This window comes from Columba livia, chromosome 5 (genome assembly GCF_036013475.1).
Source record: "Columba livia isolate bColLiv1 breed racing homer chromosome 5, bColLiv1.pat.W.v2, whole genome shotgun sequence".
Taxonomy (NCBI): Eukaryota; Metazoa; Chordata; class Aves; order Columbiformes; family Columbidae; genus Columba; species Columba livia.
In genome coordinates this window covers 58,932,235-59,165,287 of record NC_088606.1, presented here as the reverse complement: position 1 = coordinate 59,165,287, position 233,053 = coordinate 58,932,235, and the positions used below count along the sequence as shown (strand labels likewise).

General features: G+C 41.2%; 2 protein-coding genes and 1 long non-coding RNA gene across 22 annotated transcripts; 1 reads left to right on the top strand and 2 right to left on the bottom strand.

Annotated features, from left to right (window-relative positions):
* Nucleotides 1-19,515: 19,515 nt before the first annotated feature.
* PARVA (parvin alpha) lies at nucleotides 19,516-88,515 on the bottom strand. 5 transcript variants are annotated; one of them, XM_065065334.1, is made up of 14 exons: nucleotides 88,265-88,515; nucleotides 87,622-87,837; nucleotides 44,127-44,216; nucleotides 43,957-44,027; nucleotides 43,216-43,318; nucleotides 41,178-41,318; nucleotides 39,069-39,184; nucleotides 33,602-33,660; nucleotides 32,524-32,543; nucleotides 31,179-31,240; nucleotides 30,484-30,552; nucleotides 28,731-28,832; nucleotides 27,884-27,956; nucleotides 19,516-24,444 (listed from the first exon to the last, which is right to left on the bottom strand). In XM_065065334.1, the coding sequence occupies exons 2-14, from the start codon at nucleotides 87,755-87,757 to the stop codon at nucleotides 24,368-24,370; spliced, it is 1,119 nt and encodes a 372-aa protein (XP_064921406.1). In that variant the 5' UTR covers nucleotides 87,758-87,837; nucleotides 88,265-88,515; the 3' UTR covers nucleotides 19,516-24,367. The 5 variants fall into 5 exon arrangements, with proteins under 5 accessions (XP_064921406.1, XP_064921407.1, XP_064921405.1 ...); XM_065065335.1 differs by lacking the exon at nucleotides 88,265-88,515 and adding an exon at nucleotides 88,128-88,196; XM_065065333.1 differs by lacking the exon at nucleotides 88,265-88,515 and having other exon boundaries at nucleotides 87,622-87,902.
* Nucleotides 88,516-93,850: 5,335 nt separating this feature from the next.
* Nucleotides 93,851-227,061, bottom strand: MICAL2 (microtubule associated monooxygenase, calponin and LIM domain containing 2). Of its 16 annotated transcripts, XM_065065318.1 has the most exons (36): nucleotides 226,603-226,733; nucleotides 202,960-203,316; nucleotides 183,000-183,207; nucleotides 182,264-182,380; nucleotides 181,091-181,192; nucleotides 179,069-179,224; nucleotides 178,028-178,128; nucleotides 176,168-176,425; nucleotides 175,236-175,351; nucleotides 173,845-173,971; nucleotides 173,558-173,648; nucleotides 173,315-173,462; nucleotides 170,970-171,169; nucleotides 170,332-170,444; nucleotides 166,264-166,335; nucleotides 165,514-165,663; nucleotides 164,278-164,382; nucleotides 162,541-162,753; nucleotides 162,217-162,318; nucleotides 161,466-161,597; nucleotides 153,322-153,429; nucleotides 152,788-152,883; nucleotides 151,202-151,388; nucleotides 150,103-150,191; nucleotides 149,678-149,777; nucleotides 129,819-130,011; nucleotides 126,867-127,036; nucleotides 124,138-124,212; nucleotides 120,232-120,329; nucleotides 116,659-118,018; nucleotides 108,758-108,849; nucleotides 106,596-106,688; nucleotides 104,569-104,662; nucleotides 99,081-99,180; nucleotides 97,931-98,004; nucleotides 93,851-97,005 (listed from the first exon to the last, which is right to left on the bottom strand). In XM_065065318.1, the coding sequence occupies exons 2-36, from the start codon at nucleotides 203,221-203,223 to the stop codon at nucleotides 96,821-96,823; spliced, it is 5,889 nt and encodes a 1,962-aa protein (XP_064921390.1). In that variant the 5' UTR covers nucleotides 203,224-203,316; nucleotides 226,603-226,733; the 3' UTR covers nucleotides 93,851-96,820. The 16 variants fall into 16 exon arrangements, 14 of the variants coding, with proteins under 14 accessions (XP_064921390.1, XP_064921391.1, XP_064921392.1 ...); XM_065065319.1 differs by lacking the exons at nucleotides 152,788-152,883; nucleotides 153,322-153,429 and having other exon boundaries at nucleotides 162,541-162,759; XM_065065320.1 differs by lacking the exons at nucleotides 152,788-152,883; nucleotides 153,322-153,429; nucleotides 161,466-161,597; ... (1 more) ...; nucleotides 162,541-162,753; nucleotides 164,278-164,382.
* A 2,910-nt stretch (nucleotides 227,062-229,971) lies between these two features.
* LOC110366069 (uncharacterized) lies at nucleotides 229,972-232,628 on the top strand. Its single transcript, XR_010473116.1, has 3 exons — nucleotides 229,972-230,166; nucleotides 230,755-230,825; nucleotides 232,397-232,628. It is a non-coding gene; the product is annotated as an uncharacterized LOC110366069 (long non-coding RNA).
* The last annotated feature ends 425 nt before the right edge of the window (nucleotides 232,629-233,053 follow it).

Here is a 233,053-nt window from a genome sequence, read left to right as displayed (position 1 = left end):
GCTTCACTGTCATCCCACAAAGCTGCTTTGCAGGGTAACCCGCTCACATGGCGGTTTGGGTTGCTGTGGCTGAGCTACCTGTGGTACTCAAACAAGCTCTGTAACCCCCTGCAATATCAGGTGCCACCTAAGCAAGTTTCCATGATGAAAAAGAAACTTCAGTTTGCATATGTGTTAGTGTCAGCCTTTTGCAGTGTCACATCCGTTCTAGAGATAATTGTCCCCAGGGAATCGGCCTGGAGGTGGCATTTCCCTTCCCTTGGTCAGAGCCGTGGGCTGGTGGCTGCGGGAAGGCGGTTCTGCCGTCCGTCATTTTGCACCATGTGTTTCCTCCCCAAGGAGTCGCATGGCTGGTTTATTGAAATCACACACAAGTAGGTCTTAGTGTATTTCTCAGCAGCTGATATTAGAAAAAGCTCAGATAGCCTAATAGTGAAATAAGTTGGTGGAACCTGCAGGAATTTGAGCTTTATTTCTGGCTTTGTGACCAGTTGGAGGGCTGACTTCAAATGTATCTTTTAAGCCCTTTATATTTCAGTTCCCCTCACCTGTAGAAGAGGGATGCTCACCCCTCTGTGCTACTGCCATGTGCTGGCATGGGGTGAGCACATTCTGGGCAAGCCTGTCCCGCTGCTGACCTCCACCACCTGCTCCCTGCATAGCTGGAGAGCTTCAACTGGAGGCAGTCAATGCAAGACCTTCACCAGCACTCTGTTCACTAAACAAACATGTCTTTTTATCCTTGTTATGACTGCAATTGGTTGAGAGAAATCCCACAAAACCTGATGTTGTAAAAAATAATTAAAACATTTAACGTTACGAAAATGTTACTTTGATACTAAGCGCCAAGTTGGTGTGACTAAGAGCATAGTGTCACACACAGCAAAATTACCAGTGCTCTTTCCAGTCATGGAGAGGCTCAGGTCCCTTGGGTCCCTGCACCCCCTGACCACACACCAGCCAGGAGAAATCCGCAGCAGACCCTTCACTCTCAACTGGAGTTACTTTAGTATTTTTAATAAAACTGGCTCTGGGCTCTGCTACTCAACTCTGGTTCAGAAACTGCACCTGATGAGGCAAAAGACACTTCACTCCTTGCCACGACTTGGTGCTCTGGACCACAAGAAAACCTGGCAGTGACACAGCTGTCCCCACTCTCTGTCCATGTAATGGCCGTATCTCGTCATTTGCTGGAAGGCATTTTGTAAGCTGAGATCCTAAATTTTAAACTGCTGCTCAGCAGGCCAGTCATTAGAATTGATCTGCAGTTATTTTGTACCTTGGGATAAACTTTTGTAGCATATGAATTATTATGAAAATTAGCATATTTCCAGGGCAATAAAATTTGCATTTCAGAAACTTTTGAATAAATATTTATAAAAAATATAAATATGTTAGGTAAAGTTTAGTTTATTTTAATTTTTATGACTCCTCTGGATGGCAGGACAGCTGTATTGGCTGCATAACATGTATTTTTCAGGGTTAGAAATATATAGCCATCTGTTCAGCTCGTAACATGTGTTAATAGGTATCTCAAATTTCAATTCAAGAAATAACCATCTTAATAAATAACGTAACAGCAGGAAACTTGGGTTAACTAATGGAGACCTAGCTGTAGTAGTACTACATCTGTTTAAGTTGGTCATTACAGAAATATTCAGGTAGAAAGTACTTGGCTTAAATGGGGCCTTTAGATAAAAAGCATTAGAAAACTGCATTTCCTGGAAGTTTGGGACTGAGACTAAGAAAAAGACATAGCCAAAAAGTGAGAGATCTTTACTAACAATATAACCACCCAAGCTTCATACATTTCTCCTAGGTACTTGGTGTGCCAGAGTTGGCCCTTTAGATTATTTCAGACCTACCTGGATTTGAAGTTCAGATCACTTAAGTCTAGAGAAAGAAAAAATGCCTGAGTTAGGACCACCATAAAATTAATCTCAAATTGTGCAGCCCCTGTAGGACAGCATCCTACTTAAGTGGTCTCAGTGCAGATAATGGTCAGCCCTGAATTTAATCTGAAAGATGAATTAGCACGGGATGATAGTACCCGATACTTGCATGGGTATGCATGAAGCAAGACAAATTACAAAATAAAATAAAAGTATGATTTCATTTTTTCTCTGCTCCAAAAGGCTGCTCTTGCTGCACAGTATAAAGGGTTGTAACTCCAGGTCTTTCGTTGCCAAGACAAAGAAAATGTCACTCTCATGCAGATGGTACTGCTGATGCAGAAGGTCATGGAGTTGGAAATTAATTTAAACAACCCAAAACAAATGCAAGGGGATGGTAGGGATAGTATGTTATTATCTTTGAATATTGAAAGGCAAGTTGAGAAAGTAGAGTAAAAAAGGAATGCCAGTTTTTCTATGGCTAATCCAAGTACAATGTATTTGATTTCCTTAACAAGAACTAGAGGGAAACATAAGCCACCAAAGAAATCACGGTCAGATCCTTAGACCTCTACAGATGAGGATCTGAGTATGGGGACTCACAGAAGACACAGTGTCTTTGCAATTAATGGTCCTTCTGCCATGTTCCACTGCAGGGATGCATTCCACTCCCCCACCAGCCAACTGCAGCTGGAGGGCCCTAAGCACCCCAGTTGATGCTGTTCCTGGTTCAGCCCTTAATTTTAGGACTGAAAAGCACAGATAATAGTTGGCGTCTTCTCCCATCTCTTGTCATCTTCCAACTGTAGTTCAGCAGACTGGTGAGTTCCAGTCCTTTGTGGCTAGCATAGGGCAGATGTCATACTAGAGAAGTTACATGATTTCATAAAGTACCTTCACTAATTGGGCAGTAACTTATTAACGGAGAAACCACCAAGTTATGAATGAACTGTCAGTTGCTGTGCCAAGTAACTTGCATCAGCAATTACACTCATAAATGTTCTAGGTAAAAGCACACTTAATAGGATCCTTTCACAGGCTGCAAAATCTCTGATGCAGGAACAATTTAGTGATTCCTTTGTGCCAGCTCCAGAAGGGCCTGGAAGATCTGTGATCTATATTCAACTTCTGTGACGTGAATTTGCACCCATCTTTGCTATTCATTAACCGCGCCCCTCCCCCAACGTTTTAGCTCCTACGGCTGCAGAGAAAATGTGATTCAAACATATTTTGAAACAGCAAGATCTTCCTGAGTCTGTGGAGAGCCTAATAAGATGCTTGTGAATATGAACTGCCCTATTCATATTCATCAGTAGCTTCATCGGTCTCACAGCCATGGAACTGATAATTTTTCAATAATATACTAAAATTAATTGAATTTTTCATGTGGGCTTTGCTGCAGACACAGGACTTTTCACTTTGTTTCTATACTCTGCTGGAATCTCTCAGCAGCTGTTTCTGTCTCAGCGCTCTTCCCATAAGGAGAAAATCTGGGAGATTACTGTACATACATCACTCCCGCTCTCTCCATTCAGTTAGGCAGCTGTATATATAACTCACCTCTGGCTCAGCCCCTGGTAATGTGGCCACACCAAAGTGACACCAGTAACCTGGCACCAACCCCAGAGTTACATCTCCCAGCACCCACACCTTGCCTCTGTATCTTTAAGCTTGCTTATAAACTGGCATTATCATATGACCAATTGCAAAAGCATCTGTCTAAAGGAGGAAAAAAATCAACCAGTATGTTGTATTTTTTTCATGCTCTCCTCGTCACTAGGACAACTTGCAAACACCTGAGCAGCGTTTAAGAATTGCAGGCTAGAACATACAAACCTGACAAGCTTTCAAAAATGCACAGCCCCAAACACAGAAATACTTCCTGCACAAAGAGCCTTCCGTAGCTCAGCAGCAGATATGGCATCTGACTGGAAAGAACAGCTTTCCATCTTACATTTAAAGCGGGGTAAAAAAACATTTTGATCTTCCACTCTTGACTTTCTCTCCCAGAGTGCATTTTATATCTGTCCCTTTTTAAGAATCACATCAAAAAAAGGAAACACTCATCTTAAAGTTCCCTTAGTAAGAAACTAGCTGTAGGTACAACATTTTCTATGTGTTAGTATCCAAGGACTTCCAGAATATGATTAAAATATTATGAGCTGCTTTTATGAGAGCTGAAGTCATGTAAGGAGATTTATATAGGCCATTGCAGCCTTCCTATCAACTATAACTTTGCTTAAGGCTACTGTTTATGCTTTCAGAAAATGTTGGAGATATCTGAGGTCTAAGGCACCAGAGAAAAAGGAAAGGGAGACAAGCATCTGTCATGGTACATAGAAAATGAATCCTTCTGGCAACTCCTGCCCAGCCCTAGATTAATATGGATTTACAATTAACATCATCAGTGCATCAAGCAGCGCTGTAATTGGTTTTGCAGCTATTCCAAAACTTTCTTCTGCACAGACATAACCTAATTCTAACTTAGTGAGACAGAACAGCTTGACACATTTGTTATCTAAAGACCACTTCAGCCAAAGAACATAATGAAAAAGCATGGGAACTTGACTCAGGAGCAAAGGCTCTTCTTTAATATTTGTTCCAAAAATAAAAAAGCCTCTCCCCCCTACATCTCTCATTATTTCTTATTCTTGAAGCTCTAATTTTGCCCTGAGGACTGCTTAAAAAATATATTCTCTATGATAGGGTTGCTTAATACTGCTCAGTCAAGTGGGATTAGCGCCTTCTGAAAGAGCATATTTCTTATTAATTTTCTTCATTTTCTTGACTAATTAGTAAAAATTACTTTGGGAAACCTTAGTTGTAGAAGTATCACTCACCTCTTCTTCGCAGTGGGATTAATAACCAGTGTGTGCTACTGCTCAACGCCTGAGTGCAGCTGGCGGGCAGTTCTGCAATAGCCACGGGTAGGGAATATACCTGTGCCCCAACTTCTGGAAGTAAAGTGGCAGGAAGATGAGCTGGAAAAGACCAGACACAATGACGAATTCAGTTTTATGTCCTTCCTTCTCCATGCTATGGCCAGACATTGCCAGTTTTTGCTGAGAATTAATTAGCTAAATATGCCTCCAAAAGCCTGTAAGTTTCTTTCCTTCAGCTCAATGAATTTGTTGAGACACACATAGAAAATAAACAGAACATACCTGAATCACACACACGTTGAAAGCCTACTTCCATAGTTTGTTCAGCTATGAAGAGAAAACAAGGACTATCACTATGTGTGGTACTGTGATTTCACTGTGCATTACACCATCAATACACTAAGGTATTGACACTTGAAACCATTTCCAGTAACGTTGAGACAAGACAAAAATCAAACCCAGGGATGTAAATCGACAGTCCTCACTAAAGCAAAAGCAGGATTGTTGTTGACTTGCATGCAAAATAACAACTCAGACCTTAAAAATCCATTATGTTGACATATATATATATATATTTTTTTAGTTTTTTTTTTTTTTTTTTTAATATACAAGACTGTATTTAGTATTCTTTACATGGGTATTTAGTATTCTTTACACAAGAATATGGCTTGGCCCTTGCATTTCCTACAGTTGATTTGCTGGAGTGTTTTTGTAGTTCAGTACATAAAATTGTCACGGTGAGACACAGAAAAACAGGCTTTATGACAGAGCATGAGACCAAATTGAAACGAACTTCCCAGCAAAGGGAGAAAAGGGTATTTCTTGTTCCTCAGCACCATTGCCCACCAGCTGAGCTCGGCTGGAACGGCTGCACTACAAACAGCCACCTCTGATGTTTGGTTGAGCCATAAGGCCACAAAACATCTCCAGACTTCCTTGGAAATCTGTAGCTCTAAGCATTTCTCTCTGGCTCTTTGGGCTGACTGTGGATGTCAGAGCAACGCTCAGAGTTAAGAGAACACAGATTCTGCTAGAGGTGTTAATCTTTTTGCTGAGAGAGAAAAGTATTCTAGTACAAAACGCCCATGCTTTGGAGCACACTTTCTACTCTGCAGTTACTGAAGAAAGGATTTCTTCCTTTGTCTAAGTGTCTGGTCATTAGGAGCACACTGAAAAGTGGTCTTTTATGTGTAGAACCATAGGCATCAATCTAGGTAATGCCAGGGTGACAGGGAATTGGCATTTCCTCATGCCCAACCAGCATCTTTCACTTGCTGTCACAAGTCAATAGATGCAGCCCCCCCCAAACAAAAACAAAAAACCCCACCCAAACCAATAACCACACACAGACAAAAACAAAACCCAAACAAAAAAAACCCCACCCAAACACGAACAAAAACAAACCAACAACATCATTCTTAAATTACAGCCAGAGCTTCCACTTAGACAAAAGCAGTTAAGCCTGCTCCAGCAGGTAACGAAATCCACTTCTCTGTGACAAAATGGGACCTGATCATACAATTTTATTGTTTGTTTCTCTTTCCCAAAGAAGTCCTGTTGTATAAAATGGTCTCTGAGCTTGGCAATATCAATAATATTGCTTCTGTTTGACAATATTTCAGGACTTTTGCAAAAAGCCCCTGACTAGAGCTAAGCTGTAAAAAAAATCCTATTTTTTCAAAAATGTAGCAGAATTTGATGTGTTGCCATGTCCACCAACCATGAACATGACTTTTCATCAGCTATAGGGATTGATTTAACACAGCTGTAACACCATGAGGCTTCTGAAAAGCACAATGGGACCTCTGGGACTCTGCAAGCCTCCTTGACACTTTGAGAGATGCACTCTGTGTCCAGATTTCTCTCTTAGGACTAAGACCATCACACCAGGCAAAAAGGAATCTGTGATCGCTTCAGAGCAACTCTGTTCCTGAACAGAAGTGCTGGCTCAGGAAGGCGAGCGTGAGAAGCACAGAGAGGAACAGGCCGGGAGTTACTCCCTTCCTTCAACAGTGCACAGCAGAGACAACATCTGCAGAGCGAGCTCAGGGTGGAGCACTGGGCACAGATGCTGAACATATCCCACATGCCCAACAGAACAGTCACTTCACCTTCACCTCCTCCACCAGTACTTTGGAAAAGCGTGGGTAGAGAAAGACTGAGCCTATGGGAAAGGTGGCTTTAGGGATATTTCTGGTTAGGCCTTCAAAGCCCGTTTCTTGGCCCCATTTCCACACGTATCTATGAGGACTACAATGAATAGTCAGCCATCTTGATCTGTCCCTGAGCCAACACAAGAGAACCCAAGGAGAAGGGTCTCAGTTCCAGATTCTTTTTAGAGCTAATAGCATCTCACAGTTGTTTGTTCCTCAGACGCTGGCAGCAAGTGTTAGGGAAACATAAGACGCTGAGGGCCTCTCTCCCTCTCAAGGCCTCCATCAAGAGATGAAGAGTCAGTCAGCATGGGGTGGGAGTGAGTACGAGTAGCTCTAGGAGATGACCTGTCGGCTTCTCTGTGTGTGGCACAAGGAAAGGGAGTAAGGACAGCCCACAAAGCTAAAAGTCAGCCATGGAGTGACTCTTCTGCTTCTGGTGGGTACAGTAGCTGTCCATCTGCAGTTTGTTAGGCCCAGCAAACTTATTCTGAGCATGCTGAGGATGGAGGAACCAGGATCTTACAGATTGCACAAGTCTGAGAGATACAGGCATGTGTGCAGTCCACCATCTGTGCTAGTTCCAGCCCTGAAAGATTCCAGTGCAGCATTTTACCTTCCCTCAAAATATCAGAGCTTCTCCGAAGAGGCTGCTATGTAAACCCTTCACTAACACACCTGCACAGAGCAAAAGAACATCCATCAGGGACAATACTGGAAAGACCATATCACAGGACTATCCCTGGACGAGCCAGCACCACTGGAAATGTGGCATGCGTTGCTCGGTTTGGTTGTACACTCCCCATAGATCATGTGAATGGCTCTGAGTTTACTGCTGTGGGAGCACAGCTGCCATTTTTGAAGCTTGTTGCTGCACTCCTCAGTGTCGAGGAAGAGGGGAGCCCCTTTTCCTGACAGCTGTCCCTTTGACATGAGGCTGCTGTGGTGCAGGGTAGCTGGGCTGTCTTCAGGGCTGTTGGCAGCCCCTGGCTCTCCATTGTGCATTAGCCGGACTAACACGGGTGTTTTTGGGAGAGTGGTGAAAGAGCCAGGTTTTTGCTGAGCATCCTATGAAACTGCAAGGAGTTAAATATTAGTGAATGTGGATATTCACAGGGTTTGACCTTCAAAGATGCTGAAGTGACAATCCAGAGGGCTATGAAGGAACAAAGACCTAGTTCTTCACAATATTCAGGCACTTAAATCCTTTCTGTGTCAGCAAGCACTAGGTCTTCAAGGATGTAGGACAGCAGTCCAGATTTATTTAGACCAGTACCCATCACAGTCCTAGTGCTTCAAGCTCCTGGTTGACTAAGCCTTGGAGCCAGACAGTAAGGACTGCTTGGCATTGGCAGCAAGGTAGACATCTGACACATCCAAGTAAATTAACCATGGTCATGGGGGAAGCAGGGTGGCAGAGTAAGGAAAGGATATCATCTTATCACCAGACACATGGTTCAACACCTGAGCTATAGTACCATACTTCATTTCAGAAGTCACAAGCAGTCCTAACTGAAGAAATAAACCAATTGAACTCTTCTCAAAGTATGTTACGGATAATAATGTAACTGGTTGGTTTGTTGTTGCAACCAGAAGCCAATTTGAATAAGAATAATATGATGATGAACTGATGGTACAAAGTAAAATTATAACAGTAATTAATCACAGAACTCTATTTAGCAATGTAAGTTTGGTTATTAATTTTGCTGGGTTAACATTTTAGCTGGGAAGCAGTTAAACTTCTGTATTTTCAATTTGATCATGTTTTGTCACGGAATGAATTTGAAAGGTCTGTAGGTGGTATCTATCAAAAAAACTTCCAGTCTGAAGCACATGACTAGCATAGGACAAATACTCTCCATTGATATACATCTGTGATTCCACCAAAGATTTTCCTTAAATCAAGACACTGTAATACCCACACTTTGTCTAGCCACTGGGAAGCAAGTCCTGTGGGGTCAGGTAGACCACTCTGTGTTATTTCATAGCAAAAGAGTTAATCCACATCACAACAGTCACGCTTTAGCAGAGAGCAGTTCTACCATGCCGTATTCTGAATTACAGACGGGCCTCAAACGGTCTCCACAGATGCCAACCCATCAGCAGCCTGATCCAGATATCCCTTCTGTCCATATGTCTATCGCATTTCTTCAGATCTTTGGGTATATTAAGAAAAGTATTTTCTGCTGCCTCTCTTCCTCCTCTAATGCCCCTTTAGGATATAATGCCCCCAAATGGCTTTGGGGCAGCTTTTACAAAGGAGCCCCATTTTGCATGCTGTTCTGACTCACCACAGAAGAACAGTCTTCTCCCTTCTTCACACAGTACTATGAACTCTTAATTTTGTGATGCAAAAGCCCTGAACCAAATCCATCCCTAATGCTACTTTACTGAAGTCAGTGAAATGACTCCAAGAATTGGTTTGTCTCTTGGTTTTAATACTGGAAAAATGCCTCATCCAGCATAAAAGTAGAAACTTAATACACACTTCGGTATGTTAGACAGCCTCGTCATCACAGCACTGCATTTACTTTTGAATAGGTTTATTACCCGTATCTGTGCTACTTCTAAATCTGGATATTGCATTTGTTACGCAAAGAAAGAAAATTAGTTTTACTGCTTGAGATAGGGACTGCTGAGACAGCTGAGCTTCAGCATATGCTAATAGTATGACTGTCCTCATTTAAACAGACATACAAACCTTTATTAAAACTTCCGTTTTTAAAGATTTCCTCTACTAAAGTACACATAACTACCATGTACCATTGCCATCTAGTGGAAAGGTAAGTAAGAACACAGGTTTCCCTCACTTTAATAGCTATCCATGATGATCACTGGTGATTATTTTAGCTAATTTGGAAAACCTCTGGCAGGCACACTGTAAAGTACATCCATCTCTCAATGCCTGACCTGCTCTCAGGGAAATCAATAGCTTCCTGTTTAATTTATCTTTTGGTATGGTAAAAACAAGTGTATGATTGCTGTGAGCAATCTTACTGATTAAGTTTTTCTTCTGCAACAGAGGAAACTTAGCTTGCTCCTTATCTTTGATTAAATGTAACATTTCTTAACTTAATTGAAATACAGCATGTTTAGTTGTTCATGGTCAATAAGGGTGTATTTCAGAGACAACTGCTGTGAAAGGGGACGAGATGGTACAGCAGAAAGAGAAAAAAATGCTTCAGTAATGCAGCTTCTCCTTGGGTTGTCTGAAAGAATGAAGTTAACACAGCTTTTTGCAATTAAGAGCAGACGCAAGATTTGGGAAGGCTGGCAGATTAAGCATTAAACTGAGGAGCTTCTACATAAAAACTCTGGTCAGGCTAAAAGACTTATTTCTTGTAGCCATTTGTTTAATGAGTTTACATCTGCTGTAACATTCAAAGAAGTCAGCAGAGCTCAAGTGTTTGACAGCTGCTCTTAAAAAAAACCAAGAGGGATGCACTTCGCTCATCTTCGTCACAGACTTTAGATAAGGATGAGAAATGTTACAAAGATCCACTGGAAAGCCTCAAAGGCAAAATACATGATATCTAGTTTTACTAGATTCTTGATCATTTACAGTTCACCCTAAAACTCCCACACATTTGTTTCTTAATGTCCCTCATGCTCCGTTAAACCTCACTGCAGCAATGTTCCCATAGGAATGTGGCCACTTGCCAGATTCTCTCATGAACATTTCATTAATCTTCTTGGCTCTCATACAAACTACAAAACATTATTTGTTAGCAATTTAACTGTTTTGCTCCCAAATGTGCCAGAAAAGTGATCTTTGCTATGCTTTCATTCAAGAAAACATGAGGATAATTATAGAGTAAATGAAATGAGGTTTTTTTATGTTTAGCAAGATACAGTGCCAAGCAAGGTAAACTAATTGTGTCTTGTTTCTGGAATTAATTCTCATGCTATCCTGAACACCCAAAGCATTCACAAATGTTAAGATCTAACTTATTCTTAGCAAAATACATCTTTAAATACAGTTTTATTTCAGTATGTTACACAATGATCTCTGACTTCTTTAATAATTCAGACCATACCATCTACTTACTTCAGAGTATAACAGAAAAGATTGACTATTTCTGTTTTCTGGAAGTCTGGCCTGACCCATGGCAATGATGTTGAGATAAGACTATCACTGGCTTTGCAATAATTATGAAGAGTCTGTTAGCATGCAAAGCTTGGAAAGCACACGTGAGTTGCTAGAGAGGAGGAAAATGATTTAGTGAAAAGTAACTTCATCCTCTGCAGACCAGGGAGGACTTAATTCTAGATACGCAGATATATAACTTTCATTTCATAAAATGGGAAGCTTCAGAGTGGTATCAGTGGATAAAGCTGTCCTCAGGTGCATAGGATACTGATAGTATAGATGCAGATTTTATCACTCTATTTCATCTGAGCTTGAAAAACAAACTCACATAGACACATGCAGATGCAACTCAGCTTCATGTGAGAAGTGTAGCCTCTTCATTTTCTAACTTCGCAGTATTGCAACGAATAACCTTCACACATGTCAACTCCACGTTTTTTTTTTTTTTTAATCTACAAGAAGTTTAATTAATTAATCAAATCCCATTTTCACTTTGCAATGTGATTGTTTTCAACCATTTGCTTCCATGGCACTGTATGCAAAGATGTGGTATGCATCCACAACTGAGGGGTGGAATGAAGAGTCAAGAGCCATCAGAGACCTGCAGCCATGTAAAAGGACAGGCTCCGAGAACTAAGGGAGGAGAATGAACAATAGCATGTTTAGAGGTCTGTTTTCTCTTCTGACTTCTGCAAGAAACCAAAACATTTGGGATGTATCCAAACTTAGGCACTTTTGAGGTTTTCCCAGCACTTTTCTGGCTTAATATTGTTCTGCAATGTGATGGGCAGAGACACACAGTCCTGCTCTCCGTATTGTGCAGTCACTAAATTGCAGTCTGAACAGACACATATTTGACAAGATGTGAATGAAGCAATGACCACAGGCCATTTACTGGGTCAGAATTTGGATTTTTTTTTTTAGAATTATCCTTATGGGAGAAGAAAAAGGTCTTGCAAATTATGTTGTAGAATGTGCTGGATTGTGGTAAAACACGATTGATACATGCTCTTTGAATCCTACCTTTTAAAATTGTAGCAGGGGGACGAGTGGAGAAGCGTTATGAATGTGTTCGTGGAACATGAGAGGCTGATGATAGAAATAAGAAGCTCTATCAGCTGTTGCAAGCAGCAAGATAAAGAAACCAAAGCTTTTAATGCTGCTAGGAGAAAAAGAGCAGGAATGACATAGTGCTTAAGATAGTTGGGTAAAACAGGTTTTTGGCACGACAACAGCATGATCAGCAGTATGATTTTGATTGCTTGGATGCTGGGTTGATCAACTGCCTTAACCATGGAGAAGGGACACCTAGAAGATGAGGTAGGTGATAAAGTATGATTAGATGAAAGGGGTTTTGGGGTTTTGGGAGCTGGGTGTTTTTGAAAGGTTAAAGCAGGAAGGTAAAATTTGGTGGAAAGGCTCATACAAGATTTCAGGAGAGTCAGTAAGGAAGGAAATAACCAATGCAGGAGGTAAGTCCCCCAGGAAAGTGTCTGTTGTTCTTAGATGGTGATCAGAGAGCTGATGCTGCTCTTTTGGCTCTGGATCAAGAGTACTCATCTGCGGTGTTGCAAGGGTTAAAAGCAGCCCGGAGACAAGCACGTATGTAATTTGCCATTTGGAATGAGCATTCCCAATTTAGCTTTTAACCAGTGGCAAAGGCTAGTCATAGCAGTGAGATGCCAAATATTAATTTAGGCAAAACTACGCTGCTATATACTCTTGGAAACTGCATGATTAGAAGAAGTCAACAGAGTATAACTGACCTAATTTCTTATTTATATTTCATAACTAAAAGCAACTCAAGGGAACCCTGAGCACAGAGACCTGCTCAACCCACACCATAATTGGACTGGCTGATTGAACTAGCTGGTTAGCTAAAATTGTGTTCTGATTAAATTGTACGACCTTTTTTTCCAAATGGCAAAGCTCTCCTCCCTGTAATTCCTGAGAGCCCCATCCGAGAATTACAGTGTAAAGAGAAAGAGAGTGCACAGTGTCAGACAGCCTCTGTTGTTCCCTTCAACAAGTTATAAATAAATATAGGACATTTACAGTGCTCTGTACTAGAGAAAGCCAAGATCAAGGCCAAGTGCCACAGTCCTCCCTGAAAATAATTGCAGCATGCAATATAATCCTGCATACTCTAGCAATACATAGTCTAAATAGAAACGAACAGGATAACACCGGATTGTGGGTGGTGGAGTTGTACCAGAACCTGGGAATTTTATGTTAATTAAGAAATGCTGATTAATAGAGAACAGTAGGTTTTAATAAACCAGTAATAAAAGAGAAATTGTGTTTAAATAACAGGCGTGTCTTGATTCCCTGGAACAAATCTTCTGATTTTTAATAGGGGGAATTCACCTAATGGAAAATTTCGCCTGACTGAAGACAACAGAGGTTTTCTGTTGGGTGTTACTCACTGCGGTTTAACTCCCTATCCCAGAGGTCTGCCTGGCTAACTGAGCCATTGGGAAAGAGGTCTTGGAAACAACAGAAGTTACAATCTTGATACCAAAATTACTGGGTGAGGTTGTGTCATATTAGAGGAGAGAACAGAAGATCACAAGACATCTGGGGTTAAAGTGTTAAGGTACATGCAAAAGCCCCAGCAATACAAGATAGCTCAGCTTATTTCCTAAAAGCGCCCGGAGTGCAAGTTACAGGTCTGCCAGAAAAAGATAACTACAGGTGCTGGACTGTGCTGCCCCAGCAAGATCCCTCCACTGTCTCACTTTGGGGTACAACTGCTTCTAGGCCCCTTCTAGTAGTACAACTGCACATAACTTCCTTAACCACAAGGTGAAGGCAAGCCCTGGAGCTTTTCTGTTACTGAGCACAAATGGTAACAGGGACATCCTGGGGTTTGACGCACGTTTCCTTGTACGTATATCCCAAAAGGAGGCAGAGCTGACTCAGAGAAACTTGCCCATTAGTATCCTACCTCCATGTCATGCTCTGCATCCCAGCAGATCATACAATACTTGGTAGCTTATATAAATGAGCTCTGTTCAATGGAGGGACACTATTGTAAGCATGAAACGGGAATCCAGACAGTTTTGGTAATCCAACCTCAAACAATGTGAGCACAGAAAATCCACTGTGGCTAATGAAAAATGAAAAGCAAGGTCCAGTTATCAGCAATGAAATTTCAGTAATTAACACTCAAAACTTTAAACTGAGGAATATGTATGTTCCTAAAAAGCAGTGTAACTGTTCAAAATACCAAGTAGACAAATCTGTGCCCTAAATCTGCTTCCTACCAACTTGGTAACTTTCCACAGTGATTGCGAAGTGCTTATTGTAGCAAATTCATTGCCAGAGTATCTTTCTTGCATGGGAGAACCATGACCTTCCAAAGCAGAAAAATCTCTGAACCTGGACGTGGAGCTCTGGCTAAATGAAGCTGAGTCTGCTACGTGCTTCTAATTTCTTTGCTTTGATGGAAGTCCTAATGTCACCACTTAGGCAATGAGAAGGCGAGTTAAGGCTTTATCAGGACTAACTGGCGGCAGGCAGAGTTGAAGGCAGATCTTGATTAAGTGCTCTGAGCAACTGGAATTAAACTGTGGGACTGCAGAGTCTGGGAAGTAGTGGTCCACATGCAAGTTTTCATTTCAGAGCCCCTCAAACTAAGCCCCTCTTAAAACCTGACCTTTTTCCTCCAGCTCTACTCTTCAGGCTACAAGTAAACTCATGGAACCTGCCCAAGTAGAAAATGAACTTATTAGTCACAGGACAGTTGGTGGCACGCAGAGCATACTCCTGATTAATTTATCAGTCTAAGTTATTTTACAGCCAGCTGGCCCACCCTCATTGTGTTATACGAGCATGTTGCAAGATATAAAGTGTTCACACAAAGATACATTTCTCTCTCTTCCCCTCACCCTCTGCTTCTATTCTGAGCTTGTTTCTTTAGAAAGTGGTGGTGTGGGAAGGCTCCACCAAACGTCTCCATGCCTGCTTCTCATCTGCATTAAGAGTCCCTGCGGTGCCATGAAGAAAGTTCAGTGTTAAGTAAGATTCAGGCCTTGATTTCTATAAGGGTCAGAGAGGGGTGGTTTTGTTTTCTTGATTTTGTTTTAATTCTTTTAAAAAAATGTGTAAACACAATTAGTATTGCTTCCATTTTGATAGGCTACACTCAGTAGGGGCTCGTATTACCCTCTCTGCAATTTATACTTGAGGAGTTTATTTGATTTTGGTATTGCTTTGTTAAGAGAAGGCACGATGACTCAATTAGAAATACTGGTAGGGATCCTGACCAACGCTATCTTTACATTTTATGTTAAAAAAACAAAGAAAGGAAGGAAAAAAGAAGAGTTCCCAGACAGCAAAATTATGAAAATCACAAGGGGAAGCGCTGCCTAAGACTGCACTTCCATTGGAAGTGTAACCACCACAAACTTGTATTCCACTTATCTGAATCAAGACTGAGACTAATTTCCCAATGGGTTAGAGTTGTGCTTTCCTTTTTTGTTCTCTTAGAGTTTGCAAGGCAAACAAACAAACAAGACTAATTATAATACTTTAACAGTCTGTCAAATAAAGCAGTTCTGTCGCTTACTTTTTAAGTTAGTGCATTCATGGAGTCTTCTTTTTGTATCATTATCTCAGAAGAATAAACACGTAAGTTTAGCACAAACCGTAAAACTGTGTTGTAGACTTCAGCTAATCTAGTATCTTTCATTAGTAAGGAGGATTTGGGTGGAGGCCAAGTTAATTAAAACCAGAATAGAACTGTGTTCTATTCATATGAGTCATATAGCTCTGACTCACAATAGAGTCTGTGCAGCTAATGGGTTAATTTGTCCTGATAACGCAGGAAAAATGGAGCTAGAGGTTATGACACTGTTTGAACTGAGCGCTGGTTTCAGACAGCAGACGTACAAGGTTTTTATGCAATTAAGAATACGGATCTGCTCTAATGATGTCCTTTCTGTCTATTCAAGTGCCACTACAAACAGTTCAGAAAGCTCTGGAGGTACAGGAGTCTCAGAAATCCAGGACTGACACCTTCAATACTTTATTATTGTAACAATACGCACATGAAAGTGTTTAAGCTACTGCCACACAGACGGAAGTCTAAATCACATGCATGTAACGCTGGCAATTTCCTCCTAGCTGATAGTCCTGCAGCACTTCAATGGGAAAAATTCTTCCCCAGGCAACCTAACAAACCCACACGCTCGCTTGCCTCAGTGGCCTGCTGCCGAGCACCTACATCTCCACCCCAAGAAGCATGGTAAAAGTGGTAATCCTTCAAGCCAACAGCCTCTGGAACTCCTCTGGTCCCCTTTTCCCTGGGGACTGGCATTCCACACAAGCCTCGCTGCTACCTTTCCAGCTCCTTGTTTCACACCACAACTTAAAGGCACAGACGGGGTACAGAAAGGGGAACCTGCTTCCTAATCCATCCCTCTCATGATCTTCGGTGTAAAGTTAGAGAGGTTCACTTACCGCTTTCCTCCTCCCACATTCCTGCAAGGCTGTGAGCCTTTCAAGACAAGGACTGTTATCACGGCACGAATTCATGGAACTGTTGGTGCAACAAACCCCGTGGGCATGGCTATAAACCAAACGGCAATAACAAGCACACCTGAGTTCTATCTGCCTAAAACCTAGTGCCAAGGTTGAAGGCAGACGGCAGCATTCTGCTGCTCTGCAGCTGATTTAGTTATCTCATCTCCAAGGGCCTCTCAAGAGAAGACATAAATTATACTGGTTTTTCAACCCTCATACAGGTGAAACTCTTAATGAATACAAGAGTGGACAAGAAGCATATATCTTTTATGAGCTAATTTACACAGTTGCTATAAGGGATCCTTTGAGGAAACCAGACCTTAAAAGTAATGGTTTTGTGGGTGTGATTATATAGGATTGTGATAGGAAGTGAAGACAATATAATGCAGGCCTCAGTGTAAATGTGACTGAGGCTTCCCACGGTGATACGAATATTTATCCGTTTCTAAGTAAAACAGACTCAAAGAAACCACAAGGACTTTTCTCACATATTTCAAGTTAATTCATTATTTTGCTGAATTGAGGCTATGGTCCTCAGCACCTTGCAAGTTTCAGACTGCATGGGAACACAGTATTACCCCGCACTTAAGTACTGCTACTTAGGGAAACAAAAAGGAAAATTACATTAAAACAAACAAACAAAAAAACAAAACCAACCAACCAAACAAAAAAACAAAATAGAAAAAACAGCAAGTTCTGGTCACAGTGATTTTCCCTCACCCCCCTGTATGTAATTTAATAGACCTCATCTGTTCATCTAACATAACAGTTATAAATTTGGCATGTGATCCAATGGACTAATCATTCAGAGACATGACTACAGTCAGCACTGTTCGTTCCTCCCAGCATCAAAAGCCTTAAGCAGTGGATGGGGCTCATTAGTCACAGCTGAAGACTTGAGAGCCTCAACATGCTAGTTTAGTATTAATTTCCACCTAACTGGAACAATGCAAACATCCGGGAGAGGGAGGAATAGTTAAAGCATGTTTTAAGGCTTATTCCCAATAAAATTAAACCGAGTCAAGTAGGAAACAGTCTGTGCAGTATGTCACAACACGGAAGTCCAGAAGGGAAGCAGAAGATACTCTTCCAGTTCTCCCCTCCCAGCCCACGTGTGTGCATGGCCCTAGGCAGATTTTCAGCTCTTCACCCAGAGTACAGGTACCAAGGTTGCAATCCTGGAAAATCTGTTTGAGCACCACCTTCCCCTGAAGGCATCTAAATTTCACCCTTGATTTTACATTGAAAAATCCCCAGCATTTTATGCCGGCACATGTTCGAAGCTGACCCAGTCTCAGCGGGGCTGAGTAGTTCTAGTTTTAATCTGACTGGGATCCAAACATGAGATGTAGCACTTAATTCAGTACTTGTGCTCAGAGAAGGCCCAAGAAACCTCGTCTGGCTTTATAGACAAAATGCAGTTGTGTCTGTCATTTTCGTAACACACAAAAGCTTGAAGATGACATGGCGCTCACCGTCCCTTGTGAGCTCACTAGGGATCAGGTAGGAAGAAGGGGATGAACCTGTTATTTGCTTTGCCTGAGGATATGCAAACCCAACTCAGGCTGCAGGCTCTGTGGGTAGGAAAACTTTCTCTTGAGGCTGTTTCAACAGCAGAGTCCTGGAAGAGAGGAGTGAGTGACCCAAGCTCAACAGGAATTTTGCATTAAAATAGAGATGATGGTAGTCTTGGTTCAGCTCCAAAACGTGTTTTGGTATTTTAGCACCCTTTGATTGTTTAAAACACAGAAGCAGGCTTTACAGGAGGCCCAGAAGACAGGTTCTTCCCCCAAACCCTTTTCCACATCTTCAACGACTTAACCACCAGCTATGCTCCCTCTTCTGCTCTCCTTCTTCTCTGTCAGTTAATGTGGAATTACTTTGTACACAGAATTGCAACTTCAGTTTACGAGTTGACAGTGCCCCTCCAATAATGCTAAAAAAGCACGTCACCTTAAATTCACATTGCAGGGTACAGCATTCTTCTAAGAAGGAGGAGAAATAACTCCCACAGCTGAGAAGGGTATTAAACCCAGATCTTTTACTTTCTGGGTGAACAACGATGAAGAAATTTAAGTAGCCAGATGGTGACTTTTTTGTTGTACTACAATATTTGAAGAACAGCAAGTCTACTTGCTCTTGAGGACAAAATCCATAAAATTCAGGACAAAAGCCATAAGTGCATATGTTGGGGCTTAAGACTGTGGATCCTAAGCAAAGTGTGATACTTCTTTCCAGCCCTGAGTAATAGGCTGGGACTGAAGAATGGCATTACAACTCACCCTGCCCTTAGTGTTCCCTGTTGATTAGGCAGCTCTGCTTGGTGGTTTCAGCTCTACAAGCAGACCTAAAGATCAAACACCTGCTTCTGTTTTCATTCCAGTAATTCAGTGGCTAAAAATGTCCATCTGTAGCACTTTAGATGCCTATATTTTTGACTGGTTCCAAGTTCTGCACTGAAGCTCCTGCATTAAAGGGTCACAACAAAAACAAGTTTATAAAAAAAACAGACCTCTAAAATCTTCCTAAACGCAGTTATTTTCTGAAACAGACAGTTTAACTTCAATCATTTTAACAATTCACTAACATTTTGTTAAATTTCAGATTAACAAAATTACTCTGCAGAAAATTGCATTATACCCAGCTGCAATACCACCACTAAAGTGTTCAGTGCAGTAACATTAAAGCAAAGGTATACTTTACTGGTTTGAGTCAAATACAGCATTTTCTTGACCTGATGCTGTTAATCATTTCAAGCATATGTTTACATGGCTGTTTTTGCCAACCCACTTTCAGCTGTCACCAGCCCCCACAGAAAATAATAATAAACACCAAGTACACCCACCAAGAGGTAACTGAGAATAGGTTCGATGCATGGAAATGTCTGGAAGCTCTGAGAAGATAAACCATAAAGCCTTGCTAATTTTTTTTCTCATATATCTCATGCTGTGACCCAACAACAACATACAGTGTTGATTTTCAGGTGCAAATTTTATTGTGGATCTTAACAAAGGTTTCAGAAAAAGCACAGGAAAAAATCAGCAATAGAGTGTCTCTTATAGAGTACACAAATATATTCTGTGAAAGCCACTATCTCTGCAGTTGAAGGCAGCTTAATTTAAACTAACAATTATTTTCAGATACATGTGTTGAGAAGCAAATTTTTCAAATATCCTTTATTCTCAATTAGTTTGATACTGAAATTGAGAACCAAATATTTCAATGACACTAACATTGTTGCAGCTTGTGTAGTATTAAAGTGTTAGACAGAAAAGAAAAATTCATTATTGCAAAAAGAAATAGTAACACAGAAAATTTTGTCAAAATACATAAAATTAGCCCTAGTACACATTAAACGACACAACATCTCTTTGGAAAATCTGTTGATGCTGAGGTATGCATAGTTTTGGAATTTTGGTGCTGCTATCTCTATTTTTCATGTGATACATCAACTCAAAATATCTTACCTAGAACTAATCATAAAGCTTTCTACAACGGATTTCTTTAGTCTTTAACTGTACTTTAAGAGTAAAGAGAAAACCCACACTAATTCGTACGATCTATTAGGGAACTGTGTAGAAAACCTTGCAAGAGGTCTTCAAGGCACTGTTTTCTCTTTGGTACTTGGCACACACACAGGCCATTCATGAAGAATGTTTTGACAGGAAGACAAGAATAACAAAAGCTAGACCTAAAGCTAGTATCTAGTATATTAAAGATCATATATATCTTTCTCTAATGAAATAAAACCCATTACTTTTAAAATCCCTTCTGCTTTACAACACTGTGGTTTGCAGTAAGGTTTCTGCTAAATTAATCTAAAACATGAATTAAAAAACGCACTTTAAGAAAACAAGAACAGAAGTCAACCAAGTAGCGTTTACCTCAATCTATATAGTCTGCCTGAATGTAAACCATTGCCAAGTACTGTAACTCTCTGTAAAACAGAAAGGACCAAAAGCTCTGTTGATTTAATGCCACTGTTTTACATGGAGACATGTCAATCAGCAACTTGGTCCACAGTCAATCGAAGCAGATGAGTGCCTTCTCCAGCACTCGCTGGTCCACCTGAATTCCTGAACCATGCAGCTGCAAGGGCTGCCTCCCCCCTCTAACAGAAAGGTACCTACTGACTAAGAAATGTAAAAAACTAGATACTCTGCAGTCTGCTTCACTCAATAAAAAACTTGGTGCATTTGTAGTCCATTGGAAATACAGAGCAATCCAATTCTGGGCTACATGTGTGTGTCTCAGGTCAAAAATTCCTTCAATACCTTTTTTTTTTCCTTGGGCCTGTTCTTTATGGCAAATAAATGCCAGTCAGCTGGGAAAGAAACCTGAAAGAAGTTAATCTCAAGATATAAGGATTTTAAATAATTATTTTGACAATATCTTTTTTTTTATATACTATGAAGAATCTGTAGTTCCTCTTTGAAAAAATTAACAGTTTTGTGTGGTTGACAGAGCATGCCAGGATCCATCTACAGGGAAGAGATGTCCATCTCCAACTACAAGACAAATCTGGATACCATACTGCTGAATGCAATGGATGGATTAGAAGTCAGAGAAGCACAGGGAACTCTGTTCTTTGGGCAGCTTCGTAAGGCACAGCAGCAGAAATGTTTTCTGTTTGTTTGGTACTCAAGGCAGGCTGATAACCTGCCAGTTTGCGGTGGACTCAGCTACCTGTGGGCCTCCATGTGCCTGAGACAAACACACTGGTCTGGTGGATGAGATCCAAATACCACCATGAGCTCTTAAGGCAGTGGCTTGGATTCATACTACTTGGCTTTAGAGCCCAGCCAAAGCGCTGAGATAGCTGCCTCAGGACCAGAGGCTCCCTCTGGGACCAGCAGAGAAACTGGCCTCTCCAAGTGACTGTTCATATCTTACATGGGCTAAATCCATCGATTTGGATCTATTTAATCATTTAAAGTAATTATAAATAAAAGCAGGATTGCCCTAAAACTTAAAACAACTTCTAATATAAACAGCGAGGAAAATTCTGCCTTCAGCTATACATCAGTATAGATCACTCTGTATAAGGATAAAAGCATCACAGGTGTCCACAGAATTTGGCAGAGCTGACTTAACATTTCACTTCCCCGAAGGAAGGTGCTGGCTTACACTAATTGCTGAAGAGCAAACTATCTACAGTAGTATTCTATATTTCTATAGTATTCTGTATCAAAGCAATAAATATTAGATATAATCTCTATATTAGATTTCATAGTTATCTCATAGCTATTTAAATCTACACTGTCAAAAATATAAGCTGTGACCCACTCCTACATGGCAGCATATACTATTTGTGTAAATGTGTTAGAACTATCAGATGGGTCTATATTTACATAGGATACTCTTGTTTATATAGCAGATTTTAATTTACATAAATTTTTACCATAGAATAATTATGTAAAGGTTGGCTGTTGTTTACATGTTTCTATAGTTCTGCATAATTGCATTTCAGCATGAGAATTTCATCATTCTGTCCCAGTTCCATGGTTTTTAAGGATTGAAAACAGAGTCCGATAGACTTCAAAAACTCCCATAATGTTCCATCAATATAGCATGAGAATACTTATTTTCAAGTCCAGGCAAAAACCAGTTTCACTGTTCCTAACCTTTTTCCTTTACAAATATAAACCTACTCTTGAAAGAAAGTGCACTCCTGAAAACAAGGGCAATTAAGATGTTTTGGCATTGCTAAGATGTAGAAGAATATTTCAGCTAAGCATGATCTTCAGAAAAAACATAATATATTTTTAAATTAAAAATTACAATTACTACAATCTAGGTGTGCAAATTAAAAACTTACATGTGAAACATAAAAATAAGGTGAGAATGCTGCTGGTATATACATGAGAAATTCTGTCTAAGTTTGCTCCAAAAATCCTCTGTTAATTCCTATCATTTAGCTTCTCTGATATTCAAGGTATAATAAAAACATGTTCATTTTCACCAAGGCTGAAATACCCAGTTGTTTACCTACGTAAAAGGAAAAGAATTGTTATCTTCTGCACCTCTAATTTCAGAAACTCAGTTAACAATATAGAGGCAAAAATACTTTTCAAAAGATATTTAGAATGCTTATAACAATTTATGAGTTCAGAGAACATTCAGGTATTGTCCTTGGAATTAAATATTGCCTTTCCTTTGCAAAAGTTGCTGTTTACTTCTCAGGATAATAATTTCTGTGGCCCCTCAGCAGAAGACAGTACCATCTTGTTATTAAACATCAGATAGTGTTCATCAAAGACAGAACATAATTGCTCATCTTCCCTTTATGCTAATGTTGCACTGGAAAACTCTACATTAAAAAAAGCCCTGGAAAAGTGAAAAATGTGATGCTTCATATACTAACTAGCTGTTAGTGACTGTTCTTGCCAGCACTGCATTTCTTCAGATGAACAGACTCAGGAGCTGACAGATCACTCTCCCTTTGACCTGTACCAGTTCTGCCACCGCTGGGTGACTATTCACAAACCTCCTCCCTGCACTGGGTAGGCCAAAGATTTCTAAACAGTCGTCCGGTAATTCCTGCCTAAGGACTCTTTTCCTTACTGTGTATCCTGGGCTCCCAAGCACCTGTAGTTGCATTGGAACAATTATTTTAGAAAAGTATCTAACACTAATAGCAACTGACTTCTAGGAGATTATTAATTTACTCTTCAATTTAAGTTCGTGCAGTTCTTGACGATTAACACTCATGTCAAGAAGACTCTATCAGCTTCTTTATGGAAACATAACTGGTGCTTGATATCAACTCTAAGGGAAGAATCAACTCCTATTTCTCTTTAAGCTTACACTTAGTTACAATTAGAAAAAAAAGTCCTTTTCATAACCATGTAAAATGACCACATAGCCTTACAGTGTAACAGAGTCTTTGCAGATGAGACTAGTTCTGACCTAAAAGCAGTGCTTTTTGTATCTGAAAGGCTACAGGAATGTTTCTGGAAAATAAATCTTATTTTTTGTGTTGATCATTACGCAGTAAAATACATTCCTCATAAAATCAACCGAAGGGACGGATTCTAAACTCTATTTAGCAATAAATCTATACCTGCAATCTAGTAATCCTGTGTTTAAACTACTAAAAGAAAAACAAGCCATTCTTTTACTTTCTAACGCTATGTAATAATACAAATATTATAGGGAAACTGTATCATACAGGTATGTATGCAAAGTGTGCTTACGTGGAATGCTCAATAACACATATTTAAAGCAGAGTATCACATTTATAATAAGTCTGAAGGAATGAGTACCCATAAAATTCAAGCCTAACAGCACTGGAAATGTAAATTCATCGAAGTTAAGTGCTTGAGAAAGTTTCTTCTTTTGAGCTGAGAAGTGAACAAGAGTATTTTACTGTTTCTCCCCACGCACATCTCTGATAATTAGAATGCAATCACCTCATCATGGGTTGAAAATACCTCTATTAGAAAATATATATGTAAAAACCATTTAAATAGATACTCAGCGCCGAATCTTCCTATGATTGGCTTCAAAGGCTGATTTCAATTGAAGGTAAATCTTTTTTTCATTCTTGCTTCACCTACTACAAAAGCGTGTGAGAACAGTCATTACTGAGACATGAATTCTCACAGAAAATTCCCTAATACCTTCTGCCAAACCTTTTTCTTCATAATTTATATTAGTTTTAAATCTACTATGAAAATAGCAGTGCAAGAATAATCAATTAAAAATTCATCAGATAAATGGTTTAGTTCCTTTTAGGATAAAGCTGCAGAGGAATACCGATGAAAAAGATGCTATTTATGATGCTTTCTTTGTTAACACTCCTTTATGTCCCAAGTCAACTCTTCATTCCACATTCCTGTATTTGGTAAACAAATTGTACAGTACTCTCAGTGTAGACTTCAAGTCACAATTTACAATATCTAGAAAAAAAAAAAGACAAGGGAAAAAAACATGAGTAAATTCATTAGCTCAAAATGTTTTCTGAAAAAGTGCCTATTTTCTACTCCCTTTCCTTGCTCAGATCTATATCCATGAACATTCAAATCCCAAAGATACTGAGAAAAGAGTAGAAATATAAATAAAGCAGAGTTGTTAAACTGGCAACACAAAAAATGTTATTTCAACCACTTTTAGTTATGGAAAGAAATGGCTACTGGTGCTGATGTATAAATGTAACCAAGTTTTAGATGCCCACGAGACAAATGGTGCTTAGGATGACATATATTACTATGACTGAATCTTCACTCGGTTGTGGCCAAAAAGTAATGATTTTGAAAAAAAATCATCAGGCAGGAACCAATGGAACTCTGTTCTTATGTAAGGATTGCAGAACTCGGCCCACTCTGTGCTGCAACATCCTTCATTAGGCCTCATTTCAGCAAGATAGCTAGAGGCAAGTATAAATTTTCTCAAGACCTAAAGAAGCTAGGTATACAAGTGCCCCTTGAAGGCACTCCTGAAAATGCTTTGGGGTAGCTGATGTACATGGCTGCATCAGTCCTTAGAAACTCAACATCTAAAAGAAGGGATTGATATAAAACAAAAAGCTAATGAATACCTGCTGTTTCTAAGAGAAGCTGTTGAGAAAGTCAATATTATTTCACAAGAAATCTATAAAACAAACTGACAAGTACTACTGCAGCAGTCTACACGACTGCTTCAAGGAATATTCAGTCTCAAACAGGGACCCAGAATTGCCCTCAGAAAGAACAGAATAGAATAGGATTAGAATTAGAATTGTCCTATCTCTTTCTGCTGACTGTATAGGAACTCCATCTCCTAGCTTTGCTTCTTGGAATTGGCCACAAGGGTATAAAGCAGATGGTCTGCATATTCCCATTGTCTTCAAAACCTCCAAGTAAGCCTAGGAAATTGTGTATGTAATCATCAGTTTTGCCATCTGTGTTTATCTACACTGACGTTTCTCATAGATTGTGAAGGGATTATACTTCGAAGAATGAATCCAATCGAACCTTGCTCAAATTACGCAAATTTTGAAGGGAAAAAGATATTAGCTACATGGCAAACTGACATCCACAAAGAGTGAAAACACCTAAATGTAGATTTTATGCTGAGCCTATGCACGGTCATGAAACCACGGCCACATAGTTTTCTGGCTCTTAATAAAACAGATCAAAAATGCTTGTTATAAAACAAAGAGAAAATGCCAAAAGCTACAGGAAGGGTACATTGCTCCCACAACATCGTGTTACACTCTGCAGCACTGTTTGCATATAACTTGGGAAGCTTCCCATTTCAGGCCAGCAACAAGCTGCACAACACTGTCATTTCCTAACACAGAACTTCACATGAATAAAGAGACAGCTCTGACAGGTCTTCACAAAGTTTCCACAGAACTCCACCACCACAACGGAATTCCACAGAAAGGTCCAAACAAAAAAGAAGCACGTTCCCAGGGAAAGACGAGTTATTTCCATTGCTACATGCGTTTGACTAACATGCATAACATTAAACTGGTCGCAATTTTCAAAAAGAGAAACTTGAGTTTGGCTTTGACATACACATTTCAAGAAGCAACATGAAAAAGCTCAGACTGCAAATTAATTCGTTATAGACTCCGTATACTGATGTTCCAGCCATTTTTAAAGTAAAGGTCACAGAAAGCTTTTTAATACCTTTTCAATAATATTGCAAATAACCCAAATAAACTGTTGACCCCATAAAAATCATTGGGTTTCATACTCATCTATTTAACTGCATTCTTTTTTCCACTAAATATGTTTTTCATATTCTAAAGCACTTTTCAGCATATTTTTTCCTCAAGAACCTCAAAGAAACAGTGTAGGAATGTAAAGAGTATTTAGTATACACATTTAGGGTAAGATCCTTTTCAATACTGTTTTGCTCACTGGAAATTTTAAGCACGGGCATTGTGCCCAATGTAACAACACATAAAACAGATGTGTTTTTCCATTCACATTGGGCAGGAAGTTTCATATTAAGCATTTCAATAATTGCACAAGAAACGTCTTATATATGCGCTGAAATATCCTTACGGTTTGATTTATACTGGAAAAATTAGCTGTCCCCTAGAGCAATAAATACCTGAAAAATTAAATGCCATAAGAATTTTAAACCTCCATGGGGAGTAGGGGATCACAGATACTCTCTGTTTTCCTTGGATCTCTAGATTTCACTATTTGCCCCTTCTCTCTTTGACTATTTCAAACATAAAAGTTTGTGACACAGTCACCACTGGTTTAGTGAAGCATGATTATGGATAAAAGTTCAAGCAATCAAAGGAAGTGAAAAAAACAGGCTTGGTGGGCCCAGATGAAATGCATAGGCAGCACAGGCTCAGTCCCGAGACATATTTTTTTGTGTGAGTGCATATGTCTGCTGCTGTTATGACCTGGAAGCTCGGAGAGATGGAAAATAAGCAGAATGGAGCAGAAATTGATTCAGTGATGTGTGCCTGAATCTCCAGGGAGCCCTTACTATTAGAAGGAAAACTCTGAGCATGAGCTTGTATCAACTCCTCAGGGAATGACAATCCAATACTACAGCAGGAAAAGACTGTGTGCACCATACACCGTGAATCTGCAATGGCTCTTGAAAATATTTTGATTATTATGGTAGGTAAGCAGCAGACCCAGCTCCCACGTCTGTTGGGAAGAGTGGAGTAGAAGCTGCATGTCCAGCTCCTGAATGGTAAAAAGCTGTAACTTCTCATGGGAGGAATCACGAGAGTACCCTAAAACATGGTGAATCGAGGGGCCTATATCCAGACCGGAAAGCTGGATGTAAACCTTGTATTTATAGAAGCAGATGAGTGGAATCCTGGTCCTGCTAAAGTCGGCAGCAAAACCTTTCTCTGTCCTGAAGACATATTTTTACTTTCAGTTTTCAGCTTTAAATCTAATTTTAATACTCATGATTACATCCTGCATTCAAAGGCATTTATGTGAACACTTGAAATTCTTCTCTCACAACATCCACCTCTTTTGTGAAAATCTTGTAAATTACACTGGAACACTTGAGGTTTAGTATGATGATGTGGGATGGGGGAAGATGGAGCAACTGGAGCAATTCTTATCTGCCAGTGACATCATTCACAACTGTATTATTTTTCTCTCAGTGAATATCTGAGTATTACTGCATATATTTGGTCACACAAATCCTACTGTGGCCATTCACGAAAGGAAGCCTTGCAACATTTGAAAAAATGTATCTATCAGCAATTTAAAATACAGAGCTACCTGAGAACTTCAAAATGTGTCTTGCCTTTCACTCTGGGATTAACATTTGAACCTTCATTTAGCTATACCATAATCTTGTGAGATAAGATCTGCATCCAACACAGATTTTTAAGGAGACAGTAAAAAGCAGAATATATACCTTCTGGTCTTGGCTTTGGTTTTTCCAATCCACCATCCTGCATGAGCTCAAATGCAAAGGATACATTGAGGACCTAGTAATATAGTAAAGGTACGCATTATTGTGAAGTATATACAGTATAAATATTATATATAAAATATATAAAATTAATAAATAATATATAAAAATAATAAATACTATATAAATGGTCAAAACAAGATGTATTTAAAGCTGCAGACTCCGATTCTCAGACATAAAAGCCAGTCAGGGCTCTATGTATCAATGAAAGATCTGGTCCATGGAATCCAGATAATCCATTGTTTTTCCTGGGTGGTGATGGTGCCTACCTCCCACAAGTTTAAAAATTGGAATATGATGGGATAAAGTGCTCTTGTCTGGAACAGAAAGCTGAATTGCCTGAATAACAATAGACATTATGTGCCTGGTAGTGGTTTTTCTTAAAATGATAAATAGTACACAAATTACTTTATGCTTCCAAAACCCATGAAACCTTTCAAACGTTAAATTATTGGATTTTGGACACAAAAAGTCAGTTCTTTCATCAATTCATGTGTATAATTCTTTATACACTTAATGAACAGTAAGTCTGGTTCAATGACAGCATCACACAATGGCTGCCAAAATCAGTTAATACTTCCTAACCACCCCATCATTAATATAATTTTGCCTTTTATTCCAGATAAACATTAATACTGAGATCCTAAAAATGCTTAGAAATGGTTACTAGTACAGTCCTATCTTGATTTCAGCTATTTACCCTAAGCTGATGTGGAAATGTTTGTGTCATTCTTGCACTATTAGACATGTTTATTTATTTGTTTTTTACAGAAAAATGAAATCTAATTACCTTTTGTTCAAAACTATCAGGAGTCAAGAAAAAGCTGTGTAGAGGAACAAAATAGCCTTCTAGGAGACCCATTAGCAGGACTAAGTACACACCATCTGCAAACTGTAAAAGAAGGCATTTCTCAGTACATTTTCTGAATAATAACTCATTGCTTTGCTTAATGGACAAGATATATATCTTCTAATGCAGAACTGACAACAAGCTACTAATACAAATATTTTAAATTGCAACTAAAAGACCTCATCTCACTTCTTTGATTCCTTTTATTTAGTTAGCGCATTCTGTTATGTCTTCTCCAAAACTGTCCTACTGCTAAAATATACATTCAGAATATGGCTCCTGGGAAGTGAGGTGGTCAGTGGCTTTGATCCACGCCTTTGCTTTTTATTCTAGCAGTTGTGGGGAATCGAACAGCCACCTTTCAAGCCCTCAAATGGCACGCATTGCCTGAGCAGAGAAAAGCAGAATGAAGGTCCAATCTCATGACTGCACTGAAATTCAGTATATGGGAGGAACTAACAAAACAAACAATCATCTTTGTCCACGTTGTGCAAGTTTGAGTCAATCTGATTTTAAGTGTACATAATTACAGATGGAAGATCTCCATCTGCCATGGTATATGTTCATTTCTATCTAAAAAAAACCTAGCAATATCCATAAGATTTTGTTAAAGGCCTCTCACTCGTGCCCCTGTGGCATCAGGTCTATCAGTGCCCTGAGATATCCTCACAATCAAAATGGATTATCTTCAGCAACCCATCACCCTCGTGAGGTAAAAAGCTTTCTTTCAAGTGACAGAAATACAGTCTCTCATCTTAGGGAATACCTTTCCAAATAAATGCTTAAGGAGTTTCTAAGTACATTTGAATAATATATTTCTTCCCAAAGTAAACAATGCAATAAGCAGGCATAGAGAACACCTTTGTGAAAGCCATTACACATTATTTTCATCTAAATCTTAATTTTACCTTTGAAAAATCTCTATCTATCCGATTGATAACTATTTAAATAAACTAGAGATTCTTAATAACATGAATCAAGACATAAAATAAAACCTGTCCTGAAGACACAGGTTTTTTCTTTTGATAGTGCAGATACCATCCTGCCTGCCTGACCTTGCAATTTTGGTATGATAACCGCTGCAATTGTTCGCATGGGGAGGTATTAATACAGCAGGATTAAGCTTCTCTTTTCGTTTTTGTCCAGCCAATTTAGCAGCTGAGAACAAGAAAGACCATGTACCACATTATTTCTGTGGTGCAATCAAGCCTGCAGCCCAACTGTACAGCTGCCTGCACACTTGAGTAGCTCTAGTCTCAAGACCGTACCTCGCTGAATAGAGTCATTGTAATCCCATGCGATTATGTGCTTGTGTAAAGGTAGACAGGAAACAACTGTTCAGCTTGACATTGGATCAAACCAAGCGGACAGAGTTCCTTCCTGACCAAAACAAGCACAGGTTCTGCTTACAGCACTTGGCAGAGTCTGAGAGGTAGCATCTGTTAATTAATTTTTATGCTAATGGCAGTACAAAACTGTTTCAGAGAAATTTAGCTGCCCTCATGATTTCTCTGCTTAATCACTAAGGGTATTCTCCATACAAACATGTTTAGAACTGAAGGGTTTTCCAGTGAAATAACATCTTGGAACTCAATCAATAATAATTCAACGAAATTTCTGGATAAAGTTGGGGGCATAGTGCATAACACAGTGCGACTATCCCTCCCTTTTAAGAAAGGCTGTAAAATCCTACCTGAGTCTCCAGCTCAGTAACCTCCAAATTCAATTTATTCAGATGCTTGTTCACAAAGGTGATGAGAGTCTGAAATATGAAACAATGTAGTGAAGGCTTATTCAGCAGGGCAGCATGTTCAGTGCATGCAGCATGAACTCCACTCAGAAGAGAAACTGCATGAGTCAGGAGACTGCAACACACTTCACCCCCCGAGGATGAAGAATATGAAGAACAGAAATAAAATGAACATGATATACATAAATAAAAATACACTGTTAAAATATATTAATTCTTAAAAAAACTTGTAGCAGACTATAGGGAAGTGGGTAACGACTCCACTCAAATCTGACAGCAGCCAAACTAGCCTAGGTCAGACCCCTGGCAGTTGTGAACTGGATACCTCTTTGGCATCAGTACACTCAAGCTACCAGCTGGCTTCCATACACTTTGTGAGAACTACTTTTTCATGGGAACTTTAATAGCTGCATGTTGTTCTGTGTTCCAAAGTTAAGTTCATGCTGCTAAATATTAATAAAAAGTAACATTACAATAATTAATTTGCATATTTGTTTAAGCATAAAGCCTAATTGTATTTAATGTATGCAAACTATGACAATTATATATATACATATACACTCATGACACGTACAAACAGACACATGCAAGCATGCACATGCACAGCTTATGTATTTTTAAAATAAAAACCTTCCAACCTTTTTCACCACATTGAGTTTGTCTGGAGCATGGTCAAATAAAGTATCGAATGCATCTCTTTCTGAAAAACATTCAGAGATGTTAATAGACTGAGCAGCAGTTGTCCAAATGCAGAATAAACACTTACTAAGGCACATACTCACTTAAGACAACACACTCAGCAAAAGGTTTCAATATAGTCTCTTTGTATTCCAAGTACGTGTATTTTGCATACTGCTCTCTTTCTAGAAGCTGCTAGTAACTTATTATCTATTATTTACAAAAAGCATAATTTTCAAGTATGATTTGGATTACCTAATAACAAACAGCCAGATATCAGGAGCTAAGTAACCAAATAATTTTGTTTGGAAGAACGTGAGTTTACATCTAGAGTCACTACATCTACAGAGGAAGATTTTCCCCATGGGCCACTGATACATGGTAGTGTGGTATACTATTAAGCACCTCGAGCAAGCTTATGATTACACAGCTGCAACACAATTCTTAGTATGGATGTTTCTGGGCCATTTTGATTTGCAGATTAGGACTTTATCAGCAGGACGGGCAACCTAGGGTAGCATGACTGGAGTGCTCCTGTAGTCACCTTCTGAAGAAAACAGGAAAAAAAAAGGCACCAGAATATTTTCTGAGCAATTTCCATTTTGACAATCACCCGAATGATAGCAAATGACTCCACAAAAAGCTACATTCACATTCCTCGATAAATGCAAAGGCAGACTTTATACAAACTAAGACTGCTCGGAGTTATCGTGGGCAAACAGGTCGTGCACGCAGCCTGTTAAATCAGCTGTGAGGCAGCCACTGAAATAACACAAGAGGCAAATGCTAAATTCTTGGTGGGATCCACCTGAGCTCTTCAGATGAGTGTTTTCTGCTGGCCAGTCTCAATACCAGCAGTAAGACATACAAGGCACAGGAACTCGCATGCTGTTTAGGCCTGCTGAATAATGACTCAAAGTCATTAAAGTGTACGTAGGTAATGTATGCAAGAACACCAGCAAATTCACCAGCAGCTTTATGATAGGGCATCATTCCATATTATGCTGGCAACTTATGACCATTAAGACTATTACAGTAATGTTCTGGAGGTTAGACCACAAAGCACCTGCAAATTAACATGTGCTGAAAAGCAATGAAAAGTGTTTTAAAGATGGTCAAACTGATTTTAATGCTGCTTTCCTTTTCTTAACTGACACAATAGCCTGCGGTGCATATATTTATATATTTGCCAGGACAACTTGAAATCTTCTACTTCCTTGCAATTTGACCAAAGTCACCACCTACTGCAGAACTAATGTTTACTTGGGCTGCCTCAAGAAAAAGATAATAATTAAATTAACTTACCATGCCTTCCTGATAATGCCCTATAAAAAACCAAACCAAAACAAAACACAGAGTTACACATAATTCACTTGCAGACATTGTGCTACAAAAGAAAATAGCATACATGGCCAGATCTTTAGCTTGGTGAAAAGTGCAGTAGATCCATAGAATTAAGAAAACCTTAATCAAGCTACTCAGCTGAGAATGTGGATTAGTCTGGAGTCCATCAGTAGATCATCTCCTGCCTTCACTAAAGTGTCATGGGAGGCCAGATCTCAGACTTCCTACTATTGAGCCAAACCAACACACGTTGCCCGAGTGAAGGCGGCTTTTTCACGTCGATTTTGTGAAAACTTTTCCCTTTGCTTTTAAAGATGCATTTACCACACCAACTACAATATAATTCCAGCCAAAACAGTGCTATGACTGGGTTCCTAAGAACTGCAGCATTTTGCTCCAGTTGATCCCTCATGTAATTATTAAAGGTAAACAAACACACAAAGATTAAGAAGAAGTCAATAATAGGTTGGGCTCCTCTCCATTCTATTGGAAACTAGGATATTCTATCATTGCTCTCTGTTGGTTTGGAATAATTTTTCTGTCATAAATTGTTCATTGAGATGACATGTACAGGAATTACTACCATCATTTTACATCCTCAAAGTCCAAACACCTAAAAATAGTCGTATCACATTCCTTTTTGAAAAAAACTAGTTCTCTATCAAATAAACAGCAACATAAAAGAATGAAGCATATTTTTGTTTGTTTCAAGGACATTTGACTAAAATAAGAAATCTAATAAATACAGAAATAAATTAATAGTAGACAAATACAAAACAGAGATTTTGTGTATCTTCACTCTGTCTTCTGTTTTATCCTGGTCTCCTGCTTTTAGTTTCCCAGCTCTGTATTTCCTCACCCTTTTGTATTTTTAGATACATGTTTTCAGCTCTGGAAAAGGCTAAAATACAGTCACTGGCTGATGCATCATCTTCCCTGGAACCCCAATACCAAAATCTAAATATCAGCAAATGTTTCAATTTCTGAGACACATCTGTGTTCAATTACTGAACTGTTGGCAAAAGTGGTGTTGACATACTCAGTGTTACCAGTTATTTCCTCTTGGATTTGTCGAGACTGGAGGATTCCTTCTCGTTTCTGGAAAAAATAAAAAAATGACATTTTTCTCGGTAAAGCTTAATGCTTAGGGTACAGTAAAATATTTATTTGTGATCCACAAACATAATTAGATAAGAAACCTGAAAATAAGAATTTTTAAACAAACTTAGAGTAATATATTATTTCAGCTTGTAAGTATTTCAGAAAACTCTTTTGTACTTCAACAGGAAACTTGAAACTCCACCTGTAGAAGGAAGTATTTCTTTTCCTTTCTCCATTGTTCTTAATTCACTTTTCTTTTAAAGGCCCCAATTCAGCAAGACATTTGAAACACCTAAACACATATGTAAGTATTTTAGTAGAGGTGTATCTAGGTGAGCTGAATTAAGCCTTGTATTTCAATGAGCAGTTTTGGCAGATGGTGCCCATACTTCTCTTTTGCAAAAATCTTGCTCCCAGGCTATCTGTTCTTTCTGCCCTGTTCATATACTTTTTATTTTCTCAGTGGTTTCCTTTTCTGACTTCTCTGCACACAAGGAGCTCCATTTGCTTGTGATGGAAAATCAAACTGGTGGACAATCCATTCACAGACCCTAGTCATCTCAGTGTTAATATATGCAATGACTCCAATGTTCTGCAGATGCAAAGAGCCTTTTGTACATGGCGGTGAGTGGCCTGTGTCTAGAAGCTGCACACAAAATGGCAGAAGCCAACTCAAATGGTTGCTATTTGAGTCAGCTGGAAAATGCAGGAGTTTAAAAATCTGACATTGTTTCCAGGATGCTGATCACAGTCATCTGGTGGCGGTGTAAATACCGCACATATGTTTTGCCTCTCTTTGTGTTCTCTCTGTTAATTCTATTCCCTGGAATTAGCAAAATTTTGCAATACAGAAAGAAAAGTCAGGCAAATGCTGACGACTGCATGTAAAGTCTAGACATTAGGCAATTATTCATGATTCTTCCCTCCCTGTCATACAAGGAAATGAGAAAAATAAATTTATGCTAGTCTTAGACTTGCCTTCTGTGTGGAGAAAAGGAGAGAATAACCTTTTGTAAAAGTCCCTCATGGCATGTGAACTGCGGCTGCTGCTCCTCCCTGCCTTGGAGAAGGCAGCCACGGCTCCCTGAAGCAGTCCTTGGTGTCTGATGTGCTGAGGATTTGGCCAGGCTTGAGTCTATTACTTCTATACTGCATTACTAAAATATATGAGGATCAAACTTTCTGCAAGAAAGCAACACATGGCACCCTTTGGGTCACTCCAAACCGGCACTTGGGGGAATCTGAACTGTCCTTTTAGCTACATTATAGTTTCAGGGGTCTACCATTATATTTTTTAAAGCCCTGTTACTAAATATCTTGCACACCATTAAAAATGCATTCAAGGAGGACCTTTGAACATTAGAAAGACAGAGTGTAGTCCAGCGTGTTACATATTGAAAGAGGGGGCACAGAAAAGCTGACGAGACATCCTCTGTCACACACCCTGAAGGTCTTAAGAAAAATGACATAATTGAGGACTAACTTCACTTCCAGCTTGTGTAGACAGCAACGAGAATTTGCATTTGACATTACAACCTAGTTCATGCTACCTCAAGTTAGAATTCCAGTCTGTTTGGGATTTTTGTTTATTGTTATTTTTGCTTCAGGGTGAAACTTTATTTCCTCCTGCTGGTGACTCTGACATGCCAGCGATGCCTTCTGGAGCAAAACCCCGTCACTCTTGTCTCCTAGAGAATGTGAGCATCATAGCAATGGCAACTGTACTTCCCAGTGCCCAGTCCAGAGATACAGGAGAAAAAAAATGCTTCTAATAGTCTATCTTCCCTTTGCAAACATGCAAAAATAGCCTAAAACATATTCCAGTACAGATATAAAACTCATTTCCCTTTTTCATAAACTGCAATTAATTAAATAGGAATTCTGCACCTTGATCCAATTGTTGACCAAAAAAAGACATCAAGCCCTAGTTTTGTGCCTGGCATCTGATCACTAAAATTAATGGAATTTCCACACTGCCCAAATACAACATCGATCTGCTGAACGCTTATTTGACCAGCACATGTCAAGACAGACTTTCCTATGCTTTTGATTTGTAAAAAAAAAGGTGAAAAAAATCTCAATGGCAACTCTCAGAAGGGACTTTAGAAACACTAGCCTAAGCATCTTCTCTGTGATGGCTGCTTCCCATACATGTGTTGCACTTTAAAATCTCTCCACCTCTATTGACCCTAACACTGATGTCATCTGATGTGAAGTTTGTTTTATACTAGACAGAGAATGACACAATATTCCTGAAAATACAACTAAGTGCTACTGAGAACTGAAAGACTGCCCAGTAATGTTCCTTAAAGACAACAGTGGCTATAACTGAAATAACAAATTATAAAAATTAACATCTACTATTTGAAAGTCACTGAGAAATGAGGTATGAATGAAGATTTCCCGTTAAAAAGCAAATCTGGATGTACATTCCAGTGACCACAGAAGATGTTATTCGGACAGCCTTGGCATTTTCTTCCCTCACAGCTGAAAGACTCCACTAAAGACCATGAAAGATCTTCCTATTCATTTATCATTTTAAATTGCAAACTACCCCTAGACCAAAAAAATACATCTGAAATTTGGGTAATCTGTCCGGAAATGGAAAGGGTCTCTTCATCTTTCTTCACACCAGCTATATGCCAGCAGTTCCATGCAACCGAGGGCCAACTGCTCAATTTCACACACCAAGTCCCACTCTGAAAACTTTCCCACTATTTGAATGGCTTTTGCATATGTATTGTTGCTATTCCATTTATCTGGAGGATCATGTTTTATAATTGTTCGATCCAAAATAAAATGCAGAACTATTCTGGAGCTTGAAAGAACAAATACATTTGTCACAGGTTCAAAAAAAGACTTCTTGGTAACATGGAGGCAACGCTGCTCGGAAACATTTCAGACCTTCCCAGGCGGTGGGACCGATGATCTCAGACTAAGCTTGTGATGTACACCTTCTTCTAATCTCATTCATTTCCTAATTTTGATTAACAGGAGTTTATGCACCCAAGAATTGCTGACCCAGTGTTCAGAACAGGCTGAAGCCATTCTCATACTCTCTGACTTACATTTCTTGCACACAAACAATCTGTCATTTAACCATTTGTGGATGGCATAAATTAGTAATTTTTTAAAAAGGGCAAAATTATGGCAAGATCCAGCCCTCCATAAAAGCTCTCACTTGCTTCAGTAGAAATGATCAAACAAAGTCCGGGCTTTGTTCAAAGTTAATTCTATTAGTATGAAAGGAAAAGAAAATAATATAACAAAATAGCTACAAAAGGCCCAACTACCACATTTTTTCCCACATCAGCTTAAAACCCAGATTTTGTATTACTCTCATTGCCAACAGCCAAAGGAAACAAGCTTTCTTAAGCGCTGCGGTGATTACCTGTTGGGCATGAGCACATTTTTTGTTTCATAAGTATCTTTGTTTCTATTTCAATACACCACATCCAGCCAACGGAGCAACCCTCACATTTTGTGTGTTTCTAAACCCAACAGAATTTTGACATGAATGAAGGTAGTCTTCATTACAGACCTTATAAAAGTACTTTGTTCTTTTACTTCTCTTTCTCTCTACTTTTCTCTTTATCAAACTGTTTAGAGAAGAATTTTAAAGTAGCTACCACACAGCTGGTTAAGCTTCCCTAGGCATGACCTTACTTCACAGACTGTACGAGGGTTTAGAGCATGAGGCGCACAAGTTTGAACACTAAATTAGGCTTTAGGATCTGCTGACTGTTGATTAAAACTTTCATTGAGTTCAAAGCGTACACGATGATTTATACAGAACCAATCCCACAGGACATGAAAGACAGATTTAAAAAATAAAAATAAAAAACCCACTCACCATAAAATAAAAATGAAAAATGTCTCCAACACAATTACAGTAAGAATACTGGCCTCCGCCCTCTGTTAATAGGAATCAGCATAGCCTTGGAGTTCTACTGACTGGCTTTCACCAAGGACTGGTGAAGTCTTCTGCAACACTACTTGGATTTTATTCTGGTGCAACTGCTTTCTCTGCAATTCTCTGGCGCCTGAGCTACAGCTGTGTAGCTAAGAGGCAAAGCAGTGAGCCAGATTCTCCCACTGCTTATTGTTTTTAAATTGGTTTATCTGTACTGACTTCAGTGGATTTGCTGTTGAACTACATTAGCCTATTAAACAAGAGTACAATTACATCCATTGATTTCAACAGGAATTTTGTCTGGACGTATGGAGTGACAGCAGAATGCAAGATCTGGGTCTTTATTTTAGGACTATGTTCTGTTCCTGGTTTAGTTTCTCATCCCAAAGATGCCCTCACTGCTGCGCTCCTGACTTCTTACACTGTTTTTGGTAGAACTTTGAGATAAAGCAGTGTAATTAACGTATTTGTAATAGCCAAAGGCAAGTACTTGAAAATTATGTTATGTTGCCTTAAACACATAAATGCAGACTTGCTGGGGTTCTCTTTCACTGTCTGTAGAGAAGCCCATGAAGCAGAATCTGAGAGTCTATGAGTCATTATCAGGCGTCAGTGACACATCTACCAGAGACTCTCCTTCAGATTTCTCCCCAAATTACAAAACTTGTCTGATCCGAATGCTGGAAAAAGGAGCGGTTACTTTCTCAGATCTGTCCCACAGATTTTCAGTCACTCAAAACTTGAGCAATAGCTCTTTGCACCAGATATGTCAGTGTAACAACAATTAAAACACATAAATACAGTTACAGTGTGAAAAATAAAAGGCGAAGTTAATTGGAAAGAAAGAAAAGCGGATTAAACGGGAAGAGGCCAAATAAGATAGAGCAAGCACAAGTCCAACTGAAAGAAAAACGATCAACAGAATAACATTAAGAGTTTGGATGGATGAGGCTCTACTAAGGAGACTGACCGATACAAAAGATTTAGTTGATGGGGTTTTTTTGCATGCTTATGAGAAAGCCAACACTGTAATCAGACTAAATTAGCATGCACGAGGCTGAAAAAGAATATTTAGTCACCTAACATGAATCTGAGTGTAATAAACAATGACAATTCATCATTCAGTGCCAAGAATGATTTGAATCTCTACACAAGAAGACTGTCAAAAATGGCAAAAATAGTAATTCCAGAGATCATATTGGGTGATAAACAAATTCCAACAATAATAATGCTTCATATATTTTTAATGTCAGAGTCTGGCCACTTCACAATCAAAATAAGATATTCTGAGCTACAGCTCAATCTGGGAAAGCAATTCTGCCTTTTTCTGGTTGAAGCACTGTCAGCAGGAAAGATGCACGTGTGCTTCTTGTCAGCCAAAGAGACACACACACACACACACCCGCTCAAACAGAAAATCCAGATGTACTTTTCAAGAAACCCCTCAGTGGATCTCACACCACCGCCAGGAGCTGTTTAACACCTCTCTTACCTGCACAACGACAACCTGAATGGACACGTGGTCTGGGAGTCTGATTGGTGCTCGAAAATACTGCGATAACGCAACTAGAAGATGAAGTATTGCTACGAGACTTTTAGCATGAACAGCTGAAATAGATATTAAAAGCACAAGTCACAAACTGCAAAGTAACTAGGGCACATATTTTTACTTTTGAGGATGCAGGGATTATGGGACTCTTTTCCTCTTGCCACTTGGAGCCAGGGGCACTTTGAAGGCACCTCGTGTTTCCTGGTCTCCTCCTGCTCAACGGGTCATGCGAATGCAGCCCAGTCAGTAATATGCGTCAGCAGCAAAGTGTTGGTTTTTGCAACACGTCTGAATGCCATAGGCTTGTGTAGATGGAAATCTAAAGCTAATCCAAAAGCCAGATTTCATGTACGGCAGTTTAAGTGCTGTCTCTGCATTCTCCTTGCGTCTCCTTTATTCCCTTTATTTCAAAAAGGATTTATGGACTATCAGAAAGATATTTTTGTACTCATAACATGCACTTATTCATTTTTAAGTGTCACAATGTCTGCAGGATGATAAACGAGCCTATTTTGGCAGAAGCCTTAAGCAATAACTTACGAAACTCATTGACTGAAACATTCCTCATGAAGTTCTTATAGTTCTTGTTATTGAAGCTTTTTCACAGCAGGTTTCATATGGGTAGTTAACACTAATACGACTTACAAGATATCAAAAGCCATACTGTAGGAAATCCTTAATCAAGTATCAAAGCATTGTCATGAAAGTGAATCACTTCTAATTCTTATCATTGCCTTTCTTCTTCTTCTTCTTCTTGCATTTTGTTTTTGCATTCATAATCTTCCCCAGAGTAGTATTCCTAAATTATATTTGATAGCTACAGTACAGTGCACTTAAGTTTTTTGTACTTGAATTAACCAATAACTACTACCTTACTTCACTGGTAAAGCAGGATCGGTCACTAAAATATCCTTCTTCACTATCTTCCAATGCAAGTCCCAACCATAGAGATACCCATTCATATAAAATGTAGCATTGCTGTCAAATTTTGTTGGGGTGCCAGTGATCATGGCTGAGGTCCTTTAGCAGAACACTAAAAAGATGTCTGTCTGCCCAGCACCGGTGTGTGCTACAGCTGGCTCCAGCTGCTGCTGTCTCTACTTTAGCTCTAAAACACATGTAAAACATTAAATTAAACCTAGAAGTTAAATTGTCAGACCACTCCAAACACCCTTCCTCCAGCTGCACAACAGAGAATGGAAAAACCTGAGGGGAAGTTGAAGAGAGATGAGGATAGAAAACTCAGTGGGACCACACAAAAGGGAACGTCAGAGATGCCTAATGTTCATTCTTCTTCCCTCGAGCTATTTCTCTCTCTCTCACTAATTTGTTGTGAATGGAACGGGGTACAAAACAGCTCAGCTTAAGACAGCTACAGGAGACAGGGAAACTGCTACATACTGGTCAAGGTATTCACCAGTGTGAAATGATTTTGGATACCAAACTTAAACCAGATTAAGAGGCCTAATTTTCTAAACTGGATGATAGCCTGCTTTCTGCAACACACATGCACTAAAATGTCTTGTGTTGGGCCACGGAGGGCATTTCTACTAGATGTGACTACGTTCATTTTTAATGCAATAAAACAGGTGCAGTCCTAACCTTGATGGGAGCTTTGTACTCAAAAGCCGTGGTTCAGATTTAGCTTTAAATGGTCAGAAATATTATTCATATCTATGTCGCAAATTTCACACAAAGAGTCCTAGTACCTAAGTCCCCTTCTGCCTATCTACTACATTTATGCAGGTACTTGCCAATACAGCAAACCAATTAATTTAGTAACAGAAAACTTAAGGTAGTATGCATATGGACTTAAGAGCAGAAATATCCTACTTTGACAGACTCTGAAAAGACAGTTTATATAAACTGGAGGTTGAGTACCAGTAAAGAGGGCAGAGTGTACCACATCTGGAAGTGCTGTGCAGAGCAGCTCCTACCATAAATACCAAGTTTCAGCCTCCCCTTATCACTGAATATTTCAGAATTCCAGATAGCAGCTATAAACTCTCGGCTGTCAAAAGATGAGACCAGCATGGAAAACACACAACTTACAATCAACGTTCCATTTAATGTTTCTTGGAGGGAGTTTTAGGGTTTCATTGATCTTTTCGAGCACTGTCTGTAGCTTCTGTTTCTGAGCAATTTCAGACTGAGTAACTTCAGCAACATTCAGCTTCTCACTTTCGAGTTTCTCTGAAGTGATAATAGAAGAAAAAAACAGAAGAAAAACCATTGTCAACTACATGAAGAACACAAAGACATTCCATGCACCAAGATGTTCATTCAAAAGACATTAGATTTTCTAGTTTTAAAATTATCTGGGTTTCCTTTCAGGGCCACTTTTCCCCACACTTCTGAAATCCTACAGTTCACAACTTCCCTTTTTTTAAACATTGCAAAGGGGAAGGCCAAGTATTAATGAGAGCCACATTACTGGCTAACAAGTATTTGCTGCAACTCTCTTTAGGGAACACCAGACTCAGAGGTAAAGCCCAATTACTTCTACTGCTACTGCGTAAACGGTATTCTCCATGCAAGGGGCTTGTACAGCAGCCCATCGAACCTAGGAAACAGATACCAACTTTAAGAAGATTTGTTTCATCAGTCTCAGCCTCACGGTTTCTCCCTCAGACTCGGGAGACTCAGGCCGGTTTGTGATAAAAGCGAAGTGACACCATATTCATAGAGGTGGAGGATGCACGCAAGAAACGTGAACAAGTATTTCTGGAGGTATGAAAACAACTAAAACCTTGGGCAATTTCTTTCTATTAAACCAAAATTTGCAGTAGGTTTTAAAATACCTTATGAATTGGTTTGTTAGTGATTAGTATGGATTGCTAGGTATATACATACACGGCTTAGTGTTTACTATTAAACAGTAAGCAAAGGAAATTTAGCAGTAAAAGCTCTGATAACAACACCAGAAACAAAATGCCTTGTCACCTATCAATTTACTTCTATGAAATAATATCTTACTAAGAGACATCTTATGTGATAAGAGCTGACCTTGCTCTCATCAAAGCCAACTGAAATTCTTCCCAAAAAGAGTGAGCCTGAGCACCAGCCTATAAACCCTGTCAAAGGGACTGCGATCTCCTTAAGTTTCTTGCGCCTCCACAGAGGTCAGTCTGTGCATAGTCCCACAACAAGACCAAAGTCTTTAGCACAGACCTGATCCGCATGGAATTAAGGGTAATGGAAAAGATTCCACTGAAATCAATAAGTGCTGGATCAGTATACGCACATTTAGAGTCAGGCAGTATCTGATACGCATGGTTTGGATTTTGAGTGAAGTCACTGGAGGTCTGCCCATGAGAATCAAATTGCTCAGTCTGGGGCATATCCAGTCTGTCACAATATATTCAATAGCTTAACCATTCATAGAAGGGAATAGTCTGCGTAGTCTTTATTAGAAGTGCTCACATGATGTTTCAAGATGCATTTAAGATACTGAAAAGAAATTTACTGGAGACTTTATGAGCTGTAATAACTAAGAAAATGGCTTCCAAGCCAACAGTTTAAAAAGTACATGCCAGCCCTGCATTAGCAGTTCCTTTTCTCTATCTGCTTCTCAGCTGAAGCTCAGTTTGCAGTCCACTGGGTACCATTATCTCAGCTACGTTAAAAGCCAGACATCAAATCAGAAAGGAATTCCAACTTTCCAGAGGAACTTCGCAATGTGAATAAACTACAGTATGGAACCAGCAGAGATTAAAAACATCCACTGTTGTACTGAAAATACCTTTGCCTTCAAACTTACTTTCCACTTGTAACACGGTTAAGTTTCTACAGCACATATGCAGAGAATAAATTTAATTGAAGTGAATACTGTTGCCAAGACAAGAACCCTCCCTTTCTAGCACCCCAGGTAGGCTTTATGCTGTTCTCATCAACTGCAGAGTACCACACATTGCACTGGAGCTACAAGAATTGTGCATACAGCCTATAGCTCAAGGGTCTCATAATACAACGCTATTTTTATATCACTTAGTGGCATAAATGTAAGATGATATCAAGGCTCCTAAGTAGGAACAAGTGATCCACTTACTGACAAAGTGCCCCAACAGCATGCACATATATTTTTTCTTACCAAATAATTTCTGCAATACTTGTCCATCATACAGGTCTTCAGCCAAGTCTTTCACAATAATCCTCTCTCCTACCAACACATCATTAATCCAGTCAATTAATACCTATATGGGAAACACAAATTTGGCAGTATTATACACTATTCATTTGCAATTTAAAACACATGTCATTTTGTACAATGACGAAAATATTTAGCAGAAAGAATATTGAAGCTGCAATGGCTCAAAATACAATCCATCGGAAATACCACCAGAAGAAAATAAGGACGACTTAGGAATGACTCTTTTAAGATGGCTGCGTCAATGCAACACAAGATCTAGACAAATACCAGACTGATGTAGTACCTTCGGGAGTGAAATCTGTCCCTTGTTTGCAGTAGTATTTTAACATTTTATGGTGAATTAAAAGGTGTTGAAGTCGATTCTAATGAAGCTTTCTGCTAAAATTCTAACCCCCAAAATCACCAGGACTACAAGAGAAGTCAGTTGATCTTAGATTGGGGGTTTTATGGGACTAAGAATCTGGACTTGGCATTTTAATCCAAATTCTGAAGTCACTCTATGCCACACCTAGAGAAAGATACTGCAACAAACAACCTGTCCATCTCACTGGGATGTGTGAACCATGTGGTTTCATTTAATTAAAATCTAAACAGTGCTTTGAAATGTTCAACTGAAAGAAGCAGGGACAGCATTAAAAAATAGTTTCACTTTCCTGGAAGTGTTTACATGCTTTTCATTACCTTCATTAGTTCTTGTAATTTTGGGTCATTTCTTGAATTTGGATCAACCATTGTTCGAACTTCATTTTCCTCTGGAAGGTTTAAAAGAAAGATATTAGAAACTATTACAGGCATGACACTTTATTTTACATCAAGCTTTTATGTTGAGATGTAAAATTGTCGTGAATTACCTAGCATAGTGTCCTCAGGGTCTAGTTCGAATGGAATTGGACTGAGAGGTAAGTTAATGGCATTCATTCCTTCTTCCTGTAATTCAGATACTAGGAAATAAAAAAGAGAAACTTGGTCAAATTTCAATTCAATTTACTTACTGTTTCACTCTTACTAAAAGTAGCATTAATTGTCTTAATTTCTTTATAAGACCATAACTCTATTAGATAAGACACTAGGTGTAATTATAGCAACAAAATACAGCTAACAAAAATGGGAGGCCCAGCCAACAAACCTTCACTTGTAGGAGTAGAATTTTTGTGGATAATGGTACTAGAACCAATGTGATCTCCGCAAATACTTTCCAGGATATGGCTCACTGTCCTCAAATTTTAAAAGTCTCACTCGCATTTTAATGGTCCTGCCCTTTTAACACTAACGAATTGTTTTAGCTGAGGGAAATGATTATGGCTTTCAGCTATGTTGCCCTTGCTCTGGAGATGCTTCATGTTTATCTGCTTGAGAAGGGCTGGGTCTGGCTATATTCCCACATGGGAGCTGCCAGACTGACAAACTATTTAGGACTGAAGGTCCAGTCACAGCACACAGCTACTGCCGATGTTCAGGTCAGAGACCAGCTTGAGCAGCCTGGGGGATGCTTCTGGCTTGTATTCTTGGCCTTTCTTTAGCAGAAACCACAGCAGCAGGACACAGGAGTAAGGTGATGAACCCTCAAAAGTACTGCTTTAGTGTGGAGACAGTGTGTCCAGACATGGGGTGAGAAAGAACTTGGACACAGGAATGGGGAAGTAATCCAAGATCCCATAGTTTGAAGATACCCACCACTGTTAGGAAATATGAACAAGATCTTACTCAGCCAAAGTTCCCTAATGCTGCAAAATCAATGCTCTTGTAATACATGCTCTGAGAATGGAGAAATCTGGAGAAGTGTAAAAGCAGCCCTGCCACTAGTTCTGTACAGGTTCTGCACCTGGTACAGTGCAGAGCAACTTCATTCTTCAGGGTAACCTAAAGTTTACCCATTTGCAAAGACAAAACCCCTTCCTTCACTGCCCAAACATGCCTCCATAGCAGAAGAGAATACACACAAGCCAGTACACTAATCCTACCGCTATGGAAGAACAGGCCACACTGTGCAGGGAGGGTACCCACTGTGGTGATCAGAAAAGTTTGTATCTTGCTTTGTAACCAACAGATCAGTGCAAACCTGATTTACCAAACCAGTAAGAGGCTTGCTGTCTTATGAATGACAAATAATGTTTTATGAATGATACGTGTACAGACCTTTAATAGAACTGGCTGTTAGCACAACTGTTCCAGTCAGAGTTTGAACTTAAATAACTTAATTCAACCACCCTACATGTACCCTAAAGATTCCGGTGGCTGTATAGGCCTTCTGACACAAACTAAAATACATGATGAATGTGCAGATGCAAGATTCACCATCTAACATTTCAGATTTGCTACCTGAAGCTTTCCTCAAGTTTATTTTAAAAACTACAGAAAAAAAAAACTAGAGAAAGCAGAAAAGTAGGAAGTGACACTAGAAATCTTGTGTTCTTGCCCCTGGCCCCACGACTGCCTTGTAAGTTAGCTTTTGAAAACAGTTTTACCTCTCTGCCTTAAGTTCCTGTGTGCTATGTTTCACGTGAACACTGTGATAATTAGTCAGCTGGTGTGATAACAGCACTTAAAGCTTTCCAAATATTTTCTGCAATTTGTGAAATGTTTTGTGCTCTGCCACATGAAATGCCTGTGCACAGTTCAAGAGTCTGTTTAGCTGTACTCAGCCAGCTAAGACTCATAGTAATAATGGCTGTTAGAATGCTTATTACTTTTAATTGTACAACAATAACTTTGAAAAATCCACTACCTTCAATACTGAAACAGTAACTTCATTCCATACACTCAGCCTGCTTGTGTATCTGTAAAATGCAAATACTGAGCAGCTCTAAAGAGTCATAAAATAATGTTGACAATAATAGTTCCCTTGATTGTTGTATATCCTCTAAAACTGATGGCTTAGAGCAATGGACCAAATTAATCCCTCATGTAACTCCATTGAGTTCTGAGGAGTTATAGTATAGATGAATTTGGCCTAGCATGTACAATCTCAGGAACTGTTTACACTTAATGGCAATTTTTTGAACTGCTAGCACTCCTTAGAGAAAATCATTGTTGCTTTTATTAACCTCTTTGATTTTTTTTCCATCTTGGTTCAAAATGGTTATGGGCATAAAAATGTCAGTGGCTAGAAAATTTCCATGTGGAGGTCCTTCTGTTCTGAAATGTTTAGTTCATGGAAGACTTACTCACAAATGTTACTAAGCAGAAAACTTTTTTCACATCAATCCCAAGAGGGAGCACAGTAAATAAAATCAGTTCAAGCCAACTTGCTCCACTGGGCTCTCCTATCCCAAAGGGCTGGATGCTACGCTTGAGCAAGACACACTGGAGGAAGCAGTCAGCTCATTTTCCTGGGGAAGGACTGTGAGGAAAAGCTTTTGGCTCCTTGCTCCGGGGAGCAACCCACTGGCAGAGCTCGCTGATGCTTCTCAGGGACACGGAGTGGACCTTTCAAGGCTGAATGTTTTGGAAGGCATTCTTTAGCAGACCCACTGAACCTCCCCATATTTGTCCTCCAACGTGCAGAACTATTACAATTGACTTTTAATAACATGACCTTCATCATATTATCAGTTTCTGAAAATAAAACAAACCAAACAAAAACCCACCATATCTTCGCATGGAAGTGGAACATAAAATACAAACAAAATAATAATAAATATTCATGATAAACTAATGCATCATCTGTTCTGGAATGCATTGCAAGTGTTATTGTACAGCAGAAGAGAGGTCCTGTTTTGCTGTATGCAGGTATACACAAGTGGTGCTCTTGTTCCCACAAGCAGCTCACCTGAATCACACACATTTCCCACACCTGCCCAAACCACCTGCAGAACTGACCCAGATGATCCAAAGATCCCAGATGGATCCAGTTTGCCAGAGAGGACAGGTCCTCCTCAGCCACTTTGTTCTGCAGCACAACCCCTGCCCAAAGTTGGGATTAGTCCTGTAACAAAGACTCCTCCTGCCCTCTACAAGCAGAAAACATGATGGAGAAACCCTGAGCCTGATAGCATCTTTTTCATTTCTTTCCCAATACTGAAGACAAAAGATTTAACTACAGATTAATACTACTACTAAAAGGAGCGCATAAGAACACATGCATTATATCAAGTTGTATGTAAAGGGAAAATGTACTATGTAGTATAGCCTTACTTTCTAAGAATTTCCATCAAAAAAGTTCCATGACAAACCACTATTATACACTTAGGTGTCTACAGAGGAACCACAAAATGAGATTGAGGTTAAGAGTTTGCATACCACAGTTTCAGCAGAGGAATCCATTTTTCAGCTGCTTTTCATTAATTTGTTTTAATTAATTTTCATGAAAATCACTACAGCAATTTAGTAGTTTAGTAAAAAAAAAGTCCACAGGTTTGAGACATTTTTTGCAGCAGCTGAAATTAAAATAAAATCATCTAATTTATTGAAATACTTTGAGGAATGACTTGGGGCATCAGCAAGACCTCCACTCTGAGTTTTGCAGCGCACAGACCCGGGAAGGGAGCAGAGGCCATGGCTGCAGCAGTTCATCTGTACCAGCCCCGGTGCCAGACCGGTGCCCTGGGAGCTGTGGCCGTGCCTCTGAAGGACAGTATCCACAGACTTGCCTGCTTGACACCGGGCATGCTTGGCCACCGGACCACCCCAGCATTTACAGTTAAAACACCTTTCTGCTGCAGCCCAGATACAGCCCAGTGTGGCAGCTACCGTGGGGCTTGTTCTCATTGTGCTAATATTAACATGATTAAGGGCTTTATCCTTTTGGATGGGAGAGGAAAATTCAGGCCTCCATGGTTTTTTTTTTTTTACAGTCATCATGCTGAGTGGAACTGGGGTTGAATGTACTTTTTAAAAAAGACCCTTCAAAACAACAGAGTTACACATGGGCCAGACAAATCTCCATGGACTGGCAATGTGAAAGTCCCAGTTTTAACTCTAGATAAAGAATAGACAGTTCTGCTCAGACTCCTGATTCAGCTCCACATGCCAAATTTGTTATGATGTAATCAAGTGCAACTCCACTGCTATCAGCTGTCAACAGACTTCCTCCTGTCACGCCAGCACCAAATTTGGCCCCAGAGCTGGGGAGCCCACAAACTTGTATCGACAGCAACTACAGCAGCTATTTTAAGCTGGATAGAGCTCTTACTGTTTTCAGTGCTCTAGGATTACAAGTTCATAAACCTATGCTATCAAATCCACACGGGTGCTCTGAGCCAGACTGTGTCCTTTGATGCGTGCATCCAACTGCCATCGAAACCGCTGGACGCCGAGCACATCTGAAAGTGGAGTACTGCCCATACGGTTTAAATTGGCTTAATTCCTCTAGTACATGCAGCCTGTCGCTCCACATTGTATTTATTAGACAGTTTCATTTGGGTTTTTTACTTGTTTATTTTGTGTGCTGAAGGCTTTTTGCTGCCCTGTTTAGTATTCAGGGCCTAATGTTATTCTGATTTGAATAAAACACATCTTTTTATTTAACTGAGCTCAGAAATGCCACATCACCCAATGCACTCTCTGTGGTTTAGATGTATTTTAGCATATCTATCCAAAGAATCATAAAATAAATACAGCAAGAGGTAGTGTTAAATGGTCTCTCCTCTGAGTGCTACAGCCATGACTCTCCATATAACTGATTCCATTCTTACAAAACTGAAATTACTCAAGGGATACAAAACTAATGGATCGATTCTGAAAGTCTGTGATTAACTAGAACTGAACCCTCACGTTGGAGTTGGAGGAGCACAGTGACACAATGCTTCCAACCCCACTCTTTCAAAACCAGGTGATTTAGATACATGCACATACACCTAAATAAATACATATATAAAACACTTCTGCAGTTCTTTAACTGCCTGCCTTTCTCCAATGTAAGGGCTTTCCAATCAAGGTCTTCTCTGCCATTTTTAAGATCGTAAATATTTTGGCTCGTTTGTGGTTTTGTTTGTTTATTTGTTTGTTTTATTTTTGGTGTTGGTCGTGGTTTTTTGTGGAAGCTGAGATTTGTTGACATTCGCTTGACTCCAGAAGTTAAAGCTTTCTATAGAAAGACAAAGGACAACGCACTTGATATCGTAAACTACGATGGTAGACAGCAGCTTTACATGCTGTGTCTCCATCTTAAGCTTCTCTTTGCTGGAACCAGCACAATGTGGACTAACTGCAGACATCACATCGCCAGAGTAACACTGGATATTTGTGTGTGTACACCCACAGGCAAACGCGCATGCTGGTTCTACATATGTTTATGTATGTAGCCAGAAATTACAGCCAGTTTAGAAAAATGCTGATTTTCAATACGAAATATCTTTACTGCTCTTGTATAAGACAGAGATGTTCACTCACTTATAGCTGAGCCAAATATAGATTGATAGTTTTTGGTTTCTTACTCTCTTGACTGGGTGCAAATTTCTGATAAATGCTCATGACCTTGATGAATTGCTTTCGTAACCACTTGTGCACAACAACAGCTTTACTTCTTCTACTGACTTGATAGTCTGCAATGCAGTGTAAATGGCTGTATCCACATAGATTTTAGTGGATTTATGCTCATTTATACCAGCTCACTGGCTCAGCGTGATTCCTGTTTCCCATCACATACTCCAGTCTTACACCCTGAAATAATTCCAGTGGAGTTTGTACTGGCAAATGAGAAAAGAGATCCAAACTACCTAAGATGGTCAGAATATGAGAGAAAAAACAGCAAAAGCATTTTCAAAGAGTCCTAGTTTAAGCTTTTACAGAATAATACTATTTAGTCAAGCAAACTTATGCAATTGCTTTTTGGGCCATCCATCCAAAATGTTTTTTTCTAATGTGTGTGTTTGTGCATCTTAAAAGCCCACAAAGGGAAAAGAAAATATTAATCTAAAATGGTACTGTCTAATTTTCTTGAGTACATAATTCATCCAATATGGATTCTGGCAGCTTAGCTTTAACTCTGAAACAAAAGAAATCCACACAAAAGACAATAAATCTGCATTACACATGGTACTAAAATGATCCAATGGATTTATAGATGTTTACAAGTTTGCAGAGTGTGACACAGCGTCCACCAGAAATTTGATATTCACAGCACAAAACATCATAAACATATGTCTGCAACTACAAAGGGGCTTTTTTATGTGGGGATCATTGTTAAAATTGTCTTCAGAACATAAACCTTAAGTTGTAAATGCTACTCCCCATTTATTCTCCAAGACATAACAAATGAGGAAAGAAAAGCAGAGATATGTTTGTAATTGAAAATGTTTCTCAGGAAATGATCTGTACAGGAACATCATTCTCATTCCATTAACTGCTGACTCCAAGCCAACCATTTGTAAAAGTAAATAAATATGCAAACTGGCTGACAACAATGTGCCTGCCTTGAATGTTACTGCATTAGTACCCAGTCTCCAAAAAGAATCTATTTTCTTTTCTCATTTCTCCATTAAACCAAACATGGCATACACACAAAAAGAACAGAAGAAATGGTGTTCACAAAAAAGAGTGGAAGAAATGCTATAATTTCATTTTGAGGTATGCAATACAAATTAAATGCTTATTGCCTTGAACTTTCTTTAAAGTCCAAAGCTACCCTGAAGTACCTCAGCGACTACCTTGCTGTTCCTTTCTTTATTTGCAATTAGCAGGGAAAAAAGCCCTCCATAGACTGACAGATCTCTGGTCTGAGTAGGCAAAAACCAACAAAACAGGGAGCAAACTCAGTCCTTTTAAAGAGTACATGTGACTTTCTCCCCCATGTCACAAGTAGCTTCATTAAGCCTTTCAGGCTTTCCCATTTCATTCGGGATGAAGGTTCTTTCCCAGAATTTCCCTGTAGTTTCTAAGAGGTAACAAGTGGTGCAGTGTCAAGCTAACTCAGATGCCAGTCATTCCATTCATTCCTTCAACACATCTTTTAAAATACATAAGCAGTCTCTGCAGATGTTTCGAAAAACCTGTCACCCTACAGGAGTGTTTAAAAAAATAACTGGGAAAAAAATAAAAAACAAAAACAAACAACAAAACAGCACAGTGTTTGGAACAAATACAGACAGGAGTTCAAATGACACTGATGTTTCCCCCACGGAAGAACAAAGGATGCATATGAGAAATGCTGGGACCATTCCAAGTTCTTATCAAAACGTTCTGAGCTGAATTTGATCCCAGCCTGAAAACTCAAACAGCCTCAGATATATCAGTAAGGTCCCTCTGCAAAAGGTATCTACAGGTTGTTAGCTGGTCTGCACATGGTATCCCTAAATGCAAAATGTTTTCTTGAAACAAATCCTTTGACAGCTAAGATTTCCAATTCATTGAGATATTTATTGTGAGGTCTCAGAACTGATTTACTGAGGTATCTCAGAACTGCATGGAGTGCTTGGGGCTACATAGAGACAAAAGGCAGAGCATCTGTATCCTCCTCAACAGTATTTCTTGAGTTATAAAAAATCTCCAGGTAGGAAAATCCAGAAGAGTCAGACAGACCTCTTGGTGCAGTGCTAACCCAAAGCAGGTGGAGGCAATTGTGCATCCTATGTGCTCACCACTTTGCTGCAACAGTTTGTTCCCCCAAATATTGTGGAGCAGAGAAGCTGATTTTATAGGACTGGCTTGCCTTGTTCTCTGAATCACCAACCAGCTCAGAGTAGCTATTCCAACATCAACAAGAGGCGTTCATGCAGAAAAGACAAAACCAAGGATCTGTTCCAATAAGTCTTTCCCAGCTCAACAAGTTCTAGCTATTCCTAAGAGAAAACCCAAAAATAGTTCTTAGGAATGTGAGGGCACACCAATAGCAAGTTGAGGATTTCCTGAATTTCTTGCTCTTTTCTTCTTGTGTATATAAGACTTGTTTTTGAAGAAGAAAAAAATTAAGTGTCAGATCCACTGCATCTCAATAACTTAGATGACTGCTTCTTCTTGGAAAAATTAGAAAAATGACTACATTTACTGGAAAATTAAAGTTCCTTTTCAGGGACTGCGAACTGCTTTGCGTATCACACAGGGCCACTATTTTCAAACTGTATTTCCTAAAGCTACTTGTGTTTTAGTATAAAAATCTGGTCATCTTCAAAGAATGACTTTGTGACAAAGGATCGAAAGATTTGTAGTTAAGTGCTCAAATATTTCTACATCCCAGAAAGAAGGAACGAAACCAAAACTAACTTAATATCTTCTGAGAGTTTCCCATGCTTCAAGAGCTTTCTTTCATATCAAAATCAACCAAGACAAAGTTTGAGGGTGACACCAAGGCTGGACAGGCAGCAAACACAAGGAAGATGTGATAAGGGTGACCCAAAGAAATTAAAATAATAATGGCTACAAATATGCAGATGTATTATTTATTTGCATAACTGGTGGCTTGCAATCTGTGCATCAATCCTGAGCATCTAGCCATGGTTCTCAGATTCAGTACAACAAATGAGAACTGACTTGCAACATCTAATGCTTCTCCCCTCCATTTTAAAGAGTTTCAGTTTCTTGTTATGTTTAATATTTGTGCCTAACGAAGAGATGGTTTCTAAAAGTGTCTACAGCGTGTCTTAGGGAACTGAAGCTTCTTGTCAAGGACAGAATCAGGATCTAATTTGGGAAGTGGGATATAAAGACAGGCCTTCAACATGGAAAAACTAAGCTGTGGCTTTGGCTGGATCAACAGAAACCCAGCTACATTCTTAAAGAAAATGGGCTGGATTTGGTGAAGAGCAGAAAAATGAAATCTTAAAATGGCAGCATACTGAAGAGTAAATGACCCTCTAAGGTTCTGCTGACCAATGTGGAGGTCAGCGTGCATTTAACAGCAAAAAAGCTTCAGGCATGGACTACTAAAGAATGGACAACAGAAAAGGCACACTTGTTCGCCTATCCTTATTTCATAGCAGTGTGCATAATCATCAGGATGCACATCTGAGGTGCAGAAGTCCTCTTATTCTTACCCAGCCACACAGTGTGAAGGGTCATTTCAGGGATGGAGAGGAACGAATGAGGGCTGTGGCAATCCCTGACTAGAGGGAGCGCTTCGGTCAGCTGGCACAAATCAGTGTGGGGTGATGAACAGTATGGCTGTGACATTCTCCTAAAACACATTTACACAAAAGTGTAAGATGCTGATGCAAGACAGGACCTTGGTAGCACTAATTGGAAACTATGTTTGGCTTAGGAAATCAAAGTTAGTTCTTGATTTGCACAGAAGATAAATCAACACTTTCCAGTCTAGGTTCTCAGATCCCTTAATCAGAATTAATTAGTTTAACATCCCACCAACAGAAGAAAATAACATTATCCCCATTCTGCAGCATAGAAAGTGATGCACATTTAGATTAAGGGATACATTTACATGTTTCCTGTCTGGAAACACAAATTGCACTTGTAAAATGCAAGCTAGGCACTTAAAAATACAGCCTTAAAATCCTACCTATAATATCATACTTAGCCTGATGTGGAATAGACAGAAATACCCATACCCCTTGTTTCCCAAACCCGTACTATTCCAAAGAGAACATCCTTATTTTCATATAACCAGTAGTGATTTTCATCCAGTGCCGTGTCTTGCCCTCCACGAGCACTGCCTGGTGCCCTGCTGTGCAGTCCTTATCTTGCTCGTTTCCCAACAGAACTCAAAGAGCTGCTCCAACTTCCAAACACACTGTCTTAAAAAAATTACCGTACTGAACTGTTCATCTGATTATGGTGTTCACATGTTTCTTTTCAGGAAACTAGTTGCAAGCAATGTAAGCATCCACCCTGCAAGGGTAACCCCACAGCTCTGAGCTGCACATGCATTGCAGCCCCCTTCTCCAAGAGATCTCAAACAAGCTGTAAGTTCAGAGCAGCACTTGCTACCACCTGTCAAGAGCTGTCAGACACTGGAAACACCTCTGTGTAAACTCCTACCTTTTAAACGCTTTTCATGGTTGGCTGTCTTTACCCATGTATCCATGTCAGCATGCAAAACATTCCTACCAAACAGCTGTGGCTGTATTTCCTACTTCGCAGCTGAACACACCAAAAATTGCAATTCAATCAGCCAAGTAAATAACCTTAAATGGGTTTTACTTCATAGCACTAACACATTCAAAGTTTTCCAGAAATAATCTGCAGACTCCAGTTGTTGATGTCATAAATGAGTTTACATTTATAATCCTACAAGAAAGTGTTTAGTACTACAAAATTTTCATTTTAATAAGCATGAATATTAAAACTTATCTACTGCATGATACATAGCCTGTTTGAAAATTTCTGTCTCAAGCATGCTTTTGACTACAAACGACAATTTTCCCCGAGTGGAAATTCAGCTGATAAGAATCACTGCTTTCACACTGGATCCAGTATTACTTAAGGACTGAATTTGTACCAAACTGAAGTTAAAAGAAACACATACTCTTATGAAACACCACTCAGATGAAACAGCTACTTCTATCTCAGTCATATTGCAGAAATATCTTCATGGAATAGCATTAAAAATTAACAAACTACTGTATTTCCTTCCTCTTTTACCCAGGAAAAACAGTCTAACAAGGGCAGGAAGAAATTAAACTCCCATTCTTATCTTCCATATAAGCCAAAAATAACTATCATTGCATAAATACAAGGTCAGAAAACAATACTCCTAATGTATCACAGAAATGAAGATGAAAACTAACTGAACAAGTAGGTCTAGTCTCTTACCTTTAGGGCAAAATGCTCCGCAGCCCATCATAGGGTCGCTGGGCCACCCGCATAGTGCATCCCCAGGAAAACCGCAGTCCCAGGGGTGTCAGAAGCCCCTTGCTCTGCAGGCCCCTTTGCTGCTGCTCTTCAGAGAAGCTGTGGTAGCTTTACAGCCTGTTTTCCAACAGAATGGTCCAAGCACATCACAACTCTCAGCTCAGAGCATCGCTCCAGAACAAGTGACTGACTGCCTATATAATTTAATATGATGCCACAGGAGACTCATAGACCATCTGCAAAAGAAACTAAATCTGCTTTTTGCAGCTCAGTAACTTGCATTCTGAATGCTGGGATGCAGTTTCGACTGTGTGCTTTTGTTGTCAGTCATACAACCGAACGAAATGCTCAAACAGCAAGTGTAAAGGGCATGTTTTTACCAACTGCAGTCCATTCCTGCTGTAGGTAATTTGCACCTTTTCCCCTCACAAGTGAATAAAGTCACAATTCCCCTCAAAGAGTAGGAAAGGTCTAGGCACAGACATGGCAATATTGAAAGGGAAGTTCCCTTGTCTTTCTTTTTCCTCTCTAAAATGAAGGATGGTCAGCAAGGGCTACAGAATCCTTGAATCCTGTCGCCAGAAATGAGATGCATACGCGGTATTACCAAATTCAGGTCCTGATCACGGTATTCCTTTTTCTCTAGAAATACTTCCCTACTGAAATAATTCACAAAAATGACATGGAAGGAGGATTAAGCTCTAAAACAGGCAAAACCATATAAAAAGCTAAAAAAACATAGAAAAGGAAAGGTATGAGCCATCAAAAGGATAATAAACTACTGGTAAGAAATGAATTCATTTTATGGGGTATGGGCCCTTCCAAACACGGATAGTAATGAAAACATAATCTAAAGCAATTACTTAGTCGAGCTAAAAATCAAATTGCTATTTAGTTTTCTACAGACTAAACCTTTCAGAAGCTGTAAAAAGTTTAAGTCTCTGTTTCAACTTGGAGCAGGATGAGGGAAGTGACACAACCCTGGCTCATTTCTAAGTCATGGAAAATGGTTACCTTTCTAGTTTCCAATTGAACTTCATTTAAAATACCAGTGCCAAAAGGCGAGTATGGAGAACCAAGAGGTATTTATTGTTTAGGCTTATTCAGCTGTGCTACACAACATTCCTCCCCCAGGTTTTATATCAGATGTGATTCCATTTCAAAAAAGATATAGAGCTCTCATCACTGTTCTGAAACCACATTCTTCACCAGTTCTAAGAAGCCTCAGATACACATCGGTCTGCAGCAACTGGGTCACTCCAAAAAGCAGCTTTCCCCCGCCAACAGTCCTATCTCATGCTCTGCTCACAAGTAGTAATGGGGCTCCCCATTCTGCCTCCTGGAGCCCCATTGCTTTCTGGCACTGGGAAACTGGACTGCTGAACTGCTGAATAACAGCATTCAATTACAGGACAACACTGAGCTGGCAATTCTTTACCAAGCTTTCTTTTTCTTAATTTCTGAATAAAACCATAAGTGTCCCAGATATTTTCTTATGGCAGTCCCGTCTGGGAGGTACGTACAGCTAAAGGAAAACCACACTCCACTCGAAACATCAAGAAGGATGCTGAAGATGTTCATGTGTTAAGAAAATTCACAAAGTCTGAAGCCACAGCAACCTGCATCATTGATTCAATGTATTTCAAAAGTGATTATTTATACCTATTTACAAAGTTGCACTTCTTGGCATGCATGAAAATAGCTATTTTACAGAAATAGTAAATGAAAGTGTTTCTTGTTTTGGTTGAGTGTTTTGGCTTCATTTGGGGACATTGTTTGTGTTTGTGGGATTTTGGGGTTTTTTTGATGATGAGACTTTATATCTACAGTAGTAGCTAAATGATCATGTCCAGGCAAACAGCTGTAATATGTGTAGTTACAGTAGAGTAAGAAAGCTGTAAATTAGCTAATGCAGAGCTGCTTTCTCAGAGGGCGTAACATGGCAAGAAGTTGACAACACCAGGTCTGAAGTGCATAGCTCGGGGACTGAGCAGAGGAATTTCTAATCATACTCTCTGCATCCATTTTCACTTGCCACAAACACAAATTGAAATGGGACTTAATTTCCAAATCCTGTAATTTAAAAACAACAACAGCAAAACCATCATTCAAACAGCCTGTGCTCTTCTCCCTTCCCTTAATGGAGATGACTGCAGGGAAAAACCAGCACATTGGTAAAATGCTTTGGGCCTAGAGTTTCCCAAACTGTTCCTAAGGGTTCACTTTCAACCCCGCAATTTTCAGCTTCGTAAAAACAGAAGTATAGCCAGGGAGGACTAAAGTCTTTTTCAAGTGGTTTTGGCCATCAATACAGGAAACAATTCAAAGGCAACATGACACTGATAGCTTAATTTGTGAAAATGGATAAATACCGTATCTGCCACATAGCACATTAACCCATGTAACAAATAAATACAGAAATAGCACTGCAATACTTGGTTAAAAGGTTTTGGTTCACAGAGGAGGAAATTTAATTAAGGCATGTAATGTCAATTACTGTCATTTGTAATTTTATCTTGCTTCTCTAGAAACAATACAGATGCAGGATTCTAAAGTTACCTGCATGTTTGATGCAAATGGGATAAAATTATCTAGGTTCTGAGAAAATCCAGATAGTAGGAAAAAAATGCGTTTTTACCTAACCTCATTCATGGATCTTCTTCAAAGTGTCGATTACATGAGGACTGACATGCCTCCAATTTAAACATATAAACCAACAATCCAGACCTGAAACAAGACTTTTATGTTTGAAAAATTATGTTAAGTCATCAGAAAGGTTGGGAGGGGAACAACAGCCTAATTCTCAGCTACTGCAAATGGGCACAGCCTTACCAAAGCCAACAGAAGAGCACTGACTGATATCGGAGGAGAATGTGGCTTACTGTTTGTACTGATTGATTTCAATTGGAAAATTACAGGGCTGAGTCCTCAATGCTTCTGTCTCCTTTGCTCTGCTCTGTGCAGAAGTGACAGAGACCTAGGAGGTATGTAGAAGACTCCAAGTATCTCACCACCACAGTGATAAACATCGTCAAACCTCATCAGATCATCTTCTCCTTGGTGATACACAATGCACTGCAGTATCAGCATCCGTTTCTGCTTTTCAGCAGCAGAGCTCAGTGCTGCACAGAAGCATCCTACCCATATTGTATTCTGTTGAAGTCAGGAAATAATACCAGAAATGGACGAATTAAACTTACTGCTGATAAAATATACAGCAGATATACTTCTACCATGCAAACTATGATCTGAGCTACCACTAGAATCAGCAGGAGAAAATCTGCTGTAAACACCTCTAGCCATTTTCCATTAATACTACCTCTTCTAAATATGGTAAGCATCCTGCCTTGAAAAATCACACTTTCCTCAATAGTGTAATGCTACAGTAAAATAGTGATTAGAATTATAGGAAAGAGCTAACAAAAGAAAGACGAAACCAATCAGATGCTTTCTCATGTCTCTAAATGATACACATAAATTGTGTCTATCAGGTTTCCCCAGGCTATTTCAGGAGTATGCAGAACACAAAATGATGCAGATTCATTACAAAAAGTCTAAATCTAATCTACTTGAATTTAAAATGCCAGGAATCACATAAATGGAAGACGAGAAGACAGAACTCGTATGTTATACATGAGCAGAAACAAGAGTCACACAAACTGGGAGTCACATAAAATGCTCAGTTACCAAGAAATTACAGGTCAGATCTCTGGCAGTGCCCACGTCTGTTGGTGTATAAGTGCAGTGAGGAACGAGGTGTCTCTAAACTGCCTTCATGCCTTCCCCGGTGCTCAAAAGGATGACAGAAAGCTGGCATCTGAGATTTTAGGGGTGGCTTTGGGGGTATGAGTGACACCCTCCAGTTCATCAGGGCTAAAATCCAGAAGTGAAGAATTCCAAAACAGACTGTGTAATGCAAAGGGAGGAGATAGATACTAGAGTTATATTTTCAGAGGTGCAAAGTATCAAACTGTGTTGTTTCCAAATAACACAGGTGAATGTTGACAAATGTCATTCAAAAGGGGCAATTCCAACCAGACCTAGGTGGCAAATGTGAAAAATTAGACTGTGACAAAAATAAAATACCATTGACATGACACAGTTCACCTGTAACTTACAAATGGCTAAAAATACGTTGACAAAATTCTGAGCAATCACAGCTTCTCTAGCATGTTACTATTATTTGTAGTGTATCTTACAAGATCCAAGTATTACTAAATGCAGGCCCACTACCTTTTTCCTTAAACACAGAGGAGAAAGAGAATGATGTTATAGCTATAAATATACACACTTTTTATGCTTTCTATCATAAACAAAATCTTTAATACAACCATACATGCACATAAAATCAGATCACTTGGAACACTCAATAATACAGCCTCTCTCTCCTAACAAGCAAGTCTCATGCCCTGCCATTAAATGATGACACACTCAGGTCTAAAACTTTCACCCAGAGCCAGGTTTCTTGACTTGCTATGTGCTGACATTTTAAACTGAATGCAGGAATTACTCTCTTCTCATTTTCTAAGTTATCTTGGATGGAAATCTAAACATCAGCAATGCTACTGAAAATACATAAACAACCTTAAAGTCAGCAGAATCCCAGCAGCACAAAACTAGTATGCAGATCAGACCTAAATCCTAACTCCTGCTGATCTCTCTTGTGGCACAAAAATATTACTCAGCAAGAGTAAAGACAGCACAATTGGTTACCAAACATCTTACTCAGTGTTATGATGTTGTTTCTCAAGTGAAAAACGACAGTGTACTGATTTACAAGGATGTCCAAAATCAGCTCGAAGTTTGTGCTAGAGTAAGGGGAAAAACCTCTTGATTTATAGACCTGTGCATTAACAATCCCCTCTTTCTTGTTACTCACTCTGCCTTCCATTTAGTCTTCCCACGACTTGAGCTGGATTTCCTTTAGGCCTGGGTCCTATTCACTAAACTGCATTAATATACTAATTCCATCTTGAGATCTACTTTTCTAGAATACTGCCAAGCTGGCAATACGGTTCCTGAGAGACTGCTTTCCCTGACATGCAGTAAGCTATTTATTGACACACCACTGTTCCCATGCAGTTTTGCACCTAAGCAGTGAACTGGATAGCAGTTCCATATGTTGGACTTGTTACACTTCTCTGGAAAATCGTATTACTTTGGGTAAATAAAAAGCTAAGGCAGCAGGAAAAATATCATAAAAATGCAGCTGAATTTGTTTCATCCTGCCTCCATCAGCAAATTTGGTCTATGACCTCTGCATATGAGTCATGCAAGTGCTTTAAAACTTGCAGTGATTTATATTTTCAGGATAGGAAGTTCAAGGCTTATATTTCCATTCCCCAACCATACATTATTTTTCTGCATACACAATTTCTTGATAATTATCTATGAACTAAAATATATAGGCCTCTTTTTTTCTACTTTGTGGTGCATAATAAGCAAAACCATTCATCTCAATAACCAGCCTCTGTATTTTCGGCAGAATACAGCTGATGTGTAGGTTATTCCTGGAACCACAGTAGGTTGATGCTCTCATCATAGCTTTAGTCATGGAAACTGGCTTCTACCAAGACAGGCATTGTTTGTGAAAAAGGAAATTCCCAGCACATCTGTCAGAAACAAGAAGAAGTAGGGTACACCACTTTAAAAAAAAAAAGTATCTAATATTTACATAGTGCTGTTTGTCAGAGGACCTCGGTCTGTTCTACAAATCAAGTACTGTTTGTTAGAGCTTAAGGCTCACGTCCCGCTGAGGAAAACACAGTTCCTCTGCCACACGGATTCACTCCTCGAGTCCTATGTTTATAAACTGATGAAGAGCAACAAGTCAAAATACCACACAGGCTCCAGAAAAACAGAGATCTTCTCTCCCATCACACGTACACAGACTATTTCTGATTCCACATTCAATAACCTAACTTTCAATTCGTTTTTCAGATAAAATCATTAGTAGACACACTACTGTTTTGCTGCCATCCTGCTGATCAGAACCAGTGACTAACTCCTACTGAGGCAACTCTAAACCAAACTGAATTATTTCTGGATTTCTGTAGGCTGCTACAGAATTGCATGGAAGTTTCAGTGAACTGGTTAGCCTATTTCCAAGAGTTTACAGCACTTCTATTATGTGGGCACACTCAGAATGAAAAGCAACTCTACAACCCACTGTGTGAGGCTGGTACTTATTCTACATCTTTGAGATCTGGATTTTAATCCCAGAAATGGTGGTGCCAAGCTTCAAAGCACATGGTCCGTTCAAGGAGCAATCCGGTGGTCGGTACCTGGGTGACCTAACACTTGCATCTACTTGAACTCATAGTCTGTTTTGAAGAGAGCTAGCACAAGAGGCTACTTTTCAGTTTCTCTAAACGTTACTAGTTGGGTTTTTGTCTCCAGAAACCCGTGTCTTCTATGGTCTGTTTGACTTGTATAACAATACTTGAAAAATTACTAGAAAGGTCTCATCGACTTAAAACAGATCATTTGCTTCCTCTGTGACATGAGCCTATAAGAACCACAGTACAGGTCTAGGTTTAGATATGTTGACTTAACCCTCTAGGGACCAAATTAGAAATGACTGTATTGGTTACCTGCAACTGATGAAGCACTCTTTGTCTTCCTCCTATAGAATTTAAAAAATAATCCTTTCATTGAGTAAAGGTGTAAAAATCAATCTCCACAGCTAAATTCTATAGGGCTCTGTGTCTTCAGCATGTCTCTCTATGATATTTAATGACAGCAAAAGCAAAGTGTCTCGCACATCAGAGTCTTGTCTGTATTGTGCAGCACTGCTGTTCTTCCTGTACGCTCTCTTCAACTGGTCCTGCCCAGACAATGCAAACTTTTCCATCTTATTTCTCTAGAGTACTAACAGTGATCAATAGCTCTGCTTTATCTAATGAGTAATCTCTGGGGTCTTGTGAATCATGTGTTGGCACCTTAATCTAGACGGAAATCTATGTTCATCCTTGGAAAGCTTCGCTTTAAAACTATTTTCTGAAACATTCAGACTTTATTTGATCTTAGTATTTATTTCTAGTCTGAATGTATTAAAATGTAGGCGAGGCTTCCATCTGAACTGTCACCTCAAGCATAAAACCTGATCTGCCTGACAGATGCAGATCAATTTTAAAACTCTGCTGCAAAATGTTACATCTGTGAACAAGTTAATCCCAGTTTTTCCTGTGGGGTCTCCCGAGATAACCAAGGACCTGAAAGCTTATGTTTTTCTTCAAATGTTTCCATTTTCATTAGTACTACAGGGCATGTCAGGTAAATCCTGCCCTTTGTTACTTATGCAGCCCAAGTGCAATTAAACTAACAAGTCTGCTGTTGTAGTCACCACGGTGTCCAAACCCCTTTCCATAGCTGTGGCTGCTCCGTAGTGTTAACACGAAGAAGAAAGCAAAACCTTAATTCGTTACTGAGGTAAGCACCTAACGACTGTGGGCACAAATGAAGGTCAACAAACACATCTCTGCTGTTTAAGAACTGCAATGACACTGTAACATTCGTGATATCACTTTGACGCAGACAATGGTCATTAACGCTGTTTTATGGATAAGAGACACAAAAAAGAACATTTGCATGCAGCCTCAGAACCAGGATTAGCACTAAAGGGCTGTTGCCTCCCAGACCCGGGTTTAGTCCACTTCAGCAGCAGTGCCCATCCTGTCCAAGCTTTATCAACTCTCCTCTCCCTCACTCTATCATGGTTTAAGCTGGTCACCTCCTGTCACCCTGTCCACCCTTCTTTGTTGTCACCTTTCCTCTCTCCCACTCTGGTGCTGCTGCCTCCCCAACTACACTTCCATGGCTTCTCCCTTCTTTACCCTACAAATGCAGGCACAAAGCCAGAGCTGGTATGTCCATTAGATCCTGTTTTCTAGACGCTACAGGGAGTAAAACCAGAAGTGAAACCATGAAAAACAGTGCCCCTGCTGCCAATCCAATTTATCATACTTTGAATGCAGGTATTAAAAATATTAAAACAACACAAACTCTCTGTTGTCCCACTTAATGGCACCTTAAATTGACTGTTTGAACTTTGCCTTAGATGTCTGTTTCCAATGCTAACCGCTGATTTTACATTATGTTCTAGATCGTGTAGTTTTCAACATAATCTCCAACCTCCTGTGATTCATGTAAAATACTTTTCCAGGACAATTTTTTTTGAAGTCTTTAAAAATATTAGAAAGAGAATCTGAGAGTGTATGCTTCTAGAAACCAATTCTGTCAGAATTAAGTTTAAAAGCACTGGACAGGCAAAATAAAATATTCCCTGGATCAGTCAAGGCTTGGTGTAATAACGGGAAGATGTTGCATTTAATAGCCAAAGGAACCTACTATCTTGCTAAAAGAGTCCCAGCCAGCTAACCCGTGTTGATGAACAAAGCGGAGATGTTCGGTTTCTGGGCAAGCACACAGCAAACCTGTTGGGTTATAATGCCGCTCTTTGCTTTGGCAGGGCAGGGGAAAGGGCAGGCGAGGGCTGTGCTCCACCACAGCAGCACCTGCATGCAAATGCAGCCAGAGCAGCTTAGGGGCTCCGAAGGGAACCACTTGCCGTAAGTAAATGCAGTTTGACAGCAGCTCCTAGTAAGAGGAAGGAAATGAGGGAGAGAAAGAAAAGTGAGAGGAGACAAAAGGACTTTATAAAACAGGGCTTTACTGCTTTCATTTGTAGCATTTTCTCTTTGTTCTGTCTAAGCACCGATCCTTCCAATTCCAGATATTGCACAAAGGAGATACCTGTCTAAAAAAAGTTTATTTCAATCTGGAACTGTCTTGCAAGATGCTTCACAAACTCAGCAGTCCATTATTAGCAGTAACAATGAGCTGCCTCTAATTAATTTGGCATAGCCTTTGCTTCTGATACGAATGAAATCAATATTAATGGGGAGTTTGTGCTCTCTCATTACAGCACAAAATGGGTACCAATCTTCTCATGAAGATTTTTGGACCATAAACTGTGTTTGAGGTCAGCGTAGTTGGCTTCTTCCCACCCCCCTTTTTTTCAACCAGGATGGAAAAAATATATAATGATGTGCTATTTAGTACCTGGATAAAAATCTACATTGAGGCTGCCTACACTGAGGGACTGAAACCAGTTCAATATGAAGAAATCTCAGTCTAAGAAAATAAAGATTTTAGTAGCTCACAGAGCTCAAATTAAACACTTAAATAGGTAACACTAGATATTTCTCATGCTGCCTCACATTTCTCTATTTATTTTTATCTGCAGGATCAGGCGTGTTAGAGAGGGAGGCCTGGTAAGAATTGCCTCAGCCATCATTCTTGGTTACTTACATCTGTGGTCAATTTTCCACACTTTCTTCCATAAAAGGTAAACGAGGCACTGTACTTGCAACAGGATAATCTAAACAATATGAACAATGTTACTGTTAAAGACCATCTGGCTCATCAAGCACAGCTCCAGACTTTTAACTCCTTGAATAAAGTGTGGAACCCTGCCGTGTATTTTTTTATCCAAAATTCATTTTTAAAGTGGTAAAACTAGAGCTCCTGGAGACACAAGGGATTCAGAGTACGAGGAAATTAGTTTTCTGGTTTTATTCCTCTAGTATCTTACACATGCCGCAATCCAGGCTAGAGACAAACACTCAGACGTCACATTTTTCTACAAAAAAAGCCCTCTGAAATTATCCCCAAGAAGCCTCTGTGCGTAACTGGTATGTGTGGGGTTGGCGTTTCACAGGGGAGACAAGAGGGTTAAGTATTTCATAATTCACTTCAACTTAATGGCCTGATCCTGCCACTTCTTAAAAGGTAATAGAAGTCAAAGTAGGGTCACTGGGAATTAGAAGAAAAAAGAAGGGAGGGGTAAGGGTGAATGCAACCAAAGAAGGCTTTTGTTAATTGTACACACAATTTCTTATCTGTTAGATAAATGAACAAGTGGCTGGTCTCTGGGAGAAAAATGCTAAAGCAATGTAAGAGCAAAATAACCTTAAAAGAGGGTGAGGCAGTGGGGAGAAAACAGAGTGATCCAGGAGGTGCTCTGTGCCTCAGTTTCCCCACCCACACACAGGGCAATGAACCCCAGCCCCCACAGGACACTGCCCGGCTGCACTTCAGCTCCGTGAAGCGCTCCGAAATACCAACCAGCAGCACGGCCCTTGCCTGGGAGCAAAACAGCTCCACAGACATCCAGGAGTTAAATATTCTCATACATTTAAAAGGCTATGGACTTCAAAACACGCTTGTTTTTGAACTGAACAAGACAGAATTAAATCTTGTCATCGGTCTGTGTTCAGTTTTCTCTCAGCTCTAACTCTGCCGTCACTGCGCACAGAGCGGGTTAAACAGCCCCGTCAGTGCCGGCTGTAACGGAGGGCACGGGTTTGGTCCTCAAGAGCTGGAGCTTCTTCCCTCCAAAGAAGTTTTAATGGCATTATAAAACAAAAACAAAAAACATACAACAACAACAAAAAAAACCACCAATAAAACAAAACAAAAACACCACCACCAACCGTTTTGTTGAAATACTTTAATGCTTTTTATTTAATTTCTAAAAATATTTTTGGAAGGCGAAGCAAAGAAAATGAATTAGAGCGTAGCTGGAGTTTTTCTTTTTGGGTAAACACAAAAATTAATTTTCATATTCATTGCTTGCTTTCAATTCTGCATCTTGCTTTAACCAGAAACATCACCCTATCTGGTTTCTAGGTAGAGCACACACATGACTGAACCTTCCCCTACAGTAAGTTCTTCCAGCCACTCCCAGAAACATGTGCCCACAGCCCTTCTCAAAGTCTGCTCTAATTTGGATCTAATTTTCATTGAAGCTATTATATCATAAGCCCACTGCAATATATACTGACATACATATGCTGAATTCTTAGCTTACAAAATCTTGTTAGAGATGCAAGCAGAGCTTTTTTTATTATTTTTAAAGAAATTGTATTTCATATATGCTCATGACTCATCAAGTAACAAAAAAAAAAGCAGTGTTTCAGTCAGCACGCTAGGTCAGCCCGTTTTATGATTAATGGGGTCAAAAAGTTAGAATTCATATTTAAAACTTTGGTTGCTCACACTGAAACAATTAACCCTATCTACTGAGCACCAACAATACACCAGCCAAAAAATCCCAAAAACCAACATAAAATTTCAGAAAGAAGCAACAATTATTACAAAACACTTATTTTGCTGTGTGTTTCCCTACTTAAAAAAAAAAGAGAAAGTTTCCAATTTACCATGAGATTTTCTGGGTGTAACTTTTCCAAAACAAATCCAGCTTTTAAGTTTGAGATACTAGAGCACAACGTGTAAACTAGATATAACCCAGTGGCTATTTTGCTACAAAAGCATCCTGTTTTCTGGTCTATCGACTTGAAGAAGTGCCTTCCCCCATACTAAGGCTAATATCAGGACTCGGAAAACAAAAATAATTTGATCAACAAGGAGTCTTTTGCCAAAACCTCCTGTATGAGAATAATAACATCATTTACAAAAGCGTCTGCCAATTACATCGTACCTCTGAGAAAAATCATTCTTATTTTAAATTTATTTTTCTGCTAACTTGACTGAGTGGTCATGATAGCAGAGCATCAAATGCACTGAAAGCAACTACTGGATTTTAATTAAGAGCATTCCACAGGAATAATACTAACACGTGCTTAGTGATAAGTATATATGCGCTAACACTGTTCATAAAGCCTTAAATTACACGCTTCAGTGCGTTAGATTTAAATCCTAGAAGACACTGGCACCAATTGCTGGGATTACAACTTTCAATTAAACCTACAACTAAATTACTAGATTTCAAACCATTTCTTTAAGCCACACCTGTCTGCTAAGCCTTTCACCACATTCACACTTAATAACCCCTAACATTTTTCATTTAGAAAGCTCAAACGGTCTTTCAAATTGAATCCTTGTCACTGTTCCCTTTCACATATCAGGAAACTGAGGCACACAAAAATTAAATATCCAGGCCTAACAAAGGAACCTGTGCCACAGCCACTGCTTTTGCAAGGGGTCATTGCACCTTGTTCCCAAACTTGTTGCTCATTCTTACTCCCACTTGATCACCATGTCTTGCCCAAGCATTCCAATGGCCTTATGATGAACTACATCAGGAAAGAGCTTCAGGTTAAATCTAACCAACCAGTCAACAAAAAAAGGGTAGTTCTATCTTGTGTTGGCACCCAATCCCATTAATTTCACAGCCACACAAACACAAACTGGCTCAAGGGAGGTGATGCCCCAGTAGTTATGATCAGAGTGAGGTTCCATCTTTCAGTCTGGTTGTAAGACTAATGAAGATGCAGCATTAATGCTGGAACCTTCTAAAATCGCGCTGTGCACATGAAATCACACACACTCAGGACCACATGATCATTCAGCAGAGAAGGTGAAGAGGGAATGTACAGTCAGAGCCCTATATTCCAGAACATACAATCGACATTAATGGATGGGTCTTTGGAATGCTCAAATCCTCATGGTAAAACTGAGAAACTCCTTATGTAGCACACTGAAGGTACCAAAAACTTCACATGGTCAGAGGCCAAACAGGAAAATTCACCCAAGAAAATATTTGGAGAAATGTTTAGTAAACATATATAAAAAGAGTTGCCAATGACAAATTGTTGGAGGCTGGTAGAGCATTCTGGAAAGTCATTGTATGTCTCATACTCATCTACATCTATTCCTCTCTGGCTGGTAAGTGCTGAGCTGGTCAGGCCATTGCTTGCCTGTTTTTGTGTTAACTAGCAGATATAAGAGAGAGAATTGCCACTTATAAAAAAATACTTCTTAAGTGAAATACTAAATTAACAAAACAAATCAAAATCTAACATTCACCTTTAGAATATAAACATTAGAAAAGTGCCAGATGATTATATCAACTGGTGTAATTCAGCTTTTCTTTCAAGACCTGAAGAGGTAAGATTTCTCTGGAGCCCTTAGATGGTCTTCTCCAGTGAAATGCTCAGAGGAAATACCTTTTGGGGGCAAAGGGAATAGAAATTACACCCTGGTCCATGCAGGTAAATGAATACAGATGAGTCTGTAGCCATTATTTAGGAGGCATGCTCTAGGTGGGCACATTTCAAGTTGGAATTTTCAGAGCCAAAGAGCAGACCTGGCAACTGAATGTTATATTGAATCAGCGCAGCAAAATTCTCTAGAAACCTCCACCATGTTTCCATCTAATTGAAGAAAAAAAGAAAGAAAAAATACAAACCAAAACAAAATTCTTTCCTCCTGACCCAGGGCTATCCTGTATTTGAAAAAGTGGTTAATTTATCTTCTAAATAATGTTTTAAGCTTACTCAGACCAAATCTCATCATGAAACATTTGACCAACTTCATGTGCATTTCGTATGGCAACATACTCAAATCTTAAAATCTCATACCTGCACTCTTGGCCAAGCCATAGTTGAAAAGCTGCATGGTAGAAAAGCATGGTGGAGGCACAGGGGAGAGCTTTGCTCATACACATTTGACACCTGGAGTGCTGTGCCCTGTTCTGGACTCTCCTGTGCAAGAGACACGTGGAGCTCCTGGAGAGAGTCCAGTGAAGGACCACAAAGATGACTAATGGTCTGGGGCAACTCTCATGAGAAGAGGCTGAGAGAGCTCAGACTGTTTAGGCTAGAGAAGGCTCAGGGGATCTCATCAATGTGCACAACTATCTGGAGGGAGGCTGTAACAAAGGCAGAGCTATACTCCGTTCAGTGGTGCTGACAGGACCAGAGGAAATGGACACAAATCAAAATACAGGAGATTCTGTCTGAGCATCAGGAAAAACATTTTTACAGTGAGGGTGACCAAGCACTGGCACAGATGGCTCAGAGAGATTGCAGAGTCTTCATCCTCGGATATATTCAAAAATCACCTGGACATGCTGGCTCTAGGTGGCCATAGTTGTGCAGAAGGGTTGGACCAAATGACTTCAGAGGTTACTTTCAACCTCAGCCATTCAGTAATACTGTGACTCCAGGAACATGGTGATCTCTGTAGCTCAGCAGTCACACAGTCATTAGCAATTGTGAATAGATGGAAACACATCATTTACCTCCCATCACACTGCCTGTATGAACCCAATGTCCCAAGGCTCTGGTACACACAGTGATTCTCCAACTCAGAAATGCTTAGAAGGTTCAATTATTGATACAAGTTGGAGAACAGGACTCCCACTGCAAGAGCAAAAAATTGAGAAAAGAATCCCTCAGGCCATGCATGCCCTCAACCACTCTTTACACACAGAGACATCAAATAAATAACTTACATTAAGGAAATCTAAGCCATGTGCATACACAGGAACACCTCGTTCTTGTCCTGAATTCCTACAAACAGTTAGATTCCTTTAGTATTCTGGTAAAAAGTGGTACTGCGCAAATATGCTCTGGCCATAGGATCTGTTACAAAACAAAACTATTAACAACTACTTTGTCTTTTATCTGATGTGTGATATATTTCAACAAGTATAGTGAAATCCTTGTACACAGCAGGAAGTAAATGACCTGTGTACTCTGAGAAAAAAGTGTGAGGTTAACAGAAATAACTTCTGAATAAATGAATGATCCTCTTCTACTACAAAAGTGGGTAGTTGTTTTTTGCAAATGACATCCCTAAAGCTGCACATTCTAGCCCATACTCTGTAGTAACTGCTTTGAAGCAAAAATAAAAATGCTTGGGTCGCCACTTCTTCTGCAACGGTTTGAATGACAGCAACAGCAATGTATACTAACACTTTTGAAGCCTGATGAACCAAAAGACAAGGAAGACTCTGCTAAACATAGGATCCTCTACAATGCCTGGATGAAACAACTGAAGAAAACTGCTGCAGCTGACTGTACTGTCTCTAGGTCTTGGCATTCATTATTTAAATTCTGTGGAAACTGTTCCGCCTTGGAGTAGACTGACTCATTCACTTTAACTTCCAATTTCCTGTAAACGATCCATTAGTTTTTGGCAAGTTTCATACTGCACAGTACTTCCATGAAAAGCACAGCTCCCAAACTCTTCTGATTTCAATAGTGGGTTTTGTAACAGAGTTTAATGAAATTTGTACTCATGCCCTTACAAAACTGAACGTGATCCCCACCTGAAGATGTCCAACACCCTTATCAAAGCTACATGAATTACACTGTTCCAAAATTTTCTCTTCAAATGTACTTGTTGGGACAAATCCTACTGGGCTAATACTATACCCCCATATGAGACAGTGGGGATTTACCCGAGAAAGGAAGCTGGGTTAGGTGCAGTATTAAATTTTATCTGCCAAGGAAAAATATTTTCAACCTACATAGTCTTCTCCCAGAAATGGTCCTACACTTGACTGGGTTCAAAACGACTGGAATGAGCCATTTGATAAGTACATGCTAATACCATCATCTGCAACTACAATTGTTTTTAACTTTACCATTCCCTCCAAATATTTTGTCACAAAGTGGTATCAGAAATATGTCAGTAACTCAAAATGGAAAATAACTGTGGTAGCTCCTATGCCACCATTTGGTAACTGTAGATAGATGTGGTCTAGTAAATGGTGACGGGTAAAATTCTTCTTCCATCCCCAGGATATCATTATTTAAAAATGAGAAAAGAGACAAAAGCATCAACATACACACATGTGAACACAGCTTTTAAAGTATTTGGCAGGATTCCAAATCCAGATGTGGTCCCGTTCAGATGATACAGTAAAAAAGCTTTCCCCTCTAAAATTAAGGGTTTTAATTCGTGCACCTTGTAGAGTGTGGGGTTGGGGTCTTGCGTTTACCCAGCTCTTAAGAATGCTACAGTAAACAGCAACGTGGATTTTCTCACCTCAGCATATTGAATCTCGACCTACAAAGTCAATCATAAACAGGTTGCAGAATTTGCATGTTCATTCAGTTCCCCAGCCCTCTCTCCTGGGACTGTCAGCTCGCACAGATTATTAAGGATACTCTTCATAGGAACTCACCCTATCTCATCCAAATAATTTTACTTAAGTGATATAACCATAAAATTGCGGTAGATTTTAGCCACTATGTGAAAGTTTAGATGCAACAAACTAGGAAAACCAGTCTAGTAGCCAAAATATTTTAAAAAACAGAAGCTCCATAATGTTTTGAAAGGCTTGGTTTTAAGTGTTTAAAAATACCTTCTGTTAGACTAACAGGGGATTAGACATTGAGGGAACTTAAGTAGCTATTTGGCCACCTAGACCAGTAAGGATTTGGGTGTCCAGTGATACCTACCAGCTCTACAGGTGCCTGCATCTCAGCTGTCCAAATGTCTAATATCTTATTTCCTGTTGCTGGACACAAACATAAACCTGATGCAGAAAGCAGGTGTTCATTTCCCAGCCTCCTTTCCCAAGCTAGCTTTGCACAATTATTTCCACTGCAAATAAGATAGACGGAGAAAGTTAAGACAGCTATTACCTACTGCAGAGGGTTACCTTATTTCTGCATAAGCAATGTGGCATTTGATGTTTCATGGCAACACCGTTTGCCTGATTTTCTTGGTATGTAAGTTGTTATTCTCCACTCCAAAAAGAACTCTCTCCTACCTTGCTGAAACTACTAGCAAGTGTCCCCAAAGACCGGTTACATGCTCAAATTGTCAGCATAAACCTAACCCCTTTCAATTTATTTATTTTTTTAATGGACACTAATTTCCCCCTTTTTTAAAATGTGCTATTTCTTGCAGCTAGGCTTAAGGCTCAGTCTGGCAGAATCTGCTTCACTCTTTCTACTACATTTTCAAGCCTTCACATAGTATTTTGCGTGATTCAGTCCTTAAGCTTTGCATGCTCTGACTTGATCCAGCGTGCACCTCTTTGAGCACATGAATGGTTTCTTGACTTGTCTACTTGACTTGTCTACTTGCATGCTTATTGTTAAGCGAGGAATTAAGTGGTTTGTCAGACTGATCCAAAGTGCTTAGCATCTGAACAGCATGAATTTTTACTCGGTTGAGTAAGAAAACCTTTCTCAGTGCTTCATCTCCCTATCCATGCTAGCTGCCTAAATACAACTCTACTTTCCTGACAAAAGAATAACATTTACAGGTATTCTTATCTCGCTGGGATTTATTACTGAAAGTGGAGACCAGTGGTTTAAACCGGGGAATCAAAAGAAGCTGGTATACTAGCCATCTAGGGGTTAAGCTAATTTGTTAGCGCTCTCGCTGTTTCTTGCCGTCAGCCACTACGCATCCACTCTTTAAATTCTGAAAAGAACACCGACCTTTAATCTGTGGTATTAGTTCCTTTGACAAAATGGAAGATTATGTCTTTTTCCCACAAGCCTTCATGCAAAGCTTAGCCAGCTTCCATCTGGTCTGGCTAATTAAATGTAAGTTAACATTATGTTAAGAGCCAGCTCCAGCCCACAGACCTTCTATTCTGCAACTGCAGATTTATTAATTGGACAAACTATTTGAGTATTTAATTCCAATTTTTGATTACTTCTATTTTCTTCGCTCTCTCATGAAAACAAGGAAATGTTTTTGAAGACATATTTGCATAAATTCAGCTCAGAAACACAAAATATTAAGACATGTTAATAAGATTCTGAGAAGCCATAAAATTGTCAAGTTTTTTTCTTCAGTATTTGACATTTTAATAAAGTACCACCATAACAGTGTGAAGGATCTGCCTATTATGCACAAGATCTGGAATCACTGGAGCTGTAACTTTTAAGCTGGCTGTGACCCACAATCGGGCCCTATATGTACTAAAACTAGAGCCAGTTGTTGTATTCCTTATTCAGTCAAAACTTTCGTTGACCTTAATGGGTGTTCTGTTTGAATGAAGAACAAAGGAATGAGATCGAATATGGGGACTTACTAATTGTAATCATGCCCACTGTTAACTTTTGATAAAATTCACATGTAAACCTGAAAATACAAATAGTCTACTAAGTCAAAATGGTGCTTTGCACTATTTTATTTTAAATATTAACTCTACATCAGGTCTTGTACCGAATCTGTTTTGCTGTATGTAACATTAGATGTTAGAGAGGAAAACTATAAGCTTCAAGATTTTTAAAATAAATAATGTGGCAAAGTTAGATTTAAAAATTTGTTTTAACACCTGACATTACTTTGAAAAAAGACTGTTATGAAGTAACACAGCTTAAACCTCTGAACCAAATCCTCCTCCTTCAGGATAGAGGCAAAGATCACATTAAGAAATGCTATTTCTTCATGTATTTATCTAATATAATGCCTGCTGCAACAGTATGTAAGGCAAATTTTAAAATGCAAAATCCAGAAAACTTTTGCCTACTTCACACACAAACAAAAAGTAAACACTAGATGAGCTGTTGTTAAAAAATACCAATACACACACACAAATTTCAGTTTCATATAAAAATCAAAACTATATCAAGACATGCAGCACAGTTTAAAAAAAACCCAACCAACAACAAAAACCCCAAACAAACAAAAAACCAGAACTGTGGATGGCACAAAGCACTACCTAATGAAGCAAGACTAAACACTGAAATTAAGAGACCACTGCACATTTCCACTTCTTACCCTGCAGAAGTTTACATAAGTAAATGGACTCAATTCATCTTTTTCTGCCTTAGTTGCCCCAGGCAGATGGTACAGATAGAACAAACATTTCTCCTTTTCTGCCCTCTCTCAAAAATTCTCAGGTGTTCTATGTAAGGGCAGATTACTAGCACCTATTATCATGTTGGAAATAGAAATGGACAAGTAATTCACTTTCAAGAGACTCTGAAAACAAAAATGCTGTTGTTACAGAGTGCAAGACCAACAACAGGCAAAGCATTTTTTATTAAGTTCGGTTATAAATATGGGATTTTATCTACTTATTCTGTTCTTTCCTGTACCCATTAGATTTTAATGAGCTCCTTGATAACCTTTCTCATGGAACTTTGAATCTCTGTTTTATCCTCTCCCTAGCTTACTTTACATTTCTGCTCTTACTGTACACACCAACTCTGTTTTCTCCGTAGCTGAACGGTGTTCTGCACATACAGCTGTTACCTTCTACTCAGACAAAAGCAACTTAGCTCAGAATGTCAGATAAAATCCACCAGGGTAGCTCGTTCAAAAATTAAATATGCGGTGCAAAATGCAATGTAAATTTAGTAGGCCTACTATAAGATTAGACAGTCTTCTCCCGAAGACCCGGTAAGATTCAGTTCACATTCAAAACGGCAGAGCTGCAGTACAGCTCCATCCTGACAGACTTGTGGGCGATCCCTGTGCCCCAGCTCCTGGCACTGACTCACACCGGCTTTCCTCGGCAACTGGAGCCACCTTGTGCCCTGCACAGCACCTGCACCCTGCTGGCTGCTCAGGAAAACAATTCATAATAAAGCATACTGGTATTTTGTGCAAGAGACAACAACACCTAAAAAAATATTTATTTGGGGTCTATATAAATTATTTCATTTGTGACTGTTTCAAGTCTGTTAAACATGATTCATTTGTAACTGTTTCAAGTCAGTTAAACGTGAGCAAAATAATAAAGATGCAAATGAACTGGATGCTGATCATTTTTTCCAATCCATCACTGCAGTGAGTTCTTAGGAAGTATGCAAAACACGTAAGTCACTTTGAACACTTGTAGTATAATGAGGAACACTATCACTATTTTCCAGTTTATTGTATCTTCTTACCTACAACTCAGAATTAGAACTAAGAAGTGACAAGAATCCAAGACCACAAGCTGCTTTGCTGCAGGTTTATTTTGCAGTAAAACAGTAAAGTCTCTTCCTCTACAGTAATGAATTTGAGTGCACAGAATACGACCTTAAAATGTTTACAAGTGCTACAGTTCAGATTTGGCCTCTAGCCATAAAATTCAAATCCAGCTTTGAAACATCCCCAAACCTCAGACTCCTCTTTTTTGTTTTTTGGACTCATTACAAAATAGGCATCACATGCATCAAATAGATCTGAACATATTTCCAGAGGCTACTGGGGCAAATTCTGACCCAGGGGCAAATCTACTGTATTTATGTTCTTTTATTGTAAGAGGACCAATACCGAATGTGTTGAGGGTACCAGAGTACTGAGCCAATACATCTTTTCTTCTCAAAGCAAGGGTGATTTTCTTTATTCCAAGTGAGGAGGGCAGATGTGATCAGTTCTTCTAGAAAAATCCATACACGTCATTGAAACACATGAGACCTGACATTTCTGCTTAAACCTGAAAGCACAGGGCACAAAAAAACCTCACAAACCCAAAACCCTGAACTATATAGTTACAACAAAAACTGTTCTGGCCTTTTACCATTCTTCTTCTTCATGCACTCTGCCGACAAGTTAGGCATATCATCTTTTGAATCCAGTACTGCAATACATTATCCTGCATTTACTCTGAGCACTCTGACATTATCATTATCTTCTTTTGTGCCCGACAGCAACTGCAGCTCCTATAATGCCATTATTGTAATTAAGAACAATCTGAACCATTGACAGCATTGCCTCGTTTGCTCTAGAATCCCCTGTGCATTAGAGTTCTTCTAAACCAATATTTCACTATTAATAGTTTGCTGCTTTAGAACCGCCTACAGTTAAAAGAAAAATAAATTATTAGGCCTCAGCCTAACTCGATGGCTGAAGAAGAAACTTGTAAAGAAAAAATAAATGAAAGGCTGTACACCGGCAAACTGTTATCTTTTCTTTACACACATTGAAAATGGATTCACACCCTGCCAACCTATTCAGGCCGTTACCCAGGTGAGGAAGCTTATTTTGGCTTCCTTCAAAAGCACCACCTGTACAGATACAAAAGAAAACATCTCTCTCTTCTCCCACTAAATGTACCCAAAGTACTGCTCTGTCTAAACTCTCCCTTTCATTAATCCAGCTCACAGTTGGATAAGTAGGGCACAGCAATTCAGACATTCTTGCCTGGGAAATTCTGACCTTAATGTCTTTGCTGCACATGTGCTCTCTAGGCTGCCTGTACCCGCTCCATCTGTTTGCAAAGTATGACGCCTGCCCGTTTGCTGAGCCAGGAAGGTGGCCCACCACAGCCCTAGGACTGCTTAACACCCAGGTCTTTGACTGGCTGTAATTCCAGGGAAACAAGCAATTGTCAGCTAAAGAAGTGCAGGTACAACTGGCAGGACAGCACTGACACAACACTGTGCACGTCTTGGAAGCTGGGACCAGAAAGCCCATGGCCAGGCCATGAGAAGAAAATTACATTTTCCCTCTGTGGTAAATGCAGACTTGCACTATTAAGTCCTAACACAAAAGAAACCAGCAGTCATTACCTGCACACTATCTGAAAAGAGCTGTGTTGAAGTCTACCTATAGAACATCACTGGTAACAGGGAGCTTTATGTACTTTTACTCAACATGAACTCAGGAAAGCACTATATGAAAATGACCAAAGAAACATGACTAGTGGAAAAAGGTGGTATCTCCAAAGGATCATGCAGAAAAACATGTATTTAAAAAAAAAACAAAAACAAAACACAACTCTCTTTCTTCATTTGGTTTCTAGCACAGTTAACTGTACTTGAATTGTTTGCTTGTGCACAACTGCAGCCACTGAAGCCAAGAGGCCAGCACTAATTAGAGCACTTAAAAGTTGTCTTACTGCACACAAAGGCAGGCAAAAGAGGCCCAAGTACTTCAGTACAAATACCAAACATGTGGTGATGGTTTTTTCTTCTGTGAACACACATTCCACTACAAAATTATCCACTTTATACTAAAAAAAAATTCAGGAAATTATAACGTTTAGACTACACTTAGGATTTTTGACGCTTTCAAAGCTTTTGCAGTATGAGATTGTATTTTCATGTCTGGGAATTCCCGACTGGTGTGGAAATGCAGAGCTGCTCCTCACTCTACCACGCCCACTATCTGCTCACATCTTCTGAAGGGTAGCAGTGGCCGCTGACAATTGTTGCACCCCCTCTCCTACCACCCTGACTAAAGTCCCTTTTTCCAAGTGGAATTTTGTAGGTTTCACTAGGAATAAAGTTTAATCTCACACACCAGTGGGTCAGTGTCATAGATTGCTCTATCACTCCACAGGAAAAGAACAGAATCCACTTTATGCTAAGTAGAAATCGGAGAAGCCAAAAGGAATTAACCATGTCTACAAATACCAAGAATGGCTCAGAGAAATACATATTCCAGGTGTTTTCTTTTGCAAAAATAATTATCTAAGAAAAAAAGATAAGATATTGTCAACTATGGTACACTATGTGGTGCTTAACACAAAGATCAATAAGAAGTCAGGAAGAGAAGTACAAAGAGTGAAAAAAAAAAAGCAGTATTGCTAACTCATAACCAATGTGCTTTCTTTAATTTTGTGTTGAATACACATATATAATAGTTTTGTAGCAGCACATGCAATTATTTCACAGAGAATACTACAAAGCTAAAAGGAAAGCAGAACATTTGGGAGACTGTAGAGCCTTGTTACTTAATACTGCAATTCTTCAATATTTTAAGTAAGATCATCACCTGCTTGAACAGTGGCACAGTCTATAGCCAGGTGCAGGATTTGGGTGAAGAGATGGTGGCTAATCTTACTAATACAGCTCTGCCAATACAATTCACTCATGACCAGTCACATCCCTATTTTTCTTTTTATTTCTGGCCCTTGGTTTTCTTTGGCCTGACCACAGGTTGTCAAGGAGTAGTTCCATGGTAGGCTACAGATTCACATAAGGCTGCTGATCTGATTTTGCTTTTGGTTCAAAACATCTTTTGTTTATATTTCAGTTTGGTCACCAAAGTGAATTAACTCACTGATGCACTCAACACACGCGCACCTAGTCCCAAGAAAGACATGGGTATTCAAACCAAGTAATGTTATCTATTAATAAGTATTAGCACACCAAACAGAATATGTATGATGATACATATAAAGAGCAAGACTGAGTGCCTTGCTACTCAGTGCTTAGCTACACACTCAGAGAAGCACAAGAACTACTATGAGCTGCACAAGGAATACACAGAAAAGAAGCTGAGCCTTCAGCCTCACCCCAGCCCTGTGTTTGCAACAGCTGCAAATAAAGATGTGAAGCACTGCAAATTGTCCTGCCTTCCAGTTCATCCTCTCTCACACAAAATGGCATCACACTGCTGCCAGCACAGCACTGACTGCACCCAGGGCAGTGTCAACTGTCCTTTCAAGGGTCATCTCTTCTTGGTTTTGGCTGCAGCTTAACAAAGAAAATAGTCTAGCATTAGGAATACAAGTCAACAGTATGTTTTAATAGGAACTGGTGTGGGGAGGAAGAGGACAGAAGCAGCTGATGGAAAAGCAACAATATTCTAGGTACACCTCAACTACTGTTTTTTTAAAGTTTCACTCCACAAAGAACTGTGTCCATAAAACTGCTGATTTCATATTCAGCAACATCAGCATTTTGCTGAAAAAGACTGAAGAACTCTGTGGATTTAGTTAATAGGAATCACTTGATATCAGCTGCGATGAAGTAACAAAATAATTGGACTGTGTATATCTCAATCTCAGTGGGAACGGCAGATACCCCAGTATTAAACTATCTGGTCTGCAGAGAGGGCATCGTTTAATGGTTGTGGAGGCGTTAAAGATAGATAAAAGGTACGATATATCCCAGAGATTCTGTCCAAGGAGATTCACAGAAGCACAGATCTGTACTTACAGGAAGCTGCCTTTAAGCTGAGGGGTTTCACAAGATGTGGAACTCCACAAGTAGTAATCAAACCCAGTGAGAACTTTTATTTCAGTCAGTCTTGGTCTCTTGGTCTTCTCTTACCTTCAGGGCAGATTCCTTAAATTTTAAGAGAAACACTGGAGTTCTAAAATCACAGATTCTTTTGACAGCACACTCACTTTACTGAGGATGAAAACTTCGTATTTGCTCTCTTGGACAGCTTCACTTGGTTATATCCACCTTCACATTGGAGACTGGACATGTTTTTATGAGTTTGATATCAGGGATAGCATATTTTAAATTTGGAGACGTAAAGAAAAATTTAGCATTGAAAGAAGGGCATGTCAGTCTAAGCTGGTCTCTAGCTGTTTTTTTTTTTTCCTCTTTCCATGGCTCTGTCCTGTAATTTGGAAGCAATGGAGACTCTTCAACCACTTGTTTAAAGCTGATTTTACTTCACCACTTAAAATCTTTTTTACTTTTCATCTAGATTATTAGTATGCATCTATCCAGCTACTACAGATACTGAAAAGAACTGACAGACTATGTTGTCACCATAGCGCCATCACACCTGGCCAGTCACAGGTATGAGCTTAGTGGACTAGACCAGTTCACCTTTTCTCAGCTGAGATACTGAACCATCAGACACCTGAGTCTTCAGATCTCCAGGGATCCCTTCCAACTGTAACTATTCAGTAATTCTGCAACCCCAGCTTGTCAGTCTCTATGACAGCACGGTCCAGCTGGCAGTTTGTGACCAGCCCTTCCCACAGATGGGAACAGCTGCTGTAGCAACAAGCACTGCCAAACCACCAGGCACCCTCATCCACGTCTGCTCACAGCACCCTGAAGAGCTCAGCAGTGACCACTGCAACCAAGGCAGCACAAGGAGAGAGGGAGCAGCTGCTGAAGAGAGGAGAGGAGGGGATGGACACAGATGTACAGGCAGACATCCTCCCTCCCGCCACCCCCAGGTACAGGCAGACATCCTCGCTCCCGCCACCCTCCCAGGCCAGCAGCACCTCAGAGAGCAGCTGCTTTCTGCAGCCAGACCCCTTGCTCCGCTTCTCTGCTCCTCTTCACCACCCCCCTTCCTTTAACCCATTCCATGCATGTTTAGTTTTATCCTGTATGAAGCCTGTAGGCTCAGACAGTAAAGAAACTGCTCAAGTGGGAAAAACACAGGCAATAAAAGGCATACTTCAGTTAACTTGCCCACATAATCTAAGGCTGCTTTTGGAAGTCAAGTGTGGACAGAGTTCAGTGGCTCTATGCCCACATACAGATAATCAGAACACAACAAAATTAACAGTTGTATTGGGTTAGAACAGCGGATCAAAGTCCAGGGTCCTGGCCCCTGGCAAAAATGCATTCTTAATGACACAGACAGGGAAAGGCAAACCAACAGAATTTTCTCCTTTGGTGTAAGCTTCCTAATAGCTGTGGATTTCATGATAGGCATTTAATGAATTGTGACTCTGAAATGTCTGTGATGGCCTACATGACTCGCATGTGGGCCACTGCAGACTTTTTTTTTTTGTCTAGAATCCACCAGACCCATTTTTAGCACCCCTGCCCCCCCAAAAAAGAAAAAGTATTCTGGTGTCCAAAACATCCTATAGCAATACATTTCAGAACTTAAAAATACATAGAATTTAAAAAAAATTTCTGCGCCACTTTAATTAGTTCGAAAGCAACTGGATGGACCTAACAATTGTGGTGTTCTTCTGGGAAGAGGCAGGAGAGCCTGGCCCTGCGTCCTCTTCCTACACATCCTTACAGCATTCCCAGATCCTCCTGCCTCCAGTGAGACAGCATCACCAGCTCCCTTCCCTCCTCTCTGGCAGAGAAGAGGTTGGCAGTGCTGTGTTTTGTTCTAACCTCAATGCTGTCAGTGCATTTTCTGTATCCCATGTTTTACAGTCCTCTGTGATCGAACCCCTTCACATATGTTTACACGTTAGGAGACATTCACATAAAGCAGGCACTGATATGCTCAGCTCTACAATAATAGGATACCTCTGGTTATAGACTCAATAAACTGTCTGGCAAAAATGCAGGCATCTGGGGCTCACATGTTCCCACACATTTGATTGCTGTAGACACATGGACCAAGCATAATTGAACTGGGCCTTACATGAATATTTGGTTAAAACAATGACTTTTTGGAATAAGTTTGGGATTATCTGTGACTTTTGAGATTCAGAAATGCATTCGCAGGTAGTACTTTCATCTTTCTCTGAATCAAACAGAACTGAAGCCCCTTAAAAAAAATAAAAAGTCTCTTGAAACCAAACAAGCTAAAATGCATTAGATAAAATTTCCAAAGAGATCACAAGGCCTAAGAAAACTGAAATGCCAGAAATAATGTTAAAATGCAGAATACATGAGGAGAAAAGCCAGAAAAATCCACAAGAAATACAGATAAGAGCTTTATGTTGCAAATTGTTGCATACAGGGGCCCTTTGCACTGTTTGTGCAAGTACAGTGCCTAACATACTAGAATCTGGCCCTGGATTTAGCCACATATACGTGTTTATAAACAATAACAGATGCTTAACAGTGTCTTAGAGGTAACAGCTATCAGTGCTGATTAGTTTCTGTTTATTGCAGGGAGCAGCCCTTGTGGAAAGAGGAGCCTGAGGCAGGAAGGCGAGAGAGGGGCAGACCCAAAAGCCATCAGGGACTACAGCAGTTGCTCTTTTATCCCCACAAACCCCGCACAGCCACAGCTTGACAGATGACACACAGCTTCAAGCATGTCAGAGCTGTCATTTATTTACATATCTGCCCAAGAGTTGCATGTGGAGGGCTATTGCCATCACAGCACAAGCAACAGTTGGGTGTTCCATCTGTGCTGACAGAAGCATTTCAGAGGCAGTTACCTTTCTTTCTACCAAGCAATACCTTCAATGGTCAGAGCTGAGAGACCTCCCTAGATATCCCCCTGACAATATGGATTCAAAGGGTGGAAACAAAAACCCAATGTTCTCCTCTTGAGTAGTTTCTCTTCTTTACATACACTGTAGATGGGCTCAGAAGGCTCATAGCAATGAAATGACAACAACCAAAGTGAGTCTTTCCTCTATTTTTCTTTTCACTTTCCACATTCCTTTCACTTAAGGGAAGTATTTTATCTATTTAACAGAACTTGCTCCAAGGCAATAACTTGATTCAAGGCAATAATTATTTAAATGGTGGCACTATTAGGTTTTGTCCAGCATCAGCTAGGCAGCTGTCTATGATGCATCTGTGGCAGGACACCAGGGACACAGGAGTACATAATGCAGTATATAGGGGAAAGATTATAAGCACATTACAGTTGATACGTACTGAGGTTGGAGGTAAAGTGCATTACATCAGACATCAAAAATAGTTGTTCAGCTATTCTGATGGCACAAGAAGGCCTAGAGTTGATATAGTGATATGCTGCAGTAAAAGACAGAAATTCAAAAGTACCGATATGAGAGTGACGATAAAGCCTTCTCCATGCCATCTCCTTTTCTACTATACGCCATCTTCAAAGCACCAGTATGAAATTAGCACTCAGTGGCTCATTTTAATCGTGTGCACCACTTATTAGGAAACAGGACAGCAGGACATATATTCATTCTTCTTTCAGCTTCATCTGCATTTTAAATACAGCATCAGGTGAGAGCGGTAGAAAAGAAAAAGTCTGCAAGGCACTGAAGCTAGGCCGGAATCTCTCACATGAGAAATAGACAAGCAAAACAAAAGTCTACTGATACGAAAAAATAGTCCTTTGCACCAGTAGTGCACTACTCTATTAAAAAAGAACTTGCAGAAATAGGTAAAAAAAGAAAATCAAATATGTCAACTTCAATTCAGAAGAACACTTCTTGTATACTAAGAAATACATTTCTTTCATAGTAAAATGCCCACAGCCAGAGCAAGGCCTGATCTCTTTGTCAGTGAGTCACACAGCAAGGCATTTTAGGCATGGATTCCAGAAAGCCAAAAATTTTACTTAAAACACCTGAAAAGCTCTCATCACTCTACACTTATTCTTAATTTGAATTTTTAATTTGTTCTGATTTCATATTATTCTGTGAAATACATATGGCAACAAAGCAAAGATTAAGAAATTTGATGTTATTATCAAGAAATATCAGAGCGTACAATATTTTACACTGTTAACATCCTCTTCCCTCAGGCATACAGAGAAAAGGGCCTTCTGTGACCTCACATACCAAAATTAAATCAAAACAAGACATACAAAAGAAGAAATACTATAAGTGCAAGCTAGGAGAAAATTCATTCCTTCTCCTGCCCATCAACACCAAATAAACTAGACAGAAGAGCAGTCAAATTACTGAAATTGATGTCATATCTATTGGAAAACCGACTGAGCGCGTACAATGAGCAGTAATTGCTCTCTACCAAATTCATGGGTCCAAGCTGTCTGTTTCCCATCTGCTCCTACGCAATTTAAGCAATTCTGAACTTTGCTCTCCATTCCCAAATGTGTCACAGATTTATTAGCACGTCAGAGGCCAATTTTTAAGATTCTCCACTAAGGTAAGCTATTAGGAGTGAAATTTCTGTGTCTGTAATTGCCAGGCCAGCAAAATTCAAGAAAGACAATCACACATGACCTTATTGAACCCACCATGAAAAATTCATAAGATAACACAACACACCCCCTTACATCTAAAAAAAAAAAAAAAGAAAAAAGAGGTCATTCTATTCTCTCCTTGCACTTGTAGAAATGTAGATGTTTAGTACACGACACAGACTACTACAAGGAGCTCACAAAAAAATTTATTTGTGGTTGTTTTTTGCTAGTACAATGCGCTCCACCATGCAACTTAACTCCTGCTAGATAAGGACTGGAATTCTCCAGTACCATATATGGGGTGGCTCAGCCTTTGAATGATTTTCAGGAACAAAAGTGATGAAATCCTACCATAAACTACAAATAATTTTTGTATATACAACTTCAGTTGTAAACAGGTCATCAAATACTCTAGTATTATCTCGCCGTTTTCTCATTAGATAAAAAGCTAATTATAATTCATTCCAAATCTATCTAATCATTCATAGCTTTTGTTACCTTAACAGAATTTATAGACTACTTAAACATGCAGCTGCTCATGCTCTCACAGGAAAGACTGAAGTACAATGTTCTCACCCTTGAATTACACCAATGGTGATGAGATACTATAAACGAAAAGCAGGCTAAGACCCTACATGACAGATGACAACATAAGCAAGTTTGAGCTCCAAATTTCACATTTTATGAAATATTTAATGACAATGTATTTTCCAGATTAACATATGTCTTAAGGTATGACTAATCCCCGCTCATGATATCTCACATAAGAGTATTTCGGGTTACTCTCTTTGTTTTGGTCAACAACTTGTACTGTGATATTAGAGACTGGGACGACAGAGGCATCTTCTGCATAGTCTATATTCACCTAAGAGAATAACACTTGTTCTACTGCCCATACATTCAAGATAACCATAAATTGGAATAATCAGAATTGTTGCCTCATGAACAAATACTGACATAGGTGAAATACAGAAGATGGATTTACTCTACTGAGTATTAAAATCACAAAGCACAAGACTAAGTAGGTAAAAAGGGAAATGAATACCCCATACAGAAAAAACCCACAGCATTATTTCTAAAGAGTTACTAACGGTTCATCATATTTAGAGACCTCACATGACTCAAGATCAACATGCACAACAAAATGGGGTAGATATCTATGTCAGACGAACAAACTCTTTTAGAGAATAGATGCTGATGGTCTACAAAAATATGAAAAGTTGCCATCTAACAGTACTTCATTCTAGTTTACACAAGCTGAAAGTCTAGAGATAGTGGAAAAAAACTTCTTTTTTCAAATGCCTATGGCTTACACTTGAACAGTTCCTCATACATTATGTGTGCTAACAATTGAATAACCACGTACACTCCTTCAACTAAGACCTGTCTCTGTAAGAATCCTCCTACTAGATAGGTAAATTAAAGCAGGCAAAAAAGTACAAGCAACCTGACCAGTCATCACTGACTCCTAGATGAAGTTTTTAGCTAGACCCCAAATATACCTAGAGCCCTACAAGCTGTGGCAGCACAAGTTAAGATGGAACTCATGTGTGCCACAGCGTGCAAGAAACAAGGTGACTCATTAATAGTTTGCAAACTGGTATTTATTCTTAGTGGAGGAATGATTAGGAAGCATGAAGAAGACAGACTTCTCAGTAAGAATTTACCAGTTTTGAAGCCATCCGAATCTGCTAAAACAAACAAAAAGGAAGATAGCATAGTATCAATCTCACCTCTATGTGTGCTTCCACTGAAGAAATGTGACAAATACATGCAGAAATAAGGATATTACTGTGAATTTAATAAAATACTTTTTCTTCAATCAGCAAAAAACAAACTCTTCACAAAGTTAAAAAAAAAATTCTCCAAAGCTCTTGTGCTGGTTTTGCTGGGATTGAATTTTCTTCATAGTAGTTAGAATTTTTTCTTTTGACTGGTCAGCACAGTCTTTTGGTTTGGATTTAGTATGAGAATGTGATAACACACTGAACTTCCCATGCCTTTGCCTGGGACAGAGTTCATTTTTTTCTTTCCTGGAGCTAGACTGTGTTTTGGAGCTGGTATGAAAAGAAAAGGAGGACTCATTGATGTTTTGGCTGTTGCCAAGGAGATTAAGGACTTTTTCAACTTTCCAGCTGCACAAGCCCATAAAACCTGAGAGGCAGCACAACAGGACAGCACCCAGACTGATATTCAGGCTAATGAGATGTTCCCTGACTTTAGTGTCATGTTCCAGATATAGCTGGAGCCACCTTTTCCAGCTCTGCCTTTTTCTTCTTTTTCCAGGACCAGCTGTTCAGCACAATCGCATTCAAGCGCGAACTGCTGTCTGGGTCTTCATTCTTCTGATATTTGCTGTACAGGACCAGAGTTTGCAGTCACTGCTTAGGGACAGGCTGGGTATTGATCACCAGGTGGTAAGCAATTGCACTGCACATCACTTACTTTGTTTATATATTGTTACTATCATTTGCTCTTCCTTTGCTGTCCTATTAAACTGTTCTTATCCCAACCCACAAGTTTCTCCTTTCCCTTTTGACTGTCTCCCCCATTCCGCTTTGGGAGGGCAGGGACTGAGCAACTGGCTGCTTGGCCATAGTTGCCAGTTGGGGTTAAACCACGACACTGTTATTTTTAAATAGACTTTAGAAAACTGGGAAACGCAAAGGACAAGGACAACACCAACATTGTTCCAAAATTTCAAAAAGGTAAATATCAGCATGATGAGAGAACAAAATGGCAGATGCAGGTTTTAGTCAATAAATTTAATAGAGACATAAAAGTAACAAAAATAAAATACGATATCACAGAATACATCTTTTTGTAAGATTAAAGTAACTGCTGCTGCTTCTAAAAATTTGCTGGAGATTTGTCACTTAACAATATCCATCACTGAAGAAAATAGCATTCAATAATACCAGACAAACCAAATCTACTAAATATAGGCTCCATCTCTACACATACCTACAATACAGACTTGTCACTGAAAATTGTTGCTAGATGAATGCTGCTAATATTCATGAATACCCAAACAGAATAAAATAACCAAGTGGGCAACTAATAAAGTTTGCCGTTTTTTACTATTTCACCAACCTCTGGGCCATCTGCAATGACCAGAAAAAGCCAAATAACATGAGCATGATCATGCAACATGTGTTTTAATAGAAAAGCAAGACCACGCACCTCAGAAAGACGTGATAATTACAGAATGAGAGGCCGTACTTGCCAAAGTTCTATTGCCCTTGTCCACAGCACTGATGCTACTCGGAAATACTACACCAGTTTTCACTACCCAGGTGTACACCAGTAACAAGGGTCTGCTGAACATAATACCCTTCTTCACATTTGTAAGCAATACACATTACTTGAAAAACTGTTTTAAAAGCGAGACTGCTCCTTTGGCTCTATTTGCACCATACTTAAATTAACATCAGCTGTGAAAATCATGGGTGAGTGAGGTTAAATTCCAATTCTCTGTCTCACGGGATTTTAAATAGGCAAATTCAGTAGGGGGTGGATGTTAATTCACATGTATGGGCAAAGAACCAGACTATTGTACATGCTCAGTGTTCTTCAAAGGTCTGCTGTCGTGAAGCAAGGGGTTTTTTGCTTAGTACAAGAATAATCAAGCTAAGCTTTAAGACTCTGAAGAACAATCACTATGATAAACATTAACTCAGTTGCATGCATCACAAACGGCCTCTCCAAGCAATGCATACTAAGCATGCCGTACACCAATATAAAGCAACACGTTACGAGTCAAAGGGGATTTGAACATTAAGTTTTTGGGGTTTCTGCACCATAACTTACAAAGCAAATACCCCCAGGCTGCGAGGCGCGGACGAGGCGTTCAGCGCCCGCAACCCGGACAAGAGCGGAGCTCGTACCCGCAGGCCTGGAGGGCCCGCAGGCCGCCGCCCGCCACAGCGCTTCACCCGCTGCGGGGAAACGCTCCCGTTCTCCGGCGCGGGCACCCCAGCCCGTCCTGCCCTGCGCCTCTCTGACCCCGTCCCGCGGTACGAGCTCCTCACTGCCCCCCACAACGGGGTCACCGCTCACCCGGCCCGAGCTCCGCGGTTTCCCCCCCCCGGCCACCTCCTCCCGACCCGCGGTGCGGTGGGGCCGCCTCGGCCTCAGCGCCCAGCCCGCCCGGCGCGGGGGCCACGAGCTGCGGCAGCAGCACCAGGGGTGGGTGCGGTGTCTCCCGGCCGGCGCCCGCCCGCGCTCCCGCCGTGACGCGCTGGCACCGGGCACAGGCGCCGCGGCCCCCGCCCGGTCCCGGCGAAGCCGCGGGGACACGGCAGCGCGCTCCTCCCTCGCCGCTCGCCTGCCCACCCCGCACGTCCTTCCCCAGTCAGCCCCTTCCTCCCGCTCCCCAGAGCCTTTTCCTCTCCCCCTGTCTCCTCCTTCTCCTCCCCCTCTTCCCCCCCCATTTTAAGGTAACTCCCAGGAAACGTGCGAACCTGTAATTTTTACCTTCTTTGGCTTTTTTCCTCCTCGCCAGCGTGCCGCCGAGCTTGCCCAGGAAGGAGTCATCTTTCTTTCTGGACGGGGGAGATTTCGGGGTGGGGGACTTGGGTGAAGAAGGAGACTTCTGTGGGGAGGTTGCCATGATAGCCCAGCCGCCGCGGGCGCTCTGGGATGGAGGAGACGGGTCCGAGGCCTCGATGCCGTGGGAGGCTGCTCCCGGCTCTGAACGGAAGCGGAATTATTTCAAGCATTTGAGGCAGCTCCTGCTCCGCTCTCCCGGCTCTCCCGCTCCTTCCCTCCCTCCCGCCCGCCCTCCTGCCCGGCACGGCCCGGCCCGCTCCCCTCGTACGGCTCCCAACGCCGCCGGCCCCCTCCTCAGCCCAGCGCCCCACACACACCCCCCTCAGCGCCACAGCCGCCCAACGCCACCCCGGCTCAACGGCCCCCTCCTCAGCCCAACGGCCGCCCAACCGCCCCCTCCTCAGCCCAACGGCAGCCCAACGGCCACCCACCTCCTCAGCCCGACGGACTCCCCTTCAGCCGCCCACCGGCGCCTCCTGAGCCCACTGGCTGCCCAAAGCCACCCCCTAGCCCAACAGCCCCTCATTAGCACAATGGCTTCCCCTCCTCAGCCCAATGCTGCCCCTACCTGTCCCTACCACCGTCAGGGTCCTCGTTTCACCTCCCCACAGCAGCCGATCCCTCCGGCTCAGGAAAAGGGTGCTTCACACAGCCGGGAGCGGGAGCCAGGCTGGGCATCGAGGACGGCTGCAGCCCCTGGGTGGTGTGAAGGCCACTTTCCCCTCCTGGCTGGGGAACCCATGGGGTTTCGGGTGGCCGGCTGCACGCAGGGGCACAGGGCAGTGCCTCACCCTGTGGTCTGTCCACCTCTGCACTGCCCTGCAGGGGAGCTGGTCACTAACAGGCTGGGTGGTAAAAAGCACCAATGTAGGTGTCCATGCGCCGGTTAATGCGGATGGCAAAAGTAAAACACAGGGACCAGGGCTCAGCTCAATTCATCCATAACTATTTGTAAGTGAAGGCTCTGGAAGAATGCAGGGATGTCAGCTGCAGGCAGATGTTTCTGCACCCTGCTGTCAACACCGATAGAAAAGGACTAAAGAAGTAGTAAAGTGTCACTAAATAGTTTTGTGCGAAGTTAAAGTTCAAGCTTACTACATATATTTCAGTCTTGAGCACACTTTGCAAAGCAGTTCTTCTGCCTGTTGGTTTCAGTTCCATCTGTGGTCAGAGGTGGTGGGAATCCACATCTCCACTTCTACAAAAGAATCCGACAGTTGTAGTCAGACCACTATAAAAGCCAGTGGGAAAGAAAGGTGGCTTAGCACAATAGATTGCCTATACCAATCCTGCTTTGATTTGCAGATGAGTAGCTGAAGAGAGAAGTATCTTTAAAACTGATAATTTGCTGTGACTGGTTCAGGAAGCTCCCAGGACTGGAACAGCAATAATGTCATCTGGATGCACCGCTTTCACTTACCACTTAATCACTCGATTAACAATTCAGGCAAAAAGCCACACACACTTCATGCAAATATCTAGCTATCCATTAGGCGTAATAAGTGAAATGAAATTACCATGAGGATATTTCTAAATCAGCTAATAATTGTTGTGTTTTTACAAGCTGGTAACATTGGTTAGCTGATGAGGGCTAGACATCAATGCGTATTTGTTGCATGCAGTTAGTATATGCTCTAGAGAAAAGCTTTATTCATCCATACTGCCATCAGTTAAAAGCAGGAATGAGCCCAAGCCGTTAGCACAATCTCTCCTTTCCTTACGTTTGCTCGCTGGCTTGTGGCACCAACTGCGTTTTAGGGCTGTACACAGAACAGTCCGACTTTCACATATTATCCTCTTCTCACAGAAGTGCTGCTCACACAGTGTATGGATTAGGAGACGAACAGTTTTGAATAATTGTAAAGAATATAACAAAAGGCTTTTCAAAAGAAGAAGAAATAAACACGTCAAGCCCTTTTTTATATGCATGTGAATAGGTGGCATTCACAAACAGAGCAATGACCCAAGTGAATCTCCATTTGAACACAAATGACCATACGTAGATGTCAACATAGGATTTTGTGGGCACTGCAGAAGAGACAGCATTTTGGCAAGCACAATTTGTACTGCTATGTTTGTGTTAAAGACGGAAAGAACAAGCCAGATACCTCACGAACAGTGACGGGTGCTGGGTTGTATAGTGTGGGGAAAGTCAGAATACAACATGGATTTGCCAAGTCTCACGCAGTAGAGCTGAAAAGACCCAGCATCTTTCTTTCCTATTTCACTGCACTCAGCATAAATAAATTAATGACAAATGCAATATTACTTATTTAATAGCCTCATGAGCTATAGGTGTTTCACATCACGAGGAGAAAATAAAAGTAAACTTAATGTGCTTAAAATCAACTTTATCAGATCTGGAAACAGAAACACCGCGTGCTTTAAAGAATGACGCTAAAGCAACAGGCAGACTTAAGTTTACTGGAATTTTTTGTGGGTTTCCTTCAGAATTTATTTGCAGTTCATTGGGTATAACATTATTGCAGGGTTTTTCCACTTAAGATGTTTCTCTTTGAGGATAGTTACGACATTTTTTTCCCTGGATCTTAAATTTAGAACTACATATACAACTTTTTTTTTTCTTTTGATCTGGGAATATATATGGACATATGACCTTAAATTAATATTGCATTCAGCACAAAAGGCCTTATAGATGCACTCAAGGTCTAACTTATGGCAGATATAGGAATGTTGATTTTAAATGACTAGCTCTTATTTATACAGTATTTTAACCACAAATAAAATCTGCATATAAATTCAGCAGAGATTTTTGTTTGGCCAGGTTTTTGCTGTGCTTTATATTTAATAATTGAATACTTTCATGATCATGCTCAGTGATCCCACGCACGGGACACAGGCTGCGTTCAGGCCGGCCCCGCTGCATCTGGCTTAGAAACAGAAGTCTGGAGCCGACCACGAGACCTCTCACCATGCTCCCTGTCAGCACCTTGTTCTTACAGATGAGCCAACCAGTAGCTCATATTAATTGTATCCTGATCACATATATACTATTGCCAGACAATAAAAGAGGGCTAAATTCACATATTCAGATAATTCCTATCCACCTGCATATCTGTCCATGCACACCTGGTTTTTATTTCTTTTACTGTGAGACTCAGAATTATCACGAACATTCTTTCTTCCTGAATGAGGCAGAAGAGACAGGGTATGTAATATACTGACCATGGCTAGGCTAGTAAGAAAGAGTACTTACTGCAGCAAGTCAAGCTGGTTAGGGTCGTGCAACACATACTAATTTGTCCTGGAGTTTTCTCCTTATGTTTTTCTGCGCTAGCCTTTTGACCATTTGGTCATTTAAAGATTGGAAGTAGAATTTTCAAAAATCTTTTATCAACCCACTGCTATTGCTGTGATTGCCTACAGTAACAACCTTCACTGACTTCAGGAAGAACAGAACTAGACCAAAGTCTACCTTCTTTATTTTTCTAAGTACTTGCGGTCAGCCTTCTGCTGACCTGCCAGTTCCGTGTGGTTAACTGCTGAACGTGCCCGACCCACCCTGAGTAATAGTTAACAGCACATTAAAAGAGCGTGCTTAGAAAAGAAGGCATTTCCATACAGGTTTCTTTGCAGATGTTTAACATCTATATCTTGATTGGGATTTTCCTGGGAGTGTCCCAAAATGCCTGGAGATAACAGCTCTGGCAGGACCTGGTGCTCCTGCACGTCTCCATGGCAAGACACCCAGGTGCCTGCTCCCTCAGGTGAGGTAAGGTCATGGCCAACGCCATGGGAGCCTGGGAAGCACGAGCTGCCTCCAGCCTTGTCCTGCAGGGAAAGTGGTTTTGAATTTCTTTCAGAAGCCCCACTCCTCTTCATGTGGCCGCGGGCAGCGGATGCCTCTCGTGCTGCTGGGAGACAGGGAGCAAAGCACAGCCATACCTGGCAGGCGTTTGCACATCCACATCTCTCACTCCATACCCATACAAGAAAGTTTATAGTATACATCCCAAAGGACTTTGCTGCATGTGATTTCAGACTCTAGAAGACAGACCCAGGGGCCACATTATAATGGTGGAAAGCATCAGTATCAGGGGTAGAATGGCTTCAAATTTTCATTGCCACTATCATCTAAATCTCATACTTGAGAATAAATTAATTTCTAGCTCGCCAGGTGAATTTAAGATTGAGCATGTCCTTATGCTTGAATTTAAAATAGCGCTATGCTTTCTACTCAACTTTCAGCTTCTTTGGGATAAGAATCTTCTCTTTAAATAAATAATGTGACAAATAATAAAGTAGTTTCATAAAGGTACTGGAGTATTTCCAAACAGGTTCTTTAAAAGTACAATGTATTTTTTGTTGTACATCAAGGAGCAAAAAAGATAGACTAAGATGCAATATGGAAAAATGTACATGAAAGATAAAAAGTAACATTGTATACAGTCACAGAGATTATTTGCAAAATTGCAAAGGAAGGGAAGTGAGTTTTAAGCTTTGCAGTAAGTTGAGGACATCATCCTAGCATTTAATGCTTCTGGTACTGCGTCATTCCATCAATCAGTTATTTATAAATATTGGTCCAACTTTACTTGCATTTACATCTGGCCTTCTTGATATAGTTTTAGGGAAAAAAAAAAAAAAAAGTTATATTTTTTTTCCTAATAAGCTTTATTTGTGCCCTTCACTGGTACCTGTAATTTTGCACATCTGTGTTACATGAATATCCCAGCAAGCACATTGTTGGCACACAGGGCTATCAGATCTCTTTCTGTAGTTCATTAGAGCCAACAGAAGAAACCACAGTTTGTTTATAAATATTAAGCAAAAAGCTTTAGGTGAAATCCAGAAAATACCTTACTCATTACAAGGTATTTGCCAAGATCTAGATTCATGAGATGCGGCTGCCATGAAGGCTGCAGGGACAGTATTGACATGCTAATCTAGCAAACCCATCATGCTAAACTATGTCAAAACTGTATGGTCCATGCAAAACCAAGCAGGGACAGCTTTAGATCTTAACAGCAGCAGATTCTTAAAAGATGTACAGAATCTCCAATCTGCTAAGCCACATCCTGTTACTTGCTCAAGCAGGAAAGAAAACAGACTATATCGTTCTGGAAAGAGTCTGCTGAAGTAAAGTGAAATTCTCAGTTGAAATCACATACATATTAGAGTAAAAAGCAGAGGTTTCAAGGCACAAGATTTCTAATTTTGTTGCCTGTGCCCAGAGAAACCTGGCCAAATACTGTAAAAATCAGCGAGGCATTCCTTTACCTTGGAGGCAAATGGATTGATCTTGAGTTAAATAATGGCTTACAACATCTTTTTCCTGAGCTTCTCACCCAACTGGATTTCTTTAGACCTATAATCATTTGAAGTTAACTGCAAGGTTTTGAACATGGATAAAAGTCTGTTGTATTACTTCCAATAAACCCAGCAGGCTGGTAATTACCGTGCAGTCCTAAGAACTTCTGTCTGGTATTACCAGAGGAGTCGCCACCATGCCCATCTGCCTCTGAGACACACAAGATGAAAGGGAAAGGACATGACAGTAGAATAAAAACCTCAGTTCAAATATGCCAAAAATTACCTTGTCCTCTGAAGAGAAGCAGCTGTCCATCTGTCCTCTGAAGAGAACTCTCAACCAGTTGGAGTCACTGAGCAGGGTAGAACTGTGCAGGCACTAACATAAGCCCAAATCTCACTTATCCACTTTTCTCATCTCGAGTATCACATTGCCTTGCTCTGTAAGTCTCTCCCACCAGCAGAATGCAACAAAATGAGATGACCTAGTAGGGGTTAATGGAATTTGAAAATTAGCAGTTAAGGTTTTGATCACCAATTCTTGGTGTTCCATGCGGTGACATTTTTCCTTCAAGTCTTCAGGGAGCTGCTATAATTTGTATGCCATGCCTAAGGAAACGAAGTGGTGAATTCCTATGTAGAAATGTGAGGAAGTAGTTGATGTCACAGAGTTTGCAACCCCATGTGTTAGAGTTGCATGCCCTGTAACTTCAGGGTGTTATTATTCCTAAAATATTAAAGGAATCTGTGAACTGCAAGATGGTGTGATTTACTTACCAGTGTATGAATTAAGAAACTGATAAAATTTCTTATCTATAGATCTTTCCTAGACACACATTATTACATTGTAGATAACAGTGGAGAGAAATTACTATGCAAATGATTGAGGGAATTCCAAGACTGAGATGAATTTTATTTTTCTTCGAATGGAAAATTGCTCACATCTTGTCCATTTAGACATAGTCAACACACTCCAGCACATCCCATTATAGCCAACAATGACAGTGACAAGGACTGAAAAATGAACAAATCTATTATAAGTTAGTGAGTCAATTTACAGAAAAGATTGAGCAGCAAGAAAATTCATAACCAAACCAATGTTTGAATACAATTCTAATACAAGACAACCATATTAAACTGACCTGTGAGCAGTGCACATAGCTTATCTCTTTTTTTTTGGCCCTATTTACACTCACAATATATGAAGACCTGGTTTAGATGACTTAGGAGCGTCTTATTTTTCTAAATCACCTGCATAGTTCATGTTTTGATCTAATCTTGTGCGGTACTTAACATCAGGCAGGACAGCAGCAGCCTGACAGGTTTTCCCGCCCAAGGGTGGACATACAGGACACCTGCAGTTTCGGGTGGACCATGTGTTATGACCACATAACATCCAGAAAAGTATCTTTTTACAAAGAATAATTTTGAGGTCCATAAAATGCTGATGGCCCTCAGCTTCTGTTGACTCTAGTACTCTCAATAACTCAAATCTTGGGAGCTGAGAGTGCCCTCTCGCATTGGTCTCCTCCTCAGGACTAGGGGCATCGTGTTTCTCTGAGGCTGCCCTTCCTCTTTGTATGGCAGCAGCGCTAAGGTGAGTGGACATTTTAGATTGTAAAAGTCAGGTGAAAAAACCCACAATCTTTGACTGGTATGACTGAGGTTTCTGTGCTGAATTCCCGTCTTGTGCGAAGCACTAAGAAGTTTGCTTTAAAACTTTTAAAAAATACCTTGAAAGCATTATGACTCTCTCTATTTTCTACAGAAAACTGGGATAGATATTCTAGACAGTCTTGTGTGGGATTACATGAGGTTTCTGGGAACAGTGAGGAAATCCAGAAATTTTCTCCACAAAGCTGGAAATACCAGGAGATCTCCACAGAGAAAATTAAAATATTTGTTGCTGCCCTGCCTGTTCCTACTTTGTGTCAATCTTGAGTAATAGAGTTAGTTTTAAAATCAGTCACTGCAATCCATCTCAATAAAAATATAACTGAAGATCAGGTGTGCTTAGCCTGCAAATGACAGGGAGAAAAGGTCTGGGAGTAATTTTGGAACACGTTCAGGGATTCTGCTATGTCTTTCTATGGAGATGAAAAATAAATTTTATTGTTGAAGCCCTACATGCTATATTTTAAGGGTATCCCTTCACGCAATGGTAACTGAGAACACTGTTTACTATGCACAGATTTACCTATACGTAGCTGTAAGAAATACACATTTATCAATCAAAATCAGAGGCAACATCCAAACTGTATAATACAACCAGACACTCTAATCCTCTTTAAACAGTCTAATAAATAAATATAAATACATAAATATTGCAAAACAATAGTATGTTCCTTTCACCAATAGAGATGTATTATTTATCTGCTGTCAATAGTAAAATGTTGCTTTTATTTTTAGAAAGGGTATTTAAAATTTCTTACAATACAGCAAAATCTGAAGATCATTCATAAATTACTGTGACAGGATCCAGCATGTCTCCTACCCTACAAGTACTTACCAAAAGGTTTTTTGAATTTAAAGCTTTGGTAACATGAACGCTTCTGGCTTTGGCTGTACCACAAGCACCTGCTGCAAATTAGCACCATTCACAAAATAATGAGAACATCAAATTTTCTCAGAGCACGAGGTAAAATGATCTTCAAAAAGAAACATTCTCGCAGTTTCTCCTTGTTTTTTCAGTTTGAAAATACAGTGCATCATACATACAGTTGGGAATACTACCAATCTTAAATTGCAGAATTATCTCAGATTTAAGAAAGTATTTAAATTACATTGAATACTAAGGGGAATTTCTGCACATCTGCTTTGCCAATATCTACAGATGTATGTACAAAAAAGATAGGAGATAGTTCGTTTAAGCAAAAAATATGCATATATATTCTTGAGCAGCAAGATGAATGGAGCTTAAATATACCTGTAACATTTTCTATCAAGTGTTGACGTGAACAAGTTCAACATTTTTTGCAACCCTTTTGAGGAATTATTCTCAGGGAGATCTTTAACTGCTATACCACTCGTCACATCCTGTGATACTATTTGCGATGTATTTTATCATGCAATTGTAAAGCAGTTAGTCTGGATTACTATTTATAAACTACCATTTAGCACAGTTTAGAAAATACCTTAATCTGTGACATACAAAAGCTTTTTTGAGCATGTAACAGTTTTAAGGGGAGGTACCCTTTTGATAATCCCTTACCGTTTTACAAAATGTAGGGATTTAATATTGCTTTAACTTCTTGTTCAAAAATACACAGTGCACTAAAACTTACAAATACCTGGAAAATTAATTTAACATTGCATTTGCAGTAGTTTTAATGGGTGCTTCTATGCAGTTACTAATCAAATGACCCTTCCTCCATCAGAAACAAAAATTAACCTTATTTTATATGAGATGCTTGCTTTCTGACCTTTAAATAGTTCAACATGGGCTGGCTGTGCCCAAGTAGTAACAAAATCACGTACAGATTCAGACAAAAAGATGGGAGCAATGCTGTCTCAAAAATACTAAGTCATGTCATCGTGTTTCTCAACAACTCTGTTCTCAGCATTGAAATAAAATTCCAGGAAAACAACAGAGCTGATTTCCTTTTCACAGACCCAGATGCCCATCGGACATGTAAATTCAGTCCTGTGCCGTATTCCTGTGATCCTTTAAGCTGACAGTGAAATGTCTCGCTCCAGTGTGAGCAAAAGAATGGCTTAAGAGCTTTTTGTAACAAAATAACTTGTTTCCCAAATAAACCGTGATTAAATTTGGGCTCCTTTATGTTTCAGAAGACTATCTCTACAAATACCTGTGAAGATACCACTGAAATCCTGTTTATTTGCATGTGGCCGTTTAAATCCTGCTCAGCTGATAGCCTCTAGATAATACAATGCTTTCAAAGTGCCGGTCTTCTTCTTTTGCTTTCACTCTTTGCTCCTCTAAGGTAGACATGAGTTTGTCTCTTTCTTCAATCACCTTCATCACCTCAGTGAAAATTTCATCCTCCTCATTCAGATCCATCTCATCTTTAACGCTGTCTAAAAGATCACAGAACAAGAGGTTAAAATCCAGGTCACTCTGTTGTTATGCTTTGCATTTTAACTGTTGGTGTAAAGGTTGAATTAATATTACAGTCAATAACAAATTAAGTCAGTAGCAGTTAATATTTTTCATGTTACAGCTCAGGGGAAATTTCTTCTTCATTTGGGCCATCTAAGGTTGACCATTAAGTTTCCTAATGTCTTAAGTAGAAATTTTAGCAAAACTTAGACTGGAAGGGACAGGAAGAGCACTACTTGTTTATAAAAACATTTAAGCTGTGTTTTAAATTTAGTTTATAAAAGGTAAAAAGGCCAACCATGAAATGTAGCACCAAATGGAAAGTATTTTCCAGAAAATGTTATGAAAACTGCTGTCACTTAAAATCCCTGTGCTTAGAACACAACAGGTTATTTGGGGTATTCATTGCTATATAACCCCCCTTCTCCCTGCGTTCCTCCTCCCCATGCTCTCTTTTCTAATACCAAGTGAAAGGACAAGCCCAAATTGTAATCCCAAGTACCTGAAGGCAGTTCCAAAATACTGCAGTAATCACTGATGCCACAGTTAACATAGAAGCAGATAACCTCCTCTGTGTTTAGGTGGTTGAAGAAATTACTTTTCATTGCTGCCCATCATCTCATGTTAGCTGGATGTTGCTGCCTGCACAGCACTGTTAGTGGAATTACATGTGTGAGTGCTTCTGATCCAGCTCAGTGTAAGACTAGACAGGTCAGCTTAGCTGTTTTCACTAGAAGCCAGATGATCAGCTCTCACAAGTTGCATTTTGCTGGCTGAGCTGCACTTGCAGAAGAGCATGGGAGGAAGAGCCTCAGCCACTCTGGTCCTTTTTGGAGCAAGCAGGGACTCATAAGGTCGTGGTCTGTCACTGTGGGCTGCAGCATACTCTCCCCTTTGACTTACCATCAATGGCCATTTTCTCCCTCAGCTTTTGTTCCAACCTGCTTTGGTGGTCCTCCAATTCTAACTCTTGGGCTCTAGGCACAATTAAAAAAAAATAAAATAAAGAATAAGCTTTTTTTCAATAAAGATATATATGTTAATATTATTTCAACCAAGAGATTCTGTGTTCTGTTTATCCAAGCTTTTCTCCTCACGGGCAGTCAAGGCTAAAAGCTTTGCCTGTGCTTATGTTGCCACAGCAATGCCAGAAGCACCACTACCACCTTTTGCATTACAGATCAGATTAAGCTCCCTCATACATCACAACACTTGAGGCTTGAACCAGCTGTACTTCATTGGTGGCACCCACAATGAGTGGACTGAGCACTCCCGCACACAAAGGGTCTGACCAAGGACATCTGAAGGGAAAAGAAGAGGTTTGGCCCCTGACAGCATGAGCACAGCTGGGGAGAAATTGGGGGCAGGCAGAGCTGGCGGCTGGGCTGCAGGTCGGCACGCAGGGCAGGGGGCTGGCTGAGCGATATGGCAATGATAAATGGCAATGAGCAGCCTGCACTGGTGTGAAATCCAGGGGTGAGCAATGACTGCTGCAGCTCTCATCACCTTCCCATATTGCCCAGAAATAGTGGAGAAAATAGCTCAGAGTCACCTCCGCCTGCCTGCTGAGTGTGTTTCCAAGGAGGTGAGGTGAGGGAGCTGCAGCCGATATTGTTTCCGTTAACCACAGACAGTGGCATCTGAGACAATTTTTATTTGCTTGGTGTATCTGCTTGTTTCATCACTGTAGTGAATTCCTAGATCATTTCTCCTATGTCCAATAAAACCTGAGATAAACTTGTCAGACTATTTTTCTTCCACAGGAGAAAGTGCCCCAGTGTTCTATAACCGCACATTACATAAAGGCAGAACATCTATATGCTGTACTGGTTTAGAGTACTGTATAGGATTTAAATAACTGAAACACTTAGAGGGAAGGATGAGGAGGGCTCAACTGAAAATCTGTGTTCAAAACAGATTGTAGCTATTCTGGGTGCATTTATTCCAAGACAATCTAAAACTGCAGCATGCAGCAAAATGTTCAGGTATAACGAGAGTACAATTTTCACTTCTCCCCTCCCTATCTTTGGTACTAATGCTTGGCCTTACTTACATAATGAGGAGCTGAGATTCATAACGCATTAATTTATTCTTCTCCAGGACCAGCTCAAACCATTCATGTAGCGTCTGAGTTTCATCCTTTGCGCTTGAATCTGTTTAAAATAGTAGAATTAAGTATGCAGTATCTCCTTTCCTTCCAATGCTCTTACAACTGAAGTTCATATTAAGTAGTCATCATTTTTAAGCCTTGATGAGTCCAAATGGAGATTTTTTTTTTTTGCTTATGTAACTCACATCAGTAATGTCTCCGTATGACATTCTTGTCTACATTTGTTTGAATGTTGTAGTTTATTACAGAGAAGATGCATTAGACTAAAACCATTTTTGTTTTGGAAATTAAGATTTTTCTTTCGAGCGAAGATATAGACTTGTTTAATGGGCACTTTTTCTTTCTCTTAGTTCTGCCTTTGATAACATAGTTTCTCTGTTGATAGTGGACTCCAGCAGCTGAACTGTATGTATAATTGGCAAGCCCATTAACACAATCAGACTTTAGGATGTACACGCTGGCAAGCATCAACTTAGCCCCTGCTTGCGGTGGGCATCAGACGCACAATAAAATCCTCCACAAATTTCCATTCATTTGCCAACTGGCCTCTAAATCTACATATGCTTTGAATGACAGGTAAGGCTGTGGGACATGACAAATCTATTATTACTGGGTGGTAGGCACTATGCAGACATGAAACACGAGATGGTCTCTCTCCCAGAATGCTCTCAGCTTGACTCTGCCTTGTTGAAGAGGAGGGTCAATTTCTCTTTCATCAGGTGAGGGCCTTTGCTGCTCCTAAAATGCTTGGCAAAGAACCACCCCTGGGTGTTTTCAGTGGCGAGTCAGAACACATATGTATTTCTTTTCCTTGCTGTCATTTTCAACACACTCATCACTTCACATGTTCCACTCATTTTCTTCACAGAACAAAGCCAGCTCACCACCCTTCAGCAGAACAGCAGCAGCAGCGGTGCTGCCAACACATGTCCCACACATCTGCTCTGCCCATCTGCCCTCCGTTGCTGCAAAACAGTGACCGCTTGCAGGAGGCAAATATCTTACACTACCCCAGGGTGAGGCAACAGTTCAGGTGACACCCCCTTCAGAAGCACAAAATGAGCAGCCAGCCCATGCTCCTGCCTCAGCACATGGTGGTTACACACCCACCATGGGACAGGCAGAGCTGGGACAAAGCAAAAGGAGGTGCCCCTGGCAGGTAGAGCAATGCACTGCTCCTCTCCTCAGTCCTTACATCATGCTGCTAGACGACCAGGCATCAAATCCCCATGAACCAGCGTGGCTGTTCTCTGTGGATGGAGACTTACATGATTGCTCCTTCACCTTTATTCACCTTTATAAAGGACTTCACCTTTATTTCAGACAACCTTCCTTCACCTTTATTCACCTTTATAAAGGACTTCACCTTTATTTCAGACAACCGAGAGTGTTGAAATTTAAGCCCAAAGGTCTCAGGTTCAAGCTTCAGAGATGAGAGTCACAAGAGTATCATTAAACTAGGTTACCAAGTGAAGAGATAGCAGAGTCCTGCACAGGTTGGCAGCATTTTGGATGCTTTTCTGTTGTCATTTTGAAACGCGCTTTGTCCTCGGCCCCAGGAATTACCATCTTGCCTCTATTGCTTCAGTTGTCCCTCATTTTAGTGACAAAGTAGATATGACTCTATTGAAGAACAGCAGTTCGTAGACCATCTCCTGTGAGCAGTAATGATCTCGGCCAATGTGGCCCTTTAACAATCTTCCTGAGCAGGAGGGAAATCGCTGGGTACTTGAGATCGGTGCCCATTTGCGTGCCTTCATTAGGCCCTGTCACCCAGAGAGCCTGGGTCACCTCCTGCCAGCGTCAGAGGAATTACATGGGCCCCCAGGCCGAGGACAGGAGTCACACTGGTTTGGGTGCATTTCTGTGTTTTCTCATCAGGATTTGACCCCAATCGGGGGTTACCATGAAACAGGAAGATAAAACAGCAGGAGAGGGCAAAGAAATCTGCCTGATTCCATTAAAACTTGGCAGTAATGGATGTGTTCCTGTGGGATCCTGAGGTCAGCAAGCAATGATAAAAAAACTTCACTGCTGGAGCAGTTCTCACTGGGACGTGTCAATGGTAACTTCTCACAGATTCAATGCAGGGATGTAGCATTTGTATGCAGAACCTTAGGTCTTCATATACCACCATCAGAAGTTATCATCAAAATTTGATTTATCTTACTGTCAGAAAAAACACTGCAACTGCAGGTATGCATATGTCCTGAACACACACAGAGGGTTATTATGTCTTGTTTGCCATTTTCTCGATAAGGCAAAAATATTGTATTTTTTCTAATGTTTCCTCTTTACACTCTAAAATCTCTATATCTCTAACAAAAGACTGTGTGTCCTTGGTTGATTGAGGTAGGCAAAGAGTAATGCACTTTGCAGAAATGCAACTCATTTTAGCAGAAACCTCAGTGCAAGCTGAAATTAAAGCAGCCCTTGTTTTTTCTCCTTTTCATCCCACAGAATGCCCCCCAAGAGTCCCCAGGGACAATTTTTTCCCTGAGCTTTTCAAACGTTTGCTAATATTATAATAATGTTAATAGTTATTCAGGTGTGATGGAGTGCTTTATGCCTTCCAAGGGCAGAACAAGCCAATGAAGTATTTTGCATGACGCAACACAACAGATCTGTTTAAAGGTTAGAGGGAAAACAGCTTGTGAGTTTGTTTTATGAGCCTGTTTTTTTTTTTCTTACAGGATTGCTAAAGCAAAAATTTCCTCCTGGTTTACCTAAGTCTCCTTTAACCTAGATCCCATTTGAAAGTCAGATATTCTTCTAAGTGCATTGTGGCTGTTTCCATATTCTTCACTGCTGGGGGAATGACAGACTGCAGAGGAGCATTTACTGAACACTGTTCTCAAAACTTCAACCTTTTGTTTTCCAGAATGATGCTAACGCTGGTACTCCATACAGCAGTCACACAGAAAGGGGGTTTGGCCCGTTTGCTCCTTTTCAGGAACAGCTAAACCTCATATTCCTTATTCCTACAGATTTTCAACAGATCTCTATTAACTCTGTTGTAAGGTCTGAGAAGCCTTGGATATATTCCTTATGAAATTAAAAACTAGCTGCAACTTGTGCAGATATTTGTTCACCTTCCAAAACATGGAGAGATTTGTTAATGTTCTCTCAACACAGATTTTCATCTTTACCATCATTCGTCATCATTTGTTTAGTCAGCTGATCAGTTATGCTAATTTCAGTGGAAAACATGTTTTGAGATTTTTATTTCTGTATTTTCTTGTAGGCAGAAGATCTCAATAAGCTTCCACAAATGTCAGTGGAAAACAAAGTGATGGTACGTCACTGATTTATTATTTAGTATTTTGAACCAGGATAAAGGGAATAACAGGCATGAAAAATTATTCATAGGACTGATATTATGTCTTTTTTTTAAGTGCATGAATAGTTGTCACTACAATTAGAAGATCATCGAAGCCTCATTTTGCTCATCAGTCTTCATGGCAGTCATTTCACACCCACACATGTTCTCTTCTAATTCAGTTGAGGAGCTAATGAATAACTCCCCCTAACAAAGGGGCCATTCATCCCAGGCTTACAGAATTATTAGAGGAGAGTTGCGTAAATGTCACTGAAGACTAGTGTTTGCAGGCCTGTCTCTAAATTTGGTTATTCACAACCTTTGCTGCTCAATATTATTGCTGAACTGTGATCGTTTTCTAATTACCTTAATAATACCTATTAAATCACTTGAATTACATAAGCGCAGACCTGCTTAAATACAACTTAACCTAATAAACACTGGTCATTCATTAAACAATAATGCTCATTATTTTTAAGAAGGTTGAACAGAATATTAAACTCACTGATTCCTGCATCATTACACATACATTATTACAAGCAACAAAGCACTCCAATTTTGTTTGGGAAACTTACAGCTTCATGCTTTTGCACCAGAAGAGTTATTGAGACACAGCAACATCCTACATTTCAGTATCTGCCCTATTTGTAACTGGCCACCTACACACAAACAATCAACAGGGATAAAAAAAATAGTACTTTCACCTTAATGAGGGCAATCCAATTACTAAGGATGGGAAGAGAATGAGAAGCATCAATCTCTTGGCAGGCAGCCCTCTTTAGGAAATGTGATTGTCAAAACAGCAAAAACAAGAGGTGGCTCTAGGCCATTTATTCTGGTATTCAGTGTCTATCCCAAGAGCTAGAAGCTCTTGTCCCCTATATTTTTGATGTTTCCAAAAAACAGCCACCCTTATACAACTTGTCAGTAACGAAAAAAGGTAACACTCCAAATCCTCCAAGTCTTTTTATCAGACTTTCTCACAGGTGGTAGGATGGGGGCCATTTGATAAAAGGTTATGTTTTCGTGTAAGAAAAAGTATTCTAGCCTTTTAAATAACATTTGAAATAGGTTGATACTATGAAATATAGGAAATTAGCTAATAAATATCAAAGGTTGAGCAAATGCTCTCTTGCTGAACTGATTAATTCAGTGTTGGAATAGGGAAGATAACTGCTAAGAAATATGGCATTCAAAAAGCCATCATGTAGAGATAATGCTGGGCTGCCTAGCTAAGACAACAACAAGATCAGATGCCAAAACATATCCAGGTTTTCTGTGTTGTGCAACTGCCTGTCACAGAAAGCACGAGGTTCAGCTTTCTGAAACAGAGGTAAATAAAGACAGGTTTGCAATCGGGCTGTCAGCTCCTATCAGCACAGAACCGCAGCCCCCTCTGAAGTCACTTACACATGTGATCCACACGTTCATCCCCATTTTGAGCCTGGCAGGAGCCCCCCGGTGTCCCATCCCTCTGCAGAAGCTCTCCCCAGCTTCCCCCACGAGCACGGGGGAGCACTGGTCAGACTGGGCTGGCAGGAAGACACCGCAGTCCTGGGTGCTTGGGACTAGTTGGTTCAGGCCAGCGACAACCTGTTCTCCAGCTGTGGCCAGGACAACATCCTTGTTATCTTCCACCCAGCGGGGGAAAGGCCGAGGGGTTCAGGGCTGTGTGCTGCTGTGGCCACCAGCTCTAATCATGTTAATGGCATTTCACACTCTGGGAGAAGTCATTAAGGACTCTGTTACTAGGCACGGGTGCTGCTGACTTGGTAACTGAGATACAGCTCCTGGAAACCATGCTGGTTCCCTCCAGAAGATGAAGTAAAGCTCAGGATGAGATTTTTAAAATATGGGGAGGGGGAAATGTAGATTCAGGCTCGATAGCAAGGCAAATAATACCACATCTGTGATAGCCAACAGAAACTTACAGCATTCAGTGTAAAAGTGCTTGAGTTAACAGATTTTGACCAAAAAGGTAAGCAGTTTGTTCTTTCAGTTACTCTTCCATTTCAGATTTTGCGCTCAACTCTTTCTATGGCAATCATTAAAAACCCTCTGGCTTTTAAAAAGGTTAAAAACACACCACCAAACAAACACTAATCCATTTACCTGATTCTCCTCTTAGTTCTCTCTCCAGTTCAACACCAAAAATCTCCAGAGCTCTTTGTCTTTCCTCCAATTCTTCTAGTTGGCGCTGGACAGCCTGCAAAATTGTAATGACATAAAAGCTACAGCAATAGCTTAAAAATTCAGAGACAAAAGATGGTCTCAGTGGTTAGAGAAACAGCTTGAGAAGGGCTCAGAGGAGTCATGGGATTTGCAAACTCACTGAGGGCACCAGGCGCCTAAGCAAATTAGTAATTCCGCTGGGTATCTGTCCACACTTTTATGTGGGTAAACATCATAGGTGCTAAAAAAACTCAGTTTTTCTGAACTTGAGCTCTCCCATTGTCAAACAGAGATCACAACATTTCTATGTCTCAAAGCGTGAGAAGTCAATACCTTTACACATTCAGAGGTACGTATTCAAAGATGCTACATGAATAAAGCCCATATAAATATTGAAGCAAAGCTAGAAAGCTTTGCTAGCTATTTTGTTGTCCATGGGATTTTGGTTTTTGTTTTGCTTTTATATTTCACAAGCTTTTGACACAGGGAGGAAAGGGTCTAATAGCTAAGAAGTGATAATTCAGTGGTACTTCAGGAAGGACTTCTGCATTCACTGGTCCCTCCCCTTTGAAATACAATTTTCAGAGGTGCCATGTGGATAATAGGCATGAAACACCTTAAAAGGTTGAATTGTCAAAAAGAGATGCTCAGCAGTTCCCATTTCAGGCTGTGTTAGGACAGACCAAGCCAAGCCCCCAGGAACAGCCTAACAAATGTGAAAGATGGTTCCAAAAGTTTGGACTTGATTCTTTCCACAAAGCAGTAAAATAAGAGAAGGCATGCATGTGTCTAATTTTACCTTGAGAAAATTTACAATTCTCAGACAAAACTATAACATAATTGCTCTTTGGATTAAATAAGATACTGTTCTTTTTTTCCCATGGGTTTTATTCTGTCACAGATACTATAGTAATGGGTAGATATTAGCATATTCTAAAATCCACTCTCTGGTTCAAACAAAAAATTTATCTCCTTTCCAGTAATGCTTTTTGCAAAAGCAGTGATGTCTGCAAAAATTGAGATTTCAGGTTCACATCTGAAAAACAACTTCTTGATTTTCTTTTTTAATGTGATTTTGGTCCAGAAATAGCAAGTGGAAGCTCCATCCAAAATTGTCCACCTGCTATAGTAATACAACAGAAGATTATGGACAATTCTGCTTTCAAAAAGCCTGCTCTCCTCACTGCAATATCTTGATTACCATTACAACCTGAATTAATGAGATTAAATCTAGCTTGGGTTTCTCTGCCCCGTGCTACAGTACAGACACACACAAAAAGTGCTAATGGCCACACGAGCCATTAAGTTTTATAAATATATACATGCATATAGATAGGTATGTGTCGTGAGTGAAACAGATACACCTGAAAAAGTTGCCACATGAGAGAACCCAGTCTGAGATTAAGTCATGCAGAAGTGCATTCCCAAAATCTTTGAACTGTAACTGGAAATAATAAAACATTAGCAGAGGCCTGAGATTTTTCCAGCATTTTTCAAAGAGCAGGGCCTGTACAAAGTGAAGTGACTTTGCATCATTAAGAAAATGGTTCACTTTCACTATTTCACTAGAGAGAGAACAAAACCCATTAATGTATTTTCGTACCCTCCTGTAGTACACAGGGCTAACATCTGAGTCTTTTACATTCTCAGGGGCTGATGCTATTTCCCCTTACAATTTCTTTCCCTCTTGCTCAGTGTATTCTTCTGTTCCTTCCACCTACTATCCATCTTGTTCTTTATACACAATTACAAAATTCAGATCATCTCCTGGGGCACATGTGGATTTGCCACATATAGAGATGCAGGGCCCTGCCACACACATCTTCCTGCTCCTGATGTTTTGGGTGGATTTCACTGCAGAAACCTGCATGAGGAGTGAGGGGAGGTGCAGACCCCACACTGGGTACCCCCATCCTTGCTAGTCGCTCTTGGGAGACAAATGGGACATCTGCAAACTACGTTTTCACCTGGGCTTTGTGAAGCCTCTTCAGCTCCTCTTGTTTAATCAATTGCTTTGTGTGCTTCTCAAGCTTTCTTCTCCTTCTGAGAGTTCTTTTTGCCTATGAAAGAGAGAGAGGGGGAAAAATAAAAAGAGGCAATCAAAGCATAAGTATGCCATTACTGTTTTCCACAAGCCTTCCCAGAATTACAGAACCATTGAGGCTGGGAGAGATCTCTGGAGATCATCTAACCTGACTCCCCTGCCCAAAGCAAGGTAAGCTACTGCAGGGTGCCTCAGGCAACCTAGCTGGAATGAAAATGTTCGTGTAGGAATACTTCCATGCATTTGCCTACATGTTTGAAACATTACAAGCTCTTATTGTGAGTATGAACTTTATCAATAAAAGATGGCTGGATCATGAAGCTGGCCATGTACATCATACCACTATACATGGCTGCAGTGGATATCACCATGATCAGGAAGGAAACCAGCCACATGGAGTAGGAAGCTCCAGTTTAATGAAACTCAACCCATTTCTACTGCTATAGCTACTAAGTAGTAAAATTCACTTTAGATCGCTTGTAACACAGTAAGAAGGATGCATCCAAAAGAAACAGCCATCACAGAGCCCTACCTGAAGCCCTACAAAACCTTCCCCAGTGTCATTTCTCTACTGCATTACAGAGGTTTTTGGCTTTCCCCGGGGCTCCCGTCGCTGCTGCCGGGAGAGCGGGGCAGCGCGGGCTGCGGGGCTGGCGACGGAACCGCCCGCGCCTGCTCCGGCTTGCCCCTGACCCCAGCTCTCTAGAAGTGCTCCAAGGCTGTAGTTTTCCCATTTTGGAGGAGACAGAATATACGAGGATTGTAGACAAGATAATTAAATGAAACTAACAAGTCAGGAAGCCGCTGAGCTTTTTCCCACCGAGTTTTCCCAAAGAAAAACTGTGATACCGGCAAAATAGCAGCCAGAGCTGGCACAGAAAGAGGTGCTAGGAGGCAGCTGAGAGAGACAAGGTGAGCAGCAAATGTCCATCACAACTGAGTCACTGCTAACGCCCGGGTGTGACAGCTGCTCGGTCACCCTGTTTCTGGCAGCTGCCCCAGCAGCGCTGCCTCCCCGCCTGCTCCTGCCTGTCCTGCAGCTGCCAGAGCTGCTCCTGTCCAGTTCTCTCCCACGTCTCCCTTCTTTTTTCCATTTTGTTTAAAATTTACTGAATTCACCATAATATTATCTCACTATAGGTTGTCTTTCCTGTGACAGGAAAGATGAATTATGAATTCTGACCTCTCAGCACATCCTGACACAGACATTGGCCACATGCTGCTGCGCTTCTGCCTCCTGGCGCTCTGGTTCCTCCAGGGCTGCGCAATCGGGTTTCCATTCAAAGCCCCACTTTGCTTTCAGCTCGGCTCTTTTTTCAGCGTACTGGGCAGCGTCCTGCTTTGCTTACCTTTCTTATTTTTCCTCCCCTCGAAGGCAACAAATCAAAAGGTCACCTCATACTATTAATTCCACTTACTGATATTCCTTCCACAGGAAAGAGGTAAACAAATTTCTGATGAGCTATGCAGGAAATAAAAGCTCTGTTTCTTCAAATCAGAGCTGGGTATCAAGAGTTCACTCGTGCTTTAACCCCAGCACTCCTGCTAGTAGCCGCAGGAGCCGAGTTTGGGCTCAGAGACCCCCACGTGCAGCCGAGCTCGTTTGGCATGTAGGGTCGGGTGCGACTTCGTGGCTCACACAGTCGTGCTGATTAGGATAAACACAGCGTTTTCCACACAACCTGCCCGTAGCGCCTCTGAAATGAAGTTGTTATTACCCTAAGGGAAATCTGCATCTGTTTGGTTTAATTTTTTCAATAGTTTGCTTGTTGGGATACATATTAAAGCCACTTAAGAATGCAGCTTCAAAGTGGTTTCAGTGAAACATGTCTGTTTGTCAAATTAAGACCTCTTCTGTCAGTGCTGGTGTAACCTGGGGGAATTAAAGATCCAAAGATGAAATTTTTATGTTCATCTGTCTTAAAGAGTTTTAATGTGTTTTCTCTCCATGACTTGTAACCTCCACGGATAAAACATTCCAGTCCCCACTTTGAGAAACTGCTGTGTGTTTTAGATCAAAATCATTTGATGAATCATAAACACAGTCCAACCGAGGAAATATCGTTGTTTCCAAGTCAAGGTTACCTTGTCTATGACTGAAGGCTTGGATTCAAATTCATCATCAGAGGAAGAAGTAGAATACTCAGCTTGTTGTCTGACAGGTAGGTGTGTGCATCCTAAAATGCAGGAACAAAACAGTCAGTGAAGCAAAAAATACTGTTCTTTAACTCACACAGACACTTTGCACCTGCCCTGAGTTCTAATCAGGAGCACAGAGAGCAATGTGGAAATTTGGCTGATGGTATTAATTAAATTTTTGATCCGTGTCAAAAACACTGTCTGAGTATTTTTGTTTTATTTATATTTTTTTTTCAGGTATTACACACAAATAAATTAATTCCTTGAACACCCTGCATGTAGCATGCTGTTCTGAACGCACTCAACATTCATTAAAATGTATATCTGAAGTTAGCCATATTACTCAAATGATTGTGTAAGGCTCACTATAGAGTGTAATTGAATGCAAAAAGTCTGAGCCAGCTCTTAAACAAATTACCCTTATGTGGTTTGTAGCATCTGGCACCCATTTTTACTACATGACATCTGCTCAGTGTAAAATAGTTGGCGTCAGAATGTCTGGTCATATAAAAAAATCACAAATGTAATCAGAAGCAAATGGACTAAGAGAACAAGGCTTTATCACACAGCCTCATGCAACATAAATATTTCATTAATTATGTCTAAACAAACGTCAGTTATTTTTCTGCTTTAGGAATATTATCACATCATTGAACTGTTGATTAAAATGCCATAATAAGTCAGGAAAATCCATACATCACAACAATGCACTCCATAAGGAAAACTCAAAGGCTGCCTTTGGAAGAAGCATGCTTTCAGAATTCTAAATTAAATTACATTTAATTGCAGCAATTTTATCATGCCTGTTTTTCCAGCATCTTGTTTCATCTGGGTGTAAATATTTGAATTTCTTCTTAATTTGTCTAATTCATAGCTTCATTCTCTTTATTTCAGAAAATAAAACTGCTTTTGGAACATCTGTCTCTACACTTCAACCTGCTACAGGGTTAATGATTAACAGCTGGGCAACATCTTGGAAATGTACATTACTTAAAGCTAACAGTGCTGTTTTTCTTTGTATCTGTGAGGTAACAGTTGGCCTTCTGAATGCAAGTTGTATTCAGATTAAAATCACTTCCCGTTCCCCTCGTGTAAATGTTTCTTCTCTGCCTTGTCCTGGATCCCAGTCCTGAAGCAAGACTTCTGTCTCAGGCCCTAATTTAAAATCAGGATCCATGAGACATGTTCGCCCCAGGTGGTAAAGCAATGAGAGTAAATCCAAGTAATTAGAGGCAGAAATTCTGACTTGGGTCAACCATCTCAGTTTTAGAAGCACCCCGTCCTTGTGTCAATGAAGCTCCAAGCTCAGAGGGTGCAGTTGAACAGATGTGGGTCCTGCTCTAGTTTTTGCAGGACGGCTTGCTGGGTGGCAGCAGGAGGCAGAATACCCCTGGTAGAAATGCCAGGTGGGATTCCAGCCCCCCAAGTGACCTCCCTGCTCCAGACCTCCACCCCATCTCTGTCCCCAGCATGGACACTCAGCCTTAAGAGCCTTCCTAACACACAAGACAGATAAAGGCATCGGGGGTTATCACAATCACAATTTCTTTTGAGGACTAAACTCACCTACCTTGCTTTTCCCTGTGCAACCAACAGTCTGCAGTGACCACCCTGCGATCAGGCCACTGGTGAAATCAAATTCCATAGTATGCAAGCGGCAAACCTTACAGCCCAGCAGGGCTGGAAGCACAAGCAATTACACGCTCCCTTTATTCTCTCAGCTGTGGGAATAAGTGACTGCTTTCCCGTGTCCTCCTCCTTGAGCGATATCAATAATTTAATAAGCGTTACAAGATCTAGCGGAAAAGCAGCCTGCTGTAACACAAGGGCACCTGCCTCCTCCTTGGGGATGTGACTCAGGAGCTGTTTGCCTTTCTGGGACAGAGATAGGGTCAGTGACTTCCCCAGGGACTTCTGAGGGCTATCTCATGAGCGCTAGGAAGCCAGTGTCTCTGCACGGAATAGGCTTTGTGGATGTAAATAATCTATCTGCTATGGAGATGCAGGTATTTGCACCTTGCTCTGCAGATAAAAGCCATTTAGATTGCTCTGAAACAGCTCAGCCTTCCACAACATGTGGTACCCAAAGCTCTGGGAGACAACAGTCTGCAACCAGCAACATCCTTCATCATCTCCACCCAAGAAACCTACGGGATGAGTGACCGTGTGAAACAGCTCAGTGATGAGGCATCCAATGGGTCTACCTGTATGCATTGACAGTTATGGTCTCTGCCATGTTTATTGCACATACATTTCACAGCACTGATGTTCTCTGCTAATATAATGTGGATAATTGAAGCATAGGCTGCTGCAAGGAGGTTCCTGGAAACACAGAGCAAAGAGTGACAAAATTGGGATGAGAATACTGAGGTTTGGCTCCCAGATGTGTGGTCCTGCCACATTTCAGATATATAGAAACAGTTGGACAGTGCATTTCTCTCAACATTAAAAGGGCAGCCACTCAGTGCTCTGCTGAATTATTTTTCTTTGGCTGTTTTCCTGTGGGAGAGAGCAGAAATATGCTCTGAAATGTACCCCAGATCCAAATTTCAACTATACAACAGTTCAAGACAACTATAACAAGCACAGTAAGAAATTACATCACTGGATGAACTTGCTTTATGCAGAGCTAGAGAAAAATACCACAAGTTTATACTATTGAAAAAAAAAAACCCACAACAACATACACCCAGCACTTTTCTGTATTACGGCATCTATATGTTCTACTACGGATGACTGAGCATTAATCTTTCGTATCTCCAAAGTGGTGAGATAGGCAGAATTTAGCTGCCAGTTGTGAGGATTTGGACAAGGAGTTCACACATAAAAATGTTCAACTTAGGGACTTTTACACTTACAGGTTATTTAAATCTGAAACATAGAACTGCAATAAGTTAGATAATAATAATTTGTCTACTCCAAATATGTCAAGCCTAAAAGCTTGATAGCTACAGAAATGATTTCAAAAACATACCTTTTTTCCAAATATTAACACAACTCTTCTAGACTTGGGCTTTCTCATTCCTTCAAGATGGGAGTTATTTTTTAAGTACTCTAGTGTGTCCCTAACTTCCAAATTAACACATTATACTACAGCTTTTCCTCCCCAGCTAATATCACTAAGAATGGTCAGCCATAGCTTTAGTTCTTAATTATAAAAGAGAAAGGAACTAATATTTCTGAAATCTTTATTAATCTATTCTTGATTTCTACCTCACAGTAGCTACTAGGAGTTTGGTCAAGAGACCTCTCCAGCATACCTGATTTACAACTATTAAATAACAGGAAACAGAGTATTAATTATTAATAATTGTTATTGAATCTGACAGTGTCACAAAATATGCTTCAAAGTACAAAGTTGGAGGAAACCTCCAATTTTTGATATTTGGACTTGCTATCCTCATATGTGTATGTCATAAGAGATAAGAAAAACTACATCCATAAAATTAAAATTCCTTCTTGTGGCCAGCTCATTACAGCTTGGTAATCCCAGGGTGGGCCTGAAAGACACTTTGCTTTGGCCTAAGTGTGCTGCCATTGAACGCCAGCAAAACCATCACTGTATTCATTGCGATCAACTGGACCAAAGCGCAGCGCTTTTGAGAACCCCTCCCTTCACAGGTAGATCTAAGGTACTGCATTTCCTGGGAAACTTGAGGTGCTCTGAGCAAAGAGGGAGGTGTCATATGAAGAGGTTAAGAAGGTGACTGTGTTAGATGTGGGAGCCCTGCTGATTGTCCTGGAGATTCACAGGGAACGCCACCACTGCCGTCACTCTGCATGGCACAGCTCACCTCCCCTTCTGGGGTGCTTTTGTGTCGCGGTAATGACTGTAGTCTAAATGCACAGAAAGTCTTGGGTTTATAACATAATGTTACATTAATCTGTTGGCTTCCTCTGTAAGTGTTCAAGATCGCATATTTTTATAAGGTCGTTGGAGTTAATCATGACCACTATAAGTACTTCAGTATTTTACAAAAGAGAGAGGCAAAGCTACACATTTCTCTTGGGACACTGGTGTATCAAACCAGATGGGAACTGGCATGAGGTAGGAGATAAAAAAAAAAATGCCAGTAGAAATCAAGAGTAGGCTTGGCTATTTGATTTCACATCTTTGCTTCTCCACAGATTTCTCATGTGGTTTTAGGCATGTAATTTAATCTTGCCGTGCCTCAGTTCCCCTTCTAAAAGATGAAATCACTGAGATAACAGTGCCCTAGTTGACAAGGATACTGCAAGCACACAAATTTTTAGCGGTACAAAGATGCAGTAATGAGAACCATGTATGAATCTGAAATCTTTGCAAGCAATCTCTTTTCAATCTAAAAGTGCACAAAACCAGCAAAGTGAGTTCATAACATGTCCAACTCTCTCATCAGCTGAGTTGGTTGTCCTGCTTAATGAAGCGAGCCATGTTAACGACACACGGTCACAAACTGAGCTAACAGCTCCCATCTCATCTAAGGGACAATCCTAGGGCTGTTTTCATGCAATCCCTATTCTGTCAGAGACAGAAATATGTCTCCCACCCTCCATCGCTATGACGAATCAAACCCAGAGGCACAAACATCTGCCATAACCAACTGCCTTCTTGGGCTGGTCTTCAGAAGTTTTGTCTGTAAGAAGTAACCTAAACTCTGGATCCACGACTGTGTTTCATTACAAGTACTGCTGACCACAACTCTCTCATACCACCTAGCCTTGCCCTTTTTACTGTTGTTTTTCTGTGGTATTGATGATTTTTAATATCTATAGCTAACATGGCGCTTTGGCATTTTTTTTAATTTCAAAAGGGCAAGTTGGCTTAGGAGAGAACAGTTAATCATCTGATTGATCAATTTTATTGATCAAGTTTGGGGGTATTTTTAACTGCAGGTTGGAACAGAAAGAAGGAATCAAAGGACAAAAGCCTCAAAGATATTTGTGCAATAAATCAAAAAGCTGGCATTGCACTTAAAAACTCCAGTGTGCCTACCTGGGGACATTTGTATATTCCACAGGCAAACTTAGATAGGTTTTTTTTTTGTTTGGTTTTGTTTTGTTAAACCAATTGCTCAACTGAAATCAGTGCATGAACCCCCATTTATTCAGTTAGAATTATCTCAGTCCCACACAGAAAGTCTGTGCAGCTGCATCTCTGCACAGCCCAAAATTTCCAAGTGACTCTGAGGAGCAGCTCTTATGAAACAGAAAGAAAGTGTCAGCCAGAAAGCCTTTAGACCAGGCCTGCATATCAGAAGGTGAAATCACCTGTATGGAAAGCGTAACAGCAGGAGTAAGTTTGAGCAACAGGCAATCTGTTACCGAGTAATTAAGATCTCTGCTTCCTCATCTGAGCTTCAGCTGGTGGCTGAACACCTGGCAGGAGATGACAGAAGGAGAGAATATAATTTTAGTTTGGGCAGACACCTGAATGTGAAATGCAGAAGCCACCATCAGCATAGCGAAGACATCTGGACGTATATTTGCAGATGAATTAACTAAGATGAAGCACAGGGAAAGATGAGCAACGTAACGTAAAAGTAGATGTGTTGGGTGAGACTTCCAGTCTGTTTCCAGCAGTGGATGTCTAAAGGCACTGGTTAGTCATATGCAATTCCTTCTCTCAACACTCGCCCAGCCTCCAAACATTTTTCGGTTCAGGAGCTTTCTAAATTGGAAGTGGTTTCTAAGCATGTGTTTAATCCTCAGTGGACTTCTCTTCAATGAGCTGCCCAGTCGCAATCCAAGCCCATGGACTTTCATCACCCAGCTCATTCTTTGCTCCACAAGCCCGCTGGGGGAGAAAACACCAGCATAATGTGAGACCAACCATATTTGCACAGAACAAGTTTGTCTAGCCTCAAATAGTATTAAAAAATCCCTACTGCAAAGAGCCAAGAGGAGTATGAGAAAGAGCCTCACTAAATTGAGTTCTGCAAGATGCTGGGAATAGGTTTTTTTTCTTTAAAGAAAATAAATTTTCTGAGGTTCATGGTAAATTTCAAAAGAGAAAAATAACGACATGTAATATGGGCTAAATCTCGTCATCAGTTCATGACTGGAGTTTGCCAAGCCTGGGCCTCAGATAAGTACCAATATGAGACAGAAATGCCATTTTAGAGAGCCAGGCAGGACTTGGCTCTTTACCAGTTTGATTTACTCAAATATAAATGTTTGAAAAAGTTGAGGGAGCTGTAATGTTGAAACGTTGAAGATGGCAGATTACTGAGCAAATGGCGAGATCAAAGGCACATTTTTTTCTTCTGAACAGACTTTGCAATGCTTATGTTAAATAATTATAATAATTTATTAATCCTGCTTTTGGCTTGCACAGCAGAGGAGTGCAACTCATATTAAACCAGCATGTTTTAAAATATATTTAAAATAAAATATAGTATTGTTCAAACCTAATAAGAACTCTTCCCATTTTAGTTGGAACACAATGTACTAATTATTGTAATACATCTAGTTAAGAGCAAGTCAGCTTGGCTTAGTTGATGTGTGATGAGTATGTACAGACTCAGAAAAAGCCTCCCGTTTGAGACTATAGTGTGACAAGCGTGAGCACCAGCAGCTCCCTGTGGCTCCAGCCCATTCCCCAGCATCCCCTGGCTCCATGGGCATGCCTGGGTTTGCAAGTTCTTAGATAAAGGATGCTCCAAGAATCTGATTCAAAAGTTCAGGAACAAGAGTGGGAGTTATTCTATCCATTTCAATGAGCCCTAGATCAAGCCTCGTATGTACTGTATATCTTCATCACAGTATGCAGCAGCTCTGAAGCAGAAAGGAGACAAAAAGGAGCTGGCAGCGCACGGAGGACACTTCGGTGACTTCACATTTTACATATAGATCGTTATTTTAATGCTGCAGTACAGCAGCAGTTTTGGGGTTACAGTCTGAGTTGCAATTTAATAATGTAAGAAACAAACAGGTATGCCAATAAAATTCTGTAGATTATTTAATTAAACAACTGTGACTTTCTGCAGTGGGCTAGTGGAAAGACGGACCACAGAGAAAGACAGGTACATTTCTTATACCTCATATTTTGTACCTGAAACTGTGCACTTAATTCCTTCTGAGCCTACACTCAGATTACTCAAATTGCTCTTTGTCTGACATCAATATTTCTTAGACTCATCTGCGATTTTAACACGAACCTTGTTCTTGCAAGCAAACATGAAAATTGATGCCTTTTAATCACTGCCCAAATAGACTCACAAATAGGTCAGAAGTGGTCAATAAGGTTCTATCCCCTCTCAAATAAAACAAGGGGATATTAATGGCACTGCAAAACTCCCAAAAGTATGTCTACAGTTCAGTCACTACAACAGCAGACAGAGCTGAAGAGACAGCAGCCGAGAAAGCACATACGCAGAGCAAAGCTTCTTGCTATTGCAACTGTATTGCTTCAGTGCCTGAGCTCCTCATGGAAAGGCTATTAAGCATAGTCTACACTGCCCTGCAGTTTTTGGTGCTCATCCTTGTTTGCTCGCTGTACTCCCCCTTCCACAAGGCTCTCAATGCCACAGCACAGCCTCTGTGCACAGCATCCTGCTCTGCGCCGCCGCTCCTTCTGCCTCGGCGAGCATGTTTTCCTGACCGAAACAGGTTTGAACAGCAGCCAGCAGCAGAGCAAACCTGGGCCCAGTGTGCTGGGATCTGCTTGCAAATCCACTCTGCTCCTTTAAACCACGAGCAACTCCTAGACCTTAACCAAAACCACACATTTACTAAATCTTCCTATGTAGAGAGTAACTATAAATGAAATATAGCATTCAGCAGATGTGTGTTTGCATGATCACACACAGGTCCTATAAACTTAAAGTGCTACTACTAGAAATAATTAATTCCACGCAGGTCCTCACCTGTGGAAGGATAATGTCGCCTGTCTTCTGGAGAATGGTCCCTCATGAAAGGAAGGGATGACACAAAGGAGTTCCCTTCTCTGTCACGAACTTTACTTCTCAGTCTATCAAAGAGCAACCCAAGACTACCCTTCTGTGCAGAGTTGTCCATATTGCTCTTGGAGATGTTCTTGGGCTCTGGAGATGAAAGGAGGTACTTTTCATTATGGATAAATTTGTCATCTTTGGGAGCTCCTGGAGGAGTCTCTTTAAAGCTAAACTTTTCCAGGAGACCTGGGACATCCTCCATCCTAGTGCAAGATGATTTCTGATGTATACTTGTTGTCCTGAAAGACCTGGTGTGAGAACTGTAGACTGGGAAGGATACCTCTTCACTGTAATTCCTTGGAGATTTCTCTTCAGAGCCGACAGAAAAACGAGATGGATTTGAGAGAGGGCTTCTATTTCCTAAATATTCTCCTGCCCACTCCCCTACTCCAGGCTCCTGTGGCTGAGTGTTATTTGCTCTATTATTGTTACTATTCCTTTGGCTTAGGGAAGAGCCAGGAGTAGTGGGGAAGCTGAAGAAAGACTGTTCTGAAGAGCCTTTGGATTTGCTGTCTGAGTCGTGCTTCGGTCCTTCTGGAGACGAGGTTAGAGGCTCCAAAATGGACCTCCTGATTGCCTTGGCTATGAGCCTCAGTGGTGATTTTGGCTGGCCAGCTGTGTGCTCCCTGGCAGCTACAACTGGACTCCTCAAAGCATCCTTTGAGTCAACTGGCAAAGCTGGTGGAGCATCATCTGTGAATAAGAGAGGCACAGGACAACTAGATAGTTTAAACACATCTTTTCTCCAGTCAGCATCCTTTTCCTCGGAAGTCCTCAGTGCTCCTTTCTTTCGATACCCTGGACTGGTCCCACCTACGTCCGTCACATTTGAATCATATAACACAGGATGCTGTTGCGTACAAAGCATCAGCCTCTTTTTTGCTTCCTTCAATTCCTGCTCAAGCTTTTCTTCTGGGTGCCTTGTATTTTTGGCATCTTTCTCTTTCAAATCCAGAGATGGCAGCACTTTTGTCTTCCTGTTAAAATCTTCTGGTTCAGAGGTATATTTCTGTTTTCTTTCCTTCCAGCCCTGGGCTGTGTATGTCCCAATGGCACCATCTATATCTTTAGGCTCAGAAAAATCAGCAGCCAGTGTCCCATTCCCAGGAGGGGTCCGTGTAGAACCTCTGGTGCTGCTCTGGAAAGGGCAATGGGGCACATACAGATGGATGTCTCCAGAAACCTCTCTGGATTTTTCTTTCCTTTGAAATACTGGGCTGTCAGGTTTGAACTGTCCTCTTGTAACTTCTGGTGGTTTCTTGTAAGATGATAACTATTAAGGGCAAGAAAAAATATTTTGGGGGTAGAAAAATACAGTTTAGTGTATCTTTTATTTCATAGAGTATTTTATTCAATTTCAATCTTAACGTAATGCTAATAATATTTACTTTTCTTAATCTAATACTAATAATATTTACTTTATATACACATAAACACACACAGATCATTATACACACATAGATCATTATACAATAAGAAGAAAAGCTTTTCTTTCTAAAGGGCTAACATTTCTCTAGGAATGGGGATCTAATACTACTTGAAATTTTATTAGTTAAAAATTATGCTATTCATGCTATGAATCTGTCATATCTTTGTGAATTGCCGTTAATATTTTCCTTTGAAACAAACAGTCCGATCTGCAGGAAAACAAACAAAAGCAGATCTGCTCTGTTCTCCCATGTGCATTCCAGTTGCATCACCTTAGGGTTTCCAGCAAGCACAAGGGACCATAATCCATCCTCTCCAACCACTTTTATAAAATTGCATGCTTACATAGTGAAGGTAGGAATTAAGTGACCCAGAAAAGATTGTAAAATGCAAGATAATTGTTTTAAAAAATTCAATTATTTCTCTCATTTTTTTTTTCCTTTGGTGAAGATTTAAATTCAGTATTCTAGCCACCAAAATCTGCTGGCAATAGTAGAAAGGATAAATGCCCACATCATCTAGCCAGCAGACCAAAAACAGAGGTTTTCTGTTTTTTCTTCTTAAAAGGGAAGCATTTTACCCTCAATGCTACGTGATAATGGATGGTGAGAATATTCAATTCCTGTTTCCACTTATGTGCCAGACTCCCACATTCACACGGGTGAAGCCATTAATCTGACTTCTCATTTCCCAGAAGCATCAGAAGGTAATAATGATCGTTCCCTGTTTCACTGTTGCATTTGATGACGTGATGACACATAAAAAACCATGAGAAACACCAATAAACAAATGAACACTCTCTTAATCTTCTCTCTTTAGAGTAAGAAAAAGGCCACCAAGTGCTGTTTATAGACTGGGAGCTGCGTGGAGTCACCTCTCCTTGAGCACAGCGTGGCCAGGGAGCATTGTGCAGCTCTGCTCCCATGGGACCTGCCCTTCCTGGCCCTATTGTCCTACACCGGATTTCAACTACCACCGTGGACATGGAACACCTGATTTTTTTCCTAAAGCAGACCCGAGGTCAAGCAATTTTAATCCTGTCCAACCCAAGGATGAGGACAACGGGTTTAGGACATGGAGGATATGGGCTGGTCCCCGCTCCACCCAGCTCCGAGTCCAAGGGACGTGCTGCCCTTTGCTCAGGATGGTCGGTCGTGACTCCAGCTGCAGCACTGCATTTACAACAGGCCCACCCCTCTTTGCCTTTTTTTTTTTTTTTTTTTGTTTTGAAAAGGGCAGAAAATACAAAGGAAATTCTAGGTCCTGATGGAAGCTGAAGATGCTCCTGAGCTGTGGGAGGTGTGGAGCCAAGGACCTGCTGCAAATTAAGAACATAGATCTTCTACCTATTGGATGCAAGGGACAAACATTAGACAGGAGCACACCTATATCTAAGGGCTGTAATGGTTTGAAACCCCCCTCTGCCAGGTTTCCTATGGCCAGCACTATGTGAGTCCTTGGCTGCCAGATTTGTTCTCCAAGGCTGGTGCTGGTACTTGCCTTTCACCCAGTGATACACAGCAATCGAGTGGCATTTAAGTCACTTGGGCATGACACTCATCCCACCACTGCTGGCACCTGGCCTTGCCCAACACGCCACATGCTTCCATCCAGCCCTACAACCACATGTGTGGACAAACAGCCAGCTTGGGAACACCGGGGGCAGAGATCTGGGGGCTTTTCTCTCCTTTGTGCAGAACCTGGTGGCACAGAGAAAATCCCAACAGCAGCTAAACGCCGTGCTGTGAGGGAAGGGTGGGGTGGTGGTACCTACGTGTTGGCTGATGCAACAGTTTAGTGCCTAACTCTCAGTGCAGTTGAGGTCTGAGTCCCACAGAAAGCAAATGCCACTTAGCCGCATGATTTGGGAATGGTTGCATCAATAAGAGCATCCAAGTCTCTTCGCTGTGTGTAGCACAGGCATAACTCCAACCTTAGTGGTTACTGTGAGGACCAAAATGACTTGAAAGAGCAGGGGATGCTCAGACAGCCTGGGGTGAGCAGACATGCCCTAACAGTAGTTACGCTCAGTTTGCTCTGCACAATTCTCCTTCATACCTGTGTCTGGGAGTGATCCTCCCCAGGACCATTTTGGCAGCTGGCTGAGCTGTCCTTCCCACGTAGCCCAGGTTTCTTGCTTGACAGTAGAGGGAAACCTGCCACAGACATGGATTTTACCATCATATTTGTATTGCTTTTGTCTTAAACAAAGTTTGCAATTAAAGAACAAGAGTAGAAAGTTAAGCAGTCAGCTGGACACAGTTGTACCTGAGACGCTGACATACAGTAATGAAATTTATGACCTTACTCACATGTGTGTGCACACTGTGCCAAACACATGTTGACATTTTCATCGGTGGACCTGAACTGCTTCTACTTTTTGGCTGGACGTAGTGAAGCGGCTTTTGAGTTCCAGGAAACTTTCTGGAAAATCAGCCCTCTTTAGAAGGCTTTCAGGCCTTAAAAGCAGAAACAGTCAAAACAACCAGCGACTTTTGAAGCTTTGGCTAGTTCCGAGAAATGAAGAAAATGGATGACTTCTGAGCAGGCTGTCTGTCGGAGCGGGAAAGAAATGAGAAATACAACCACCTGCAGGCAGCAGGGACAAAAATAACCCTGTCAGGTCCACGGGCGGTGTGCTGGGGGCTCTCTGAGGAGCAGACAAGGTAAATAACTGCTAGAGGCCTTGAACCAAAACTAGCACAGACAGGCTTAGACCTGCTGGAAACAACAGTGGGGAGGTAACTCGCACCTGAAAGGAGTCAGGAGAGCTCTCTAATATTTGTGCCTGTGGGAATTTTACATAATAAATAATCTTTGGACAGAAGAAAAGAATCCCAGAGCCAAGATATTACCATGTCAAGCTTTTACATGACAAGTATATTTATAGCTGAATTATTAACTCCCAAACTCAATTATTAGTTCCTGCATGTGGACTTCGGAAAAGGCAAGCCAGGGGACAGACCAACTTTCCCTTTCTCTCAGTGTCTCACCTGTGCATTCCCAATCTCTATGCAATTTGTTACTTTTAGTCAAGAACAGAGGGAAACGATGCACTGGAGTTCATTAAGGAACTCCCATAGGGACCAGCAAAAGGGGCTGAACTGAGACAAATCCAGCTTTTATCAGCTGGTTAGAGGGATACCATAACTCTGCTCTGCTGTTGGTCTTGCTTTCTGTACCTTTTTGCACTGAGTTTTCAGCGGAGGGGAAAAGAAAGAGAAAAAACAGCCTTCAAATAATTTCAGATACATTCAGAAAGTCCAGTGATGGTCCTCTAAGAAAGTAGCATCAAAACTGGGCTACTCTATCTTCATTTTCACAACCTATGTCCACCCTACCCTGATTCTCCATCCCCACTACAAGTGCTGATCCTTTCCCACCCATGCATGTTGACCTTTATATTCTGTATAGCGAATTGACCATGGGAAAAGATAAGAATCCAGAATGAGAACCCACTGTTACCTGTATAAGTGAGCCAGGGAGGTTCCGCCTGATCCACTAAATCCATTCGCCTCCTGACACAGGCAAACATCACAGCTCAGCACACCGAGGGGAAACGCAACTGCTGCAGGAGTGGCAGCTATAACACTCAGGAGGGCTTAAAATCCACAGCCCAGGGCTCCGGGACATTGGCTCATGCCCATGGGGAGAACTGCTCCCACTGCAGCTCTCCTGGGTGTGCATTAGCTCACAAGGACAGGGCATTGCTTCACACAAAGCCATAACTTGCTGCCATTCTCAGAGATAATGGATATGTTCCAACCAAGATGCTGAACCCAAATTTGCAGCTTGACATGCAAAACAGGTTTTTTTTTTTTTTTAAAAAAAAGTTCCCTAGGGCACTAGCACAATCTGTTTGGCCCAAAAGCTACTTGAATTGACTAAGATAAATTAAGGGTGTGGCGTTCCCTGTGGCCATGCAACAGGGATTAAAGATTTTGAAAGGTAATATCCTGCTCTGAGCCTTTCAGTCAACATAACCATGACACCGATTTCCTTTCCTTGGACGCGTACTCTGTGCTGTTTATGAAACATATGTGTTTTGGGAAATAAGTCTGAGAAGGAGACAGATTTTGCTTTCATGTGAGTGATGATCACATGAATTCTTGTAACCAAATATTAAGTGGATTAAATATAGAAACTAAGACTTACAGTGTTCCTCCAGAGAGTAAAAAAAGCCTTTATTCTGTTCCCAGTATATGCTGAGTGTGCTTTACACCTCGTTTTTAACTGTATGCTTGAGCTTCGGACGAATTTATTCAGCGTATCATTTCCTTCTCAAAGGCCTTTAGCTCCCTCTAGAGCCATTCGGAGACACATGGAAGATTTTAATGGAATGATGGGAAAATTAATCGGCAAATGATTAAGTAATGCGGTTGCTGAGAACAAGCTGAAAATGAATCGAAATTAAGTCTTTTTTTCCTCTCTCACAGTCTTTCTTTCCCTCCCCCCCTCAAACCTGGAATAATCACATTTGTTTGGCATTTTAAAAACTGAGATCAGTTAAGGCAAGATTTTAAATCCAAGTCTTTGGTGAAGCCAACACCTTATTATAAGCCAGTACTTAAATTCTGTATAGTGCTCAGAGACAACCCCGAGGTTGACACTGGGAATTTTTGAGGGCACCCTGCTCTGCCTTCCCCATCCCAGGCATGGGACAGCGTGTCCCCGCGTGGGACGTCCCGTGTGGCTGCTCCAGAGGGCAGTCGAGCTTGGTGGGAGCATCCTCTCAGGACTGGGAAAGGACCCTGTGCATCCTCTACTGAGATTTACTGAGTTATCCCAGAAGTGTGGCATGGGACACCTCCAAGGGACCACAGGGTCAGTGGCGACAGCGCTCATGAGCATCTGAAGGCATCTATCTTGGAGGTGAGGTCAGTGCTGGGAAGGAGAGATGCAGCTTGTCTCCTCGTTTGAGATATAAAAATTCTTCCCAGAGTGAGTACTTGCAAATAATCTTGAAGCTTGCTTGCATATTCAAACCAAACAAGATGCCTCTGCTTGAATGCTGGTCCCATAATGGACGAAGGGATCCTACTTGCTTCAGGAGCAGAGCCCTTAACTTCTCTGAAGGCAACTGGGACCCTGAACAGCAACAGAAATCCCCTCTGTTGCAGAGGACAGCTGAGGGCAGGGTTGAAGAGTACCTGTCACCACCATTCCCCAAAACCCGCGTCTCCATGACCAGAAATTGTGGCACTCAGTCACAGGCACAAATCACTTCTTTTGGCTGCTGTACATTCATTTTTTTTCTGAAGGTTGTCAATACCCCAGTCTGACAGATACAACTGCATTTCTAACCATGTTTTGAGATGGTCTGGGCTGCTGGTGGGCTCACCCAGTTGCCCTACGGGTATGATCAATCCCAGCATGTACCTGCAAGTCCTTAGTGGGGCTGTTAGTAACTCAGAAACACCTTGGTTTTTTCCAACAAAAACAAACAAAAAACCAAATCAGAACAACCAAACAAAAAACAACCAAAAACAAACAAAAAAACCACCACCACCAAAAAAAACCCAACCCAACCAAACACCAAAAAAACCCCAAAACAACCAAAAAAAGGTGATAGGGCACCTGTAGATGGGTGTAAATAGGCACCTCCAGGAGCATTTCTAATAAGTGATACTCAAAATGTTAGACCCATCCTTGCACCTGATCAAAAGCAATTGGTGCACACATGGCTAGAGATGTAATACGTGGCTCTGGGATAGGGTTGCATTTTCTCAGCTAGAGAATTGAAGTGGATGCCACTTGCTGGTGGGTGTAATAACATAGGGGACAGTCACACAGAGGGAATTTGATCTTCTGAGGACAAGAAAATGGAAAATAAATATTTGGTGCATTTTAGATCTCGATTTTTCTCATCTACCAAAGTTTTAAAGGAGAAATTAACATTTAAGAGAGAGGAAAACAGGAGACAGCACAAATAGAAGATAAAATTGCTTCTCAGGCTTTACTCACTCGTTTGGAGCTTTTTCCTCCAATTCTGGTACTTATTTAATGCTGTGGAGTGAAAACTGTTGGCTCTCTGTAGGGCTGAGCAGAAAGAGAAAAGACACATGGTCAGAAAACGTAGCAAACCACAGAGAACAGGGGGGAACAAACAAACACACACACCACAACACCAAAACCACCACGAAAACCAAGAGCAACCCACATGCAGGGGGGGTGGAGGGTTGGTTTTTGACCAGGCTCCCCCCTATCCCAGTCCCATCCCCGCGGTGGCCGGCAGGGGGCAGCGCGCACCCGGCTGTGCCGAGGCCGGGAGGCGATAAAGGGAAAGGAGCTCATGTGTTACCATAATCCTTCCCATTTACCCCCAAAACAATACCGGTTCTTTTCTCAGTGAAGTCGGCACGAGCAGACAGACAGACAGACGGGCGAGGGGACAGACTGAAGGGGTAAAAGCTTCGGGATGCTGCGATGAAGCCGGGTGAGGATGCAGAGCTAACAGGCTGCTCATGACGATCTGGTTAACCCGGCTGGCGTGGTGAGGAGGTGACATTAGCAGCGGGGGGTGGGGACAGCATGAAATTGGGGTGGAAAAAGGGACAAAATCCTTCAGTGACTGCACAGGGTCACATGCTGCTGGGCACCCTTTGGGGCTTGTTGCTGTCCTTTTCTTGCCCTAAACAAGGGGTTTGTTATTCAAGAATCAATTTAAATTACAGTATGAAATCCCCTCTTTTATACTCAGATTAAGAATGCATATATGGATGTGGGGGTGGTGGGGGATGGGAAGAAATGAATGCTGGTGGCCTTTTCTTTTTGGCAAAACTATTTTTCAGCTCTTCTGTCACTAAAGCACGGTCTGACAGAAGGTACCTTGCATGAAGGAAGAACAAGTGACTTCCTCACAACAGTCCCTGCAGAGTTACGCATAACCCAGGCTGAGGTGGTCTGGGCAAGGACAAATCAAAGGACCTCAATACTTTAGCACCACATAGACCTCTTATGTAAAAATATGCCAATAATGCCCATAACATCACAATGTTTAGCATAACCATGTATTTTAAATATGCAATTAAGTTCAAACACCAGACTAAAATCCAGGAGCTCTACCCATTTCTACCAGGCTTTGGAAATCCATCCCCTGTCCAGGCACAGCCAACGCCTGAAATACAAGCTGGTTTTAACATAGACAAGAGTGATAAAACCAAATGCAATTATCAAACCCCAAGGCCCATCAAGTTTCTTGGGGTACAGCCATGAGCTGTCAGTATACAGGAAGACCTGAGAACTTGAATACAAATGACTGCCGCACATAAAGCTGAAGGCGAAAAACTTGCTGGGAGAACCCTCAGGTTCCATGGGTGCATCTGCACACCCTGTCCAGACAGCTGCTCCCTTGCTCCATCTGCACGTTGCAGCAGCACAACCACCCTGGCCCAAAAGCCAGGGGCAACATCAGCGCAGGTCTGTGCCCATAGCAGCACCCAGGAGATGGGTCAGTGTTGGTACCCCGTCTCCATGGCCTGTGGAGCACAGCTGCCATGAACGATGCCGGCACACAAGCCCATAGGGATACAGCACTTGACACACTGGGTTTCCCTCTTGCCTTCATATAATGCATTACTTCATCTGCTTACTGACCGCTCCCTTTGTCTGCTATATTTTGCCAGCCAGGCAGAAACATCCCACTTGTCCCAAGGTCAGGCTAAGCCGCCAGCAGTCTCAGCCAGCAGTATCTGCATGCTTCCTCTCCAGCCCAAGCTAATAGCAGTGGTTTCCACTCCATGAATGGAAAGGTCCTGCTCACCTTGCCTGAGCCCCATAGTAACACTCTGCAGCCCAGGGGCTGGCTTACACACGCACCTTCTAAAACAGCTGCTTTTGGCTTTCCTTGTTAGGATTTCAGAGAAAATAACACAAATTTCTTGTGAGAAGTGAGAACATGCAGCATTCTCCTTCAGGAGCCCTAAAGACAGGTTTTCTTCTCTGCGGTGTCAGGGAGGAGCTGCTTCAAGGTGCTGCAGCTCTGCTGCCAGCCCCTGCGGTGCATGCAGTTGTGCATCCCTCGCGAAGCTCTTCCAAGGGGAGAAACCCAGGAGAGTGAGCCCAGCAAAGGACGGGAGATGCTTTCAAAAGTGGAAGATCTGCCATGGCTTCAAAACACATCACCATGCAGTCCTGGAACATGGTACCCCTCATTTTCCACAAAGGCCCCTCTTTGGCTGTTTTTAGCACATTTTTCAGTTCTGACCTCCTCTAGCTCCAGAGGAGGTTCCATTTGGAGGCCGACTGTTCCTAAATCTCTACCCACCTCCCTGCTGGCTATATCCTTTCCTCACGCTTTCACTGGATACAAAAATTTTAAGCAGCTACTGATAGAAATACAAACTGAATGAAGCTGAGCTCTCTCATGCTTCCCCAAATCAGCCTTGCTTATACAATGCCACAGATATTGCATGGGCTGCTAATAATGTCCACATTTTTTTACTGTTGGGAAAACATTCATTCCACCCCTGCAAGCTAAGGCATGACTACTCCAGGGTACCCTGCATCACAGAAATGCTGTTTCAGCTACGGCACCCAAACCTCAGAAATCCTCCCAAAAAAAGACACCATTAATGGGCGCAACCTGATCACACAGCAGAGAACAGCCTTCTCTTCAAAACCTCTTCCCCTAACCCCAGCTTTATCCCTCAGGAGAGGTTGCTGGAGCATCCCCAGCTTGGGACACTGCTTACCATCAGCAACTTTGGATGTTTTGGGGCTTTCCTCTGGCACCACAGGGCTCCTGGCAAGTGATGTCCACCTCCGGATGGGCCTCAGGCAGGTGGGGGGCTCCAGCAATGAAGTCTGTCCTTCGCTCACCTCCGAGTTCGAGTCACCATTAAAATCAGACTCCAGATCAGAGCTACAGGAAATAAGTGCAAGAAGCAGGACATGTCAGAAGATGCACAGCATGGAGGTATTCATTACTATCCAGTGCAACAAGCACCAGCGTCAGCCCTGACAGCGGCATGGGCCACAGAAAAACAGATGTTTTACAGACAGAGCTGACATCCTCATTTTGCTTTCTTTGTTGTTATTACAGGACTGTAATTTGCAGTAGGTGCTACGCAGCTGAGATATCCCTTTTCCCATCAGATTTCTGCTGCCTGGATTCCCAGCCGTGACCTCTATGGAATCAAACTGCCACCGAGAGGGACTTGGGGTGAAACACCACAGCTCAGTTAGCAAGGACAGGTCCTTCTGCCTGCAAATCTGTACTGAGATGAAGAAAGGGAAACAGCGGCATTTTCAATGCCATGGTCAGCCTAGAAGCAAGGCGTGAGGTCACAGCTCTACACTTTTTACCTGGTCACCACAGAGTTTTGGAAATAAGAGGTATGCCATAGGGAACTTGCAGGCCGAGCCCTTGACAGCCCATGGAACAGCAAACGCAACAAGGCACCTGATCCAATCACAGGGGCAGATCCTGGCATCTCCTTCCTTAAATGTAATTAAAAATATGCGACACAAACACATGTGAATGGCACACGTTGCGACCTTGCCTCTAGGCAGGACAATGTCTGTTTGAGGTGATTATTAGTCCTTTTTTAAATGATCATAGGATTTCTTTCATCTCTAAAGGCCAGACTGTAGGCAACAGGCCTTCTGATCACCATACATAAGCGTGCCACCACCCCACTCAGCCTATTTTTAATGCAAACAACTCTGCTAACTTAATTCATAGATTTATTATAATGATTAATAGCTCTACCTTAAAAATAGAGGAACTTACACCATGAGTAGCCCTGTTGGCATGGCAGGAGAAAGCTATTTGGTGTTTATACTGAACTGGGTTGTAGAATGTAAAGATTTATTACCCCAGCCCAAGGCACAGCCTGGGAGGCAGGAGGAAGAAGAGCTAAAGGAAAGGCTGCATACAGCATAAAGCCAGCCTAAATGCCATACAGGAAGCGCCCGCCAGCCCTGCAGCCCCACTTTGCCCAGAGGAACTCAGCACAGCCGAGAGGCCGGGCTGGCCAGGCAGCGAGGATGGGAGCACAGCTCTGGGCGTGCTGTTCTCTCGGGCAGGATGAATCAGAGTGACCTTAAATGTCACCACTAACACATACTTTTTAGGTGTCTTTCAAGTTGTGTCAAGCATACACACATATATATATATATATAAATACTAATATACGAAGCTTTTGATAGCTGAGTTCCTGTGTGGATGGGGAGATATCACACTGAGATCAGGCAGAGTGCCACATAAAAAGAGCTGCCATTAACATTGATTGATATATTTCTGCTTTAAAGAGCAAAATGTTTCTTTTCCTTGGCTAGCAAGGATGTAAATGCTATAGTACCAGGCTTGTCCTCTGATTTCAGCTTGATAGGTGGTCATTCTTCAGAGGTACCTGAAGCCTGAACTGCAAAACTGTGTCACCGAGCTGGTCATTCTCCCCTTTCCACCAAGTGACTTGCTATTTCTCTCATTCCTTCCTTTTTTGGCAGGGTCTGACCTGCCAAGCCACACTAGGCAAAGGGCTCCTGAGCTGCTGCAGCAGCAGGAGGCTGACCTGACCTCGGAGCCGATGGCATCGGCCACAGCAGTGACAGACATGGCGTCACACCCCGTGCCATGTCCCGCTGGCGAGGAACCAGGGGCCTTGCCGTCCAGCCACGGGAAAGGGAGCTGATCCCTCAGATCAGAGGGATTAGTTGACTCTCATCGCTTCGAGCCGGAGGGTATTAGCGAGGGATACAAGCACACGCTCTGCGGGGGGCTCTGCCCCACAGGTAGGAAACCCTTCCCCAAGCTCTCCATCCCCCACGAAAGAGGAACCCCAGAGAGTGTCATCCTTGCTCAGAGGAACACCCAGACCCACACAGCAGAGCACAAACGTCATTTAAACCCACAGCAGGGAACAGCAGAAAGTTGCATTTCTAACAGCATTGCTCAGCACCAGAAGATATATGCAACACCACAAATAGGTGTGTAAAGGATGTTAAGTATTTGAACAAGCTTCCTCATTCACACACTAACACTCTGTTCACAACAGTTGGCTTTAGGCTTGCCTTTTTTTTTTTTCTCTCCGTCTTCTTTCTTATCTCTCAGTAAGGAAAACTGCTTTACTCAGGAGATACCAATCTAATATTTAGACAGGATGAACTCCCACAGAATTCTGCCCAGAAAGCCAATATAGTCTAATTTGTTCACAGAAATCGGGCTTCCTCTGACAGCTCCCCAAGGATCATCAAATTTCAGATTTCTTAGGGATGGGCAGGCCCTCAAACGCCCTGGGGGAGGCCTGGGGTGCAGAGCTGCGTGGTGATGCCCAAGGTGGCAGGCGACCACGTCACAGGACGCACCTTTTGCCACAACACGCCCACTGCCCTAATCCCCAAACAGACATTTTTTTGGTGCACAAAGAGCTGAACCTGGGCTGATCAGGGCAATGTTTTTCTCTCTGATTCAGGCCTCTGTGTGGGATGTGAATGTTTGAAGATTTCCTGCAAAGTGAGTCATGTGTCTGGGGGGATTTATGGCTGTGGTAAAGAACAATTGTTATTCTGAGCTGTTTGTCTTCCCCTTCCTCCACCCCCCAGTTGTATCACTATATTTTGTTATATTCTTCCTTAGTGTTCCAGAGAAAACCAAGCTGTTCTTGTGGGTTTTCTATAGGCTTATTTCTATTTTGAAGTACCTGCTTGTATCACTGGTGACCATGACACGGATCGCGAGAAGATTGTGCTCGGTCATCTCCTCCTCAGGGATGACCCTCACAGTGGCCCACTCAGGGGAAGGGGGTGAGAGCCAGCTCTCCAGGTCGTGGCGCTTGGGGATGCTCTTGGCCTTCTTCGGGGAGATGGGCTCATCAGCCACGGGCAGGCAGCGGTCTGGGAAAGCACAAAGGTGATAGCAGGGCGTTAGGAGAGAAGGAGGTCTGCTGGGGGGACCTCATCTCATTTGGGTGATCCTTGGCCACCACCGGCAGTTTCCACGTGGGGCCCCATCCTGTTCCCATGGGCGAGCTGCATGCAGCAACACCCCGGTATGGCAAAGAGCGTCCCTTCAGCCCACAGTACAGCCCAGGGTTTGTCAGCTTGGATGCAAGGAGTTGAAAACTCCAGGGGCAGCCTCAGTTTTTACACCTGCAGGTTCTCACACCACTTGGTAAAATGGGCATTGGGCTGGGTGCCTGGTGCCAGTGGTAACAAAATCACATGCTAGCTACACAAGCAGGGATTTATGGTCTCTTTTCAGGCTATACATGTGCACGTGGCAGGAGGCAGATGGACCAGCCTTGCTTGGGTGGCTAAAACTTCAGCGTTTTATCACAATTTTAGGTTAGTTTAGGACAGTGGGAGTGAGCAAAATAAACACAGGCTCCTCAGGTTGTTTTTGAGTGTGTGCAGCAAATGCAGACACTGATTTGGGAAGAGAAGCGACATCACAGCAGTTAAACAGCACCATCCCTGAATTCACATTCAGGCAGGAAGAATAAAGCCAAGTTTCCCAGGTGATACAGACAGAGCCAAAGACAGGAGATCATCTCTCCCTGTGAAATCCTTGATTTCTGAGCAACCTCACCTATCCACAACCTCCTGCACAAGCAAATACAAACATATCATCTGCATCACCTGGGGCTTGGTGCAAAAGGGAGAAATGCCAAGCTCTGGGAGAGTGGCTTTGCTTGATTCACCTCCCATGTGTGGTGCTTTCACCACAATTAATTCAACACCGTTGCTTCTAATTTACACCTGTATAAGCAGAAAAAAAAAAAACAGACCTGGAACATGGCTTGTTTTTTCATCTGTTAGAGCAAACTATCTAGTAAGCATCAATTAAACTCTTCTTTAGCATGCAGCTTCTTCATATATTGCAGGAGTGCACTCATCCTGTCCTCCACTTAGCAAGGGCTTTTAACTTGGACATCCAGTGCTAACATGGAAAACAAACCTGCCTGGAGCAAGAGTGCTACAGGCAGATCCTGGGGGATTATAGATTATATACACCACAGAGCCCAAGCGCTGGCCCATGGGACCTGCCGGAGCAGCAATTCCCTGTCTGCAGACCCCAGGGCTCTCCCTGGGATGTCGCCCATGACTGTTCACTCACACCCAGGAAGCACCGACCTCTGGGTGTTGCTGCTCTTGATATCACAGATGTCATGGGTACACATCCCACACTGCACCGAGCTTTAATCCCACCTCAGATCACTTGGTCTGTCGATCACTGTTCCCTTCCCTATTACCATTTTTCTGTGGAGCTGCAAAACAAGGTTCTCAAAACAAGCTGTAACAGCAGAGTTACACCTTTATCTTGCCTGATTTGGGTAGTTCCCAGCCTCCCCCAGAAAAAGAAAACTGGTGTTCTGAGCTTTTGCGCCTCTCCCAGTTATCATTTGTGCTCACCCCCTCTATGTTTGAAAATAAGCATCACCAAGGAAAGCCCAGCTGCTGGTGACAGGGATGACTGCTCTACCGGTACAACTCTTGCACTGGCCTGGTGAAGCTCTCTTACTTGTGCTCACAGAGCACCATGGCTGTATGGTCATTTTCCTAGTAATTTTACTGATTATGATTTTCCCAAGCGGCACAGAGCATTCTGCTTTCCAAAAGGCTGCGGTGGCCTTTTTCACCCCTTATAAAAGCCCATGTGGGTTTTTTGCTCAGAATTTCACTGCTCACTACAGTTTTGTGTGTATTTTTTTGTTTGTTTGCTTGTTTTTAATTCTACTTCTATGTCCGAGACGCCAAGCAGGAAGGAGGAGCAGCTCACTGCCCCTCCAGAGCAAGATGCTCCCATGTGAAAACACATGCTCAGGCTCTACGTCCAGCTCACTGGCACCACAGCAACCACAAGTTTATTGACTGAAGAGATTCTGTTTCCTTTGGGAGACAGAAATTCACCCCTCTCCCGTTTCTAAGCCTGACTTCTACTTTGCCCCAACCAGGCCGCTCACCCCAAAACCTCTCGTGGGCAGCACACACAAAGCCCCAGCGTCCAGGCAGCAGCGTGGGAGTCCATGGGTCAGCAGGGAACAGCTGCCCATACCAGGGCACGGCTGTCCTTCCTCACACAGGGCACGAAATCCTCCTGGGATCAGCCCCCACCCCCAGAGCTGGGCTGGACCACGAGGTACCATTTCTACTCTCCCAAAACGAAGTGGAAAGCAGTCTTGTGAGCCCATTTGTAAAACCCGAGTCCTTCAACTCAACTTTCTCTTTAAATGATGCTGTGTTTTATATGAAAATCAGAGCAAGCAAAACCAAATACCCACGCTGGCAACAAGCACTGCCCAAGGACACTGCAAGCGGCTGTTGAAGAAAGTCAGTTTTGCCATTTGTTTGCACTGTCAGTACGTATTGCCTCCCCATCCAGCGCATTAATGCTTCCCCAGCCACACTAACAGGAAAGAGGAGAAAACATGTTTATGACTAACAGACACACAGCTGGAGAGCATCGAAACCCACAGACAGACAGACAACCTAAAACAATTCCCTGTGTGGTTCCTGAACGCGAACAGATTTCAAGTCGAGTCCCTCTGCAATAGCCTGTTCCATCCAGGTTTTAAATCATTACAGACATAATAGTCAGAGCTGGTGAAGGACCTCAGGATGTCAGTGATGGATGGCATTGTCACCTCTCTCTGAAGTGTTACATTTCTGTGCTTGCTTATTTTTACTTTTCTTTTTTTGGTATCACATTATCACTCCTTGAATTCTGCACCTAAAAGTTGGATCTCACAGGAATCTGTTAGACAGCCAAGGCCCTTCTGAGCAAGATAAGTTTGTATTCATAGTGATACTAATCAGGTTTAAGATCGGTATCCTGCCTTTAGCATCCACTGTGATTTACTGAAAGGCATCCCTGCACATGGCAGGGGGGTTGAACTAGGTGTCCCTAAAGGATCACTTAAAGGTCCCTTCCAACCCAAACCACTCTATGGTTAGGAAGCAAAACCACTTCCTACTAATGTATTTACATAATATTTCTATTGTGGAATATAAATTTAAATACGCTATGTTGCACTCCAAAAAAAAGCAGAAAGAAACTGGGTCGCCTTGGTGTTTCCATCCACATTACCTCAAATGGCAGGTTATAGATTTCACAGGACATTAGAAAAGATTAAAGTGAGTACTGCTGTTTCTCATCACAGGGCTGTGCCTTGGGTAACAGGATTGGAAAAACAAAAGACAAAGATGTCCCAGCTGCCCAAGTGTCAGCGTTTTTTTGTAGGCTGTGATGATGATATGCAGTTTGACCGGTCCCTCCTAAAAAGCAGCCCTTCCCGTGGTGCTGGACTGAAACCCCGACCCCACACGCAGGCGCTGTGGTGAAACGCAGCCTGGTGAAGCACTTCGGGCTCCCACAAAAGAGAGATTCCAATCCCTGAGCACAAGAGGGGTATGGGCTGAGTACAGAGAGCAGGGATGAGCTGCTGCTGGAGTCACGTAAACACCACGGAGAAAGCGTGTGGCCAAGTCAAACAGAAGCCTGGAGGCTCTGCAGGCTCAGGGTCTGCCTGGCAAGTGTTACCTGCCCCTGCACAGCAACGCAAACAAATCCAGTCGGCCACCAGCTGCAGGACCCCACCACTGGCTGCCACTGCTGTTAATGTTAAAGCAGTATCAGAAAGGAGAAATATGAAAGCTGTGTGATATAAACATTGGATTTAAAAAGAAAGCTGGGACTTCTTTAAACCTCTTATTCTGCTCAGAAAGAAAATTTGTCTGAACTAATTTCTCCTGAAGCAGCCCAAAGGCTGATTACTTACACAAAGGCGACGCATACGTTTATGCTCCTGAACAGATGCAAGCCTGATTAAGAAGCAGCCCTCATACCTCTCCATTCCAGCTGGGAGCCTCGCAGCTCTCCGTGCACCCTGGAGGGCCACCCACCCTCACAGCACCGGCAGCCAGGGCCTCAGGGAGACATCAGCACAGCGATGCTGAGTGCGAGGACACCGATTTTTTGGAAATCAGACACCAGGGTGGAAACCAGGTTCTAAAGCCTCAGTGCCCATCCCACTGCAGGTCGAGAGCTAAGCACCTTGGACTGGCACCTCTGGTGACCACTGCAATTAGTTCTGGTCACATATTGAGCTGGCTGATAAAACAGTCCTTGTGGGAGAGGCAGACAGAGCCTCACTGGAGCCTGAGCTGTGCTCAGGCAGGGGATAAGCCTGAGTCATTCAGCACTTCTGAGCACATGCATCAGCACCCTCCAGCCCCCTGGAAGCTCAAGAAGGATTGAGGTGGACATTCAGCTCCTAAATCCAAGGTGGCAGTTCCCACATAAGCTCCAAGATGTCTAATTTTACTACTGCTTCAGTCCTTTCATAAGTCTGTGCCTGGCTGTACTTACCATGTCATCCCACTTCTTCACTAGAAGACACAAACATTGACTTATTGCTATTCCCAAAGGGGAAGGGGCATGCGTGTAGACCAAGCCACCCATCTGGGATTACCCAGGCAGCCTGTGTTGCTGCAGGCAGCTCCATGGCCAGCCAGTGCTCTCGCTCCACATCAGGTTTCCTCCCCAGGACAGGAGATTTTCTACTAGAAGCTAAGAGACTGAGTCAAAGGAATTGAACTACATAAGATAAACACACACAATGTAAAAGCTAGAGAGGCATCCGGTCTGCGGACAGAAAAGGGCACAGCCCCGTTTCCTGCCGATGCAAACTGGTGCCGTGCCACTGACCTCCCTTATCAGAGGAGAATCCAGTCATCAGGAAACTGTCACTCAAAATAGCATTCACATAAGATGTTGCTTCATTTCCATCAAGCTCACTTCAGATTTCCTAGAATCTCTCTCTCAGCATGCCAAAGACCTCCAGCAGTGAGTACGGCTGCTCTGTAGCACAGCTCGGATTGGAGTCCCCACTAATCCTTTGCCAAAATGTTTAAATAATTTACCCAGGGGAGAAGAGGGGAAGCCACGCATGGGAAGGCGTTAATCTTAGGTCGCAGTCAGCAGAGCAGATCTGTCATGCAAGTACGAGTGCAAGGACAGGCAGCACATGCCGCAAGTATCTCGCAGAGCGCTGCTGGCCAGATAAAGTGGAAACATCCTAACAGCAACTGACTTGCGTTTTTTAGGTGCTGAAGTTTCCTAAGCTGGTCAGCATGAGCAACGTGCTCATTTCCAAATCCTCTATGTCCTTTGGTGCTTTCCTGGCAGGGGTGTGGGGAAGCGAGCAGGCAGCACAGCCGTCCCGGCTCTGCTCAGACACAAGCAGCAGGTCTTCCACAGCCTGCGCAACCCAGTGTTTACACTGTTTTATAGACTACACTTCACACAACTGTAACTTGCTTTCTGAACATCTGGTGGGATTAAGAGAATTCAAGTTTTCCATTCCTTAAGTTGTTGTTAACATCCTCCTTGCTCGGTTGTCATCCACAGATGATGATCCTTCCTCATCCATCACACTGCTCCAGTACTTTGTTTTGGCCACACCATTGCCTTTTTCCTTAATCTCCCAATTCTCCTCTCCCCTGCCAAGCACACTGTGCCTTGAATAATTTGTCCCTTACCTCCTGGCTGCCTCTCCCCAGTGATGTCCCTACCAGCCCTGCCAGCCCACAGGCTCCTGGGTGCTCCCTTCCCTCCACTCCCAGCTCCAAACCTCGACAGCCCTCACCCAGCTACCAGCTGGCTCTGGTATTGAGCTGGGCAGTTTCTGGGGCCAGGGATGTCTTGCTGGCTCCACAGCAAATGGAGCTGGTCAGAGGTGAGGGCTTGGAGGGGCTCTGCTCATCAAAGCAACGAGAACAGCTTTGTGGTACCACAAAAGCAGCCTCACACTTCCTGCTCCTAAAAAACACATGACAAAATCTTAGGTCCCAAAATGGAGAGCGGAGCCAGGCTGGGGTGAAGCACGATGGTCAGCGGCTGCGCCTCAGCACCGGGCGCGGGGCTGCTCTCACTGCCAAAATCTACGGTGACTTCATTCACTTTAGTATCAGACTGCAGCCCAGCAGGACAAAAGGGGTGTTTATTGTGCTTTGTGGTGGTGGGGTTGGTTGTTTGTTTTTACCTCTTCCCACTTCAAGAAATACCCAAGTTTCCGCTCAGGTGATTTGGGGCTGGTTCCTCGGTTATATTACTTTCCTGAACAAAATAAGCAGTTAGTCTAGAGGAATTTCTCCAAAGCATCCAGAAACCCAAATCCTACTGAAATCGGGAAAACTTCTGTTTTAACCTCTCTATCCTCTGCTGTCCCTTTTCACAACAACAATACTAATGCTTCCTCCCTTCCCTGCTTGGCCACAGTCGCTGACACAAAGGGCAACTCGGGGCTTTGGGAAGTTGTCCTTAGGCAGAGTTAAAGCTAGGAAAAACAATGCATAGATCTAAAGCCCTTTAATATATATCTTTATAATGCTGAGTAATGCTCGAAATACTAGTGCACTCATGTCAGTAGCCACAGCTCTGTTCTGAGAACAACCCCAGGGCAGGGATGGCTGATCTCTGTGTGCTGGTGTCCCAGGCAGCACCACTTCCACACACCAGCTCTAGTGCCCATCTCTCCAGTGCCAGCGTCCCCCCTCAGTCCGAGCTCTCCTGATCAGGGTCCTTGATTGATTTGCACTGAGAGCAAACAACAGGGCTTCAGGTTTTTGGGGGTTTGGGCTTTTTTACACAAGCAGTGGAGCTTAGCTGCCTTCAGTTATTTAAACAGCAGTAAGGCAGTAAGTGATCTGAATAGAACAATCGTGTATTCATCTGGCCCTCCCACTAACAACAAAAAATTCAGATAAACAATTTCTCTTTTGTCTGTATTACAAAGCCCACCCCATCCTCCTTGCACTGGGAGAGAAACAACTGTTTTCCCTACAGGGAAAGGATTTAGCTAAACCATTTGGTAACTGAGAAGTATCCCTAAAGCTCTATTTGCAGGGCTCGCATCTGGGTCAGCGCTCACCTGGAGCTCAGGGCTGTTCAAAAACTCACTCCAACATACGGGCTTGGCCAAACAGCCCCTGCACACCCCAGAGATATGTGCACATCTTTCCAGTAAAACACACTTTTATTCTCCAGTAAGTGTCATGCCAAGTTTTCTCAATTCGATGTTGTGCCAGCTCACCCTTGCATTTGAGAGACAGCAATTTTTTGCACCAAGTCTCAAATGAGTCAGAGATGCAGCCAGGGGGGGACAAAGGCATCACAAGGTCTCTTTAATGCCAGCAGGGTTTACAAAACTTGGAGCTGGACCTTTTTGCAGCTGCACAGGTAGGGTCAAAGAGCACAAACCTTCACTTTTTGCCCACAACACCAATAATCCAAACATCAGGATCATTAACTTACTAAAGGTAAGTTAGTGAGACCATTCGGATGGTACAACCATATTCAGCCAGTTAGTAGCTTCCGGGCAGACTTGAAGGAATTCACCCACCAGACACCACAGATTGGACCACTCAGGGAAGTTTGTACTAAGGAACAGAGAAGGCAAAGCAGCAACCCAAGCCTTTGGGATGACACAGCAAGGTCATGCAGCAGACCGCCAGCCTGCACCCAGAGCCCCAGCCCCTCAAAATCCTTCACCCCGCTTTAGGGAAGGACGGGCTGTACGAAGATGTGCCCACCTCAACACGTCTGCTGAGCAGGATCCGGTACTTTGGCAGGGGCCTGTTTTGAGCTGATTATCAAATCTGAGAAACAAACTGGAGTTTGTTTATGGCTCAGCAAAGTAGCAGCCTCTAATTAGGGATATAATGATGGTTTTTGGAGGTCCCTGTTTATACAGGTCCAGCAGCAGCCCTCCCGCAGGAGTTCTGGAGGGACCTTTCCCTTTACATCTCTGGAGACACTCTCCCTGGCTGAGCACTGCAGAAAACAGGCTCAAGACAGCTTCACGCTAGCAAAAAGCAGACACACTCAGCATGGTTCTTCTGCTCACTGAAATTATTGCAGCTGGGATTCTCAGTGACAGGCTCGTAAAATTCACACACTTACAGAATAATACCCAGGGATGATCCACCAGAACCCAAGAAGTGTTTTTGCCTCTCCACCCCGTTTTGTTTGTCTGTTTTTGGTTTTTACTTTTTGTGACAGCATCCTAACTGGTCTGGATGCATTTCAGCATCTAACAACACCTTCAAGCAGCACCACTCTCCTGCAAAGGCTCTGTGCCTGGCAGGAATGGCCAAGAGGGAGCATGACGGAGAGGCCGTGTGTGCAGCGCTGAGACACAGCTCTGCAGCAGGGACAGCCCCACAACTCATCCCGAAACAAGGATGGAGAAATCTCTCAGCATGAGGGATCAGGGATGCGGGGATCTCAAGTGCTTCAGTGACTACCTTTGCCTTCCTCCCTCAGGTACAGGGCAAAGCTGACAGCCAAGCGCAGCAGTGGAGAGGTCTTTCTTGTCTGTAATATGCTGCATATTATAGACATGAGCTATGTGAATATCCTTAAAGCTTGCAATTATTTTTGCTAGTCATTTTCTCCTGAAGTGATTTTAAGGCACTTCATACCCACAGAAATACAGGGCAGGTCTCCCCCACAGCTACCAGCCACATTTGCTGGCTTTGCTCAAGCTAAACCAGAGCAGCACAGCTGCACAGGCCCATCACCTCACGCTGGAAGAGAGCAAACCCCTCCAGCATAGCCAGGTGTCACTGCCTGTCCCCGCAGGGACCGAGGGAGGGGCTGCATGGGGCACTGAGCTGTGCAGACCCAAATCCAGGACCGACGCTGTCTCACGGTCTCGGCGCCACTGCGCACTGCCCGGCATGGCCAGGCCATGCCAGCCCTTCTAGACTGCTCTGCCAAAAAGCTCAGGCTCAGATTTTTGCAAGCTCAAATCTCGGAGCTGTTTACTGTCCCTCCATGACTAACAAACCGCTAAATGTAGCCTAGCACCAGGCGAGATCCCTCTGTTACTCCAAAATAGATAAATACATCATCACATCCCTTCTCCGAGTCCCAGAGGCTTTGCCAACACACCAGCCCCATTTAACGAGGGAAAGGTGCTGAGTTACACACCGGTGTGTCATGGACACTGTGCCAATTCAGCAGGGCGCACAGAAGCACTGAAACCTATTCCCATGTTACGCCACGCTTGGTGGTGCAATTGCAATGGGTTTTGCTTAGCTGATGAAAAACCACCATGGTCCTTTGACAGTCCCTGGCATGAGTCCCCCACAGAAACCTGCCCGGGAGCAGCGTGTTACCACACACGTGGCAAAGGAGCAGCCCTATCCAAAAGGGGCTTAGCATCCACCCACGGGGCTTCACAGACTGCTCTCGGCACCTTCTATGATTACCGTTTATAAGGCACTGATCACTCCAGCATCTCAGTGCCCCCAGTGACAACACCAGAGCCAACAAACAGACGTGAGCAGGAGGCGTTACTCATCCTGGCGAGTCCCATTTGACAAAGCAGCCTGACTTTCTGTACAGGCTGCTGCTCCTGAGTCATCTGCCAAACCAGCGTCAGGCAAATCACACTACTGTGACCTGACAAGGAGATGACAAGTGCTCAGGAACCAGCCAAATTTAGGCAGAGCCAAGTCTCCATTGGGGGCAGTTGGGCCGGATAGGCTGCTTCCCCCCCACCCTGCGCAGAGCTCATGCTGCCCACAATAGCACAAAGCCTGAACTCTGCCAAAAAACGTCCCCCTCCCCACTGGGAACGCTGGGCCAAGCGCCTCGGACACCAGCTGGCTCAGGGCAGCTGCGTTTTATCAGCTTTGCTCGGGAGCGGCTGCTCTGTGTGTGCTGCTGCCCGTCTTGGACAAAAATGGTCAAAGATGCTCCACTGAAAAATCCCCAACCAAGGCAGCTGCTCAGCCTCCCCATCAGATCAACGCTGCCATGGCATAAGCAGCCAGAAGCATTCACGTTTATCCTCCCTCCTCCTTTTTAACCAGTTTTAAGTCATGAGAGGGAAATTCAGTTTTAAGCAAGGTACAGTGAGAGCTCCCACAGTATTTCTCAGCTAAGGCGAGTCAGACCAAACGGGAGCCCTGCACAAGCAGAAGGAGGGACTGAGCCTTGCCCAGCTAACCAAAGTATGAAAACTTTAACTAATACAAACCCAGAGAACATTCTCAAAGGCAGATGAAAAACAGAAACAAAGCCAGGAAACAACAGATTCTAAAATGAAATCAAGCTTTCTGCTTTGGACCACAACACATCCAGAGTACTGGTGGCCGGGAAGAAAGCTGCTGCTGGGAGGCTGGTCCACAAAACATCCCGAAGAGCACCCTGATCCACCCAGCTCGGGGGTCACCCCACGCCAAACAAGGTCTGATGGCTGACTGGGTGGAGACTCCCCAGCTGGGCCCTTGGAGAGGCTAAGCAATGGTTCATGCCCACCCCTGGCAGCAAAAGGGGACCCTGCCACAACTGCCCTGCCCCGAGGGCAGGCAGCTCCACACCCCCTGTGGATCAGGGAAAAGAAGGTAAGAAACGATTGACTTCTTACAGTCCTGCCCACATCGCAGACATGCATGGGGGCCCTGTTCGTCAGGGAGGAGGAAGAAGGAAACCTACTGGAATTAGGTGTTGTAACCTGCACTTGGGACGTGATATTTTGGCACCTCTGACACATCATCACGTTTTTGTGACACTCCCTGATGGCTGTGAAGCAGGAGCAGTACTTACCCACCGCTGCCCCAGCCATTCAGCACTGGCAAAGGGCTTTCAGGTCTTCAGGTGGAAACCACCACTGAAATTCTGGGTGCTGCTCTTCTCAGTGGGTGCTCGGGCACCCAGGGTTGGCACAGGGTTCACCTTCCTCACTCTGCAACCGGCCCAACACAACACAGTGCCCCCATAACGACCCCAGCCTAACTTGCACCCTGGCAATCCTGAGGCTCTTCGCCTGCCATTAAACTGTGTCACCCCATAAATCATTCCCAGGATGAGTGGACTCTGCCTGGCCTTGTATGGAGCTGCTGACTAAGGCAACAGCAGGAGTGAACAATTTTAAAAATGGAGTTACTCATAAACGTAGGCAGCTCTGATGGTGAAAGCAAACACCAGTTGGCACCAAAACCCAACATTAAGAAATTCAGTCGGCAGACCACAAATTGATTTGTAGCACACCCAGCACACTTTACTGCCTCTCTGATTTCTTAGTGTATAATAATAATAAAAAAAAAAAAAAGATTTATGAGTTCTGCTTACAATATGGCTGTGCTATAAGAAAGCTGTGGGGCAGAAGGAAGGCGTCTTTATACCAGTGCTGTGGATGCACAGCTGGAACGAATCCAGCCAGCACCAGGATGAGATACAGAGCAGAAGGCACTTGCCAGGGGAGAACTGTGAGAGGGGATGGGGGAACTATGACACCTCCAGCTTGGTTGGACCTTGGTTTTGCTCTAAGACACTGATTACCAGACCACACGGGAGTGAAATCTGAGCTCAGACCTGCTACAGCTTCAGCTGTGCCCTGAACTTCAAAACACGTAAGGCTGCATGGGAGGATCGCCTGTGTTTCAGTTTGAAATGGAAGATATCCCATGAAGGTATTTCACAGATTTGCTTTCAGAGGCTACATGGCTTCTAACCAGCATTCCCAAACTGATGTCCTACCCAAACTTGGAGTTTTCATCACACCTCAGGAACCGCCAGGCAGATTTCTGTCCTTGAAAAACAACTCCTGTAAAAGATAGGATGTCTGACAGTCCATGGATTTCAGTTCTTGACACATTTCTCCTCCTTTTTCTTCATGTTTGTTTCATACATCTACAGAAGTCATTTCCACCTTATGATGGCTACCAAACGGCAAAGAATAAAGGTCACAGGCTCACCCATTTCCATGGGGTGGCTCCCTGTGGCAGTGGGGCCAGATCACCTGCCTGGTTTCCAACCTCCAGCACCTGCAAATGCTCTTCTGCTGCCCCTTCTCCAGCCATAGCCCAGTGACGGGCTCCTCCACCACCCATCCTCCTGTCCCCATACGAGGAGCCCATCTTCTCCCGCCCCCCGGTGGGCCCATGCTGGCCCCTACACAACTTCTTCAGCAGCGAAACACTTCTTCAAAGTATCTATTGCTACTTGATAAAGAGGCACTTCTGAATTCAGGCACAAAATATAACCGAGGAATTTGAAGTTGGCAAAGCAAGACAGAGACCAAAGCACACAAGTCGTGAACGCACCCAGAACAGCGCACGCTAATGCTCTAATACAAACTATGCAGAAACTAATGAAGGAAAAAGCAACTCACTAAAAACCTAGTAGGTATGCTGAGTGTGTACCTTCATGGAAAATGGTTTCTCAAACAAAAACTGCTATGATAACACATGATAGTTTTAGAGTAAATATACACTTTATCAGAGCAATCTGTGGTAGTCTGGTATATTAATGCATGTAGTAACTGTGAATTAGGAGTGCGGCAACAGCAGTTTCAGTCTCTAGAGTGATCAGTGTCTGCACATAGACTCAAAGCACCAAAAAACCTAAAACAAAGATGTGAATGAATACCTGCAGAGTAAATCCTGAAAGAGCAAATTCACAACTATAGCAACATGCAAATTTCTTTGTAATTTCACATTTCTAAAAAAAAAAGAAAGTATCAGAAATTCCATCCATTTCAAACAAATCTGGAGGCCACCACCTGATGAGATGAGATCAAAGCTACCTTCTTTTTAACATAGTACATGAAGGAAAGTAAAGAGACTTGGGGAGATATTTACATGACTAATCTGTAGAATTGGCTCAAGCATTAATACACAACGTCTTCAGATCTTCAGTAACATGATCTTTCATGCAAAAAAATTAATGAATTCATCTGAAAACATGTCATGCCTTCAAAAATATAAATATTAATGCAGAATTCAGTGTATTTCAGAACTCTTGGTTTTGATTGGAATGTGAGTGAGCCAGAAGTGAATTAAAGCCAATTATAGTAACTAATTGCCGTAATGTTGTGGGAAAACACCAACTATAGCCCTTGCTTGAGGTTGGAATACATACAGAAGCAACTTTCACTGGCATTTTATAGCTGTAGCAACCTAGAAGAAACTGAAAGGAATAGAAATCACTCTTGGTAGAGCTAATGGAAGGCCAACATTTGAATCTGAGCAATTTTAGGGAGGTTTTTTTGTACTCCTCTTTTCAAATCAAGTATGTTTAAAAATGACAAGATCTTTTTCATTATAAAGCATTAGCATAATTAAAATGAACGAAGGTCACCTTTACAGAACCGGACATGTTTGCTTTTCATGAGCAGATATCTAGGTAGCTAATGCTGCCTTGCTTGGAGAATGAGAGATTAGCCTGGCTTTTAAAAAAACCCCCATCTGTGTATGTATTTCCAAACCAAATAGCCCTGGTGGGGGCTATTTCCAGAGCCCACTGGAACCAGTATAAACAGGAGGAACGACAGAGCAGCTTCCGAGCCTGCCAGACACAGCAAACGTCACCTCCGCACTCCCAGCATTATAATGGCATCTATAACATCAAGTATCTTGCAAGATAAATTCACACAGAACTCAACCCACTGGGCTCCTCCTCCAGCAGCATTACTAGGAGCAAAACAAGGAATATTTAACTTTATTGTGTAATGGTTTTGACTGGGAGGGAACTAAAAATCTTGCTCCCCTCACGTTGCCCATTTTGACCATTTTATTTCTTTTCTGTAGTCCGTGTCCTGTCTCGGCCACTAGTATTCCAGGGCATGGCATGTTTACTTGTATGTATATCCCTCTAGCGACAGGATTTGCTAATGATTTGAATTTTGGAGCCTTCTGCATCACCAGGAGAAACACAACAAATCTAGACTGTTAACCCCAATTCCAAGCTATAGTACTGTTACTTTAGCAGGAATAAGTGAAACATGATGAAAACAGCACGAACATCTGATGCCTCTCAAAGCTTCAATGCCAGACAAATCATCACCTTCTACGGACACAAAAACCTCTTCTGATGTTGCTATGCCACTGCTGCTGCTTCAGATGATCAATTAAAGATGGCAGAAATGAGCCTGCTCCAAAACTGTAAATTGTGCAAAGAGTAAATTAAGTTTTGCCTGAATTGCTTTGTCCATCGCAATTAAGGAAGTGCCAAGTATTGTCTTAAATGGTATTTGTTGCCCTCTGTTTTCTTCACGCAAATCATCTTCCCCTTGGCCAGCAAACTTTCTACTGTGCATAGTGGCTTTTTCTTTGGCAAGGAAGATGGAATAGGTCATTGGGAATTAACATTTGTTTGTCTTTGTTGTTCTTTAGCAACACTTCAAAATAATTAATTTCTGTTGTTCAAACCTAGTGAGGCTCAGTTTGAATTAACTTTAAAAAAATATATATCACAAAATTTTTCCATTAAGTTATTGGGACTATTCTTTCTGGGATTTGTTTTTTTTTTTTTTTTCTTGAAATACAAAGGAAGAGATTATAGCTTAAGAACTGCAGAGCAAGTTAAAGTAAGAAGATGAAGGGCAGGAAGACTTAGGAAAGCTCTTTTGGAGAACCTGCTGTTTACAAAGAACCACACCACCAGCTTTAAAAACAAAACCAAACATTAAAAAAAGCCAAGACAGGGCAAAGGAAGGGAAAATAAATAAAAAAAATGAAATAAGGCCACTGTTAACAGATAATAGGTCACCATTAGTTGCAGCTTCCAGGGGTCCAGGGAGTTTGCAAAGAGCACTCCAGAGCCAGCAGCAAAGGTAAAGCTTTACCCATAGTTACTCCCTGCTTTTCCCGTACACAACGTGAGATCCCAAACACATTGACTCAGCATGACCTTTATGACATTCCTTAATATGTAAAATAAAAACCTAAGGAAAGGTAACAGAAGTCAAAGAGAAGAGGACAAGTGCCATTTGTGTGTGTGATACAAGCAAACCCCATGCTCACCAACACCAACTTATTGTTCCCAGGAAGGATAAATCCCAACACCAGGCATCTCCTGATTCGCAGCGGATGGGATAACTTGTCAATGACCCCGGTGTTTATCCCTTTCAAAAGGGACACACATGCGATTATACCACCACAGTGAAACTCTCTGGCCTTGGGGTCAGAGATAACACAACAGCATCCACCAGAAGAGGAATTTGCAAGACGAGTGTGAAGTCACTATTAAGCCTTTGTCCTCAGGAAATATTGTTAAAAGGAAGAGATGAAACAAGGAGACTTATAAAGAACTACATTTATTTTTGTTTACAGCAGATATCATAAATAAAGCTAAAACAATTTTCACTGTGTGCAAAATACAGAATTTCCATGTGAAAATTTAAATACAGCATTAAAAACTATTTAGTAAAAATATTCTGTTAATATTATAAAGTAAAATGAAGACAGAAGATTTAGGAGAAGGACAGAATCCTCACTGGCCAGGAAGAGCTAGGAAGACTCTGCAACAGAGGGTACAAGACACAGCAATGGGAAACAGTTTGAAATGGCAGACCTTTATGTCACAACCTTCATCTCAAAGCATGCTGAGCTTTGTAACAGAACACCGTAGCCCTGAAATACAGAGGAAGTCACGTCCTGACCATTTGTGCAGGAAGTGACACTTAAAATACAGAGAGGTTTCTGTGTGGGCACGGCACGGGGACTTTCAAATCCAGTAAGACATTTTAGGATACCCACACAAACAAATCCAATTGCTTTAGTCACATAAACAAGAAAAGGAGAGTTGGGCTCACACCTCGCAGCCCTTCTGCACCCCTGACTGAGGTGTGCGAAATGGGGCAAGTGGCAGATGAAGCTTGGCTGCTAATGAAAATTGCTGCTTAAATCAATTCCCGAAGGGATGCTCAGCAGGGAAGGCTGGGGCAACAGAAACCTTAGTGCACTTGCTTGCCAGCCTGAGCCCTTGGTTTGGATTCATCTCCCCTTCTAGATTATCCACATGTGATAATATATCCTGGAACTTATGTAAAAAAAAAAACCCTTACAAAATAATTGCACGAATTTGTCATGGAAGGTAGCAGCAATGTCTCATGCAGCAAGACAAACCCATTCGAAGTGGCAAACGGGGTCTAGTTAATTAGTTAACAAAACAATCCAAACCAAAACACTCAGGTTATATAAACTTGGCATTTTGGTATTTCAGACCAAAACCAGCATGCACATGTATTGCTGTTAGGCCTGCCTGCTACATTACTTTGGGTGAAAGACTGGAATTTGCATCACTTTGGCTACTTTTTCAACAGAATCCTTTATATTGTACTTTTCCAATATGAAAGCAGAGTGCTTAGAAAGCACTGCAGTGCTCAAACGCTGCTTGCCCACTGCGTGTTTGAGCTCCATGGAAATAGGTGCTCACCTTAACCAGGAGAATCAGCTGGTTAATCTCGTCCTGACCTTATTTTAAACCTTTCCTTCAATACTTTGAAAGAAATAAGGTTTTAACTAGTTCTTTCAAAAACAATTTACTTGCCTAATTTACCTTAAAGGCACAAAGAACTGCACATGCACAGACAGAGAGAAAAACATTCTCTACGGAGAGCAGACGATACCTTTTCTAGAACTGTGAACTCAGCAATAGGTTAAATGATCATGCCAAAGCTTGCATCCATTAACATACCAGACACACACAGTTTGCTCCAAAAGTCTTTAAAATAAAGGCGCAATGAAATGCTGTCAAACAACAGTGTTAGTCACACAATTTTGGAACCGGCAAGCAGAAAACAATCACCTGAGAGCAGAAAGGCTTCAGCCAGTGAGCGGGTGCAGGACCGGAATGATGAATTGGACTAAAAGCAACGAGGGACATTGACAGAAAAGACAGCAGGAAAAAGAAAAACACAGAACTTAACTTGGTTATGCAGGAAAGCATCGGAAAGATTATGTAGGCACAAAGAAGAATTGGCCAAAATGAAATTGCCTTTTTGTCATTAAATCAGGAATGAGGGCAAATAGGTACGAATCTTACTAGCAGAACATGAAAAGATTTAACAAAATCTACCAATTAGATTGACACCAATAAAAAAAACATTCCCAAGGTTGCAGAACCACCTGCAGACTCCCAGTGGAATACGCCGTGTAATTAAGATTCCCCAGGAAAATGTTCTCATTATGCAAGTCCCTGAATACTGTTGTGGGAATGTGGGAATATTATTCCTCATTATATAAACCTATATAAAGCCAAGACCATATTTTTATTTTTTAACTTTAAACTTGCTACCGGTAAGATTAATTTGCTTTAAATTCATTGCACATCAGAGATTTCCAATTTTGTTACTATATCCCCATTTCCTGGCAGTTCACCATTATGCCCACTTTCCTGAAAAGCAAGAAATTTCCCGTAAAAAACAGTGGGAGAAAATTTCACGTAAAAAAATGTTCTAAAAGACTGTGCTGTCGACAAACTGAAATAAAAACTGATGGCAAGCCGAATTTTAAAACTTTAGCACTTTGCTATGTTGCAGGAATAACACAGTAAATTACACTGCATTTTTTTTCCTTTTTAGGGGCAAAACAATCACCATCATTAGCAAATTGTTAAAAAAGTATGAAGCGTTTCAAAGTAGGTTTTTTTTAAATGCTATATAAGAGGTACAGATACATTTCTTTACATACATACAGATTCCCGCCATGTTACTGTAATCGCCACTGTGTCCAGTCAATATTCTACCAAAGTTTTCCTGAATATATGTTTGAGCATTAACGGCCATTTATTTGAAACACACACCACCTTACGCCTAACAATTTTCTTCAAGCACTTTTTCAAGTTCTGTGCATATACTTAACATTATTTTTTTCCCAAAATACGTAAGCAATCTAAAATGTGAAAAGGTTTATCTTTGTTGTTTCAAGAAAGTCAAACTATCTAGAAGAAAAATTCAGTTTGCAATTTATTTTAAACAGAAGACATATTTCCTTTTAGTAACCAAGGAAAAAAAACCCCAACAATTCAAATCATCTTTTCCCACATTATGTTACAAACAAAATAAAAGACTGGCAGCCCATAAGCAGTACAGTCACTTAAGACCACTGGAAGGTGATCCTCAACTTTGGTACTAACTAAACGCAACGTTACTCCTATTATTTAAGCCATATTCTTTTGGCTAGAAATAAATGCTACAGATGCTTTTAATTTCAGGCTATACGTATTACCATGTTTACGTATTTACCGATTTCCTGGTCGACTTCTAAATTTAAACATTTAAGTATTTGAGAGGTGGGGAACGTGCTTACCTCACTGGCTAACTAGGCTGAAGGTAAATCAGAATTTGGGATCCTGGTGCCTCCTTGCTGTTAAATAGTTTATTTAACCTGTGCCAACACCTTCTGATTAAGGTAGACCTTGTTGAGAGACATCTGAAAAGAATTTACCTTAACAGCTGCTCCCGATAATAGAAATTCACCTTTCCGCTATAGGCTTTACACAGTGAAATAAACAAAATACCCAACTAAGAAGTAATCTCCTTAGTACACATTTGTAGGATTTTGTTATTTGTTCTAAACTTGTATTTTTAAAAAATTGCAGAAGACAAGAGGAGTGGTGCCCACCCAGAGGCACAACAGCAGGGATTTCAGTTACAGACCAGTGCTCCATGAATTGATATTCCTCAAGCCAGCCACCTCGTGGGGAAGCCTCCACTTGAGGAATAAGTAAGTCGGGTCTAATTACATCACCAGTTCTTTGACTTACAGTTTCAAACAAGCCTTCACTCAGCTACGATTTGCTCTTCAAATTTATTTCAAAACTTCAAATAAATTAGTAGTACAGATTATACCCATTATCAACAAAGGGTATCTATCACATGTAAGAAATGTAAAAGGCATGACTAGGAGCAATGTGAATTAAGTACAATTATTATTATTTTTTTCTTTTTTTTTTTTACACATATTCATGCAAGTTATAAACCTCATAACCCAGAGCAAAGATGAAAGCAAGAAAAAAAATAAGTATGCGCCATATTCAGGTTTCAAAACCCAGTCGTTTGTCACAAATATTCCCCAAACATCTGAAAGAACATACATTCTTTCTTTGTCAAAAAAAAATTGGGGATGGGGAGAGGCAGTGGTAGGGAGAAGAATGGTTTTAAGATGTATGAACCCCCAATGGTCTGACCACAGGGTAAAAAAAAAAAGGGAATCTACAAAATATCCTTCATCTGTGTCCGTGTTCTGGAAATGTGTCTGGACACTGCCCTTCATGCTCTAACATACAGTACATTTTATATTGAAACTTTTCATTGCACCTCGTTTGTATCTCGAGGAATCCATCATTCATTTGTCACACATTAAATTGCGTGAAAAGGAAAAAAAAAAAGCAAACAAAAAACCTCAAGAAAGAAAATAGCGAGGCTGTTCATTTTGAAAATCTGAAAGGCACAACTGAGCAAGACACGCAGAAGAATCTAAACCCTATAGAATTTTTTCACCCATTCAAGCCCATTTTCAAGTGATAGCTCTGCTTCCCGGTACATATGAGCAAGTACCTCTAGAAGAGCACAGAGGAATGGCACACCAAGGCTCAAGAGTTCGTACAAGTAGGTATAGTTATATGCATTGTCCCTGAAATGAAGATTGGTAGCGTGCAGAAAACCATGCATCCAGTTAGACAGGCGTCTGGGAATGTCAAGCAGATCCCTTGTCACCCGCAGGGGCCAGCTTAGCGCGCCCCTAAAGAAGGAAGTCAGGATACCTGGGGACCTGTCCTCTGGACTGCCTGCAGTAGACAAAGTGCTTTCTGTGGTGGTCTCTGTGGGTTTGGGTTCCTCTTTCTTCCACGCTTCTGCTGTCTCCTTATAGAAAGCATTAAAAGAAATGTTAAATCTGCTTCTAAAATTTGAAAGTCCAGTTTCTATTACTGTTTTCAAGTTTTTATATATATTTTTTTTTTCATTTCCAATTGCTCTTCAGGCCAACTTTACTTAATTTCCATTGAGAACCAGGATATAAATATGCCACATTGACAGAACCAGAAGGTTATATTTTAGTATTGATTTTACTGCTTCTGAACATCAGGTAGCAAATATATCTCACACACATACATAAACGAGTACTGCACCTTGTTCCAGATAAATCTGCCTCAACATTTCCTGCATTAGTAATATAGCCAATACGTACCTTTCCTTGGAGCTGTAATGTTGCTCTTCTCTTTCTGTGCTTACTACTGATTTTGCAGTGCTTAAAATGAGGTTTACAGTAAAATTTACCTACAAGAGAAAGAATAAATTATTTTATCTATACGTTTATGGACTGAAGCCCCACCGTTGCATCTATAAAAGGATGAAATCGGGGTAATTAATGGTTGCACAGCAAAAAGAATGGGAAACTTGCCACTGAGTCTGTATGGATTTCTTTTGTAGTCCACAGATTTACGCATTTGTTAAATAAGGTGAGGTCATTTATTTGCTACACAGGTTTAAGGTTAATAAATAGCAGACAAACAAGATTCTATAAGTAACAAGTCACAAACCAACACAAGACATCAAGCAGCAAGAAGTCAAATAATCAATTCAAAAAATCTTTGCAGAAGATTCTCTGGACCACAAAAGAACCACCTTTGGCCTTGAACCCTTAATTCCTTAATAGGAGGTCACGTTAATACTTGAATCTACTCAAATAATCTGGAAGTGGCAAGAGAATTTCAATTCAGTTTAATAATTGCCCATCCCTTAACCCCAGGCTGTAGGTGGGATTGAGCGCCCAAGATCTGAACCTCCCGTTCTACAGCAGACTGGAATAAATTACACCGCTGCTTGGCCAGCACTACAGCTTTCAACTCCCGAGTCATCATGTCTTGAAAGAAATAACCTATATTTCCCCCATCGATGTAAATCTGCCACTATTATGGTTTATCTTTATAGATCACATTGTTTAATGGCTGACTATAAGTAAGAGATAAGAATAACTCTGTATTGTTGGAGAAAAATCACCCTCCCCCTTCTGTCCCCCCCCAGCTCTGACCTGTAATTGGATAAGCTACATTTTATTTACTTATTTTCTACTGAGGATTTTTTTATTTAAAGCTCAGGTCTGTCATAACTTGATTCTTTTGAAAGACTAGAACTGCAAGTACAAGGACTCAAATATCAGTGTGGACGTAAGCAACAGAATTGGCAGACCTCCTCCTGACCTACTCAGCCAGGCCTTTCTCCTTAGTTCCATTAAAAGCATTGATACTTGGACATTCTAAAATATTCTTAAATAGCTCCTATATTACCTTCTTCAACATCAAAGGCATAAATTCCTAAACGGAGTGTTGTAGAACATATTTCACACTTGAAGCACTCCCTATGAAAGAAGTGGCCTTCTGCACTCAGCCGCTCCATAACATATACCCGTTTATTGCAGAAATAACAAATGTCACTCCCCCCAATAGACTGAGGAAATTCTTTTCGCAGAGATCCCTGTTAAAAGATAAAAAATAGAAACGCACATAAAACTGCAGCACTACATCCAGATATAAATCCTTATTAAATGGGCAGCTGCTTTAGCTGCTTGAAATTTTACATAGCCCCCTCCACACACAATTAAAATAAGCATCAGTCAGCTTTTTTATTACTCATTTTCTGCAATTCTGTAGGTTTAGACAGTAATTCATTTATCAGACATCAGAAGGACTTGGAAGGGTGAATTTTCAGCTGGATTGCATCCAGCTTCCCCATGGGAGCTCACCAACATTTTGGGTTTGCTCAGGTACAAGAGCAGCATCAGCCCCACACGCTCGGTCACCGCGCTGGCCCGGGCACCTGCGTCTCAGGGCTGTGGGCGTCGGTGCTCCTGGGCAGAGGGCAAAGGCCGAGCTGCCGGCCTCCAGCAGCGGGCACACGTTTGCAGACAAGGAAACGGACACTCAGTTCGTGCACACTCCAGAGGAAAATGCAGACACGGGCTTCAAATTCCAGGGAGAAAACCTGACAGTCCTCAGTCCTGGTGTCTGAACTACCACCTACATCGCTGCAGATGTGCTTCCCCTCTCAGCCACGTTCCTACTGAGACCAGCCCAAGCTGAGGCTTAGCTTGTTTTAAAAAAAAATCAATTTAATTCCTACCACAGACAGTCAGAATATTTTTAACTCATTGAACTGTAAAATATGATCTATATTAACAACTTGAAACTATTTTGAAAGTTTTTGTTGAATTTGGGCTGGCAATTAACATTCTTTAATTGCCACAAATCTCATCCTCTCTAGATACACATGCAAACGATACAGAAAACTACATTATAAATGTATTAGATGTCACTAAGCTGCCCTTTTCTTATTAGAGGCAGGTATAAGGATATTACTTTGCATTGTTGTATTGTGCTAAGCCGTAGGTCGGTACAGATGAGCACCCTGTCTCCACCACAGCCGCCACCATCTCCCTCCCTTTCCCCCCACTGCAATAGTACCACACAGGGGACAGAGGAAGCCTGGGCTTGGCAGAGTCCAGGCACATTCAGACAGGAGCACACAGTCCATGCAACTCATCTTTAATCTGCCAGCAAAGGGCGGCCTCGGAACAATTTTTTAACGTTAAGTGCAAGTCACAATTGTCATTGTCACGAGTCACACTCTTGTGTTTATAAGTTGAGAATCCCATTCCAAATCTGCTGTTAGTGATCCATTTTTCTGTGACGGATCATTTCAGCATATGAACTACATGAAACTTTCCAAATGAACAACCATGCAAATGGAAGAACACACAAACGCATTTTTAAAAATATGTTAATAGAACAGGTCAGAAAGTTGCAATGAATCGGAAGCAATGGGAGTTTAGTGTTGGCTAATAGGTAAGTGTCACCACTACAACACAAGACCTTACTTCGCTTCCCAATACCTGACAGCTCTGAGCAGTGGAGGCGGGAGATGGAGACTGAGAAAAGGGGCAAGAACCTGTAGCTCTGTCCAGAGACCGCTTCTGAATTCAACACAGAACAGTGTCAGAGTTTAAAACCAGCTCTTCTTCAAAATGAGGCACAGCAACTCAGCATTTGTGAGCTAAAAATAACTGTATAAACATGTATTGCACAAAACTTTCTTTAGAAGCCACCCTGATTAATAATTATCTTCTATTACTAACTGTACCAGTAATTACATTTAATAAAAGCCTCCTGAAGTTTAAATTCGTACAGGCAAGTAATAAAAATTTAAATAGAAGACACGGTGAGCAATATTTCCAGCATATTCACACATCAGCATATTTTGCCAATATGCACTTGATTCCTTAGTAAGTGTTAGACTAAAACTTTTCATAATGCTTAACGTGCTCCACAACCAGGGTGTTAAGTTGCTACAACACTCTGGAAACACCACTCTTTTAAATCAAGTTATTGTTTCTTTGTGGGTTCATTCTTACCAGTTCAAGGGGGGAAAGCTGTGGCTTGGGTCTGTGATCATTCACATACAGATTGACAAGAACTTCAGCCACAGCTCCAATGGCATGTGAGACCTTTCCTACAGTCATCTAACCAGAAAAGGGGAGAAGATGAAGAGTAAAAGGAAGAGCTTTAGTTACTCTTGAAGAAGAATTTAATGAGAAAAGGACAAGAATGATTTGAAAACATGCAAACAATGAGAAAGAGAGGCTAGAATAAAGAGCAGAGGCAAAGTCTAGCAGAGCACAAGCATGTTCATGCATGATCAGTGTGGTCCAGCTGGTGGCCATAGAAGGCTTCCATGCAGCCCACATGCTTCTCCCTGCAGACGATGGTAAAACATCTGCTGGGAGCAAATGCTGCTGCCACAGCACAAGGCCACCTACCATGTCCATGAGGAGGCTGAGCTGGGACCTCCTGCCTGGTTATCAGGGTTGGACCATTCCGATAGATTAAAAAATCCTATTGTTCACTTTGACCTCTCAGGACTTTGTTTTGTATTTCAGAACAGGAGGTGGGGTCTAACCTTCCCATGAATGGACCACCAACTGCAGCATTTCAGGAAACATTCTATGAAAACGTACTAAAGGTCCCACATGGAAATGTTTCATTGATGCTCACAGAGTCACCATTCTCCCTCTCTCCAGTAACTCAACGCCAGGGAAAACTGGAGAACTACGCTCGTGAAAGGAAGACGTCTCCTTTAATCTGCTTCACCAAATTTATCAAGGAGACTGTGGTTCCTCAGGCTGTGGCTCCAACCACACACAGACAGACCACTGACTGCATGGTCCAGAATTTTGTGCCAAAACACATGCCTGGGGACTGGAAAAGAAGGAAGGGGTGTGTGATGTGTGTGAGTGGCAGGCAGGCAGGTACTGCAGGTCTTTGTTCCTGGACAAAAGTCTGTGAAGACTTGGTAGATTTACAGTAGTATTTTTTACCCTGAACCAAATTTCCTGTAGTAATTTTAATTTTAGTTTTATAGTCAACATAAGATCCCAGAGCCCCTCTGGTAGCAAAGTCAGCAAGGGCCATCCTGGTATAGCCACGCATCTCCTGAAGCTAGGACATTATTTTTTTTATATATTCTTAGTGGATCCATGATCTATTACGCTACATTTGCCTCCTACAGAGCCCAAATTTTAAGTCACACACTTCTCAGTGAAATGATTTTTCTAGTGCCACCACATCAAGTCTTGCTAATGGAAAGGATTTAAAGGATCAGAAAGTTACCATGAGGAAAGGAGAAAAAATATAAAAGCAATGGCGTTAATGACACTGTAAAATAATATTAAAATATATTCTATCAAGCTTAAAAGCAACTATAAAGCATTGTGAGTGTGTTTTCAAGAATCATGATGGATAAAAATATTCTTGCTAATAAAAAAACCTGAAGTTCAGGAACTTGGGAACATGTCCAGCCCATTACAGCTCCCCTTATCTTTTGAGAGTTATCCCATAATTAACTTAATATATAGGCAGATACAAAATATGTATGTTAAGACAACAAAGGCCATTCAAGGGACAAATTCCTGTACTGCTTTGTTTTGCTTAATATGAAAAGACTTTAAAATATTATTCAATATCTGCACAACTTGTGGGGTAACAACAGCAAAGTAAACTCTTAATTACGTACTACAATGCTGTCCTAAGTGGTACATTAAATTATAAACTGATACTAGAAGTGAGATTACTTGCTACTACAGGAAAACTACGTTCCTTTATATCACTTAAGATCGCCAAAGACAAAATTTTCCTTCCCAAATTCTGCACCTCTGAATATGTTGAGCAACTTTTAGGCTGCATAAAACTTATTACTCATTAATTCCTAGGTAAAAAGAAAGCATTCAAAGTCAGTTGAAGCAGAAAGTTTACCTTGAACTAGTTAAAAGCTGGAGCAATCAGTTAAACAATAATGCTATGCTTAAAGTGCAAGTAGTTGAATTTCAGGAAAAGTATCCTTGAGCCTGAACTACACCTTGCAATTCATCAGGATGGTTGATTTCTGTTCTCCACCCATTGGAGCAATCTGTGTCAACAGTAAAGCAGTCAAAACAAGAAAATTGCATGTTTATGCACACTTAAAAAAATGTTATTACATGGAAATGTTCTTGTAATGAATGTGATCTCACATTCTATGTAAAAGCAAATGGGATTTCAATTTAACCTAGTGACCAAAAGATTGCTGACTCTTCTGGCCTCCTAATCAACCACCAACACAAACACCATTGCTAGTGCCCAGCAGGGAGGGCAGGAAACAAGCGGACCTGAAGACTGATTCGAGCTCATTTTGGAGAAACTGCTTAATAAGGACGTGCCACTGGGGCAAGTTCTCTACTGGCTGTCCTTACTGAATTGGGTATGTGGGTAGTCAAGAGTGGATCGATTTGTTACAGCCTCAGTACTGCACTTTTAAAATGCCTGGCAGAGAGATCTACTTAGACTGGAGCACTGGGCAATGATTAATGGGTGACATTTAAGAAGCTGAAATGCTGGATTCTGCACCTAGGTCAGAGTAACACCAGGCACAAATATAAACTGGGAGAGGAGTGGCTGGAGAGCAGCCCTGCAGGATGGGATCTGGGGATGCTGGTCCACAGCAGCCCAACAGGAGCCAGCGGTGTGTGTCCTGGCAGCCGGGGGGCAAACCCCATCCTGGGGGCATCAGCCAGTCAAAAGAGGTGATTGTCCCGCTGGATTCAGCACTGGTGCAACCTCACCTTGAGTGCTGTGCACAGTGCTGGGCCCCACAATTTAAGAAGGATGTGAAGGTCCTTGAAAGCATCCAGAGGAGGGCAGCAAAGCTGGTGGAAGGGCTGGAAGGATTGTCCTGGGAGGAGTGGCTGAGGACTTTGGGGTTGCCTGGTTTGAAGGAAAAAAAGAGGCTGAGGGGCGACCTCATGGCTCTCTACAGCTTCCTGAGGAGGGGATGTGGAGAGGGAGGTGCTGGTCTCTTCTCCCTGGGATCCAGTGATAGGACACGTGGGAATGGTTCAAAGCTGCACCAGGGAAGGTTTATGCTGGATATTAGGAAGCATTTATTTACTGAGAGGGTGGTCAGACACTGGAACAGGCTTCCTAGAGAGGTGGTTTATGCCCCAAGCCTGTCAGTGTTTAAGAAGCATTTGGACAATGCCCTTAACAACACACTTTAACTTTTGGTCAGCCCTGAAGTGGTCAGATAGTTGGACTAGATGATCGCTGTAGGTCCCTTCCACCTGAAACAGTCTGTTCTACTGAAATGCTGTTCATTCATGAGAATCCACCGGAGCAGCCCCATGAGCACCTGCTACCATCAGAAACCCACAGATAATGATAGGGACAGGGTGCACAAGGAGCAGTGCTTCCCTGCAAAGCTTGTGACTCCTGCCCTTGTACAACAACAGCAAAACCACTGAGCAACCCTGTGTCTTCTTTACACCTCACCCTGCTTGGGGGATCAAAATCTTCAATAGCATCTTCGTATATTTAATAATTTAAGTGTAATAAACTCATTTGCAGAAGAGGGTCTGACCCCAGATTTATGCACATTTCTTTAGAGAACCTGTGAGCTCTTACACAGCTTAGCTTGTTCAACAGCACACAGATCTCTGCCTGCCTGATGCAGCTCAGGTACCCTAGAAACTCAGTATAGACATAACAGGTTTTATATTTTGCTCATGGACTTACTACCCTTGAGGCTACTACCATACATGAGGTCCCACAAACACATGCAATTTCGTAGTGCTGGGGCCACTATCAATATGTATGTAACAGGCTACTGCTCACAATTCAGGCAGGTTTATACCAGTAGCTTTAAATCCTTTGTTGGAAAGGAATCTTAAAGAGTTACCTTAACATTGTGAATTTCAGGAAATAACCAAGAAAACACTTAAAAATCCCCAAGAGTTTGTGATTTACTAAGACTATTGACCTGTCAATGACATGATGCCAAAGCTTTTCAGCAGGTTGATCAGGGTGGCTACTGATGTGGGTAGAGAAAGCTGTCTTCTATACTTCTATACTTCCCTGTGCTATTATTTATAACACCACAGCCAAACAGCAAGTAAGCCTCATTTTCATAAAACAAAGAAAACTCGCTCTATGGCTCCACAAACACACAATGCTTTCCCCTTTGTTATTTCACATCCTTAATGATTTTCCTGGTCTTATTTTGCTTTGAGAGTGATTTATTTATTTTTGGTGCCACCTGCCACATATATTTTACCTCATAGATAAACAACATTTGAGTAATAAGCTACTCTGGGTAGGAAACACCCAAGCTCTGCTTAGTGCTGGCAATTAGAGTCACGTCATTGAAGGGAAGTAGCTGGTCCAAACTCTGCAGGCAGCCAAGCTCACTGATTGCAACATCTTCAGAGCACTTATGACATATTGTGTGGATTCACTCATGCAAAGCTCAGATGAACATAGTTTTCTGAAGGTCAATCCAACTTGAAACAGAAACAGGAATAGCCAAAGCCCAGCCTGTAATATATTTGTTAATTCATAATTCTACCTATGCAAATGTTGACAGCTGATTAAAGCTAGAAGGTAGTTGTGATTATTACTGGCAACTTGCATATAGTGTCATATAGAAGTTAATTCTTAATAAGTTGTAATGACTGTATGTCTTTAAAAGAAACAATATGCTACCATAGCCTTCCTTTCAAGTGCTCCTTTCAGGACTGAGGCTTAATAACACGTTTCTGTAATAAGACAGTAAGAATCCTCAGCCACCACTTTCAATAAATATGCCACATACTGTTCTGATGAAAATCTAACAGATGTAAAGGATCGTCATGTCTGATAGCAATCTCAGTGGTCACTTGAAATTAAAATGACAGTACTAACTATTTAAAGGATGGAAGGCTGCTGGTATTTATAGGTCATATCTCATGAAGTCTTACAAATCTCAAAAGGCTTGCATTATCTTCCGTTCTTCTGCTGGGAGAAGCAAAAACAGTGAGAGCAGCATGAGGGAGCTCCTTCTGTTGGTTTACCAATCCTGAAGCCTTTTTTCATACTGAAGTCTAGACATACCTAGTGATATCTCTTGGAACAGAGACCAGAAATACAAATTCTGAGCCCTATAACCCCACCCTCAAGATAACACAAACACAGGCAACTACCACTACATGTTCCCAGCAGAGATGTCCAAACATATTGTTAAATTATCATGCACAGTACTTATTGTACACTGTGCACCTGAAATATAAAATTTTATTTATAGAGTGCTACACATTTAGCCAGTGTTTTATAGAGTAAGATAAAATCTTCGTGTTCTGAAAAGTGTGCACTCTTAAAAGACAAAACATGGGGCAACAATTTAACCATGGAAGGGTATGGACAGATTCCTTATCACGAAATTAAGGCAGCGGCAGGTATTCCCTGAATATTTAATACTCTCACAGTAAACACAGCAGTAGGAAATCTGCTTCTTGGGAAAATTTTGCCTGAGAAATAACAAAAATTAAGCCAAAACATGGCCTGTGTAACTAGAAGAGGAACAGCAGTTAAGTTACCAAAGGGAGGTCAAGCTAAAGCAACAGGACTGAATTGACCCCGCAGCACACAAATAGGATGGAGAACAAAAGTGCAAATAATGGTAATGAACACAGGTCCAAAAGGCCATGGAGTCCATCCCCCGTCCTGAGGGCTGGATTCGCTTTACTTGTGTAAAGCAAGTGCACACTGGCACAACATGCTCCAAAAGGCACCAGTGGTGCAAACTGCAGGCCTCACCCAGCACCCTGCTCCTTACCATGCAAGGGTCCCCTGTCCCCATTCCCAAGCCTGACCCGAATCTCCATGTCCATGGTGACCATCCATCACCCCTCAGTGTGCTGACAGCGGGCACGGAGGACGGGCACCCTCCCCTGCTCTGCAACCACCTCACCAGACACTACAGCTAACTCACCCTGTCCAACCTCTCCACTCCCTCTTTGCTAGCCCTGTAGCAAGGGTGGCACCAACAGTGTCACTTGTACCCACTGGCAACCCTGGAAAGGAAGCTCAAGTGGGTTTTTTGAACATGGGCATTCTGTTTGGATCAGCTATTACCTCAGCTACCTCGAATGGGAGGAAAGAAAAAGTTTTCCTGTTGATTATCAGACCTGCTATTTAAAAATTCTCAAATATGCCAAAGAATACATGTACTCCTATCTAACCAGCCAAATATTTACCAAGTGACATGAATATATATTTACTGTGCTGGTGACAGAACCAGATTTTCTTGCTTCAGCTATGCTGCATTCTGCCATTACCTCTAGAGAAAGCACTTTCCATTAAACTCAGCCTCAGTGAAATCAAGTCACAACAATCTATCACTGCACCTTTTAAATACAATGGCAAAGTAATACAAGGCTGTGAGCGCACTTTAAACAAAATGCGGTTGAGTTAAAACATCCAAAAATGACTGCTCAGACCCAATCTTCTGTAAGAAGGAATTTTAAAATCCCAGTAAAATTATTACTCACAGGGTTTCCATATGATTAAGAGCCTAGTTCTCTTATTCTAAAGGGTTGTTCACATTGGTGGTGGTTTTTCTGTTGTTGTCATTTTCGTGTGGTTTTTTTTTTCCTTTGCACCATCACAATGGTTCTCCAGATCAAATAAGTAACAAGTCCTGATATTATGAAAACCATTACTTAGCTTAAAACCCATCACATGCTGTAGCTCCTGGGTCATAAAAAGTAAGAGGTAAATCCAGGCAAAGGAATTAATTTGAAGCTGAAGGGAATTAGGGGATTACCCCAGTAAGGCACTTGCTGGGCTTGCAGTGTCCTTGAAGAGCTGTGTCACCTATATTTTCCTGGGGAATGAGAGTAAGGAGTCTTTTCAACACAGCTCTGTCTCAATTAAGGAATGTGCCTTTGCAAACTGCAAGTCAGCTCAGTATCTACCTGCTCAGCTGAGGCCGTGAGCCCAATTCCAACCTGCATCAACAATATGGTGCAACATAACCTAAGAAGATCTAGACCAATTCCATGAAATGGTCCTGCTGAACACCTACCAGATGGGAAATCACCTTCAGCCAGGGCTTACCTGAGGTTGGGCAATACTCATGAGTATTTCATAAAACTACTGTTATTTAAATACAACAAAAGCAGGCAGAATGCTTTGCTCCTCCTCGTAACAAATGCTGACGGTACCCAATTTTGCTGAGTAGCACTTGTTTTGTGTGTCAGACAGCAGAGCTGCCGGCTCCAGCAGCACCTGTATTGGGTCACAGCAGTCACCTTCAATACGAAACCTGAAGTTTCCACCTTTATTTCCACACCAACGCTGTTCAATACAGCGATATTCTCAGACGGCTGCTACATAATCTGTGTGTGAAAGAAAGAGAACCTGGGCTTTCACCTGCCCTGAAATGCTGAAAAATACCAGTTTCCTTCAATTGAAATCCTTCTAAAAACAAGAGGGGTTAGAAGCTAATGTCATCTAACCTTCCACAGACAAAAGCACAGCCACTGGAACATCAGCTTAAGTTGTAAGAGCTGAATATCTCCAAGTGTTACCTAACTGCTTCATTCAGAGTATGCATGTTTCCTCTCTGTAGAGTCTGCTGTTACAAAGAACTGTATTCTGACAATCAATGTGCAGAAGCAAGTTTAAAATAGAAACAATAAACAAAACAACAATAAAATCTGTCTATTTCAGCAAGTGTTCACGCCATTCTAAGAGGTGTTCTCTAATTAAAATAACCATTATTGTGCAAGTTCTTCCCTGCAGTCCAGACTGAAACACAAATGTCATCCAGGATCAGGTAACCAATCCCATAACACCCAGTCAGCTACACAACGTGAAGCTCTCTCTCTCTCTGCTAGGCATGTCTGTGCTATTATCCAACTACACAAAGCTCCAAATAAGCAGCAAGGCAAAATTTTCATAATTGAAGAAAAAATTTTTGTGAATGATTTGCTCTGCTCTTTAGATTTATACCAGAACTATTTTAAACTATGACTTTCCTCTTACAAACATGCAGAATCAACAACAGTGAACAAAGTAAAGTTTGAGTCAAACGTGAAATACAACCCGTACAACATCTGCTGGCAGCACTTTCCATCCAAGCCATTTCTCAAGCAGCATCAGCTTTAGTGCAAGTTTGGGCTTTATAGGAAAAAATCTGTTAATAGAGTACCTGTCTAGAAGGAATAGCAGGGGAAGCTGAACCGACAGATGATGGAGAAGAGGCAGCAGCTGCATCATGAGGTGGAGGGCAAGAGGGAGCTGGGGGCTGAGAATGGGCTAAGCCTTTAGTAGGTAGCTTATTCTGTGTAAAGCAGAAACAGGAGAATTATCCAAGAGGCAGTGACATTAGCACAGGTTAAGAGAATAAATTCACAGTCATGCATTAAAAAAAAAAAAAAAAAAAAAAAAAAAAAAGAAGAAATATAATAGCCACAGTTCTGGTCTGTTCTCTGTTTCTGCACAGTGAGGAGCCATGGAAATCACCATGTCAAAAGATATTATTGTACTCAGATTTCTTATCAAAAATATTTACAGTGGACAGTAAAGTAAGATAGTGCTAGAAGAAAGCATAAGAAAACATAAGGAACGCCAGACTGCACTAAGAGCTACTGCTCACCAATTCATTAGAAACTGTGAGCTACCAGCGTATACTTAAGCACAAGACATGGTTTATTTTAAGAAATATCTCTTGTGCTAAAGTACTCTGACTAGCTTTATGACTGAGGTTGTGTTTTACCTAAATTAAATTATGCAATAATATTTAAACAAAGCTTTTTACCAGTCTCAGGATCCAAATTATTTTTCAGATCCACTCAGGATGAAAAGAACGTTAAATAAAAACCAACACTGCAAATTTTTTCCCCTCATGAATTCTTATATATCATCTTTGCACTTCTTCAGGTGCGAAAGCTAATATTCACCTTTGGAAACTCCATGTATCCAAACATCGAGGCAAGATGTGCTGCTTTCTCTTTAATGTTCTTTTTATGAAATTCCCTATTTGCTATATTCTGAGCTCTCTTCTGCATTAAGGGCAAGAGAAGGAAAGCCAAGAAAAGAAAGAATAAGAGAGAAAGATTCCAGTTAATGCCACATATATCATCAGAAAACAGCACGTTCGCAGAAAGACTTTTTATTGTCTTAATATAACCTAAAGTCAACAGAAAAAAAGGCAGCATAGCCAGGGAAAATACAGATTAACATACACAGTTAAGAGACAGAAAGGAAAAGAAATTGCTTGTCACCTGTTTCATTTTTTCCTCCAGGTGCTGAAGACGCTCAAGCACTCCAGAAAGTACAAATGCAGCAGAACAGGCAGATGCGAGATTTTCAGAGGTTTCTGACAGACTGGGTTGGGTATCTGTTTTTTGTATAGTCTTTGTTCTCCTGGCCATACGATCAGAACCATTTAAAGACTGTTTGGGTTCCCTGACCTCGTGTTCACTCCTAGCTACCACCTGAAACTGGGAAACACTGCAAGTGAAAACAAATCTGCTCTCTGCATTACCATGCAGCATATGCAGCTTTTAAAGATGCTTCCGAAAGCGCAGCACAGGCATGCACATCACTAGAAATAAAATGTTCCCACATCACTCCTTGTACACTATCTGCTGCACCTCTGATGCTTGTGTCCATGCACTGAAGTAAATTAGTCCTACATAGTTTACACAGGTCTTGACATCCTTCTCTAGGTTTGTCTCAGTTTCTATGAACAACCCCAGACAGCATCAGTGCACAAGAACATGACACTACTTCTCCTTTTAGGGTTTTTATCAAAGGTGTTGGAGGGTTTTTTGGGTTTTGTTAGCATTACATCTGCCTGAAACTAAACTTACAATCAAATTGTAAGAATATCAACAGCAGTTCTTGGCATAAATATAGATCTAGTCTGACTTGAGCCAAGATATAACGTATTTCAGATTTAAAGCATTCTCTTCAGAGACCTATTCTTTAGGTCTCTGAATTTAAACCTTCATGTAAAATAACTTTTGAAGCAAGCGAAACATTTGAAACAGTTCAGCTTCATCAAATTTAGTCTTAAAAATGATCTTCCAGGGGGTCTTTTTGTGACAGTTTTCTACTTCACCTTATCTGTCCAATTTAAATAAATAAGCAAACTTTCCAAATTTATCAGAATGAAAATTTTGAAACCTAATGCAAATCAACTTGTAGTATGCTCCTGATGTTTCGGGATAGCACACCTGCCTTTAAAACAGCAATTCTCAACCCATTTACGAATCTGCATATTTCATCAAGCTGATCTGCAGATTTCCACGTGCAATGCAGATCTCATTTCACTGCAGACTACTCTCAAAATGCTACTACAGGATATTTACTGCCATTTAAAACTCTAATGTAAAGTGAATATCATTATTATTCAATATGAGAATGCTTTCATTGGAAGTACTAAGAGAAAAATTAGAAAACGTATTAAAAATTTTTGCCCCATGTATATGATGCTGGAAAAGAGCTTCCAGCAGAAATTCTTATAAGTTCTTATAAGTTCTGCTTAAAGGAATAAAAAACTTGGGCATCAATATCAGCTTTTCAATGCCCCAGCTTTTATCTTAAGACATTTTTTCTGGTTTTCTCAGGGTGGAATCAGGTCAAAACATTGAGTACATGCACAGATAAATTTTCAGGTGCTGCCGTAGTTTTCTATCATGTTAAATATAGCTATATAATGATATTTATACAATTTGGAATCTGGATATGATAACACAGAAACCAACACTTATATTTTTAGGGATTTTTTTCTACACAGTTACTAATTATTTCAAATAATTTTCTCATCTGCTCAACCAGGTATAAAATAGCCTTAAATTTTAATGTGGCTTTCACACTTTTCAGGTAAATATATCTGATAGCTCTGCAGATAACATCAAGATATTTTATACATTCTGTAGTTACACAATAACACTAAGTTCTCAGCAGTAAGAGGAATGGTGTGCTTGTCAGGTGTTACCCATATGAGCTCCTACCTGCCTTTTTGGTTGAGGTGGAAGAAGACTTGGATCCTTAGGTTTAGCAAAGCGAGGATTAACAGGAGGGTCAGAAGACAGCAGGGCTGGTCTATCTGTTAGCTCCTTGTAAAGCATTTTAAAAATTATGAAGACAGAGTGGAAAAAAAAGGAAGACAGTAAATAGGATTCAAAGATCTTTTGAGGCAGAAAGAAAAGCTGCTTTTAAAGACACATTACAGAGATCAACAACACGTTTTGCAGATTTTTGTCACCTACCCATTTTATTAACTGCTTCTACCAAAGTTATACCTAAAAATCAGCACATTCAGTATTCTTCAGGAGAGGTTATGATCAAAAGGCAACACTTTGAGGCTTCCTTCAACACAGCCACACAAACCTCTGTCACACGTGGAAAGCTCAGGGCATTGACAAGGAGCCAGGTAGAGTGCAAACAACAGCGGTTCACGGGCTGAGCTGCTCAACATCTATAAAGCCTACACTTCTGGAGGACTTCAATATGCAAATAAACAAATGGATACAAGCACAAATAAGTAAGAAAGCCACCACCCCTGACGGAACCTCAACACTTTGCTCATCCTTCCTTCAGATCTTTTAGGTGACAGATCCAAACTCCGCTGACTCAAACCTTCTCGCTGGCTCAAGTGTGATTTTGATCTTATCCCTAGCGTGACAGCACAGGATTATTTTTAAAATGCCACTAATCACACTGACAAACCACCATGAAAACTCTGCGGCATGCACAAACATGTTCCATTTTGCCTACTTTAGGAATGGAAATGGCAGCTGGACACGTCTTGCAAAAGATTAGGTTCCCTTCTTATGCGTTCTAAATTTTCCACAAAGAAAGATTCCAGTGCATGTGTGATGTACTTTACTCATAGGATACAGGAAAAAAAGTCCTTCTGCAATACCACATGCAGCCAGCTTAGTCTTCCAACAATCCAAAAATTCTAGTCTGGCTTGCAAGAGATTTCTAGACATCGTAATTCCACAACACTTTATTAATGTAACAGATATTAATACATTACATTAATATGCATTGGTCAATCTATAATAGTCACATTTGTTCACTAAATATTGAGAGGAATCCCTTTAATTTGCATAAAGTATACAAAAGACAACACTGCAAACACATAAAAGATCCATTTTTTCCCTTGGAAATCTGCACCACATTCACAAAGAGGGACTACAGTTTAATTTCAGAGGTTACTTTTACGTTCATCCATGACCTACCTGCCTCCGTAAAATTGTATTTGGAGCATTCTCTTCAAACTTTGCCAACAGTTGAGTTGCCATTGATTTAACTTTATTCTGGTTCGTTCCTTCCTTGCTATCATTCTGTTCTTTCCCAGCATTTGTCCCTTGGCTTGAAAAGCCTGAAGCCTGCAAGGAAACAACAAATTATGTTTTTCTTGAGTTCACTTATGACACTCATGAAGAGAGAGAAATAGATAAAATCCTTATTAGCAAAGGCTGAAAGGAAATATAATCTACAGGAAATTAAAAAATGACACCGTTAAGTGTGCAAAAGTGACCAAAAAATATTTTCTTTGGTCCCAGAGCACAATAAAAAAGGAACATGAGTCAGTGCTGGTGAAGATAAAGCAGAGTCACAGATGTAACTAATCAGAGAGGGTCTAGGAATCAAGCTGCAATGCAAATTCTTCAAACAAAAATTTATTTAAATAACCAAATTGGGGAAGAAAAAAAAAAAAAAAAGAGCCCCCAAATGCCCAATAGTTTAAACGTTCTTGGGTCAGAAAGAAAACCAATGCAATTTAGGTAAAGCTGTCCTCCATATCAAATGACTGAAATAAATGTAGCTCTTCTTCAGTGCACACCACAATAAATGCCAGGTTCTACGGGCAGAGGCTTTTTGTTCCTGCCAAGCACAAGTGGCCAAGCCCTGGTCCCCCGAATCCAGCTGCTTCCTCTGGTGCTCATCAAGGAGCTGGATGCGTGTGGACACCACTGAACACCAACCTCCTCAAAGACACCAAAAAGACCTTTTCGACGTCTTTTGTTGGTCTCGTTTTCTTCCGTTTTCCCTTCAACCTGAAATGGTAAAGTCAAAACAAGTTCTATGGATTACTGCAGCAGTTACCAGATTTACCCAAGCAGTTCCTCCCACGACTCTGATGGGCAAAAATACACACTCGTACGCTTGGGTGAACACAGCCCCTACAACACTGATGTTTACCTTTTCCTCCTTCAGTACTAAAGAGTTTATAATTCACAAAGCACTAGCACATCCTTGAAGAAAAAGGCATCACTTATTCCATGAATGTTAATTGAGACTACACTGGTTTCCATATAAACAGCAGAATCTAAACCCCTCACTCTTTCAATATAGCCTCCACATCTCTTGACCTGGATGCCTGCATGCAGATCATGCATTCAAGGTGCAGACATATCTCCTTTTTTGGAGTAATTATTGTGTGCCTCAAAGGTCTGCCCCCGTTGTAAGGTTCACCTCCCTGACTATGGCTTTACATTACAGTACTCCAGCAACCAACTTGGCCGTTTCGTCCTCAAGCTACGCACATGTTTGAGTATTTTACTGAACTAGAGATCACACAAATAATAAATAATACTTCATAGTCAGTCTGCACAAACTTGCAAAATAGTCAATGCTTTAAAATTTGTATCAGTTCTTATTATAATAGATTCAGTCTTGAAGAACTGGTATAATGAAGAGGTTTGTTGTTTTTTTTTTTTTGTCTGATGAATTTCATGTTAGATTGTATTTTATGAACCATAAACTACACACTACTTATTTGCATTTACCCATGCCGTAACTTATTAATTGCTCAGCCAACTTAAAAAAAAAACAAAAAAAAATTAAAAAAAAGAAAAAAGGAATAAAGAGAGAAAGATCAAAGAATACAAGCTTCCTTTTTACATATACACTGTTTGTAATAAATCATTAGGCAGTGAACAGAATCCCAAACAACTTCTGGGCAAATACCAAAAGAATCAGATGACAATATTTTGATTGCTTTGCATGCTTTGGTACATCGTCTTTCAAGCACCAGCTCGCAGTAACCTAGCTTTACACTACCTATAATCATTAGTCTACCAAAGAAGAGTGAACAACATAACAGCACAATGTATTCTGCATAATAAACTGTACCACATAAACGCAGAATGTACTTAAGTGAAGGGAACAAAGAAGATGTTGTCTTTCAAAAATCTTATATAAAGGATTTTCATTTACATATTCACAAAGAAGAGAAAGACAAAGCAATTTAACTGCCTAGCAAAACTCCAAGAAAAAAAGGATTGTGCCCTTTATTGTGTAAACACCTCCATGCATTTATTAGTCTGGAGCACAGGAAATCCCAGTTCCTCTCCAGCCTGGCTGATACTGGGAGGAAAATGGAAAACACTGGCTGCCAGAACAGCCACCGCCAGGCCCTGTATCCTGCTGTCATGGACCAGGATCCCTCTGCCAGCCAAACTCCAGGACAAACCAGGTGGTATGGGAAGCTCAGTAAGCGACACTCCGTCACCCCAAGCAGTTTTTGCTTCCGTGCTTTCCTATAGTCACACTTGGCTACAATGCTCAGCTCTTTATGGGGGAAAGAACCACAAAACTGAAGCCACAGCCAAACTCTTAACTCGGGCAGCTGCTTTCCAAGGAGCTTCACTTCCCAGCTATTAGTAGTTTCAAATGGTTACAGCACTCCCAAGTCTCTGTCCTAACCCAAGTACTGTGTTTCTCGTGAAGTTTCATGTCCCACCCATGACAAAGCTGCAGAGCCTCGTGCAAAATAAAGTCTCAACAGACCCACTTCCCCAGGCTGATTTGGAAAATATCGCTTCCACCTCTCCTTTCAAATGAGCCCCTATAGGGTGAAACCAAAGGGGCCCAGCAAGCAAATCACCTCGTGCTTTCATGTAGTGCCAAGAACTCTACCTCCTGTTATGACAGAGGCTTATTTCTTGATGGGAGGTTAGTCAGAGGCTGTAACGGCTTGGTAATGGAAAGCTCTCCCCACTACTAAAAGCCTCTTTACTTCTGCAAATAACTCATGGAAAAACAACAACATTGTGGTCAAGAAAAAGGTTTTTCTTCTAAAGAAGGCACCCACACGAAAAAAGCAATGTTGATTTTGCCTGTTTGGTTTCTCACTGGTTGGTTAGCTGGGAAATGTTCCACTGGGCTTTGTGTACATGTGTATAGCAGGGAAAAGTTATTCCTAACAAGGATATATGAGGCTACTGGGCAACTGACTGTCCATAGGTTCTGAAAATGTGTTCGTGGATGGAAAATACTCAGGATTTAAGTAAATCTAGGACATATTTGCAAATTCTGAAGTAATTTTTCAGGTTAAAAAAAAAAAAAGTCACATTTCTACCCAAACTGAGAAGCAATATATTAAAATACTGAGAAATATAGTACATACATGTACATTTGAACTTCTGTAAAGGACACTGAATTCCTAAAGAAGTAGGAAATCTGTACTTTTGCAGGCAAAAGTTAGTCTCTGCATAGGTGTAAATGAAGCAATACAGTTAAGCATTAAAGTGGTCTGTTTAAAAAAAAAAAAAAGAACAAAAAAAAAAGAACTTGATAATCATCATAGTTGATACACAGTTTCTGGATATCCCAGGAACCTCAAAACCTGGAACAGTTTCACATTAAGCTATATTTCAGAAGATATCCAAGTTAAATTCCTATTGGTGGAGGAGGACATGCTGCTGTCTAACTTGTGCTGGTTAATCTACAACAGTTGTAGCTGAGACTCTGCTGCCTCTGAGCCAGGTGGTGCAGACACTCCCCATTTAAATTGAAGTTCAAATGCAGGTAGGCTTGGCTGTGAAAGCAAAACCCCTCCTCAAGGTCTCCTCTCAGAAGAGGACCAAGTTAATGAATAGGTAGAAGGTAAAACAGTCTATTACTGGATAATTTAATCAGAGTAACTTTTAAATTAAATTATATTAAACTTTTGAAGTTATAATCCATGCAGAAACACATAGACAATGCTCTCACTGCGCACAATCCTATATCAAATGGTATTAACTCAATTACCCCTTCCAGACCCTGGAGTCTTTAACTGCAGCATGTGTAGGCAGGGATGCGTTTTATACTGGGACTTTAATGGGGCATGTCAATAAGTTTTCATTTATAAGTGACAAAGAGAGAAAAGTAAATGCGTATGACTAAGAGATCATTATTTTTTGGGTCATGTTAGTCAACCTGCCCACTGTTTGTCACCATTGCAGGCTTTATACATCTATATGGGTTTGAAAGCTTCCCTCCAGAATCTTGACAGCATCAAAAAGAGTTCAAATCACTGTTTTAGTTAAAAAATAGCACTCCCACCCAATCAACAAGCATTTTAGCACACCAGCGGTTATTTGAACTGATATGTAATATTATAGCTGTATACAGAGCTCCGGGAATACAGACCTACGGTACTATTTTTCCTAAAGGCAGAAATAGTCCAGAAAAATTCCAGATGTTCCTATCTCAATAAAACCGAACCCCCAAGTCCCGAGACAAAAATAAAAACTTAGCATCTAGCATTGCACAAAACCTCCTAAAAACACCTTTAGAAAAAAATCCAAAAATAAAACATAAAAGACAATACAGGTAATGGGACAGGATCTCAAATATTTCAAGTTGAAAACTGCAACTTGTAAACACGTCAAATAAAACATCTTCTCTTCTCACTTTCACCTACACTGAAGAAGATTAACATGGACAGTGCATATGAATTCTTCCCAACTACACCCAAATTCTCACTGTAATTTGAAATTTTGCATTTACAGAGAACACCTAACTGGGACTATAACTAATGCTTCAGCAATTTGATACTGACAATGCTTCAGTTTTATCATTGCAAACACCATAATGATTATGTATGTGTGTGTTAGCTATGTTTACTATGAAATCTTATTTTTTTTAGTATACTAAAAAAAATCTCCTTTTTACTGGTGTTTTAATAGTAGGATATATATAAACCTTATTTCTGAGATTGAGAGTTTATTTTCATTTTTTGAAAAGAGAAAGATTTACAGGGCAAGTCTTCCTTCACAACTTACCTTTGGTACTCGTTTTCTTGGTAAAGTTAAATTAATGTAATTATTAAAGATGAAGTTTGATGATTTTGCTGAGCAAAGATCATTATTTTCTCCATTTTGCTTGTCCCCAGCATCTGTTAAAAAAAAAAAAAAAAAAAAAAAAAAATGAATGCTTAGGATATTTGTTCAGATTTGTTGTTTAAATACTTTGACCAAGCCAGAAATTGCCAGTTGAGTGCTGGTAACAGTTATATGTAAGAAACCCAGGCAAATAGAAGAGATACAGTGTAGGATGACTTTCTAAAAATGGAAGAGAAACACCCAGGAATGGACACGCCATGTGCAGTCATCCTTACCGGATAATCACTCTAACGACCTGATACATGAACTTCATGATGTCAAGCAGCAGTTATCCAGCTGCTCCCATTCTCTGAAACCACCGAGGACCCACAAAAGCTTGGTCTTCAATCAAGTTTTTCCCCCTTTCCTTTTTTAAGCACGAGGTAACTATTGCAGACAGAAGCAGGCGCGCTTGTGTGCCAGAATGGCTCCGCTGGGAAAAGCCTCCTGGCCCGAGCAGTGCTCATAGGCAGCCAGCATTAAGTGCTTCCGCTCCCCAAAAACTCGCAAGAATTAGGAGAAGCCTGGGCTGGGCTTACCTACTGCCTGCAGAGGTGTGCCCCTGAACAGCTCGTAAAACTTGGAGAGGTACATGACCATGCTGAGCTTGTCCGGCTCCCCGGCCGAGTCCACCTCCTTCCCTGTGGTCACAGGGGGGATCCCAAACTCCTGCTCAGCAACATCAAACGCCAGTTGGTTGTTTTTGACAACGTCCTCTTCGTTCAGAGAATCAAAATCGCTGCAGGGACAACACATTGGAATCAGCGGCAGTTTGCTCAGTGCTCCCCCCCGTGAAACACGCAGCGCTCCCCTGCCCAGAGAGGTGCAGAACAGCACCATGAATGAGGGCATGGGCACTTCACCGCCTCAAAGCTACAGTCTAGACAACACCAAGGGTAAAAGTCCCATATAAATCCTGCTATTACAAATCCTGGCCTTGCCAGAAATGTCATTTAAAAGCTATTTCACTGGACTGGATTTTGACGTAGTCCCATGAAAAAGGATTCCCCTTATTTATGAAGAAATGTAAGTCCTCCTCAGAAGTGCTAAGAAACCTTCTTCCTCTCCAAATACAGCTGTGCTACTACAGATCTCACCTGCTAGCAACTGACTTCTTAGTTTCTATTAGTTCTATCAATCATCAAAGCCAGAAGGAGTAAATTTATGCTATCATTCTATGAAACAAACATGTTAAAAGTGTGCACGCACACATGCACAGGCACTACCTTTCTAAGGTGTTAAACACACAGCTTGAATGAGGACGTCCTGTCCATGTCATAACTGGATTTAGCAGCGCACTAAATAAGCACATCACACATCTGGAACTGCATTATCCATTCTCTAATCCATTTTCTATGGGACCTATTCTAAGACTCTGATCCCTTGAACAGCTTCCAAAATTCATGATTAAAATAAACATGTACATAAATTACAAAGCTCTAAACAGGGTAGTTTTTTTCTCCTCACAAGGAATGTGAGTTTCTGAACCCCCCAAAGAATTTCTCTCTCTTGCCCCCACCCCCACACCCCCTAATTCTGGAGCCAGGGGGCTGCAGGTGGCCTGTCCGGCCCAGCCCTGCCCGCAGGCAGCCACCTCTCCAGCCTTCCCGCTTTCCATCTGGCCAAGTCCCTCAGCAGTCCCATTTAATACAAAAAGCCAACAAGATCCGAACACAATGTTAATTAAACAGCAGGAGGTCTGTTAGCTCAGGAAGACAAATCTATCAGCTTTCTAGAGAGAGCAGTCCTTGAGAAATGCTTTCCACAGACAGCAAAGATTACTTTGCTTTCTACACCCTCTCTCCCCCTCTTATGTCCACAAAACCATCCATAATTCTCTTTTCTTTAAACTAACCCAAGAAAAAAAAAAATAGCTTTTTCTTACAATGTTAGTTCTTCCTCTGGCAAAGCTGTACAAACAGGCACCCTGGGTATCACTCCTATTTTTTCCAACTTACTACACCCCATAAAAGAGCTCAATAATTTCTTTCATATATCCACAATAAAAGGAGGCTGACAATAATTTATTGTGATTCCCACGGCTGTGTAGGAAGGCAAGAGATTGCAGCTGCTGCATTTGGGAGACTGGTGAGAGGACAGAAGAGTCACCCCAGCACAAACAATCGCCATTTGCTGACACCTGTTGCACACTGACCTTCTTGTATGCAACTGAGGAATCTTACAAAAATATCCATACATAAGTCAGGTCTTGTAGGGTTAGGAACCCAGAAACACTGTCAAGAAGGGAACGCTGGCTTACATTCAATGCCTAAAGTAATTTTCGAGGGCCAGCCCTTGTTGCACAGCCCACGTGCAAGGGCACTGCGCTCTTCTGCACAAAGGATTGTGCAAAACCACCATCTCCTGAGGCACCTCCACCGCCCAACATTTCCTTGTGTGGCTGTCACAGCAACCACCACGACACACTGAGGATGGCTCATTTAAGGCTCGTCCAGGTATTTCTGTAACTCGTGACAGTGCCATTATGGCTGTGGTTTTAAACATACCCTAGGGACCTGGGAATGCAACTCTCGTATTCTACAAGCACTGCAATTTTTGTTTTAAATAGACACGTGACTCCCACAAACATGATCATAAGTCATAAAGTTCAAAGCCTTCCTAGGTCTTTGAAAGCATATATATTTCATTTTAAATAGCATACAAGGGCATACGGAAAACACAAAACAAAACAAAGAAAAAAAACAAAGAAAAACAGCCCCACCCTCTCTATCCCCCAAATCTGGCACTAGTGTGCACCTTCTTGCAAAAACCAGCAACAGAAGGACACTGTAGACTACCAGTGTTGTCCTGGTTGCTCTTCCACTATACTGTGGTACATTCTTAATACATCCTATACTCAGCAAAACGTACAGAGGTCACTTACATGAGGTCAGGTCTGAAGCGATGGATAATCGCACACAAGGCAAGGCCGCTTTTCCAGGAGGTAGTCAGGTCTGTGACATTTACGTTACGGTACCCTTCGGTCTGCTTCTGACACCAGGTCAAAAGCTTGTTAGGTCGAGTATCTGACTCTGCGGTTACAATGGAGAGCAAACATTTCAATCAGCTCTTGTATGCTCAGAAGGTTCCATATATTAAGTCACAGCAAACATGAGATGTCACATACCATGTCTTGAGAGATTCACTGATCTTCTAATGGAGCTTACTCTTTCAAGAGAACATTGTTGTAGCTCATTGGTAACATATAATTGTCTCACCTGTAAGTAAAAGTGATTGGCATCATAGTAGAATTGCTTGGAAAGGAAAAAAGCTTATCTTTCTAGGCTAACTTTATCAGAGGGATCTAAATTAATGAGTCTCCTGAACATTTTGTTTATGTACTACTTGTAGCCCTATTTCTCCTGGACAAAAAAATCAGCTGTGATTTCACAAGCAAGCCTTTTAAGTACTGACCTGGTGAGGTCGAACACAGCTTGAGTTCAAGTTCGGGTATCTTGTTCCTGGGTCAATGGTATACTGGTCAAAGTTCTTGTTGATATTTTCAGGGGTAGTCTGAGGCAAGAGACGATAAATGCTCTCTCTTATAGAGGAAAAAAAAAGATGCAAGAGATATTAAAATAAGTATTTATTTTATAAAGAGGTTTGATGTTTTGTTTGGATTTTTGTTGTTGTTTTTTTTTGTTTGGCTGGTTGGTTTTGTTGTGGTTGGTTGACTTTTTCCCCCAGCTACCTGCACCTTATTGTGATTCTGCCAGGACAAGTGTTTTGCACTAAACGCATCCATCCCATTTCTTATTCCTGCTCAGCAGGAGAAGGATGCCAGACAGAAAAAGCACAACAAAATGACAGACTCTTAGAACTTATGCCGATATTTTCCTGAGGCAGGAAGCGAGCAAGGAAAAGAAGAAAAAAGAGGTTACATCATTCAGTCATCTGGTTTTGCTTTAACCTCCACCCAAGGAGTAACTTCTTTACCACATAACAGCACTAAATCCCATCATTCTGCAATTCCTATAACCACCGCAGCCTTTCTTAATATGCCGTTCAATTTTCCACTTGGGACTGTGCCGTGTTTGAGTCATCCCACAGGCTTCTATCTTAAAACTTCTCAAAGCACTTTACTCGGTAACGCTTCTACTTGCATTACCACACCAATGACTATTTCTATTACGTATCTGCCCCAAAACAGCCTGGGCAGCTGTAGTGGAGCAGAGCAGTTGCCACCAGGAACAAAGGCAGCAACTCCAGCCCGCAAGGGTGACACCAGGATTGCTGGTGTACTTAACAGATTTTTGCTCTGGTCAAAAAGACATTACGTAGACATGCTTATGATGCAGGATTACAGCAATTCTCCTTTACCACACATTTATCATTCTAAATAAAGAAGGCATCAGGGCTACTAAGCTAAAATGCAGAGTTAAAATCACAGATATCAACTATGAAAGCTGTCAAAGTATTTATTTAGACTTGTTTCAGGAAATTATTTGGTTTTTAATTAAAACAACAGGTGCTGAGATGGTTGGAGGGATAGTCTTTTGACACAAGGTATCTTCAATTTCCTTAAGGATATCACTTAATTCTAGTTATTACTGACTTAAATTAGTAATTTAAACCCCTGGCATGCATACTGCTGGACCTCTGTATTAATGTGCAGAAGCTTACAGAACAACAGCCTACTGTTACTGTAAATTGTTCCGAAACCTGAAGGAATGGATAATTCCAGCCCAATGCCACTGCAGTGAAGAAGAATATTTCTCCTGTTGGCGTTGTGAATTCCACTACCTTCTACCAATGCTGTAACTCTTTAAAACACTGGGAATGATGAAGACAAAAGGAGCACTCACCGTTCAGCAAGGATTTCCAAGGGGGGTTTTCCTTGAGCCCAGCTCCGAACCATCCACGCAGTATCAAAAGCAGCTAAGAAGCCTCTTGCACAGCCAGTACCCATCGGCCAGAAGGGCTGTTAAGAAGCATTTACATTTGAGTTTCTTGTACTACTGAAGTTGTTATTACAAAAGTAACCTGCAATGTGAAATTTGGAGTCTAGTGTTTCATACTGTCTTAGAAAAGTGGCCCGGAAACAGTTAAAACACCACATAGCCAACTCTTGTATTTTTAGATTTTCTCTCCTCCAAGACTCAGGGAATGAAAAAGAGTGTTTTCCCTTTTCCTTTTTTAACTTCTATATTTAAAAACTAATTTCTTAACCTCAAAAGGTAAAGGCTGAAAAAAAAAAAAAAGAGACTCAACACTCAAGAATTAGTTAAGGAAAAAAAGATGCCTTTCTTCTTGTTTCCTAATTTTGCTTTGGACTCATCTTTCCAAACACTTCAGGCTGTCAGTGTGAGTTAAAAAAAAACTAGTTGCAACATACACTTTTCACTTCAGGAAGAGAACATATTAAGGCAAAGAGACCTCAATAAAAAATTGGATCATTTTTCTCTGTGATGGAAGTTGGGAAAATGATGCCATGCACCCAAGCTGAGGACACACAGCTCTCAGCTTTCAGACAGAAAAACAACTTGCATAAAGCAAAACAGGATCTGAGCCAGAGATTGCCAGCCAAGCATTAGTTATGACATAAACTATGGCATAAAAAAAAAAAGAAAAAAGGAAAAGGAAAAAAACCCACCAATCTATTCTTAAGAAGGTATCATTGTTTCGGGGCATGTAAGAAAAAGCAGTTTGTATTGGAATGTAGACTGAATGGATGGATTGAAGAAGAAAATAAAGATAAAATTAAAAAATACTACTTGGAAGACATGCCAAGATATACCTCAAGCAAGCTGTCTCCAACAAGGGCCACCAGAAGCTGATGTCTGTGTCTCTCTCGCACTAGTGCAGCATTTTCAGACGCATACATGGATGTAAAATCAAACATGGCTACATCTGGTTGTCCATAGTGATTAATTGCAAAATCCAAGGAAGGCAGCTGGTAATTGGTTGCAAAGTCAGCAGCTTCTCTGGCGTAGGACAGCAAATTGCTCTGGTTCACATTCTCCCCACAGAGGAGCAACTCAGTATCAATATAGTCCTGCAAAGAAAGAAGCACATAGGATTAGATACTCCAGCTATCCCGTTGACAGTCTCATAGCATCCAAGTGGCAACCACACATCTCACAGCATAAAGGACTGAGATCTGTCATCTCCAAAAATTTTATACACGAGCACTATACTCCCTCAAAGAGGGACTCTCTATGCTAACGCTGAATAAGCAGCTTTATTTGCAATAGAACATTATAGTGCCTCCCAGTTCCTCAGTTATATGTTATTTTTTTCATAACATTACTTCCTTCCCTTCAAAAGATGTTATCATCACCACTGCAATGCTTTTTTGCATGTGTGCCCCCCACATCTGAAACCACACGAGAGCAGGAAAAAAAATAAACAATGTACTGATGACATAACACGGGGGTGTCAGCCGGAAGGTTTGACTTTGCATCTCAACGAAAACACATTCAAACTGGGACCACAGCAGCTTTTCTGCTGTTCTGATTTGTGCTGGGCTTTTTTTTGGCCGGTGTCGTGAAGGACCCTGCCTTTACAGGTCATCCTACTTAAAGCCAGTGATTATTAATAAGGCAGTTTCTATTTACAGCTTAATCGTGGATGAGACCCCTAATCGCAGGGATGATGCCGCAGAACCTTTATTAGCCCAGTTGTTTTAGACAGACTGTTGTGTATCTGACCTATGTAGGTCCGGGGAACAGCTCTGATGGGCCACAGCTCCTGCTCCTCTTCTCCAAACTCCCCACAGATCTCCTGGAACTGACCTCACCCACAAACACCAGCCCCCCAGCACCAGGGCCACCCCACTTTCCTCCCTGGCACTGCTGGGGGCTGCTGCTGCCCAGCTGCTCTACCCAGGTAGCCCGTGTCCTCCAAAAAGGGCAGAAATCATGGTGCTGGGCTTAGTGGTCCCACCGGAAAGCCAAGATTTCTGACAGCTCCCCACAAGTGCTTCCTTTGGGAAATTACACTCAGACTGTTTTGGCACCATCTTACTTTGCAAGAAAAATTGACCTCTCTTGGGTTTCCAGAAAGACAAATTTAAATGGTGCCAAAACACTTTCTAGAAATAAAGGAAAACAAACCCTCACATCTTACAGAAGGAGAAAAAAAAAAAAAAAAAAAAAAAAAAAAGAAAGAAAGAAAAGGCCTCAAAGTCCCAAGTATCTCTGAAAGTTCAGGCCATCATGTTTATAGCCTCCTTCCATCATATTTCACTTTAGAGAATTGTGCAATTTAGCCTAGGGTAGGTTTTAACACTTGTTATTTGCCTCATAAAACTGGACATAGCTTTGCTAAGTTCTCCTTTAAATAAACGAGGTTTTTATTTTCTGGTGTGATGACGACACCAGGTATTTCCAAGATGAGTCAAGAGCCCTTTTCAGCCAGTTTCAGAAGGGGCAAATTTAGGAAGTATTGTTTCCAGTTCTCTAAAGAAACTTTGTGCTGAATGGAGGATAAAACAAACAAACAAACAAATCAGAGCAAGATCTCTATGATCTGAGCTTTCATGAAGTGATCTAGTAAGTCTATAAACACCCTCTATAACATGCAACAACATTTATGCAGATGTTCACACTTATTCTATGCCAAGTAAATAGAATAGGGTTCCAGCATTTTTACATACACTAATAATGACTCCTTTGTCCAGAAGGCTCTGCTTTTTTGCTGTCATGACAAAATAGTGAGTGCTATCTTTGTAGTAAACAATATTCTCCAGGTCAATTCCTGAAAAGAGATAATACGTTTGTTAAGAAGTACAGTGCACTGTGTCATCTACTAACAACATGTGACTGATCCCCACAGATGTATTTCCTTCTTGGGCTACATTCGCTTCCCCAGCTGGGATGAGGCATTAGTGGAAGAGATGCTCTAAAACAAAACAAAACAGGAGAGGAAACAGGCCTTACCCCACAAGTTTGTCTCAGCATTACTTAAAGTTATTTAGTGTCCTTTTAAGGAGTAACTAGTTGACTATGGCTTTAATCTTGCAAGGTATAAAAGGGGAGCCAAGGGAACTAAGTGCTTTTTAGGTTACTAGGGCTCTGGCATTGGGTCTAGCCACAAGTTTTGGTTTCTATAATAATAATAATTTAACAAAAAAAAATTCAGCTGTAAATCAAAAACGGAATTGCTTGTACTGACAGTGAATGCAACTATTCTGAAACCCCTTTTCATACAGATGTATTTCACAGTTTATACTCTAAGTATTTATAGCAGATTCCTGTCTAATTCTTTTCAGTTTGTCAGATCTACACATCAAAAAGCAAGAATAAACTCCTCCCAGAAAGGGAAAGGCAGAGCCTTTTTCACAGAGTTTAAGCTGTTCAGTATGTGAACTGATACAAACAAAACAAATCATGTCTTAAGGGAAATGTCTGGGCACTGAAAACGCTCTTCTAAATTTGTTCAACATAGCAGTCATTTTTACAGTTGAGAAAAATTTAAAACAAGCTACAATGTGCCAACGCCCAAGCTAAAAAAAAATCCCACTGTACCATAAATGGACACCTCCAGATTCTGACATCAACAGCATTTTATCACTTGTGGGTTTTTTATACAATATATTTAAATTGATGTTAATAGGAATAAAAGGGTGGCCTGCCAGATAAAGAGTTCCTGTGATGCAACTTATATTTGGTTGTGGAAAAAATAAGGATGCACCCACCCGTTTCCTCTTTAAGGTCCTGGAAGAACTTCTGATTGAAGATGAAAGCAACGCCACTAATTTCTTCTACCTTGGCTTCTGCAGTTGTATTTCTGTTTATAAAATTGGCAGTGATAGCTATAGCCAACTTTCCACGAAACTCCTTCCTCCTGAAACCTGGGAAGCAAAGAAAAGAATTGAAAACACTGGAAGCTTCACACTGGACTTTCAGGAAGGGTCAGCTCAAGACAGCTTGGTCTCCTCCCTGTGTCTAAGTCCTACACTCCATCAAACAACACGCCAGCAGCAGATTCCATCATTCCCACAAAATTCCCTTAGTTGTAAAGAGTCTTTTCTCCCCACTCCCAGCTGCAAAACTGAAGCTGAACTGCATTTGAGGTAAAGTCTCAGTGGAAAAAAAAACAAAAACAACCAAGTCTGGAGGGGAACTATAGGAAGAAGTCGAACATGTGAAGAATTTAAGGACAAATGATGACTAAAGAAAAACACACCAGAAACAGACCAGATCAAATTTAGTGGAGGGAAACATTTTTAAGATGCTAAACAGCAAAGAAGATTTTTCTTATATAGGTGGTAAACAGCTTATGAAAAAACATGAGATGAGCAGTCAAAAGCAGCAAAGAAAGATCTGAAAAATAGAAACCTCTATAACAGTGCTTAGGTACACATGATACCAGCTAATGAGGTTTTTCAAAGACATTATTAATATAAGGGTTGAAAAATATTCAGTGGCTTAACTGTTAGATTTCCAAGGTGAGACTGACTGCACAGTTACTTGCTCTCACTCCATCCTAGCCTGCTCTTGTCACAAAAAAACCCACTAAGCCACTATCTTACTGTCACACATATAAGATTTTCCCTCTGTGTACTCCCTTATCTGTGGGTGAAGTGTGAAGTAGGATAAAGGGTCTTTAGAGCATTTCTAGCCAATTGCAGATGAATTCTCAGATAATACATGTATTTTCTAAGAAGAAATAAACCAGCTATGAATTTTTGTCTCTGTGCTTCATGATGTGCTCTCATTGTTTCATCAGGACAAATTTAATATGACAACAGCAGCTTCTGTATGTAAACAGTCTACAGCGCACCAAATATTCCCATAGAACCTGGTACCACGATAACCATCAACATCTCAATAGGGTCTGCAGCTGAGGTAAGAATAATTTCGTTCTGCTGATAACTGACTACTTAAACAGTCTTTTATGGGGGATAGCTGGATAACGGTGCTAGGAAATTTGTAATAGAGCATTATGAGGAATTAACTCTAAGCACATTGTGGTTGGCAGATATAAGAATAAGCAGGCAAACTCTGAAGCTAATGAAAACAGGAAATAGTGGACTTACTGAACTGAAACTAACATGGATATCATTAAAGCTACAAGGGGAATGTATAATGAAGTAACAGGTTTGTTCATGTGAGACAGAAGCAGCTTAGCTAGTGTCTCACTGAGAAAGCCAGCTCAGGGGGTCTGAATTCCAAGCAGTGGCGCAAATTCATGAAATGGTTCCCCCCCTCCGCCTTAGAGTTATTTCTTATCTTTGGTATGGTTTCCAAAGTAACTGCTTCTGAAGTTAAGTCACCACTATGAAAAAAAAATAAGCAATACCTGTGATGCCTTCATTAAATACCTGATAGTCAGGTTTTGGTCATTAGATCAAACACGTAGTGCAAATTTACAGCACAACAGCAAAGACTATGCAATTCCTGAATATGTATCTTGTCGGCCTCCTTAAAGTTAAATCATCATATAATTACTTATCTTGAAGCAAGCCCAATGGCATAACGATGCATTTTGTGGGCAATGCAGATACACAGTGCTAAAATCAGTAATGACATCAAATGTCTTTATTTTGAGCTACAACTTAACAACAAAAGCAGAAGATGCCACATAAAAAAAAAATAGTTTCCACACAGACTTCAGTGGATTGAAAGGTAACCAGCTGCTTTTTGTTCTCCAACTTTCAGGCCTTCCAAGATATCCTAAAGACCATTAGTAAGCCTAAAAGCACAAATTTGCCTACCTTCTAATGTGTTCCTGCGGCCATCTGCACCAATAATAACATCAAATTCATACTCTGACAAAGGGTGATCCATGGGGAGAAATTCAGCTCTCCAACCAATCTCTAAAAACACAAAGAAAAATATTTATTTATTCTTCAGTAATACAATGCAGAAGTGATTTCAGAGTCTGAAGAAAGGGCATTGAGATAAATGGTCCGTTTTTCATTCAAATGTAGCTGAATTCTGCCTTGGTCTGATGGAGGGAGTTCTGCTGCAGTCAACGCTACGTCCAGGTTGCATTAACAAAGTGTCACGCTCATAAAGTAACAGTAAAAAAAAAAATGGAAGCCTTCATTTGGATCTCTTAACGCACTAAAATTCTCTCAGTCCCATATAAGAAGAATAGGCTTAAGCACTTTGTTCTCACAGAAGCAACCCTACAGTGACTTTAGCAAGACAGTACATGTATGTGGCTACAGCAAGGAAGGGCTGGGCATTAGAAGAAGAAACATAGTATTCCATCCTCAACACTTTCTAGTTGTCTTCTAAATAGAAATTAAATGGAAGCACTTTCACAAAGCTAATTTTAATCTTTGCATTAACAAAAAGCTGATCAGGTGAAAATGTTTGTATTGTCCATTTTTAAAAGTTATGCATAGACTTTACTTAAAACAATGCATTTATTCTACTGTCACTATATAACCATTTAAAGAGAGATAGCACAGTATTTTAATTAAAAGAAAAAAATACACCTTCCTTTATTTTGTTTAAAAATCTTCCATAAGATGGCTGATAAGCCTCTGTGTGCCAGCAGGAGTTATATCAAATGTGAAAGCAAAATGAGGCCCAGGGAGCTTAATCCATCCTCAATATTTATATTATCAATCAAAAATTGTTTTTGCAAGAGGATACCAAAAGGCCACACCAGGCTCCCTACAAAGCCTCAAACACATGCCAGAAGGCATAGTGCAAAACCTCAACTTCTCAGACTGGGTCATATTTTAAGAATTATTGGTGCTCTGTCACAATGATACTTATCATGCCTATGACTACATGTAGCAAATCTAGCTGAGTAAGACGGGCAAAAAACTCCAATTTATTTAAACAGAATTCGACTACCTTGAATGATTTCACATAATGCCTGACATTAAAAGAAGTTACTGTGAACAGAACTACATGATGATAAACAATACTTTGGTTTTCTTGATCTTCAGGAGGTTCCAGGACTTTCACAAATTCTAGATTCACATGGATTTCAACTCCTAGTATAAGTGCAACTTTGAAGAGGATAAGTTGAAGTTGTCGAATACCTGTAGAGAGCAAGTAACAAACGTATATTTAATATGTAGGTAATCACAGCTGCTACCAGCATGCCACCCAACTGATAGTTATTGTCAGCACAAGCAAGCAGCATTATTATTTCCCACACTGTAATGAATGCAAGCTTAGGAACCACCACAGGATGTTGCTCTCTTCCATCTCAATTTCCTCCCACAGCACAATCTCATAGGTAATAAAACTAACTCCAGTGAGTTTATTAGAATACATTTTTGGAGCTTTCCTTCTTAATGATATTGTATTTAAAGACTCTGCTAACCAATATGTTGACCACTTTAGGACAGAAAATTTTACAGCATATTTCCCTGTAAAATATCCCACTTTTGCATGGTTTCTCATTAGATTAAGACTTGTGTCTACCTTCAGTGTACTAGAGTGAATATCAGTAGTCTTGATGCTTCTTAATAAAAACCTATTTTTCAAAAAATCCAGACTAATAAAAAAGCTGCTCTATCATTTGTACAATTGCCATTTTGCCTTCTTGCATGTTCCAGGCAGGGGAGCTTTCTGCCAAATGAAGAAAGTCTCCATTAATCTTCTGACCTCAACACACCCCTTACCTGAACAGTACCCGTGCCCTCACATACTTACTGATGTGATCAATAGATCCTGCACAGAATTTTCCATAAAATTTCTTTGCTCCCAGTCCCCGAAGGTCGTGGATTGTAAATGGCCAGAGATGCAAGACATTGTTCCTTGAAAAAGTGTCCCGCTTCTCCACAACAACAACTTTGGCTCCCAGGAAGGCAAGTTCTATGGCAGTCCGCAAGCCACATGGGCCACCTCCAATAATTAAACACTAGGAGAGAAAAGAAGGAGCCTTACACAGGGTTTCATAGTGACTTGACTAACTTACTCTATTCGTATGACTTGATATTCAACTGGACTTATGCTACTGAGAGTGTACTAAGTCATCTATTTAAATCAATAAACATTCAAATTTTGGTCGCATATGGTGTTCAGTCAACTTACACGAGGACAAACTGTGCTTCACGCAGACATAAAAGCATCTGATAAAAAGGTGTAACAGAAGAAACAGCAAAAAGCCAAACACTTTTGAGCATCTGCTTGTACATTTCTAGCTCACTCACATTTAGTCTTTCAGAAGTGCTTGCAGTAAACAGGACTGCAGCTACATAAAAGGGAGGGGAAAGGAAATAGGTAGGCTTGGTGTAGACTTCTTTTTGTTTTAGAGAGGAAACTGGTGTACATTTGCCAGGCTTGTTAGACAAATCTATGATAAGCCAGTAAACTTGCGGTATCAGTTACTCTCTCTTTCAAGCGAGGGCATATTCTGAATATAACAGCCAGTTCACCGCTGCTGTAACACAAGGCACGTCAAGGGGAGTCAGGGAACTTGGCCTCTCCTATTCCATTTCACCCAGTGGTCAACACCCTCACCTTCAGGGCAAGCACATTCTAGAAGCTTAAGCCTAAGTCTGGGCATTGTCAGAAAAACCGCTTCAGAAACCATGACAGAGAATTCTCACCCAAATTTTAGTTGACAGCTGTAAGTTTTCACAGACTAACAAGCAAAGGATTTCCAGAAAGCAAATTAATTAAAACCCAACCATATTTAATGCTTACATTTTCCCCGATTACTAAAAAACTATTGGAAACAGCCTTATAGCCGGACAACATTGTTGTTCCATGCACCCCCAAAACCCACCCACCCCACAGTCCCCCCAGACCTCACAGACCCCAGGGCCCCAGTTCAGACCCTGGGCTCGAGCAGGGGGGTGAGGTGGGCTGGAGCGGAGCCACACTGCAAACCCAAACCCATTATCTCACAGGCCAGACATGCTCCTGTGCGTCCCGCACACATAGCCAGACAGTGATTACAGTTTCAAAGCAAGCACGGACTGTATCTGGAGACTCGTTGGATAAGAGTCTGGTTCCCATTACAATTTAGTTTCGTAAAATAGGGTCATTTATTTATTTTGGTTTGTTCTGTGATTTGTTTTCAGATTTAACAACTTAAGCAAAAATTATCTGGTACTGACTTTTGTCCATTATTTTTGTCCAACACAATAGTAAAAGTGCAATTTTTTTTAAAATTGAATAAAACCTTCAAATAAATTCCCATTGAAAGAAGAGCTCCTCTGAGGTGCTTTTGCTTTGCTTTAGGCAAGTGTTTTGATAACTAGAGATATTAACAAAGTTAGGTTTTTGCATTAGCCACTTGGCTTTCTTCCTCCTAAAAGAACATATTTAATTCATAATTTCACGAGAAGACTCCTCGCTGCATGCTAAATATTAAGTAAACATCAACAGATGTAATTATATAAAGGAAGACAATGGAGTGCAGATGTTCTCCTGACTGCAGAGGATCTCTGGTGGAGTCTGGGTCGGCTCTGCTCTGCACATGATTGTTGTGATCAACATGGGAGCTCTGAGCTCTGACAAGTGACTGACTTGTCTTCACAGCTCCACAGTTGTCTGGTCATGTTTAGCAAGCAGTTAGAAACCTTTTACAAATAAAGACCATACACAGCTTGATAAGGTGGGGTTGTTTTTTTGGCTAACAAGCTGTATCATATATAAATAAATGCAACATCAAATCTCAAAAGACTGGGTTTTTTTAGTTATAGTGGATCCTGCCAAGTAATAAAACCCACACAGAAAACACTATTAGTTCCTCCTGATGGTCTGCAACACAGTATGTTAAAATTTTAAGGAGGCTTCTGCTGTCTCCCCTCCTGCTATCACCATTGACAAAATATCTTCCTAATTGCCTAGAGACACTGTGAAAAATGATTGTATATTTGCTATCAGCCATGGTTACCTTCCATAAACAAATTTATCTATGTCTCAGAGCTATTTGATTTATTAAGGAGGCTTCCTGCTAGTGTAGAGCTTATTCTTGGCAATTTGTCATCTTTTTTCTTTTTTTTTAAACTTCTGGGGTCAAAACCAGCACAAAACCCTTGCAAAGGTAATTTCCACTCTGTTTATGCTCCTACCTTTACAAAGTAAGAAAAGGGACCATATCACTGTGCTGTCCCTGCCTTCCCTCCCCAGCTCTCGGGTTGCAAACAAAGTCACAGGAGAAACCTTCTTGCAGTCAGCCTGGAACAAACCTTGAAAGGCTTCCTGTTTCCAGCTCCTGGTACCCCAGTCTCCTGGCTCATCAGGGCCTGCTTTAGAAATTAATTTCTTGCAATTTAACACAGATTGTGACAACTGACATCACATAAGGAAGGCTTGAATAATCAATCCTGAAATCTAACAAACATCAACGATTACTTGACATCCACATGGCCATTTACAGCTCAACTGTCTTCTAATGGTGCCAGATCTTCTCCTAAAAAGGTAAAGGGCAACTTGACTTTTCAAAGCATCTTATTCAAATTAATCCAAGTAACGCTGAGGAGAACTGACAAGGAGCTTTTGCATATTTCTTGTTCAGGCTGGAAACAAATGGAAAAAGACTTTTATAGATTACAGGGCAGCTTATCCAAGAACGAAATCATGACCAGACCTCTGTGACCTGCCTGAAGTATCAGTATCACGTTAGATGTTATATCCTGTTTTACTACCGAGAGTATACCATGTCAGTGCAAGAGAGGAGGCATTTTTCTCAGTGAAAACCTCAAAGGGCTGATCTTCTGCCTGCAAATGAATGTAAATGCTTCCTCTCAAATGAGAATCTTCATGCAATCTAATACACTCCCCATAGCGGCACCTACATTACACAAAGAAAGGAGCAGGCAAAAGTATAGAAAGAATAAGTGAGGAGGGAGGAAACATCACAGTTATGCATTCATGTGGCATATTAAAGCATGAGATTTTAAAATGCCAGGTTTCCTCCTTTCCCCTTCATGAAAATAATTGCACACACCTGGACAGTAGCTTGTCCTGCACAGGCACCCCTGGGCTCCATCGCCTCAGCAACGGGACCAGGTAAAGTTACATACATTGAATTTCCAAACTCCAGCTACTCAGTGACTGGCAGTACCAAAAGGACTGTCCATTAGCACTAACTCCTACAATTGCCACAAGTACTTTCCATGAGAATTCTACCTGAGCTAAATTCATCTACTCTCCTTACAAATATCCTGGATATTAATGATACTAATTATGGGATGATGAATGAATTATCGTGATGAATGCAGATGCAAAAATGAACATTTTACAGTTACGACATGTTAGCATAAGTAAATGCACATCTGGTTTGAGTTAAACTTCTGCAAGAGCATTTTTAAGAATACCAGTTAAAAAATTCCCATTGAAGAGGACTAACGCAAGTTTACAGGCCAGTAATAGTTTCCTAGTGACAGACTTAAGACTATTTCAGTTTAAAATTATTAATATTAAGTACAGCATGGAAATTCTTGTGCTTCAAAATAGAACACTAATAAGTCCATGCATATTGTATAGAAGTAGTATACTTAAGCTGTTGAGTCAATACTATGTTTCTACTATACTGTTAAAAAGTACTGTACTTTTCCCTAAAAGACAATTATTTGTTTCTGTATAAATCTTGTCCCACACTATATCGAAGCACACTACTCACTGCATTACCTATCTTCAGACTGAAATAGAGCAGAAACTTCATGCAATTTTTTCCTCCTCAAGTACAATTAAAAGATATCAGAAAGTTTCACTTGTAATAATATAAAAACACACACAGCATTTGGTAAGTCCCATAAGCTTGATTCTACTCAAAGGTCAATCGGACTGTAAGAGATGCTACTTTCTCTCTATTGGTAGATTTAAGAATGGCAGTGTCTTGAAAATCTCCAGAAGATGTGGAAAGTAAATGCCTCTTGTAATCCCTCACGTCCCCCACTATTAAATCTGCAGCCTGTGAATCCAGGCACCTATATCCCTTTCTGGAAAAACCATATGCAGTTTAACAGCTGAGAATTTGCGGAACGCCTCCATTGGTTTTCATGCAGTAAACTTACAGAAACAACTGAAGTTTTGAGAGAAAGGGGCAGAGAGCAAGAATACTAGCACTATGTTTAACAAAAAAAAACAAACAAAAACAAAGTAACACTCCGCAATGACCTAGTCACAAAAATCTCATCCATTTTAACAATTTAAAGGCAGAATCTTCTCATTTACCTTGAAAAATGTAAAAAAAAAAACCCAAAAAGTGAGCTCGCAGCATTTATCTGCTGACAGTGAAGCAGTCTACAAATAGCATGTGGGTGGTGGATGCAATCAAACAGCATCTCTTTGCACAGTTATGAATAGACCAGTCCTGTTGCACCTCGATGCATTACACTGTTATCGTCCAACTCTGAATCTATCACTGCTCTCCTGCCCAAAGTACTCAACAGTTAAAATTACTCCTGGAAAACAAACAAATGTTCAGTTATTATGTACTCCCTGTATGGTCTTGGGATGAAGATGGAAGTTACAGTCACTCCAGGAATTCAAGATTTTATTATTTCTGCCTTTCATTTGTTTTGGAGGTGAAAAAGAAGAGACTCCTTCTTGACAGCAACTGGATAGACACAGAGACATCCTTCTTTGTCCTAGGGCATGCCAGGTCAGAAGTACCACTTCCACTCCTCAGTGGAAACACACATACATACTAGTGAAAAAATAATGCACATCGTCTGCCTCGATTATTTAACTTCCTTTAGCTTATATGTAATATTTACTCAGACTACCACTTTGAATTCAAAATCTACAGGAATAGCTCTTGCTATGAGAAAGGAGCATCAAGGGGTGGCTTTCCCCACGCACGGTGCTGCAGGTGCCCCCGGGGGCTGTGGGCCACGTAGTGATAAGGGGCTCTGCCCGCACCTAGACAGCCCACAGGACACAGAAGGACAGAAGACTTCACATTTGCATGACAAACCCTCTGCCATCGCTTGCTCTGGGCCTCGGGTATATTAATTTCCACAGTCACCAGATCTGGGACTTCACACCAGCCCTGGCTGTTGTGCAATGTCCAAAGTGACAAGGATGCACGAAGGATTCATTTGACTGATTCCACAGGATCACAGCCTGCATGGATCTGGGCAAGTGTTTATTCATGATAGCGCTAACTGTGACGCAACACGAGATAGGCAGGAAATGTAATGAAACAACACATTTTCTGGATCAGCAATGACTGTTTCCCTGGAAAGGCTCCAAAGAGAAACAGCTGCATAAGCAGCTCAGGCAGGCGGCTACCAGAAGCGGCAGGGGGAAGCTCTCTCCACCACAATGCTTTTCACTTCATCCCTTTTACTAGACACGAAAATGCTTCTGGCAAAAATAGGACTGCTCAGTAGGACATTCCCGACTTACTGACTTACAGTTCATCTCATATTTGTAGTGTCAGATTTTATCACAAATTCACTGACAGCCACTGGATACAACAGTGCAGTCAAATGTACTCTGAATCCACGGAATAGCCGGTACAATTTTTAAAGTTTGAAACATTGTAATTGAAGCCACTGAAAAATAAAATTGCATATGCCACTTCAGACAATGTTAAAAATGTCAAGAGCTAAAACTTTAAATAAAAGAAAAAAAAAAAAGGTTAAGCTCACAATAGGCACAATACATTTTCTCAGTCTAAAATGCAAGTCTAGTCTTGCTACAGCCCTGGTCCTACCAAAGCACTTCAACACATGGTTGTTCCCCTAAACTCAGCAACCCTGTTCAGGCACTCGCTGCTTCTCTAGACAAAGGTCCCCATACAAACTGCTTTTCATCTCCTTTTCTACACAGCAGGCCAGTCATTGGCACCAATGAAGGACGAGTCGCTACAAGATGGCTCAGGTACCAGACACATTAAAGCTACGGGAGCCCAGCGCTCTCTTGACAGTAACATGCCCTACATCACGTGAGAAGCTTGCCCTTGTTGCCTGCTGCTGACTTGTTGAGTATTACCATACCTATAGAACCAGTTTTGCTAAAAGGCAAACAGAACATGACCCTATCAAGAACACTGATGATAACTGCAGCTAAATATGACAGTGATTTGGAAGGTGCCCATTCACCTACATACACATATAGAAAAGGGACCTTGCCGACCTAAAGCAAGAATTCTTTCCTTCTTTTTTAGAAAGAGGCCAGATACTTAAATACCCCAAATTTCTGTAGTGAACAGATCTATACTACATGCAGACATTAAAAGAAAAAAAAATTCTTCTGTCAAGTGAAGGGGAAGAAAAGGTGTAAGAGCTAATTAAACTCACCCTACAAAAATTAAGTACTCTTTAAAAGCATGTTTTCCTTTATTAAACTATGTTTTATGAGCTCCTTATAAAATTAGTAAGGTTAAAAATGTTCCATTTGTCAAAAAAAGTATTCAGTTAAATGTATTTTAATGAGAGTTCCTAACTCTCCAAAGGGTTATGCGAACACTACTTAAATGTACTACAGATAGTTACAAAATCTACGTTAAAATATTATTAAGACTAGCTGGATCTTGCTGAGCAGACATTTTTGGAGTGTGAACACCACACAAACAGCACTGTTGGGGAAGTTCAAAGACAGCTGGGAACAGCAAGGCTCACGCACCCCAAATTGCCACCACTGGCAGCAACAAAACCCTGCCCTGGTGCAGGAAACGCAACACGAGTCCACCCCACCAGCATTTCACCCTTTGTACCCCCAGCTGCGCACCTCAGAAATATGCAGGGTTGTCATCTCCTGCCAAAAGCACCTGTATCAACAATTGGCAAAAACAAAGACATTGCTGTTTTTCTTTTTAAAAGACTGTAACGTGCATTTGAAGCTACCTAATCTAGGCTGACTTTGTCCAAAGTGCTTTCCTCAGCACCGCGCCCTGCAGCTGCTGCACTCGCAGCTGGACACGGCACAATCCAGGGATCAGAGGATCTATCTTTATTGCCCTCCTGTTTTATTGGGTCAAAATGCCAGAAGTGAAACATTAGTACATTTATTGCATTCATTTGGCTCATCTTTACTGGGATTTTTTTCTCTTTTTTGGAAGATAAGCTTCTGCATGGAAAAAAAACCCACGTGCCTTCATTTTTCCTGGATGAATTTGGACACACTTGTCCATCCACCCTCTCTGTCTCTGAGATATATGTACTAATATTAGACTGGCATATAAAAACCTTTCCATAGTTTGAAATCAAAACAATGGTATGAAAGACATCTGAAACTTGTAGTCTGCTATGCAACACATTAAAGAAAGGCTGTATACATTCAGTGTGCAGGAAGGTCAAAAGTTACTTTGTTGATGCATCAAAGCTGTTGTGACTTTGATTTTTTGGAGGTTTTCTGAAGATCTCTCTCAGCTGGCATTGGTCATATTTTAAATACGTTGACTTGATCTCAGAGCTTTTATAATAATTAAAAAAAAATGCAAGTAGACACGATACAGAAAAGTATCTCTAGAAACTTTCAGTTCCCCTGCACCACAGTTACAGTTATCTGAAGAAAACCCACACATCATCTGACAAGAAATGTTATACTATTTCAAATAAACAGATTATCCACCAGGAATCAGTCAAGCGCTTTAATCCAAAAATCTCCTCAAATAAAGTAAAAAATAAACCCTCTAACATCCTTTGAAATTAAGAGCTTATTTGCTGTTTTCTTACCTGTCATTCACTGTAATCAAAATGGGAGAAAAAACCACACCCCAAAACCAGAAGAGACTGGTTTATTTGCTTTTTTTCTGGCCAGTTGCTTAAACAATCAAAATGAAACAAGATAAACCTTGCAGAAAGAATGTTGCCTGACTATCCCAGTTATGAATATGGTTGGCAGCACACAAGTACCTTGCCTTTTTTTTTGTAGGCTTATGCCTGTCATACTGAGATAATGCTTTAAGGCTATCCCTTAAAACTTAGCAAAACAAACCCAAAACAAACCCATGAAACAAAACAATTCATCCAGAAATGAAGAACTGGCGGACAGAGATGAGGAATGGAAAGCATGAAGAGTCAAGTCCGAGCAGAGCAGAGACTAAGCAGAGACCAAGCCCCAAGTCTCGGGAGCCTGGAGAGGAATGACGCTCATGAGACTGTGATTGCAAGAGAATAATTAATCCTCTACATGGTTTCAGGATCAGGGGCTGATCAGCCAGTAACCAGCCAGTAGAGAACTTGTATACAGACCCAGAGGAAGAGATTTCTCATGCTTTATGGCATGCAAAGCATGCAGGCAAGTTGGTCAACAACCATGGCGTTGCCACAGGAAGAAATGGGTAATGTGGGTAATAAATAAATAAATATAGCACTGTTGCTACAGCCTGGTCTGTCTACAGCAATATTACACTGAACCTAAAATTTTTAACTAAACAATTACAACAAACTAACAAATCAGCTAAGCTTCCACTTAGAAACTGGCTTTTAGAGCGGTGAGTAAAGCTATTCCAAGGTCATTTCACAGAATATTTAAAAAATATGTTCTAAAATACATTTTTCTATTAGGCGACTTTTTTACCAATATCCAATTAAGACTTGGCTTTTAGAAGCCGGCACTGGGTAAGTGAGCTCACACAGAACCAGCTATCAGGTCAGAGTCAGAATCCAGACTTTAAAACTATTATTTATTTTTGAAGAGCTGAATCATTTAATCTAATCATTTCTAACTTTCCTAAGCAGAATGACACTACAGCAGTGTACAGCAGCTATAGCTGAGCTCAAATGCAATGCTGTACAAGAAGGCAGCAATTTGGGGCTCCCGGGTTCTACCTTCTTCCAGCTCATCATACAATCTTCAAAGCCACCGCAGTTCCAGTGCTCACACTCACAGCCACTTCACCACTAGAGCCAAATACAGCCTCAAAGAGTAACAACCTGAATTTATTCTTTTTTTTCAGTTCATTTAACTGGTATCTTGCACATACCAGTTTGCTAGAGGTAGACAATGCTTTTACTTTTCACATTTTTATTTACAATTTGAAAACACTAGGAATCGACCAGCCAGCACCTGTTAGCAATACGGCATTCAGTAGTGTCAACAAGCAAAATGGACATGGACAGCTCAAACAATTAGAAACTGTATCTTTAGTGTAACATTTTTCGGAAGGTTTCCGATAGCAGAGCAAGTTAACAGCTCTCATACAGAACCAACAGGCCAGGCTACTGGCAGCATATCACACAGTGAAAATCAGATTTCACCACCTCTAGTTCTTATTTCCAAAATCTTTTTGGTTGAAAACAAAGAAGGTACATAAAGAGTCCTTATTACTGAAGGAGGGAGTCTTGCAAAATAAAAGTAAATATAAAAAAGGTGAAAAAATATGAAAAGGAACGTGCTTGTGGCAGAGTTGAAGACGTAACATTTGGCAGCAAGTTGCATATCACGAGGTGTAACAGTCTCTTTTACACCAGCATCCTACAGAACAGAAATGAGACAAACATACGGAGATCAGTGTTTATTTACACAGACGCGTAGTAATGACTCTGTTTTCACATTCCAGCCAGGGTGAAGTTCAGAAGCACCTGCCTGAGCAACCCCAGCTTGTTCTGCAGCACTGGGGCTGTCGGGCAGTGACCCTCCCACCCGCCATGGGGCCTCCAGCCAAGTTCAACACAGAGCTGGTGGCCAGCAGACCCAGTGGCTGCCCCGCCGCTCACCACAGCCCCCACCTACCAGGAACGGCTGCCCACCACAAACAATTATTGCCTACCTCACTAAAAAAAAAAAATCCAAGAGAAATGCATCTGCCTTCCACCGAGCCCTTGCTGATCAACGTAACTTGTTATTAATGACCTGGGTGTGTACTCCTTGGCAGGAAGCTCGTCCCCATCTCTTGCAATGCTCTCTAATCTGAGTTGCAATTTATCCTGGGGCAGTTGTTTTATCTCAATTGTAAATCTGGAGAGGACGGTGGAGAGTACAGGTAGGATGAGGAGGTGGACACCAGCCACAGAGAGGAGTAGTTGCTGTTGCACAGGTCCTTCTAAAGCTGCTCTTGTAACTCATTTAAACGGACAGTGCAAGTAAGCACCACAAGACTAATTCAAAGTCTGGCATAACCATGTAGTTCCTTCTCAGTTAGTATCTTAGTCAAATGAACAAATCCAGAGTGATGCAAGGCAAGTATCTCTTGGTTGGTTTCTTAAGCAGAACAGGCATGACCTTGGGAAACACGAGCTGTTCTTTGGGCTGAAACAGGAGCAGCAAATATCCACAGCAAAATCAAACTTTGAAAAACTAAACAGAATTTGATCTAGCCATGTTTGCAAGACTATTAGAGAGAGAAGGTGAAATGAAAAACAGTTCTAGTTGTGTTCCAAGTAACTATGTAGTGTTTCTAACATAGATTAAATTAAGGTATTTAAGCCTTTCCTACAGGTCACAGTCTCGTCTCTAAAACTCTGACCATTCTTGGTCTTGTTTATCTCTCTCTTGTCTGTAACACATGCTTCAAGTTGGGCAAAATATTTTAGCTGGGTTTTCACCTGCACCACCTAGATGAAAAGGAAACCACCCCAGTCCCTGACACCACAGGCCTCCTTAGGCTCCCAGAATCAGCTCCCCTTGAGTCAACACCACATCCTATGGACTCAGGCTTGGTGTGTGGTCCATTATATGCACCAAATCATTATCTGCAGCATATTCCCAATTTTATCTGAGTGTTACACTCCTTTGTTAGAAGGATCATAATTTTCTAGTAGCTTTCATAAATTTTATCCTGTTGATCTCAGACCGTTTCTTCAATTTTTCAATATTTAAAAAAAAATCTAATCCTGCATTTCAAAGCACTTGCAACCCATTCCAGCTTGGTTACCTCTGCACCTCCTCAGTCCAGCACCCAAATTCTTCATTAGTATGACAAATACCAGTCTACAGCAACGATCACTGAAATCCCACTTAATGTGTTGCCCCAGCGTGGCAGCAAACTATCGCTAGCACTGCTCTAAGTACAGCTCTTTAGCTGCCCATGTGCCATAACTTAATCTAAACTATATTCACAAGTTTGCTCATTACAGCAAGGGCTTTATGAGGGTCAAGTCAGAACTGCAGCTTCTGCTTCCTTCAGACATGCTGGGCCAACTTCTTCATAAAGGAGGCAGATGCCTGTATCTGGCTGTAGCGCTCACAAGCAATGCAAGATGCCACCAGTACCTACTTCATCCCTCCTCTCCCAGTTGGTTTGTATAACAGCCCCACAGCTCTCATGTATTTTTAATTTAAAACTTCAGTAGACATGAAGTACAGCTCTTCTGTTAGCTGAAACGATATATCACTTGTCCTCCTGCCATCACCCAAGAGCCAGACAAAACCAAGGCACATCAAGCACCTTTCAGGCTGCCATGGTTCTGGAAGATTTGCAGTAAAACGTGCCCAGCTGCCAGGATGACAGCTCTCCCTTGCGAAGGCTTTTTCACCACAGAAATACGTGGTTCTTCCCACCACCAGGTTTGTTCCAAAATACAGCTCAAACCCACCCAAACATTCCTAAGCCAAGGGAAAGGTTAGAAGACTGAACAATTAGAAAACTATAATAATGTCACATTGGGGTATAAACTCAGATTATTTTTCAATAAACATTTTTCATCAGATATATAGGTTAAGGCACAAATATCCTAGAGACCTGAAATGGCAAACAGGTGTCCATGTTTCCAGAAACCTGGCGGTTTGCAGACACAAACAAGTTCTGTGCATAAATGTAGACACGTTAGGCAATGTGGGAATTTTAAGAACTGAACAACAATAATCCACCTTTAAACACTGTAGCAGAGAAAGTGAGGCAAATTAACCCAATTTCAAGAGCATTAAAGGGGAATTTCTACTTTGTCATGACAACATCCCGGTTAAACTCCGTCACTGCTAAGGCTTTTAGAGAGGAAATACAAATAGAATGTGTTATTTGCTTAAGACAATCAGCTTCTACTGAAATACAGGGCGCTTCAAAAAGATGGACCCAAATTGAAATCACTATATCTCTTTTTCTGGAGTTGTTTTAGACCTGCACATTTGACCGCTTATTTAGTAACCAGATGTCTTCAAGCTGGAGATTTTCATGTGTGAGTTTCAAAACCTTTTTTTCTAAAGTACAGGAAAGAAATGTACTGCTTTGACACTGGGTCCATCTTGAAACACCCTGCATTTTACATCTTCACTTCTTATAGAGCACCTCCTAGAACTGTGGTATTTTACCTTCTACCAAAAGTCTTTTAAAAGCGTTTTGCCTAAAACAGAAAACAATGTAGAATTAGATTTGTCAGCTGAAAGAGGAAAGAGAACAACCACATCCCCAAAATCCCAGGTTCTCACGACAGACATGGGAACCTTGGGAAGGACCTGAGCTGTACGAGACAGGAAATTGCCTTATTGTCTGAAATCTGGTTTTTAGCAGCCAAGTGTTTAATCACGTCTTGGTAGCAAAAGTTATGTATTTCCTCACTTATCGGTACACAAACATTACCAGAGCGAAGCTGGAAACATAGCTAACAACAAACCCCTGACAACCACATCTGGGGGCTCTCTGAGGCCTGGAGAAGAAGCCAGAACATAGCATGGACACGGGTGGTGTGGGGCCCACACTGGAGCACCCCTGAATGGTGGACAGACATACGGACCTGTCGCTTCACACAAACCCAAACCACTGCAAAGCCAGAGTTGTGTGTGGGAACACACCCCGTCACAACCTTTTGCTTCATCCAAACTTAATTAAGCCACTTGCAGAGACAATAGTAGCGTTTTGTGTGAAAGTAACTGGGTGTCACTCCCTGTGGGAACCTCTATAAAACATCTAGGAAATCAGGTCAGGGTGGGACAGTTCCCTTCTGTTTGCCGATTACTTGCAAAGCCATTAAGCACGGGACACAGAAACAGCACAGTGCTTTTAAGTACAGATGTAAAGCTACTGTTATCTTGCAAGCCAAAAAATTTAAAATTCCCAAATGCCTGAAAACGTCTTAGTTAGGTTGTCTGATTACGTTACTTTGGCTGGGCTTCATTGCTTTTCATGACCGATAAAGCTGAAAAATCGTGTGTTTGTGGAAATGTCTGTAGGATAATAAAAATAAAGTGACTTCATTACCAAATCACATGCCAAACATTTGCTTTTGCTGACGTAATTTGGCCCAATCTCAGTTTAAAACACAGCTCAAAGAGTCAAATGCTTTTTTTTGTTTCCAAAGAACCCTGTCTGCTGCGTGTCCTGCCATCACCCGGGCTTCTCCTCATCCCCTCGCTAAAAACCCTTCGAGATAAAAATGCATAGACGGTGACTTCTGTGGTTTCACTGCATGTTCACAAGTAACTTGCTACTTCTCCCCTCATCTCAAACAAATCTTCTTTACCACTTATTCTCATTAGCCCCATGTTTTCTACCACTTGGAAATAATTCTGTAAAAGTTACATATTAAAATACTTTAAAATAAGTTTACAATGAAAAACCAGTGCAAGTTTTTAGGTGCCTAAAAGGCAAAAGCAAAAAAGCACAGATACCAAAATAAACAGTTTGTCTTTCATGTACACCAAACAATCCTAGATGCCACTTTAAACGTCAATAGAATACATGGCTCTGAATGCCCATAACACCTCTGTAGTTTCTGGATTCAGCTATCCAAGCACTGTGTATTTCAATTTGGGAGGAAAAAAAAGGCAAGCAAGCAGCTGAATGTCTTTTTGTGAAAGTCACAACCCTTTTCATTCACTAAACCTCCTATAAATATGGCAGTCAGCTTCTAGTTTCGAGTTTTATGACCTTCACAGGAATGTGTTTTTATTATAATAAGCAAGTCAGCAATGCTATCTCATACATCTAAGATAAGTTTGGTGTGTTCATTATAAACCCTGATTATCATGTTTGGAAATCTCCCCATTTCGATTATTATTTTGAAGAGATTAGCAAATCCAGCAAAAGGGACATGCCATCTGGATATTTGCTCTTTATAGAATAAACAGGTTAAAGTTTGCAATATAATAAGGATATTTTTGAGTTGGAGCACAACTAGCACTCCCTTCTTTCATGTTACTATTCAATTACTCTCTTTTAAAAAAAAAAAAGTATTTGTCTCAAGGGACACAATCAGTCAGAACACACAAACTCACTGGCTTCTGTACCAGTACATACAGCCATACAGCACAGCGGAAACCTGGCTTAAAAATTGTGAGTTGCCTCTGAAGGATCAACAAACGCCAGCGCTTCAGGAGGAAATTCAGCCACAATACCAGCAGGTTTATACACGCTGGATGATTTGCTTAATTAAGAGATGAGTATTTGTTTAGCACTACAGAGGAAGGTAGAGAGAAGGGAGAGGAAGACATCTAGAACCCAACCTGCCTAATTTACTATGAGGGGCAAGACTGCAGATTAGTATGTTTGTAAACAACTGAGGAATGGTAAGAAGCCAATTTCTACCTAATAACAAGGAGAGAGACCTGGTATCCACTCCCCATCCTGGTGATTATCCTACAGCTACAGAACACGGCAGCAGCCAGCACTGCCAAGAAGTACCTCTCCCCTTCTCAGCACTGTGGGAAGGAGAGGACCAAGCAAGGAAGGTTTTATTAACTCCCAAAGCATTCATTTGGCAGTCTTCGCAAATGAAGACAATAGGCAAAAGAGCGGAAGGGGTTTGGCAGATAAAGACCATCCTGTTTTATCATCTGTGGGTACACCAATGTGGTTTGTACATGGAGATGAGTCCCAGAGCCAGAGCTGAGTCAATTCCAAAGCTCCAAACCTCCATCCCCATTTCTGACCCAGGGCCCCTCTTCAGCTGACTCACATCCTGGCCCCCAACTCCCCTCCATCCCCCCTCAAGCCACACGCTCTCTGTAACGCTGCCTCAGCTAAAGCAGCACCGTGGAGCCTTCCCTGTGACAGAAATGCCAACGCCACCAAGCCCGGGCAGGACCAACAGCATGTGACACTACTGAAAAGAGCCACTGCGTTTTTACGCAAGCCCTGGAAATACAGTCATAAATAATTTTAGAGTCATTCTCTTGCAGTAAGTTTCCCAACATGACTTTTTGAAAGAGAACCTAATCTAATAGAAAACAAGCTTTGAAAGGCCAAGTCCAGGAATGAGGAAAACGAGAGGCCAAGAGGGACTGAGTTCAAGATCATTGCATTTGTTTTTAAGGAATCTACATGACAGATACACACATACATATGACAGATATACACCTACAAATGCACATAAGTATATATTTATATACACAGCACTCAAAACCTGCTTTATACTAATGTCTAGTTAGGCCATGAAACCTCTGCTTAAGCTGTGCAAGTCTTCTGCCCAGAAACCCTGCCCAAGGTGGGGCCTACCATAGAGATAGTGCTTGGAAGAACAAAGCTGTGAACAGGAATTGGCCAGTGCCCTCCCCACAATGCACAACACCATCATCTGAAACTGGGCATACCCAGAGAGAAACGCTAGAGTCTGTCAAGGCACTCGATAACTACATGTTGGCACTTGAATCAAAGTGTCCTCAGCTCTCCCCAAGCGTAAACACGTGTTTTGAAAAGAAACAGCATACGTGTTTGAGGGGGAAGACAACATCACATTTGCATGCTTTAGAGAAACACCTCCCTTCAGAATAATTCTGGGATGTTTCCATGTGCAGCAATCTCTGCTCTTCTCAAACACGAATCTACAGTCTTGGGAGAGCCAGAATTTCAGGTGCACAGCATGAACCAGGTCCTGCCCTCTGATACACACACATACATATCCCAAACATCAGTGGGAGCCTCATTTACATGTACAGGCACATATCTTTATCATTTACACATGTAAACTGCCATTAAATCAAGTAAAGAACCTATACCATACAGAGAGGTTCAAATAAATATTTAGAGAACACTCTCATATGTCTTCAATAGGCTATTGAATACACTGTGCAACTAGCTGGACGAATTCTTGTTCATCATCATATTAAGTTTTGCATGTTCAAAAATTTAGAGAGACAGTCAAACTGCTGGCATGGTGAACAACATATGTTAAACCTTTAATCTTCTTTGATCGTCTAGCTACATTTCATTCCATGAAGAAACAAATAATCATTATAGATACCAAGCATGCTACTCTGAATTGATTAGCAAAAGATGAAAATGAGAGAGGAGCTTTGCCAAGATAATCAAGCTGTGCTGTTTTTCTAGACATATTTGCAAAAAATCACAGTATGGTTTCTAGAGTTTTGGCCACTTAGGACAGACTTCTGTTTCCCTCTAATACTGGTGAACTGTGCAAATGCCAGCTCCAGAGGCATCTATTCTGAACATAGCTCATTCCCATTTTACAAGCTTGTGATGGAAGTGTATGTTTGATAGAGATTTAACATACATAGAGATGGGCTCTTACAGTTCCAAAAAAAAGTTTGTTTCTTCCCCAATTTTGTGCATGTCTTTCTGCAGCACTTTGGGTTTTGTTGTTATTGGGCTTGGTTTTGTTGGGGGTATTTTTGGTGTTTGTTTTGTTTTGTTGGTTGGGTTTAGTGTTTGGTTGGTTTTTTGTTGGTTTGTTTGGTTGTTTTTTCTTCTACAAGTAATTAAAGGGAAAGTAAAGTCCACAGTAAGGCAATTCTGAAATAGCAGGGGGTTTGAACTTCAAAAGTTGTTCAACTGGTTTTATTCATCCAGCTTAAAATCATATCATTGTAGAAACTCTGAAAGCTGTATTGGGCAATGTTCTTCAACAGCAGTTAAGACAGAGGATTATTGTTATTTAGCTGGAGCGGAATGTTTTCTATGTATATAACTTATGCATATTATCATGAGTAACTTAAGTGTGGCTAAGGAGTTTTTAAGCACACAAAAAAAAAATCAACAAGTACAGCATTCAGCTCTTGAATACTGTGCAAAAAAATGAACTGGTTTTGGGCAAGGCAGCAGGTTCTTGGTTTAAAAATAAATAAATTAAAAAATAATAATTAAAAAAAGAGATACATTAGTAGTTTCGATCCTGACTGCATTTTATCTCTTTTATCTTCTCCAAAGAAGACTGGGAAGATTGAAAGAAGCCAGAGAGATTGCAAAGCTGTATCTGAGAAGAACTGTGAGCTACAGATTCAGCTACAGAGCTCATGGCCACAAAATCATATAAAGCCTTCAAGTCATATACTTCTTTAAAATAATGCCTACTAGCAATCTTGGCTCTGTTTACAGAACTGCAGTTGCAAAAATCCACTTAGCTCATCTTGTGATCCTATTTAACAAGTAAGATTTTTACTGCGGGCTGATCTACTTCAACCAGCCCCCGGGCAACTCCACAGAGGTGAGCGCTGGGCGCTGCTGTCAGGATTTGCCCTGACAACTCCCATTTGCCTGCTTCACTACTAAAAATGGTAGCCAGCATCACATGCGAGAAAGACAGAAGCTTAAAATTGCCAGTTGCACAAAGGGAAATTGTGGTATGTATATTGTAGCCTAATCTCTCTGCACTGGCATTTTGGTTGGACTGCCAGCATTTCTGGGAATTCCTTATCAGTAAGCGGGGCTGTCAGAGTCCACCACGGCAACCATCAGGGAGTCCACAGTCTTTGCCCAACGTGTCTCCTCTCATTCCTGTTGCATAGATAGGCTTTCACAGCCGGCTGTGATTCATGTGTGAGGAATGTTTGGTAGATATCCCCACAGAGCCCGCAGACCGTGGTTACTGCTTCCATTCGCAGCAAACTGAAGATTCATGTTTTTTCATTTGCAGCAATCTGGAGATTCATGTTTCTCTCATTAAGTCAGTGATGACACAGTGAAGTGTGGGTCTGGGCATGGTCCAGGTTCATAGTGAACATCTACAAGTATTTCACAGAATATCTATACACACTCTGTTCATATACGAACATCCTATATTCATTTGCAATTTGATCATATGTGCATCATAGATATGTCCATTAATTTCTACAAATACTTACACAGCGCCACTAAAAATAAATCTTTACTCTCGAAGAGCAGTAATACCATACTTTCAACCCTGCAGAAGGTGTTGATTAGCCTCCTGCTTGGCAGCCTTGTAAAGCATTACACAGGCTGTCTTTTATGTACCAATTGATTTCCGTGAGTCTCTTCACCATATACAAAAATTAATCATTTTGCCTAGGAACTTTGCAGAACCAGACCCTGGCTTTGTAATTTCACACTTGAGAGAGAAGTACTTCATTTTTTTATTTCACCTGGCTCTTAAAACTGCTGTTTTGTTTTGCAAATACTTCCTCAAACTAACCATGGAAATCTGGACCTGGGGCTGTATGTGTAGGTAAGGTATATGTGGAGTATCTCCTATAATTTGTTAATCATCGGACACTTTCTCATTCTTTCCCTTTCCTGTATGTTTTCATCACAAAGATGCTCCATGACAGATGTTCAAGGCCTTTTCAAAAGAACAAAAGGGAGGAAGGAAACACAGGTCAAAAAGTGAAACAAAGGGAAAAAGGAAAGGAGAAAAACAGAGGCTGTCAGGAAAGCATTGCAAATAGCTGTAATGGCACTCTTCATTTTTTAAAGAAAACTGTAGTAAGGACATTCATTATCTTAGAAAAAGTTAATAATAAAGAGCTTATTAAAAATTAATTTAAAAACCCAGAGGCCTATATTGGTACTGAAGATAACATGGTGTCCTTCTCCCTGGCTTTTTTCGAGATGTTTCAATGCAATGATGCAAACAAGAAGAAAGAGACGTTCAACACTGCCTGTCTGCTGAGTCCATAAAATAATTAAAGCTGTCACTGAAGCATTAAGAAGTTGTCCACAGTTTGGGGGTCTAGCTACTAACCAGTGTGCTCTTCCTCCCTGTTCTACACAGTCAAATAGCTTCTTAAAACTTATCCTTCTTGGGGCAACTTTTAGCCATCACTTGCAGTAAAGAAGTGAATCACTCTCAGACAAAGCTATTAAAAACATTCTGTGATAGCTAGATTTAACAAGTGATATGAACTAGAGTATTTTGTACAGTTTTATCAACTAGATTTATACCAGTGTTCAGTGGTTCTCCCTATCAAAATATGGCACTGAGTGGTCTGCTGAAGAGAAAATAATTTCCTGGCCTTACCACAACTAAGCAGACCATTTCCTTCAATAACTACCACATAATTATCCAAATTCTGCTTGCGAAAAAGCAGTTACAGGAAAGTATTTAAATAATCTCTAAGCAGAGCAGGATTTTGTCTTACTGTCATTTAGCAACTAGAGTCAACACCAGGTGACAAGGACAGATCCTCAGGCCTCTAAGTAGCACTTCCCAGAGAACAGTTTAGGAAGTGCTGCTGAAACACGTCTGACCAGTCCTTGTGTCTTACAGCACACACCAAGCAGCAAACAGAGGAGTCTGCTGAATATACTCTGCTTTGCACCTTGCAAAACCCTTTTTCATAAAGCAAGTAGTTCTTGTGAGCCTGGAATAAATGAAGCCTACCTACTGCCTCATGCGTTTACTTTTCACACTGGATTGACATCGATGTTTAAAGAGGGCAGAGAACTTTTCTGCCACGATTGAGGCAGATTGTAAAGCAGGGTGCTCTTAGGACCAGTCTTAGATGCTGTGTTTCCACAAAACTTGCAGAACAAAAGTATCTGAAAATTTGTCAAAATCAGTTGGTATCAGCCAGTTTCAAAAAGTACATTAAAGGGAAAGTTACATTGCATGTGATGGTATAAACTTTGCTTCTGCAGAAAAACAAGTTTAAAAGATTCTAAGCTATGAAATAAAAACTGAACTTCTCCACTTACCTTAGTGTTCATACAAGATTTTCCTCGTTTATATTCTTTGTGACCTGCTCTTTTATCAAGCTTGTTCCACAAAGCTTTGGCTTTCCACGTGGTCACTCTTGACTTCAGTTTGGTGTAAAAGTTTCTATTGTCCAAAGGATCTAATTCAAGTTGGCGAGTGAGAATATTAAAGGCCTGAATGGTACCTTTGCATGTTGATGCTTGTATAAAGTTTTCAAATATCTGGCCAGCTTGACTGTATTTTTCATCATCGTTTTCCCCCATGTTACAAGAAATGTGTTGAAAAGGATTAAGCTGGAGCTCTTGCGCCGGGGTACAGGTGATCAACACTACCAAGTACTTCCACGCATGTTACTCCTGAAAAAGACAAACACGGGTCATATTAAAGCAAGTCTGCCTGACAAATTAACCCCATAAACTGTATATCCAATATAAAACAATAAAATACAATAAAAAACACAGGACATGGTGACTGGATAACCAGATTCAAAGTTAGTAGTGGCATCCACGGTAAGCATTACAAGTAAACATAATATACCTCTGCTATCATGGCATGGACTTCACAAAGACTGCCATAAAAACCCTACAAACTCAAGCCTACTGCTGGCCTACAACCAGCTTCACTGAGAGCCTGAGGATTTCTTTAATTTTTGTTCAGTGATAACAAGCAACAGATGAAGCAAAAACAAGTGTCCAGATGCTCTTCCCAAGCAGAATTTATGTCACGTCAAGCACACCTTTGGTAAAACTTTGGTCTTAAAAATTCTTAGAAACCTGCAGCCAAAAGTCAACACTATTTGAAGGAGTTTCATCCCATTGCACGAGCTAGGCCCAAGAGTGCACCTTAGCCAAATAAATTTAGAATTGGCACAACCACTTGCCACAAGCAAACGCACAAAACAGGCTCAGCAGAAACATTATCACAAGTTACACCAGAACTGAAGACAGAGAAAACAAGTAACCACAGAGAGCTGCCCTTTTTCTAATTCTCTTGCCAAAACGAGAAAGGGTTCAGTGCTTTAGTGCATAGAAAGGAATTTTATCTCCACGTCTCCGCATGTTAAATGCTGAAGTTATGCATTTGGAGTCTTACCTTGTCATGTGCTGATGATATAAAGTAATGATGTTTGGCCCACTAAGCCTCATTGGCTTTTCCCAGTAACATGATCACTGTCAAACTGGGCCTGATATTCCAGATAAATACCCTTAACACTCTGTAAGAGCAATGCTATTCTAAATTAACATAAATTCGTAAGAACTAAAATACTTTCATTGTGGCACTCCCTTATCCTTCTTTAACCTTGCTCTCAATCTCTAGTGGGGAGAGTCAGCCAAGATACACTGAAAATATCCAAGTGGCTTTCACGTTTTCCAAGAAAATTGTTACAGGTTATGTATAAACTTGTCCTCAGAAAAGGGTCTACCCGGACATAAGTCCAAAGATTTAAGTCATGGATTCTTTTTCTTCCTATTAAAGAATTGTCTACCAGTTCAAGAAATCAAAAACTAAATCAATGCTTGCCTAACCTCCCACTTAATTTGGAACATCATCTGTTGGCTGATAGTTTTAGAATAAATTGTTAGAAAGGCCTTTGGAGTTATGCTTTTTAATTTAACACTGTCCACAAACTATTCATTCTCTGCTTGCATTTCCTTCAAACAAGAAAAGAGAAAACATAACCGGTGTATTTAAGTAAAGAAGAGACCTGCCATGTCTATCTTACAATCCTCTAATGCAGAAAAATATTATGCAACTTATTAAAGAGATCCCATGGGGAGATACAAGGAAGCATTTGGAATACTCACATTCCCTGGCTGCACTCAAAATAAATAACCTTTGTGTGCACATCATCAGTCTGTTGTTGGTTTGTGGGTAAAATAAATTGCCAATGTTGAGAGTTTGTACATTTTCTTAGACTAAATGTCATGATTAAATATTTGGTGCCAAGAATAAGTCAGGAAATTTTTGTTTTCCCCTCTGAATACTCGATTTATAGTACGCTCCATTCCTTTTCTGAAGAGTTTTGTGGCTTTGTGAGGTAAATGCACAAACATTTTATATGCCCTGACTTCCAGAAGGTCTAATTTTTTAAGAAACTGAGTGCCATGAACTCCCATTGACTCAAAAGGAGTTGAGGATGTCTCACACCTTTCCAGGTTCAACTGCTCAATGATGAATTAGCAAACCCCTCCAACATCTGCAGGCCAGCAGGAAGGAGCTCAGCACCACCCTCACCAGCTCTGGCTACACAGCAGTTTTGGGGTCAGTCCTAAGCCAGCCAACAGGTCCAGAAGTTCCTAGAGGAACGGGAATGGCAGAGGACTGCCACGTGGAAAGGCTGCTGTATGTCTGGGCTTAACCTTTACGCACAAGTGCTATTATATTAAAAGCAGAAGGCAACACAGGGCAACTAAAGCAATGGCATAGAGTAAGATGCTACAATACAGCTTAAACAGCTTGATACACAAGCACCCTAGAATTCAAGATCCATTGGAAATAAATAAAATAAAAACCAAGGATATACACTTACTTTACCCGACTTCCATACCTGCCTGAGATAATTTTATAATAGAAAAGCTGACATGTTTGGGTTTTTTTTTACTCAAAATAATTATGAATAGCTTCTTGGGGAGTGGGGAAACGTCAGTGAAATGCTCCACTTCGGACATTTCAGCTCAGGGAGTGGCAGCCAGATTAGGTTTTCTTAATGACTATAAACTCACATTGCTACTGCCTCAGTGCTACCAAAGACTCTGACTGAACCGCTATAAAAAACAAAACAAAACAACACAACTTCCTCTCCATTGTTTTCATTAGCTCACCACAAGACTGTTGTATTCATAAAACACAAATATCTTTAAAAGCTAGCTCTGGCATAATTGATAAGTGAGTCTGATCACAAGTGCTTCCATTTAATGTCTTTCCTGCTCAAAAGAGAGGAGATTTTTGTAGCCTCAGCTGCTTCCATCCAGCAAGGAAAGAGGGGAAAAGGAAGGCCAAAAGAGTAGAGCCATGTCTGAACCAAACAAAGAAGAAAAGCAGCATGGGCTAGGGCTGATAACGTTGAAGACAAGACAGAAGAGGTGGCTGGCAGGAGCCACTGCAGGCAAACAGGAGACTAAAACATTTTTAGCGTGATGCAAACCAGTGGCAGTCAGTGTTGCACACACAAACACACAGAGCAGACCTGGGCTTCCTCTGCCTTCCCACCACGGAAGAACAGCCAGGACACCTTCCCAGCCTTAACACCTCCCTCCTCCAGCACAGCAATGCCAGGGCTGAGGCTGTTCCTTTGGGGCACAGAATTTTCTCCTCGTGAACTTCCGAAACACTCCCATCTCGTCCACACTGCAAAGCTCTGGAGCAGCATCTCAGCACAGACATCTGCTCACCAGCAAAGCATTTCTCATCACTGTGTCAGAGGTCATGTTCTCAAAAAAAGCTACATTTTGTGGTCAAAAAGGCAGGGTGAGACAGGAGACTCTGGTTACTTGGGTTTCTGGCTTGCTGGAAACACCACTTTTTTTCTCCTTTTTTTGGCATGAACACTGTGCTGACAGATGACAGAGAGGAAGACGGTGCTCTAAGTACATGCAGCTCATGGAAAAGTATGCTTTTTTCTGAGGAGTCACCAAGATTTCACTGCGGTATTGTACCTAACTCACTAGAAACAATGCAGCAAGGACAAGAAGTTGAACCGAGTAACGAAGTACAAAGTTTGCTGTTCTGTAACTGTCTCAAAGACCTAAGACGCAATGCATAAACTGATTACCTGCAGTGGGAGAAAAACAACAACGACAAAGAAACACAACACACAAACCCCAAAATAGTGTTTGAGGCAATACAGTACTTGAGTTCTTAGAGTATTATCATTTACCCTTTTTCTTCCTTCATCACACAGATCACTCTATGGATGAAATATGGCTCCAAAAGTCTCATCAAGGTGAGTGTTGATGCTGAAACTGCAAACTACGCTTCTCAAAGTGACCATTGAACTTCCTTTGGAAGCACAATCCCAAAACATAATGAAGTTTATTTGAAACTTTACTGACGTGCTACACAGCCCAATAAAAATTTGGGCCACAGGAAGAGAATGACAGAGCAGGAAATAGTCTCGACAAACAGTTAAGTCAGAACTGAAGCATCTACGGGTTAGATTCACAGCTAACAAGAACTGTCACTTTAGGTTCCGTGTACACGCAAGAATTTGGCCTTCCAGGCAGCTTCCCGTGGTGCCACAGGGTCTCTGGAGGGCTCCCAGATACCGGTAAGAAGAAGGGCTGTATTTTTCGATTCCTGCTACTGTAATAAGTCAGCCCAACCTCCTTTCTGTCTCTAGTCCAGGACGAACTGGAATGTGAGATAAGAAAGTCAGAGAAGTGCTGCTCATGCCTGGTGGAGAAACCCAAGGAGAAAGTCAAGATCTTATTACAACTTAAGGGAAAGCGGTGCAAAAGGGGCAGAGAGAAAGTAGAAATTAAAGCGATGGTGCATGTACAGATATACGCATGAGAAAGCAAACGCCTCCAGTCTTGGTTGATATTTTCTGCCAGTGAAACAAGCTCTGTTACTACAGATGATTTTGAGAACAGTGAAAAAAACGCCTCCAGTCCCAGTGTAATTCCATTAATTATCACCAGTTAAATGGATGTATGGAGCTGGTTCACATCTGCAGATGAAGCCTTCCAGCATAATACAGCGAGCAAAAGAAGTTGACATATAAGAGTCATTAAATGAACGTAAATTTTTGACACTAGTACCATGTGTATTGCTTGTCAGCAGTGTTTTGAGGTAGAATACTCAAGAATTAAAAACTTTTTGGCTTAGTTGTCCCACTGGAGAGAGAAAAACTCTAATTTTAATTCAAACTTGCAGCACTTAAATCCTTCCTTAGCCCCTTAATGCTCTGTTTCTATTATTTGAGAACATGTTCCTCAGGGAGATTGGAAAATAATTAAATTCCAAGCATTTCAATACCACTAATCCTGATTCCATATTCAACATAGCCCTAATTCTGTCGTGTTTACCAAGAATAAATTCTTTTATTAAGACTTCAGTTTGGCATGCAGGATACAATACATTTATTGTTTGCTTAAGGTTAGAAGCATCAACAGAAACAAGAGATTGGATTCTGCAGTATCTGTAGTAATCATTTACTTTGGCCCTTCCTCATCACCAGTAAAAACTACAGTATTTCTGCTGTCTCTTCCCTGACATAACTGTCTAAAATCTTGGTACCATTACAGTTAGTGAAATTTGCAAGTGAGACCGGCTGTATTATGGGATCTTCTAGGTTTTTCAACTTAGTTTCTACTCACATTAGGCACTTAGTTTTCATGGTGACCATTTCAAATATAAATATTTCTATCTGGAGGAAACATGGCTTTTTTGGTGGTTTGGTTTCTTTGCATGTTTTCCTAGAACTGACATAAAAGGAAAAAAATGTTTTACATGAGATTCTTGCAGCAACTGAAGCACTCCCTTGTTTCCTTATAAAACTAGTTAAAAACACAAAAGTACATTTGCCTAAAATATTTGTTTTCTATTGGTAACAAATAGAAAACACATTTCTTAAGATGCACAATCCTAACAGAAACATCAATGAACAGAAACCGCTTCTGAACAAAGTCTCGCAAACAGCCTCTCTCTATAAACAGCCACACTACTTCTCTGTATTTTTATAAAAAGCTGACTTCCACAGAACTCCTGCAAAATAACTTCTCAGGCCAAGTATGGAATTCAAAACAGTTCCTACCGAGACACTCTGTGCCTATGAACTTACAAGGTTACCGTACACGCTATCAGCTTGTTTTGCCGAAGTTATATGAGACATTTCAAACATGAGCCTTCCAACAAGTGCTGCTGTGCCGGGTTAACCTGCTACATCTGGAATCATCCCACAATAAAAAATAGCTGGAAGCATGTGCACGAGTACACTAACACTTTGCAGTGAATATTTTAGGTATGTTCACAGGAAGCTTAAAATAAAATTACCTATCTGTAGGATTTTATCTGCCACACCAACTAAGCCACATTCCACACATTTTAAAGTTGAAAACTTTAAGAACAGCCCACTTTGTTTCTTGATGTTACTGGTCTGAGCTTACCATGTTTACCGTGGGAATGCATGATGACACTGAGAAGTAAAATGAGACTGACCACACAAGCCAGCAGCTTGCACGTGTCTCCATGCACACACGCACTCAGCACTGGCACGGGTGATATGCAGGATGCTGCCCAAGGGTCCACACATGTCACCCCAGAGATGGAGGCTCGAGCACCTGCCCCTGCGGTGGCCACTGGTGGGACCCCAGCCCTCGGCTTTGCCAAATGGCCACTCCTGCAACCCAGGGTTCAGGTCACACGGAGCAGAAATTTGGCAATCACACCGTCCTGCCGCCTGCACGACAATTCCCGTCCTGCATCACTAAAACCCCTGGATGCTCATCTTGCAAAGCATAGGTACAAGTATTTCAAATGAATGACAATACATAGTTTTCCAGGCATCTGTGTGCAGCATAAGCTACTCATCAGAAATTCTGATCAGAAATACTGATGCGTTTCTGAACAGTGAGTTCCAAAATGAAAAAAAAATAAAATAAAAATTAAACTAATGGTGTTGTACTTATACCACTGAAAACTGTAACTCTAAACTTTTAATTCCAAAGGTTTTTGAGGAAAAAAAATCTCTAGAACAATTATTATACTGTGCCGGTTACAGTGAGTATTTTAATGTTATTATTTCTAACAGGGGTGCTAAAAGCTCTATTACAAGTTTCCAAGTTTCTATATAGTCTGCATCTTCAAAAGCAAGTGTAGATGGTTAAGCCACAGTCATTAGGGATTAATGTTATGTATAAACAAGATTTTAAAACATAACTCTTGTTTAGACTTGTTACAAGAAAGAACATTTTCAGCTCTGTTGTAGTAGATTAGAAACACAATATAAACAACAGCAGAAAGTTTATGCTGATGTTTTCCTCAATTAGGATCACAAGAGCAAAGGAAAAAAGTATATCATGAGGATAACATCAGCCAGCGAGTAAGAGTACCTCTTAAGAAAAGGCACCTGGTAATTAAATTCAAAAGACATTCAAAAATATTGTCAGTGAAAACAATTAAAAGGACAAACTTCAAGATCTTTGAAAACCCTGCTTTTGTTTTGGTATAAGCGACACTCCTAGTTTCAAGCTCACAAACCAGAACAGCCGAGATATAAAAGTTAATCACAGAACAGTCGGCGGGTTGGTTGGTTCTTTTTATCAGCACAAGATTTTCTGTTTTCAATAGGAAATTATGACATTGGGCCAGACTCTTCCAGAGAGCAAGTAATATCCTATTTACCGTTACCGAAATCACATCCAGCAGGGAGGCAGCAGTGCCAGGTGCAGTGAGCAGGGTCAGACAACATGAGAGGATGATGGAGAGGGAGCTCCAGGACCACTCCTGCCCGGCTGCCGGTGGGAGCTTGGACATCCTGTCCCTCTCACAGCCCCGTGTCCCCCTCTCGGCTCCTCAACCCCAGGTCACGGGGAAAACTTCAACAGCACAGCTGTGTCTGCGGGGAGCATGAAAAAATACATACCCGCTAGCAGACAGAGATATGTCAGCAAAATCCCTGGGATAAATGCAGCTATGCCAACAAAACTGAGCCAGGTTTGGCAACAGTGGTTCCCCTAGTGCCACTTTCCCTTTGTATGCATGGAGACACAATTGTGGAGGTAAATACATCATGAAAAAAAAATAAACACAGGAGACAGGAAAAAGCAGACTCTTAGTCAGCAATCATGGAAATACTGCTGGTTCATGACACTTTGAGAATAGGGATAATCTGCAAGGATGGGGTAGCAAGATGGGCTAGGAACTGAGACAGCAACACAGGACTGCCAAGGCCTCCAGCGTGCCCAAGGAGGTGCCACCACATTTCCAGGCAGCTGGTGGCCCCAAGCAGGGAGCACAGGACAGAGGGGGCCACCAGCCTTGCTACCTTCCTGCTGTCTCCAGCTGGGAGCCACCCCATGCCCAGAGCCAGCCTGTCCCCTCACTGTGGCCACTCTTGACCCAGAGGGGCTATGGAGCAGCGAGAGGTGACAAGTGACAAGCTCTGTGGCTGCTCACACCAAGAGCTGCCCTAAGTCACCAGAACAGGCCTTGCAGTGAGGGACCAGACAACAGCAGATGCCAAAATAAAACTGTCTTTTGTTTCCCCTCAGGATTTCTGTGAGAAAGCAAATTAATTTTTGTTTAGGACTTTTTAAAGCAAACATAAGGAACGATGGCTGGGCTGAAGCAAATTGCCCAGAATATATCCTGGGGGAAGAACGACACCAATGTCAGCTTTCACAGAATACATGCCAAAAATCTCAGAGCGCATTTCAAATTGTCTTTCCGAGTGTGGATCTCTGGTTATACGTCTTCTCTCCACTACATTTCCCTGTCCTTATTGGGGCTGAGGCAATTACCCAAGAGCTGAACAGGAGGAAGAAACACTCAGCACAAGGTCTGCAAGACCCCAAAGGCTCCAGGCCACAATAACTCATTTGGCAGAGCTCCCCTCATCTCTAGACATCAGATGTCCAAATCAGTAACCAGGATTAATCCACTGAAAACACAGACAGTATTGCAATACCAATCGTCAAAGAAATAACACGTTCTGGGCAGTATTTCCATATGTATACACACATGCTTTTAGTAATCAACACATTCCGTTGCTACAATTTTTGTAATGCAAGCTAGCAGACAATACTTCCTGCAGCTTATGGGGGTACTAATGCTATAGGTCATACTGAAATCCATAGGAACCACCAGTAAGTTAAAGAAAAAGAGTCAAAAAAGCTCCAAAGCAGTTTTGAGTTGTGAACGATAGGTTCCTTGGTTAGAGTCATGTCATCTCACCACTGAATACCAGCCACTGAACGACAGGGAGAACAGCCACAACCAGGCAAGTCAGCCAGAGGGTGGTGGAAGACCAAAAAATTTAGGTTAAACACCAAACTCTGCTCCAGGGAACATCTTTGTCAGAAGATAAAAACCAAAGCAAACTACTGGGATTGCTTTATCTGTTTTCTTTTTTTTTTTTGTCCTTGTAAACTGGACCCATAATTAGGAGAAAAGACTAGAAAAGACATCACTTCTGAAAGTAGAAATGGTATTTTTGGAAGAGAACATGCAGGACAATTTCTACCCTCTCTCAGCCTTGACTTCCCAAAAATGAAGAAAAACAAAGTACAAAAAAGCAAATAAAGATGCCAGGAGGGTTACAAAAACATCATCCATTTCTGCTGCAGAAAAATCCTCTTGGTCAAACAACAAAATACATCTTGAAACATTATTTTTGGGAAATCCATCAGAAAAAAAATACAGTGGGAATAAAATGTTCAGAAGTAGCCCCTCCAAAAATACCGTCTGAGAGCAGAACATCATTAACCAGTAATAGAAGAGATGACAAATGCATCACTGTTTTCACAAGGCAAGCTAAGATATAGTCATAATTAAACAGTGATTCATCTTCTCCAGCATAGAAAAGCTTACTAGAAAATGTGAAACACCAAAAAAAAAAAAAAAATCACTTCTTAATAGTAATTGTTCATCACAAAGCCTTGCTTTTCCAAAAGCCTGAGGTTTAAATCCTCTATGTTAGTGACGTCAATAATACTGAAGGTCAGAGGTCATATTTAAGTCTTTATGCAACACTGGTGGTTTGCTTCCAATCACCTATCAAGCAGAATGACCTACACTGAAATACATAGAAGATGTTATCATCAGGCTCTTCACTAGTCATTCTTTCATTTGGGAAACTTATTTTTCCACATACCTGTACTTCACTGCATGGGCAGACTGTAGGAACACAGGCACTTCTGAAGTACCAAGGCAAAGAACAATGGCAACTTTTTCTAAAAGATTACTTCGCACACTGTCATCTAGTCCTAATATTCACTTTACTGTACACAAGATCCAAAATTTCTTAATGAAAGAATTCATCTGTGGGAGGCTATGACCAACATTAACACGTACATATCTGAAAGTCAACGTGCTTTTAAAGAGCTGTGAAAGTGCAAAAACACTGCAGGGATGTTAAGACATATCCAGAAAGTCTTATGACAGTGTTACTGCTTTATTCCCATATAGTAACATGAGGTTACATGTACCAGCTACAGCTGTTTGGGGATCCTGAAATGACGCCATGCGGTGACGACATGTTGCTTATTTAAGCATAATACTTGCAGTACCAGGCATCACATTTCTTCCCCTTCCTACAGCTGCAGCAAGACAGAACTAAAGCTGCTTTGGTGCCTCAACTCTCAAACGGCCTCTGATTTTCAGAGAGAAAAGATTAACTGGTTCTGGGTTTGCAGAGCACCTGGTACGCAAGGTCCTGATCAGAGCTGGCTCTCTTGGAGAAAAAAAGAATTTAGGATGGAAAGAGGTTTGCGGAAACATCTTGCTTGGGGCAGTTCAGCTTTGCTTTAATGCAGCTGAGTCTCTGCCAGCCGGTGGGATGCTCCTTGGGGCTGCCAGCCCCCCAGGCTGCCCACTGTCCCCAAGGCTGAGCCTGCACAGCCTGGCCCCCGAGTGCTGTGCCTGCCCTGCAAAGGGCAGAACTGGGGAATGGTAACTGTCAGGGGGGTTTTAAATGCTAGGGAATACTGAAAGTTTTTACTCAGCTTCTGATCAGAAGAAAACCCAAATTCCATTCATCCAATGTGCTTACATAACTGCAAACCAAGTGAATATACGAAGATGTATTTTGTTATTACAGTTCTTTCACATACAGTTTACACAATTTTAATATCCCCTAACTTAGACCAAGAAGGAAAACAGAGAACTGACCATCAAAAGAAAGATGGAGAGAAAAAACTCTGGACGTAAGCTATTCATCAAGGATATATTGTTAAGTCCATCACTTTACACATATTATTTCTAAATAAAGTTTTGTTACTGAGCCCAAGACATGATACTGGCTTGGACTTCTCTCCAGTTTTACATTTGCACAGGTTTCTCCCTCTCTTCTGCATACAGGTAAACAGCATTGCTTTTATTTCACGGAAATGTGCAACCAGATCTTTATCACACTCCAAGTTTTCAAGCTTTAGTTTAACAGGAGTAAATAGCTAATGCCCTAATGCAGTGGCTGTATTACTGTTGTGATTAAGTACTAACACAACCAGTGGCCCAAGATGCACAGAACAGCACAGGCTTTGTTGCTGCATCTTTCAAAAGTACATCATCCTTGGAGCTCACTGCATGGGGTTGTGAGTGTCCACAAATCCATGAAAACAGCAGCCTGGGCATCAGCAGGGAGGTGTCTGGCAAAGGGCAGATGCAGAGGGCAGACCCGTGTTCGGACCAGACCAAATTCTGCCATTCTCCCTGTCACAGCACAGTGACAGATGTCGGTTTGGGATGAGCAGCTGAAGGATCCTCATGCAACACCATTCACTGCTCTGCTGCAAAGAAAACCCAAATTGGCAGAAACATCCCTAAAGATCATGCAGTATCTTTCAGCTTTGTGAAGCACTGGGGTGCGGGGAGAGAAAATAAAAAGGGAGTTTAGGAGGTACTGCTGGATGCTTTTTGCTCCTCAGCTTTTATTTCCAGTTGGGACTTTTTCTTATTTCTTTTAAAGATACCTGATATTTTTTTTCTCCCTCCAAACAGTTGCTCGGAACTGCTACTTGGATTACCAGAGAGATAAACTGCATGACACAAAGAAAAGCAACTATATTTTCTAAAGTAAAAGTTGAACTATGATGTGGTATTTCCCCCTCTCTGTTTTGAACTGAAGTTAAAACAGGTTCTTCAGTACATGCTGCACCACAGGCATGCGATCGCAATTGAGTTTCAGGTATTGTGCAGTTACCACAAGGAGAGAAGAAAAAAAGGAAGAAAAAGAGGTATACACCAGAAGTTTTGGGCAGTTGACACACCAGGTCCAAACAGATTTAAAGGGAACTTATATCAGCTCTGGAAGCAAAATTCTCAAGGAATAGTGCTTCCTTTTGCATTCAAGTCACACTACAGCCAGATACTGAAAAGAAAACTCTCAAACCAACAGCCAAAGCAAAAAAAGAAACTAAAAAACAAAAAGCACAGCAGCACGAAAAAAGGCTCATATGCCAGTCAAGAGATTTCCGTAATGCATTTCTAAATCAGAAATCCTTATGAACGGAACCTGTGAAAGTCTGCAACAGTCACAGAATCAGTCCATTTATTTAATGTACCACATGGGAGTTTTTACCCCCACCCTCATTCCTGCCAAGCACAAATCACAACGAAATACATTAAGTTCAAATACTCCAGAACCTCCTCTGCGTGCGGCATGGACTATCATAGCAAAGGCTTTGAACTCCACTGTCTCCGGTGGTGTTTGTGGTGCCTGGTGCAGCTAGGCAGGATGAGAGGGCTGTCAGACCTCATGTTTTATCAAAGCTAGACTGAGCTTGACGCCTCCATTAATGCTATCAATTTCAGGGAATTCCTTTCAAATGAGGTCCATCAGACATACTGCTGTCTGTATCTAGGGAAAATGGGCTTCCTTCTAGCCAGATTAACCTGCCGCCTTCAACTGCCACATTTAAAACCACACACACACACACATCCAAGGATATATTAGTGATTTGGCTTGTGAGCACATATCCCAGGGCTCCTGCTGCCACCAATGATGTGAAGCCTTTAATGAAAAACTCTTTTGTCATAGACCATATGATGGTTTATCTGTGCTCAATGATCTAAAGACCTCTTCACCCCACCACATACAGTTGGGGCTCTTCCACCTCTGCCCATTGCTGACCACCAGCCCTGCCAGTGGACAGGATCAGTGTTTGCTTCTGTGGGAGCAATGCAAGCACACGGAGAAAAATCCAAAAGGCTTAGCAACAAAGTGTTAGCATATCAGATGCCCTAACACAGCAATGACACCCAGAACAGTTTATTCCTAGCTTTCTGTGACTGACGTGATAGAATTCTTCAATTATTAGCTTATTTCTTTGACTGTAACAGAAGATGCCATATGTCTGCATAGAGGAAGAAGACTAAAAAAATCGTAAGAAGTTGTAAGATGCAGATGTTGAGTTGCACAAGTGGCCACTACAGTCTCTCCTGTTGTTACCCCTAGGATGTGCACATGAAATGCCACTTAGACTACATGAACTGGGTCTAAGAGAGATTACTAGGAAAAAAGTGCAGAAGGCAGCACTTCATTGAATTCAAAATATCCAGTGCACCAACTAATTATGAATCAACTTTTACAGAGCATATTTCTCCAAGGCATCTTGGCAGGCAGCGTATGGCAACACATGAACACTTTTTCAGCTCAGACAATATCCTGCACGGGTCAGTGAAATATCAGGCAGAAAGCACCTTCTTTTCTAAAACCAGCAGCGGGCAGCTTTGCCCAGGCCCCTCACTGCACAGTCTCTTGCAGCTGGGGCAGCTGCACACACCCGGTTACTCGTTTTACTTCGTGGCAGAGCTTGACTGGCGTGGGCACTCCGGAGCAACCACGTCTCACGGTGCTCCGGCAGAGCTCTGTTAATCATCAGTGGGTTAAAAGGTCAGATCAGTAAATCCAGTTAAGGCATACGCCCAACGGGCAGGGGCAAGGATCTCAAGCGAGGACGTTCAGCACAGCCACTGCTAACGTGACGCCACTTCTCTCAATCTATGAGGTGCTACCTTCACAGAGCAAAGAGTCCGTCCAGGCCCTGACAGGCCGCTGGAGCCTCATGGGCACAGACACTTCATGTGTTAACAAGTACAATAAATTCAACGTGCTTATATTTCCCAGACAGAAAACCCAGATTATTAGCAACAGTTACCAACACAATAACCACAGGAGTTCCCAAACGGATTCCTCTACATTCTCACTGACATCCTATTTTTCTAACCCCTATGAGGTTGCACACCAGCGCATCTTGCAGCTTAAAGCTAAAAAGTTTACTGTTGGAATTTCAATCAAAAGCGAAAGGATCATAATCAAGAATATAGGCTTAGAGGAGAGAAAAAACAAAATAACGGCAAAAAAACTGAATGAGCAACTAAGAAAAAAGAACCTTTGGCCTGCGTCTCACTGTCACTTTGACACTTTCTTACAGAAGTTCACAACAGTTCTGTGACACTGACCGAAACCTTCAAGTCACGATATATTGAGTGAAATTTTTAAACATACTATACAAGGAAAAGGTTGAGCTGTTTCCACCTCCCCTTAGCCTTGGCAAGGTTATCATTACACTGTGTCACCGCTGTAAAACAAATCCATCATCTACAATTGCAGCACAGAGAAGATGGCTCTGCTGCAAACAGGGGAGGGCCGGCCCCGCTGGGTGTGCCAGGCGAAACTCAGCAGCATCGCCGCACATGACTAAGCATGTATTTGGGTACGTCAATACTCAACCACCGACTCGAAAATAAAGGTAATTTCTTCTTATCTCCCCCCTCCCAACAACTGGTGAAAATTGGAAGAGTCAGAACATTGCAAATGAAGTATAAGACGCCTTAACAGGAAAAACACAGCACACCACAAGACTGAAACAACTGCTTGCACAGGATAGTGACTGTTAATATCCTGATTAAGATTAAAATGTATCAGGTAAAAAAATATTAGAAGTTAGGATGCTATTTCTAAAAATAGAAAGGTGACTACAGATATACTTGACAGAGACTACTCATGCGAATATGGGCCTGTAAGGTAAATAAGTATTCAATGTAAATGTTGCCTTTTTTGCTTAATTCTAATTGTGAGAGGTAATACTTAAGCTGCCAATACTAGTCTCCAGTGACTGAGTCTAGAACAATCAATTAGTTTTCATTTTAAATTTCCCAGACTTGGTATGAAAGAGAAAAGCTCGCTCTCTTCTGGATATCGTCCCCCAGGAAAGCAGAATAATCATTAAAATCATAATTTGGATCATCAGCCAAAGGAAGAAAACACTGTTTGGCTTCACTTCCTCTTCCAAAATTAAAACACGCACTAATTTCAACCCTGCATCTGGCATAATATCCCAGCAAAATATTAGACAACAGATGAAACCCATAAGGAAGGTAGAAAATTTGGATTCAAAATATAAACTGCTTCTTAGTATGACAAGGGTGTATTTTTCTCATTAGTGAAACAGTCATTAAAAATAAATGCAATGAAGGCTTCCATGAACTCACCAGAAGCACTGATCACAACCTTACAAAGTCTGTTGATACCTAGTAGGAAAGTTGGATAAAGTAATGAAGTAGATTTTCTTTCTACTTTGTAGAAGTACCAATTACTCTCTCTCACACACATTTTCAATCAACTTTGCATACAGGTTAGCATATATATTACAGGACAGCCAATTAGGCAGGCAGATATGGAAAGCCTTGTCATTCTTTGCTGGTCTGTATGTTACTCCAGTAGAGCAAATAAAACTGAAAAGTAGTAGTTAACAGTCTCTTTGTGCACAACTATCAGAGAGAAAAACCTGTAATACATCTGCATCAATATTTGCTTCTAAATTAAATCTTGTATGCAAATGCAGACTTGCTGCACTATACATGCCATTCATTTATTTATCTTTGAAATCAGTGAACTAGAAATAACACAAATAATTACACAGCTATTTTCCAGAAGCTGGTGTTTGTAGCTATACTGGCTTGTGATTTCAAACAACTGAGATCACCTTAGGAACATGTATCCTGCTAAGTTCTTGGTCAGTTACATCAGTTGAACATTTTACTTGTCAAAGAACCCACAAAATTTTACCTCAGGGGTCAAAAAAGTTTCATACTGACAACACTTTGTAGAACTACCTGCTTTACCTGACCACCTGAAGGATACATACGAACACTCCGTTAGAAAAAGCTGAGTCAAGAAACTCTGCCAAACACAGTGTTAAGTCATTTGTGTATTCTATTGAGTGCCAGGCTGAACCTTGGACTTACCTTTGTGGGAGGAAAGCGTTGCGAACAACACACAAAAATGTCTCACCTTGCTTTGAAATAGCTGTGTAATTCCTTTTGTTCTGTATTAATGCATGATAAACATAAAATAAATAGGAGACAAACATTTTGACTCTATAACTGAGCTTGAAGATGCTTCTACTTGCAAGTTACTAATAACATCAATCCATTCATTAAGTCAGGTAGTAGCTAAAGAAGCAGCTTTATACAGGTTTTATGGTATATATTTAAATGCATGCACAAAGAACGCCTTAAGATATTCTTAAGCTTCTGCATTTGTCATAAAAAAAAGCACTAGAAACAGAATAGCACAGAGCCCTCTACTTGCGTGCATTCAGGAAACAATCACAACTCCCTCCTCAGTAAAAAAATAAAATGGAGATAAAGAAAACAACCCTGCCCTTTGCATTTTTGCATAGGCAAGTGTAAGATAAAGACCTCGTGGATCCCTTTTCCCACATAAATAAATACACAGAGGAAAACTCCCAGATTCCCAGATCAGAAGGCAACTCAAACAGAAACCTTCTCCTCCAAGGAGGAGGCCAGGACCCACCTCTGCCCCCCTCCACAAGCTCCCAGCACACAGCACAGCTCCTCCTCGCCAGCCAGCACCCCTGCTCCCCATCTCCCCAAACCAGCCCCCCCGGCAGGGCTGCGGAGCCCCAGGGTGCCCTAACCCTGAGCCGAGGCACCGAGCTGCCCAACCGCCCCAGGCCAGCGTCCTGCCGAGCACACCTCCAGGAGAAAGGAGCTCCCAAAGGAATAAAGCCATTCCCCTCTGTATGCCCTTCTATATTTATCTTGAAAATTGGTACATGAAGCATTCATTAAAATTACTCCGCAGAGGATACTAAAGGCAATTTTTTTTCCCCGCAACACACACAAAGCAGGTTGGCCTGGCGCACATTAACCCATTTTCCTGCCTGCTTATCTAGGCATCAAAGTTACAAATAAGATGCGGCTGACCTGTAGCGCGGGTTGTGTCTTACTGTACCGTACAGAGCAGCTCTGCAGAATGTGCTGGGGAGTATCACATTACTCATCACCCCTCTGCTGCGGTTTCAGCTCAGATACCTACTCCCAAATATATACCAGGTACCCAGGACAGGACCCAGCGCTTCATTAAATATTTGGCACATTGTCTCAAATTACCTTTGACACACAGGGTTATTTATACATCACGGCACACTGCATGCCACTGCGACAAGGCAGCATCACACAATACCGCATGTCAGGAATGCAGGCAACAGATTTAAACCAATCCCCGCTTCATGACACTTTTACTAGGAAGCAGGTCACAAACTGAGTAATATCCGTTTTATGCACTGAAAAATGTATGCTATTCATTTCCAGGAAATCAAATCAACCACCCTAAGCCTTCTTCCCTCTCACATACGTCCCTCATCAGAACAAGAGAAAGATCTGGCACGGGATTGAACTAGATGTTCTCTGAGGTCCCTTCCAATCCCTAACATTCTGTGATTGTTTATTTGTCTTAACAGATGCGATGTTGCGATGTATTTTGTTCTTCAGGCAAGCCTTGTTCTTCCTAATGCATTTGCTAGGACACCAAATGTTGACTTGGTGCAAGGGCAGTGTTTCAGAGAGTAATTACAGCAAGACGTATTTGGTTACATCCACCAAATTTGGGTTTGAATATGCACCAATAGTTCATATTTATGGAGTTAGCTTCCACTTGTGCGCATTTCTGATATTCGTTTAGCTTCATTAATGTCCTGAATACAAATGCTGTACAGAGGAGTATCAGCTGTTACTTAAAAAAAAAAAAAAACAGACAGAAACTGGAGGAACATATAATACAAGATGCATTCATCTTACGAAGGAACACTCTGCAATCTGAAAAATGGCTCTTTGACGTTAATATTTTTCTGTCCCTACAGCCGTACAATTACTTAAACAATTTTCTGAACTGACAGAAACAGTTGGTTGCACAGGTGGCAACCATAGGAATCCTTAGCACCCAGTGAAAGGGGAAAACCAAACACTGTGCAGAAGGCTAGGAGTTTGGATCTGAAAGAGAACTCATTCACATAAATTGTTCAAACCCAAATATCACATTTCATCAGCAGTTCCTTCAGTCCAGCTAGGATGGAAATCAGACCTGAAGAAGTTCTCTTCCCAGGATGCTCCCCCCTTTATGACCTCCAACAGAAGAAAACCAAAGGAGATTCAAGTGTACAAGTATATACTGTGCCAGATCCACAGCTGGGTTGAAGTGACAATATTATTTTAAATAAGTAAATAATCAGCACTGACTATACACTGACTACCACAAAGCCAAACCCAAGTACTTCCTGCAATAGAAGCCCAGAATTTTCTCCTAATCAGTTCACATTGCTATTTAAAATTATTCCCCAGCTCAGCACAAGGTGACACAGCATAAAGAAAAATCTATAGCAAACAGCCTGATAACAAGCATATACAACAGATTGATCCTGTACGAAAAGAAGCTGATCTCACGAGTAAGCAGAAACAAAAAACCACCCAATATCTTCTAAAGTTCATGAAGGACAATGCTTAACCAGAGAGTTTTTTTCAGCTGGAAATGGTGGTGGCAGAGAACAGCGTGTTGCATTATGTATTTCTCTCCTGCTTCCAGCAACTGCCTTCAGACACTGTGCTTGTTTCTGTAAATCCTTCTGTGCTGCTCCCTGTGCCTGCAAGTTTAGAGGCCAAGGGTATTGCACATCCCTAACACCACTAACAGATGGGACTTACCTCCACCGATAACACAGATTATAGTTATTGCGATATACTCTCATCCGATTACATGCAGAGAAGAATTCTACAATCTGCCAAACCCAAGTCTTCTCCAGCTCTGGTCCTGCTTCCTCCACCTTCTGCCTTTTCTTTTTTTAAACTGTTAATAATATCTGTCCTGGATTCCATCATATATGATTTGGACATGACAGACTAGAAAAAAACATCTTTGAAGATTTAAAAGCCTTCCAATTGTTTTTTGGGGTTGTGTATTTAGGTAAAAAAATGACAAAATATGTTATCTGAACCAAGTCATATTTTGATGTACTCAGTCTTTCGAAAGTAACACTGTATTAAAAAACAAACAAACAAAAAACTCATATAAAATATGCAGAAGAGTCAAGATAAGTAACTGAATTACCGAAGACTATTTATGTAACATTAAAAGCATATAAAGTTAAAAGCATATAAAGTATAAAGCATCCCCGCATATTCCCAACAAAAATCTCACATGGCTTTGGAGGTTCTATTTTGATGCTCAACTGTAGCAGTTGCACAGAAGGATAAACTGTAACACCCCTTTGGGCGTTACAGCAGTCTACACAGGCAATAAGCTGCAAGCTTAAAAGGTCTGAGAAGGATTTATTGTGAACTAACAGATCTAAAGAACCTGCTTTTTAAGAAGCCAAAGCTCCACAACATATACTTAAAAAGCCAGGCACAGTCATTTTAAAAAGTGAATTGGTAACATCCACTTGGCTGAAGGCAAGTGGAGAAACTGCTGGAATTATTTGTTCAGACCAATGCAAATGAGATGCCAGTGACAGGAACAAAAGTTTAATCCACGTATTACCATCACATAACTCAAGGAGCTGTCTGCCTGAAGGGCTCAGGCCCCAAATATGATGCTTTGGGAAACCAGTTAACAAAACACAGCAAAATGTCCAAAACCAGACAGGTAGGTGATCTCTGAACTCATGGGATGTCTTCAGAATTATTCCCTCCTTACCAGCTCTTACTATCACTACTCTAGAAGGAGAAAAAACAGGAAGAAATGAACCCAAGTTTTGACTTTTCTCCTAGTTACATCAGTGCTACTGAGACACTGAAATAAAAACAACCAGAACTTGAACTGAACATAAGCTAGGGCAGTAGTGTCTATCAGAATTTGTGTTGTGACAGGGTCTACCTTTCCCAACAAAAATTTGGCTTCTGTTCCTCCTTTCCCCATGTAGTAAACGGCCCAAAAAATTTGGCAGGCATAATAAAACAAAAAAATACCCAAACCAAAGCCCTCACTGAACAGCAGTCCAGAGAAGGAAGATGGGCTGATAGGATATGCAGCTCAGATTTAAGAACAGTCAAAATATTTTTCCTTTCATGGAACTAAGAGTCTAAATCTGATGAAAGATCATTTTGGGGAAGTTTTTACTTGCTGTAAAAGTAACTATGCATAGATGAAAGAGTTATTCTTAGTCATCTTCTCCATGTCAAAAATAAACCCAGCAATTTCCAGAATGTGTCACAATACAATATTAACTGTGTATCTGCACAGTCACTGAATCAGTGGACACTTAATAGCCTTAATTTAGAGTATCTTTATTTGCTGGAACCAGTCTAATGTATCATGCTGGAATACCACGAACTACTAATACCACTTCTGAAGGAGCCAATTTGCAGCATAAACACCTCTAAAACTGGTCCTAGTGATGAGCAGAGCAACCAGCGTGACGTCCCTTAGCAGCTAGGGCACAGACACAGAGCAGAGGCTGCCTTCTTCAAATTAATGGACTCCTCACACAGAACGGGCTTGAAAAGAATAGGTACATCAAAGAAACAATTTGCTCACGTACAAAATGCACACACTAGATGTATATTATACAGGCACACACGTATTACACAGATTCGTGCGTGCCAGGCTGCCTGTACAGCTGTACAGAGCAACCCCTCAGCCTTTCCCGCAGGTTGTCGGCTCCGGGTACAACACATGAGTGAGCTGAGAAAACAGGACTGTACGGGGAGGCAGACCTCAATTTCAGTCATCTCAAATTGTCTTTGTCTTTAAGGAAAACAAAACACACCATGCCCTGAAGAAGCAAAGCCTTTTCCACTAGAAAACAGCATTTTTCTGCTGATGCCAGGGGAATCAAACAGAGACGAAGGACTCCTGAGGAACAGCCACACGTTACCAAGGACTCACAACAAACGCTACCGACACGTTGAAGAGTCCCAATGGGAAATATACAGCATTTCAAAGTTTTCCCTTGAGTTTTCAAGATATTAATTATAAAATACCAGAGCAGTGAGACGGTTGGAGCAGATACAAGGTACATGCTAAAAGAGGTGAAAGACTTAAGGCGTACTCAAGGAGAAACCGGATAGCAATCACCTCTCTTGTTTTATGGTTTCTTACAGTTAAAGAATATCTCCAGCCAAAAAGCAGTCACTCTTATCTCCATAAGGAATGAGACACGGACACCAGACAAAAAGAAAAAAAAAAAACAAACCCTTTGCTTCAGAATATCTTTGAAAAAAAAATTATATATCATTTCAGATCATACTTACTTCAAGATTCTAGACAAAACTGAAGAAAACCTGAACTCACGAACAGCAGGGCAACCCTGATATGAGGGATATTTTACTGCTGCACATCTTTAGGGCAGTACTAAGACAACTAAGAACAACAGTAAAAAGAAAGAAATTCAGAGTTTCAGAGGCACTTCTCATTTCTGTATAGTTTACTGGTTTGCTAAGAATTCACTTAGTTTTACTGATAGAGCAGGAAAAGTCAACTCATTCTGCAGGCCACATGGCAAGACGAATTTGAATGCAGCATCCTTCAGTTTCCCATTGGAACTTCATTTCTCCACCACACAGTATAAGCTGCATCTCCGGTATCTTTTTCTAGTACTAAGAAAAGAACAGCACTAACCAACATCAAGCAGTATGTTCAAAACTTAACTTGTCAGGTATTAACTTGACAGGTCTGTTAAATGTGGGGGATAATAAATGTTTTGCAGAAATAATCTCGAAAAGGAGAACCGAATAAAAATGCATGAGTCAAACGTGCTGGTACCTGGCTGGTCAGCCCAGTCCTGACGCAGCTTCCCAGCCCTGCAGTACGGAGAAACCAAGAAGAAGCACTGAGAATTTCCCAACCCAGGGCTTTAGCTGAAAAAGACCATTACACCTGTGTCGTAAGTAGGTGTGTCCATTCGCACCAGCCCATTTCTGGAATACTGGTGTCTTTTGGAGTACGTGACCCCATCGCCCCTGTCGGGTGCTGCTGCCACCACAGGCTCTGCTGTCTGCCCCTGGGGGAGCCCGCAGCCACAAGCAGGAGGTGGGGCAAGATTCAGCTCAGGGAAATGGCTAATTACTGCTTTGGGCAGCAAGGAAAATGGTTATGATGATAAGTAAAGCACTTTGATTTTAAATAGGGCTTGTATTTTCAAGCAGAGGATTGTTTTCCAGTTTCTAAAGAAGTGAAACACGACAAAAATTGAGACTGAACGTAAGATTTAGTCTGAGTAAGACTAACATCAAGGATGTGTCCAGTCAATGTAGTTCCAATTCTTAAAACGTTTACTGACCTCATAATACAGAGAAAAAACTGTGTCACATCACTAAAGTTAGGAGCAAAAGTTTGCTTATGCTTCAGTACATTTTTCATATTTATCCTCCAGAAAGCATAAACCCCACTGTATTTAAAGAAATACCGAGATACTTCAAGCTAAGCACACACGGACATACACATATTTAGAGTGCTTGTGTAAATGATAGCAGATACAAACTCCAGTTTGGTCATTGGCTAATCTGTTTACCACCCATGTAATATAATTAGCAACCAACATAGAGTGGTGAAATGAGGCAAGCAAGATGCCCTCTTTTTCTCCCAGATCAAGGCACTTCATGAACATCAATTAGATGTTAATATCCCTAGGAGGCAAGCGTGACAAGTCTTATTAAGCCATTTTAAAGATTAGGACACTGAGTCACCAAGAGATTAAGAACTTCCTCAAAAACCAACAGCAGAGTCAGAGAGGGGGCAAACTACACCCAGCTGGGCCTGCCAGCACCAGACTGCACTGCTCCACCTATTATAAAATTTAGATTCTTTAAGGCAAAGGAAAAAAAAAAAGTCCACACTCATTTGAAGTTTCCTGGCCATGCCAACACACCTCGGTTTTGACCTGCAGGGATCATCTTTAGACACAAGAATGCAGTTTGGTTTCCACGCTCTAATCGCATTTTGGCTCTAAGTACCAGCAAGGTTGCCAGTTGTAAACAGTTTTTAAAGTCGAGAGACCTCCAGATCTTTTCTGATAAGCTTGAGAACTTAAAACTTTTTGATAGTGGTTCAACCCTATGAGCCTAGAGGCAAATAAATCTACAATCATCAGTCCTCAAGCCAACCCACGGCCAACTATCTGAATTCAAGTCACATGCTGAATTTACACATTAAAAAAACGTAGTGAACATGACAAGACAATTACTATCACAGGTTAACACATACTTCAAAGCACAAAGAAAAACCCAACAGATGCCATATTCAATTAGCCCAAAAGGTGAGCAGAGAAGGATGTTACCCTGATTAACACACTCATTAAGACGCGTCCAAACTAATAGCCTCCTGTTGTAAGGCATTTTACTATTTTAATCGCAGGGTACTTACGAACGTAAAGATTATTTTTACTTCTCCAGCGTCGCCCTCCGACACAGCAGGAAACCGAGCGCGCAGAGCTACCCCTCGGTACCACAAACGGGCAGGTTCAGCCCTCAGCTGGGAAAGCACCACGGCCGGCAAAACCCCTAACCCGCCCGGCTCAGCGCAGCAAGTGCCGCACGTCCCGCCGGCACCGGCCGCTCAGCCCTGCCCGGCACAGCGCGGCCCCGAGCGCCGCCACCCGCGGCGGCACCGCCCGGCTCCGGGTGCCCCCACCCGCGGCGGGACCCTCCGCCGCCCCCAGCCCCGAGTTCCGCTCCCACCGCACCTGCTGCACCCGCCGCAGCGCCCCCCGGTCCGCGGACCCACCGGTGGCAGCGGCGCCGCTCCACATGCTGCCCGTGGCTGGCGCGGCTCGGGGCGGGGCCCCAGTACCGGGGCGGGCCGAGGCGGGCGGGCCGGCCGCCCCAACCCCGAGGCGGCTGCTGCCGAGCAAGGTGCATTCTCCCGCCGCCCCGAATCGTGGGGTTCTCCCCATATCCCATGCTCTCTCGTAGCTTTTCGGGAACGGCCCCGCGGTCCCGCACCCCCGGCGGGAGGCAGGAGCTCACCTGCTGGGCCGGGTCCGGCCCCGAGCGGCGTCCCCCTTTGCTGCTCCCCACGAAGACACCGTCGGGGCGGTGGAGATGCCACCTGTAAATTGGGGAAGTGGGGGTGTGCGTGCGTGTGTCAGTGTCAGCGCATCCGGCAGAGCGCGAAACGGGGAACTCGGAAGCGGCTCCTTTCGCCTGTGTAGGTTCTGTATTTGAGGAAGCTTAAAGGTTGTCATATATTTAAGAGATTTAAGAAGATTTAGGTCAGCAAGCAAATGGAAAACTACTGGAAAGGTAGTTCGAGGTTGATAGGTAATGTAACTAAGAGCACTCGCACTCCAGCTCCTTGACTTTTATTGACAATAACATCTTACTAACGCTAGAAGTGAAATTTGATGAAAAAAGAAAGAGCAAAGAACAGCCATTAGGATTCACATGAACTGCTGCAAGAGGGAGAGTGAAGTAATCCACAGCTAAAGCTGCTATCCACTAACCTAAAGGTTTGATAAAAAGCTCAGCTGGCCTACTTTTAGGTAACTTAAAACATTCATAAATATTTTTACTTACACCACACAGATGCTATACCTTAAATAACCTTGAAGAAGGCTGCAGCAAGACCCCAATCTGCCATGACATGAGCTATCTGACCTTTTGCACACTTGCCAGTTCTGAGCCAAATTTAAAGCTGCTTTGGAAAACGGGGAGAGAAAACAAGTGCAAATGTGGCCCTAGTTATCTATGCACAGCTGAATGTAACACAATCTCTAATGAGCCAAGCATTTAGCCAACTCTAAAATAATTTGTTGGCCACAAGGTAGACCTTTTTTTTGTGGAAAATACCTGTTATTTGGGTTGAAAATTGTCTCCTAGCTTCTTGCATCATGCTTGCTGAACCTAAGTTCTACTCAATCATTAACTTATGAATTGCAGTGTGTTTATACCCTTATTTATTTTTGGGAGATTAAATGTACTTTCCCTCAAAGTGATAAAAGCTAGAATATAGAAATAATGGTGCATACTGTTTCCCTGCTATCTGAAAGACTACATCTTCTCTAGCAGCCTTCAGGAAGGCAAGAACAAGGAATGAAAAAATGCTATTGGCAAACTCCCAGCAAAAGTGATCCGTAGTTAGCAAAAGGGGATATGTGTATGAAAGAAGTAATATCTATATGATTTGTACAAAGTAGCGTTGAGAGTCACATGAAAGCAAGCTTCCTCCACAGAGAACCCAGAAAATACAAAGTCAAAAAGAGTTTAACCCCTCCTGGGAAATATTCCAAAACTTCCTTCTTTAGGAAAGATGCTTACAGCTTCCCATGTATCTCTTCACCTTTACCAGCTGTCCTCTTCTCTCCATCCCTTTCAAAAAAAGTTAGTTAGTCCATTAAAAGATAACCCTTTCCTCCCAAGTCCTTCCAAAATTTCTGTGCACTCTCTGTAAAAGGGATCCATGTCAGGGGCTGCACGAAGGCCACCACCTCTGTTCTAATAACTGTAACGAGTACATTTACTGATTATCCTTAAATATTTGAGCTTTGAAAAGGCCAAAAGATGAATGTTTAGCTCACATTCACTAATCTTAACGGTTATCATAACCATCTTTAAAAATTACATTTCATTAGATGTTACTTAACCAGAATTAAGAAATTCTTTATTCAGTCACACCTCTCTCCAAAGGAAAACATAACTAAGATACAGTTTAATCACTCTGGGCTGAGATGAACACACTTCAGTAAAGATTAGATTAATAAATGCTAATCAAGAAGCACAAATTTGGCAATAGATGTGGCTCTGTGGCTACCCCAGCCCACCCTCCCTTGTGTGAAGCGTGGGAAACACAACCATGAAGGGCAACAGCGACTTCCCCGGGTGCTGCGCAGCCTCCCCTTCTAGTGACACCACCTTCCCAACCCATTATTTTTAACAGTGCAGCTGCTTTGTAAACCTTTTTTGTTTGGTCCTAGTCTTTTCTACCCCATTGAAAGGACAGGAAAAAAAAAAAAAGAATAAAAATAGCCCTTATGAAAAACAATCCAGCCTTATCAATTAGTATAAAGCCATGCCTGCTAACTCCGCTGTGAGATGTTCATCCCCTCACGGTGGCTGATTATGTAAAGCACCCCCTTTCCTGACATGTGCGAGCCTATCTATTCAAATTCTTGTAAATGTAATACTGTCTACATATCCAACAAAATACAATCTCTTCTTGTGATATTTAAACAACCTGTCTGATCTTTTTGGATTAATTGTGGATTTCTTCAAAGTCAACTGAACTTTGTGCTACAAAAGAGACAACCTGGTTGTAAGAGGTCTCAGGAGACCATCCTCAACTCCCTTCTCCTCTGTTCATCTCCTTTATGACTTTGAGAAGTCACACATACATGGTTGTGTACCAGTTTGTGACCTATAGGATGAAGGTAACAAGACTTCCTTACTTCATGGGGGCTTATGAGGGTGAAACCCTCATATCAGAGTAACACCTTGACATTCTACTACATCCCACAAAGGCCATGACAGGTAGCATAGGTATTTTCCTGCTCTTGGTTTGAAGTTTGTTATCATAGTCATGTCTGGTGAGAATCAGTGGTTGAATGCAAATTTTCATATTCTCTTCCTTGGGTAATGTTTTTTTTTGTTGTTTAAAATGAACATATAAAGCCACTAGAGTGGTTCTTTTAAAGGATTTTAGCTTTATAGATTGAGGAAAAGAAAATAGATCTAAGAAAAGGAAGCTGAATTCTTTATGTGGGAGCATATAATTTTCCTGGGGCCTGGAATAGCTGGATTTTCTTACCACATGTGCAGGAAATAGCCCTTCCTACCCGATCCTGAATGTAACAGATAATACCCTTGGCATATAGTTGAACTATTCTAGTGTGAGACACCTTCTAAGCAAGATTTCTGTTCTAGTTTCTAAACACATTAGCAGATTTATACATGTCTGTGGAGGAACAGTTCAAAACACTTTGTTTCATTGGTAAATAATGAATATGTAAACTATTCCACAGGATCTTTGTTTCTTAATTAAAAAACACACCTAGCTAATTTTCTAGCCCTATTCCCATAGATGACTTCAAGTTCATTTGTTAGGGAAGTTTGGAGATGGGCCCTTCATCACCCTACATTCTTCATATTAGCATTTTCTCACAGCCTCACTGCTGCAGTTCCAGCACTAGAGCTCTCCCACCTCAGCACAGAACTGCCAGGATTTCTATTTGCCCTGTCTTGCCTCCATCTTTTAAGAGGCCAACCTCTAGCGAACTATCTCACAGCACACCTGGCCAGTAACACATCCCCAGGTTGGTAACATTAGTTCTTCTTCCTTTAACACAAATATTCTGTTGTTTGGGTTTGGGTGGGCTTTTTGGTTTGTTTTTATTTGTTTGTTTTCCCCACATGTCGAAATTTTCTCTGTTATTTTGAAAAAAAAAGGGAGATAAGCTTTGTCTCATGCAGGTTGCTGACACTAATCTAGGAAATTTCACTCTTTGGCTCATATGTCACTGCTGGTTAAATCTCCCTGAGGCTAAAAAGGATTTTACTGATGTGAAATTTCTAAGCAAGCACAGGATGATCTTTTGCTCCCAGTTTCATTCAGTGTTAAGTGATGTATTTCCTAGGACACTTTGCTGACTGCAATCCTACACAGAGACTACCCAACTAGCCAGCACCAGCCTCTTCAAAATTTTCACCTCATGAATCCAAAAACTCATTTGTTGAAGGCAGATGAGCCTCACACTCTCTAGGATAATTCTCAGTATGCCATAAAATTATAATCCTGTATTTATTCCTACAACAGAGTCACATCCCAGTGTCATTTCACTTCATGTAAGGAATAGTGTCAGATTCGGTGATGTTGTAATTACAAATCATGGAAATTCTTTTAGAGTTCTGAAAAGCAACAACCAGAACCTTAAGAAGTTTGAAGCTTCTCTTGGAGCACATATCATTTTGTAAGGTATGTTTGAATTTTGAGATTTGACAGGTAATCAAATAAGGTGGACATTATGAAAGGTAGAATAAATCATTATTATAAATAGTTGCACTTTTTTCTGTCCTTGTTGAAGTCTTTCAGTCAGCTGTTAAAAGGTTTAGTCTTCTGCAGGCGTATATTTGGATATTTTCCCTAAGGAATATAGTAATTATTGCACTAAAAGTCTTCATTTTATTAATGTTGAGTCCTCCATGCCCAAGGGCTTTATTCCACAGATAATTTATATTTTTATTTCTGATATTTGGGTTTGTGTGCTTAGATACAGTTTTGATTCTGCTTTGATTTGCAGGACTCACTACTGTGAGAACTTCGTATGAGAGGATATCAAAGGCATAGAGCTATTAATACTTCTCCTGTTGAAATAAATGTCAACATCTCACTGACTTCAGAGAGAAAAGGACCAAGTAATTAAACATTGTTTTGCATGGATTCCAATAGGCTTTGGATCAGGCCTCATTTTCCCAGCTCATACTTGCAGCTTTGCTGCTTTGGATTCTGCTGACAAACGACTCTGTAAAACTAACCAACCAAGCTCAACGAAGCTGATAAGATTTCCTTCCTGCACTGCTGTGCTAACACCTTCCCTGAAAATGTATGGAGTTTGGTCAGCCTTGATTTCAGATTAAGACTTCGCAGAGCAAAAAGAAACTTAAATGTCAGCTAAAGTGCTAAAGAAATTTAAGTTATCACGCAGTCTTTCAAGCCAAACGATTCCAGGCTGCACACAGCTGGTAAATAGATTCTGCTTTGTTAGGGTGCTAAAACATCTGCACGAGCCGGTAACTGTCAGCTGCTTAAAGGATGTCACATTGCAAAATAGCTGGCTCGGTTGTTTCAGATGATATCAGGAGAAAAACTTAGTGATCTGTGATAGAGATGTTGGGGAAATTTTCTGAAAAAAAATAACCAAACAACATAGAAGACTTGTGTACTTGGTACACACCTGCATGAAAATAATTCCTAGAATGTGACTGTCAGTGAAGAAAGGGAATCTCCTGCAAATACGTGCTTAACACAAATTAACCATTCTGCATGTGTTGCCAGCAAGAACCTGAGGTTATTTCTTGTCTGTGGGAAACCTGTCAGAGACAAAGATCACTTTCCAGATGCTTTGATGTTAGCATATTATATCTTAGCAAAGACTTTATTTAATTAAATGTTATTTATGTTTGGAGGGTGTTACTGAACAAAGACTTCCCTGAGTGTCATTACTGGAAGAAAGGCACACAGTTTAAACCAGTGAGGACCATCACGGTAAATCTGGGTGCAGAGATAGTCTTTAGTGATATTCTAGGGAAATTACTGTTTCTCAGACAGCGGAACACTCAGACATACTTGCCTAGCTCAAGGATGAAACCGCAGCACTTCTAATTGCCACACTTCCAGTTTCACAGATTCCCATTCTTCATTTTTAAGTTAAACACTTCTAGTCAGTCTGTGCTATTGTAATTGTTTCTTTAATGAATACGACTCTGTAAGTGTAAGCAAACCCATGTTAGAAGTTTAATGCTAATTCTTTTTCTTCTTATTCTCAGGGAAGGAGGAACTTTCTTTGGCAATTCCAGAGTTTACTTTGGGAGACTCCAGTAACTGATCATTTACTGTGCTGCATTACGCTGTATTAGAGAAGGGATGACCTCGCTTCTTACGCTTGGCCAGGGAGAAATGGCTAGGAAGAAGTTGAAGTCTTTTTAAAAAATCATCTAACACAAATATTTCTAACTTGCTCTATGGAGATAATAAAAAACAATCAGCAACTGCTGGGTATCAGTTTTGTCTGTTATACATTATTGTCTGTCTTGACAGCATAAAATAAATACGTTCTATGTATTCAACCCCCCTTTGTTTAAAAAAAATAAGGTTGCTAAGAAACAAGAGTTATGCACGTTTAATGCCATTTACAATCAGCATTTATATAAAAACATGAAACTTAGCCACGATGCACTTGAAGACCACTAAAGTGCAGCCAAAATGCAAACTCCTGGTCTGAGCAACGAAGAAGAGATGTGAACTTTACTGCCATGTCATAATTAGGACTCTGGCCAATGTATAATTACAACTTCTAAAGTTCCTTTCCATGTTCTGGATTCTGTAGGAAATGTCAATTACCGTCACTGTCATTCTTACTTTCACATTAACTCTTTCTTCAAAATAATCTTGATACAGGTTTCCTAAGGATGCTGTCAATAAGA

Excerpts from the sequence above, each read along its gene's own strand:
- PARVA (XM_065065332.1), bottom strand. The coding sequence starts at position 53,334 with ATGTGTTTTAGGAGAATGTCACAGCCATACTGTTCATCACCCCACACT. Across the intron at positions 44,028-44,126 it reads CCCTGAGGACACTATGCTAG|AGGAAAATGAAGTTCGAACA; the intron begins GTAATTCACGAC and ends TAAACCTTCCAG. Across the intron at positions 39,185-41,177 it reads CATTAAATGGAACGTTGATT|CTGTTCATGCTAAAAGTCTC; the intron begins GTAAGTTGTGTG and ends TATCTATTTCAG.
- MICAL2 (XM_065065318.1), bottom strand. The coding sequence starts at position 203,223 with ATGGGGGAAAACGATGATGAAAAATACAGTCAAGCTGGCCAGATATTT. Across the intron at positions 171,170-173,314 it reads CGCTTCAGACCTGACCTCAT|CGATTTTGATTCTCTGAACG; the intron begins GTAAGTGACCTC and ends TTGTCCCTGCAG. Across the intron at positions 98,005-99,080 it reads GAATCTCAGCTCCTCATTAT|AGCCCAAGAGTTAGAATTGG; the intron begins GTAAGTAAGGCC and ends AATTGTGCCTAG.